The sequence below is a fragment of the Lagenorhynchus albirostris genome, chromosome 16 (assembly GCF_949774975.1).
Source record: "Lagenorhynchus albirostris chromosome 16, mLagAlb1.1, whole genome shotgun sequence".
Classification (NCBI taxonomy): domain Eukaryota; kingdom Metazoa; phylum Chordata; class Mammalia; order Artiodactyla; family Delphinidae; genus Lagenorhynchus; species Lagenorhynchus albirostris.
The window spans coordinates 55,772,937-56,038,492 of record NC_083110.1 but is presented as its reverse complement, the minus strand read 5'-3'; the positions used below and the strand labels follow the sequence as shown (position 1 = coordinate 56,038,492).

Below are 265,556 nucleotides of genomic sequence, written 5' to 3'. Positions count from 1 at the left end.
TTATTTTATATATAGTGATGTGTATCTGTTAATTCCAAATTCCCAATTTATCCCTCCTCCATTTTCCCCTTTGGTATACCATAAGTTGTTTCCTATGTCTTTGAGTCTATTTCTGTTTTGTAAATAAGTTCATTTGTATCATTTTTTTAGATTCCACACATAAGTGATATCATACAATACTTGTCTTTGACTTCACTTAGTATGATAATCTCTAGTTGCATCCATGTTGCTGCAAATGGCATTATTTCATTCCTTTTATTATGGCTGAGTAGTATTCCATTGTATATATTTACCACATCTTCTTTATGCATTCATCTGTTGGTGGACACTTAAGTTGCTTCCATGTCTTGGCTATTGTAAATAGTGCAGCTGTGAACATTGGGGTGCCTGTATCTTTTCTAATTAGAGTTTTTGTCTTTTCCAGATATGTGCCCAGGAGTGGGATTGCTGGATCATATGGTAGCTTTATTTTTAGTTTTTTTAAGGAACTCTCCATACCGTTCTCCACAGTGGTTGCTAGATGTTTTTTTTTTTTAATATTTGTTTATTTAGGCTGCGCCAGCTCTTAGTTGCAGCACATGGGATCTTTGTTGTGACGTGTTTAGTTGTGGCATGTGGGCTCTTAGTTGTGGCATATGGACTCCTTAGTTGCGGCATGCAGACTCCCTAGTTGTGGCATGCATGTGGGATCTAGTTCCCCGATCAGGGATCAAACCCAGGCCCCCTGCATTGGGAGCATGGAGTCTTACCCACTGGACCACCAGGGAAGTCCCTAGGTGATTTTTTAAGTGTGGTCTTCAGACCAGCAGCATCACCAGCCGTGTACCCTGGGAGCTCACTGGAAATGCAGGCCCCACCCCAGGCCTACGGCATCAAGTTACCAGGTGATTTGTGTGCATGTTAAATTTGAGAAGCACCTGTGTAGGCAGTTATTTTTAGTAGAACTTTCTACTGTTGGAAAAGTAGGAATTACAAAAACCAAGGAAGGAAAGGGTGTCAGATGTTTCCTGTACAACAGAAGGAAATGTTGAAGAAAATTTCCAAATCCGGTTTGCCTGCTTACTTCCTGTCATGAATTTGCTCCCTTTCCTGCCTGGAAGTAGCTCTTCAATTATGCTTTCTCCCAAGTGTCCTCGGAGAACAGGGAGTGGTGGTGGGAGTCTATCATCATCTGAAACATGTAGATTTCTGACCTCTCTCTCAAGATTGTTGTGAGAACAAATAAGATGATTCTGCAACTTTTTGTGAACTGTGAGTTCTAGAAATACATGGTTTTAGTAAAGATTGAATTTTATGTCAGCCTTTTACTTAGTTGTGAAGCTGGAACTCTGTGCATTTTGTTTCAGGGTCAGGAGTAGTGTGCTCTGAGTTGTGTTTCATTTGCAGAACCCTAGGCCTGAGGACCGAGAAACCTTGAGCATCATATACTTAATTCTAAATCCTCTCTCTGGTCGCTACACACAACTCAGGATTTTAAACTCTCCCATCTGTTAGTACATCATATTGATGCAGTTTGTACTGTTTCACCTGGGCTGGGTGTGGCAGACATTCAGTGCCACAGAGCAGGGATGATCATCTCCAATCTCCAGTTTGCACTGCTTTGTTTCATCCAGCCCACTGTGATTGTTAGTGAAGATCAATAGTAGTGTTTTGTGAGTATCAATAAGGGAGTTTTCTACAACAAATTGCAGGCTTTGCAAGCTGCATAGGAATATCTATTCCTTAGTACCACTCAGAGGTGACCCTGAAGGAGCAGGTAGTGTTTTCCCAGAGGTAAGTTGTGATGTGGTGGTAGGAGCGGGCAATGTGTTCATTCGGGAAGATTTATTGGTAGCGGGCAGGTGCGTGGGACTCAGCAGCAGACCGTGGGGGTCTGCAGACTCAGCAGGACCATGTCACAAGGCACTGCCTGTGCACCACCCGCCTGGGTGTCCCCTGGGACTTCAAGAGGAGTCAAGCTCTAATCCTTCCCTGTGGCAGCCCTTCCCCAGCTCCAGGATCAGGGAAGCTGAGAGTGAAAGATTACCGATCTGTCATGGCCGCCTCCTGTCGTCAGAATCACTGTGACTAATTTGAACAAAGGACCTTCCTGCAGCCTCTCAGGTGAGATCAAAAGATTGCCTCCAAATAGGATTAAGCTGAATAAGATCTTTGCAATTTGATAGAAGGGGTGATAGCCATGAGCACTGAGACCATTTCTAGCTGGGCTTTAAAGATAACATAATCCTCTACAAATTCACACTGCAGTGGGATTCAGTGAAGATCAATGAATTGCTAAACTGACTTCAGTTGGAGAATGTTGGCAATTTTAATCAGAGCTGCTTGGGCTTATGGTATTGTATTAGCTGGCTATTGCTGCTTTAACAAATTACTGCTAATTTAGTAGCCTAAAACAACAGAAATTTATTGTCTTACGGTTCTGGAGGTCAGCAGTTTGAAATCAGTCTCACTGGGCTAAAGTCAAGGTTGGTAGGGCTGGTTATTTACAGAGACTTCAGGGGAGAATCTGTCTCCTTGCCTTTTCCAACTTCTAGAAGCTGCCTATGTCTCTTGGCTTGTGTTCCCTTCCTCCATCTTCAAAGCCAGCAGCATAGCATCTTCAGATGTCTCTGTTTCTGTCATCACATCATCTTCATTTTAACTCTGACCCTCCTGACTCTTATTAAGGATCCTTGTAATTACACTGGGACCACTTTGCATAATCTCCCATCTCAATATCCTTAATCACATCTGCGAAGTCCCTTTTGCCATGTAAGGTAAATCCCCAGGGTTTTGAGGATTCAGACATGGACATCTTTGGGGACCATTATTCTATCTACTGCAGGTATGGAGCCACATGACATTTTTGAGGCAAATTGTCTTTCTGAGAATGGAAACATGATCCAGTCCAGACTACACTGTTGATTCTGGAGCGGGAATTGGCAAACCTTTTCCATAAAAGGCCAGATAATAAATACCTTAGGCCAGCGGTCCCCAACCTTTTTGGCACCAGGGACTGGTTTCATGGAAGACAGTTTTTCCACGGACGGGGCAGGGATAGTTCAGGCAGTAACGCGAGCAATGGAGAGCAGCAGTTGAAGCTTTGCAAGCTTGCCTGCTGCTCGCCTCCTCCTGGGCGGCCTGGTTCCTAACAGGCCGAGGACTGGTATGGGTCCACGGCCTGGGGCTTAGGGACCCCTGCTTCAGGCTTTTTAGGCCATACAGTCTGTCACAACTCAACTCTGCCATTGTGACATGAAAGCAGGTATAGATAATACAGAAATAAGTGAGCATGGTTGTGTTTCAAAAAAACTTTATTTATAAACAGCAGGCCATATTTTGCTCTTATGCCATAACCCTACGTCCTGCTAAAACAAAAGGGTTCTGTGCCACCATTAACATTGAAGCCACGTATGTGAAAAATTAGATGCTTTGATGAAAGAAAATGAAAAGCTAGCCAAAGTGGAATTGGTTTACAGATTTGAACTAATGTATCAGTCTAGCAGATATTTATGGAACTATGAGAGATCTTTATGATGCCAGAATGTAAACCCTGACAAACCAGATCACAGTGTTCCTGCAGACTAACAGAGGAGCCAGCAGGCAAGAATGTTAGCACCAAGTACCAGGGGAGATATCTGTGCTCAGAGGTACAACCAGAGGACAACTCAACAGGCTTTTTTAAAATTTTATCTTTGAATTTTTTTTTTTTCCTTGCAGTACACGGGCGTCTCACTGCTGTGGCCTATCCCGTTGCGGAGCACAGGCTTCGGACGCACAGGCTTAGTGGCCATGGCTCACAGGCCCAGCCGCTCCACGGCATGTGGGATCTTCCCGGACCAGGGCACGAACCCGTGTCCCCCGCATCGGCAGGCGGACTCTCAACCACTGAGCCACCAGGGAAGCCCCTTTTATTTTTTTATACAGCAGGTTCTTATTAGTTATCTATTTTATACATATTAGATATAAAAATATATATTTTATACATATATATTAGTGTATATATGCCAATCCCAATCTCCCAGTTCATCCCACCACCACCCACCCTCTACTTCCCCCCTTGGTGTCCATATGTTTGCTCTCTACATCTGTGTCTCTGTGCCTTGCAAACCGGTTAATCTGTACCATTTTTCTAGATACCACATACATGTGTTAATATATGATATTTGTTTTTCTCTTTCTGACTTAACTTCACTATCAGTCTCTAGGTCCATCCACGTCTCTACAAATGACCCAACTTTGTTCCTTTTTATGGCCGAGGAATATTCCATTGTACATATGTACCACATCTTCTTTATCCATTCGTCTGTCGATGGGCATTTAGGTTGCTTCCATGACCTAGCTATTGTAAACAGTGCTGCAATGAACATTGGGGTGCGTGTATCTTTTTGAATTATGGTTTTCTCTGGGTGTCTGCCCAGTAGTGGGATTGCTGGGTCATATGGTATTCTATTTTTAGTTTTTTAAGGAACCTCCATACTATTCTCCATAGTGGCTCTTATCAATTTATATTCCCACCAACAGTGCAAGAGGCTTCCCTTTTCTCCACACCCTCTCCAGCCTTTGTTGTTTGTAGATTTTCTGATGATGCCCATTCTAACTGGTGTGAGGTGATACCTCATTGTAGTTTTGATTTGCATTTCTCTAATAATTAGTGATGTTGAGCAGCTTTTCATGTGCCTCTTGGCTGTCTGTATGTCTTCTTTGGAGAAATGTCTATTTAGGTCTTCTGCCCATTTTTGGATTGGGTTGTTTGTTTTATTTAATATTGAGCTGCATGAGCTGTTTATATATTTTGGAGATTAATCCTTTGTTGATTCGTTTGCAAATATTTTCTCCCATTCTGAGGGTTGGTATTTCGTGTTGTTTATAGTTTCCTTTGCTGTGCAAAAGCTTTTAAGTTTCATTAGGTCCCCTTTTTTTTTGTTTTTATTTCCATTATGCTAGGAGGTGGGTCCAAAAAGATCTTGCTGTGATTTATGTCAAAGAGTGTTCTTCCTATGTTTTCCTCTAAGAGTTTTATAGTGTCCAGTCTTAACATTTAGGTCTTTAATCCATTTTGAGTTTATTTTTGTGTATGGTGTTAGGGAGTGTTCTAATTTCATTCTTTTACATGTAGCTGTCCAGTTTTCCGAGCACCACTTATTGAAGAGGCTGTCTCTTCTCCATTGTATATTCTTGCCTCCTTTATCAGAAATACGGTGACCATATGTGCATGGGTTTATCTCTGGGCTTTCTATCCTGTTCCACTGATCTATATTTCTGTTTTTCTGCCAGTCCCATATTGTCTTGATTACTGTAGCTTTGTAGTATAGTCTGAAGTCAGAGAGTCTGATTCCTCCAGCTCCATTTTTTTCCCCTCAAGATTGCTTGGCTAGCGTAGCACACAGAGACCAGCTCAGTGCTTTGTGACCACCTAGAGGGGTGGGATAGGGAAGGTGGGAGGGAGACGCAAGAGGGAGGGGATATGGGGATATATGTATACATATAGCTGATTCACTTTGATATACGGCAGAAACTAACACAACAATGTAAAGCAATTATACTCCAATAAAGATGTTAAAAAGAAAAAGGTTGCTTTGGCTATTTGGGGTCTTCCGTGTCTCCATACAAATTTTAAGATTTTTTTGTTCTAGTTCTGTAAAAAATGCCATTGGTAATTTGATAGGGATTGCATTGAATCTTTAGATTGCTTTGGGTAGTATAGTCATTTTCACAATATTGATTTTTCCCATCCAAGAACATGGTATATCTCTCCATCTGTTTGTGTCATCTTTGATTTCTTTCATCAGTGTCTTATAGTTTTCTGAGTACAGGTCTTTTACCTCCTTAGGTAGGTTTATTCCTAGGTATTTTATTATTTTTGTTGCAATAGTGTATGGGATTATTTCCTTAATTTCTCTTTCTGATCTTTCATCATTAGTGTATACAAATGCAAGAGATTTCTGTGCATTAATTTTGTATCCTGCAACTTTACCAAATTCATTGATTAGCTCTAGTAGTTTTCTGGTGGCATCTTTAGGATTCTCTATGTATAGTACCATGTCACCTGCAAACAGTGACAGTTTTACTTCTTCTTTTCCAATTTGTATTCCTTTTATTTCTTTGTCTTCTCTGATTGCTGTGGCTAGAACTTCCAAAACTATGTTGAACAATAGTGGTGAGTGTGGACATCCTTGTCTTGTTCCTGATCTTGGAGGAAATGCTTTTGATTTTTCACCATGGAGAATGATGTTTGCTGTGGTTTTGTTGTATGAGGCCTTTATTATGTTGAGGTAGGTTCCCTCTATGCCCACTTTCTGGAGAGTTTTTATCATAAATGGGTGTTGAATTTTGTCAAAAGCTTTTTCTGCATTGTTGACATGATCATATGGTTTTTCTTCTTCAATTTGTTAATATGGTTTATCACATTGATTGATTTATGTATATTGAAGAATCCTTGCATCCCTGGGATAAATCCTACTTGGTCATGGTATATGATCCTTTTAATGTGTTGTTGGATTCTGTTTGCTAGTATTTTGTTGAGGATTTTTGCATCTATATTCATCAGTGATATTGGTCTGTAATTTTCTTTTTTTAGAGTATCTTTGTCTGGTTTTGGTATCAGGGTGATAGTGGCCTCGTAGAATGAGTTTCGGAGTGTTCCTTTCTCCGCAGTATTTTGGAAGAGTTTGAGAAGTATGGGTGTTAGCTCTTCTCTAAATGTTTGATAGAATTCACCTGTGAAGCCATCTAGTCCTGGACTTTTGTTTGTTGGAAGATTTTTAATCACAGTTTCAATTTCATTACTTGTGATTGGTCTGTTCATATTTTCTGTTTCTTCCTGGTTCAGTCTTGGAAGGTTATACCTTTCTAAGAATTTGTCCCTTTCTTCCAGGTTGCTCATTTTATTGGCATAGTTGTTTGTAGTAGTCTCTTATGATGCTTTGTATTTCTGTGCTGTCATTGTAACTTCTTTTTCATTTCTGATTTTATTGATTTGAGTCCTCTCCCTCTTTTTCTTGATGAGTCTGGCTAAGGGTTTATCAATTTTCTTTACCTTCTCAGACAACCAGCTTTTAGTTTTATTGATCTTGTTATTGTTTTGTTTCTATTTATTTGTGCTCTGATCTTTTTCTTTCCTTCTACTAACTTTGGGTTTTGTTTGTTCTTGTTTCTGTAGTTCCTTTAGGTGTAAGGTTAGATTGTTTATTTGAGATTTTTCTTGTTTCTTGAGGTAGGATTGTATTGCTCTAAACTTCCCTCTTAGAACTGCTTTTGCTGCATCCCATAGGTTTTGGAGCATCATGGTTTGTTGCCATTTGTCTGTAGGTTTTTTTTTTTGTTTGTTTTTTTGCGGTACGCGGGCCCTCTCACTGTGTGGCCTCTCCCGTTATGGAGCACAGGCTCAGCGGCCATGGCTCACGGGCCTAGCCGCTCTGCGGCATGTGGAACCTTCCCAGACCGGGGCACGAACCTGTGTCCCCTGTATCGGCAGGTGGACTCTCAACCACTGTGCCACCAGGGAAGCCCTGTCTGTAGGTATTTTTTGATTTCCTCTTACACTTCTTCAGTTATCTCTTGGTTATTTAGTAGCTCACTGTTTAGCCTCCATTTATGTGTTTTGTTTTGTTTTGCTTTACAGTTGTTTCCCTGTAATTGATTTACAATCTCATAGTGTTGTGGTCAGAAGAGATGCTTGATACGATTGCAATTTTCTTAAATTTTCTGAGGCTTGATTTGTGACCCAAGATGTGATCTATCCTGGAGAATGTTTCATGTCCACTTGAGAAGAAAGTGTATTCTGCCACTTCCGGGTGCAATGTTCTATAAATATCAATTAGATCTTTCTGGTCTAATGTGTCATTGAAAGCTTGTGTTTCCTTATTAATTTTCTGTCTGGATGACCTGTCCATTGGTGTAAGTGAGATGTTAAAGTCCCCCACTATTACTGTGTTACTCTTGATTTCCTCTTTTATAGATGTTACTACTTGCCTTATGTATTGAGGTACTCCTATGTTCGGTGCATATATAATTGTTATATCTTCTTGGATTGATCTCCTGATCATTATGTAGTGTCCTTCCTTATGTTTTGTAATATTATTTTAAAGTCTATTTTGTCTGATACGAGTATTGCTACTCCAGCTTTCTTCTGATTTCCATTTGCATAGACTATCTTTTTCTATCCCCTCACTTTCAGTCTGTATGTGTTCCTAGGTCTGAAGTGGGTCTCTTGTAGACAGAATATATATGGGTCTTGGTTTTGTATCCATTCAGCAAACCTGTGTCTTTTGGTTAGAGCATTTAATCCATTCACATTTAAGGTATTATCGATATGTATGTTCCTATTACCATTTTCTTAATTGTTATGGGTTTGTTTTTGTAGGTCCTTTTCTTCTCTTGTGTTTCCCACTTAGAGAAGTTCCTTTGGCATTTGTTGTAGAGCTGGTTTGGTGGTGCTGAATTCTCTTAGTTTTTGCTTGTCTGTAAAGCTTTTGATTTCTCCGTTGAATCTGAATGAGAGCCTTGCCAGGTCTTCCCTTTCATCACGTTAAGTATCTCATGCCACTCCCTTCTGGCTTGTAGAGTTTCTGCTGAGAAATCAGCTGTTAACCTTACAGGAGTTCCCTTGTATGTTGTCATTTTTCCCTTGTTGCTTTTAATAATTTTTCTTTGTCTTTAATTTTTGCAATTTTATTAGTATATGTCTCGGCCTGTTTCTCCTTGGGTTTATCCTGCTGGGACTCTGTGCTTCCTGGACTTAGGTGGCTATTTCCTTTCCCATGTTAGCAAAGTTTTCAATTATAATCTCTTCAAATATTTTCTCAGGTCCTTTCCCTCTCTCGTCTCCTTCTGGGGCCCCTATAATGCGAATGTTGTTGCCTTTGATGTTGTCTCAGAGGTCTCTTAGGCTGTCTTCATTTCTTTTCATTCTTTTTTCTTTATTGTGTTCCATGGCAGTGAGTTCCACCATTCTTCCAGGTCACTTATCCATTCTTCTGCCTCAGCTACTCTGCTATTGATTCCTTGTAGTGTATTTTTCATTTCAGTTATTGTATTGTTCATCTCTATTTGTTCTTTAATTCTTCTAGGTCTTTGTTCTTTAATTTTTCTAGGTCTTTGTTAAAGCATTTCTTGCATCTTCCCAATCTTTGCCTCCATTCTTTTTCTGAGGTCCTGGATCATCTTCACTATCATTATTCTGAATTCTTTTTCTAGAAGGTTGCCTATCTCCACTTCATTTAGTTGTTTTGCTGGGGTTTTATCTTGTTCCTTCATCTGGTACATAGTCCTCTGCCTTTTCATTTTGTCTTTCTGTGAATGTGGTTTTTGTTCCACAGGCTGCAGAATTGTAGTTCTTACTTCTGCTCTCTCCCCTCTCAACTCGACAGTCTTTACAGATGGATACCAACAGGGTTGTTTCCCAGTGAGAACAAGTGACTATGGGCTTGAGCAGCAAATAAACATTCCAAAGCCTGCTGCTCCGACAGAGCCCGTCATCCACAGGACAAGTGGATCTGAAATCAGTGACAGTGGTTATCTGAGGCAGAATAGCCAGATGGCTATCATGATGAGGACCAAGGTGACTAATCAAGAGCTTACCAGTGTGTTAACCAGGGCCTTGACTTTTTTTTTTTTACATCTTTATTAGAGTATAATTGCTTTACAATGGTATGTTAGTTTCTGCTTTATAACAAAGTGAATCAGTTATACATATACATATGTTCCCATATCTCTTCCCTCTTGCGTCTCCCTCCCTCCCACCCTCCCTATCCCACCCCTCCAGGCAGTCACAAAGCACCGAGCTGATCTCCCTGTGCTACGCGGCTGCTTCCCTCTAGCTGTCTACCTTACATTTGGTAGTGTATATATATCCATGCCCCTCTCTTGCTTTGTCACAGCTTACCCTTCCCCCTCCCCATATCCTCAAGTCCATTCTCTAGTAGGTCTGTGTCTTTATTCCTGTCTTACCCCTAGGTTCTTCATGACTTTTTTTTTTTCCTTAAATTCCATATATATGTGTTAGCACACGGTATTTGTCTTTCTCTTTCTGACTTACTTCACTCTGTATGACAGACTCTAGGTCTATCCACCTCATTACAAATAGCTCAATTTCGTTTCCTTTTATGGCTCAGTAATGTTCCATTGTATATATGGGCCACATCTTCTTTATCCATTCATCCAATGATGGACACTTAGGTTGCTTCCATCTCCTGGCTACTTCCATCTCCTGGCTATTGTAAATAGAGCTGCAATGAACATTTTGGTACATGACTCTCTTTGAATTTTGGTTTTCTCAGGGTATATGCCCAGTAGTGGGATTGCTGGGTCCTATGGTAGTTCTATTTGTAGTTTTTAAAGGAACCTCCATAGTGTTCTCCATAGTGGCTGAACCAATTCACATTCCCACCAGCAGTGCAAGAGTGTTCCCTTTTTGCCACACCCTCTCCAGCATTTATTGTTTCTAAATTTTTTGATGATGGCCATTCTGACTGGTGTGAGATGATACCTCACTGTAGTTTTCATTTGCATTTCTCTAATGATTAATGATGTTGAGCATTCTTTCATGTGTTTGTTGGCAGTCTGTATATCTTCTTTGGAGAAATGTCTGTTTAGGTCTTCTGCCCATTTTTGGATGGGGTTGTTTGTTTTTTTGTTATTGAGCTGCATGAGCTGCTTATAAATTTTGGAGATTAATCCTTTGTCAGTTGCTTCATTAGCAAATATTTTTTCCCATTCTGAGGGTTGTCTTTTGGTCTTCTTTATGGTTTCCTTTGCTGTGAAAAAGCTTTGAAGTTTCATTAGGTCCCATTTGTTTATTTTTGTTTTTATTTCCATTTCTCTAGGAGGTGGCTCAAAAGGATCTTGCTGTGATTTATGTCATAGAGTGTTCTGCCTATGTTTTCCTCTAAGAGTTTGATAGCTTCTGGCCTTACATTTAGGTCGTAAATCCATTTTGAGCTTATTTTTGTGTATGGTGTTAGGGAGTGTTCTAATCTCATACTTTTACATGTACCTGTCCAGTTTTCCCAGCACCACTTATTGAAGAGGCTGTCCTTTCTCCACTGTACATTCCTGCCTCCTTTATCAAAGATAAGGTGACCATATGTGTGTGGGTTTATCTCTGGGCTTTCTATTCTGTTCCACTGATGTATATTTCTGTTTTTGTGCCAGTACCATACTGTCTTGATTACTGTAGCTTTCTGGTATAGTCTGAAGTCAGGGAGCCTGATTCCTCCAGCTCTGTTTTTCGTTCTCAAGATTGCTTTGGCTATTCGGGGTCTTTTGTGTTTCCATACAAATTGTGAAATTTTTTGCTCTAGTTCTGTGAAAAATGGCAGTGGTAGTTTGATAGGGATTGCATTGAATCTGTAGATTGCTTTGGGTAGTAGAGTCATTTTCACAATGTTGATTCTTCCAATCCAAGAACATGGTATACCTCTCCATCTGTTTATATCAATTTAAATTTCTTTCATCAGTGTCTTATAATTTTCTGCATACAGGTCTTTTGTCTCCTTAGGTTTATTCCTAGATATTTTATTCTTTTTGTTGCAGTGGTAATGGGAGTGTTGCCTTGATTTCACTTTCAGATTTTTCATCATTAGTGTATAGGAATGCCAGAGATTTCTGTGCATTAATTTTGTATCCTGCTGCTTTACCAAATTCATTGATTAGCTCTAGTAGTTTTCTGGTAGCATCTTTAGGATTCTCTATGTATAGTATCATGTCATCTGCAAACAGTGACAGCTTTACCTCTTTTCTGATTTGGATTCCTTTTATTTCCTTTTCTTCTCTGATTGCTGTGGCTAAAACTTCCAAAACTATGTTGAGTAAGAGTGGTGAGAGTGGGCAACCTTGTCTTGTTCCTGATCTTATGGAAATGCTTTGTTTTTCACCATTAAGGATGATGTTGGCTGTGGGTTTGTCATATGTGGCCTTTATTATGTTGAGGAACATTCCCTCTATGCCTACTTTCTGCAGGGTTTTTATCCTAAATGGGTGTTGAATTTTGTCAAAAGCTTTCTCTGCATCTATTGAGATGATCATATGGTTTTTCTCCTTCAATTTGTTAATATGGTTTATCACATTGATCGATTTGCATATATTGAAGAATCCTTGCATTCCTGGAATACACCCCACTTGATCATGGTGTATGATCCTTTTAATGTGCTGCTGGATTCTGTTTGCTAGTATTTTGTTGAGCATTTTTGCATCTATGTTCATCAGTGATATTGGCCTGTCGTTTTCTTTCTTTGTGACTTCCTTGTCTGGTTTCGGTATCAGGGTGATGGTGGAGGGCCTTGACTTTTAAAGTTGAACAAAGGAGCAGTATTAATTAGTCTTTTTTTTTTTTCAGCGAGAACCAAAGTAGTCTTTTTTTTGGCTGTGTTGGGTCTTCGTTGCTGTGCGCGGGCTTTCTCTAGTTGCGTCAAGTGAGGGCTATTCTTCATTGAGGTGCACAGTCTTCCCATTGTGGCTTCTCTTGTTGCAGAGCACAGGCTCTAGGCTTCAGTCGTTGTGGCATGCAGGCTCTGTAGTTGTGGCACACTGGCTTAGTTGCTCTGCAGCATGTGGGATTTTCCCGGGCCAGGGATTGAACCCATGTCCCCTGCATTGGCAGGTGGATTCTTAATCACTGCACCACAGTGAATTCCCCCAAAATAGTCTTAAGAGAAATACTGTATACTCTTTTTCTTCCCCCTTTTTTCTACTTCATCCTAAATACTTTTTCACTGTAGCAGTTAAATTCTACAGCATAACCCAAAGTAAAAAGGAATACTATGAAAATGGAGTGCTTCTTACAGCCAGTTCTTTCATGCATTTTTACAGCTTCTGATTAGTCTTCAAACAATATGAAGCCTTTCAAAAACTGGTTTTAGTGTCTAATTTTATGTGGAAGACTAAATCCACGTTGATAGTTGAATATGGTTTTTGCTAACTAAATCTACGTTGCAGCAGTTTAGGGGATTTAAATGTCAGCGTTTGTACAATGTTGTATGCTAATTTTTAGGTAAAGTCATGATCAGTGTGAATTTGTGATTAAATGTATTCATTTCTGTTACCTAAAAGGAAACATTTCTTCAGAGGGTGTTTCAACAGATACTTTCACAAAATTAGCTGGCAAAAAATTTAGGTCTGATTGATTGGTATATTCTTTCTGTTGGAGTTACCTTGTCATCTTCAATCCTGTTGCTGTACTCTTGGCATACATTTTTCCACTGTATTTTGTATAAATATTTTTTGAACACTCAAAAACAAGTGAGTAGCTACTATATTCTAGCCACTGGAGATATAAAACAGAGTAAATTATTTTCAAGAGGCTCAGAGCTTAGTGAGGGAGATGCAAACAGAAAATTATCTAACAAAATAAATACAGTAAAAGCAAATTAAGTGTGCTGAGGAGCATTATTTAGTGTACACAATAATCCCCAAGTCGTAAACTTAACTTAAGCAGAAATGAAGTTTTCAAATAATTAATAGGTTGCTCACCAACTCTTTGGGAGGATAAGAAAGCCAGATTTGAGTCTTTGAAGCCAGGAACGATTCTCAGTATCACACCACAACATCACTGGATCCTGCTCCTAATCACCACCCCTGCCTACCTCTGGACAATGACAGTGACTGTCACCTTTGCCAAAACACATTTCCCTCTTTCTTGTCTCCAGCAGCTGAATCAAAATCTGGCACAGGTGTATCTGATTACTGGAAACTCATCACAGTGCTGCACCCTGGTCTCCCACAAAGAATCTTAAGTTGGAGGAGTCCATGTAGAACTGAGGTTCCCCTGCAGAGCTGCCCAAAAGATTGAAAATCCACTGCAGTGCTGAAGCTAGCCTGGGGGTTGAGAGGAGAGGGAGTCAGGGAAGGCTCTTGGGAGAAGATGACTTCTTACTGAGTCTTAATGAGTGAGTTAGAGGCAGTCCTGGGATTCCAAACAGAGGGGATAGATAAGGAAAAGGCTAGAGTCAAACAGTAATTGTGGGTATGGGGAATCTGAAAGCATTTTAATGTTGCTGGAGCTTAACATGAGGTACGGGAGTTGGAATAAATGAGACTGGATTGGATGTTAGGGAGCTTCGTTATACCATGCTAAGGAATTTTAACTTTATTCCAGATAGCTATTGAATGAAGGGTTTAAGCAGAAGAGTAACCTGGTCAAGTTTTTCATAATAGATCGCTCCGGTAGCCATTGGTGGGTATATGTGAGGAAAACAACACTGGAAGCAGGGATAACTATGCCCTCAGTCCAGGATAGAAGTGAGGAGAAACTGAACTATGGCAAAAACAGTAGGGGTGCAGAAGTAAAACTGGAATGGCTTGATGGCTAATAGAGCTGGAAAGAAAAGGAAAAGTTGCGAGTGATACACGGGTTTTCATTTTGTAAGACTTGTATGGACAATGATGCCACCACTTGAGTTAGAAAGTACAGGCAAAAAATCTTTTTAGAGCGGAGGAAGAAATAGACAGGTCTGGGCAGACTCTGGGAGGGCTCACACCATGGACTACTTCCCAGAACTTCTGCTGCTAGTGTCCTTGTCCCCATGGTGAGCCACAGCCACCTCCCGCCTCAGCAGGAGACCCTCCAACACTAGCAGAAAAGAAAACTTCTTCAAAGCATTGCAGCGACCAGTCGCTCCCATCAGGAAACTTACAAAAGCTTCTTAGATAGCCTCATCCACCAGAGAGCAGACAGAAGAAACAAGAATAACTACAATCCTGTAGCCTCTGGAACAAAAACCACATTCACAGAAAGACAGACAAGATGAAAAGGCAGAGGGCTATTTACCAGATGAAGGAACAAGATAAAACCCCAGAAAAACAACTAAATGAAGTGGAGATAGGCAACCTTCCAGAAAAAGAATTCAGAATAATGATAGTGAAGATGATCCAGGACCTCGGAAAAAGAATGGAGGCAAAGGTCGAGAAGATGCAAGAAATGTTTACAAAGGACCTAGAAGACGTAAAGAACAAACAGAGATGAACAATACAATAACTGAAATGAAAACTACACTACAAGGAATCAATAGCAGAATAACTGAGGCAGAAGAATGGATAAGTGACCTGGAAGACAGAATGGTGGAATTCACTGCTGCAGAACACAATAAAGAAAAAAGAATGAAAAGAAATGAAGACAACCTAAGAGACCTCTGGGACAACATTAAACACAACAACATTCGCATTATACAGGTCCCAAAAGGAGAAAAGAGAGAGAAAGGACTAGAGAAAATATTTGAAGAGATTATAGTCGAAAATTTCACTAACATGGGAAAGGAAATAGCCACCCAAGTCCAGGAAGCACAGTGAGTCCCATACAGGATAAACCCAAGGAGAAACATGCCAAAACACATAGTAATCAAATTGGCAAAAATTAAAGATAAAAATTATTAAAAGCAGCTAGGGAAAAATGACAACATACAAGGGAACTCCCATAAGGTTAACAGCTGATTTCTCAGCAGAAACTCTACAAGCCAGAAGGGAGCAGCATGAGATACTTAAAGTGATGAAAGGGAAGAACCTACAACCAAGATTACTCTACCCAGCAAGGATCTCATTCAGATTTGATGGAGAAATCAAAAGCTTTACAGACAAGTAAAAGATAAGCGAATTCAGCACCACTAAACCAGCTCTACAGCAAATGCTAAAGGAACTTCTGTAAGTGGGAAACACAAAAGAAAAGGACCGACAAAAAAAAACCCCAAAACAATTAAGAAAATGGTAATAGGAACATATATATTGATAATTACTCTAAACATGAATGGATTAAATGCTCCAACCAAAAGACACAGGCTTGCTGAATGGATACAAAAACAAGACCCATATATATTCTGTCTACAAGAGACCCACTTCAGACCTAGGGACACAAAGACTGAAAGTGAAGAGATGGAAAAAGATATTCCATGCAAATGGAAATCAAAAGAAAGCTGGAGTAGCAATACTCATATCAGATAAAATAGACTTTAAAATAAAGAACGTTACAAGAGACAAGGAAGGACACTACATAATGACCAGGAGATCAGTCCAAGAAGATACAACCTATGTTGGAGGTGCTCCAACATAGGAGCACCTCAATACATAAGGCAACTGCTAACAGCTATCAGAGGAAATGGACAGTAACACAATAATAGTGGGGGACTTTAACACCACACTTACACCAATGGACAGATCATCAAAACTGAAAATGAATAAGGAAACAGAAGCTTTAAATGACACAATAGACCAGATAGATTTAATTGATGTTTATAGGACATTCCATCCAAAAACAGCAGATTACACTTTCTTCTCAAGTGCGCACGGAACATTCTTCAGGATAGATCACATCTTCGGTCACAAATCAAGCCTCAGTAAATTTAAGAAAATTGAAGTCATATCAGTATCTTTTCTGACCGGAATGCTATGAGATTAGAAATCAATTACAGGGAAAAAAAACGTAAAAAACACACACACATGGAGGCTAAACAATACATTACTAAATAACCAAGAGATCACTGAAGAAATCAAAGAGGCAATCAAAAAATACCTAGAGACAAATGACAGTGAAAACATGACGATCCAAAACCTATGGAATGCAGCAAAAAAAGTCCTAAGAGGGAAGTTTATAGCTCTACAAGCCTACCTCAGGAAACAAGAAAAATCTCAACTAAACAATCTAACCTTACACCTAAAGGAACTAGAGAAAGAAGAACAAACAAAACCCAAAGTTAGCAGAAGGAAAGAAATCATAAAGATCAGAGCACAAATAAATGAAATAAAACTAAAAGCTGGTTCTTTGAGAAGATAAACAAAATTGATAAACCATTAGCCAGACTCATCAAGAAAAAGAGGGAGAGGACTCAAATCAGTAAAATTAGAAATGAAAAAGGAGAAGTTACAACAGACACCACAGAAATACAAAGCATCCTTAGAGACTACTACAAGCAACTCTGCCAATAACATGGACAACCTGGAAGAAATGGACAAATTCTTAGAAAGGTATAACCTTTCAAGACTGAACCAGGAATAGAAAATATGAACAGACCAATCACAAGTAATGAAATTGAAACTGTGATTAAAAATCTTCCAACAAACAAGGTCCAGGACCAGATGGCTTCACAGGTAAATTCTATCAAACATTTAGAGAAGAGCTAACACCCATCCTTCTCAAACTCTTCCAAAAAATTGCAGAGGAAGAAACACTTCAAAACTCATTCTATGAGGCCACCATCACCCTGATACCAAAACCAGACAAAGATACTCTAAAAAAAGAAAATTACAGACCAATATCACTGATGAATATAGATGCAAAAATACTAGCAAACAGAATCCAACAACACATTTAAAGGATCATACACCATGATCAAGTGGGATTTATCCCAGGGATGCAAGGATTCTTCAATATATGAAATCAATCAATGTGATACACCATATTAACAAATTTCAGAAGAAAAACCATATATGATCACGTCAATAGATGCAGAAAAAGCTTTTGAGAAAATTCAACAGCGATTTGTGGTAAAAACTCTCCAGAAAGTGGGCATAGAGGGAACCTACCTCAACATAATAAAGGCCATATACAACAAACCCACAGCAAACATCATTCTCAATGGTGAAAAACTGAAATATTTCCTCCAAGATCAGGAACAAGACAAGGATGTCCACTCTCGCCACTATTATTCAACATAGCTTTGGAAGTCCTAGCCATGGCAATCAGAGAAGAAAAAGAAATAAAAGGAATACAGATTGAAAAAGAAGTAAAACTGTCACTGTTTGCAGATGACATGATACTATAGAGAATCCTAAAGATGCCACCAGAAAACTACTAGAGCTAATCAATGAATTTGGTAAAGTTGCAGGATACAAAATTAATGCACAGAAAGCTCTTGCATTCCTATACACTAATGATGAAAAATCTGAAAGAGAAATTAAGGAAACACTCCCATTTTCCATTATAACAAAAAGAATAAAATACTTAGGAGTAAACCTACCTAGGGAGACAAAAGAGCTGTATTCAGAAAACTATAAGGCACTGATGAAAGAAATTAAAGATGATACCAACAGATGGAGAGATATACCATGTTCTTGGATTGGAAGAATCAATATTGTGAAAATGACTATACTATCCAAAGCAATCTACAGATACAGTGCAATCCCTATCAAATTACCAATGGCATTTTTTACAGAACTAGAGCAAAAAATCTTAAAATTTGTATGGAGACACAAAAGACCCCGAATAGCCAAGATAGTTTTGAGGGAAAAAAACGGAGCTGGAGGAATCAGACTCCCTGACTTCACAGTATAGTATAAAGCTACAGTAATCAAGGCAATATGGTACCGACACAAAAACAGAAACATTGATCAATGGAACAAGATAGAAAGCCCAGAGATAAACCCACACACATATGGTCAACTAATCTATGACAAAGGAGGCAAGGATATACAACGGAGAAAAGACGGCCTCTTCAATAAGTGGTGCTGGGAAAACTAGACAGCTATATGTAAAAGAATGAAATTAGAACACTCCCTAACACCATACACAAAAATAAACAAAATGGATTAGAGACCTAAATGTAAGATCGGACACTATAAAACTCTTAGAGGAAAACATAGGAAGAGCACTCTTCGACATAAATCACAGCAAGATCTTTTTTGATCCACCTCCTAGAGTAATGGAAATAAAAACAAAAATAAACAAATGGGACCTAATGAAACTTAAAAGTTTTTGCACAGCAAAGGAAACCATAAGAGAAAAGACAACCTTCAGAATGGGAGAAAATATTTGCAAACGAATCAACGGACAAAGGATTAATCTCCAAAATATATAAACAGCTCATGCAGCTCAATAGTAAAAAAAACGAACAACCCAATCCATAATGGGCAGAAGACCTAAATAGACATTTCTCCAAAGAAGACATACAGATGGCCAAGAAGCACATGAAAAGCTGCTCGACATCACTAATTATTAGAGGAATGCAAATCAAAACTACAATGAGGGGCTTCCCTGGTGGCGCAGTGGTTGAGAGTCCACCTGCCGATGCAGGGGACACAGGTTCGTGCCCCTGTCCGGGAAGATCCCACATGCCGTGGAGTGGCTAGGCCTGTGAGCCATGGCCGCCGAACCTGCACGTCCAGAGCCTGTGCTTCACAATGGGAGAGGCCACAACAGTGAGAGACCCATGCACCACAAAAAAAGTACAATGAGGTATCACCTCACACCAGTTAGAATGGGCATCATCAGAAAATCTACAAACAACAAATGTGGAGAAAAGGGAACTCTCTTGCACTGTTGGTGGGAATGTAAATTGATACAGCCACTATGGAGAACAGTATGGACGTTCCTTAAAAAACTAAAAATAGAATTAACATATGATCCGGCAATTCCACTGCTGGGTATATACCCAGAGAAAAGCATAATTCAAAAAGACACATGCACCCCAATGTTCATTGCAACACAATTTACAATAGCCAGGTCATGGAAGCAAGCTAAATGCCCATCGACAGATGAATGGATAAAGAAGATGTGGTACATATATACAATGGAATATTACTCAGCCATAAAAAGGAACGCAATTGGGTCATTTGTTGAGACGTGGTTGGATCTAGAGACTGTCATACAGAGTGAAGTAAGTCAGAAAGAGAAAAACAAATATCGTATATTAATGCACTTATGTGGAACCTAGAAAAATGGTACAGATGAACTGGTTTGCAGGGCAAAACTTGAGACACAGATGTAGAGAAAGTACGGACACCAAGCAGGGACAGCGGCGGGGTGGTGGTGGTGGTGTGATGAATTGAGCGATTGGGATTGACATCTATACAGTGATGTGTATAAAATTGATGACTAATAAGAACCTGCTCTATAAAAAAAAAAGTAGACAGGTCTGTCAAAGTAGGGTGATTTGCATGTCAGACACCTGAAGGATATCCAGGTGATAATGCCAGAAGCAACTGAATATATGAATCTCAAAACTGGAGCAGAGGAAGAGGCTAGAAATGAGAATCGTTTGTGTAGAAGTTGAAACCACAAGAGTGTATGAAATCTATTACAGAGAAAATATAGAGGAACTGGGGGGTCAAGGACAAAAGCATAGGGACATCTTAATGCTTCACGGATAAGCAGCGAAGAGGACCTCAGAAGGAAAGTAGGAAAGAGCGATCATGTTGTAAGTGGTCCATAGTGTGGATTGCGTTACCCGGGTCCTGGGCCAACAGAAGATCTGGAGGGGAGGAGGAGTCATCAAAGTTTTGGATCCAGGTTGCTTCTGGTTCCCTCCACCTTCACTGGATGTCTGAGTCATCACTACTGAGAAAAAGATAACGCTTCCCCTCTCTTCATCTGCATCCACAGGAGAAGGTAGATCGAAAACCCTCTCCCATTATAGGAAAAAGAAGAAATCATTGGATCAGATCAGGAAGTTGGTTTCTGGCCCTGGCTCTGCCATAAACACTCATGTTTTGACTCCAGATATCATATAACCGTTCTCAGTCTGGTGCTTATCTGAAAAATAAGGGACTTGAACTGGATTATCTCCAAGGTTGTATCTATTCGGTTAGTCAGGAGACAAAAACCACAGGTTATTTTAACAGAACAATATAAAGAATCATTAAATAGGCATTGAAGAAAGGGCCAAAGGAAAACAAGTATCAGAGAGCTAGCAAGGGCAAAAGCAAACATCACAGGGCCGCGGGAACAAAAGGGAAGAGGCTGGCGTCACTAAAACTGAAACTGAAACCCAGACTTCCCAGAAGGGGGCGCTGCTCCGCTGGTGCTGGCAAGACCACACTGGTTTTGTGAGTATTGGAAAAACTGCCACTGCGGGGAAACCAACATTGCTAGAGTGATGCTGATGGGAATAGTGCAAATAGGAGGAAACAAGTCCCTTCCTCATCCTGCCTTGCAGCTGTGTAAGCCCCTCATTTAGGAAGTTTAAGTCTCTGAGCATCTCATTCAACAAATAGCTACAGTGATGAATAAATAAAAATCTTTCATAACTGTATCACTGAAATGGAGGTAAGGAATATGCTGAACCCAAAATGATGTGACACAAGAAACCCTAGAAGGAGAAGAAGGGTCAAGGCTTAGGGTGACTTCTGAAACCTGGAGACCTTGACCTTTGTGGACAACAGAGGATACTGAGGCAAGAGAGAACGCCAAGGCTTGCCAAAGATGGAGAAGCTACAGGAGACCCTCTGACGAACCCAAGCCCGAAAGGGCTGTACTGTGGTTACAAGTAAGTGAAGAATAAACCCCGCCACGCGGAAGGAGTCAAGGCCACACATCTATCTCCAATCTGCTGCTAGATCAAGGGGATGAAGCTCCCTTGAGATTCTGTAAACCACAAGCTGGCTCTCGCACAGGACTGTGGTCTGAAGTCCCACTAACTGTAAAGTTTGAAACCCCTTAGTGAAGTATTTAATTCAGATTGGTTCTGGGTAATGCCCCCAGGTGGCAGGCAGAAGCTTTCACAATTCCTCTTAAGAGAGCTCAGATTCAACTCTGGCCTCAAAGAATGTCCACAGGCAAAATGCTAACACAATATTGCAAATCAACTATACTTCAGTTTTTAAAAAAATGCTAAGGAGATTGAGCAACTTAAGGTAAACATTCACAAGGTATCCAAGGAAATAAAGCACTGTGAACAAGAACCAGCAGACACCGCATACGGAAACCTCAACGGTAACCAGGGAACTATACATTTAAAAACCTCAAGGAGATACCAATTCATACTCATCAGATTGACAAAAATGTTTTGAACTGGCATTAACAGTTTGGCGTTACCTCCTATATGCATTTAAACATATGCATACCTCCCGTTCCTTTACATTATGCCTAAAGAAACTCTTACACATGTATCTTAGGACTTAAGTACCAGAATGTTCATAGCAGTACTGTTCATAACAGGGAAAAACAACAAAGCCTGGAAATAACCCCACTGCTGACCAACCTAAATTAGATAAACTGGCGTTTTCACACACTGCCGTACTACAGAGCAGTGAGAATGAACCAGCCTCACGCATCGACGTGGATGAATCTCCAATATAATATTGAACAAAAGAAGTCATAGAAGAATACATGCAGTATGAGTCAGGCCATTCGCATAAGCTGAAAAAATGGTACATGTTGTTTAAGGCAAGTGGTAAAACTCAAACAAAAAGCAAAGGAATAATTATCACAAAAATTAGGATGGTGGTGCTTTTTGTGGGGGGTGGGTAGCAAGGAGGTACGATCAAAGTGGATCGTCAGGGGTTTTCTGATGTAGCTGGTAATACTCATTAAAAAAATCGTGGCTGGCAGGGACGTGGGTGTTCACTTACGATCCGTATTTAAAACATACATTTTACACACACTTTTAGATGTATGATATACTTCACAAAAAATAAGGAATGATCCTAATAGTCGTTCTCTAACCTGTAAGACGTGCTGTCAGAATGCTGTGCAGTTCGTATTTTCAATGCCAGCTTCTTGGGCCATAAAATAAAAGGGGCCAGTGTTTTTCAGCAGTTCTTCAGGGCTGCCATACTCTACAATCTTCCCATTGTCTAGGACCATTACCCTGAAACAAAAAAGAGAGAAGTCTTAGAAAGCAGTGTCTCAAACCTTAGCATTTATAATAACCAGAACTAAGTCTCGATATTGCTACCAAGGCTGTTGCCCCAGAATCATACCCCTGCCCCTCCCTCAAATGGAAACCAAGTGCTCATATCTAAGTTTCAGGAGTAAGCTGCAAAGAGAAAAACAAGAACTGGTTAGAACAAACTAGGCCCAAGGTGGTGGAAGATTTGATTTCCAGTAGACCTTGGGCCTCATTATGCTCATTGTAATATATTAGCATGCTAAATGACACACCTACCAGCACCATGATGTGGACAATTGCCATGACAACAACCGGAAAAGCCCAGACAAGGACTGAAAAGGAGGGTTGCATCAGTTCCCGTTCAAACCACACCCCCCTTCTCAGATTAGTCATAAATATTCCTCCTACTCTTTCCAATTCCCTCCCTTTTCCCCCTCAACCCTCCTATATAAATGGTGTCTCCGCCCAGATCGGGTTGAGAAAGTTGATTTGTGAACTAATTCCCACTTCTCCATTCTTTGGCCATTGAATAAAGCTTGTGCTGCAAAGTCTTAGCATTGGTTTTGTTATTGGCTGTGCGAATCTGAGCGGAAAAAGAAGCTCCCTGGCCAAGACGAGGGGTCTCTAGGCTAGGACACCAGCACGGGTCCAGGTGACCAATACGATAACAGTATGTTTATTCATACTAGGCTACAACGCAGCGAGAATGACTAACTGCGGCTATCTGCATCAACATGGATTCCATGTGGAATACTGAACAAAATAGACTTATACTGAATGTACTCTTATACTATTTACGTAAGTTTTTTTCTTTTTTTTAAGGATACACATTAAGGATACGTTGATTTAAAAAGGGAGCCTTCCCCTTGGTCAAAAAAGGGAGCCTATTCTCTTCAGTTTTAAGATTACTGACCCCCCCCCCCATTTTGAATTGTCAGATTGTCAGAGTTAGAAGGAACAGAAAGCTTGTTTACAGGCAGAGCAGCTGAGACCCAGTTTAGTTGGGAAGGTCTATGGAGCAATATATATCACTCCTGGCTTGGGCCTCCTCCACCCCTCATACTCAGTTAATAGTTACAGTTTCCCATTTTACCTTCAAGACAGTTCCCTTAACCCTGTTGGCCTTCATTAGCTTGATGTATAATTTTGGGGCAAATTACTTGCAATCTCTCAGCCTCCATTTTTTCATCAATAAAATGATGGTAGTTAAACCTGTAAAGAGACCTCACGGCTGAGGCTATCACTGTTGACAACGGGTTAAGCCGTGGCTATCAAGCTCTGTCCCGCGACTCACTTGTCACTGTCCATGATGGTGTGCAGCCTGTGGGCAATGGTGATGGTCGTGCAGTGGGAGAACTCAGTTTGGATGGTTGTCTGGATGAGGCGATCTGTCTCTAGATCCACCGCAGCAGTGGCCTCGTCCATGATCAGAATCTTGGATTTCTGAAGCAGAGCCCTGGCCAGGCACAGTAGCTGCCTTTGCCCTATGCTGCAGCCAGTGGAAGAAACAAGGCATTAGCCCCTAAGGACCAAGGAATAACCTGGGTTGGGGGTTGGCGGGGCAGATTTCATGTTCCAGATCAGACTTCCAAAACCCACACTTCCAAATTCCCCTAGAATGCCTTAGCCTCTTCCACTAGCTGTTTATTGTTACCAAGGGCAATGTTTGCCAAACTTTCTCAATTAATTGGAAGACCCACCGCAGGTACTTAATTTAAAAATTCCTATTTCTGGGCCCTGCTCTCAGTCAGAATGGGGAGGAGCCTAGGAACCTGTATTTTGAATACACCCCAGGAGATTTTCATGTTTAACAAATTTGGAAAACACTAACCCTGGAATAGTGCTTTGCGTTTAGCTACAGTGATGTCTCAGTACCCGACTTCAGCAGTATTTGACCTGACACCATTAGTATAGGGTGAAACCGCATGAGAATGCCCCAGTGGCATTTCTTAGTGGCCTTAGCAAATTCATTTGTTATTTTAATGTGTAATTCTAGTCTCAAGGCTAATTATTTGTTCAGGGCCTTCTCCCTTGATTAGAAACCGTTGCTATCTAATGAACATGATGTCTTGGTGGGAGATGCAATGTTTGTGGAATTCGAATATGCCTGTAAAATGCAAATCACTTTAAATTGCTGAAAGCCAGTAATGAAGGCTGGGCTTCTTACTTACATAAAGAACATTTGGGAAGTGATGTGGAGGAAATAGTCGTGAATTTGGAATTGCTCTTTCCTGCTGTGGCCATTAGGGAACGTATTAAACAGGGGGTGGCTAAAGGTCTGTAATTCTCTGTAAGAAAATTTATGCAGGAGATGAGAAGTCACCCAAGATGAACTTCCAGTTTTTCTCTGTAACGTCAGAACAGAGACACTGAAAAACTATTTACTTAACGCTTCCCAACTCCCACCTCGTTCAGTTGGACTTCATAGTAACAGGCTGTTGCTAAGGTATCGATTTGGCTTTCAGCTGCTGACTCTCCCGAAGCTGACTGATCTCCAGTCTCTGATCAGGGAATTTTAGGTTTCAGCAGCCCACCAGGTCTGAAATCAAGGCGCTGGTAATGCCAGGTAAGTTTCTCCCAGCATTCACAGAGGATGGTGTAATTCTGTCCTTAGGCCCCTATCACATCCTGCCCACATGGCCCTGCACACCTGCAGCATTTACTGCACAGAATTTACTCACACGAGGTGTGTCTTCTCCATCACACTGTAAGTGCTAGGAGGGCATGGATGGGTCTGTGGCATTTTCCTCTGTATTTCCAGTAGGTGCTCAATATATGTTGACTGAATGTTTGAATGGCCTTTTTAATAGGCCTGAAGACCTACTTCAGTCCTGCTAGTTCCTAGATCTGTCACTGAGGGAAAACAAACATGCTGGTGTTCTCTACCAAGGCTCACAAGTGTTCCCTGGGGCTACACACTGAAATCACCTGGGACCCTGATTCAACCGGTCTGGGGTACAGCCTGGGCACTGGGACTTTAAGTTTCCCGAGTGATTCTAGCGTGCAGCCTACTTAAGACTCAACCTTCTAGGCAGTGCATCTCATGCTTAATGTGCACACAAATTATCTGGGACTCTTGCTGAAGGGCAGATTCTGAATAGTAGGATAGAGCCTGAGATTCTGCATTTATAACAAGCTCCCAGGTGAAGCCAGAGCAGCGGGTCCATTAATTGAGCTACTGAGCCTTCCCTTCTGAGCTCCAACTGCTAATGGTGCATGCCCTGCCCACCACCCAGAAGGCACCAGGGCTGCAGCAAGGCCGGCCCCTGAGCCACCAGCTTTGACTGAGAGCTGACCATCAGTGTGTGGAGGGAGAAAAGAGGTTGTTGTAGGGAAAATGCCAGGCCAACTTGTTAACTGACAGAAAATGTGAAATGTCAACATATGAGGAAACACTTTGAAAAGGTAACAAGAACTGTGAAGCCAAAAGAGTCTTTGTGCTGGTTTATGGTGTTCCAAGGACCCTGCGGACAGCACATCTCCATCATCTACGTGCTCCTTAGATCAGGGCTTCCCAAACTGAGGTGCCTGTAACAACCCCTGGGATCCTTTAGAACTCCCATCTCCAGCAATGCCACGTACCAATTACATCAGACTCTCTGGGGCTGGACCAGGCATGGGGATTGTTTTCAGCCTGATTGCAGAGTGCAGCTGAAAACCCGCACAACGGTGGGATCAGCAAGCTCATGTTTGTCATGTCCTGTGAGGGTATGTTTACTGACAAAGGTTTTCAAGAGTTTCCAAGCACATTCACATCTATTTTAATCTTCACATCAAGTTCGTTTTACGCATTAGGAATTAGACCTGGAGAGTGAAAATTCTTTGATGCCAGGCACCACCATGCATGAGTAACAAAAGTAGTGGTCCCCTCGCCTCCTCCACAGCCTGTGGGGGAAGTGGGTTATGAAACATTACCTCAGGTTGTCACCGCCCTCTGTCACTTCGTAGGACAACCCAGCTTGCAGGCCGTCCACGAAAGATTTGAGGTGAGCAAGCTCCAAGGCCTTCCAAATCTCCTCGTCTGAGTAGTTGTTGAAAGGGTCTAGATTCATCCTCAGGCTCCCAGAGAACAGGATGGGATCCTGCAAGTCAAGGGACGAGGGAGTTACTGGGGCTAATGTCAGAAAAGGAACAAGTAGGGACTTCCCTGGTGGTGCACAGTGGTTAAGAATCCGCATGCCAATGCAGGGGACACGGGTTCGAGCCCTGGTCCGGGAAGATCCCACATGCTGCGGAGCAACTAAGCCCGTGTGCCACAACTACTGAGCCTGCGCTCTAGACCCCGTGAGCCACAACTACTGAGCCCGCGAGCCACCAACTACTGCAGCCCGCGCGCCTAGAGCCCGTGCTCCGCAACAAGAGAAGCCACCGCAATGAGAAGCCCACACACCGCAACGAAGAGTAGTCCTGCTCACCACAATTAGAGAAAGCCCCCGTGCAGCAATGCAGCCAAAAATAAAATTAAAAAAAAATTTTAACATCTGGCTTTTAATATATATATATATACACACATACATATACACATATATATATTTAAATTTTTTTTAATAAAAGAACAGGAACCAGTAATTCCTTGTGGCCAAGAAAGTGAGCAGGACTGGTCTGAGATGGAAAGCTGGTTAGTTAGTGGCCCAGCTTCTCCAAGATTTCCCCACTGCAGGCTTGGAGCTAAACACGGGGAGCTAAACACAGCATTAAGAGGAGTCCTTGGTTTTGTTTGGTTTTTCATTCTGAAGTTCATTTATGGATTTCCAAATTTGCCTTAGCATCCCTTAAGAAAATGAGAGGAACGTCCCACACCCCCAAATGAAAACTCATGGTTTGGAGGTGGAGGGATCAGGGGCAGGCAGGGGAAGGGGTCATATAGTTACAAGAGAAGAATTTCTTACGCTCTTGAAGAGGCTGGTGAAAAAGAGTGTAACAAAGGGAGCAAACACCAGACAGACCAAAGCCACCCCAGAGACTTGGCTGCAGCAAGCAGAGGACAGGTTCTGATGAGGACCCACATACCCCGAGAGCCTCCAGGGCAGTCCTTGTTTGGAAGGGTCTGGAGAGGAAGCTGCAGGGAAGACTTTCTTGCTGATGCGCTAACCATTCCGCTTATTGGCAAAACATTGCCACAAATTCCCTCCCCTGTCTTTTAACCATATCAAATGGGGAGTACAAAGCTTAATAGTTTCAAGCTTCAGCAGCAAAACTGCTAATGCTGATTGCAAAGGTCCTGCGAACCTTGATGGGCTATAGAAATGCTAAATAATCATCTGCTCCATTTGACTTCTGCTGTGTTGCTGCCACCTACTGGTTAGATACTGACAGTCACACAAGCATATTACCAAAAAAATGTAAGACTTATTTTTGTAAGTTCTGGAAGCAATGTGTCTTAGGGAACTAGCTTAGGTATCCCAGGTAGACAGCAGAAATGACGCCACCAGATGAACACACATCAAGAAGAAGATGCACATGTTTCCTGTAGAACAAGCTGCATGTGAGAGTACGTCCTACAGCTTACCTGGGGGATGATGGTCAGTTTCTCTCGGAGGTCGTGGAGCCCAATGGAAGCAATATCTACCCCATCAATGGTGATCTGGCCTCCTGCAGCCTCTAGGATTCTGAAAAGGCTGTTTGTCAGGGATGATTTCCCAGCTCCTGTCCTGCCCACCACGCCAATCTGTAAATACAGTTCCTTGGCATGTTAGTTCACCATGTAATTATTGAGGGCAACAGTTTAGCCAGGGACATTCATAATCACAGGTGGAAAAAGACAGTGACTGGCTACTTCATCTCTAAGATGTTAAACTGATTTTGGTTTTGGTGGGGAAAAATGTACCTGGATGTCAGAAAAGGATGGCTTTCCCATCCTACCTCCTAACTTGTTGCTTGCTGAGAACTACATTGACTGCTGGAAATGTACACATCTGTTGCAGTTATTCTTGGAAATTATAGATTTTTTTAAAATCCTTGTTAAAAGTGAGGAGAAGGGGAGGATTGGGTCTGCCATCAGGTCTGAGAAGCAGACCCTGACCTGGACCTGAGCATCAGTACCCAGACATATTTTTGGCCCTGCATCAGACCCCAAGTCCTCAGAGAACAAGAAAACCATACCAGGACTTTGCAGACCAGAGGGAGAACTAGGCCATTCTCTCTGCAGGGACAAACCTGCACACAGCTGTTCCCACCAGTTCCTTCCCCAGGCCGGTGCTTCCTCCTGACTTCCCCTCTACAAGCCTTGGCGCTTACAGGAAATGAGCCCAGTCAGCAGACAGGGAGATAGGGGAGGGCTGAGCAAGAGAGCCCTTACAGGCTTAAGTCTGTTTGATCCTGTGTGGATATCCTGCCCTCTGGTGGTGGCGCTGTGTCCCTACACCTCCCCAGGGCAGAGGAAGCGCCCCAACCCTCTCACTTCCACCAGATTAATGAAAGCCCAGAGCCCACTGCTCTCCACCTCTATGTTCACAAGGACACACCCAGGCCTTTCTTCAGCTCCACCTACCTTCTCAGTGCTCTTAATGTCACAAGTGATCCCCTTCAGTACCAGATCCAGCTCAGGCCGATACCGTACTTGGTAGTTGCTAAACTGGATCTCCCCTTTGCTGGGCCAACCTTCTGGAGGCCTCTTATCAGTCACCCATGGTGCCTGGCAAGGCGACAGGAGGAAAAGTGCTTTACACAGTGACAACTCGCTCAACAGTCCCCACAGGACTCATGTCACAGAACAGGCTAGCAGTGTGCCAGCCACCCGTGAGCATCTGCATTGAATAGACTGAACTAGACTGGTATTCCAGAAGGGTCCTACCCTATTCAATTAAAGAAACCCTATCCCACGAGGTTGTTCTGTGCATCTCCAGAATGAAGCCACCATTTAACTTGGTGCATCCCAAGACCTGACTTCTCCCAAACCATTACCTATTTTAGGTTTCAAGAAATTAGGTTCTTTCAGTTAGAGCAAGGGAAACTTCCAGAGAACCTTTATGACCCCATGTGAAATCTCTAGATAAGGTGAAGATGCATTCTCAAAGCGGTGGCTTTTTTTTGGCCTTGTCTCTGGCTTCCTCTGATTTCTCCTTACCTCATTTTCCACGTTTATGTACTCATTTATTCGCTCAACAGCCACAATGTTGGTCTCTATTTCTGACGTCATCCTCACTAGCCAGTTCAGGGTTTGTGTGATCTACAGAAAAACTGGAAGACTAAGGATCATCTCAGGCTCAGAAACCAACCCAACCAGTTAAACCACAAGGTCAATCTAGTGCCTACTCTGCACCCAGCACTATGCCGGGCTCTACAAGAGAGCAAGGAGAAGTATAAGAGACAATCCACACCTTCTTGGGGGAGGAAATGAGGCCGGTGCATTGAATGGTGGGAGGACAATTAAGTGCTCAACTGTGTGGTGCTCACAGGAAAGGCACTACTGGCTTGGAGTGGCCTAGGGCCAAAGCTGAGGCTGGAGAGGCTGGCCGTGGGTCTCCTGCCTGTAAGCCCTTAGGGGTTAGGGGTGGCATTCTACCAATGGGGAAAGCATAAGGAAAGACACAGGGTAGGAGAAGGCCTTCCAAATAGCTGCCACCTCTACTCTCAACAACAGCTCCATTGAGAACCCAGCCCTCAAGGTGGGACATCCACATGGACCCCTGTCCTCTGTTACCCCAATGAACTCCAGGTGCCTTCCTGCCATTACAGAGATAACATCTAACCACTAGGAAGATGACTGTCATGATCTGGGCCAGAGTCCAGGGAATCCATGGGTTACTCAGAGGCAAGCTGCTCACATGCAAGCTTTTTTCAGGCAAAAATGTAGTCCTGGCACATACACACAGGGAATCTTTGTAGAGCACATGGTGGTTAGAGAGAGGGAGAGCACAGGAGGCTGGGGACTACAAGTAACCACTTGGTGAAGCCTGGACCATATGAACTGTTGATATTTGAATGTTTTTATTTTGGTTCAGTATAATAGTTCTCCAACTCTTTGCCCCATCTGTCCTAGGTTAATAAGCCTAGAAATGAGGGGATGAAAGGGCAGTGGCACAAGGAACCCTGTGATTCTGGTAAATGACAGAGTCCTTTTGGGTGTCCCGCCATGATCACCTTGGGCCTTATTAACGCCAACTGAAAATAGCACCATATAGAGCCTGCTGGTAACTGTGCAGACCCCCAGTATATTAGTTCAGAAAGAGTCCACAAAAGATGGCCAAATGACTCATTAAATGAGTATCATTCATTAAACATTTACCATAGTGCCAGTGGTAGCAAAGTGGCTGAGTGGTAGGAAATAACGTCTGATATCTATCCCTTAGTCAAACAGGGGATGCATTATATAGTTCTATTAGACTCTATATTCTTTATTAAAATTAACTCCAATTATTCTGTGATTTAACAAAATAAACATAGAAGTTATTTGTTCAGAAGAGTTTCTGGTTACTGCTGCATTATAATAGAAACTCATTTTTTTTTCTCTTTTGATTATAATCAAGCAAAGAGACAGGAAACTATTAGATAATCATCTGAGATTGCTTTCTTAACTACCCAGGGCAACACAATTTATGTCCAGTTACCCAGATGACACTGGTACCTACTTAGAAAGGGAAAGGAGCCTGTCCATGGGTTACACAATTAGTAAGAGATGGAGCTAGGGTTTGAACCTCAGTCTCCCCTGGTCCCTCTGGATCTAGAAAGGAATCAAGAGCACAGACTCCACGGTATACCCGAGGCTCCATTTAAGAATAATGCATTAATTCAGCCAAACTCCCAACCTTCAGACTCACACTGAGTGCATTGGACAGAACAAAGCCCACAGTGTCCCCACTTAGGGTATCTCTATAAATAACCATCATCAAGGATGAAAAGAAGACGATCAAGTTCCCAATCAGCTCCAGACGAATTGCAAGCCACCTGGAAGGCAACAGAACCAGAGAAAGAGGTGTCACTGAGAGGTGTCCACTTCCTTACCTTACCCAGCAACCTAGGTGTTCCTAGAACATTCTCAGAGGGCTTGAGTTGGTAGGGCTGCATTCTTAGGAGGTGTCTCAATTTGACTATGCCATGTGTTCCTAAAGTCTTTTAAATTGGATTTTAGAAAATAAATCGCATTTTAAAAGATAGTAGAAGAGTTTGCTAAACTAAGGGAATCCTATAGTCCAATGTCTCCCAAACTTGCCAAATCTTAAGAATCATCTGGTGGCAATTGTTAAAATTACACAAATTCATGCAAAAAATTCCTGGACTCTTCCCCAGGAGATTCAGGGAATGGGTTTTAGGAATCTGCATTTTAACAAATGTTCCAAGTGAGTTCTTTTGATTAGGCATGGGAAACAATGGCATAAAGAATCCAAATGTAAGGTTAGAAAGAAATCACCACAGGAAGGTTCAATGTACCCTGTCTGATTTCGTGATTTTTAAAAAGGTAGAGAAGAAGCTGGAGGTGGAGGGAAATTAGGTGTGAGCTGATGACAGGGAGGTATGTCGGGCTTTGTAGAGAACTGAATAGTGTGTATATTGATGTAATTTATGAAAACTGACTTTCCCAGTAAAATGTATTTAACTAAATTTGAATAATTCTAGCACGTGTACAAATAAATATACATATTTTACAATGGGGGGTCCAACAGAAAATTGACTCTTATGCCTGTTTCCTTCTTGGAAAGTATCTAAGATATAAAAAATCTTTACAATCAAATTTCTGACCTCTCCATGTTCCAGATAATACTAAGCATCATTAGCCTGCCCTTCACACCGCAAGACAGTGTAGAAGCCACTCAAGGGTTTCCACTTCCTGAAAAAGACCTTCCTCCTCCAAGGACACATGACTTCTTGCCAGGGTCTAATGAAGCTGGAGAAATCAAGAATGCTCACCCTTTTTGGATTCATCTCACAGGATGTGAGCTTTTCATTTCTGTCATCATTGATTTTGCCTAAAATTTCCCAGCTTTCCTCCCTCCAACCTCTGCTTCTTTCACCACCCTACAAAGAGTGTCCTGCCTATGGAGAATCTCACATCCATTCTCAGGGAAGCAAACAGAGAATATCCAGTTCACCCAGCACGTGAACAGTACCTGGGTTATCAAATGCTCACAGATGTCATGTGACTCCCTTAATAAGCCTATGAGGCAGGTTGTGTTCCAGCCATCGTACAAAGAAAATGAGATTTTCCTGAGAGGGGTCAAGACAATTCACCCCGCTTGGTAAGTGGCAGAGCAGACAGAGGGACCCCCAGTCTCTGACTCCAAAGCTCATGCTTTCTCCTCTCTACTCACGTGACAGGCGTGTTTGGCAAGAGTGAATTTCACAACACTGGCCATGCCTGCCCTCCCACAGCTAATGTCAAAAGTGCAGAACCCCGAAGCACATATTTGGGTGATATCCAGGGGCAGCCTCACCTGTTGGAGATAATCCAGGAAAAGACACATTTCTGGTTGGTGTCCGTCACCATCTCATTGTGCTTTAGAAATCGCTCCTGGTGCTCAAAAGCACGGATAACAGACAAACCTGACACAGTCTCACTAAAGTGAGAGTAGATTGGGGACCTGGTGACAGAGTCCAGTCGTCTCAGCTGGCGGGAAGTAGCCACATAAAATATCTGGACCCAAAAAAGTGAAGACTCAGTCATACAATCATATCACATACGCTGTACCTCTTCCTTCATGGCCGTGACCCAGTATTCTTTACGTTGAGGCCACAGCTCACATCTGAACAGAGAAGCGGCTCTGGTCTCATCTCTGACTAGAGGAGAAATGAGAGAGGCTCAGAGGAAGAGGATGCTGGGAAGATCTGGGGTTGGAGGGAACAGAGGAGCACGAAAGCGCGGACACCACACCTCACTCAGCCCTAGAGGTTGGAATTTTCAAACCACATAAGTTTTGTCAGCCTAATCCGTATGGTCCCAAGAATCTGCACATATTGTCTAAATGACAGTTTTGTAGTGGTTAGAAAAACAGTCTCTAAAAGATTTTATAAATGCTGCTGGGAACCGAGGGGTGTGGAAAGTGGAGATGGGCAGTAAATGGTCCAAGAAAGGTATGCCAAGGTTTTGATAAAAATTGAATAATCAGGTAAGTGACCAAAATTGTGCTTTGACAGTGTGTGAAGGTAAAGATCGTTTGGAGGTGTGTGGAATGCTGAGGGTCTAAGAACTGGATGTAATAGCGCAGGCTGAAGGGGGAGGTTCAGTGGGGTGGGTTAGTGGTGCTACTAGATTCCAAGAGGATTTGTTGAAACTAGGGAAGAACTGGGCATTTGAGTCAGAATTCAAAATGTTATACCTGGAAATTTCCTCAAAGATCCTGCTTCTTTTTTTTTTTTTTTTTTTTTTTTTTTTTGCGGTACGCGGGCCTCTCACTGCTGTGGCCTCCCCCGCTGCGGAGCACAGGCTCCGGACGCACAGGCCCAGCGGCCATGGCTCACGGGCCTAGCCGCTCCGCGGCATGTGGGATCTTCCCAGACCGGGGCACGAACCCGCGTCCCCTGTATCGGCAGGCGGACTCTCAACCACTGTGCCACCAGGGAAGCCCAGATCCTGCCTCTTATTTGTTGGTTTGTTACTGACAAAGATGACGATGTTCCTGAGGAACTCAACACAAACAGCAGGTGGTGTCAACTTACCACAGGCCACAAGTCTGCCCTTGACTGAAGGGCTTCAGAATTGTTTTCTCAAGGTGATCAATTCATCCCAAAGGTAAATGGTGGAACAAGAATTCTCTCCACAGCTTCCCTCCCCTCCTCAGTTTTTATCATGGTCATGGAGCCCCTTACACTTGCTCTGGTTTTTCTGTGAGGCTTGGCTTTTAAGCTGTGTCCTCAAGAACACACTGGAATTGAGCCTAAGCCACCCACAGACACCCCAGTGAAAGGAGAACTGCCCTGAAGTGAAAACAGACTGGGCTCCTGCTGAGGGACATCTCCAAGCAGATAATCCTAAGCCAACCAAGGAAGCAGCCTTAGCACAACTCTTCTAGAAGCAACCAATTACCTTACCATTGTGAAGGGTCTTACAGAGCCTCAAGACTTTGTCCAGAGCCAACCTCAAAGTAGTCTTGGATCCAAACATAAATATGCCCCACTTACACTTGTGGGGTGCGGGGCAGAAGTTAAGGTGAGATTGACCGTGAACTTCCACCCACCCATCAGTGCTGACACTTCAGCTTCAGAAAGTGGCCTACGGGCTCCTTGGTATGTTATTATCTGGCTCAGTAAGGAAGATGCTGGAGAGGGGAGAGTGACTAGCAATAAACACAAGAGAAGAGTCTCAGGAAGGAGCTTGGGCTTTTATGAATAGAGAAGGAAGGAAACCTAGCCATTTCCAAACCTACCTGAACAGACACATAAATGATGCCAAGAGGGATGATGACGATGATGAAGACTGGAGTGGCCAGGCAGATCATGACCAGGGTGCTGATGATGCCCAGGAAGCACAAAATCCAGCTGCGCAAAGACATGGGGAGGGTGTCATCCACCGTGGAGATATCCTAGGGACACATATGGAGAGATGGTGTGCTAATGAATTCCTATGACATTTTACATCTCGGTTCCAGCAGCGAATTTGCTCAGTCATATCAGAATGCAAGTAACTATATGTCCAGGGTTGAAAAAAAAAAGAAATCCTCACCAGCTATTAGTTCTATGCAGATTAATTTTGACCCTTACCTGGCACAGATTCTCCATCTTTCCTTCCTCCACCCCCTCCTTTATCTCCTCTTAAGGGCTCAGTCATCAGCTCCAGAGGACCTTAGGTATAATTCTCCTTTATGGTCTGAGCTACCTTCTCCGCAAAACATGCTGTATAATTAATGACAGTTTCCTTTTTCATGCAAAAGCAGTTAGCAAAATATGACTGTTGCCTAAGTAACTCACAGTATGATCTCTGTGTTTTTTTCGGAAGATTAATTATATATTTATAGCAACAGTGGAAAAGAGTGTTTTTGCAAAATTCCTGTGAGAAATCTCCCGATCCAAAATTGTGTACTTTTTAAGGTTCTATTTAAGAGCAGAAAGCCCATTTAAGTTGTCTCCAGTGACATCATGCCCACCATCTTCGTTCCACAGGAAGGTGACAAGTGGGGGCCTGCCCACTTTTGAAGCAGTCACCATGTCCCCAGAACCTGCCTGTGGGCTGGGAGCTAGACTTTCTGTGTCTGCTCCAAGACCAAACAAATAAGGGCTCAGAGCTCCTCAGACATTTTTTTTAAAATGTGCACCCTCTTCTACAAACAGAAGACTGAAAATTCTGTTGGTGATAGTTGAATATTATTCAGAATTGTCTGGTTTCCTCTGTTTTGAAATTTCCCCCTTATGTTCATTAAGAATCAACGACTTTGGTCTGGCCCATGGAAGAGAGCCATCTATATGATCTTAGCATTTACTGAGCATCCCAATGCCTAATACAGTCCTTGGCTCATAGAAGGTACTCAATATATGTTGAATGAATGAATGCTAAGGGTCCCAGAATCTTCAGTCGATGGAGAACCCCATTAAAATTATAGGATTCCACAATCCAGACCTTGTTTACTTATTTTTAAAGCATCAAAGATGGGAGATTCAGGGATGGAGGCGGCAACCAAGCAAAGCATTGTCCTGCTATCTCTTTTATTCACTGTCACACTAGTGATAGTGCTTTTACTTGTGTTTCTCCCTCTGCAGAACAATCCTTCACATCCTGCTTCTGCCACTCACCCATCCCCTACCCCCACCATCTCCCTGGCTAACTTCTATGAGTTAAGTCCCTCCTTTTCTGACATTTCCCACCCTCAATCACCCAGGTTGAGCTGGTATCTCTTTTCTCTGTCACTCTTTTGTACTCCAAGAATGCCACTGTACACATCGTTGTTACTGGTTTTCCTATATCCTATCATAATCCTTTACTTCCTTGGCCGTCCCCCTCACTAGATGGTGAGCTACTTAAAGGGAAAGAGTTGTTCATCCCTGTAACCCCAGGATCCTTAGGACCTCACACAAGGTGTTCAAGAAATATCTGCGTGCTGAGTGGACCAAAAACCTGGAACTGCCCAGTGTTGCCTAGGGACACATGAGAATTCTTTCCCTGTCAGAAATAAAAAGATCCTCAGCATATAAACACGTCTTACAACCTTTGAGATACTTACGCCAGCAAACCTGTTCACTATCCGGCCAGTGGGTGTTGTGTCAAAAAAACTCATGGGTACTCGAAGGATATTGTTCAGCAGCTGCTTGTGAAGAATGCTTGCTGCGTGGACGGAACCATAGACACTCCAGAGATTTGCTATGAGCACAAATATACCTGGAAATGGAGCCAGTTTAGTCAGCACCATGCACAGGGATCCCTGAAGACTTGTGCAGGACATGATAGCAAATTTGTCATGAGTCCAGGCAAAGGACATGGACCTGACAGAGCGTCTCAGAGATGGCTGCCGTAGCCGTCACACATACCTTGTGCTAATCCCAGAGCTCCATAGACACCAACTCTCAGGTCCCTCTGAGAGGCTGGATAGTTGGTGCTATTGAAGGTTTTAGAGTCACGGGTCCAAGCACTGAGCCAGAGGTTCGATCCAATAAAAGACACGGAATGGAGCACAAACCCAAAGATAATGAAGAATATCGAACACCATCCTATCGCTTGTAGGTATTTCAGGTAGATGGAGAACTTCACCTGCAAAGCCCCCACCTCAATATTAGTAGAGTTCCTAGCGGCTTTTGGTGAGGAATTACCTAGAATACCAATCATAGGGGGAGTACAGTCCTTTGGAAAGTGGAGAGCCGGTGGCAAAATTTGGTAGTCTGTGATCACATTTCTGTACTGGGCCAGGATGATAATAATCAATGCTGAAATATAATGCAGGGTAAATAACCATCAGATTATTAATGAGCTTCTAGATGCAATTAAGAGGAAAAGATATAAAAACAGAGCGGGACAGATAAGGCTATACCACAGACCTTGGAATTTGTTTTATTAATGTTTAAGTTAAGATCTTAAATTTAAGAACTTAGTTTTATTAATTTGAATTGTGTGCTATGAGCTTGATATATTGGTGTTCTCTGGCTCCCAGAATTGCATCTCAAAGCATTTTTGTTTTTACCACATATCAGAATGGAATCAAACACTCATGAAGTGTAGTATGAGGATATTCACAGGGAACATGTCATTCTTCATGGAAATACAATTTGATAAAAAGCCCAGAGCCTCTGCTAACATTTCAATGATAAATTTAAAGACTGGCAAAGCACACAAGACATATTCCTCTGTGATATGTATTCAAGTCATCAAACTTAAAAATGTTCAATCCCAAGCCTTATATCACCTCTAATGGTACTTTTTACTGTGGTGTTTACCTTTCCAGTTTGTATGAATTCCTTCTTAATTAGTTTTTGCCCTTTCACTGGTTCTTCTTCCTCCTTCAGGATATTCACATTCCGAGTTTTCAAGTCTTTTAAGGGCTTCAGACGCCTGCTACTGGACCTAGAACTGAGAGATTGAGAGGGGAAGCTTTCCTGAGCATGTAGATGCATCCCAAGGGTCTTCTTGCAAGCAGGTGTCACAGTAGCTCTGCTCACATCAAAGTGCATTTCAGAGCAGATGGTCATGGGGGAAACACCACCCCAACCCTCCTCCACATGCACAGAAACAAAAGAAGAGCTGGGAGCGTCCATGTGGACACTCAGAAAAAGTCCACAGAGAAAAAGAGAATGATCAGGTGGAACTATGGAAGTGATGGGGGATGCCAGCTGAATATATGACCAACCTGCGACTAAATGTTCGATGAAGACTGTTCTCTCTTTTCATGGACAAGGAGGCCACATCTTCAGGGATTTCCTCCACACTGGGCATCAGCCCATAGTCATCTTCTTCACTGTCCTCATTGACTAGGAGACACATCAAAGGTTAGGGAGATTGCTGCATAGAGCTGTCATAGCCCTATGAACAAGAAGAAAAGTATTTTCTGATCTTGTTGGTCTTAATAAGAGATCCCAGATGTACACACAGGTTGGAATCTTTTACTCCAGAAATACTGTTTATTAGGACATCTCATTGAAAAATACCAGGATAAAGGAGAGGTGAGTTAATATTCCACTGGAAGAGAAATGGTCAAAAAGGAGAAGAATATTCCCAGAAGCTTGTGAGTTCCTTTGGAGCAGGGAAGAACTTTTAAGGATTACAGTAGACAAACAGAAGAGTCATAATCCCCAGAAATGTCTAAAAAGGTGAGTGTAAATTTAAAATGTTCTGCTTGAAATTCAAATAATTTGAGAAATTTTATTAATTTAAAGCGTTTTAAAAAACATATCCTGAAAATAAAAGGTAAAACAGCTTGGTCTGTGAAAATGGTAGAGTTATGACCTCCAGAAATTGGTACCTCTGTAAAAGCAGTGAGCATACTAGCCAAAAAATGTCAAAATCAAATTTTCTGTAACTTTGAAATTAACCAAAGGCTTGCCACAATCCAAGGAGCATTTATTTAAGAAAAATGGCTAAATCTCAGAAAGAAAAGTAAGTTTTGTAATAGTTTAATTTACCCTATTCCTATTCCCCTCTCCTTAGATCTGCTGTAGCCTAGAAAACCAACAGCCACACGTTCATTGTAACCATGAAAATCACCAGGCTAGCAGCTGCTGGAAGGAACAGACTGGGTTCAGAACATGCTCAAAACCTTACTTCTGGAGGAGTGTCATTATTTGACCTGTCTGGCAGTTCCCTGGAAAACTCCATTCACAGGGCTTGTCTTTATAGAACCTGACTTGGAGTTGGCTCTAACAACCAGCCGTAGTTGTTTAACATCACAGCTGCCTGAGGCAGTGATAACAGTTGGAGCAAAGGAGAAACTGACCAAGAACTTAAGAGGAAAAAAAACCTGGGGAATAAGATATCCATAGGGAGCTTTGATATCGTCAATATATTCCTGGCAATCGAGAATGTCATACACATGTGTAGGGTTGCACACATGCCAACCCAAGAAAGACTTGAGAATGTCCTATTCTCTTACCTCTGGCTTACCTTCAGACTCTGTGCAAGCAGGGAAAAAAGGCTGAGGCAGAACTATAAACTGCCTGCTGGCATGTTAAACAGACATGTCCACCCCCACCCCCCATCCCCTCAGAGCCCCTCAGCAAAGGCTGAGTGACGTATCGGTTCCAGGCACTTGAGGAAATCTCTGTCCAATCGTTATCTGACCACTAAGCCAACCAAGCAGCGACTTCTATGGCCACATGAGACAACGAAAGTAGACTTAACAGAATCAGTTCAGGAAACTAAACAGGAGGAACAACAAAAGCAAACCCTGGTTGAGGATGGAGGGGAGAGAGATCATATTTCCAGAATTGTTATGCTATTTAAGATGACCGGTTTTCAGTCATCAAGACAGTATGGTAGTGGCACAAAAACAGAAATATAGATCAATGGAAAAGGATAAACCCACGCACATATGGTCACCTTATCTTTGATAAAGGAGGCAAGAATATAGTGGAGAAAAGACAGACTCTTCAATAAGTGGTGCTGGGAAAACTGGACAGCTACATGTAAAAGTATGAAATTAGGACACTCCCTAACACCATACACAAAAATAAACTCAAAATGGATGAAAGACCTAAATGTAAGGCCAGACACTATCAAACTCTTAGAGGAAAACATAGGCAGAACACTCTATGACATAAATCACAGCAAGATCCTTTTTGACCCACCTCCTACAGAAATGGAAATAAAAATAAACAAATGGGACCTAATGAAACTTAAAAGCTTTTGCACAGCAAAGGAGACCATAAACAAGACGAAAAGACAACCCTCAGAATGGGAGAAAATATTTGCAAACGAAGCAACTGACAGAGGATTAATTTCCAACATTTACAAGCAGCTCATGCAGTTCAATATCAAAAAAAAACCCAAACCAAAAATGGGCAGAAGACCTAGATAGACATTTCTCCAAAGAAGATATACAGATTGCCAACAAACACATGAAAGAATGCTCAACATCTCTAATCATTAGAGAAATACAAATCAAAATCACAATGAGGTATCACCTCACACCAGTCAGAATGGCCATCATCAAAAAATCTACAAACAATAAATGCTGGAGAGGGTGTGGAGAAAAGGGAACCCCTCTTGCACTGTTGGTGGGAAGGTAAATTGATACAACCACTATGGAGAACAGTATGGAGTTTCCTTAAAAAACTAAAAATAGAACTACCATATGACACAGCAATCCCACTACTGGGCATATACCCTGAGAAAACCATAATTCAAAAAGAGACATGTACCACAGTGTTCATTGCAGCTCTATTTACAATAGTCAGGACCTGGAAGCAACCTAAGTGTCCATCGACAGATGAATGGGTAAAGAAGATGTGGCACATATATACAATGGAATATTACTCAGCCATAAAAAGAAACAAAATTGAGTTATTTGTAGTGAGGTGGATGGACCTAGAGTCTGTCATACAGAGTGAAGTAAGTCAGAAAGAGAAAAATAAATACCGTATGCTAACACATATATATGGAATCTAAAAGAAGAAAAAAATGGCTGTGAAGAACCTAGGGGCAGGACAGGAATAAAGACACAGACGTAGAGAATGGACTTGAGGACACAGGGAGGGGGAAGGGTAAGATGGGATGAAGTGAGAGAGTGGCATGGACTTATATATACTACCAAATGTAAAATACATAGCTAGTGAGAAGCAGCCACATAGCACAGGGAGATGAGCTCAGTGCTTTGTGACCACCTAGAGGGGTGGGATAGGGAGAGTGGGAGGGAGTCACAAGAGAGAGGACATACGGGGATATATGTATATGTATAGCTGATTCACTTTGTTATAAAGCAGAAACTAACACACCATTGTAAAGCAATTATGCTCCAATAAAGATGTTCAAAAGAAAAAGATGTTTTCAACAAAAAATTATGAGACATACAAGGAATCAGGAAAGTATGGGACTGTACACAGGAAAAAAGCAGTCAAAAGAAACTGTACTCAAGGAAGCACAGATGTTGGACTTACCAAAGACTTAAATCAGCTATGATAAATATATTCAAAGAACAACAGAAAACCATGTCTAAGGATCTAAAGAAAAGTTCTCACCAAATAGAGAACATCTCTATTAGGCCCATTAACATGGGCCCCTGATCCAATATGTCTGATGTCCTTGTAAAAAGGGGAAATTTGGACACTAATGCACATAAGGTATAACACCATGTGAAGATGAAGGCAGAGATTGATATGAAGGATGCCAACGAATGCCAGCAAACCACCAGAAGCTAGGAGAAAGACCTGGAATAGATCCTTCCCTACTGCCTTCAGAAGGAACCAATCTTACTGACACCTTGATTTTGGACTTCTAGCCTCTAGAACTGTGAGACAATACATTTCTGTTGTTTAAGACACCCAATTTGTAGTGTTTTGTTATGGCAGCTAATTAAGAAATACACAGAGCCAATGTTGATACAGGTAACCTTTGCCCTCCTGACCTTCCCTTTATGCTACCATCTTGTAGTCTGTACCTTGAGCCCCAGAGCCGACACAACAGCATGCCAGGCAGTGGGGCTTATACAACTTCTCAGAAATGGCCTATCTATGTTTCCCAGAGCAAGGGTTTAATGAGCTGTTTTGCAAACTGTCTTTTGTACACAAAAGATAGGATTTTTCAAAGGAGCTGTCTACCCATGGGGGTTTATAAACAGAACTTAGAAACTCAGAAGATCAAATCAGAAAAAGTTTAGAAGGAGAAAACTGTCCAGGTTGTGGTGATGTGGCTGACTGAGCAGTAACTCAGGGGTATCCAGCATCAGACACTACCCTTTGCTGGAGATCTTCAGTCCCCAAGCAGGTACTTTTTGTTTTCTCCAGGCCTGTCCTGGAGCACATAAAGACTGATGGAAAGCTCTGACCCCTTCCTTTCTGCTGGAATTCCTGCCCCACTTTCCTGGGCTGGGTCCCAGTCCCTATAGCCCACACCATCGTATTCTTTGTTCCCACCCTGTCCCACCAATGCTTACAGACTTCTTGGTTTAGGCTTTTCTTTCCGACTCTTGTGGTTTTAAAACCATCACATGTCCTGACCTCAAGGCCTGACTGTGATCCCACTTGCAGGCTGTGTAGTTACTGCCTCTTCTGATTGACTTTTGGAATGCCCCTGTACCCTCCAGATCTTGCTTTCTCAGTCCTGACCTCCTGCTGATAATTGCTACCTGAAGCAGATACCCAGAACCATGCACAGGACTACTGCTGGCAGGTTCTTGAGAAGGACCCCAGAGACCAGGGCTCCATTACTGACTGGGGCTAATCAGCGACCCCAGTGGTAGTGGTATTGGGTAGGCGCTATTCCTGTGGCACACTGTGAGACTATGCAACTGCCATGATTTTTTTTTCTGGTTCAGAACACCCAGTGGCTTTTGGTGTATTCGTCAAATCCCTTTGTTAGGGCGTATCAACAATTCAGCAGTACATTATTAGTACCAGGTATTACAAAGCTGTCCAGGAAGTGGTTCTCATGAATTTGGGTACATGGGGTGGAATATGTGACTTGAGTCAATAGAAGCAGGGCATTCCCTAAAAGGGGGCCCCTTGTGCCACTGGTGTCTCTTCCACAAGGGCTAATCACCCCAAATCTCCAGTCATCCTCTAAAGAGTGCCCTTCGATTGCATGTCAGAGACCAGATGAGCAGGATTATCCCCCAGTTTGGCTGAGATATAAAGTTTCTATGTTTGTGTTTCTTTACAGAGACACAAAACACAGAAAGGATATTGGATCTCTGGATAATTTATTTCCAAATTTAGTTCACTGGATACTGAACAGTTCAGGAGGTAAATAGTGGTAGATTACTACTTCTACCCCTTCCCTACCCAAGTTCTATCCTGTTCCAATCCTCTTTACATACCTGTGGGCTCGTCTTTAGGACCCGTCTGTTTTATGAATGTCTTCAGATTCTTAGCAAACAATCCTTTCTTGGCCAACAGAGTGCTGTAGGATCCCTTCTCCACGATGATGCCATTCCCCAAAACCACAATCTCATCCACTTGGGGAAGAAAGTGAATGCTGTGTGTCACCAAGAGTCGAGTCTGTAAAAATAACAGTAAGTTGTGCTGACTACCCTGTGTCCACCATGTTCCTTAGCTTACTAAGGAAAAGGAAAAACAGAGTCACTGTGGGGCTTTCCTTCAAAATGTGGCCCTGGCCACTTGATCTCTTACTTCCTCTTTACTTCCCAGCACCTCATCCTAAAACCTGACCCCATGTGTAAGATGAGACTCCTGTCATCATGGATATATTCACAGTTATTTTCCTGTAGTGACAATGAGGTTTGCCCCGCACACGTTTTCCTCCAGCTTCCTGGTAGCCAAAAGTTGGGCTTAGGGACGTCACTTGAGATCAAGGGCTATCAGTATAATTGAGGCATGCAAAACTAACTGCCCCCTCACTAAACAGGTAACTGATCTAACAGGAACTGCCCAGATTAGTTTAGTATGTTAGAATCATTATAGGGCAAGAAATTGTGTCTTTGGCCCAGGCCCTCCCTGGCGTGGAAGACTTGGCATCCCTTGTATTCTTGTCTATTTATGGACTACATTGACTACTGAAACAGGGATTCCACTCAAAGAAAGATAAACACTCACAGATCAGTAATGAGACTCAGATAGGGTCCAGGAGGTTGAGATGGGCCTCTAGAGAGATAGCCCAAGCCCACTGCCTCTGCTCTCTACTTCACAGCCCCACAGACACTAGGTTGCTCTTATCAGGAAGACTTGGGAGATGCTCATCCTTTGAGTCTCAGCTCAAAGCCAGCTCTTCTGGTAGCCTTTCCTGAATCCCCAGGCAAGAATTGGGTATTCCTCCAGTGTTTCCACGGTAGTTTGTATATTCTGCCATTAAAAATGATTCTTGTATTATAATATTATTGCTTGCTTTTTGGTTTGTCTACCAATTCGATTGTAAGTTACTTGAGAGCAGGGATGAGACCTTTTCATCAGTGCGCCCAGTCTTTGCAATGAACCAGGCCCAGGGTGGGTATTCAGTTCATGAATGAATGGAGCCAATTAGCCTTACGGACAGAAGTCAGGCATAGGAGGGAGAGTGAGTTCCTGTGGACTCACTGATCCAAGAGAGAGGCAAAAGGCCTCAGTGGGACAGCAGCCCAGTCAACCCTGCCACCCTCTGACTGGCAGCATTCAAAAAACCTTGAAGGGAAAAGGCCAAACACAGATGGAGTGCTGACAGCCCTCACACTAGACTTGCTACTGGTGAGAAGCATACTCAAACCCTTAAGGGGCGCTGGGCTCTGTCAACCCCTCTCCCATTCAGCCTACTGTGCTAACTTGCCTATGGTAAGGAAAGCCTATGACCAGCTCCAGTGACTTGCTCTGGCCACTTTATCTGTACTATCTCACAGGGGCATTGCAAGAATCAAATGAGACAATGCAATCAAAGTGCTTGGCACAGGCCTAAGACATAATGAATACCCAAAACATATAGGCTTATTTCTATATTCAGATTGAGTCGTCCTTTCCAGGCATAGTGCTCCTACATCCTGCAAGAGTTCCAGGAAAGTGCCTTCTTAGAGTAGAGCTCTAATACTTGCAGGATGACCTGTGTCCCAGCAAGGTAAATTGTTGGGTCCTCTGGCATGTTTTCTGACACCAACCGATTCTGAGTGTCCAACAGTTCAATTCTGACACCAGCTACCCAGAAACCCACAGCTACCCAGAGCCCACAAGACTGCCCTGACTTCTAATGCTAGCCGAAAGTCTTGGATCCCACCCATACTTCTGACCAACTAGCTATAAATTGAGGATTTCCATGGCCCCCTCCTCAGGTCTGATAATTTGCCAGAATGGCTCATAGATGCCAGGAAAATACTTTACTTACTGTTTACCAGTTTATTACAAAGGATACAACTCAGGAACAGTGAAATGGAAGAGATGCATAAGGTAAGGTTTCGGGGGTGGGGTGCTTGTGCAGAATTTCCATCTCTCACCAGGTGTGCCACCTTCCCAGCACCTTAATGTTCTCAGCAATCTAGAAGCTCTCTGAATCTCCTTATTCAAGAATTTTTATAACACAGTCTCAAGCCCATCCTCCTCTCCCCAGAAATTGGTATGTGGGGCTGAAAGTTCCAATCCTCCCATCACTTGGTCTTTCTGAGGAACAGCCTTGTCCAGAGGCTATCTAGGGGCCCCTCCATAAGTCACTCATTAGCATAAACTCAGGTGTGATCTAAAGGGGCTCATTGTGAATAACAAAAGACATTCTTAGTATCACTCAGGAAATTCTAAGGGTTAGGAGCTCTGTGCCAGGACCTAGTGAAAAAGACCAAATATAGTTCTTATTATACCACAGATCTCAAAGGACTTTTTATCATAGTTAATCATCCTAAAAGGCTCAATGTTGGAGCCAGAGAATAAGACTCAAATTAGCCAGTTCTCACATAAGCTATGATCTCAAGATGGGAGCCCTCACCAAATCATCTCCTGGGAGACCAGTCTGACAACTATATCTCCCCAGCAGCCCAGGGGGAAGGTAAATAAGGAAATCTCTTCAGTACCCAGCAGTCCGAGGAGATGTGTTCCCCTCCTCACGTCTTCATCACTTTAAATAATTTCTCACCTTGCCTTTCAACAGGCCATTGGGACCCAAGACCTTATTAAAAATATGTTTTCCCACATGAGCATCCACAGCAGATAGGGGGTCATCCAGAATATAGATGTCTGAATTTTGATAGGTAGCTCTGGCCAGGCTGATCCGCTGCTTCTGACCCCCACTGAGATTTATACCCTGAAGAAGAAAATAATTTCTATTAAGTACTGAAACTGAGTCCCACTAAAATTCCTCTGCATAGATTCCTCTGCTGAATCTATGATTAACATCTCTATCCAAAATTTCATGACCTTTCTTCTCCCATACCTGTTCCCCTCAAGGGAGTATAAAAGAAAAGGGGGGATTGAAACCAAGCAGGACACTGCAGGGCCCTCCTGTGTACAAAAACCCCGCTGTGTCCCCCCTTTCTTGTTTGTAGAAAAAAACTTTAGTCTCCTAGGCCTTCCCTGAGTTCCAAAGAGCAGACTCAAGCCGTTACTAACTAGGGAAGTGAGGGAATGCAGAAACAAAGGAAAAGCAGTCAAGAAACAATAGTTCAACTATAAAACGGAGTCCTACCTCCTCTTCAAGGGGTATATGTAACAATTAGATGCATATCATTGAACTATTCTACAGAAACTAAGATTCTAACCCAGGTGGAGGATGGTTACTACATGTTGACCACAAGCACTTAGCCCCAGACTGTTTGGAACCAGAAGGTTGATGATTAAGATTCCTGAAATATCACCCTGCCACTTTACCACCAACCAATCAGAAGGAAGTCTACAAGCTGCAACCCTCACCCCAAATGTTGCCTTTTAAAACCATTCCTGGGGAATTCCCTGGTGGTCCAGTGGTTAAGAATCTGTCTTGCCAACATTAAACACACCAACATTCAAATTATAGGGGTCTCAGAAGAAGAAAAAAAAAGGGACCAAGAAAATATTTGAAGAGATTATACTTGAAAATTTTCCTAATATGGGAAACGAAATAGTCAATCAAGTCCAGGAAGTGCAGAGAGTCCCATACAGGATAAATCCAAGGAGAAACATGCCAAGACACATATTAATCAAACTATCAAACTTAAATACAAAGAAAAAATATTAAAAGCAGCAAGGGAAAAGCAACAAATAACATACAAGGGAATCTCCATAAGGTTAACAGCTGATCTTTCAGCAGAAACTCTGCAAGCCAGAAGGGAGTTGCAGGACATATTTAAAGTGATAAAGGGGAAAAAACCTACAACCAAGATTACTCTACCTGGCAAGGATCACATTCAGATTCGACCAAGAAATTAAAACATTTACAGACAAGCAAAAGCTAAGAGAATTTAGCACCACCAAACCAGCTTTACAACAAATGCTAAAGGAACTTCTCTAGGCAGGAAACACAAGAGAAGGAAAAGACCTACAAAAACAAACCCAAAACAATTAAGTAAATGGTAATAGGGACATGCATATCGATAACTACCTTAAATGTAAATGGATTAAATGCTCCAATCAAAAGTCAGAGACTGGCTGAATGGATACAAAAACAAGACCCATATATATGCTGTCTACAAGAGACCCACTTCAGACCTACGGACACATACAGACTGAAAGTGAGGGGACGACAATGTTCATTGCAGCACTATTTACAATAACCAGGATATGGAAGCAACCTAAGTGTCCATCGACAGACGAATGGATAAAGAAGATGTGGCACATATATACAATGGAATATTACTCAGCCATAAAAAGAAACAAAATTGAGTTATTTGTAGTGAGGTGGATGGACCTAGAGTCTCTCATACAGAGTGAAGTAAGTCAGAAAGAGAAAAACAAATACCATATGCTAACACATATATATGGAATCTAAAAAAAATGGTTCTGAAGAACCTAGGGACAGAACACAAATAAAGATGCAGACATAGAGAATGGACTTGAGGACACGGGGAGGGGGAAGAGTAAGCTGTGACAAAGTGAGAGAGTGGCATGGACATATATACACTACCAAATGTAAAACTGATACCTAGTGGAAAGCAGCCACATAGCACAGGGAAATCAGCTTGGTGCTTTGTGACCACCTGGAGGGGTGGGATAGGGAGGGTGGGAGGGAGGGAGATGCAAGAGAGAAGAGATATGGGAACATATGTATATCTATAACTGATTCACTTTGTTATAAAGCAGAAACTAACACACCACTGTAAAGCAATTATATGCAAATAAAGCTGTTAAATAAACAAATAAAATAAAAATAAAAAAGAAGATGTGGCACACATATACAATGGAATATTACTCAGCCATAAAAAGAAACAAAATTGAGTTATTTGTAGTGAGGTGGATGGACCTAGAGTCTGTCATACAGAGTGAAGTAAGTCAGAAAGAGAAAAACAAATACCATATGCTAACACATAAATATGGAATCTAAAAAAAATGGTTCTGAAGAACCAAGGGGCAGGACACAAAGACGCAGACATAGAGAATGGGCTTGAGGACACAGGGAAAGGGAAGGGTAAGCTGTGACAAAGTGAGAGAGTGGCATGGACATATATACACTACCAAATGTAAAACTGATAGCTAGTGGAAAGCAGCCACATAGCACAGGGAGATCAGCTTGGTGCTTTGTGACCACCTAGAGAGATGGGATAGGGAGGATGGGAGGGAGACACAAGAGGGAGGAGATATGGGCATATATGTGTATGTATAGCTGATTCACTTTGTTATAAAGCAGAAACTACCATACCATTGTAGAGCAACTATACTCCAATAAAGATGTTCAAAAAGAAAAAGTGAGGGGATGGAAAAAGATATTCCATGCAAATGGAAATCAAAAGAGAGCTGGAGTAGCAATTCTCATATCAGACAAATAGACTTTAAAATAAAGACTATTACAAGAGACAAAGAAGGACACTACCTAATGATCAAGGGATCGATCCAAGAAGAAGATGTAACAATTGTAAATATTTATGCATCCAACATAGGAGCACCTCAATACATAAGGCAAATACTAACAGCCGTAAAAGGGGAAATAGACAATAACACATTCATAGTAAGGGACTTTAACACCCCACTTTCACCAATGGACAGATCATCCAAAATGAAAATAAATAAGGAAACACAAGCTTTAAATGATACATTAAACAAGATGGACTTAATTGATATTTATAGGACATTCCATCCAAAAACAACAGAATACATATTCTTAAGTGCTCATGGAACATTCTCCAGGATAGATCATATCTTGGGTCACAAATCAAGCCTTGGTAAATTTAAGAAAATTGAAATCGTATCAGGTATCTTTTCTGACCACAATGCTATGAGACTAGATACCAATTACAGGAAAAAATCTGTAAAAATACAAACACATGGAGGCTAAACAATACACTACTAAATAACCAAGAGGTCACTGAAGAAATCAAAGAGGAAATCAAAAAATACCTAGAAAAAAATGACAATGAAAACACGATGACTCAAAACCTATGGGATGCAGCAAGAGCAGTTCTAAGAGGGAAGTTTATAGCAATACAGTCCTACCTCAAGAAACAAGAAACATCTCAAATAAACAACCTAACCTTATACCTAAAGCAATTAGGGAAAGAAGAACAAAAAACCCTCAAAGTTAGCAGAAGGAAAGAAATCAAAGATCAGATCAGAAATTAAAAAAATGAAGGAAATAATAGCAAAGATCAATAGAACTAAAAGCTGGTTCTTTGAGAAGATAAACAAAATTGATAAACCATTCACCAGACTCATCAAGAAAAAAACAGAGAAGACTCAAATCAATAGAATCAGAAATGAAAAAGGAGAAGTAACAACTGACACTGCAGAAATACAAAGGATCATGAGAAACTGCTATAAGTAACTATATGCCAATAAAATGGGCAACCTGGAAAGGGACAAATTCTTAGAAAAGCACAACTTCCTGAGACTGAACCAGGAAGAAATAGAAAATATAAACAGACCGATCACAAGCACTGAAATTGAAACTGTAATTAAAAATCTTCCAACAAACAGAAGTCCAGGACCAGATGGATTAACAGGCGAATTCTATCAAACATTTAGAAAGGAGTTAACACCTATCCTTCTCAAACTCTTCCAAAATATAGCAGAGGGAGGAACACTTCCGAACTCATTCTACAAGGCCACCATCACCCTGATACCAAAACCAGACAAAGATGTCACAAAGAAAGAAAACTGCAGGCTGATGTCACTGATGAACACAGATGTGAAAATCCTCAACAAAATACTAGCAAACAGAATCCAGCAGCACATTAAAAGGATCATACACCATGATCAAGTGGGGTTTATCCCAGGAATGCAAGGATTCTTCAATATATGTATATCAATCAATGTGGCAAACCATATTAACAAACTGAAGGAGAAAAACCATATGATCATCTCAATAGATGTAGAAAAAGCTTTCGACTAAATTCAACACCCATTTACGATAAAAACCCTTCAGAAAGTAGGCATATAGGGAACTTACATCAACATAATACAGGCCATATATAACAAACCTACAGCCAACATCATTCTCAATGGTGAAAAGCTGAAACCATTTCCTCTAAGATCAGGAACAAGACAAGGCTGTCCACTCTCACCACTAATATTCAACATAGTTTTGGAAGTTTTAGCCACAGCAATCAGAGAAGAAAAAGAAATAAAGGAATCCAAATCGGAAAAGAAGTGAAGCTGTCACTGCTTGCAGATGACATGATACTATACATAAAGAATCCTAAAGATGATACCAGAAAACTACTAGAGCTAATCAATGAATTTCATAAAGTAGCAGGATACAAAATTATTACACAGAAATATCTTGCATTCCTATACATTAATGATGAAATATAGGAAAGAGAAATTAAGGAAACACTCCCATTTACCATTGCAACAAAAAGAATAAAATAGCTAGGAATAAACCTACTTAAGGAGACAAAAGACCTGCATGAAGAAACCTATAAGACACTGATGAAAGAAATTAAAGATGATATAAGCAGATGGAGAGATATACTGTGTTCTTGGATTGGAAGAATCAACATTGTGAAAATGCCTATACTACCCCAAGCAATCTACAGATTCAATGCAATCCCTATCAAACATACCAATGGCATTTTTCACAGAATTAGAAGAAAAAAATTCACAATTTGTACAGAAACTCAAAAGACCCCAAAGAGCCAAAGCAATCTTGAGAAGGAAAAACGGAGCTGGAGAAATCAGGCTTCCTGACTTCAAACTATACTACAAATCTACAGTAATCAAGACAGTATGGTACTGACACAAAAACAGAAATATAGATCAATGGAACAGGATAGAAAGCCCAGAGATACACCCACGCACATATGGTCACCTTATTTTTGATAAAGGAGGGAAGAATATACAATGGAGAAAAGATAGCTTCTTCAATAAGTGGTGCTGGGAAAACTGGACAGCTACATATAAAAGAATGAAATTAGAACACCTCTTAACACCATACACAAAAATAAACTCAAAATGGATGAAAGACCTAAATGTAAGGCCAGACACTATAAAACTCTTAGAGGAAAACAGGCAGAACACTCTATGACATAAATCACAGCAAGATCCTTTTGAGCCACCTCCTAGAGAAATGGAAATAAAAACAAAAATAAACAAATGGGACCTAATGAAACTTAAAAGCTTTTGCACAACAAAGGAAACCATAAACAAGACGAAAAGACAACCCTCAGAATGGGAGAAAATATTTGCAAACAAAGGAACGGACAAAGGATTAATCTCCAACATTTACAAGCAGCTCATGCAGCTCGATATCAAAAAAACAAACAACCCAATCCAAAAATGGGCAGAAGACCTAGAGAGACATTTCTCCAAAGAAGATATACAGATTGCCAACAAACACATAAAAGAATGCTCAACATCATTTATTATGAGAGAAATGCAAATCAAAACTGCAATGAGATATCACCTCACACCTCAGAATGGCCATCATCAAAAAATCTACAAACAGATGAAGACTTGGAGGCTGAGGGAGAGTGGCTTGCTCAGAGAGAACACAGAACTTCTGCGCCCTTTCCTCAGACCTTGCCCTGTGCATCGCTTTCATTGGGCTGTCCCTTTTTGTAACAGAAATAAGAGCGATTCCAGGGGATGCCTCTTTACAGGAACCAAACCTTGGAATGCAACGTCAGAAAGCTATTTCCCTAAAGTCTCCGATGTCAAGGAGAGGTGGCATCCTTTAGTCCATGAGTACTGGAATTGGAGTCAGATATCTTGAAGTCAAATCCCAGCTCACCAAGAAGAACATGCTTACTTCACAGATCTGAAGTCTTGGATGAACTCTTGTTTCCATCCACCTTCCTGAACAGCAGCAATGAACCTGTGCCTCAGATACAGATGGATAAACCAAACTGATTAACATGGAACTTACAAAGCTTAGCAGGGGGTGATCCCAGGAGGCCAAAGCTGTTTTTCAAAGTCTTTGAGCTATGAGCCGTATGGATGAAAGGCTCTTGGTGCTGCAGCCAGGAGTCAGTGCTGTGCCTCTGACGTGGGAGAGCCAACTTCAGGACACTGGTCCACAAGAGACCTCCCAGCTCCACATAATATCAAATGGCGAAAATCTCCCAGAGATCTCCATCTCAACACCAACACCCAGCTTCACTCAACGACCAGCAAGCTACAGTGCTGGACACCCTATGCCAAACAACTAGCAAGACAGGAACACAACCCCACCCATTAGCAGAGAGGCTGCCTAAAATCATAATAAGGCCACAGACACCACAAAACACACCACCAGACGTGGACCTGCCCACCAGAAAGACAAGATCCAGCCTCATCCACCAGAACACAGGCACTAGTCCCCTCCACCAGGAAGCCTACACAACCCACTGAACCAACTTTAGCCACTGGGGACAGACACCAAAAACAATGGGAACTATGAACCTGCAGCCTGCAAAAAGGAGACTCCAAACACAGTAAAGATAAGCAAAATGAGAAGACAGAAATACACACAGCAGATGAAGGAGCAATATAAAAACTCACCAGACCTAACGAATGAAGAGGAAATAGGCAGTCTACCTGAAAAAGAGTTCAGAATAATGAGAGTAAAGATGATCCAAAATCTTGGAAATAGAATAGAGAAAATCCAAGAAACATTTAACAAGGACCTAGAAGAACTAAATAGGAAACAAGCAATAATGAACAACACAATAAATGAAATTAAAAATACTCTAGAAGGGGGCTTCCCTGGTGGTGCAGTGGTTGAGAGGTCGCCTGCGGCTTCCCTGGTGGTGCAATGGTTGAGAAGCCACCTGCCAATGCACGGGGCACGGGTTCGTGCCCCGGTCCGGGAGGATCCCACATGCGGCGGAGCAGCTGGGCCCGTGAGCCATGGCTGCTGGGCCTGCGCGTCCAGAGCCTGTGCTCTGCAATGGGAGAGGCCGCAACAGTGAGAGGCCCGCATACCGCAAAAAACAAAAACAAAAAAAATACTCTAGAAGGGATCAATAGTAGAATAACTGAGGCAGAAGAACGGATAAGTGACCAGGAAGATAAAATAGTGGAAATAACTACTGCTGAGCAGAATAAAGAAAAAGAATGAAAAGAACTGAGGACAGTCTCAGAGACCTCTGGGACAACATTAAATGCACCAACATTCGAATAATAGGGGTCCCAGAAGAAGAAGAGAAAAAGAAAGGGACTGAGAAAATATTTGAAGAGATTATAGTTGAAAACTTCCCTAATATGGGAAAGGAAATAGTTAATCAAGTACAGGAAGCACAGAGAGTCCTATAAAGGATAAATGCAAGCAGAAACACGCCAAGACACATATTAATCAAACTATCAAAAATTAAATACAGGGCTTCCCTGGGGGTGCAGTGGTTGAGAATCTGCCTGCCGATGCAGGAGACATGGGTTTGAGCCCTGGTCTGGGAGGATCCCACATGCCGCGGAGCAACTAGGCCCGTGAGCCACAACTACTGAGCCTGCGCGTCTGGAGCCTGTGCTCCACAACAAGAGAGGCCAAGATAGTGAGAGGCCCGTGCACCGCGATGAAGAGTGGCCCCTGCTTGCCACAATTGGAGAAAGCCCTTGCACAGAAACGAAGACCCAACACAGCCAAAAATAAATAAACCAATGAACCGACATTAAAAAACAAAACAACACAACAAAAAACCAACTCCTTGCCAGTGTAATACAACAACAAAAAAATTAAATACAAAGAAAATATATTAAAAGCAGCAAGAGAAAAACAACAAATAACACACAAGGGAATCCTGATAAGGTTAAGAGCTGAACTTTCAGCAGAAACTCTGCAAGCCATAAGGGAGTGGCAGGACATATTTAAAGTGATGAAGGAGAAAAACCTACAACCAAGATTACTCTACCCAGCAAGGATCTCATTCAGATTTGATGGAGAAATTAAAACCTTTACAGACAAGCAAAAGCGGAGAGAGTTCAGCACCACCAAAGCAGCTTTACAACAAATGCTAAAGGAACTTCTCTAGGCAGGGAACACAAGAGAAGGAAAAGACCTACAATACCAAACCCAAAATAATTAAGAAAATGGGAATAGGAATATACATATCAATAATTACCTTAAATGTAAACGGATTAAATGCTCCCACCAAAAGACACAGACTGGCTGAATGGATACAAAAACAAGACCCATATATATGCTGTCTACAAGAGACCCACTGCAGATCTAGGGACACATACAGACTGAAAGTGAGGGGATGGAAAAAGATATTCCATGCAAATGGAAATCAAAAGAAAGCTGGAGTAACAATTCTCACATCAGACAAAATAGACTTTAAAATAAAGACTATTACAAGAGACAAAGAGGGACACTACATAATGATCAAGGGATCGATCCAAGAAGAAGATATAACAATTGTAAATATTTATGCACCCAACATAGGAGCACCTCAATACATAAGGCAAATACTAACAGCCATAAAAGGGGAAATCGACAGTAACACATTCATAGTAGGGGACTTTAACACCCCACTTTCACCAATGGACAGATCATCCAAAATGAAAATAAATAAGGAAACACAAGCTTTAAATGATACATTAAACAAGATGGACTTAATTGATATTTATAGGACATTCCATCCAAAAACAACAGAATACATATTCTTAAGTGCTCATGGAACATTCTCCAGGATAGATCATATCTTGGGTCACAAATCAAGCCTTGGTAAATTTAAGAAAATTGAAATTGTATCAAGTATCTTTTCTGAACACAACGCTATGAGACTAGATACCAATTTCAGGAAAAGATCTGTAAAAAATACAAACACATGGAGACTAAACAATACACTACTTAATAACGAGTGATCACTGAAGAAATCAAAGAGGAAATCAAAAAATACCTAGAAACAAATGACAATGGAGACACGACGACCCAAAACCTATGGGATGCAGCAAAAGCAGTTCTAAGAGGGAACTTTATACCAATACAATCCTACCTTAAGAAACAGGAAACTCTCGAGTAAACAACCTAACCTTGCACCTAAAGCAATTAGAGAAAGAACAACAAAAAAACCCCAAAGTTAGCAGAAGGAAAGAAATCAAAAAGATCAGATCAGAAATAAATGAAAAAGAAATGAAGGAAACGATAGCAAAGATCAATAAAACCAAAAGCTGGTTCTTTGAGAAGATAAACAAAATTGATAAACCATTAGCCAGACTCATCAAGAAAAAGAGGGAGAGGACTCAAATCAGTAAAATTAGAAATGAAAAAGGAGAAGTAACAACTGACACTGCAGAAATACAAAAGATCATGAGAGATTACTACAAGCAACTCTCTGCCAATAATATGGACAACATGGAAGAAATGGACAAATTCTTAGAAATGCACAACCTGCCAAGACTGAATCAGGAAGAAATAGAAAATATGAACAGACTGATCACAAGCACTGAAATTGAAACTGTGATAAAAATCTTCCAATAAACAAAAGCCCAGGACCAGATGGCTTCACAGGCGAATTCTTTCAAACATTTAGAGAAGAGCTAACACCTATCCTTCTCAAACTCTTCCAAAATATAGCAGAGGGAGGAACACTCCCGAACTCATTCTATGAGACCCCCATCACCCTGATACCAAAACAAGACAAAGATACTCCAAAAAAAAAAGATTACAGACCAATATCACTGATGAATATAGATGCAAAAATCCTCAACAAAATACTAGCAAACAGAATCCAGCAGCACATTAAAAGGATCATACACCATGATCAAGTGGGGTTTATTCCAGGAATGCAAGGATTCTTCAATATACGTAAATCAACCAACATGATACTCCATATTAACAAATTGAAGGAGAAAAACCATATGATCATCTCAATAGATGCAGAGAAAGCTTTTGACAAAATTCAACACCCATTTAGGATAAAAACCCTGCAGAAAGTAGGCATAGAGGGAACTTTCCTCAACATAATAACGGCCATATATGACAAACCCACAGCCAACATCGTCCTCAAGGGTGAAAAACTGAAAGCATTTCCACTAAGATCAGGAACAAGACAAGGTTGTCCACTCTCACCACTAATATTCAACATAGTTTTGGAAGTTTTAGCCACAGCAATCAAAGAAAAAGAAATAAAAGGAATCCAAATCGGAAAAGAAGTAAAGCTGTCACTGTTTGCAGATAACATGATACTATACATAGAGAATCCTAAAGATGCTACCAGAAAACTACTAGAGCTAATCCCTGAATTTGGTAAAGTAGCAGGATACAAAATTAATGCACAGAAATCTCACGCGTTCCTATACACTAATGATGAAAAATCTGAAAGTGAAATTAAGAAAACACTCCCATTTACCATTGCAATAAAAAGAATATCTAGGAATAAACCTACCTAAGGAGACAAAAGACCTGTATGCAGAAAATTATAAGACACTGATGAAAGAAATTAAAGATGATACAAATAGATGGAGAGATATACCATGTTCTTAGATTGGAAGAATCAACATTGGGAAAATGACTCTACTACCCAAGCAATCTACAGATTCAATGCAATCTCTATCAAACTACCACTGCCATTTTTCACAGAACTAGAGCAAAAAATTTCACAATTTGTATGGAAACAAAAAAGACCCTGAATAGCCAAAGCAATCTTAAGAAAGAAAAATGGAGCCGGAGTAATCAGGCTCCCTGACTTCAGACTATACTACAAAGCTACAGTAATCAAGACAGTATGGTACTGGCACAAAAACAGAAAGATACATCAATGGAACAGGATAGAAAGCCCAGAGATAAACCCATGCACATATGGTCACCTTATCTTTGATAAAGGAGGCAGGAATGTACAGTGGAGAAAGGACAGCCTCTTCAATAAGTGGTGCTGGGAAAACTGGACAGATACATGTAAAGGAATGAAATTAGAACACTCCCTAACACCATACATAAAAATAAGCTCAAAATGGATTAAAGACCTAAATATAAGGCCAGAAGCTATCAAACTCTTAGAGGAAAACATAGGCAGAACACTCTATGACATAAATCACAGCAAGATCCTTTTTGACCCACCTCCTAGAGAAAGGGAAATAAAAACAAAAATAAACAAATGGGACCTAGTGAAACTTAAAAGCTTTTGCACAGCAAGGGAAACCAGAAACAAGACCAAAAGACAACACTCAGGATGCGAGAAAATATTTGCAAATGAAGCAACTGACAAAGGACTAATCTCCAAAGTTTACAAGAAGCTCATGCAGCTCAATAACAAAAAAACAAACAACCCAATCCAAAAATGAGCAGAAGACCTAAATAGACATTTCTCCAAAGAAGATACACAGACTGCCAACAAACACATGAAAGAACTCTCAACATCATTAATCATTAGAGAAATGCAAATCAAAACTACAATGAGATATCATCTCACACCAGTCAGAATGGCCATCATCGGGCTTCCCTGGTGGCGCAGTGGTTGAGAGTCCGCCTGCCGATGCAGGGGACATGGATGGGTTCGTGCCCCGGTCCGGGAAGATCCCACATGCCGCGGAGCGGCTGGGCCCGTGAGCCATGGCCACTGAGCCTGCGCGTCCGGAGCCTGTGCTCCACAACGGGAGAGGCCACAACAGTGAGAGGCCCGCATAACGCAAAACCCACCCCCCCAAAAAAAAAGAATGGCCATCATCAAAAAATTTAGAAACAATAAATGCTGGAGAGGGTGTGGAGAAAAGGGAACACTCTTGCACTGCTGGTTGGAATGTGAATTGGTTCAGCCACTATGGAGAACAGTATGGAGGTTCCTTAAAAAACTACAAATAGAACTACCATATGACCCAGCAATCCCACTACTGGGCATATACCCTGAGAAAACCAAAATTCAAAAAGAGTCATGTACCAAAATGTTCATTGCAGCTCTATTTACAATAGCCTGGAGATGGAAACAACCTAAGTGCCCATCATCAGATGAATGGATAAAGAAGATGTGGCACATATATACAATGGAATATTACTCAGCCATAAAAAGAAACGAAATTGAGCTATTTGTAATGAGGTGGAAAGACCTAGAGTCTGTCATACAGAGTGAAATAAGTCAGAAAGAGAAAGACAAATACCATATGCTAACACATATATATGGAATTTAAGAAAAAAAAAAGTCATGAAGAACCTAGGGGTAAGACAGGAATAAAGACCCAGACCTACTGGAGAACAGACTTGAGGATATGGGGAGGGGGAAGGGTGAGCTGTGACAGGGCGAGAGAGAGGCATGGACATATATACACTAACAAACGTAAGGTAGATAGCTAGTGGGAAGCAGCCACATGGCACAGGGTTATCGGCTCAGTGCTTTGTGACCGCCTGGAGGGGTGGGATAGGGAGGGTGGGAGGGAGGGAGACGCAAGAGGGAAGAGATATGGGAACATATGTATATGTATAACTGATTCACTTTGTTATAAAGCAAAAACTAACACAACATTGTAAAGCAATTATACCCCAATAAAGATGTTAAAAAATAAATAAAAATAGAACTACCATATGACCCAGCAATCCCACTACTGGGCCTATACCCTGAGAAAACCATAATTCAAAAAGAGTCATGTACCACAATATTCATTGCAGCTCTATTTACAATATCCACGACGTGGAAGCAACCTAAGTGTCCATCGACAGATGAATCGATAAAGATGTGGCACATATATACAATGGAATATTACTCAGCCATAAAATAACAAAATTGAGTTATTTGTAGTGAGGTGGATGGACCTAGAGTCTGTCATACAGAGTGAAGTAAGTCTGAAAGAGAAAAACAAATACCATATGGTAACACATATATATGGAATCTAAAACAAGTGGTTCTGAAGAACATAGGGGCAGGATAGGAATAAAGATGCAGACATAGAGAATGAACTTGAGGACACAGGGAGGGCGAAAGTAAGTGGGACGAAGTTAGAGAGTGGTATGGACATATATACACTACCAAATGTAAAATATATAGCTAGTGGGAAACAGCCACATCAGCTCAGTGCTTTGTGACCACCTAGAAGGCTGGGATAGGGACGGTGGGAGGGAGATGCATGAGGGAGGAGATATGGGGATATATGTGTATGTATGGCTGATTCTCTTTGTTATAAAGCAGAAAGTAACACACCATTGTAAAGCAATTATACTGCAATAAGGATGTTAAAAGAAAAAAAAGCCTCTGTTGCAATGCAGGGGACACCAGTTCGATCCTTGGTTGGGGAACTAAGATCCCACATGCTGTGGGAAAATTAAGCCCACGTGCCACAGCTAAAGAGCCCAGGTGCCACAATTACAGAGCTCATATACTCTGGATCCCATATGCCGCAACTAGAGAGAAGCCTGCACACGCACCACAACGAAGTGAAGAGCCCATGCGCCACAATGAAAGATCACACATGCCACAACTAACACCCAACACAGCCAATAAATACATAAATATTTTAAATATTTTAAAATATTTAAAAATAATAATTTTAAAATATTTTAAAATAATAATAATAAAAAAACCATTCCCTGAAAGCTATTGAGGAGTTTGGGTCTTTTGAGCATGAGCTGACCATTCTCCTTGCTGGGCCCTGCAATAAACACTGTACTTTCATTCACCACAACGTAACGTCAGTAGATTGGCTGTGCTGTGTGGTGGGCAGCCAGACCCAAGTTCAGTTCAGTAACACAAGTTCCTTTATACAAATAAATATCTTTGATTCAAATAAATAACTTTAGCCCCAATAATTAAAAGCATGGCCAACTTACCATTTTATATCATATAATTTACTTATTTTGTTGTTGTTGTTGCTTCTTCCCCATGAGAATGTAGAGCTATCAGGGTAGATTTCCTCTGTTTGTGGATGTAACTCCAGCACTTAAAATAGTGTGTGGCACATAGTAGGTACTCAATAAAAATATGCTGCATTAATGAACAAAATCATTCTAGAGCTATATCTTCACTAGTCTTCTAACATCTCAAGATCTTTCCCCAAAAAACTGCTATATTCATGTTTAGTAATGGGGAAAGAGTGTAAAAACATCCCAAATATGTAGTAATCAGGGATTTCTAAACAAATTATACTATATTCATATAATTCAAAACAGTCATTAAAAATTAATTTTTAAGAAAGGCATTTGACAACATGAGAAAATAATATACTCTAAATTTCTATGTGTTCAAAGCAGATTATTAGAACCGTACTCTGGTCCTCACTGGTATACAGAAGTAGAGTCAGGACAACTAGGCTCTGGTCTGCCTCTGGCCCTCCACCTGTGAGGTCAAATTTGGGTCAGCTCCTTCTTAGTTAACCTCTCAGGTCCTAGCCTCGTCATCTCTCCTTTAGATTACACAGTTCCTATATTTGCTTCTAGGTACAAAATTTTAAATTTCTGAGTTATTTGCACAAAATATTGTGCAAACTCATGTTTTCTGGTGTTTGTTCCAGGCTTGACCATCAAAATTGATCAACTATTTTACTGTCATGTACTTCTTCACCACCCTTACTCTTTTCCTTCACTATTTCTTCACCCTTCAAGGCCCCTTGGTGTCCCAAGTACCTTCTCTCCAATCTCAGCCAGATCTCCCCCAGGCAGCACTTCCAAGTCGGGGAAGAGGGCACAGGCCTCCAGAACTTGCTGGTATTTCTTTTCATCCAACTCTGACCCAAAAAGGATGTTGTCCTTTATGGTGCCGTTCTGGATCCAGGACTGCTGCGGGACATAGGCTACAGTGCCCTAGGACGGGAAGGGTCAGACCATATGACAGTTTTGTTCCTCTGGAAATGCAGTGTTGAAGGAGGGGGTGGCAGGAGTTGGGAGGAAAAAATGGAATGTAGATTTTTTAAAAATGTCAGGCTGACTGAGCAATTGATATTTATAAAGGTGCACGTATTTATTGCACCATCCAGGGAGAAAGATTCAATATCCTATGCATCATTTGAAGTCTCCATTTTTGGACTATCACTCTCTAGCCATGATCCAAAAAATGGAGGATGACTGCACGTGCTGCTTCTAGAACAGGCTTTTAGTCAGACCCCAAAGAGTTTACTAGGACCAACAGAGGGCCAACACTGATGGGGGAATGGTGTAGACAACATCTTAGGAAGCAAGAACTAAGAGATTGAAATTTGGGTGCCAGACTGATGCACAAAACAGATCGTGTCAAATGAGAGATGGAGCCTGATAAACACCTGTGTTTGAGGACAAACCCAGTTATGAGTTAGCAAGAAAAAGCTTCTTGAAAGGAGTTAGGAGGCAGTTAAATCTGTAGAGTCTGCTCTGCTATACTGCATGTTTATTTAATGCAAATTATCTCATTAGTAATCAGTAAATCAGGGAATAATGTCAGTATAATGTGGAAGAAGTGTTGGTTCTTAAAATTTTTCCAAGCATGTCAGTGTAAAGCAATTAGGGGCAAGCTTTCTTATAATTAAGAAGAAAGGCTTAGCAATATATGAAGATCTTAAGAAAAGCTAAACATCTATAGACGTGCCTCTTTTTGGTGTGAGTAGTGGCTGGTTAAATGATTCCAAATACCTGTAATTTCCCCTAAATTTAGCTCTCTGGGGAAGCTGAGAGTACTGATGGAGATGCCATGAAAACATTTCCTCTCTATTTAAAAAAATAATAATTGACGACATCTATACTCTATGTCATGTTTTTGTACTGGAAGCAAGTGCCCTCAAACACCCAGCTCTCGGGCTTCCCTGGTGGCGCAGTGGTTGTGAGTCCGCCTGCCGATGCAGGGGACGTGGGTTTGTGCCCCGGTCCGGGAAGATCCCACGTGCCGCGGAGCAGCTGGGCCCGTGAGCCATGGCCGCTGAGCCTGCGCATCCGGAGCCTGTGCTCCGCAACGGGAGAGGCCACGACAGTGAGAGGCCCGCGTACCGCAAAAAAAAAAAAAATACCCAGCTCTCAAAGGAAGAGGTGAGAGGCCCAGAACTAATTGTGAAGCTGGGCGTAATTGTCAGTGGAGATTTTACAGTGCTACTGTTTTTGTTTTTTGGTTTTTTTTGCGGTACGCGGGCCTCTCACTGTCGTGGCCTCTCCCGTTGCGGAGCACAGGCTCCGCACGCGCAGGCTCAGCGGCCATGGCTCACGGACCCAGCGGCTCCGCGGCACGTGGGATCTTCCCGGACCGGGGCACGAACCCGCGTCCCCTGCATCGGCAGGCGGACTCTCAACCACTGCGCCACCAGGGAAGCCCAGTGCTGCTGTTTTAATTGTTATCGCTGTTGTTGTTTTTGTTGCTACCCTGTTTACAAAGTTACATATGTTTTTAATGATCTGTTGCAACTCTTTCCCCCAGGTCCTATTATTTTTATTGTACGGTTTCGCAGAACGTGAGGTTTTCAGAAACACAGATATAGAATTACCTATACTTTGATAGAAGACATCTCTGTTCAAGTTTTCAAACTTTAGTATGCATATGAGAATCACCTGGGGAGCTCATTAAAAATGCAGGTTTTTAGAATCTACCCCAGAGTATGATTATATATGTGGGGTGGGGCAAAGAATCTACCATTTCTCCACGACCTCACCTACAGCAACATGACAGGAGTAGTTATCAGATTCTAGTTCATTCTCCCAATGAGAAGGCAGCGCCAAGAGACCACATTTGAGTGTCAGAAGCCTTCTCCTTGGCATTCCTTCTCACCTTGACCGTGATGTGCCCGTGGACATTTTCCATTTCTCCCAGCATGGCTGACATCAAGGAGGATTTCCCAGAGCCCACAGTGCCCACCACAGCCACCAGTTGGCCTGGCATAATGTCTAGGTTCACGCTGAAAGACAGAAGTGCACTTGAAAGAGAAGGGCGTGTGGAGGGGTGTTATTCAGGAGAATTTCAAGCCACTTCTCAGACGCTCCATAGGAAGTCTGATTATTAGGAGATTTTCCCTCAAGATTGGAAAATTTGTCTTGCATATACAATACTCCAAAGTATTTCTCTAATGATTTTTTTTCTGCTCTAAGAGTTTCGAGAGTAAGTCCTCATATATAAGTTGTTTGTGCCAAATGTGAGTTTCCACTGGAAAAATTATTTTAGAACCAACGTGGTACCACTGAACAAGACCCTATTGGTTCAAGTCCCAACTCTGCCACTGCCGAGCTGTGTGATCTTGGAGGGCCACTTCTCCTGGACTCTCGTTTCTAAACTAATGGGGTTGGACCAGATTAATGTATCCCGAAGTTGGCCATTCAATGAGAATAACCATTCAATAAAACACTTGCTGAAAGCACAGATTCCCTGCTCCCCTCCCCCGGAGATCTGGCTGAGTCTGACTGGGGAGGGGCCCACACTGGGCCAGGCTCCTGGAAACTCTCTATTCTGGCCCTATTATTTGAGTCCCTAGAACATTAGGAACATGGGGAACTTGTTCACAGGCTTTCTGAACCTGCCCCTTGAGCTGGACTCCTTCCAGACATCCTACTAGCAAAGTGGGAGCTATGTCCACTCTACTCTGCAAAGTGAGGCTTTCAGGTTGGGAAGGTTCAGAGGTGGGGCTTCTTGCCTGACACATGCTGGGGCAAGCTCCAGAGTCCATATTAAAGGATCTAGGAATAGGAGAGAAATGTGGAAAGTTCTGGGTGTAGCAGGGAGATGATCAGGTATACTCAGTTGTGAAGAAAATATCTGGCCTGCTTGGGCTCCCGGTGTGCTCTGTGGTGCTGTGCTCAGTGGCTGAGTTGGCCGTACCAGTACATGCAGTGCTTAAGGAACACGTTACATGCAGCAATGTGGCAAGAAAGGGTTGGCTTAAGGCAGGGGAATGTGAGAATGGGTTATGTAGATGAAAAATTCCAGATCTGAAGTTGATTATAGAGGCAGCTCCCAACAACCACTCTGGGCAAAGAAGGCAGACTTTTCTTGATTACTATTCTTAAGTGAATAAATGAACTTAAATTGAGTTCAGGTTCTTGTGTGTATCCACTACCATACCCAGAGACCTACCTGCCAACCCTGCACTACCTCCATCCAGTCTGGAGAATAAATGTCTTCATAGGCTCTCAGCTGGACGCACACTGTCCCACAGTAGGAGAGCAGGGTAGCAGATGTAGTTACAGGGACAGGGGCTCAGGATCTTTGCTGTCAGTTCATCCCTCCAAGAGTTTAGCCTGCACTAGTCTCTAACTGAACACATGTACATAGCTCGTTTCCCCATGTATTATATTACATGGAATTTTTCAATAACAAGACTGGCAAGGAGAATCCTAAAAAACAGCAAGAGGAAAAGGAGGCAACTCACTCTTGGATTGTGACTTCCGAATTGTGGTCCCAGGTAAAGGATGCCTCAGAAAACTGCACAGCTTTGTCTGTTGAGAAAAAGTCCCCTCTTTAAGTCAGATGTAGGTCCCCACATGTCTGTCTGCCCTTTCTTAGCCTTCAGGTGTCCCTCACTGCTTCCTCCAGCAGAGCCCAAGATTGCCTCTGTCAGGTGCTGACTGCTGAGCTGACAAGAGGCCAATGAAAGGTCCTGGGATGATACCAAGAGTTGCCTGCATACGATGTCCTTTTTTTACTTAGGAGTCCCAAGCCTGTTGGTAGCCCAGATTCTTGATCTACAGACAGTCTGGGTACATTCCCAGGCCCTCTGTTGCCTAGTCTTGTATAAATTCCACTTCTGAATATAAACTCAGCCATTCCCTGCCCTGGATTCCAGACCCACTGCTCCTTCTGGCTATGATGCCCCCCAGTCCTTAAACCTTTAGAACTTGTGTGTTCTTTCACTCCAGCCTGTCTTCCCAATTCCACATGCTTGGCTCCATTCTGACTTGTTTTCTAGATCCTTTGCAGGATTCCCTGCTTATCCTCAGAATAGCTGCCCCAGCTTAGCTTGGCAATCTGGCTAAGCAATCTGTTCTAAATGAAAGCATAATTTAAGTAATAATGGTATGGATACTGTGCAAATATAGGTGCAAGGTAAGTCCCCTAGCTTTCCCTTTCCATCAGTTCCTTGCTGCAAAGTACTGGTGCCGGCACTGTGAATATATATGGGATGCAACTTCCAAATTCACTTACCAAAATTGCAGTCATGTCGAATGGCAGATGTGTCCAAGTCATCCCCTCCCAAATATTTCTCTAGCCGTTCTACGGAAACACTGGCCTAGAGAAGGACATAAAGGATAAAAAAAACCTCAGTGACAAGCACAAGTAGAGGAGTTTGACTCCATCATCAGCCTTGGATGTGGAAGCAGATAGTCGACCTGCCAAGCTTCTTGCCCATGATTTGCTATTTGCCACACCTGGAACCTCTGGCCCCTACCCTCAGCCCCTCCCCAGCGTGATTCAGCCACACCTCAGCCCTGGGGGCCAGCCCACTCTGCACAGAGGGAAATTAAGATGCTCTATTTCAGCCCCTCAGAAAACTCACTGTGGTGTGGGGGGAGGTCAGTTCTACTGCTCTCTTTGGACCTAGTTCCAGAAACTGTCTTCTGCCTTCTAAGACAAAACTTCTGTCTGGTTCTGGTAACTGGGCCCCTGGCATGTTCTTCTTTAACTGAGTCCATGACCCATACGGTGCCTCACTGCCCACATGCCATGGTCATCAGGCCCCTTTGTCATGCAGGGAGCTGTCACCACTGCTGATCCTGCTTTTGCTCTCTATGCGATAAGCTATCTGAATCTAAAAAGAGCATGTTATTTATCAGCCAAATCTATCAGCCTTCCTTAACACCCTCCAGTACCAGGAGAGGTCTTTTCCTAAACCCCAGTCCTTCCTATGGCCTGAGCTGTCTGAAGCCAGCCACCTCCAGGATGAATGCAGGTCGCCACACTTTGTCATCCTGGCTGCCTCACCAGTCTGCCACCTGCCCTGTGAACGTCCTCCTGAGGTCTGGTACCTGGTCTATCTCAGTGACTGTGCTCAGTTTTCAGGACCCAAACACTCCCTACGGCCCATTTTCTGACACCTTGAGGCTCCCAGGTTGCGTTTGGTTTTACCACCATGTACGTGGCTTCATCCAAAGAGAAGCCTTTTCTCTCCTTTTGTGCCATGTTTCCCTAATGCTCCATAAATACCTCACAAGGAGATGGATGAGACTGGGATGATTATCCTCAGTTTATAGTCAGAAAAACTGGGGCTCAATGAGCTTGTGATTTTACTAAATCAAACTGTTGGTCTCCAGAGACCAAAAAAATCTCTCTAATTGAAGGTTCACCAGCAGAAGCTAGAAATGAGATATGACAGACCAGTCATTCTGGACTCTAAGGCTTTTAACCAGAGCTAATCAGTTAGCAGTGAGAGTTCCTACCCACCTGGAGCATGGTGGAGACTATCATGGGAAGCATGCTCATGGGAAAGCGCAGGATATTGAAGAGGGTGATGGAGGTGAAGGCCTTTTCTGCATCCAGAATATTACTGCTATCCACCAGGACGTAAACGGAAAACGTGATCACAGACACCTGGAAAAGCAAAGCCATCAGTGATTTACTCCTAACAGGGATCAAGCAGCCTTGTTCTAAGTCTCAGGAACACAGTACTGTGTCACAGTTGAAGGAGTCTTAGGGATTATCTCAACCCTCCCATGTTACAGATGAGAAACCTGAGCCCAGAAGAGGAAACATCTTGCCTAAGGTCATAAAGTCAACTAATGGCATTGCTGGGACCAGAGCTCGAGTCTCCTGGCTCCTGTTATCAGTGTTCCTTCCGCTACAGACCCACGCGGCCTCCCCAAGAAGATGAGAAGCCTTCCCACGCAGACCATGCCTGGATACCACATTCACGCTGAACCCCCTGGAAACTTGCTCTGGGCGGCAAGACCACCAAATTGTGCACAAGGGTGAAACTAGATTTGGGGACATGAGGTAGGAATAGCAGCATGAGGACTTGATGAGCCCCTGGATTTCAGGGTCAGGCCTACAGGTGCGGGCAGTCTATCTAAACAGACCTTCTTCTCCAGGAAGCTGACCCAGCCCACTGACTCCTGTCACTCACCAGCACCGGAGTTAAGTATAAGAGAAATATCATCACAGACTGCAACTGCCCAAACGTCAGCAGGTTCCTGAGCTCTTTCTTACGAAGGTCGTGGACTTGGTTTTGGAATGAAGGTTCCCAGGCAAAATATTTCAGGATCTAATAGGATAGAAAACAGCACAGCTTACACTGGTGCCCCAAAAGGACATCAGGTGCATACCATCCACCCATGTTTTAGGATATACTCCCCAAAATTGGGGAAGTAGAAATTCAGATTATAAAGTGCGATTACAGAAAGGTAACTTGTCTTTGTTGACAACTTACTAGGTATACAACGTTCTATATACATTATCTTACTTAGTCCTAAGTGTGACCAACTATCCCACTTTGCCTGGGATTAAAGGTTGCCCAGGATATGGGGCTTTCAGTGCTAAACCCAGAAAGTTCTGGGCAAACCAGGAAGAGGTAGCCACCTACTCTAACAGAATTACTGCATCCATTTTAACAATAAGGAAACAGGTTGAGAGAGACTAAGTAACTTGCCCAAAGTCACCATCCTAGTGAGTGGTAGAGCTGAGACCCGAAACCAGGTCTATGTTTTCATCTTGCCACATTGGCAAGAAGGCATATAGAGCTCTGTGTGGAGAAATAGCAGGATGTTCAAAGGGGCCTCTGTTTCATTTTCAAGAGGTTTAGGGTAATATTAAAGTCCATGAATTCAAAAACAACGTATATATTAAAAAAGAATTTATTGGTCACCTTTGAAGGATGAAAATGCATTATTTTGAAATCTAGTAAATAGAGGAAAGAAGCCTGTATTTATCCTGCCTATCCTGTACAAACTTTATTTTAGGGTAACCAACTAGCTGATTAAAGATCATTCTTCATTACACAATTCCAGCTAAGCAATGGCAAAGGAATAATGGAATTAAAGCATCACCCTTTTGCAACTACTAATGAAATAACAGAATAAGGCAATGATTATCAGTGGCTGCTAAAACCTTTATGACAGTGGTTTTCAACTTTGGCTGCATATTAGAATCACTTAGGGAGCTTTCAAAAAAATATATATATATATATACACACCCCCCCAGAGAGTCCAAAAAAATGGTTTGAAGTAGGCCCCAAGCCTCAGTGGGTTTACAAACTTCCCAGGGGATTGAAATGTGCTGCCGGGGCCACAAATCACTACTCTGGGTGAAAGAACAGCAGGAAACACAATAAGGGATGAGTCAGGCTGACAACGCCTGGACCCCATAAACACTCATCATCGCTAAGTTAGGAAGCAAGCACTCTCTGAAAGTATCCTTGCCCCTCAACCCCACCCCAAACAAACAAACACAAGAAACAAACAAGCCAAAATATACTCAAGCCTCTAGATCTAACCACCAATTTACAAGAAACATTGGAACAAGACAACTTGTTTTCTCTAAAATGACCAAATGACTACTGTAGATCAAAAGCACTGTCAACTAAATGCCATGTATGGACAGTTTTTGGATCCTTATTCAAACTAACCAACGGTAAAATAAAATTAAAAAGACATGTATGAGGTAATTGGGGAAATTTAATGGTATCAAAGGACTGTTTTTTTTTTTTTCAGGTATGCTATTGGTATTGTGGTTATGTTAAAAAAATGAAGTCCTTATTTTAGAAATACATACCCAGTATTTACAAATGAAATGACAAAATATCTGAGATTTGATTTTAAATAATCTAGCAGGGCATGAAGTGGAGAGTGGGGATATAGATGAAACAAATTAGGTCATGCTGATAATTGCTGGAGCTAGGTGATAAATCCATGGGGCTTCATTAAACCATTCTCTTTACTTTTGTGCACATTTGACAATCTCTACAGTAAAATACAAAAACGAAACAAGCCATTTAACATAATTAAATAGAAATCATGATCAAAAGAGGTCCTGAGAGGAGTACCAGGACAAGAAACAGGAGACTTCCGGGCTAATGAATCAGAAGTCATGGGACACATCACAGGCCCAGAAGCAGAAGTCCACAACCTCTAGCAAGTTTGTTAAGCCCAAGAACCCAATGTTGCCGTCATTGTGCCCAGAGAGTCACCTACACTCAGCTTCTTACCTTGATCCCACTGAGAACCTCATTCATGATCTTTAAACGGTTGTCTTTATACTTCATATTTTTAACCTGCCAGGAAAAAGTGAAACAAACACAGAACACACTTCCATGTGAGAGGGTCCAGATTTGCTGCAGATACTAAATCTCAGTGGTGCTTGTGGCTGTCACTTGGTGAGAACTTGAGGTGCCCAGTGATGGGCTGTCTCTCCCACTCTCCTCCTTGCCTCCCCACCCCTGCCACACCCACCTTCTTTCTGAACCTGAACAGCCTTGGCCCGACTGTGCCCTCCTCCTAGGTTGTTTTTTCCATAGCTTCCTCCTTCACATTCAGGTTGGTGTTGTTCAGAGCTCAGCTCAATGTCCCCTCCTCACAGAGGTCATTCCTGATCCCATAACCTAACACTGCCACCCACCCACTCACTAGCATATCACCCTGTTGAATTCTCTGCATAGTACTTATCATAACTGACATTTTCCTTCTTTGCTTTTACTTGTTTATGGCCTGAATCTCCACCCCAAGTAGAACGTAAGTTCCACAAGAGCAAGAGCCTTGTCTAATTTGCTGCTGTGTTCCCCCCAAAATAGGATATACAAAAAATATTTTTAAAATATTTGCAACTAAATGAATGCAAAACAAATGGACTAAATGGCATACGCCACTGAGTTCACCCATCCAAAATATGATTTCTGGCATAGCTAACAACTGCCCACATGGAGCCCTGCTACCTGGTGGTAGCAGGGTTGATTGCCAGGATTTAGGCCTAAAGTTTGGGTTGCTCATGTGACTGCTCTGTGTGGCTGGTTTGCATTACTATGATGGAGAAACAGGGCCAATAATCACTGTGCTAATAACAGCCCAGTGGAGCAGGGTGTAAGAGTTACATGCAGGGTCCCTGGGCAGCTCTTCTCTTTCCAATGAGGAACATGAATCAAGACAGTATATAAACCCTAAGAGTGGTGAGAAGATGAAAAGGGAAGATAAAGCCAAGCTCATCTGAGACAGTGGCAAGTCTTCTACCAGCTTTGCGTTGCTCAAACTCCAATCACAAGTCAGAATAGAGGAAATAAAAGACTTTAGACTTTGAAGAACATAAACATGTCCCCAGTGACTGTTTCTTTACCTGAATAGCCCTATTCTTGGTGGCAATTACCCCATTAATTGGGATTAGGAGCACCATCACCCCAACACCTGCTAAGACTGAGGGTCCCAACTCTGCCCACAGGAAGTAGATGGACAAGGAAATCTGTAGAACATTTGACCACAGCAGGTGGATGAAGTTGGTCACGTCCATGAGCTTCTGGGCGTCCACAGACATCAGGTTCACTGTTTCTCCAATGGTGTACTGCTTCCTGGCCTGGTTGGATAGAGTCAGCGCCTAAAAACAAAGATTGGAATTGGGACACCTGGACAAGGCCAAGGATACTGGGGAGTGAGAGGGAAATTCAGGAAGGAAGTGAAAGACAGTAGAAGGATGGGCTCCATATGGACACAACTTTTCCAAAGGGCTGGGATCTTCTTGCCACTAAATCTTTTTTTTTTTTTTTGAGGTACGCAGGCCTCTCACTGCTGTGGCCTCTCCCGTTGCGGAGCACAGGCTCCGGACGCGCAGGCTCAGTGGCCATGGCTCACGGGCCCAGCTGCTCCACGACATGTGGGATCTTCCTGGACTGGGGCATGAACCCATGTCCCCTGCATCAGCAGGCGGACTCTCAACCACTGCGCCACCAGGGAAGTCCTTGCCACTAAATCTTACACACAGTGTTCTCTCATTCTTGGCCACTCTTTCCTGCTATTCCTACCTTCCCCAACATCTGTTCCTCCACACACTTTTTTTGCTCAGAAAAGTCCTATTTATCTCTTAGTGTCAACTTAGATGGAACTTCTTCTCAGAAGACTTCCCTGACTCCCAAGTTTAGGTGAGATATTTCTCCTGTGTATTCCCCTAACAACCCGTGCTTACCTCTGCCATGACACTCACCACACTTCACTGCGTAATTTTGTTTTTCTATTTCTCCACCAGTTGTAAACTCTGTAAGGACAAGGGCTACATCTGTCCAATTCACTACCGCTTTCACATGCACACAGTAGGGAAACCAAATACTGAAGGATGGAAGGAACGGAGGGATGAAAGGAAGAAGCATGTATTCATTCTTGCCTTGCAGACTTTAATGTGGCAATGTTATTTGGAGCCATACTGTGAGGAGGTTGCAACCATTCCCAAGGAGGACAGAGATCTTAAAATGGTGAGGAAAGCTGCGGGGTTCACACACTGGAAGCAAAATGACTTATTGTCAGGAATTTGAGGGCAATATCTAGATGCCTGAATCTTGCAGCATGAGCCTCTTGTTCTCTTGTTAGAGAGATCAGAAGGCTGACACCCACAGTCTGTCACTTACAGCAGTGCCTTGTACAAATGCTCCCAGACAAGGGGCTGGAGGGTGGGTGGTGGCTGCATGAAACCAGCTTGTACTACGCTCACCAAGCCACCCTCTGGTGTGGGCTACATCTTTCCAGAGGAATGAAAGCCTTCTTCTAATTCCCACAAGGCAGTATATGGGCTATGAGTGGCCCTAGAGATCACCTTCATCCTCCTCCTAGAAGCTCTACTGTCACCTTACTCCATCAATAAAGTCTTTAGAATATATCAGGATTCTTGGTTGTACAGTAAAAAGAAGGAAATTTCCTAAAATGTTAGGCTACCAAGGTTCTAGAGACATCATTTCACTGCTATGCCTCCCCTTTGGTATTGAAAAACAAAAACAAAAAGTAACATCTAATTACCCTTCAAGGTAATCACTATACTTTTCTTTTTTCAATAAATCTTTGTAAAGTGGTAAAGTCATTAATTTAGTCCCAGTAGCCCTTGTCTAGAGGCAGGTCTTGTCTATGTGATTCTAGGCATTGAAGTGATCTAAGCCCTACTTCTCTGTAAACTAGGGGTAATGCAGTTACTTCCCAGGGCTAAGAATTGATAATGGATGTAAAAAATGTTTCATAACATTTCATAAATGAAGCATAATCTAAACATATAAAATTAGTCAATTTTAAATTCTATTTTAGGGCCTTCCCTGGTGGTCCAGTGGTTAAGACTTCGCCTTCCAATGCCCGGGGTGCAGGTTCGATCCCTGGTCAGGGAGCTAAGATCCCACATGCCTTGGGGCCAAAAAAACAAAACATAAAACAGAAGCAATACTGTAACAAATTCAATAAAAACTTTAAAAATGGTCCACATCAAACAAAATCTTTAAAAAAAAATTCTATTTTAGTAGCAATATTTATTTGAATGAAGGTCTCATTAAGGGCTCTATCTTTATGGATTGTAACAGTTGCAAAACTTGGAACATATCAATATTAAGAATCAAAGTAGTGGAAATGAATCATCACAATTGTAAAAGTGTACGTTCATAGAAATGTCTGAGACAGCCTGGTTAGTGACCTCATATCCTGCAAACCAGCAGAAATACAGTATCTCCAGAAGGAATAAGGGGATTAAAATTTTAATTTTGGAGAAGACAAATTCCAGTGTGAGGGTATCTGGGAGTTCAAAGAACTTGACCAGACTTCTGATCTAAAGACATTTGGATCACCTCTCTGGGTCTCTCTCATCTACTCAGGAAAGACAAAAGACACACTGGAGTCTTAAGAGAGGAAAGCAAAGGATAAAATCAGGAACTGTAACAGAGAAATCACTATGATGGAACACTCCAGTGGTGGATGAAAAAGAGGAAGAAAAGGCAACTGACTGATGTTCTGACCTATAAAAAGTATCATCATCTCCTAATGGATGAATTTTCTCCTCAGGCTTGTAGTCACTATTTTCATTTCTTTTTATTTATTTTTTAAATTGAGATATACTTGACTCTACTTTCATTTCTTAAGGGAAAAAAGGAGAATTCACCTTGGTGTCTAGGACGGAGGGAAATAAAGTTGCTCTGAGAAAGTTCAACATTAAAAGCAACGTGTCAGAGGGAAGATGGGGAAAATCATCTTAAGGAAATGGAATAGCTCCCAAGTCTGCAGAACTTAGTAACCAGTGTGAAGGTATTTACAAATCCAAAAAAGGAATCAGGCAGAGGACGTGTTGGTCGTTACTCAAGACTGAGAAAAAGAAGTTGCTAGGCAAAAGTCAGTCTGAGGAGATGGAGTCCTGGTTCACAGAGCGTTCTAGTCTATGGCAAAATTGTGATTTGAGATGGACACACCAGGTCTTATAAGCCAAGTTTCATGTAGTATTTGGTTTAAATGTTGGTGATTTGAAGAGTCTGCCCTTGGCCAGCTTCTTTTCTGACTTTACATTCTGTCCCAAGGTGTTGTCACCTTGTGGAGAGAGGGAGGAAGAGAGGGACGGTATGCAAGCCTTCAAAGCTGGAAGGCAGATCCCGGGCAGAGAACAGCTTGCCGGCTTTTCCCTGGAGTGCACCCCACCCCACACACACAGATGCTCTATGTCTGTATACACACTTTTCATTTTCATCTCCAAAGAAATATCTAAAGAAGGCTGTGTGTTTAGCCAAAATCCAGTGTTGAGATCAGTTATCATTTCCGTCAAATTTTCCTCAATCTGGGAGGAAATGCTCACGTTTACAAAGGGGATTTTCTTTGGTGATGCCTGGCATATTCCACTTACCTTCTTATATACAGAAGCCATGATGGTGGTCCGTACTTTCATGCCCAGCATAAAGCACAGTTTAAAGTAATACTGAAGGCAGACAGACTGGATGAGGGCCACGGCGAAGAAGAGGATTGAGTAGAGATACCCAGTCCACAGATATATGTCATGGTCATTTGCAAAGGAGATCAGCAATCTGCCAGAGCAAAACCAAGTAAGTGGCGCCGTCAAGCCTCCGAGGGCTCTTCACCCTCCTTGTGCACAGCCAGCTACGCTATCCTACCCGGTTGGTAACAAAAGTGACCAGAATTGTTCAATGCTCTTGGAAGACTGAGCTCCACAGCCATGCCAGCACTCTTGCCTTTTTTGGAGATAGGCAGCAAGGGCTAAGAGTTGACGACCCATGACCGTGAGACGGGATAACGTGTGCTCCACAAAGCTGCCACTGCAATGCTTTCTTTGACGCTCTCTTTCCCTACCCTCTGGTAAAAGAGGATGTTATGTAGCAAGTTGATTGATTCCTGGAAAGGAATTAGGACTTGTATCCAGCGCGAGTTAGAAGGGTTTCCCCTGGAGGATAGTTCATTCCATAGATCCTGGCAGACTGAAGTCCTGTCATGATTAACCCGAACCTCCCACTGAATGCGTGACTGTGGAGCAATGAGGTTACAGAGACTATGTACAAGCCTCTCCTGGGGTATGAGGCCCACGTTTTGGACATGACTCGGCTCACAGCAGTTCTGTTTAAGAAGAAAGCACCCCTAAGAAGCATCTGGCTTCCTACGAGGAGAAGGATGTGGAAAAGAGGGAGGCTAAAGGATCTAAATGACTTTTCAGATCATTTTAGATCTTGAAAAGTGCCTTGTGCTTTTCATGAACACAATGCTGTAAGGTTGAAGAAAATTATGAGCATTTAAAAAAATGGAAACTCAGTAATAGTCTCCTGCCTGCATATACAAGGGGCAAAAAGCAGAGTGGCAGAGGAGGCCCTGCAAGGACAAGCCAGGGCCTGGGGACTCACTTCAGCAGCTGAGGATTCAGGAACATGAGGATGTCATACACCAGCTTCAGCAGGAATGATTTCAGGAGGATGACGTAGAAAGTTTTGAAGAGGGCTTTCACCAACCAGGACCTGGGGAAGTCTTTAGTGGTCTCAGACTTCTTTTTATTCTTTTTAGTTTCTTCCTGGGTACAAAACCAGACAACATCAGTGCTTGCAGAGCTGCATGGTGGAAGACTTTGTCTTTACTGAACAGTTCCCAAGTGTTAGCCCCTGAGCCCTGCTGCCCTCTTTGTACAGGTTTCTGTCTTCTCTCCACTGCCTGATCCCATTCACCCTTTTAGCTGCTATCACTGTTCCCCCCTCTCTCCCTCCTCATACTTCGGATCTATTTTGGATTAGGAAAATAGGCAACAAACCTGGTGAGAATACCATGAAGAAGGAAAGAACAGCCTCTGACTGGGGGACTGTGGGGCATCGTGGGAGGGAAGGGCATGGGCGTGATTTTATATATATATATTTCGGATGCTTAAAAGCCTTTTCATTCTCTTCTTGCTCATGGTCATTGTGGGATGTTATGGGTCGAATAGAATCCCCCCAAAAGTTATGTTCAAGTCCTAACCCCCGGTGCCTTAGAACGTGCCCTTGTTTGGAAATAGGGCCTTTGCAGATGTAATCAAGATGAGGTCATTAGAGTGCGTCATGGAATGGGTCTTACTCCAATATGACTGGTGTCCTTGTAAGAAGAGACACAGACATGGGGGAAGAGGACACATGATGACAGAGGCAGAGAGTGGAGTGAAAACATCCACAAGCCAAGGAACACCAAGGACGGCTGGTAAAACCCAGAAGGTGGGAGAGGCAAGGAAGGTTTCTTCCCTATGGGTTTTAGAAGAAGCATGGCCCAGCTGATGCTTTGATTTCAGACCTCTGGCCTCCTGAGTTGTGAGACGATACATTTCCGTTGTTTTAAGCCACGCGATTCGTGGTGCTTTGTTTCAGCGACCCCGGGAATCTACTACATGGGATATCACCACCCACTCTCCCACCTCTTCCTTTTCCTGTCTCAGGAGTCCCCACCAGCCTCTCAGCCTCAGTGACATCCTCTTGTAATTCCTCTCACTGAGGTCCCATCTGATTGGTCTCTTGCCTGAACACCTGCCTCAACCTGCTTCCCAGCTTCCACTTTTGCCTCCCAACCATCCGTTCTCCTGGCAGCTGCTTCAGTGGGCTTTTAACAATGTAAATCTGATTGCATTACGCTTCTGCTCAAAACTTTCCACTGGCTTTCCATCAGAGTTAAAATAAAATCCAGGCTCCTCACCATGGCCCATGAGGGTCTACACCACTTAATCCCTGCCCCTTTCCCTGAGCTCATCTCACCCCTCACTCAGCCTCTCTTCTCCATGCTCCCGCATCCTCTTTCTCTTCTTCAAACAAGCCAACCATGTTCCCCTCTCGGCTTCCCCCATCCTGCGCCCTCTGAGTGAAATACGCTTCCTTCTCATGGGCTCTTTTCATCACTTGGATCTTTACCCAAATGTCATCTCCTCTGAGAAGCCTCTCCTGTTACTCTAAGAAAGCACTTCACGCCAGACACATTAACATGTTTTCTTAATACTCTTTCAGGCTGATCCTTATACCTGTGCCCAGAATGGTCTCTGACACACAGTGGTACTCAATAAATATTTTCAAGTGAATAAAAAACTAAATTAGCTGCTAATGCTAAATCCCACCAACGTGCAGATTCTAGTAATGCTAAGGTATTCTTTTATTTTTCTATTTAAAAAAAACATTTTATTGTGGAAAATTTCAAATATACCCCAAATGAGAGAGATCAGTACTACATTATACTCCCATGTATCCATCACTAAGGTACTATTAGTATTGTGAATATTACTAATAATACAAAATGCACTGTAAAGTATAAAGTGCTGTCAAAATGAAAGGACAGATTCACCAGGACATTGGTGTCCTCTTGCCTAAGACATACAGCACATTCGAACAGACACTCGTGGGAAAGTTACCAGGACAAGGACATCTTGGCTTTGACTCTGGTTCTTGTCCAAACCATGCAGCCTGGCTCCAGGGTTCCACTGGGAGTTCTTCTGCTGCCGTTTCTGGAATGCCTGCCGGGCCTTCTGCAGCTCTCCTGCCATGTACTTTTCAAACCTGCTGACTAGTGTCTTTGTTTTAGTCTCTTCATCAATATCCCAGATATCTTCAAGCATCAGAGGTTTCTTGAAGCCTTTCAGAACAACGCTGGAACAAGAGTGACCCACAGGCTGAGGCCCTGCAGGTGGGACCAGAGGCTGTCTCCTCACTGCCTCTGTCAAAACCATTCAGTCCCAGGATGGAGGGACAGAAGAATGGGGCTTCTCCCTTGCTCTACTATCCCAGCTCCTAGCTCTTGGAACTCAAAAGAGGAGTGGGGAGAGCAGAAAAGGGAGTGGGTGGGGATGATGGAAGGTGGGAGAAAACAAGAGAAGGGGAAGAAGTCCTACTGAATGGAGAGCCAAAAGCGCATCACCTCCCCTGATCCTGTTCCTTCCTTCTCAAACACTGGCTGCCTCTCTGCTGCCCTGGCATCTCCCTGAGGAGCCTCCACGATGCCCTTAAGGAACTGAGCAGACCTGGGGGTGCCTCTAATACTCTCTCTCTAGATCAGGGCTCCTCAACCTGGGATTTGAGAACATGGATGGAAAATAAATTACATCTTTACTTTTATTAGCTTCTAACTGAAATTTAGCCTTTCCTTCTAATATGAATGTAGTCAACCCACCACAGTTCTAAAACAGAGTACTTGTGCCTTTGTTACCAGGTAACAAAATTCACAGATGTTTTCATGGCTCATTTACACTCATCACTGCTTTGAAACTATTAAACCCAGCCAGCATTCGGTCTTGATATTTAATGCATTAATAAAGAAGCACATGTATTACTATATCACAAATTTGGTAACTACATTTCAATATATTTGTTTCCCTTTATAATCCCATGTCTTTTATTGTACACGTTTAAAACATCATCTGAGAAGGGATTCATGGGTGTTACCAGGCTGCCAAAGGGGTCCGTGGAACTACAAAGGCCAAGGACGGCTGCTGCAGATCCTCTGGAAGCCCAGAACAGTTATTTCATCCCTTACCCGAGTCTGTGCCACACTCCCTGACCCCAAATTTCCCTTTTCCTGTCCTACTTCCTCCTTTTCCTCCTATCCTTTTTTTTTCATGGAACTCCTCAGGCTACCAAGAGCAAACCCCCCTCCTTCCTCTCCTCAGCTTCCCCATCTGCCCAGTGAAGGGACTGCAGTAAACTGATCTGTATGTTTTAACATTCTCTGACGCTAAGTAGAGGAGAAATGGAAGCCATGGCAGGCACTTTTAAAATTAAGATTTCCATCACTTTCAGGAGAGTGAGGGGGGAGGGATATAGACAAGCCACACTCCAGGTATTTCCTACCTGTCATACCAACTAAAGGTGATGCTACTCAGAAATGAAGCTGTGGTTGAAGGATGCTGCAAGACACAAAAAATCAGACAGTAAATCAATTAGAAACAGGAATTCTATGGAACTCTAAAATCAGAAGCTGAGTTTTCTAAATATGATGTTGTGCTAGAAACTAGATATGACACTGAAGTAGGCTGGTCAACATGTTTGTTTGGAGACCCTAAGGTCACCAGTAGAATGATAACCAGACTTTTTGGCACAGATGTAGGAATCAACTGTTTATGCTGAAGCTTGGTGGGTCAATATAAAAGTCAGTGTTTCTGGGCTTCCCTGGTGGCGCAGTGGTTGAGAGTCCGCCTGCCGATGCAGGGGACACGGGTTTGTGCCCCGGTCCGGGAAGATCCCACATGCCACGGCGCAGCTGGGCCCGTGAGCCAAGGCCGCTGAGCCTGCGCGTGCGGAGCCTGTGCTCCGCAACGGGAGAGGCCACAGCAGTGAGAGGTCCGCGTACCACCAAAAAAAAAAAAAAAAAAAAGAAGTCAGTGTTTCCAAATTCTAGTCACTTTGTTTCCTTACATCACAAAATGGACTATACTACTATATTCTGGGCTTGGGGGACCTTCATGAGACCTAGACATCTCCAAGTTACATCTGTCAAGATACCATCCAATTAAATAATATATGAAGTGGTCATATTTAGAGTCTCACTTTTGATGAGTCATTTTTTTCTGAAAATGCTGAAAGGATCAGGACCAGGATCTGGAGTGCATAGCAGATGAGGAACACGCAGGAATAGGCCAGGTTAGGGTTGCTGCCCTATGGGAGGGGACAAAGAAAATGAGCCTTTTATCTGAATTAAGTCTAAACAGCCCCTATGTATCAAGGCTTGTGATTAAAGTCTATTATCAAATCCCCTAAATACAATCCTACCCTGCAACTCAATTTACCTTATGTCATTTACTCCAACTTAGAAGTTGCCCAGCGGTACCTCCTCATATCACCATCTCTTTCCTCCTTACCCTTAAGAGTGTCCGGATCAGAGTCTGAAACTGGAAAGTGCCACAGAGTATTGAGAGAATCCAGAACACGGACAGGAACCAAGAGTCCTTCTGTACACACCATCGCCTGCTGTGTTGGATCAGCAAAACCAGGATCTAGCGAGAAATTCACATCATGTTTTGAAAAATATTGCCACTAACACCAAGGACAAGAGGCAAGAAGGATGTCAGAGAACAGGGGAAGAAACGGGGGCTGAAGGGGGAGATTGTTGTAACTAATCTGACACCAAATAGTACATTTCCTCCCTGATACCATCCGACTTTTTCTTTCAGGACCCCAGTGCTCTCTCTGGAACTCCCTTCCCTATCCCATCTTTATTCACCACACTTGGGCAGGGGGTCAGAGAAGAACGCAGAGGGTCACCACCTGCATCTAAATGGAATAACTTTGGGAGCCAGAAAAATCTTTCTGAGGCCCAAGAAAATAATTTCAGGCACTACAGTAATCAGGTTGGGGAGGCAGATTCTGCTGAATAGGTGCAAGGCGTCTTATCACAATATTTTCTAATAATATTAGACTAAGCAATTAGCAACAACAAAAAACTTTGCCTCGCATTATTCACTTAGTTATAATTAATTAAATGTTGTTTTCCCAGACCCAGTGCTGTGCTAGTAAACTGGCATTCTGAAAACAAAGCCATGATTTGTGGCATGTGTGAATTTCTGTGGTATAAATACTCCCACCGTGGTGGATTTCAATCTCCAACATGATGTCACCAAACTCAGGATTGGGAAGAGAGGCGCAGTCAGCTCCGTGAGCTGGCTCCAGCGCACTGCTCTCTAGACTCTTCTCTGTTTTATAACAACGGTGACAAAACGAAGTCCTTACAGGGGCCAAGCAGAGCATGTTACTGAGTGAAGTGAGGGTGGAGGACAGTACTGAGCACATACCTGGTCTAATGCAACCAACTGCTACTCAGTCCTAGCTGACCACTGCCCTGTGGGAATGTCGGCCCAAAGTTGCCAGGCATTCTGATTTTTCAAGAAAGTTTAGGAATCAAAATAATTATGTTGTATATTCCTCTTTCAAAATGATGGTAACGGGGCTTCCCTGGTGGCGCAGTGGTTGAGAGTCTGCCTGCCGATGCAGGGGACACGGGTTCGTGCCCCGGTCCGGGAAGATCCCACGTGCCGCAGAGCGGCTGAGCCCGTGAGCCATGGCCGCTGGGCCTGCGCGTTCGGAGCCTGTGCTCCGCAACAGGAGAGGCCACGACAGTGAGAGGCCTGCGTACCACAAAAACAAAAACAAAAAAACAAAAAAACAAAAATGATGGTAACGGGAATTCCCTGGCGGTCCAGTGGTTAGGACTTGGCACTTTCACTGCTGGGGGCCTGGGTTTGATCCCTGGTTGGGGAACTAGGATCCCACAAGCCGCTTGATGTGGCCAAAAAATAAATAAATAAAATAAAATGATGGTAACGAATTCAATTGTTTTTTTAAACACTGTACAGCTCTCCCTCCCCCCACAAAAAACCCTGCCTGTAGGAGAGACATAAGTTTCTGTCATCAAATTTACACAAACAAGTCTAGACTCAGTGATCCATTGATTAAAGTCACCAATCAACTTAAAAATAATGTTTACAGCATGTAGAAAATTCTTTTACATCAAGAAACTTGGATTTCATCTGTGATCCTTAGATGGCAAGATATGAGGGCATAAGTTACATGTTAATCATTAAAGCTAATACTTACCTTAGAAAGAAGGCATTAAAAGTAGTGTTTAAAAGCAAATGAAAAGTTAAAATTGGTTTCACCCTATTACAACCAAGCTTTGCTTCATCATAGGTCCCTTGAAAAAGGTAGATGAAATTGGACTTTATTTCATTCCATAGGAGCAAATTTCAGCTGGATGGCTATGAGTAGAGAGAAGATAAACAGGATAGAAGTGATGATGGGCCTCACCCATGTGCCCAGGTAGAGGCTTGGATTGGTATATCTAACGGCAGGGACTGTGGCTTGTCCAGTGTCTTCTGTGAGTGCAAGGGCCAGATCTATGACTGCCAGAATAAGAAGAAACCCAACAAGCACCTGAGAAGGCAAAAAAAAAAACAGTTAGGAAGATATCATTCTTAAGAATAGAATGGTTCCCAGTAATGGATGGTAAAAATAGTAGGTAGCACAAGATATGGAAGCAACCTAAGTGTCCATCAACAGATGAATGGATAAAGATGTGATACACACACACACACGCACACACACACACACACACACGCACAATGGAATACTGCTCAGCCATAATAAAGAATGAAATTTTGCCATTTGCAGCAACATGGATAGACCTGGAGGGCATTATGCTTAGTGAAATAAGTCATAGAAGGACGTATACTGTATGATATCACTTATATGTGGAATCTAAAAAATATAACAAACTAGAGAATTTATATTATATTCTTTTTGTTATCAAAAAAGAAGCAGACTCACAGAGAACAGACTAGTTGGTTACCAGTGGGGAGAGGGAAGAGGGGAGGGGCAATATAAGGGTAGGGGATTAAGAGGAACAAACTATTAAGTATATAATAAGCTACAAGGATATATTGTACACATGGGGAATATAACTAATATTTTATAATAACTATAAATGGAGTATTCACCTTTAAAATTGTGAATCACGATATGTACATCTGTAACTTATATAACATTGTACATCAACTATACTTCAATAAAAATGGTAGGCAATGATTCAGATAACACACTCAATAATTATGGAATCAATGATATATATAGTTCAAGTAATGGAATAAAGTTCAAAGTATGCTAAGTGTTGTTAAGGAACGTCGATTGTCATGGTTTTAAAATACGTCCACAAATTCTCCAATACTCCTCCCTTCAAAAGATAGCTTAGTTCCCCTTCCCTTGAGTATGGGCTGAGCTCTGACTCACTTGTAATAAATAGAATATGGCAGAAGTGACAGTGTGCGACTTCCAAGATTAGGTCATAGAAAACAATGTGGCTTCCTCTTTGTTCTCTCTCTCCGATCACTCACAGCAAGGTAAACTTCCAGCCTCATCGTGAGGACACTCAAGTAGCTCTATGGAGAGGTCCACTTGGTAAGGAACTGAGACCTCCTGCCAAAAGCCATGTGGGTGTGTCAATTTAGAAGCAGATCTTCTAGCCCCAGTCAAGCCTTCAGGTGACCTTAGGCAGAGCCTGCATATTAATAACAGCAACCTCATGACAGACCCTGAAGTCAGGTAAGCTGCTCCCAAATCTCTGACCCATAGAAACTGAGATTTAAAAAATATATATATATTTTTAAGCCGCTAAGTTTTGGACTAATTTGTTCCATAGCAACAGATAACTAATAAAATAGATTTAAAGGGGGAATTCCTCCAACCCAATTGGGACGGCACTATTCTCTTTCCTTGGTCATTACTCCCAACCTTCTCCCCATATAAACTTTGAAGTTAATGACTGCAACTCTGTGACCCTAAGATTACTCCAAGTCTGTCAAATATTTGTACTATGAGCTCATAAGACATGATACACATCTTTTTGTTCTAAAGGACTACCGCCCACCCATCAGGAGGGAGAATTATTACCTCCACTGAGGAGGTCCACCAGTACTTTATCCCTCAAGATGAAGATCTTTAGTATCAGCTCCCCTACCCTCACCCCTCCCTACTCCCATCCATCTATGCCTACTCATTCCATAAGCCTCATTCATCCAGAATGGCTCAGGAAGAGATATTGGGCCCTTTATAATTAAAACCAGCAAAGAAAGCACCTTTAACTAATAGGATAAGTGCTATTATTTAGCAGAGAATTATTAGGAATCAATCCCATTATTGCTAAAATAAAGGCTCTTTAGGATGATTAAAAGAAAAAATTAGGAAAATCTCTCAGAACAGAGGGGAAAAGAGAAAAAGAAATTCTAAAGAGTTGAGAAGGAGGGTCAATTCAGCGAGTCCAACATCTATCTAACAAGAAGTTCCAGAGATAGGGAATTTTAAAATTAGAGGAAAGGAAATGAAAATATAAAAATTTCTCAGAGATAAGACATGAGTCTTTCGGTTAAAAGTATAGAACACATTGAATGAAAAAAGACCCATGTAGACACTCTTATGAAATTTCAGGACATCAAGAATAAAGAGGATAAAGCTTCTAGAGAGGATAACAAGGAATGAGAAGAATTCTAACTTGGTAGCACAGGACTTGGGGGAACAACATAGCAACAACTTCAAACTTCAAAGAAAAATTTTTTTGAACCTAGCATTCCACAGTCAGATCAACATTTTCAGAAAGCAAGAACCTAGACACTTTATTTACTATTGCTCTTTCTGAAAATTTTATTGGGAGCGCTAAATCTCTTGTCTTACACAAAGGGGCACTGAGATGAGGATATAATGTACAGCATAGTGATTATAGTTTAGAACTTTCAAATATACAATACAGTACTGTTAAGAAAGTAGATATTGAGGGCTTCCCTGGTGGCGCAAGGTTAAGAATCCACTTGCCAATACAGGGGACACGGGTTCCAGTCCTGATCCGCGAAGATCCCACATGCCGCGGAGCAACTAAGCCCACGAGCCACAACTACTGAAGCCCGCATGCCTAGAGCCCGTGCTTTGCGACAAGAGAAGCCACCACAATGAGAAGTCCCCATACCGCAACAAAGAGCAGCCCCCGCTCGCCGCAACTAGAGAAAGCTCGCCTGCAGCAATGAAGACCCAAAGTAGCCAAAAATAAAAATAAATAAATTTATAAAAAAAAGAAAGTAGACATTGAAAGTTCTCATTACAAGAACAAAAATTATGTAACTATGTATGGTGATGGATGTTAACTAGACTTATTGTAGTGATCATTTCAAATTCTTATGCTGTAACAGCTGAAACTAATATAATGTTATATGTCAATTATGCCTGTTTTAAAAAAGACTATAAACTGAAAAAAAAATCTCATTTGATCTCCAGAACTTATTTATCTTCTAACTGCAAGTTTGTCATGCACTTGTGATTATAGTCAAAATACTGTATCACATACTTCAAAGTTGCTAAGAGACTAGATCTTAAATGTTCTCACACACACACAAAGAAGATAATTATGTGACATGATAGAAGTGTTAGCTAACAGTATGGTGGTAATCATATTGCAATATATAAACGTATCTAATCAACACACTGTACACCTTCAACTTATACAATGTTATATGTGAAATAAGGAAAAAGAAAGGAAGAACTAGAGCCTAAAATTGATGGGAAAAAAAAAAAAGGAGGGGGAGGGGAGTTCTCTGACGATCCAGTGGTTAGAATTCAGGGCTTTCACTGTCGTGGCCTCAGGTACAATCCCTGGTCGGGGAACTAAGGTGCTGCGAGCTGTGTGGCGCGGCCAAATAAATACAATAAAATTGATGGCAGATTACTTTTAGGTATAAAGGTAACCTACAGAAGAACAGAACATAATCACACAAAATTAAAAGACTGAGAGAAAGAGGAAGAGAGAAAAAGGAAGCTAGGGAGTTGGGTCAATGAGCTAAATTCTTTGTCTTTCATAGAGGACAGAAAGATATTTTTTGAAGTTGATGGATCAAGAAATACAGGTATAAACACATTATTTATAGATATGGACGTAACCATCAAAATAATTTTAAATGGCAGCCTCTGGAGAACAGGACTAGAAGGTAGAGGGTTGAGAAAGAGTCTTTTTCTTTTCATTTTGTTTTTTTGTTTGTTTAGTTTTTTAAAGAGAGTAAAAGGAAACATCTCAAAATGTTAACAGGAGTATGTCAGAGTGATACAATTATCAATGATTTCCTATTTCCCTAGAGCTGACAAACTTTCTACAATAATCAAATAAACTTTCTACAATAATGCATTCTTTTTATAATCAGAAACATACTATAGGCTTTTCTTAATCACAGTCTGGGAAATATTGTGGTTGTTTAATGATTACCAAGTCCGTAAAAAGTCTTTGCCCTTGATCTCTGAATCACTGGAGGAGTTTCAAGTACACGTGGAGTTTACTGAACTCAACTTCCTAAAGAGACACAATATCATTGGTATTAAAAAAGAAAGTATGGGGACTTCCCTGGTGGTGCAGTGGTTAAGAATCCACCTTCCAATGCAGGGGATGTGGGTTCGATTCCTGGTTGGGGAACTAAGATGCCAGATACTGAGGAGCAACTAAGCCCACGTGCCACAACTACTGAGCCCATGATCCACAACTGCAGAGCCTGCGTGCCTCAACTACAGAGCCCAGACACTCTGGAGCCCATGGGCCACAATGAAAAATCCTGCATGCCGGGATTCCCTGGTGGCACACTGGTTAAGAATCCACCTGCCAATGCAGAGGACACGGGTTTGAGCCCCGGTCCAGGAGGATCCCACATGCCATGGAGCAAAAAAGCCCGTGTGCCACAACTACTGAGCCTGCACTCTAGATCCCGTGAGCCACAACTACTGAAGCCTGCGTGCCACAACCACTGAAGCCCGCGTGCCTAGAGCCCGAGCTCCGCAACAAAAGAAGCCACCGCAATGAGAAGCCAGTGAACTGCAATGAAGAGTAGCCCCCATTCACCGCAACTAGAGAAAGCCCGCACACAGCAAGGAAGACCCAATGCAGCCAAAAATAAATAAATATTTAAAAAGAAAAAAAAAGATCCCACATGCTGCAACTAAGACCCGATGCAGCCATAAATAAATAAATATTAAAAAAAAGGAATTCCCTGGCAGTCCAAGGGCCCGGTGCTTTCACTGCCGAGGGCGTGGCTTCAATCCCTGGTCCGGGAACTAAAATCCTGCAAATCGTGTGGTGCAGCCAAAAAAAAAAAAAGGAAAGTAAAGTGGTTTGGCCGTATTTAATATCTTTCCACCTCTGCACAGTCCTCCTTTTCCCAGTGCTTTATGAAAGCACTCTGGTTGAACCTTTGACCCATTACAGAGGGTGTCTATTTCCATCACTTCCCTGGCAGACAAACGTCTAACTTCAGTTTCAATATTTTCAGGAACTACATCCCCCAGCAACCATTCTACTATCAGACAGTTATTACTGTAAGAAACTTCTTCCACCTTTGTAATGGTCTTCACAACTGAACTTATTTAAAACCCTCCCAAAGAAAAGTCAACTGATAAAGCTGTCTCAAATTTAAGTTCTTAAACTTTGGTACAGCTGAAAATAATTTACTTATCTTTGATTTTCTGTCTTTTTTAAGTTTATGTAAGAGTAAGGGATAAAAAGGGTAAGTCATCCACAAAAAAATAAAAAAGGAAAGAAAGAAAGTTCTTCTGTATGTTTGGCTAAAGGCAGCTCCCCTGGAACAAGCTACACTGACTTCCCTCGATTTTGCTCTCTGAAACTTTTCAGAATAAGCTAGGCAGTCTTCTATGTTAGACTTCTACAGATACTTGAAGATGATTCCCATGTCTCACTAGCTCAACAGTAAGTCCACTTTTGCTGCACATCTGACCTCAGCAGATCCACAACCTCCAGAACAATACTCCTCTTTTGTTACCCTGGGACTGAATGAGCTCCTCCATTCATTCACTTTTTAATTCAATTCATTCAATTACCTACTATGCACAGGGTCCTTCGGGTAAGGGTGTACCTTGAAACAAACTAGTAGAGTCTCTCACTAGCTTAGGCAAGCAAATTGACTTAGTCCAGATGAGGTAAACACTGCACTAATGACCAAACAGCAATGACAGTTCAAGAGAATCAGAGAGGAACAAACAGCCCAAAGGCAGGTAGAACAGGAAGTGAAGAAATGAAGTTGAGGAGTGATCCAAGAAGAAGGTTCTCATAGAAGAAGTGAATTTTTACTTTCTGAGGAATTATACTCCTGTTTCAGAGGAGAAACCAATTATTCTGAAATTTTTAAGAGGATGCTACTCTGTGCCTATCACCCTCAGGGAGGAGGACAAAAAAAAGTATAAATTATAAACGAAGCTCCTGAAACTATGAGCAAGGGTGAGTGGATTATTAGCTACAGAAAAAAAAAAAAGCTAATACATTTCTTTTTATCTGCAGTTTTATCTATAGAGATTTGTGTTTATAAAAGTTAAACAAAACATGATATATCCATACATTGGAATATTAGGGATGAGCCTTAAATAACATGCATGAACCTTGAAAACCTTATGCTACGTAAAAGAAGCCAATAATAAAAGGTCATGTATTATATGATTCCATTCGTATGAAATGTTTAGAATAGTGAAACTATAGCGACAAAGAGTATACTAGTGGTTGCTTAGGGCTAGGGGAGATGGGGAGATAGGGGTTGATAAAGGATTTCTTTTTGAGGGAAAAAAATGTTCTAAAAGTGTGGTGATGGTTACACATATCATGAAAATACTTAAAAAAAAGAATTGTATTTAAATGGGTGAAATTGTATGCTATGTGAATTATTTCTCAATAAAGTTGTTTATTAAAAGTTAATTAATAGCTATGATAAAAATGGGATACTGATTTACTCATTACCCAACCTTTTCTTGGAAGCTCCAGAAAATGATAGAGGCCCTCTAACTTGACTGACTAGCCAAAACCTCTCTCTCATCCCTAAGGATACTGAAGCATGCTGTTCAATGTTCAGTCTAACACACTCTTGACTCAATCCCTATTCCTAGAGTGCATTTAATACCAACATTCAACAAATGTGTACCAAGTGGTAGGCCCTGTGCTGGGCACTCAGGTCAGCGAGGGAGACAATAGCCCTGCTCCAAGCTCTCACAGACTGTTCTTCTATCCAGAGTAGACAAAACACACCACCATCCCACCTCAGAGTGTCAATGCAAATCCAACTTCCTTTGGCCAAATTTCTTCCTTCCTTCTTTTTAGACTGCAGTAACCTGAGGTCGTTGGCCTGTATGCTTATAGAACACCGAATCTAATTTGCCTCTCTAAAAGCCTTGTTTAATAATCAGGACAGATAGAAAAAAACCTAGTGAAAAGAAGCAGATGATAGATTTTAAGAGGTAGTGTTACAATCTCAGTTGAGGATCTTTCGGTTCTCACAAGACCTTCTCTGCATTAATCAGTGCAGCTGGCTGAGAGGCTCCTACCCTCATTCCTCCTGCAGCCCCTGTTCTTTCCATTATTTCCCTACTCAGGCATGTCACCGTGAGCACACACCCTTCCTCTCTCTACTTTGAGCGAGCATCCACACTCAGGGTTGACTTTGGGAAAATGGAAGCCCTATTTCAGATCCAAGCCTGGGGAGAAGAGCAATGTTTGGATTGGCTGAATGGAGCAGAGGACACATTAAATAGTTCATTTTTACTTCATGGTAGATGCCAACTGAATTATAGTCTCCTGATTAATTAGAACAGCTTAAAGATAGATAATCCAGCATTTGCTTCTCAAAGGCTGAAAAGACCACAACTATTCAACTGACTGATTACTCATCATTGGTGTTTCCAGAGTCCAATATCCATAGGATTTACGAGTCATTATTCTTATGCAAAAATCAAAGTAACTTAACTAAGAAGTACGGCAGGGGGCCAATGAGGCGTAGGACAGATGGAGACAGGGACATCCAGAGCATGGCTCTACCTGGAAAAGCTGGTTAAAGACAGGGAAGAAGACACTTGAACCACCAAGAAAATGTCTCTATTGTGTACCACAAAATTAATTAGAAAATAGTGGGGTTCCCATACCTGCTTAGTAAGGTAGAGTTTGGTTATAGAAGATTTCTTGGTCCTGGATCTATACACATAGAGAAACTGCCAAGGGGCCAGGAGCCAAAGGAAGCCCAAGGGAATCCACACCAGAACAGTTTGCTCAAAACAAAGTGGCAGGTCCACCTCCGGGCTATCCAGGAATGAGGAATTCTGGGGGACCAAAATGGAATGATTGTTGGATACATGCATTTTAAAAAAGAGAATACCAGCCCCCAGCTCACACCCATCCCCCTACCCTTGCTTCCAAACAATTTTAACCCAGTTCTATATCCATATTTAGCCTGACCCTTTAACTAGCTGTATTTTCCTATCCAACTCCATTGATATAAATTCACCATTATTAGTGACTTTTCTGACCAATCCACCCTCTAAAAACCTTTCTTTCTGTGATTCTAAGTGAATTTCTCCACCATCTATCATGATTTAATTTCACCACCACATTTGCCAAGTTGTGGGAAGAAGAGGGACCATCCCTCAACCTAAAGGGGATAACAGTCCTGGGATATAAAAACTTCTTATTCTAGGGCTTCCCTGGTGGCGCAGTGGTTGAGAGTCCGCCTGCCGATGCAGGGGACACGGGTTCATGTCCCGGTCCAGGAAGATCCCACATGCCACGGAGCGGCTGGTCCCATGAGCCATGGCCGCTGAGCCTGAGCGTCCAGAGCCTGTGCTCCGCAGCGGGAGAGGCCACAACAGTGAGAGGCCCACGTACCACACACACACACAAAAACTTATTCTAGTTTTTAGCATTGATTGAACTCACTGGCAGACACTCAAACCTAACCTGCAGGTAGCAGAATGCTTAGTCATACTTTGGCAATTAAACTCCTATAGCCCTAGGGGCTTAAGTTGGAGGCCTTACGGTACAGGAGCAGCAATGGCACATTGGAGGGAAGGCTTATTCCCAGCAAGTTTTCTACTGGTCTTTGCACTCTGCAATAAATAGAAGTATCTTCTGAGGTGAAGGTGGGGCGCCAGTTCTTACATCTGAGTCATGTGAGGGTAGATTATTCTCTTCTTACAAATATTTTTTGCTTTGTTCAGCTGTTTGCACAGACTCTTTAAAGACTGAGGTGCCCTGACCAAGATGATCGGTCAGATGATTCTCAGAAAGAATTCTCTTGAGATGGCCTGGTGAGATCCTGGGGCATGTTAAGCCCCACCTTCCTGTGGTATACATGTCCTGGCCTCGAGGGCCTTGGGGTCCAGGTTCTTTCTAGGATGGGAAGTGCTGTCCACGTGCTCTGTTATCTCATTCCTGCTCTTCTCCTCTCCCCATAAAATTATTTAACTTTAGAATTCAGAAGAATTACCTAAGATAGTTAAACCAGTTTAACAAGCACTCCAGATGATTCTGATCCTAGGAGTCTGCAGACCACACTTCCTCAAAATCCCTAAATTTCTATTCCACTAAACCATTTGGTACCGATGTTCGTTGTTTTGAATTCTCTGCTTTAATGGTTCAAAAACTGTTTCAGTGCTCAGGATGCCCAAATTTGCATCCCTAGCCTCAACTTCCAGTCACACCACTAATTGCTGGTTCCTCTAGAACATATCAGTATTATTTCAACATCAACATTTCTCAGCAAGACTCAATCACAGGCCTTCTCTTTGTCCTCATACTCCACAAACAATTCCCCCTCCTAAGACTGATGAAATTGGAAGCCTTTCCCGTATTTCTCTTTAGAGAAGGCAATTTTGCAGCTACCTGGTCCAAGAAAAAAGAGTGTGGGATACGATAAATGTATTTTAGAGCAGAAATATATTATCTCCCCCACATAGAATATCCTAGGGAGATATTATGACTTATCTTAAAAAAAAAAGAAAAGAAACCCTGAACTTTAGACCAACTGCACATCTAACTTTTCTAGTTCTTATTAGTGGTCACTCTAGGCTAATCTACTACTTGTTCCGAGTTGAGGAGAGTCAACAGTGAGGACAAGTGTAATTTCTTACCCAAAAAGTAGAGTTGCAGAACTTCTCCAGCATGATTCCTAGATCACTTCTGGAATGAAGACTCTTGTATGACTGTGTTTCTTATTTACTCTTTTCCTCAGAGAAGGTAGAAGGCAAGTAGCAACATATATCTCCCATTCTGATGTTCTGATGTTCCAAAGGCAGGCCTTCGACCTTTCATCCCAACAATTTAATCGTTAACCTTGCTGAGACACATATTTACATTACCCCACTGGATAGACATGTGACTGAAGAGCCCCAGGGACAGGTAGACACACCAGTTCCCAAAGTACCAGAAGCCTCTGTAGATGGGTTCATACTTAAAAGGAACCACTGAAAGATGTCATTACAGCTGGCTGACAAATCAGGAGTTGGGGAGCCTTTCTTTCCCCTGAGGACACATGACCTAAACAGAGAAGCATCAGTGGAGGGGCATGTACCCCTAAAACGTGCCACTGCACTTCTGTCTTGAGGCCTTAGAGTTTACAGAAATGTGAAACATCCTACTTCTCATTTTCAATTAAGAATATAGAACTTAAAACATGGTTAAAAATAGTGTAAACTTTGTTTGAAAAAGTCAGGTTATTAAGTAGCAAATCCAAATATGAACCTACACATAATTTGTGCATTTGTGTAATAAGAAAACTCAGCAGTTAGGATTGTCAGTGATTTTATTTTCCTTCTTGTTGTCTGTATTTACTGATGTTTCCATAATTATCAGGTATTATTTATGTAATAATACTTTTAAAGCAAATTTTTGTATTGTGATAAAAAATGCATAATGTAAAATTTACCATCCTAACCATTTCTAGGTGTTTCTAAACTGAAACTCTATACCCCTTAGATAACCACTCCCCATTACCCACTTCCCCTAATAAAGCATATGTTCTTCTAAAATCAGGACACCCTAAAATAATAGCAGCCAGACATGCTTGCCAACATCTTAAAGTGTAAACACCATCATGTGGCGGATCACGCAGAGCCATTTTGGTTGTCAACACAAAAAAACCCACTTTGCTCTGTGGGTATATACGACTACCTACAGAGATTAAGACACATATTAATCAAACTATCAAAAATTAAATACAAAGAAAAAATATTAAAAGCAGCAAGGGAAAAACAACAAATAACATACAAGGGACTCCCCACAAGGTTAACAGCTGATCTTTCAGCAGAAACTCTGCAAGCCAGAAGGGAGTGGCAGGACATATTTAAAGGGATGAAAGGGGAAAACCTACAACCAAGATTACTCTACCCAGCAAGGATTGCAATCAGATTTGACAGAGAAATTAAAACCTTTGTAGACAAGCAAAAGCTAACAGAATTCAGCACCACCAAAGCAGCTTTACAACAAATGCTAAAGGAACTTCTCTAGGCAGGAAACACAAGAGAAGGAAAAGACCTACAATAACAAACTCAAAATAATTAAGAAAATAGTAATAGGAACATACATACCAATAACTACCTTAAATGTAAATGGATTAAATGCTCCAGCCAAAAGACATAGACTGGCTGAATGGACACAAAAACAAGACCCGTATATATGCTGTCTTCAAGAGGCCCACTTCAGACCTAGGGACACATAAAGACTGAAAGTGAGGGGATGGAAAAAGATATTCCATGCAAATGGAAATCAAAAGAAAGCTAGAATAGCAATTCTCATATCAGACAAAATAGACTTTAAAATAAAGACTATTACACAAGACAAAGAAGGACACTGCATAATGACCAAGGGGTCAATCTAAGAAGAAGATATAACAATTGTAAATATTTATACACACAACATAGGAGCACCTCAATACATAAGGCAAATGCTAACAGCCATAAGAGGGGAAATTGACAGAAACACAATCATAGTAGGGGACTTTAACACCCCACTTTCACCAATGGACAGATCATCCAAGATGAAAGTAAATAAGGAAACACAAGCTTTAAATGATACATTAAAAAAGATGGACTTAATTGATATTTATAGGACTTTCCATCCAAAAACAATAGAATACACTTTCTTCTCAAGTGCTCATAGAACATTCTCCAGGATGGATCATATCTTGGGTCACAAATCAAACCTTGGTAAATTTAAGAAAAATGAAACCATATCAAGTATCTTTTCCAACCACAGTGCTATGAGACTAGATATCAATTACAGGAAAAAAATCTGTAAAAAACACAAACACATGGAGGCTAAACAATACACTACTAAACAATCAAGAGATCACTGAAGAAATCGAAGAGGAAATAAAAAATTACCTAGAAACAAATGACAATGAAAACACAACAACCCAAAACCTATGTGATGCAGCAAAAGCATTTCTAAGAGGGAAGTTTATAGTAATACAATCCTACCTCAAGAAACATCTCAAATAAACAACCTAACCTTATACCTAGAGCAATTAGGGAAAGAAGAACAAAAAACCCCAAAGTTAGCAGAAGGAAAGAAATCATAAAGATCAGATCAGAAATAAATGAAAAAAAATGAAGGAAACGATAACAAAGATCAATAAAACTAAAAGCTGGTTCTTTGAGAAGATAAACAAAATTAATAAACCATTAGCCAGACTCATCAAGAAAAAAAGGGAGAAGACTCAAATCAATAGAATTAGAAATGAAAAAGAACAAATGACACTGCAGAGATACAAAGGATCATGAGAGATTACTACAAGTAACAATATGCCAATAAAATGGGCAACCTGGAAGAAATGGACAAAACCTTAGAAAAGCACAACCTTCTGAGACTGAACCAGGAAGAAACAGAAAATTTAAACAGACCAATCACAAGCACTGAAATTGAAACTGTGATTAAAACTCTTCCAACAAACAGAAGCCCAGGACAGATAGTTTCACAGGTGAATTCTATCAAACATTTAGAGAAGAGCTAACACCTATCTTTCTCAAACTCTTCCAAAATATAGCAGAGGGAGGAACACTCCCGAACTCATTCTACGAGACCACCATCACCCTGATACCAAAACCAGACAAAGATGTCACAAAGAAAGAAAACTACAGGCTGATATCACTGATGAACATAGATGCGAAAATCCTCAACAAAATACTAGCAAACAGAATCCAACAACACATTAAAAGGATCATACACCATGATCAAGTGGGGTTTATTCCAGGAATGCAAGGATTCTTCAACATACGCAAATCAATCAATGTGATAAACCATATTAACAAACTGAAGGAGAAAAACCATATGATCATCTCAATAGATGCAGAAAAAGCTTTCGACAAAATTCAACACCCATTTATGATAAAAAGCCTCCAGAAACTAGGCATAAAGGGAACTTATCTCAACATAATAAAGGCCATATATGTCAAACCCAGAGGGAACATCATTCTCAATGGTGAAAAACTGAAACCATTTCCTCTAAGATCAGGAACAAGACAACGTTGTCCACTCTCACCACTATTATTCAACATAGTTTTGGAAGTTTTAGCCATATCAATCACAGAAGAAAAAGAAGTAAAAGGAATCCAAATCGGAAAAGTAAAGCTCTCACCGTATGCAGATTACAAGATACTATACATAAAGAATCCTAAAGACGATACCAGAAAACTATTAGAGCTAATCAATGAATTTGGTAAAGTAGCAGGACACAAAATTAATGCACAGAAATCTCCTGCATTCCTATACACTAATGATGAAAAATCTGAAAGAGAAATTAAGGAAACACTCCCATTTACCATTGCAAAAGAATAAAATAGCTAGGAATAAACCTACTTAAGGAGACAAAAGACCTGCATGCAGAAAACTATAAGACACTGATGAAAGAAATTAAAGATGATACAAACAAATGGAGAGATATACGATGTTCTTAGATTGGAAGAATCAACATTGTGAAAATGACTATACTACCCAAAGCAATCTACAGATTCAATGTAATCCCTATCAAACTACCAATGGCATTTTTCACAGAATTAGAAGAAAAAATTTCACAATTTGTATGGAAACAAAAAAGACCCAAAATGCACAAAATAATCTTGAGAAAGAAAAACGGAGCTGGAGGAAATCAGGCTCCCAGACTTCAGAATATATTACAAAGTTACAGTAATCATGACAGTATGGTACTGTCACAAAAACAGAAATACAGATCAATGGAACAGGATAGAAGGCCCAGAGATAAACACACACACATATGGTCACCCTATTTTTGATAAAGGAGGCAAGAATATACAATGGAGAAAAGACAGCTTCTTCAATAAGTGGTGCTGGGGAAACTGGACAGCTACATGTAAAAGAATGAATTAGAACACTTCCTAATACTATACACAAAAATAAACTCAAAGTGGATTAAAGACCTAAATGTAAGGCCAGACACTGTAAAACTCTTAGAGGAAAACATAGGAAGAACACTCTATGACAGAAATCACAGCAAGATCCTTTTTGACCCACCTCCTAGAAAAATGGAAAAACAAAAATAAAAAAATGGAACCTAACCAAACTTAAAAACTTTTGCCCAGCAAAGGAAACCATAAACAAGACCAAAAGACAACCCTCAGAATGGGAGAAAATATTTGCAAATGAAGGAACGGACAAAGGATTAATCTCCAAAACTTACAAGCAACTCATGCAGCTCAATATCAAAAAAACAACCCAATCCAAAAATGGGTAAAAGACCTAAATAGACATTTCTCCAAAGAAGATATACATATTGCCAACAAACACATGAAAGAATGCTCAACATCATTAATCACTAGAGAAATGCAAATCAAAACTGCAATGAGATATCACCTCACACCAGTCAGAATGGCCATCATCAAAAAATCTACAAACAATAAATGCTGGAGAGGTTGTGGAGAAAAGGGAACCCTCTTGCACTGTTGGTGGGAATGTAAATTGATACAGCCACTACGGAGATCAGTATGGAGATTCCTTAAAAAACTAAAAATAGAACTACCATATGACCCAGCAATCCCACTGCTGGGCATGTACCCTGAGAACACTAATTCAAAAAGAGTCATGTACCACAATGTTCACTGCAGCTCTATTTACAATACCCAGGACATGGAAGCAACCTAAGTATCCATCAACAGATGAATGGATAAAGAAAATGTGGCACATATATACAATGGAATATTACTCAGCCATAAAAAGAAACAAAATTGAGTTATTTGTAGTGAGGTGGATGGACCTAGAGTCTCTCATACAGAGTGAAGCAAGTCAGAAAGAGAAGAACAAATACCACATACTAACACATATTTATGGAATCTAAAAAAAAAAAAGGTCATGAAGAACCTAGGGTCAGGACAGGAATAAAGACGCAGACGTAGAGAATGGACTTGAGGACACGGGGAGGGGGAAGGGTAAGCTGGGACGAAGTGAGAGAGTGGCATGGACATATATATACTACCAAATGTAAAATAGATAGCTAGTGGGAAGCAGCCGCATAGCACAGGGAGATCAGCTCAGTGCTTTCTGACCACCTAGGGGGGTGGGATAGGGAGGGTGAGAGGGAGACGCAAGAGGGAGGAGATATTGGGATATATGTATAGCTGATTCACTTTGTTATAAAGCAGAAACTAACACACCATTGTAAAGCAATTATACTCCAATAAAGATGTTAAAAATAAATAAATAAAAGACTCAAAAAAGAAAAAAGGATGGACTTCCATACTTCTCTGTGTGTTTATTACAGCAGAAAATGATTTAGGCCTTGAAATGAGATCAGATCCAGGATCAGATAAAGGCATGACATTATTATAGTGGCTTTGGAACAGACCTCTGACCGTACAAACAGAAACAAGCTGGAAAGATGATATTATAGATTTTTAAAAATTGGGGCTCCCCTGGTGGCGCAGTGGTTGAGAGTCCGCCTGCTGATGCAGGGGACACGGGTTTGTGCCTCGGTCCGGAAAGATCCCACATGCCGCGGAGCGGCTGGGCCCGTGAGCCATGGCTGCGAGGCTGTGCGTCTGGAGCCTGTGCTCCGCAACGGGAGAGGCCACAGCAGTGAGAGGCCCGCGTACCGCAAAAAAAAAAAAAAAAAAAAAAATCCACCAGTGAGGATACAAAGAAATCTAAATGAACCAAACAAGAGGTTGATTTGGCCCATGAGCCAAATTTATCTGACTCCTATTTCTGTCTGGTCTCGGAGCTAAGATTGGTTTTTACATTTTTAATTATAAAATGTGAAAAAGACTATTCAATATGAACAGCCTTTCAGTAAGAACTGCTCAATTTTGCCCCTTGGGTCACTCAGCCCCAAATATTTACTATTTGACCCTTTAAAGAAAAGTTTGCCAACTAAACTCCAGAAACGACAAGACCTTTATAAGACAGAAGAGAGCCACAGCAGCTTTCATCTCTGCCTGAAATGGAGCAGGGAGTAGTCTACCATAAAGGGGGTTCAGCAGAAATCACTATCTTCTAACAAACTTTTCCAGGCCACGTGTGGGGCTGACAGATTATACTCTAGAGGAGCCAGAGAAACAGTCAGAATGAAACAGGAGAGAAGGGCGCAGGGCACAACCCTTTAAGAATGACATAACCGTTGTGGACGTGACATAAACTGGTTAGAACCGATTAGGTCCAAGATGGCGGAAGATTCAACTTCCAGTAGACCTTGAGCCTCGTTATATGCTCATTGTAATACAGCAGCATGCTAAATGACAGGGCCATAGGCACCATGACAGTTCCAAGGCTGACCATAAAAGGCTAAAAGTGGGCAGTGGCCCAATTCCTGGAAATCCCTGCCCCTTTCCCCAAACAGTTGGAATAATCCTCCCACCCATTAATTTGTGAAATTACCCAGTCCAGAAAAACTAACCACCCCATATTTCGGGGCCTCTCACCTTTTGAGATGGACTGCATTCTGTCTATGAAATGTGTATCTCTCTAAATAAACCCACTTCTTACCTATTACTCTGCCTCTCACTGAATTCCTCTGTGTTGAGAAATAAAGAACCTGAGCTTCATTAAGCCCTGAGACCAGGTGTGCAATCTTAATTAAAAGGCAGTGGATTCAGGGACTTCCCTGGAGGCACAGTGGTTAAGAATCTGCCTGCCAATGCAGGGGACAAGGGTTCGATCCCTGGTCCAGGAAAATCCCACATGCCGTGGAGCAACTAAAGCCATGTGCCACAACTACTGAGCCTGCGTGTCACGTGTCACAACTACTGAAGCCCGCCCGCCAGGAGCCCGCGCTCCGCAAGAGGAGCCACCGCAATGAGAAGCCCACCGGCCACAATGAAGAGCAGCCTCCACTCTCCACAACTACCGAAAGCCCGTGTGCAGCAACAAAGACCCAGTGCAGGGCTGCCCTGGTGGCGCAGTGGTTGAGAGTCCGCCTGCCGATGCAGGGGACACGGGTTCGTGCTCCGGTCCGGGAAGATCCCACATGCCGTGGAGCGGCTGGGCCCGTGAGCCACGGCCGCTGAGCCTGCGCGTCCGGAGCCTGTGCTACGCAACGGGAGAGGCCACAACAGTGAGAGGCCCGCGTACCACAAAAAAAAAAAAAGGAAAGAAAAACAAAGACCCAGTGCAGCCAAAAAACATACAGAATTAATAAAAAGACAGTGGATTCGAGTTTCAGCCCATGGGTTCAATCCCAAGCTGGGTTTCGGCTGGGTTCAAGTCCCATCTGAGTTGTGCGGTTTCAAGACTGCACTGTCCCCGATTCCTTGCCACACTGGTCTTACCAAGTGATCAGAACAGTACAACAAAATTGGAGAAGGCAGTTAGGAGAGCTGAGAGTAAACACCGAGGCGTTCTAAGCTTTCACCGACGGAAAGTTAGGGCAGAGGCAGAAGAGCTGAGAGAAACCCCTCCAATGCAATTCCACCTTCACAGAGAGTAAGACCACCCCAATCACGCTTGGAATGGGCAAGGAGGGCAGCAGCAGCGGGGCTGAATGAGATCTCCCAAGAAAACAAAGCAGGAAGCAGCAATGGAGGTAATCAACCCAGAGAGGTTTACCAAGACTTTCCCACCTGAGTTCTATCATCAGAGCCAAGAGAAGTATACAGCCTGAAGGTAAACCTCATTCCAATGTTGAACCCATAGGCCCACAGCTCACCTTTCCTGGGTCTTCTGGTGAGTGGTGTAGATAATGACTGAGCTTTTTGGCTCTCACCAACCAAGTCGCTTTTCAGATTTGCATTTATCAGATTATTCTTCCCCTCTGGTGTCAGTAATGTGGGATTTTGGCTGTCTGACCATTCATCAGTGGCAATTTCTGTCAGGCAGTATTCAACAGGAACCCATTCCGTGGCAGGTGGCAGACAACAGGAAATCTTCATTTGTTAACCTTGCTTGTTTGCTTTTGTCTGTCATAATTCTGGTATTTCTGTTACCGAACCAAACTTGGGTCTACTGGCCCGCGCGCAGGAGAGCCAATCTACCGACACTGGGTTGTGGTGAAGGAAGGTGCAGCGTTTATTGCAGCGCGTCAGCACGGAGCCCAGGAGCGCTGGTGCTCAAAACACCAGAACTCCTCGATGGGCTTCAAAAAGCATTTTTAAAGGCTAGGTGAGGGAGGGGCTTCCCAGGGTATGCAATCAGCGCATGCACAATTCTCTGATTGGTCGATTGTGAGGTAACAGGGCGGTGTCAGAGGGGTTAACATTATCGATCCTCAGGCACCAGTAGGTCTGGGGGCTACGTGCTCATGATCATCAAGTAGTTAATTTCTTCCATTTGGTGGTGGTTTTCGCGTTTGTAAAAAAAGCTCAGGAAATGTGCATAAAGACTATTATCTGGGTACTTCAGAGAGGAGCTAAAGCAGAGGATATGGGGGAGGGGTCTGTCCTAGGAAGGTCCCACAGGGTCCTGCTGGGTTACATTTACTGGCATTTAAAACTGTATGTTTGAGAAGTTGTTATTATCATGTGCTTCTGATCAGAGTTAGAATACACTGTGTATATTATACACCAGTGTGTGATTCTAAGGCTCAGAGCCTTCTTCCTTCCTCTGAACCATTAGCTTTTTTCACGTTTACCAATTAGTAGTCAATATCTGCAAAATGGAATTCCTTTACCAGGGATGATAAAAATATGCATTAACTTCTATAGAACTTCTGACTTTAATAAAGGACAATATCTAAGGGGCCTTAGAAAGTCTCTAGCATACAGGAGTCAGCTTTCTTTGATTAGCATACTAAAGCTTCTAAATTAACACAATTCCAATTCATGTCCCTTCAGGACTCTTTAAATAGGCTCAAGAGAGTGAGAAGAAACTATGTTATTAAAATTTAGGCAATTTAAAAATTTAAATGAGGACCCATTATATAAATCAAGATTTATAAATTGCCAAACTCTAAGCAAGTTCCATTCTTTTAAAAAATTGATTGAAAAGCAACACCAGTATTGCAATTCTAACAAAATACCTGTTATTCTCTGACAATGATGTTAGACCTCCATTTCTCAAGCAAATGGAGGAGGATTTATTGACTGCATTTGTCTAGCAAGTAAGTTGTGAGAGCAAATTAGCTATGCTTGGTAATGTTCATCCAGATTTAAGAGAGGACCTGATGCGTGGTATTCTAAAAATAAAATGAAACCCCCATGATGTCTCTTGCAAGTAAGAGGAACCAAAGGTGACTAATAGAGATTATAATCATGTTTTAAAACAAGCAGGGGACTTCCCTGGTGGTCCAGTGGTTAAGACTCTGCACCCCCAATGCAGGGGGCCCGGGTTTGACCCCCTGGTCAGGGAACTAGATCCTGCATGCCACAACTAAAGATCCCACATGCGGCAACCAAGATCCCATGCGCCACAACTAAGACCCAGTGCAGCCAAATAAATATATATTTTCAAAAAAAAAAGCAGCAGGATTTGTACTTGTTTGTGCTTAAACATTTTGTGTAGCCAAAAAAAAGAGAAAGTTGAGGATCTAAATTTCATTAAAACAAATGCTTATAGAATACATACTGACCCAGGTGGAATATATATATAATATTAAATGAAAAAAGATGTGTGTGGTTCTGGCATGAAGGGGCGTGAAAGTTACCATTCCATTCTAACAAGTATAAAGCTAAACAAACTGAAAAGTCAAAAATTTTTCTCAGATGGATAAGAGAAGTGAGGTCACAGGGCAAATTGCTGTCCCCCAAATCAGAGAGACAGGCAAATACAGAGAATCACTATTTACCAGAACAAATATCCATGAACTAAAATTTCTGTGGAACCAGTGCCAAGGTAGGCAAAGCTGAACTATAACTGACTAATTGATAGAAGCTCAGTGTCAGAGAGTCAGGGTCACTGAGAGGTTTTTGTTTTTTTTTAAGCATGTAAAATATTTATTAAGGGCTTCGCCTACAGAGGCACGACATAAATAGAATAAATTCTCCTGAAATGTAATTAGTGTAGCCAGTTGATATCATCCAGTTGATAATTTGTGGTGGAAAATGCAAGACCTGGGACTAGGTTCCCACATCTGAACTTGGGTAAGTGAAACAGAGAAGGACCCTATGGTCCTTGTCCCCCATGTTCTCAGCCTGCCTTTTGTCTGTGAAAAAACTTTAGCCAAAAAATAAGCTTAATCAGAGAAGTGAGAAAATACAGAAACAGTCAAGGGAGACCAAATAATAATAATTTAGTCATTAAGCATAGTCAAGGACTTTTAGTCCCTCTCAAGGGCTATAGATAATAATTCTGACCCATATCCTGTGAGCTGTCTTGTAGATTCTGAAACCCCTACCAGCTGGAAGAAGTTAACTACATGATGACTAGACTGTAGCCATGACTTAAGCTGCCACAGTTCCGAGAACTGGCCTCGAAGAAATGGGAACAAACCGACCCTGGAACTAAAGACTAACTGTACTTAAAACAATCAAGATGACACTGATCAGACCACTGATGGCCAATTTCAACATGACTGTCAGAGCTGACTGTGCTGCTTCTGCATGCAGCCCCCTCCCTCTGTCTATAAAGGTTCTTGCCCACTGATTGTCAGTGGGGGGGAGTTGGCCTTTGGACAGGCGTCCACCCCCTGCCCCCCACCCCCTGCCCCGGTTGCCGGCAACCAAAATAAAGCGAACTTTCCTTTCCACCAACCTTGCCTCTTTATTGGCTTTTGAGCTGTGAGCAGCTGGACCCCACTTTCTGTTACACAAGTGCATGAGCAAAGGCTCTGCTCCAGGAGCCACTCCCTGCAACTGCTATTCTGCCATTGCCTCTGCCAAGTCTGTTAGGCAAATACAAAAGCGCAAGCAGGACTTGCTCCACAAACAACCATCCCAAGGCAGGGGGCACTTAATTCACACCTTCAAATCCTTGTGTATCTTCCACAACCACAAGTTTCTCTCATAAATCTTCAAAGGTTTCAGTTGGAGATAAGTCAAGGCGATTAAAGCATGTGTGAGCTCTGGGAAGTTTTCCAGGACTTCTCCATTGCTATATTGTAAACAGCTGGGGACCACTGGAACCAAATCCATTCCTGGGTACTCAGGATGTTTCCGTGACAAACTGCAGTAAAACTGGATATGCTTCTCAGTGTTCAGCAGCAGCACAGCCTTCCAGAACCACTGAATGACAGGGTGGTCTGGGCAGTAGTCCTTCTTGTATATAAATGTTGTCTCCAGTCGTTCACGTCCACGTTGCCAAGGCTGCACATCAGCAACTCCTTTCATCTGCAAAGCTCACTTTCATCAGCGTTTTTAATCAAATCAGTAGGAGGCAGTTCTATGAATCCCTCTAGGATGGCATTCATTTGCTTCTAGATCTTGTTCACAAATCTCCACTGGATGACTGAGTCTCAGTCAAGTCTGAAATATCAAAAAGATCCACGGGGACTCAGTTATAGGGGAACCCCGCACACTTTTGTGAGTTTTACCTTGAGGAGTTTCTCACAGTGAATGTCAGAGAAAAATCTCCTAATGCTTCTGGCAGGGGGAGGGGAAAATTAACCATTTGAAATATACCACTCTTCTTCTTAAAGTCTGCCCTCAGAAGAAACTATTTAACCAGAGCTTAATCTGCTGGATTAAGCCTAACCAACCTGGGGGGAAGCGAAATACCCAACTCCAGCCCACTCTAGCCTTCTTGTCCCACCTAAGGGAGGGAGCTGAGAAGCACTTGTGAAGTTCACAGTCCAGAGGCACAGTCTCACTAAAAAGGCTGAGATCTAATCACTGAACCATAAAACATTTCCTCTCCCTCCACTCCTTACCACCACATTACTAAAGGCCTATTTTCAGCTGTTCCTTTTACCCAGAATGTCATGTCCAGCTATCAAGAAAAAATTACAGGGCATACTAAAAGGCAAAAAACACAGTTTGAAGAGACGGAGCAAGCCTCAAATATAGCAGGGATGTTGGGAATATCAGACTAGGAATTTTAAACAGCTATGATTAATATGTTAGGGGCTCTAAGAGATGAAGTAGACAGCATGCAAGAGCAGATGGGCCATGTAAGCAAAGAGACAGAAATTCTAAGAAAGAATCAAAACGAAATGCTAGAGTCAAAAGCACTGTAACAGAAATGAGTAGAAATAAAGAATGCATGTAATAGGCTTATTAGTAGACTGGACACAGCTAAGGAAAGAATCTCTGATTCTTTGGTCCAGTGGTAAGGACTCTGCATTTGCACTGCAGGGGGGAAGGGTTTGATCCCTGGTCAGGGAACTAAGATCCCACCAGCTGCACAGCATGGCCAAGAAAAAAAAAAGACAAAAAGAGTAGAAGACAAAAATAAGAACAAAGAACAAGAGCAACAAGTATAAAACAATAACAAATATGGTAGATATTAATCCAACTATATCAGTAATCACTTTAAGTATTAGTGGTCTAAATATACAAATTAAAATAGAGATTGTCAGAGTCAGTAAAAAACAAGACCCAACTATGTCTATAAGAAACACTTTAAATATAAAGACACATATAGATTAAAAGTAAATGGATGGAAAAAGATGTACCATGCTAACACTAATCAAAAGAAAGTGAGAACAGATATATTAATTTCAGAACAACTTCAGAAGAAGGAAAGTTATGTGGGATAAAGAGAGACATTACATAATGATAAAGGGGTCAATTCTTCACAAAGACATAACAATCCTTAATGTCTATGCACCTAACAGAGCATCAAAATACATGAGACAGAGGCTTCCCTGGTGGCGCAGTGGTTGGGAGTCCGCCTGCCAATGCAGGGGACACGGGTTCGTGCCCCGGTTCGGGAAGATCCCACATGCCACAGAGCGGCTGGGCCCGTGAACCGTGGCTGCTGAGCCTGCGCGTCCGCAGCCTGTGCTCCGCAACGGGAGAGGCCACAACAGTGAGAGGCCCGTGTACCGCAAAAAAAAAAAAAAAATACATGAGACAAAAACTGATGGAACTGCAAGGAGAAACAGATGGGTCTACTGTTATAGTTGTAGATTTCAACACCCCTCTATCAGAAATAGACAGATCCAGCAGGCAGAAAATCAATAAGGACATAGTTGAACTCAACAATCCCATCAATCACTACATATAATGGACAATTATAGACTACTTCATCCAACAACAGCAGGATACACATTCTTTTCAAGCTCACAGGAACATTCACCAAGATATACCACATTCTGGGCCATAAAACACACTTCAATAAATTTCAAAAAAATAGGAATCATACAATACTGCTCTCAGACCACAATGGAATTAAACTAGAAATCAATTACAGAAAGGTAGCTAGAAAATGCCAAAATATTTGTAGATTAAACAACACTATACTAAATTACACATGGGTCAAAGAAGAAATCTCAAGAGAAATTTTAAAATATTTTGAATGGAATGAAAATGAAAACACAAATTATCAAAGTTTGTAGGATGTAGCAAAAACAGTCCTTAGAGAGAAATTTATAGCATTGAATGCATGTATGAGAAAGGAAGAAACCTAAAATCAATCATCTTAAGTTTCCCCCTTAGAAAAATAGAAAAAAGAAGAACAAATTAAAGCCAAAGTAAGCAGGAGAAAAGAAATAATAAAAATTAAAGCAGAAATCAATAAAATTGAAAACAGGAAACCAAAATAGAAAATCAATGAAACCAAAAGCTAGTTCTTTGTAAAGATTTTTAAAAAATTGGTAAGCCTCTGGCCAAACTAATAAAGAAGAATGAGAGGACACAAATTACTAATATCAAAAATGAATAGAGGCACTTCCCTGGTGGCCCAGTGGTTAAGACTCTGCGCTCCCAATGTGGGAGGGGCCTGGGTTCGATCCCTGGTCAGGGAACTAGATCCCACATGAAACAACTAAAAGATCCTGCATGCTGCGACTAAAAGATCCTGTGTGCTGCAACTAAGACCTGGCAGAGCCAGACAGATAAATAAATATTTAACAACAACATCAACAAAATGAATAGCGAGGACATCACTACAGATCTCATGGACTTTAAAAGGATAATAAAGGAATTCTATGAACAATGCTATGCCCACCAATTTGATAACCTAGATGAAATGGACCACTCTTTGAAAGACACAGTGGGCCAAAACATGCAGGAAGGAAGAGACAATCTAAATAGGACTGTATCTATTAAAGAAATTGAACCAATAACTTGTAACCTTCCAAAACAGAAATTGCCAGGCCCAGATGGGTTCTACCAAACATTTAAAGAAGAAAATATACTAATTCTCTATAGTCTCTTTCATAACATACAAGCAGAGGGAATATTTCCTAACTCATTCTATGAAGTCAACATTTCCCAAATACCAAAACCAGACAAAGAGATTACAAGAAAACTACAGACTAATATCTCTCAGGAACATAGATACAGACATTCTCAACAAAATATTAGCAAGTCAAATCAAACAATGTATAAAAAGAATTACATACCAGAAACAAGTGGGATTTATCCCAGGTATGCAAGGCTGGTTCAACATTCAAAAATCAATTAATGTCGGGACTTCCCTGGTGGCCCAGTGGTTAAGATTCTGCACTCGCAATGCAGGGGACCTGGGTTCGATCCCTGGCCAGGGAACTGGATCTCACATGCCACAACTAAGAGCCCACATGCTGCAACTAAAGGAGCCCACATCCTGCAACTAAAGATCTCACGTGCTACAACTAAGACCTGGCGCAGCCAAATAAATAAGTAAATATTTGAAATAGTGGTTGCAAACTGGAGGTCCGTGGGCTGAATTCAGCCTTTATAAATGTTGTGTTTGGCCTGTACAGTTAAAAAAAGTTCTTAGAAAAGAATCAATTAATGTCACCCATCACATCAGGCTAAAGAAGAAAAAAATCACATGATCATATCAATAGATAGATGTAGAGAAAGTATTTGAAAAAACCCAATATGCACTAATGATAAAAACTTTCAGAAACTAGGAATAGAGGGGAATTTTCTCACTTGATAAAGAATATCTACAAAAGACCTATAGTTAACATTACACTTATACACACTTTCCCACTAAGATCAGGAACAAGGCAAGGATGTCCCTCTCACTACATCTTTTCAACACTGAAGAATTCATAGCTAAGGATAAAAACAAGAAAAGATACACTGATTGGGAAGGAAGATATAAAACTGTCTTTGTTCACAGATGACACGATTGTCTATGTAAAAAATCCAGAAGAATTGAAAAAGAGCTCCTGGAACTCATAAGTGATTATAGCAATGTAGCAGAATACAAAATTAACATACAAAAGTCAATCACTTTCTTATATACCAGCAATGTACAAGTCAATTTTGAAATTAAAAACACAATACCATTTATATTAGCATCCCAAAACAGAAATACCTTGGAATAAATTTAACAAAATATGTACCAGGTCTATATGAGGAAAACTACAAACCCTGATGTAAAAATTCAAAGAAGAAATATTTCATGTTCACGGTTAGGAAAACTCACTATTGTCAAGATGTCAGTTCTTTGTAATTTGATTTGTAGATTTAATGTAATCCCAATCAAAATCCCAACAATTTATTTTGTGGATATAAACAAACTGATTCTAAAGTTTATATGGAAAGGCAAAAGACACAGAATAGCCAACACAATATTGAAGGAGAAAAACCAAGTTGGAGGACTAACACTATCTGACTTCAGGAATATGATGGAAAAAAACTGACAAATAGATCAATGAAACAGAAAGCAAGCCCAGTAATAGATCCTTATAAATATAGTAAACTGATCTTTGACAAAGGAACAAAGACAATACAATGGAGAAAATATAGTATTTTCAATAAGTGATGTTGGAACAACTGGAAATCCACATGCCAAAAAAAAAAAATCTAGATACATACCTTACACCATTACCAAAAATTAACTCAAAATTGATCAAAGACCTAAATGTATAAAACACAAAACCATAAAAGTCCTAGAAGACAACAGAGGAGAAAATCTAGATGACCTTGGGTTTGGCAATGACTTTTTAGATACAACATCAAAGACGTGACCCATGAAAGGAAGCAAAAATTATTAAGCTGGACTTTATTGAAATTAAAAGTTTCTGCTCTGCAAAAGACACTGTTAGCTGGAGGAATCAGGCACCCTGACTTCATGCTATATTACAAAGCTACAGTAATCAAAACAGTATGGTACTGGCACAAAAACAGAAATATAGATCAACAGAACAAGATAGCCCAGTAATAAACATACGCAACTATGGTCAATTAACCTACAACAAAGGAGGCAAGAATATACAATGGAGAAAAAATGGTCTCATCAATATGTGCTGGCAAAACTGGACAGCTACATAAAAAGAATGAAATTAGAACATTCTCTAACACCATGCACAAAAATAAATGCAAAATGGATTAAAGACCTAAATGTAAGACCAGATACTATAAAACTCCTAGAGGAAAACATAGGCAGGACACTCTTTGACATAATTTAATTTCCTTTTTTGGCAGCAGGTGTAGCGTATCTTGAACTCAGCAAGGCACCTGACAAGATACATCATGTTTTCTATGGACTGGATGAGTGCATATTTACATGGACCTTTAATAGCTTGAACCACTGTATATTCAAATAAATTAACAGAATGATATAAATGATATAACCGGAGGAAGATCTCTACTGGCATTCCAAAAGGGTCTGCAGTGGCTTCAGCACCTTCAACATTTTTATCAATGATCTACAGGCATTAAGAGAACTCACATTTAATGGACATCTTATATGTCAACCTCACATGGGTTTCTTAAATAACAAATACATTTCTATGTTAGGCACTCTAAAATTTTTATGTAATTTAATCCTCACAATAATCCTATGAGATAGGTATTTTTACTCCAATTTTACCAATTAAGAAACTGAGGCTCAGAAAGGTTAAGAAAATTGTCCTACGTTCCACAACTTACAAAGAATAATCCTCCATATTGGTACAGCAAAAACATCAACAGATGTCCTCCCACACCTTTACAAGGTAGAAAAGACTGGAGAAAATATGCTCTGGGGAGAAAGTCCAACTAGAAGATCTCCAAGATTTTACGATTTAATGTATATAAAATTTTACACAAAGACAAAAATAGTGTGATGATTCCCTTTACCGAAGGATACACCACAGGATTTCTTTAAATCACAAGCTCTCCTACTGCCCTGAAGATGTAATCTGAATATGTCAAATACATGCACATTTTCAGGAAAGCTCCTATTCTATCAGACGAGGTGTGCTGTGAATTCTCTCTTTTAAAGTGCAATAATTGATATTTAAAGACTGTACTAAGAAAGACTGCAGCATGTTAAGGAGTCAGGAAACCTGGCTGGATTCTGGCTTTAGCTCTGATGGTCTTAGGTAAAATGATTTCTCCCAGATCTCTTCTTAATGGTTTCCAAAAATCTCTTCTTAATGGCTCAATGTGTGTCTTCTGTAAATAATTGATTGCATAGAGGTAATTCAGTAGAAGGGAACATGTGATCATAGTGACTCAGGGAAAAATATGCTCTATCACTTCTACTTAGTAAGCAAATGTTGATTAACAAGTGGTTGCATTTAGGTTACTTTGAAGAATCTACAAAAGTTCAATGTTCAAGATAACCAAAGAGTTGCATACTTTTAGTTAATGATTACATATGAACTTAAGAAAGGTTTTCTTTCTTGTGCAATATCTTAAAATAGATATCCAGTGGTAACAGTAAAAATATTTTTTCCCTTTGTATTTTTTAATTGGGTCTAACATTCATCTCCTATAGCATAAACTAAAAACTATAGTATGAATTAAATAATTACTTCCAAACTCTCCCAAGATAATCTGTACATTTTTGTGCTGCTAAAACAAACAAAAAAATTTAGAATAACCAGAGACCAAAAGGGATGTACAAGTAATTAATTTTTAAAATATTTTTACTTATGGTAAACATATTTTTTAATATTAAAACCTGAAATATATTGAAATTCTTCTGGAAGAATAAACAAATTGCAAAGCATAGATTTAAATAATTAATAAACTCATTGAACTAGATTTAAAGCCTACCAGAAAAAGAGTCAACTACTAAAAGATGTAGTTTTTAAAAAGAACATGTACTTTAAAAAATAGTAAAAGTTATTGACACTACAGAATAATGTTCCTGGTAGAGTCAAAGAATAAGCTTTTAACTGTCGACAAACTAGAGAGAATTGGATGAGCAGTTTGATGTTTTTTAGACAGAAGCATATTAGAATAAAAAAGAAGTAATTGAGAATTCTCTGGTGGTCCAGTGGTTAGGACTTGGTGCTTTCACTGCCCTGGCCTGGGTTCAATCCCTGGTTGGGGAACGAAGATCGTACAAGCTGCGTGGAGGGGCCAAAAAAAAAAAAAGTAATTAATTTAGGTCTTTACTTCACATCATCCCATTAAATAAATTAATTAATTAATAAATTTTAAATGTCTTCAAGGAACACATGGAATCTTTTTTTTCCATAAATTTGTTTATTTATTTGTTTGTTTTATTTTGGGCTGCGTTGGGTCTTTGTTGCTGTGCACAGGCTTTCTCTAGTTGCGGCGAGCGGGGACTACTCTTCATTGCAGTGCACGGGCTTCTCACTGTGGTGGTTTCCTTTGTTGTGGAGCACAGGCTCCCAGCGCACGGGCTTCAGTAGTTGCGGCATGCAGGCTCAGTAGTTGTGGTACACGGGCTTAGGTGCTCCGTGCATGTGGGATCTTCCCGGACCAGGGCTTGAACCCGTGTCCCCTGCATTGGCACGTGGATTCTCAACCACTGTACCACCAGGGAGGCCCATAAAATATATTTTTGATAGGTCATAAAACAAGAGAATAAAATGGGCTAGCATAAAAAGATGTGCACTGGAGAGAATAATACTCTTCTGAGTCCTGGAAAAAAAAAAAGTGATATCAGAAAACAGAAAGTGTCTACACAATTTTTTTTTTTAATGTTCAAGAAACTTTTATAAAACAAATACAGTCAGCCAGGCCTCTGTATCCTTGGGTTCCACATTCACAGATTCAACCAATCACGGATCAAAAATATTTGAGAAAAAAAATTCCAGAAAGTTCCAAAAAGCAAAACTTGAATTTGCCATTCACTGGCAGCTATTTACATAGCATTTACATTGTATTTACAACTATTTGTATTTACATTGTATTAGGTATTATAGATAATCTAGAGATGATTTAAAGTATACAGGAGGATGTGGGTAGGTTACAGGAAAATACTACACTAGATACATGGGACTTGAGCACCTGCAGATTTTGGTATCCAGACCAGAGAGGTCTTGGAACTAATCCCCCCTAGATACTAAGGGAAACCTGTACTAATACGAAAGCAACCAAACAGGAAATACATCTGATAAAAATAACATGGAGGGGCAATATAAATAGTAATTATCACATGGAAAACCACATAGCTTTACCAGCAATTAAATACGAGTAAATTATAAAAATTTCTGGAAGGATACAAAAGAAATTGTTAATGGTGGCTGCTTTCAGAAGAACTGGAGGAATGAAGAAGATAAGCTAAAAGAAAGTATACATAAGGTGTTGAATTCTGTGGATACTGATTCCCCCAAAACAGTACCAAAACAACCTGTTAAGACAGAGCTGAGTTTATTCTTATCACAGTAAGAGATAGCACTACCTTAACATACACTGGCCTTTTTACTAGGAAGTTATTTAAATTCATAATACCAAATGCATTCTTATAATTTATGATTAGACTAGTACTATTATTATTATTATAGACAGTTTTGTGAATTAAGAACATGAAAATAGCCAAATTAGTGAAAATTTGCTGGACAATATCTTTAAGCCTAATGCCAAGACTGTAAAAAATGCATTTCTCTGTATGTTCATGTTTGTTCACACATATATGTAGAAATCTGGGGAGTGATTTTAATAGCACTTAGTTTTTTTACTTATTTTGGGGACATATATGAGAGAGATTACCAAGTGGTATTTGCAAAAGGAGTTTGAAGAGCCCCATATTTTATTTAAAGGAAAAATCTGTAATTTCAATCATATAATTTCAACTTTAAATTCTTTCACTATGGAGGTTCACTATGGAGGTTCACTATGGAGGTATGCTTTCACATGCAGAGCAGCAAGTACAGTGCTAGGCATATGGATATGAGCTATATAAATAAAATGTGCTATTCTCATAATCATTACTTTTGACCTTGGTTCCTCTTTGATCTATAAAGGGAAGGGCCATCTCTTTGGCATCTTGTGATGGACCCCCGTGAATGGGTTGAAAGATCTCCAAATAGGATGAATTATTTATGGGTGTCCTTCCTATCTTCAAACACATAAACTGTAATTGACTTCAGAGCAATTTTGAAGTATAAAGTGTATTCTCTAAGATAGGTGTCTGAACTTCATTGAACTCTTTCTTTTTAATATTTAATTTTATTTATTTTTGGCTGCTTTGGGTCTTCGTTGCTGTGCACGGGCTTTCTCTAGTTGTGGCGAGCGGGGGCTACTCTTCATTGTGGTGCGCAGGCTTCTCCTTGTTGTGGCTTCTCTTGTTGCAGAGCACGGGCTCTAGGCATGTGGGCTTCAGTAGTTGCAGCATGCGGGCTCAGTAGTTGTGGTATACGGGCTTAGTTGCTCCAAGGAATGTGGGATCTTCCCGGACCAGGGATCGAACCCGTGTCCCCTGCATTGGCAGGCGGATTCTTAACCATTGCACCACCAGGGAAGTCGCAAACTCTGACTGTTTTAATTAAGCTATAAAGAGGTTTAGAGGACTTTGAGCTCAGTCAAGCCAGTGGTTACCAGTAAGATTGTTTTTCTAAAGATAGGACTTCCCTTGCAATTTTCAAACTGTATACAGATTTGGAAAGTTCTTAACCCTACGCAAGAAGGTTGCTATGAAACATTCATAGCAACTGCTGGAGGGAAACTCACTCTCCAATTTTTTTTCTTTTAACCACCTTTACCCATTTTTTCCACTCCCACCTCTAGCAACCACCAATCTGTTGTCTATGAGTTTGCTTTTTTGTTTTAGATTCCACATGTGAGATCATACACTATTTGTCTTTCCCTGACTTGTTTCACTTAGCATAATCCCCTCAAGGTCCATCCATCCCACCATATTGTTGCAAATGGCAGGATTTCTTTCTATTTTTTTATGACTGAATATTTCATTATGTCTATGTGTATGTATGTGTGTATGTACCTTATGATTTCTTTATTTTTTAAAATTTTTATTGGAGTATAGTTGGTTTACAATGTTGTGTTAGTTTTAGGTGTACAGCATCTTACAATTTCTTTATCCATTCATTCATTGATGGGCACTTAAGTTGTTTCCATGTATTGGCTCTTATAAATAATACTACAATGAACATGGATATCTTTTTGATAGTGGTTTCATCTCCTTCAGATAAATACTGAGAAGTGGAATTGCTGGATCATATGGTAGTTCTATTTTTAATTTTTTGAGGCACCTCCATACTGTTTTCCATAGTGGCTGCACCAGTTTACATTCCCACCAACAGTGCAAGAGGGTTTCCTTTTCTCCACATCCCCACCAACAATAATTTGCATTTTTGGTAATAGCCATTCTAACAGGTATGAGGTGATATCTCATTGTGGTTCTGATTTGCATTTCCCTGATGATTAGTGATGTTGAGCACCTTTTCAGGTACCTATTGAACTTTGCTTTTTCTTCTTTGAAGAAATGTCTATTTGGATCGATTCTTCTGCCCATTTTTAAATCAAATTGTTTTTTCTATTGAGTTGCATGGGCTCTTTATGGATTTTGGATTTTAACCCTTTATCAGATATATGATTTGCCAATATTTTCTCCCATTCCATAGGTTGCCTTTTCATTTTGTTGATGCTTTTCTTTGCTGTATAGAGATTTTAGTTTGATGTAGTCCCACTTATTTTTGTTTTTGTTGTCTTTGCTTTTGGTCGAATCCAAAAAAACATTGCCAAAAATTCATTCTCCAATTATATTAGAACCCTTATAAAGGGTACACCCAACTTACTGTGGCTCGAATGAAAATATTTATTGGTTCACTTAACCAAAAGCCCAGAGATAATGCAGTTCTCAGGGTTGATTTATTCCAGTGGTTGTGCTCCATTTCCCTCTCATTCTTTTGGCTTTGCTCTCTTTTGGCATCAGTTTTATTCTCAAACAGGTAGTGGGACAGCTGCAAGTTTCAAGAGTCATATTCACACATAACATATAGGAAAAGAGAGAAAGGGTCATTTTTCAGCAAGTGTCCTAAAACTAGAAGCCACTAGCAACCTTCTCCTGGCATCCCAATGGCCCAAATTTCTGAATCAATTCCTGACAAGGAAAATAAGGTTATCCCTAGATTACTCAGGCCCATACCTGAAGCTGTGGGTGAGGTAAGCCTTTCCTAAATTACATGGGCTACATGCAGAGTGATTGCTACAACAAAATCAGAACTGGGAGAAGAAATGAGAGAGAAAGTTTCGGTAGGAAATCAATGATGTCCACTAGGAATAAACTCTTAGTTTTTTTTCCAATTCAGATTCAGGATAATATGGGAAACAATGTCTACTATTTAGTGTCTTATTATAAAAAGGATTTTAAGCAACTTACAAAAATACACAAAATATAACAAGATAAAATGAGTAAAGAAAAAAAGGATAGAAAAAGATAAAACAAGGGACAAGCCCACTACACAAAATTTATTCAATGTGATCCTGTTTACCTGTGGGATACAAGTTTGATCTGAGCTTCCATCAGTTGAAAGAGGAACTCTGAATCAGTAGCTGTATCAGTCAGGCCTCTTCTGGTTGCAAGTGTCAAAGACCCAAATCAAACAGGCATAAATACAAAAAGGAAATTTATTGGCTCATTTAATAGAACACTCTGTGAATGGAACTAGCTTTAGGCACAGATGGGTCCAGAAACTCAAACAAGGTTCTCAGGACATTTACTTGTGTGTTGGTTTCATTCTCAAGTGGCCTCTTTTCACTTGCTGGCAAAGATGGCCTCAAAAGCTCTATGGTTTCACAGATCTTACAGCCAGTGATTCTAGTGAAAAGAGAACACCAGAAAAAAATCCTTGGTTGGATTCTGTTTGGCCCTCTTTGTGTTGTGTTCCCATCTCTAGACTAAACAATATGGACAAAGGAATGAGGCACTCTAACTGGTTAGCCTGGGTAAACGTGCCCTCTCCCATGAGCAGGGAGAGCTATATGATTGACAATCCTATCAGGAAAGCATTATCTTTCAGTGGCAGCTTCAGAAAGGAAAAGATAGGCAAATAAAATGTCTTGATAACAACGTAATTCCATATACATAAGATATAAACAAACCAATTGTTCAGAAGCCCAGCTACTCCCCAGACTAACACTTAAGAAAAAATGTCCTCTAGGGCCTCAACAACACAGTTGTATTTTATACAACTGTCTTCTATTACATTTCCAATATAGACCAGTGGCATAATGCCAATGTGGTTTGATTTTCTTTTTTTTTAATTCTATGAGGGACTAGAGCAATGCAATCCAAACACAGAGCTCTTTGTGATTTTATCCAAGGATAAAATTTAGCATCTATACAGGAACAGATGGAATGAATATTCTTCAGGTGTCTTAGTCACAACTCTCAGTTGCAGGGAACAGAAATCCATTCAACCAGTGTAGCCATCTTACTGAAAGATGTAAACTAAATACAAAACGAATAAGAAATGATATTTTGCTTCTACCATTGTCTTCAACCATGCTGTATCAAAACTCCTTCTCTGCCCTTGACCACATCTCAGGTTTAAAAGGTCCAAGCTAATTTAATCTAATTTAAAACTCTCTCACATTTACTTTTAAAAAGCAGCTTTATTAACATATAGATTACATACAATTCACCCACTTAAAGTGTACAATTCAGTGGTTTTTAGCATATTCACAGAGTTGTGCAACCATCACTACAATCAATTTTAGAACATTTTTACCACCCACAAAAGAAACTCACACCCAATTTAAAGTCCTTCCCCTTTCTTGGCTCAGGGACCAGCTACTGCTGGGGAGGGAAGTGTCATTCTTTTTATCATTTTTCCTTGTTATTCAATTTCTCCCCTACAAATTCCAGGATTGGGGCAGGGAGGTGAGGACCCGGGGAAAAGAGGCAAAGGTAATTTTACTGATCTGGTAGGATGACCAAACTTGCCCAGTTTGCCTGGCACAGAGGAATTTCCTAGGATATGGGACTTTCAATGGTAAAATTGAAAAAGTTCCAAGAAAATTGGGATGGTTAGTCACCGTATTGAGCTGGTGCTGTTTATAGTTCACTCTTGTTTGATCAATAGCTAACCATCACACTTTGTTACAGCCACTTTCCAGGTGGTCCAACCCTTAGCTCTTCTTTGAGACACCTGGGTGACTTCCCAATTGCAATTTCCTAACACAGGTTATACACACTGGCTGACCTCTTCCCCCCTCAAATCCTGTCTTTCAGCAGTATACTCTTCCATTGCTGGTAATGTTAAATTTGATTACTGGGTTAAGATGGTAACAACCATATAGCTCCATTATAATGTCAAGTTTCTATGTTCATGACTAGCAAATAACCCATAGGGTGATACTTTGGCACCATTTGGATATTCAGTCCCCAATCAACCTTTTACCTAATGGTTTCAGCATTAATAGTCTCTGACTGATTTATTTCATTAGGGGTTGCAAAATGGTTATTCTCTAATTCGGAAAGATGAGTAATGTTGCTGGGAATATTCATGTACAAATTTTTGCGTGGACATATTTTCAATTCTCTTGGAGATATATATATATAATATTATATTATATTATACTATATATTATATTAACCTAAGAATGGAATTGCTGGGCCATATAGCAACTCTATGTTTAGCATTTGAGAAACTCTCAGACTATTTTACAAAGCAGCTCCACCATTTTACAATCCCACCAGCAGCACACAAAAGTTCTACTTGCTACACATCCTTGCCAGCATTTGATAATGGTCAGTCTTTTGGTGGGTATAGTCATTCTAGTGGGTGGGAAGTGGCAGCTCAGTGGGATTTTCATTTGCATTTCCCTAATGACTAATGATTTTGAGCATCTTTTCATGTGCTTGTTGGCCAACTGTACACCTTCTTTGGAGAAATGTCTACACAAATCCTTATCCATTTTTAAAACTGGGTTGTCTTTTTATTGTTGAATTCTAAGTATTTTTATACATTCTGGATACAAGCCCCTAATCAGATATATGATTTGCAAATATTTTCTCCCATTCTGTAGGCTGTCTTTTCACTTTCTTGATGTTACCCTTTGAAGCATTATTTTTTCTTTCGTGACTTGTGCTTTTCTTGTCGTATCTAAGGCTTTGCCTAACCCAAGCTCACAAAGATTTATTAGTTTTCTTCTAAGAATTTTATGTTTTAGCTCTTTTACTTAGGTCTATGATGCATTTGAATTAACTTTTGTACATGATGTAAGGTCCCACTTCATTCCTTTGCAAGTGTATATCCAGTGGTCCAGCACCATTTGTTAAAAAGACTATTCTTTCCCCAGGGAATTATCTTGCCACCCTGGTCAAGAATCAATTGCCTATAGTAAAAGGGTTTATTTCTGGACTCTCAATTCTATTGCATTGAGCTATATATTCATCTTTATGCCAGTAACACATTGTCTCAATTATTGTAGCTTTGTAGTAAGTTTTGAAATCAGGAAGTGTAAGTCCTCCAACTTTGTTCCTTTTTAAGATTGTTTGGCTATTTTGGGTTCCTTGCATTTCCAGATGAATTTTAGGATCAGCTTGTTAATTTCTGCCACAAAGGCCGTTGGGATGTTAATAGGGATTGCCTTGAATCCGTAGACCAATGGGAGAATATTGCTATCTTAACAATATCAAGTCTTCCAATCTATGATCATGGGATGTCATTCCATCTATTTATTTATTGTTAGATCTTTAAAAATTTCTTTAAAAAATGCTTTGTAGGGACTTCCCTGGTGGTTCAGTGGTTAAGACTGTGCCTTCCAATGCAGGAGGTGTAGGTATGATCCCTGTTCAGGGAACTAGGATCCCACATGCCATTGGGTGCGGCCAAAAAACTTAAAAAAAAAAAAAAAAGCTTTGTAGCTTTCAATGTACGGTCTCGCACTTGATTAAATTTTTTCCTAAGCATTTTGTCATTTTTGATGCTATCATAAATGGAACTATTTTCTTAATTGCATTTTAGGATTGTTAGTTGCTAGTGTAGCAATACAACTGATTTTGTGTATTGATTTTTATATCCTGCAACCTTGCTCAACTTTAAAAAATTTTTGTGTGGATTCTTTTCCACACAAAAGTATTTTCCATATATAAGATTGTGTCACCTATAAATAGAAGACGTTTTACTTCTTCCTTTTTAATCTGGATGCTTTTTATTTCTTTTTCTTGCTTAATTGCCCTGGCTAGGACCTCTAGCACAATGTTAAGTAGAAGTGGTAAGGGTGGACACCCTGTCTTGTTCCTGATCTTAGGGAGAAAATATTAAGTTTGATGTTAGCTATATATTCTGTTTTCTTACAGATGATCTTTTTCAGGTTGAGGAAGTTCCTTTCTATTCCAAGTTTGCTGAGTGTTTTTATTATGAAAGGGTGTTAGATTTTGTCAAATGCTTTTTAAGTGTTGAGATGACCATGTGACTTTTGTGCTTTATTCTATCAATATGGTGCATTACATTGATTGATTTTGGATATTGAACCAGCCTTGCATTCCTGGTATAAATCCTATTTGGTCATAGAGTACACAGTAAGTCCCCTATATATAAACCTTCAAGTTGCAAACTTTCAAAGATGTGAACATGCATTCGCATGTCTAATCACATAAATTAGTTTACCTGTCTGGTGTACATTGTCACATGCGTGCATCCTCTACAAGTGGTTGTGCTTTTGTGTACTTTACTGTACAGTACAGTTCTGTTTAGAGTATAGTAGTACAGTATCTTTATTTCAAGCCCAGGATGTCTGGAAGCAAGCATAAAAGCAGTGGTGATGTAGCTGGTACTGGTATGATGAGAAAAAAAGAGCTACTACCCAGACATAACTGGATTGTTTTTTCAGGAGGGTAGATAAAATTGAATCCAGCAAGGAACCAGAACCTGTGCCATCAATGTCACGTGTGAGTGAATTTGCAGCTTGCCCTTTGTCTCCTATTGCTGATGATCTTTCAGCTCTTCCATCTCCCACCTCCTCTCCTTCCTCCAGTCAGTAACTCTTCTTGCCTGGTGTTCACTCGATGCCAGCCCCTGTATGCCAGCTGTTGTACTGTACAACTGTACTTTTCAAGGTACTGTACTGTAAGATTTAAAACGTTCTCTTTATTTTTTATATTTGTTTGTTTTTTTATGTATTATTTGTATGAAAAGTGTTATAAACCTATTACAGTATAGTACTATATAGCCGATTGTGTTAGTTGGGTACCTAGGCTAACTTTGCTGGAATTATGAACAAACTGGACCTACAACTCGTATATGTAGGGGACTTACTGTAATCTTTTTTATGTTGCTGGACTCAGTTTACAGAACAAAGTGAAAAGTGGATCTCGATGGGGCAAACTGAAGATATCTAGCATAGTTCCCGAAGTCAGTAATCCTGATTCTCAATCCAGTGCTTTTTTTCCACTAGCAAAGTAAATCAACAGTATGAGTACACAATTGATGGTTGTAATGAGAAATATATAAAAATATGAAGACATGGTTCCCTAGTCTCAAAATACTTATAATATTGATGAGAAGACATATATACATGAAATAATGAGTAAATATTTTAAAACAGGACTATGTGTAGAAAAAAAACTCAAGGTAAGGGGTTACCTTATGCTTTTATAGTCACATAGTGGAGGGCACAAACTATCGGTTTCAGTACTCAATGCCTAGCTTCCTGGGAGGACTTTTAAACTATCAAAGACTGATACTAGGAAACTAACCTAGAAGAAAAGAACTTTAATGGGTACATACTATGTACTTGGTGTTTTAATATATCCTTAAAACAGAAGCCATAGTTTAGTTATTAGTCCTGATTTAAAGATAAAGGAATTAAAGTTCAAAAAATTAAGTTAACTTAAACTGGAAGTGAGGATATGATTCCAGGTGTGTCTGATTTGCCCAGGAGTATTGCTCTCTGTACTACATCCAGATACCAGAAGCATCCTTAAGCATAAGACTTAGAGGTTAGTAGCCTAGCATTCAAGTCTTGTAAACAACATTCATTTGTTATTAAATTTTGAGCAATTCATAGCACCTCTCAGATCCCTAGCTAATCTGTCTAAATAAAATAGAGATAATAACATAGCCTGCTCTTATCTCTGGAAGATCATACAGTGAAGTCCAAGCATGGGGGAGGGTTAGGCCAAAATACTAAACATGATGTGCGTGCATGTGTACATGATACTTACATGTCTCTTTCTATATTCCAAAGCCAATATTAAAACTATTAACAGAAACCAATATTAACAGAAACCAATATTAACAGAAACCACTGAGGTTATTATTAGTTTTTAAATAGTTTGCCTCTCATTTCTCATAAATTCCTTGGCAAATATTCTATGTTGAAATCGTACCTGAGAAAGTGAGGAAAGAAGTTAAGATTTAAAAGTGAGGGAAGGGGGACTTGCCTGGTGGTCCAGTGGTAAGGAATCCACCTTACAATGCAGGGGATGCAGGATCGATCCCTGGTCAGGGAACTAAGATCACACACGCTGCAGGGCAACCAAGCCCGCGTGCCACAACTACTGAGCTTACGTACCTCAATTAGAGAGCCTGCATGCCACAAACTATGGAGCCCACACGTTCTGGAACCCGCGCGCCACAACTAGAGAAGAGAAAACCTGCACGTCACAACTAGAGAGGTGCCTGTGCACCACACCGAAGAGCCTGCGCACCACACCAAAAGATCCTACATGCCTCAACAAGATCCCACGTGCCACAGCTAAGACCTGATGCAGCCAAAATAAATAAATAAATAATAAATAAATCTTTTAAAAATAAATAAATAAAAGTGAGGGAAGGGGCACATTAAAAGAAAGGGAAGACTTTTGGTATACACATTCATTGGTACCCAAGTTTGTGCATGCTATTTATAGAGGCTCCACTAACTAGCCTCATGACCAAGGGCAAGCTCTTCGTATTATGATTCAGTTACTTTCCTAATACAGAAGCATCAGTTCTATTACCAGAGCGGTGTCTGTGTAAAATGAGATAATAAATATGGAAGTGACAGAAAAAACTAGAAATGAACCTCACCATTTGGGACCTGCCCATAGGAAAAGCAATTTTCATCACTAGAATCCAGTCTCCATATCTGTGGCCTCAGCTGAAAGAAACAGCTATTCTGATAACCTTCCTAACCTCCCCCAGTTCTCTATAGATCTTTGTACATTGTCAGATGAACCTCATAGTTAAGCCATTTCTCTATCTGGGAGCAGAGGTAGAACTAACCTGATGAACAACAGAGATCACTTCTGCCTTTCTAAGTCTGGGAACTTTTACATCCTACTTCCCAAGTCTAGGAATTTTTATGCTATACCATTTACTCTATATCCTTAGTATCCTGCCCAGGATCCAAAAGGTACATAATAAAAAGAGAAAATAAAATTTAAAAAAAAATCCTCCCTTTAATACTTGGCTACAGATGAGTAAGAGACTCTACTACCATAATAGAATGGCAATTTTTATTTTACAAATGAAAAGGCAAAATACTGCTACTGAGTTGACCATGAAGTCACATCTGAGTTGAATGTTCATACTTTGCAGTTGAATTTTCCCAGTTCATCAGTTAATTCCACTGAAAACAGACTAAGCCTCCATTTGTGGAAGAAGCGTAGGCCAGATTTAACCATGATGATGGAGATGGTCGACAAGATTAAGCAAACGAAATGACTGTAATCTGTTTCAAGTTCTTTTTCTTCTTGGAAACATTCTCCATGGTAATGTAAGACTTAAAACAAAGACTGTGACTGTCCTGGCCAGAGAAGGTTAAAGCTGTGTCATAGAGAACTGTAGACTATTCTTCTACCTTTGTCCAGTGATATCCATCTCTCTCAGAGAGGTCTGGCTAAACCAGAATATTCTTTGCAATAGCATTCAAACTCCTTACTAGGGTCACATCTGTTACCTTTAGAGAATATTCTGATCTAGAAAGAGAGGCTCCCATAGCAACAGAGGAATTTCTGCAATAGAAGTAATAAAGGAACAGATAATTACATAAGTTGTTAAATGAGCCCTCCTACTGGCACTTCATTTTACAGGCAATTTCAAGGCTCAAGAACAAAGTTAGGTCAAGGACCCTGAACTACTATATTTTATAATTTTTATTAATTACTTGAAACATCTAGTATCTAAATCTATCAGATAGTATACTTGATTTTATATCTGGAGTTGTAAATTCTAAGGCTCTTGCTTCTTTTACATTTCATTTTTTCCAACTTAGAAATAATCAACAATTAACTATTAAATATAGGAGTCCTCTCAAGTATAATAAAAAGAACACATAATAGTTTAAATTCCTTAATAGTGATATAATTTCCAAATAACTGAAAATAGGGAATTCCCTGGCAGTCCAGTGGTTAGGACTCCATACTTTCACTGCCAAGGGTGCAGGTTCAATCCCTGGTTGGGGGAACTAAGACCCCACAAGCTGTGCGGCGTGGCCAAAAACAATAAAATTTAAAGAAATTGAAAAATAAAAATAAAATAACTGAAAATAGAGAGCAAAGGTGAGGAAAGACTTAAGTATTAACAGTAGGAAAGATAAAAATGACTACGGCTCTTCAAGCCTTACACCATAGTTATTAACTTTGCTAAAGGAAATCACAGGTGAATGGCCACACATACATATCTGATTCATTTGAAGCTTAGCTGCTGAATTAGAATTTATTATTAACTGGTCTAAGTTCAGCAATGCCTTAAGGCTTTGAAGGTTAGCCTGTGTTCAGAAGAGCCTGCTTATTTAAGGCAGGAAAAGAACCACTCTGCAGTTAAAAAACTTCAAAAATGACTGTAATACTTACATACTAATCACAACATTCCATTCATTAATCATGCCATCAACTAAGGTTTTCCTGTTTGGGGAAGTAAAGATTAACTGCATTCATTTTTGCAGGAGTCAAAGAATATATTTTTACCGAAACTTCATTCCTGAATCTCTAGCCAACCGAGCGGAACAGTGGAATTCTGTAGCACCTGAACCCTCAAGGATCCTTTGTAGATTTCTGTCTGTTATGCCACCCCCTGTTGGAAAGAATAAGTAATATATTAAATAGAATATATTTTCATATAAGATTTAATGAATAATATGACTGCCAACTCTACCTGGAACCTCCATACTGAAATTTCTCATTGATTTGAGAATTATTCTCTCTTTACTCAGCTAGAATGAATTTAGAAAAAAAATGATGAAAAGGCAAGACTACAGACTCTGAAGAACAAAAGATAAGGTCAAAGCACCTTTATGACAGAATTTTACATGCCCACTGGTTTATATAACAATGCTATATGTTACCGATTTTAAATCTATAAAGATTACTCCAGGGCAAGGAAAATCACTGAGTGCTCTAGCCCTGCTTCCCCTCAATTAAAGCAAAATCAAATTGAAATGAAAGGTAAGATAGACTTGAGGAAGAAGTCACAAAAGCAAAGCCTCAGAAATGTATCTCAAAGAGAAAACCTCCAAGGTTCTTTCTCTGGCCCAGGATTTGATGAACACACAGATCTCACTGGCAATGGGAATAATGCAAGGTGTTATACAGCTTATTTATTATAATATCAACTTTTTGTTTCATTTTACAGAAGAATTTGATTCTACTTTATTAAAACTGCACAATCAAGTATTTTATGACTCATTTGTTTTAATGAACAATCTCTTAAATGTCTGTATATAAAGAATAATATTCTGAACTGATACCAGATTATAAATATAAAATCAGCTTATTCATCTTGATATCATTCTCTCCTAATATATAGGACATATTCAATACATATTTTTAAATGACCGTTAAAATATGTACTTTTTATCTCAAGCTATTCAAGCTACTAAAATAACTTGACTTACACACTCTTTCAGACTCATTAACTCTTTTTCTTGGTGGTACAGTAATATCACTGAGCCCTAAGAAGCAGAAAGAACAGACTGAGAAGTCAGATTTAGATTGGAATCCTGGCTTTACCACTGTGGCCCTTCACAGCTATGTGATCTTAGATAAATTACTTAAATCCACTGAGCCTCAATTTTTTCACCAAAGAGGGATAGTATTGCCTACTTCACAAACTTGTAAGGATTAAAAGACAAATACATTATTTCCTTCTAATAAATAACAAAATATCTGGCCACTGAAACACACGTTGCTCAGTTATCAGAACATAAGTAATACATTTTCCAAACATAGACTAACAGGTGGGACTTGAAAGAACAGCTAGTTCAATATCCTCTCTTTATAAAGATAAGGAAACTGGAGCCTAAATTATATTGTAAGCTTCATTATGAAAGTCCCTAGAGGGGAGCTACTATGTTCTAGTTATCTTTATATTTCCCAATGATGGACACTCATTAGGCATTCAGGTTGACTTACCCAGGAATTTTTACTTGCTGGTAATTACTTACATGAAATCGTTATAATTTGTTTATAGATCTATTTGGTGAGCTCCTCAAGTAGAAGGATTACTTCATATACATTTCTGTGTTTTTACACCTACCACAGAACCTGTCATATAATTAGCATTTTCTTGGTGAGGTTTGTTAAATAATCACAAATATTTTTGGATATAACATCTTTTCACCTAAGACTGTAAGCCTCTTGAGGAAGTAGTTTCTTGTGTAAATCTGTATCCCAAGTAGTGCCTTGCACATAGCACATAACTTAATAATTACATATAAAGCAAAGGCAATCTTACGTTAACAACTGTCTTTAAGTCTGGGTATTAGTTGTCAAGTATAAATATATTTAGTCTTAAATGGAAATGCATCAGACTCAATTAAGTTTCTTTAACATTCCCTGATTAATCTACTAAGGGTCTCAACTTAACAAATAATATATGCTTTCTTTTTGCTCATGTTTCAGGAACTTGCTACAAGTCAAAGCTTTCCTAAATTTCTGACACTATCTGTTTGGCCTCTTTTTAAAAGTTGGCCTATATCTCACTATCACCATTTTGACCTCTGGTCAGTCTTGGCATCACTGGTATTAAGACAACCAGACATTGTATGCCTTCTGATGTGATGAAATATGAAGTATTCAGAATTATCCATGAAGTATTCCTACCAAAAATATTTAACCAGAATCTAAACAAGCAGTTTATAGGAAAATACAGAGGCTAGTCTAGGAAATACATGCTAAACAATATCAAAAGGAAACAATCTGATAAATCCAGAAACTAGGACATTTTACTGGGTAAGTAGTTCAAACTTTTTAAATGTCATTTTTTTTTAAGCAGAAGAAGAAAAGGAAAACTTCTATATTAAAAGATATTAAGAAAGATAAAAACCAAGTGCAATACTTGTTCCTTGATTGGATCCTGGTTTGAACATATCAGCTATAAAAAACATTCTGGGTACAATTAGAGAAAGGAGAGTATTGGCTGAGTATTAAATGGTATTAGGGATTTAGTGTTTATTTTGATAGATGTGATAATGATATTGCGGTTAGAGTAAAATGCCCTTATTTTTTTAGAGACGTATAAAGAGAAAATGTTACAATGCCTTTAATTTAATTTTAAAATACCTCAGGATAAAAAAAAGATGAAACAAATGTGATAAAATGTTAAAGATAGAAATTGAGTACATGAGTATTCATAATGCTGTTTTCTTTTTTATACGTTTGAGAAATTTAGTAAGAAAAAATTAAGATTGTCTTTATATTAATCTCATTCTGGATCTAGGTCATCTTATCTAATTCTTAAAAAACTGTTGACTTCTAATGAGCCATTATGTACTTCATTGATCTTAGAGTTATCATTAGAAGTATGTGATCCAACTGTTCTGACTACAAGGAAGAATTTTGTGATCAAAGATTTTCAGAAACTGAGTATTACATTATCCAGGGGCGTTACCTATGTTTGCTTATACCTTATCAACAACTAGGACATTTGGCCCTAATGCAGTGTAGCAGCATCAAACTTGGTGTGCCTCACCAGAAATGAACATCTACATTCACAAAATTGTATACTATGGGAAAGCAAACATGGAGAAACCCCAATCCTTATTTGCTCTTCTCTGAGCGAAACCCTACTAGAGTGTTCCTCATGTAGTTTTAAATTGCAGCACAGATCCCCCAATGTTAAACATTTTAATCAAATTATATATTCTTTCTGAACACCATGTACTAATACTACCCCCCATACTGTCCTGCCTCTTTTGCTCTTCCTCACTATAGTGTTACACTAGTAAACGGATAGATAAATAAATACCTGGCATTACCACAATCCTGCCTTTTGCCTGAAAAAAGAAAAAAATAAACAATTTTAATATCCTTCTCTTACATGGGATAATAAGGCAGCAAAACAGAAACATAATTATATTAAATTTATTAAGTTACTACTAGTATCTAATTTTCAATAGATCTTTCTATTTCTTTGGGATCTTGGGTAAGTAAAATGTTCAGAGTAGTAACTCTTTCTACCCAGAAAGGTTATTTTATTGTATTACTTTAAAGACTTGTACTGTTATAAACACAAAGAATAGGAGAATAAAATATAAATACTAAATAATCACACCATCTTAAGAAAACCCATTACTGGGGGCTTCCCTGGTGGCGCAGTGGTTAAGAATCCACCAGCCAATGCAGGGGACACGGGTTTAAGTCCTGGTCTGGGAGGATCCCACATGCCGCGGAGCAAATAAGGCCATGCACCACAACTACTGAGCCTGTGCTCTAGAGCCCACAAGCCACAAGTACCGAGCCCATGTGCCACAACTACTGAAGCCTGCACGCCTAGAGCCTGTGCTCCGCAACAAGAGAAGCCCCTGCACCGCAACGAACGCAGCTAGAAAAAGTGTGCACGCAGCAACGAAGACCCAACACAGCCAAAAATAATAAATAAAATAAAATTTTTAAAAAAGAAAAAAAGAGGGCTTCCCTGGTGGTGCAGTGGTTGAGAGTCCGCCTGCCAATGCAGGGGACACGGGTTCGTGCCCTGGTCCGGGAAGATCCCACATGCCATGAGCGGCTATGCCCATGAGCCATGGCCGTTGAGCCTGTGCGTCCGGAGCCTGTGCTCCGCAACGGGAAAGGCCACAACAGTGAGAGGTCTATGTACCCCCCCCCCAAAAAAAAAAAAAAAAGCCACTACTGAAAAATAACACTAATTCTGAGTTCTTGGCATGCGATGGAATGGAAGTAGTTGAATTTAAGTAAGATTTCAGCAGAAAAGAAAGAGAATAGCATAATTGTAAATTACTAGAAAAAAAATCTGTTCAAATCATGTGTCCTCAACTAAATTCCCTAGCTTATTATACTAATTAAATAAAACCATAGGTCCATTTTATTGGATATTAAGTAATAAAACTGAACTACATGAATTGATTTAATTTCTGATAATAGGTATTGAAATTTCCTTACTTTTATTCTAATTTTCATCCCATTTCCTAAATAAATTTTGGTGATATACCCAGTATCACTGAAAGTCAAAAGGAAATCACCTTTTTACAAATGCATACTCAGTAGAAACTCTAGTGGCAGTAGGTAATAATGACAGAATAAAAATAACATATAATGTTATAACAAGCTCACTAACTTGCAGAATAATACCCTGATCAAATTGCTCTATCATGAAAGTGTTTATCAAATGTCACTTTACTCACTCCTCCATCCATCCAACAAATATTTATTAAGTGCCTACCGTGTACCAGACTCTGTTGTAGGTATGAAGAACACTGTGACTGAAGGGGTCCAAAATATGTCACTGTGGCATAAAAATTATTTTGAGCTAAAGGCTGAAATTCCTTATCTGCCTAAAAGCAGAGCCTCCCAAAAGAACTGAAAAAGAACTCAACCGTCATAAATCCCCTCTCTGGAAGCAGCTCATCAGCACCACACCCAGGCAGACAATATCATAAAACTATCCTATCTCCCATCTATTCTTCTAAGGATACAATAATCTTTCCAAAAAGTCATTTGTTTTCCCATAAGGGCCCTTTCTCCTTCCACTTCTAAGTCCCTAAGTGCTCTCTTCCCCCTCCTTTACCTATTAGAAGATGGTATATAAGCCCCCAATTCTAAGCACCTCTTTGAGTCACATTTCTTTGTGAACTCCCATACATACATACACACGTGATTACAATCTTGTTTTCTTGCAAATCTATCTTTTGTCAGTTTAATCTGCAGGATCTCTAATACTGAACCTAGGAGGGTTCACTTTTCTTTTTAAAAAGAGGGTAAAGAAAAAGTTTTTCCTCTCTGACATCATGAGCAAGAGAAAGTTCCTATTCTCATGGGGCTTTCACGTTCAACGAAAACAGACAACAGATAGGTATATTTATAAAATATAAATATTTAAACATACAATGAATAAAAAAGCAAGGAAATGAAATAGAGAGTAAAAGGGAGAGGGGGCTATTTCACAAAATTTAATAATTGTTAGAGAAATAAGTGAAACAAGGCTGTTTAGTATCCTCAAACAGACTACAGCAAAATACCCACAAAACTAAATATTTACTATCTAGAACGCTGAAATGAGTTTAGGAGCAAAAAAGTCATACTTACTGTAACTGTTTCTTCCAACTGAAAGCTTTCTAAAACATGGACAAATGTTTAAAGAGATGAATTCTATCACTTTTTTTTTGGCCTTCCATAAAAGATTATTTAGAAGTATATGCTTACCTGAGGCTATCAAAGTGATTTACCAATACAGAGCAGTTACTAAGTGTCAGACCTTGTGCTGAAGTAATCCACAACTATTCTAAGAGGTAGGCACTATTATTATGCTAACTTTGTAGGTAAGGAAACTGAAGTTTAGGATGGTTAGATAAACTGCCCAAGGTCACTGTTAATAAGTGGCAAAACCAGGATTTAAACATAGACCTTTCTAATCCCAAATCCTATGCTTTAACCAGTATATTATACTACTAAGTAACTGCTTCAAAAAGTAAAGTTAGCATGATCTCACTTCTTTGTGGGATCTAAAAAAGTAAAACACAGAGAAGCAGAGAATAGAATGGTGGTTACCAGGGGTAAGGAGGTGAAGGAAATGGGGAGATGTTGGTAAAAGGATACAAAGTTGCTATGTAGGATGAGTACGTCTATAGATCAAATGTATAGCATGATGACTACAGTCAATAAAACTGTACTGAATACTAAAATTTTGCTAAGAGAGTAGATTTCAGGTACTTTCACCACACACACACGCCACACAAGTTAACTATATGAACAGATGAACATGATCTTGACTGTAACCATTTCATTCTGTATATGTATATCAAGACATCAATGTTGTACACCTGTTATATATACATATAACTTTTACTTAAAAAAAGTAAAGTTAGTGTATAAGCATATTTAACCCAGCTCTTCCTGCCAACCAGTGATTAAACTACAAATCTCTCTCTCTCTCTCTCTCTCTCACACACACACACACACACACACACACACAAATATTATGAAATGCAATATATGACTACAACAATTATTCTCTACTCCATACTGAGTAACCATTTTAAAATGGAAAGCTGACTCATCAATTCTTCTATTTTAAAACCCTTCAGGCTTCCCCAGTGCACCAAGGATAAAATACAAACTCTTAAATAGTTTTCAAGGCTCTGGACAGTATTCTTCTCTTCACATTCAACATTATAGTCATTCTTCAATATCTTAATAAATGATGCTCACTTTTGTTTCTAGGCCTTTGCATATACTGTTTTGTCCACATGGAGCATCCCCCCGACTCTCCCTCTCCCTATTCCCTTTTACACTGATGGCTCCTAATCATCCTTCAAATGAGTAAGACATTGCAGTGTGGATTTCTTTTCTTCTGGGAAGCTAACTACTGTTAATCCCAATCCCTCAAATCTGGGGTTAATTCCTCTCCAATGTGCTCCCACAGCACTTTTTTTTTTTATATAGTACTCTATTAAAAGTGCCTGTTGTGCACTAGTTTGTAAGGGCAATGACTACAGACACACACACGCGTGCGTGCGCAGGCACCCCTTGGTCACCAACATAGGGCAAATGTCCTGCACCTTAATATATACTTAATAAATATTTATAAAACCAGTAAGTTCCAGTCTAGAAAAATTTATCTGATCCTCAGGCGAAATTTCTGAAAATTATTTTCATGGTTATAGAAAAGTAAACATAAGCAGATGTCTATACAAAAACACTAAATAATATTATTAATAATAGCAGTAATAATAATTATAGACACTAACATGTATTAAAATCTAATATATATCAAGCACTCTGCTAAGGCTCTTACCAAGAGCCTTTCTTATCTCTTATATTATCTCTTATCTCTACCAATCCTACCTGATCTCTACCAATCCTCAGAGCAACCCTATATAGGAGATATTAAACTTATCTCAATTTCACATGAGGAAACAGAGGCTTAAACGCTAGTAACCTACTCAACATTATACAGCAAGTGTCAAAACTGTCTCAAATCCAGAACATTCTCATCTCAAAGTCCATACTCACTCACTTAGAATGCCTCTGGACGGGTGTCAGAAAAACACAGACATACTACAATTACAAAGCCATCTTCTGGCTGTTCTACAAATGATGTGAACTCACAAGAGGACATCATATAAGAGAAAAATGTATTTCCTCCTATCTTGGTAGTTTGGGAGAAATGAGAAGGATACAGTTTTAGGTTTTTTTTGGCTGTGCCATCTGGCATGCAGGATCTTAGTTCCCCCACCAGGGATCGAACCCGTGCCCCCTGCAGTGGAAGCGTGGAGTCTTAATCACTGGACCACAAGGGAAGTCCCAGTTTTAGTTTTAGAATTCACCTCGAAATGATAATTTTCTCAAATTTTATGTGGGAACCCCTGAGTATACATAGGTTGCCAGTAAGAAGATATGGCTTAAACTATGCAACGCTGATGGCAGAAGAAAGGTAAAATTTGCTGTGGTTATCCAAATTAGATCAGTTATTTAGGCATTGTCTATAATTTGATCTTAAGAGCCTTGGCTACTAAAAATGCTCATGTGAAAGAAATAAAAATTATAAAATATGTTATTTCCTGCTTGCTATGGAGTAACCACAAAGTCAGTAATATGTAGTTTCACAACCTCGTTGAACAGCAGAATATCAGAAGTAACCACAACAGCGTCTTAGGAAGAAAGGAAGGAAATTGTGTGTACCTGATCTATGAGTCGCTTTATTAGGGGTAGTCCTTCTAGTGCTGAAATGTCGCATCCACTGGTTAATACTCTTTCAAATCCCAAAGTTAAGAGGGTCTCTAGAGCTGCCATTGGATCATGAACCATGTCAAAGGCTGAAATAAATAAAACTGACTTGAATTTTGAACAGATATCTCTAATACAGTGCTTTCCAAAATGTAGTATACACACAGTGGTATGCTGGACCTAGCTTGTCCTGGCTTGCAAGAGTCAGTTGTTAAATATTCAGGAATTTTGCAAGCATGATTGTCAATCCATTGGCAGCTGAAATTAGTCAAGGTGAAAGTACAAAACCACAGAAATCAACAAATGCTACAAATCAGGACTCTTTTTTCCTGAGAACCAGTTTACCAGCATACCACAGTCAGCATGCCACCAATGGTATGCAGGATCATTTTAGATGGTATGCATTTGAACAGATGCATTTACTTAAATGCAGATTAGAAGTGAAAAGTTTCCATTTTTCATTAGTTATAAAGTTTCTCTTTAAAATAAATTTACTTAAGATTTTAAGAAAATTATTAAATACATTTGCACAAGTAGCCCTTGGATATGGTAAAATTGTAAACGTAACAGGCAAGTGACTCAAATTTGGGAGTCTGCTCTAAGGGTTCAAACAAACTGGACAAACAGAATGAAAACATTACACTCACCAGTTCTAGAAAAAGCCTTGGTTCACATTCTCATTATTGACTAATATTTTATTCTAATCCATTTATCCCATGTACTCAAGACTCATAGTATAAGGAAAGTTGTTTACAACAGACTATATGAGGTTTCAGTTCCATCCTACTTTCTAAGAGACTTCTCTCCTCCTCACTGAGGAAACTGGCAATAGGAACCCCAAAGAAAACTACTTCTGCTTTGGTTCTCAGCACTGCTACATGATACGTAAGTGCTAATCTATGGTGGATTAGGCGGTAGACCCCTTCCTTTCACCCTTTAGTGTATGTAGGCAGCTAAATGTAACACAGGATTTTCCTTTTTTGGTGGCAGTACCTTCTCAGTGATTATACTGTCATAATATTAAATACATGAGTGAAAAAAATGTGGAGCACAGGACAATATAACAATATAAAAACATGGAAATATTTTTGCTAAATTTATTGAAGGAAAAGACAAAAACTTTGAAATGATTTTCTTAGTTTAAGAACAGAAAAATATATTCTATATGGTGGGTTTATTTTGAATTATTTACCATATCAAATTTTAAACTATATATTTTTCAGATAAATGTTTACTAATTTAAATTACCTCATATTTTAAAACTTTTCTTTTTTCTTTTGGCTAGCTTCAAAGTTCTGACTTTTAAGCGATCTAACATCTTTTAGTTATTTGCTAGTTTATGAGAAGCATTGCTAAACAGCAAGTCAAGAAAGTTTTCTGGTGTTACTCATTTCATAAAGAAACAAGGATTACAAATGCTATATACCTAATTTCTACAAATGGATGCAAATCCTAGTGTCCACTCTCATCCTAATCTTTGGATGCTTACTCAAAAGGACAAAAAATATTCAATAATTTCTCATGCATATCATCAAATAAAAAAAATTGAAGACTTCTTTCTTTTCATGTGCAATGGCAGTGCCTCTGAAGGCAAAATTCACACTTGTTCCTCCATTTTACCAATGCTAGGCAAAAATGTATGGAAATTGTAACTGCCTGATTTAGAGATAAGAAGTATTTTCATATAAAATTATCAGATACTTTTTAGAAATCATTCTGATGCAGACAAGCTATCAATAATGTACAATAATTTTGTGCACTATAGTGAACATCTGTTCATTGATTATCCAGCACCTATTTCTTCTCTCCTCTTCCTAATAGTACCCAATTCTTCATCAGATACCCTCCCCCTCTCTGCCCACGAATCTTATATTCATCTGGGAAAGCTGACCTCACTCCTAGCTCCAGAATGACCTTATCTGGCTTAAGCCAAGCAGCACATTTCCTTTCATTGGCCATAGTGATTTATCCTTTTTGAGACTGCACATGACCTGAGGCAAACTAATAAAAATGAATCTCAGGATTCTTGCTTGGAAAGCTGTGACAAGCACACGCACTTGTAGGCAATGCTTACTCTCTCCCTCTATTATATGCCACCACCACCACCTTCTGCTTTTAACAACTTTTCATAACTAAGGCTTCATATTTTCTAGAAATTGTGCATCTCTAAATTTACAACTGTTAGTCCCATGACCAGTATAAAAAAACCAATTGGTAACACTGTAACGACACTATACAATTGTGTTCCAGAAAAAAGGTTGTGGCATTTGGTGAAATGAGAAAACTGACACCGTTCAACAGAACTTCTAAAATGGAAATGACTCACCTCGGTGGAAAGTGACTGGCAGAGGACGGCAAATAGCTATATAAAGAAAATCACATGACAACATGAATGAAGAGATCATCACTGATTATTATTTACAGAATTCTCCATGTTAGAATGAACTTTTTAATACTTTCTTCTCTTAAGTGAAGACACTGAACTAAAATAATAAAAAAATGGCAACCTTCCAAATCCAAAAGTCCTATGTTTCCATTAATCTCTGATTTTCAGTTAAAAAAAAAAAAAGTCATCCACTCCTTAGAGGCACCAAATAAAAACTATATGATTTGGCAACTATAAGGGTAGCATTACATCTATTACGACCCTTCTGAAAATCTTCAAGAAATACTCTGGCCTAGTAATATAAGTAGTTTGCTTCTGTCCTCTCTACATCTCCCCATCCTCACCAACTGTAATAGCTTTTCAACTTTTCAGTGCTGTGATTAAAGGAATCAAGGTAAATTTCCCTTAAACCCTATAGGAACAGTAGCAGAATCCAATCTATAGTAACTGAGAGAGTCAGGAGGGCTATGTCACACATAGTCTCTACCCAAAACACCTAAATAGCTAGTGTTTAAAATAGGTTAGTATAAGTGCCTGCAAGTGTGAATGAAAAGTCAGTTTTGTGATTGCGTTTTTCTATATTGGGAGTATTCAATGCAATCATCATTAGACACTTTTTGGTCTCAGATACAAATTCTTACCAATAAGGGACATGCACAGTTCTTTGTCAATGTGTCCATCTTCAGTCAGTGCCCCAAATACCAAACCATCAGCACCATAAAGTTTGGCAAGACGAATGTCAGCCTTCATCACCTCAACTTCACGGTCTGAATATAAAAAATCACCTCCACGCGGCCGAATCATCACAAAAACTGGTATCTGGACATACTGCTTCACTACTTGAAGGACACCTATAAGAATAGAGCAGACTAATTAAAATTCAAATGTGAGCTAAAAGCTCAAGGAAGTCAATAAAATATTACTGTACTGGTCTTTTACATTTGCTCTAGTGTATCACTTCTACAAGAAATGGAAGAGTTGATGGAATAAACCATAGAAAGATGGATCTAAAGGAAAAAGGAGACACTGAGAAGAAAAACGTACATATAGTAGAAGTTACGTAATAAGAAAATCAAGGGTAAATAAAAAAGCAATTTAGAAAATAGAAGGAAGTTACCACATTTTAAAAGCACTTGTCAGTTGACTCAACTAAATTCTTTTACTGGAATGTGACATTTGAAAGTGTAATAACTACCAGGCTCTATGTTCTGCCAGTGTATTCCCTAAGATCCGGTTTCTCCTTCATAATGATTACAGCTCTATTTAAAACCTACTATAGAGATGGTTACATAGTTCTAAAGTTTATGATTCCTTAATGGAAAAAGATATTTAGCAAAGCCTTTTTTTTAATAAGAGATATGCAAAAGGGAGCAAAGTTGAACTTATTTGTGATTTTATGAGGAGATCTATGAATAAAAGTACCCAAATTTGACACAATTCGTGGCTAGTTCAGAAACACTCAATGGTATAAGATCTGTGGCAAGCACCATTAGTGTTTACCCAATGTGAATTTACGTCTTTTTCCTTGCTACAAGAACCCCGATTCTGCATGGGATAGCAATGTGCCCATCACCAAGTAATGAATCATACATGACTGCTGTTGCAAAAAACAGACTGCACTCAAATAACAGGTATGTTCTAGGTATTTCACAAAGTGGCCAGGGAATGCCCTCCTTTATTTTAGAGAGGGGAGTCCAAAAAGCCATTGCATATATAAACCTTTTATACTAAATAACGCTATCATCCATCTCGGAGTAAAATATTGGAGTCAAAATTTCATATAGGGACTTGGGCTTTTGACCAAGACAGAGTAACAGGAACTGGATTTACCCTTCCACCCATAAAACCAAAAAACAGACAAAACATATGAAACAATGGTTTGCAACAAAGGATAATGTTGCCTGAGAGATGGGAAACAAATGAGGTGAGCTCTCTGAATGACCCAGATTACTACCTTGAGAGTTTTCCAGGCCACAGCATAGGGAGATGGAACCCAGGCAGAGGCCAGAGAATTCTCTGAGTTGAGGAGACAAAGCTGAGAGTCCAGGAAGACCAAGTGGCTAGAGTTCACAGCAGAGAATAGCAGGGAGGAGAGAAAAAGAACCCTGGAGATCTGCACAGAACCACACATCCCCTTCCCGCTAATATTCAGCTGAGTACCGATCGGCGTATGCACGCAAGGAAACTACACAAAGTCAGAGAAAGACCCACTGAAAAGAATTAGAAGAAATAGTGCCTGTCATTCACACCAGGACAGGAATAATGCCTGTTCCCACCAGCCACACACAGGAAAATTTCAAGATTCATGGGGCACTGGGTAGAGTACACAGAAGGTCTTGCCTCAGTAGTGGGGAATAACACTATTCCAGACCCACTTAACAAATTTTAAAAACCCAATCCAAAATGAACAAACTGTTACCTAACTGCTCAAGAATATTTATAGGAATATAAAAGTATCCAGTACCCAGCAAAGCAAAATTCATAATGTCTTACATACAATGAAAAATTATCAGGCAGGAAAACAAGATGCATCATTAGGCGAAAATCAATCAAACAAAACCAACCTAGAACTGATACAGATGTTAGAATTAGCAGCCAAGTCATTAAAATAGCTATTGTAACTTTATTCTACGTGTTCAAAAAAGCTAAAAAGTGACATGAGAGATATAACAACAATTTCAAATATCTAGGGATGAAAACTACAGTGTGTGAGATGAAAAATACACTAGGTGGGATTAACAGCAATTAGACATTGCAGAGAAAAGATCAATAAACTTGAAAACAAAGGAATAGGATCTATAGAAAATGAAACAGAGAAAAAGTTTTTTTAAGAGTAGTTCATCAGTGAGCTGTGGAACAATTTTAAGCAGGCTTAAGTAAGTTAGTTGAAGTCTTTGAAGGAGGGAGTGGAGGACATTAAATGCTGAAAAATTTGCAAATGTGATGAAAAGTACAAATGCACATGTCCAAGAAACATGAAAAAAACTACACTCAGGTACATCATACTCAAATTGTTCAAAACCAAGAATAAAGAACAAAATCTTAAAAGTAATAAAGAGAAAGAAAAATTACACAGAAAAGAACAAAGGTTTGGATGACAGATTTTCTGTCAGAAACAATACAAGCAAGAAGACAGTGGAGAAGCATCTTTAAAGTCCTGGCAGAATAAAACTGTTAACCTAAAATTCTACATCCAGCAAAAATATCTTTCAAAAATGGGGAAAGGTGTTTTCAGATACACAAAAGCTGAAAGAATTCATCACCAGCACATTGTACTACAAAAAATGTTAGAAGAATTACTTCAGGCAGAAGGAAAATGAAACCAGATGAAAATATAGATCTATACAAAGGAAGAGCATCAGAAATGGTTAATTACACATGGGTAAATATGATGTCTTCTTATTATTTCAACCTCTTTAAAAGATAACTGGCTCTTTAAACAAAAATAATAACAATGCAGTGTGGGGTTTTTAACATATGTAAAAGAAAAATGTATGACAACAGCACAAAGACTAAGAGGGGTGAAATGAAGACAAAAATCAGTATACCAAGGATGCCAGAATGGAAAGATAAAAAAAAACACGGTCCTTGACATTACTGTAGAGCATATGAACCAATATTAACAGTAACTTAATCTCAACTTTATGATACATAAGGGAAAAAAAAATCTATTTGATCACATCTGTGATAGACAAGTTTATTTGCAACCATAAACATTTCTAACTGATACAATATCCATGGCATAGTTAACATGTTAGTAACTTCAGTAAAATATCCCAATGAAACAGATTATCAATTGTCTCCAGGCTCTATGAGAAAATCTGAAAAATGGACACTTACCCATGCTGGGTGTGGTTCCTCCTTCCACTAAGCCAGAACATAATTCAATGCGATCAGCACCTGTAATAAGAAAAGCATTGCTAAGCATAATAATTTTGTTGTTGTTGTTGTTGTTTTGTGTTACGCGGGCCTCTCACTGTTGTGGCCTCTCCCATTGCGGAGCACAGCCTCCGGATGCGCAGGCTCAGCGGCCATGGCTCACGGGCCCAGCTGCTCCGCGTCATGTGGGATCTTCCCGGACCGGGGCACGAACCCGTGTCCCCTGCATTGGCAGGCGGACTCTCAACCACTGCACCACCAGGGAAGCCCATAATAATTTTTTTAATTAAAAAAATTAAGAAAAATTTTCAAAAGCATTGTTCAAAAGTTATTGTCCAAAATAAACTCTTATTAAACAGCAAACTTAACATTTTTTTCCTAAGTGTAGAACAGAGTCTTAGAAACTGAGAGAAATCAAATTATAAAACTAGAGTAAAACTCTATTTTTAAACCCAACTATATTCTGCAACCCACATTGCTACTGATAGTCAAATTTAAGAGTTAATTCAAGTTAAGCTAGGTCTCTTAAAATTTTGTATTATAGGGTTGCTTCTCTACGTACAAGGAAGTGATTTAGAATAAAGAAGTTTCTGGATTGACCACAGTGGAACACTGACTCTTCATTGATTAAAAAAATAGCAATCTCGGGGGCTTCCCTGGTGGTGCAGTGGTTGAGAGTCCGCCTGCCGATGCAGGGGACACGGGTGCGTGCCCCGGTCCGGGAAGATCCCACATGCCGCGGAGCGGCTGGGCCCGTGAGCCATGGCCGCTGAGCCTGAGCGTCCAGAGCCTGTGCTCCACAACGGGAGAGGTCACAACAGTGAGAGGCCCGCGTACCGCAAAAAAAAAAAAAAAAAAAAGCCATCTCGGGACTTCCCTTGTGGCGCAGTGGTTGGGAATCCTCCTGCCAGTGCAGGGGACACGGGTTTGAGCCCTGGTCCGGGAAGATCCCACATGCCACGGAGCAACTAAGCCTGTGCACCACAACTACTAAGCCTGCGCTCTAGAGCCCACGAGCCACAACTACCGAGCCCATGTGCCACAATACTGAAGCCCGCATGCCTAGAGCCCATGCTCTGCAACAAGAGAAGCCACCGCAATGAGAAGCCTGCACACCGCAACGAAGAGTAGCCCCTGCTCACTGCAACTAGGGAAAAGCCTGTGTGCAGTCATGAAGACCCAATGCAGCCAAAAATAAATAAATAAATACATAAATTTAAAAAATAAAATAAATAAAATTAAAATAAAAGATGAAAATCACAGTTTCTTTAACTATAAGGAAAGAAAAGAAAAATTAAAGAAAGAAAAAGGGAAACATAGACTGAAACAGACATATCAAAAAAATGTTTATATCTTGATTCAAAGAACTGTAAAACAAAACAAAACTGTGTGAGCCAATTGGGGAAAGCTGAAAACTAACTGGGTATTTTTGATGATATTAATAAATATTATTTTAAAAAGATGTTAATGATATTTTGGTTATTATTATTATTTTTTGCGGTACCTGGGCCTCTCACTGTTGTGGCCTCTCCCGTTGCGGAGCACAGGCTCTGGACGCGCAGGCTCAGCGGTCATGGCTCACGGGCCCAGCCACTCCGTGGCATGTGGGATCTTCCCGGACTGGGGCACGAACCCATGTCCCCTGCATCGCAGGCGGACTCTCAACCACTGCGCCACCAGGGAAGCCCTATTATTATTATTTTTAAAGGTTATTATTATTATTTTTAAAGCTTTTTAGAGATACTGAAATATTTGTGGATGAAATGACATAATGTCTGGGATTTGCTTCAGAATAATTTGGGGATGGGAGAGGGAAGGTAGGAATATAGATCAGAGGTCAGTAAATGATGGTCTGCAGGCCAAAGGCTCACAAGCTTCTTTTTGTTATGGCATTCAAGTTTAACATGTTTTCGTGTATTTTTAAAAATTAATTAATTAGTTAATTAATTAATTAATTAATTTATGGTCATGTTGGGTCTTCGTTGCTGCACACGGGTTTTCTCTAGTTGTGTCGAGCGGAGGCTACACTTCATTGCAGTGCATGGGCTTCTCATTGTGGTGGCTTCTCTTTTTGTGCAGCATGGGCTCTAGGCGCGCGGGCTTCAGTAGTTGTGGCATGTGGGCTCAGTAGTCATGGCTTGTGGGCTCTAGAGCGCAGGCTCAGTAGTTGTGGCGCATGGGCTCAGTTGCTCCGCGGCACCTGGCATCTTCCCGGACCAGGGCTCGAACCCATGTCCCCTGCACTGACAGGTGGATTCTTAACCACTGTGCCACCAGGGAAGTCCTGTTTTCGTGTATTTTTAAAAAACATACATTTCATACAACTGACCCATATCATACAATTCACCCTTTTACAGTGTATAATTCAATGGTTTTTAGTATGCTCACAGAATTTTGCAACCATTGTCACCAATTTTAGAACGTTTTCATAACCCCAAAAAGAAACCTCACACCCTTCAGCAGTCACTTTCCCTTTTCCCCATGCTCCGCAGTCCTTGGCAACCACCAATCTACTTTGTCTATAAGAAAATTGCCTATTCTGGATATTTCATACAGTCGAATCATACAATATGTGGTATTTTTTGACTGCTTTCTTCCACTTAGAATAATATTTCAAGATTCATCTATGTTGTAGCTTGATCAGTACTTCACCCTTTTTTTATTGCCAAATTGAGAATGGTTTTTACATTTTCAAAGGATTTTAAAAAAAAAACAAAGAATATATGACAGAGACCAAATGTGGCCAGCAAAGTCAGAAATATATTCTGTCTTGCTCTTAACAAAAACGTTTGCTCACCCCCAATATAAATGAAAGATTGGCCATGTACTGAAAATGATTAAAGCTGATGGGTACATGGTGATTCATTATACTATTCTCTCTACTTCTGTATATGTTTGAAATTTTCTATAATAAAGTTTAAAAAATTTTCTGATCCTGAGATGATGGGAATTCCTGTGCTTCCTGTTAAAGCAAGTCCAGGGTGCCAAAGAAACCATGAGATAAAATATATGATGTTCAAAAAAAAAAAGATTATGATAAAAGTCCTCACAATGAAAAAAGCATCAAATCTCTAAAATCAGTGGCCTGAAAAAAATTAAATCTTTGCTAAGTTCAATTTTAAAAAAGTTGGTTAGGGCTTCCCTGGTGGTGCAGTGGTTAAAGATCTGCCTGCAAATGCAGGGGACACAGGTTAGATCCCTGGTCTGGGAAGATCCCACATGCTGTGTCCATGTGCCACAACTACTGAAGCCCGCACACCTAGAGCCCGTGCTCCACAACAAGAGAAGCCACCGCAATGAGAAGCCCGTGGACCACAACGAAGAGTAGCCCCTGCTCGCCGCAACTAGAGAAAGCCCGCATGCAGCAACAAAGACCCAACGCAGCCAAAAATAAAAATTAAAAAAAAAAAAAGTTGGTTAGTAAGCACTATTATGGACACCTGACTCAAAATGTAACCTACTGGGGAAGTAGGACTAGACGATCAGTAGGTTTTCTAGTGGGTTGGTTGTTTCCAAAAGGATTACTGGGATCCTTAGAGATCACAAAGGTTCCTAAGGTCAGTTCACAGGATTCATTTTCAGACTTTTAAAAGGACTGCCAATTGCCATGATTTTCTAATTTCTCTTACCTCCTCTTTCTGCATTTACAGCTGACTCCACTGAATCAACACACACTTCCATAAGAAACCCATTTGCTGCTCCTAAAATATACAGAGAACAATGAAATTTCATGATGATACTATCCATCCAGACCACGCGACCACAGATATTTTATATTTTGCTGCCAAATCCAAATGTCTAATGGACCTAGAGACTGTCAAACAGAGTGAAGTAAGTCAGAAAGAGAAAAACAAATATCATATATTAATGCATATATGTGGAACCTAGAAAAATGGTACACATGAACTGGTTTGCAAGGCAGAAATAGAGACACAGATGTAGAGAACAAACACATGGACACCAAGGGGGGAAGCGGCGGGGGTTGGGGTGGTGGTGCAATGAATTGGGAGATTGGGGTTGACACGTATACACTAATATGTATAAAACATAACTAATAAAAACCTGCTGTATAAAAAAATAAATTAAATTAAAAAAAAAGAAATTATACTGAGAAAAATATACACTGAATGCCAAGTTAATCTTCCTAAAACACAGACCTCATCATCACATTCCAGGTCAAGATTCTTTCGATGGCTTCTCAACACCTGCAGAATATGTTTAAACTTCTTCATAAGGTATGTATATTTAAGAGCAGGGATGGATCTCAAATCCTGACCAGACAACTGATTTGTGTGATTCTAGACAAATTACTTAGCCTAAGTTTTCTATAAAAGAGTAGGTTTTAGTACCTACCTCAGAGTAGTGAGGATAAAATGAGATCATTCAAGTGTATAGTACCCACTAAGTATACAAAAAGTACTAGTTGTCATTAATTAACTACACATTATTTCCTCTATATGCCTCAAATTCCCCGATCCCCATCCCTGCTCTTGGTTATGCCATCTCCTCAATCCACAGTGCTTCCAGCTCTATCTTTGAATGCTAAAATCTTCCAAGGTTCATGTCAAATCACATTTCCATGATATTTTCTCTCTCCCAAAGTAGGAAATTGTATCTCCCTTTTCTGAACTCAAATAACTCTTCATAAACTATATGTTCCTCTTTAAAGCACTAACTCATCTCTTTAAAACATTATTTTCTCATATTATTATTTATGTAGATAGATGTCTGATCACTCTTACTTGACCTAAACTTCCTAAGTAAAGTCTTTATGTGAGAAATCTTTATTATTACCCACAGTAAGTACATTGTCTACCACAGTACACAATAGACACACGAAGATTTACTAAAGGCTGAATATTTATAAATTCATAAAAATTCATGTATTTACACTAAAGAGTGTGATGAAAACAGAGTTTTGAATTTTTTCTGTAAGTTAAGCACATACTGTTTTAAAAAAAATTAAAACTACTGAATGCATACTTAATGCCTAAAAGAATGTTCACCACATACTGATAACTGTTACTACTAGGTGGTGAGATTTAAAGTTACTTTTACTTTCTTCTTTTTACTTTTCTATATTGCTTGATTTTTCTACCCAATGTTGCTTTTATAGTTTTTTTTTAAAATCAATTTTCAACTTGAAAAACAAAAGTCTATCATCCACTAACATCAAACTGTAACTGCCTCATTTATTTAGGAGAAGACTATCAGAAAGAGCTAAGTGACACTCTGTGCTCTTAACCAACAGCACTGCATTAATTCCATGGTTTTCCTGATAGCCACCCACACCAGCTGTCAGATCAATCTAACTGAACAGTGCTGCAGGGGTACCATTTGCCTCACACAAGAAAACACCTTGGTGGGAATTCCCTGGCAGTCCAGTGGTTAGGACTCGGCGTTTTCACTGCCAGGGCCCGGGTTCAATACCTGGTAGGGGAACTAAGATCCCAAAATCTTGTGGCTCAACCTTGGCCAGGAGAGGGTGGGGATGCACACTTACAGAACAAACTTACAGTTACCAGGGGAGAAGGATGGGGGGGAGGGACAGACTGGAAATTTGGGATTGACATGTACACACTGCTATATTTAAAATAGATAACCAACAGGACCTACTGTATCGCACAGGGAACTCTGCTCAATACTCTGTAATAACATAAATGGGAAAAGAATTTGAAAAGGATACATGAAAATGTATAGCTGAATCACTCTGCTGTACACCTGAAACTAACACAACATTGTTAATCTACTCTACTCCAATATAAAATAAAAATTAAAAAAAAAAGAGTAAGGCAATTGTCCTAAAAAAGGAAGTTATTTGTAGGGATCAAAGAAGAGAACATTTGTTTGGAGCAGCAGTTCTCAAAGTGGGGTAGTCCAGTTAACTCTGAACTAGGGCACTCTAACACACTTTCAGAGTCCGTACAGTGAAAATTATTTTCATAGTAATACTGAGACTTTGCCTTTTTCACTCTCATTCTCTCACAAGTGGAGTGGAATTTTGGGGAGGCTACTTGACCTGTCAGATTGAATGCAGAAGCAGGTATGAGAATTCCATTTAGCCAGATGTTAAAGAGATCTGCAAAAATACAAAAACATTGGCACTATTCTCACTATTTTTTGTTTGCTCAGGAAAACGGTGATTTTTTTCATAAAAAATGTTAACATGTAATGGGTTTATTATGTTTTTTCTAGTTAATAAATATTTTTAAAATTCCTGTCTGATAAAATAAAAATAAATTTAAAAAATTTCCTGTTTTAATTTCTAACGTGGACAATATCGATAGATTTAACCTATATAAATAAAAGGTCTTTGAGGGTCTGAATAATTTTAAGAGGGCCAAGGGGTCTTGAGATTAAAAAGTTTGAGAACTGCTAGTTTGGAGGAACCAAGAGTTTACGGAGGACGGACCTGCCAAATTCCCTAATACCTGCCATGCCAGCGCACCCTGGCCCGTTAGGAAGAACTCCGGGCTTGGGGCAGCTAAGCTCTGCCACTTGGGAGGGGTGTGGCTTTAGGGACAATCCTCGACCCCGCCGTAGAAGCTACAGGCTATTAAGCGGTCCCCACAGGTTTGGCACTGAGCTCAGCGCTCGACACTGAACCATCACAGCGGTGCCGTGAGGGCGTACTGGTATCCTCAGTGGAGAAGGGAAAAGCGAGGCGGAGAGAAGTTAACCAACTTGAATACGGTCGCACGACGAGATGTGGTGGCGACGGGATTCGAACCTACATATCTGGCTCCAAAGCCGGGCCACTCTCGCCGCCAGCCCCCGGGTTTCCACACGTTTAAAGCCGGAATGACAGAATATACCAAACGGGGGCGAAGGGGAGGGGGGTGCTGAGAGGAGAGAGGAAAGTACTTCCAGGGAAATCCCGATTAATCCACTGGCCAGAACCACCGCCGGGCCCAGCCCTCACCCGGGAGCGAAGTCGACCGACCGCCCCCTCCCCGCCCCCTTCCGCACCCGCCTTCCCGGACGGTATCCGCGCTCGCTTCCGCCCGGACGAGGCTCCCTGCCTCTTCATGCTCCACGCGTTCCTCCCACGTGCGCCTTCGGTTTCCACTCAAGAGTCCGGGTTCCAGCGCGCGCAAGCAGACAGGCGCGTCCTCACGGCTGCGCACACCCCAGCGCGTCCCCGATTTCCACGGCCCAGCAGCCCCCGCGAAAGCCCAGGAGCTAGCGCAGGCGCAGTCACTGCTCGCCCCGGCCTTCTGAAAAGGAGGGGCTCGTTCTGCGTGACCCGGTAGTGCTTCTCCAGTCGGTGGCGGAGAAAGGAGACCAGGGAGTGCAGGAGTGTGGAGGTGGCAGTTGTGCACTGTTCATAGTATGCAGCGATTACTCTTTCTGCCCTTGAAGGCAGTGATGGGGAGCCCGTGTCTCCGGCTCTTGATTCCTGGGGCGGCGCCTAGAACACAGGTACCGCACAGCAGCGGACTGAGTCGCGGAAGCTGGCATGGGGTGAAAGGGCCAGTACAGAGAGAATAATTCTCACATGTCACGTTTCCGTAGCTCCTTGGAGTTCACGACGCATTTACTTATGTCTAGGGCCCCTGAGTTCGGATCTGGACTTACCACTTAGTAGCTGTGGGCTATTAGCCAAGTTGGGTAACCTTTCTGTGCCTCAATTTATTCATCTGCAAAATGGGGATAATAGCACCTACTTCATAAGGGTTGTTGCATTAAATAATTTAATATACATAGAGGCTTAGCACATAGTAAAAGCTCAGTGATTTTTACCCATATATTTGATTTTTGCTCAAAGCTCCCGGATAGTCAGGTTAGGGACTATAACCCCATTCTACAGAGAAAAGTAAATTGAGGCTTAACTTGTCTAAAGTTACTTAGTTAATTAGAAGCAGGATAGGGAAAACATGGGTGTTTGGACTTTTAGGGATAGAGTCAGGAGAGGGCGTTTATTTGCTGAACTAATAATTATTGCGTGATTAATATGCGTTAGGAACTGGGAAGGAAAAGATAAAATACCAAAAGCTTCCTGCCTTAGAGGAAGTCACAGTTCATTCATTTGTAACTGATTTGTCAAATCTTTATTAAGGTCTTGTTATGTAAGGGGACTGTGTTTGAAACGAAGTGTTCAAGAGGGAAAGAGCCAGACTGACTAGACATTGCTGTCCCACAGCTCATAGCTTAGTGGGAGATGGAGACAAACCTCTGTGTACTGAATGGTACATTACAGTGTGTGATGGAGAGGTATAGTGTGCTGGGAGAGTGACCTGTTGCAGATGTGGGGGACTCTGGGAATACTTCCTAGAGGAGGTGACATCTAAGCTGAGATCTGCAGTAGGTATTATCAGTCAGGGAACCAGTAGTGCCCCGGTCAGAGAAAAATCATATTTAAAGACCCATAGGAGAGGGCTTCCTTGGTGGCTCAATGGTTGGGAGTCCGCCTGCCGATGCAGGGGACACGGGTTCGTGCCCTGGTCCGGGAAGATCCCACATGCCGTGGAGCGGCTGGGCCCGTGAGCCATGGCCGCTGAGCCTGCGCGTCCGGAGCCTGTGCTCCGCAACGGGAGAGGCCACAACAGTGAGAGGCCCGCGTACAGCAAAAAAAAAAAAGACCCATAGGAGAAATAAAATAATCCATATTTAGGTGTAGAGTTAAGTCTGGGGGAAATATGCAGAGACCAGAAGGTTCAGGTGGTGTGGGGATGGATTGGAGGCAGTTGGGAGTGGATGTAGTCCAGATAAGAGATGATGATTTAGCCGGGCAGTAGCAGTGGAAATGGGGCCATTCAGGGTACTCCACACCAGACAGAGATTGAGTGTGAGTAGCAGTGGAGTGAAGCCTTTCCCTCTTTCTCCAGTTGTAATTTGTCTGTCTTGATCCTTAGTGTGGTTGCAGCTGTGGGATCAGGCGCCCCTTGAGGCCAGGGCAATACAGCACCATCTCTGAAGTAGCTTTGCAACCTGGAAGGGGTACAGTGTCCCATCCTTCAAAAGCTGCTGAGCGGGTGGTGGGCCGATGGCTCCTGGTCTGCAGTGGAACAGTGGCTGGAGCAGTTATTCTTGGTGGAGTAACTAGGTGAGTAGTTTGTTCATAGTGAGTCAGCTATTAGAGTCATCATTAAAGTGCAGGATGACGGAGGGGGAAGGGACCTTAGAAATCATTTCATCTAGCTCCCTCATTTTACGTATGCAGAAACTGAGGCCTACAGAGGGAAAAGGTCTGATGGCTTGCCCAGCCCTAGAACGGTTTAGGGTTTTACTAGTAGAAGCCCTTCATAAAGACTGGTTCAGGTCTTACCTGTTAGCTGTGCATTGTTTGTGTATAATTTCCCCCTACAATCAGAGTTCAAATTTGTCACAAAAATTTTTGTACAGTTTGTTTGAATTAAGTGCAGATAAGTTCCATACCTCTCCGTTGGTTCCTATGCATGCCTGTTAGGTCTCTTTAAATCTATAAAGAGATTTTATAGATTTGGATTCTACTCCCTCCACCTCTCCCACCCCCTTTGCAGTTTTTTTGTTGTAGAAGAAACCCAAGTCATTTGTCCTTTTGGATTTTCTCACAGTCTAGATTTTGCTGATTGCATACTTATGTTATTTAACATGTTCCATTGTCCCCTGTATTTCCTGTAAACCACTTGTTGCTTGATCAGATTCAGGTTGGGGGGCAGGGGGCAAAATACTTCATAGGTTATTAGAACATTCATAAATATCTGGTGTCTATTAGAGATGTCAACAGCCATTGATGATCATTGCCTAAATACATTATTTCACTAGAGTTGCACAATTGTAATAGGTATTTTATTAGCTCAACTATAAAGAGAAACTTTCATCAGCAATTTGGTTATCCTAAGGTACAATGTATTAGGAAAGGCAAGATAAACACTTGATTCCTTTCCTTTTATTTACCAATTTTCAAAATAAGAAATTGGTTCCGAAGCACTCTCCGAAGGTGACCAATAAAGTGAGTTTTTAAGTATTAGGAGCTCCTAGTTTTAAATATATTTGATATGTTTCAATCCGTTGTACTGAGATTTGCCCAAATTGTCCCATCTTTAGTCAGTGGGAACCTCTTCAGACTGGCTCCAGAGCCTTTTTGACAGGACCCTAGTAACCTTTGATTCCTTGTTTTCTGTTAAGATGTTCCAGGTTTGTCGTGTACATTTCCTGCCTCAGAGCAGAAATCAGCTTTTTTACTTTTGGAATCCTGACCCCTTTTGGTGAAAATACTTTATAGTGTTAATAAAGTATGTGTTCCTCAAATTCTCTCCACATTCCCTGTGCCCTTATTTCAAAATACCTATGTGTTATATAGGCTGTTATGGGAAACTGCAACAAATTTGAGTTGTATTGTCTTTAAATTCACTCAATAACCTAAACCGATTTGTATCTGTAGCAGTCTCTTCTCCCTGTGTAAATGATATTGGTTGGGGCTTCCCTGGTGGTGCAGTGGTTAAGAATCTGCCTGCCAATGCAGGGGGCACAGGTTCGAGCCCTGGTCCGGGAAGATCCCACATGCCGTGGAGCAACTAAGCCCATGTGCCACAACTACTGAGCCTGCACTCTAGAGCCTGCAAGCCACGACTACTGAGCCTGCATGCCACAACTACTAAGCTTGCGCGCCTAGAGCCCATGCTCCGCAACAAGAGAAGCCTCCGCAATGGAAGCCCGCGCACTGCAACCAAGAGTAGCCCCCGCTCACTGCAACTAGAAAAAGCCCGCATGCAGCAACGAAGACCCAGCGCAGCCAAAAAATTAATTAATTAAAAAAATAAAATAATATTGGTTATGCATTTAGGACACATTTCTTTCGTCTAAGGGTTGGTTTTATCTGTTAAGGAATGCTAGTGAAAGAAGTAAGGAGAGTTTAATGAAATAGTACAAGGAGTAAAGAAATTTGTACCTGATAGCTGCTTCTGACAAAATTCTAAGCAGTAAGAAGAGAGCAAGTTGTCAAAAGAGGAAACGATGAAACGATGTGTTTACCTTTATAGGGGTCAAGTTCAGATCCACTTGCTGCTGTAAACCATTTATGAATAATCCAGTGTGGTGCATACACATATACACACTCAAGTTTAATACACTCAGATTTCTTTCCTATCTTAAGGTTGACAGAGTCTGGCCTCTCAATGGTAGATTGGCATTTAATAAAGGGGATGAAGCCACCTACAAGCCAAGAAGAATGGGAAGCAGAATTCCAAAAATATCAGCAGTTTCCAGAATTTAAAATGTAAGTATTATAGAAAATCGGGTAAACTTCCCAGTGGGCCCACGCAATCTTTTGCTTATTTAAACATTTCAGAATGTTTAGGTTCCACGATTTTTCGATATTTGGTTCAGTTATGTTTAGCGAGCTCCCTACGCTAAACCTCCAATTCCAAAGTGATTCTGAGGTGGCTGATGAGGAAGAGGGCAGACCAGTCAAGCTTTAAAACCGAGAATGTTCCTGCATTCTGTCAGGAAATAAAAATTAGATGAACTTTTTTCTCTTTCTTATTTTTGACCCAGCTTGAATCATGATATGACACTGGCAGAATTCAAGTTCATCTGGTACATGGAGTACTCACACCGAATGTGGGGTCGCCTTGTAGGCCTCGCATACATCCTGCCTGCTGCCTACTTTTGGAGAAAGGGCTGGCTCACGCATGGCCTGAAAGGACGTGTTCTTGCCCTCTGTGGTTTAGTTTGCTTCCAGGTGAGATTTACTCAAGTTTGGGAAACCAGAGATGTTCTCAGGAGCCTCCAAGTTGGCATTGTTTTTAATGAAGTAATCTTTGAAACAGTGTAACAGAGTGGGTAAGAGCATGGATTTTAGTGTCACAGGCCTGGTTTCAAGGCCTAGCTCTGTCACTTAGTAGGGCATGTTGTCTAACCTCTGTAGGCTGTGCTTTCCTTACCTGTAAATGGGGACAATAATAGAACCTACCACTTAGGTTCTATGAATATTAAGTGAGATCATGCATGTAAAGTGCTTAGAGTAGTGCATGGAATCAGTAAGCACTCAGTAAATATGTTTTTATGTCACAAGAATTAGAGTTTCTTTTCCATTATGGCTTTCTTCCTGGGTTCTTGTATCCTCCCTTTTTCTAACTTGCCTGCTCTATGGGGAAGTGGGATCCCTATACTAGAATGGCTATAGAAGCAAATAGGGAAATTCCAGAAGAGAGAAACATTCTGTGGGATAAAGAATCTTAGAATACAGATGTAGCTGAGAGCTGAAAGTATAAATGGTGATTAAAATTATAGAAGTTGAACTTCTCTCTTTTCTTAAGGAAAAGAGCTTTGAATGACTCCCACATTTAAGGGGTTAGGGAAGCCTGAGAGCCAAGGAAAGGAATGTTAGAGAAGACACATGTGAGTATTTGGGTCAAGGTATACAGGCCCTAAGGGAGAGTCTCAGAGCATCAAAGAAATACCAAAATTTGATCAGGAGGAAGCTAATTGGTTGATTTAACTCAAAGTGGTAAGAATACGAACCAATGAAAAGGAATTAAGGAGGGAGCTGTAAGAGACAAAATAAAGGCGATAGAAAAAGATAATAAAGAGTTAGACATTAATAAAAATCTAATAGAAACTAGGGAGGATTGGTGAAACAAAGTGAAAGTTTGTTTCAGAATTAAAAAGAAAAATAAAACCTACTTAAGATAGACTTCCAGGGAGGCAAAAATTTGAAGATGGCAAGAGGAGGAAAGTGAGGGCTGGCAAATCACACTGTACACTCCCTCATCTTCCAGTGTCCTGTGCAGATGAAATCACAATAATTAGAACATCTAGGGTAGTCTTGAAGGGGGAAAGAAATACCCAAAAAGACTTCCTGAGGAGTATATATTTAGAAAAGGTGGGATTCTCCCATCTCTTTAACATGATTATTGGCTGGGGAGAGTCAGGGTGAAAGGGTACCTTATCTGATATGACTAGAAATGACAGTTGTTTGGTTACTTGAAAAAGTCAGTTAAAACAGGGGATCATAGAATAATAATACATACCTTAAACTTTTCAACTTAAACATGTACTTTCATTACCATTTTTTTAAAAGAGGAGTAGAAATTTAGACACTTTCAAACCAATTTGCCTGAAAAGCCTTATAGATTTTTATGACTTCCCCCAAACCTTTAGAATTGTCTTTTTCCACCTAACATGACAGTAATTGTTTTTAAGCAGTTATCTTTGTCAGGTTTCTCCAAAGCATCTAGTTTTTGTAAAATCAGCTGTCTTTTTACTTTCATATTTCACTGGTTTACATAATGTTAAATTATGCCAAGTATTTGTAAGCTTTTGCCCAAATACACTTTTGTGTACTTTTCTATATTTGGCTTCTACTTCAATAAAATGTTATTCTAAACAGTGGTGTAGTATTTTTGGTGCTGTATGTGGAAATTGGGTAGGTCTCAATTCCTGGGATACTGGGGATATGGGAGGGTATGGAAAGGAGGAGTTAGGTGGGAGTACTCACTTTCTCAGAGAGTAAAGTTGAATAAACAGCTTCAACCTTGTTTTGTTTGCCTCTTCTCTTTTTGGTTGCAGGGCCTGTTGGGATGGTATATGGTGAAAAGTGGCTTAGCAGAGAAACCAGATTCCCATGACATCCCTCGGGTCAGTCAGTACCGCCTTGCCGCCCACCTGGGATCGGCCCTTGTGCTTTATTGCGCCAGCTTGTGGACCTCGTTCTCGCTGCTGCTACCTCAGCACAAGGTGAAGTCAGTCTGTATTGTTTACCACATCTGTACAGATGCTGACAGGGTCAGAGAAATGGAAATTCTGGTACTAATGGGAAGTTATTTGTCAAAATGCATGCATTCCCTTAGTAACACCTATCAGTTTTACCAGAAGCTAGATATAACCAAAGTTTAGAGAAACACTGAACTTTGGGACTCTGGATAGCTTTGGGACGGCAAAGTAAAAACTGCAATTATTCTTTTGGGCTGCAGCAGCTTATTCAAAGGAGAATTAGTATAGGTGCCAAATATTTTGTCAGCATTGCCTATCAAGAAAGATGAAAAGATGAATTTTAGAAAAAGGAAAGAGTACCAACAAGAGATACCCCAACCACTTTACTTCTGACTCCCAGAGGGATGATGGATGGAGAGGTGAGGAAGACCAGAACGAGAGCTATTTGTAGACCTTTAGTGGTGTGCAAGAGTGACGTTGAGTTGTTTGTTCTTTATGTGGGGACCCTACCATTCAGCAACTCTAACAAAATAGTAAACCGTAGTGATCTTGCTTAAAAGTATTTTCTCTGTATGCTGATTAAAGGAAAACACTAGGTATTTTTAAAATGAGTATTATTTTAGGTATTAAAGTCATGGTTGGCCTGGATAACCTGTTCATGGAGTGAAGTTTAGGATGATAGTAGGACTTTTAAATAGAATCATCCAGTAGGTACTTGGAGCCAGTGGTCTGGATCCCAATAAGGACAGGAGATGTTGACTTGGCAGTCATCCCACAGGGAAGCCAGGTGGGGCTGAAACATTGGTATAGTAGATAATCCACACCTGAGTAGTTCCTGTTCCTCTTACTTTCAAAGGCAGACTTCTAAAGTGAATTGAGTACATCTGTAGCTATACATCCTGACAACCCATTCTTGTTTTCCAGTTCTTGTCATCTGGCTTCCCCACCCACCCCTATATATACCCAGCCACACATTCACCTCCACACTTATACACATGCCCATACTCTCCTAAATACTCTCTACCGAATGGTACTCTTAAAGGTTACCAATGACTTTTTAATTATTGTTTTTCTCTTTTTGTTTATTTATATTCTGCACTAATTACAGAAAGGATTTGAGATGCTAGTCAACCACGTAGAACTGTGCTGTCCAGCACAGTAGCTGCTAGCCACACGTGGCTATTTAAATTCTAATTAAAATTAAATAAAATTAACTTTATATAAACAAACTTGTTATCTACTTAAACTTTAAATAAAATTAACTTTTAAAAAAATTTTCAGTTGCTCTAGCCTTATTTTAGATCCTCATTAGCCACATATTGGCCAGCACAGATAACAGAACATTTCCATCATCACAGAAAATTCCAGTGGACAGTGCTGATACACCGTCCTACAAAATCTTAGTAATGATGCCTAACTCTTCACATACTAGATTGTAAATCATTTGAGGGCAGCACTCTGACTTTCCTTTGTATCTTTATGGTTATCTGTGTATAAAGTTCTTACTAAATATTTGTTGATTCACTGATTATTATCACAAGTTGGCTACAGTAAAAATAAAAACAAATTTTGGCTTTACCCAAAACACTAAATGCAAGAATCTACTCTAGGCATTTTATGTAGTTTCGATTCTGATTATATTTGCTAAACATGAATTATTACACACAGCATGAAAATCCAGTTCTGTACCTTAAGTCACATCACTTTAACCATGGTGAAGTGTTTTCCCGTGAACAATGCAGATCATTCAGTTACTGAACAGATATATATTGAATACCTATATGCCAACTACGGGCTAGGATTACTATAATAAGCAAGTCAGATGGCAGTTCCTGCCTTCACAAAACTTACAAGATAGCAGGGAAGACAAATAGTAAGTGTATAAATTTAATAAAATTTAGATAGAATAAAATAGAATATCTGCTGGGAGTACTGAACCTAGTCTAGGGGTCAGAGAAGATCTGACCTCAGATTGTCTCTGGGGTTTGGCCTTGGAGATCTCTGCTGCCTTTCATAGTTCCTGCATTCAGTTTATCTGTGCGATTTTCTTTTCTTATTTAGTTGCCTGAAACGCGTCAACTCCTGAGGTTGAGACGATTTGCTCATGGAACTGCAGGCCTGGTGTTCCTTACGGCTCTCTCAGGTAGGACTCTTCTTATCAAATATGGCCTAGCTTCATTCCACATTCAGGTGGGATTTCTTGCCTAATGCTTTCCTCCTGTATCTTTATATTTCCTTTTCATACCTGCCTCTGTCATATACCACCATCTTCATCCTCTTTTTATTCCTTCCTCCCTTCCCCAAATCCTGCTTTCCAGTTGGTTGAACAAAAATATTGAGTATCTACCTGGGTCCAGACTGTCTAGGTTCAAATCCTGGCTTTACCACTTGTGAACTACATGACCTTGGACAAGCTATGTAACCTCTCTGGGCTTCATGACCTCATCTATAAACTGGGGAAGATGATAATAGTTTGAGTAATATATGTGAAGTGCTTAGCACCTCACATGTAGCAAAGGCTATGTAAGTGTTAGCTGTTGTTATCATATATACATTATTGTTATTATTATTATTATTTTTGGCTGCGTTGGGTCTCTGTTGCTGTGCGTGGGCTTTCTCTAGTTGCAGCGAGCAGGGGCTACTCTTCATTGCGATGCGTGGGCTTCTTATTGCAGTGGCTTCTCTTGTTGCAGAGCATGGGCTATCGGTATGCGGGCTTCAGTAGTTGCAGCACATGGGCCCTAGAGTGCGTGGACTTCAGTAGTTGCGGTGTGCAGGCTGTAGGGCGCGTGGGCTTCAGCAGTTGTGGCTCACAGGCTTAGTTGCTCCGCAGCATGTTGGACCTTCCTGGAGCAGGGATTGAACCCGTGTCCCCTGCATTGGCAGGCGAATTCTTAACCACTGTGCCACCAGGGAAGTCCCGACATTATTGTTATTATTACACTACACCAAGATGGGTCCAACAAAAGCCTGTCCTCAAAGATGGCCTTAGATGGGGAGTTTACTGGGGCAAAGAGACTAACACAGATCTTTATCATTCTTCAAATTACACCTCTACCTCTCTTACTCTGGAACTGCCCTATACAATTATCAGTAGCCTCATGTGACTATTTAAACTTAAGTTACTTAAAAGTAAATAAAATTTAAAGTTTAGTTTCTCATTCACATTAGCCACATTTCAAGTGCTCAGTAGCCACGTGGGTGGCTAGCAGCCACTGTACTGGATGGATGACAGATATAGAACATTTCCATCATCTTAGAAAGTTTGATTGGACAGCACAGCTCTAAATAAAACCATCAAACCAGTGATCCACCCAAACCTCCTCCCCTTTTTTTGGTGGAAGAACATGAATTTTGACTTTATAAATGCCATTTATAAAAATAAGGAATGTGACTTAACAAACCTGAATCTTTGATCATAACTAATGGATCAGTTATCCATTGAATTCATGGATATATTCTTTGTGTATTTACCCAGGATTTAGTTTATAAGATTTTTTTGAGCACTTGAGGAAGACAGATAATAAACAACAAAACATAACATGTCAGATAATGTTTGGTGCTTCAAAGAAAAATAAAGCAAGATAAGGGGATAGAGGTGGGCTGGGGGAGGGCTATCTTATGCAGTATAGGATAACTGGGGAGATCTCTTTGATAAGGTGACATTTGAGTGGAGACTTGAGGAAGTGAAGGAGTAAATTAACTAGTTCCAGAATAGATGAGTAGTTCTCAGTTGGGGAGGTAAGCAGGACATCACAATCACTAAGGGAACTTTTCTAAACTAATATGCCTCCTCTAGAGCTTCTAGTCCACCCCTCTAGGGGAGGCATCCCAGAATCTTGGGGTGGGAATAGGTAAGGATGCAGGGGTTTTTTTTTTTTTTTTTAAGTTTCCATGGTGATTGTGATATATATTCCCTGTTTGAGAACCTGTGCTATTGATCTTTCTATTCTCTGACTATTCCTTTTGTCTAACTCTGGGATAATAAACATTTTCTATGTCAGAACTAGTATTTGATCTTTGATCTCTTCTTTCTTTCATTTTAATAAATACTTTTTACCTTGGAATACAGGGGCTTTTGTGGCAGGGCTGGATGCTGGGCTTGTTTACAACTCCTTCCCCAAGATGGGAGAATCTTGGATCCCAGAGGATCTCTTTACCTTCTCCCCTCTCCTGCGGAATGTTTTCGAGAATCCCACCACGGTGCAGTTTGATCACCGGATTCTGGTAAGTCTGGCTGGTGGTTACTGGCTACTAAGGACAGGGAGCCTCTTACAGGCTCTGCGGTGTCTGAAGCACTGATGGCAACGCTGAGATGGTAGAGTGGGAATTAGATTTCCTTTTCTTTTTAGAAGAAATTTAGTACCAGTTTTCTGATGTGACGTTTTTGTCTTAATTACCCACACCCCTCTAGCCAAATTCTGACTTTCAGGATACTGCCACCTTCTAAAAGTTCAAATATGCCTTTTATCATCTGGCAAATGATTAACTCCCCTCAATCCTGCACATGCATAGGAGAGTCATTTTAGCAAAACTGAGGCCGAGTAGAGAAGAGAGTACAAAGACAGTGGTTGCTGAACACACAGCTGTCAGGGCTGAACCAAGACCCCAGGAAGCTAAGAGCATCATAAATACTCATTTTATTTAAGCTAATATTTATTAAGGGGCTGCTATAAGATCAGCTTGGTGGCCTGGGCACGATAAATTGGAGCAGGGAAAGATCAGCAGCAAGGAGACCCGGGAGAAGCAGTAGTGCTATTGTAGTAATGCCGTGAGAATGATGGGGTTCAGGGCTTAATGGTGGGACTGGGATTGAGAAGCTTGGTGAATCTGAGAGAGGTTGTAGGGAATAGAAGACTGGCTGCAGGAATAAAGGTAAGGAAGGATCAAAGGAGATCCTAGAGTTTCTTCTGTGGCATGTTTAAAACACACCAGCAGAAATGGGACTGTTGGAATGAGTGTTGAGCTAGAGACAGAGGATGTCATCAGACTGAGGTACGTTGAGTGTGAGATGATAGTAGTGCACCCAGAGAGAGGCCCAGGGGCCTCATATCCAGATGGAATGCTGGGGCTTGGGCAAGTTACCTTGTGTGGGCTCAGTCCCCACTGCCACACAGCATTTTGGAATAAGTCAGGTCTGGTTGAAATTGTCATCGTGGACAGCTCTGAAAAGGAAAAGAAATGAAATTGGTATAGAAAATGATAGAAAAACATTCTGCTTGACATCATGGAAGGGGGATGGAAACCTTCCTGCCAGCTGCAGACTCTTTCTGAAGAGGTGGAAATGAAAAGGAGACTTCAGATCATTTTTAGCCCTAGCTGGCAGCACCACCACCTCCTCTAGTCACAGCCCAGGGAAACAATAACCCTCGTGTGCTGGTGTTAGCCCTGTTTTAAAAATACAGGATTGGAGTAGAGATAAAATTAGGGATAAGGATGAAAAGAATAATTTAAAAACCGAGGGCCACACGTGGGGGACACCCACATTGGAAGGTGGATAAGATTGCTGAGTGTGTATAAAGTGGTACGTGCAGAAACTTTAGGTGGAGCCATGCCTGGCTGGCATTGAAGTGGCAAACAGAAGAGGAGCGTGGAAGAAGCTGAGGAGGAGTAATCAGGTGGTCCTCTGCCTGGGAGGGGAAAGTGCTTAGTGGTTATTCAGTGGATCTGGTGGAGTTACCTGTAAGGTGAGCAGAAACCAGGAGGGTGGGACATTTCTTCCTGGCACTTGATGAGACACTTTCCTCCCTGCAGGGAATCACTTCAGTTGCTGCCATTACAGCACTCTACTTCCTCTCCCGGAGAATTCCCCTTCCTCGAAGGACCAAGATAGCAGCAGTGACTCTGCTAGCTTTGGCTTACACACAGGTATAAACCACTTCTTTTTGTTCTGAAGGTGTCCTCAAAACAAAATTTAGGAAGAAAGGTGACAGACTAGGAGAAAATATTTTCAATATTTATAGTAGACTAAAAGGTTAACAACCAGAAAATAAGTAAAGGATATTGATACACAATTCTCACAAGAGGAATGATGAATGGCCAATAAATATGAAAAGCTGTTTAGCCTCACCTATGATCAGAGAGGAACAAATTAAAGCAATGTGTGCCATTTTGTACCTGTCAAGATTGGAAAAAAATGAAAAAAAAAGGTAAGCAGATGTTGGCATGGGTATAGGAAAATGGATACCTTTGTATATTCTTAGCGAGAGCATGAGTTGGTATAGCTCTTTTTAGTTGGCGTTTGGCAATATCTTTTGAAGTGTTAAATGTTTAATCCTTTCATCAAGCATATTGACTTATTAATGCCTGCTCTGTCCAAGGAAATTCATTGTGGAATTACTGTGATAGTGAAAAATTGGAAACAGCCTAAATAAACATCTATGGTATATCCATACTGTGGAATACTGTACTGTAGTTTAAAATAATAAGATCTCAAGACATACATTAAGTGGAGAAAAGCAAGTGACAGAACAATATATTTTTTTAAAAGCACCAAGTTGTTTTTCTATAAACATGTATACAAAAGTATAGGTGTGTAGAAACTGATAACAGTGGCTAGCTTTGGGGAGGAGAACTGGGCTAGATGAAGGATAATTAAAAGGAATTTTAGCTTTATCTAATTTGTTTGAATTTCCTTTGTTTTAAGTCTACTTGTGAAATTTAACAATATATGTTTTAATGTTCTGATGGGAGAATGTGGAGGATTTGTGTATCTGGTTATCCATGCCAGTCATTTCAGCTCTGCATATGTGGTTCCTACTTGGCTTACTGCTTTCTTTCCTTTGTAACAGGTGGGCTTGGGCATTAGCACTCTGCTGATGTACGTCCCAACTCCTTTGGCTGCCACTCACCAGTCAGGCTCCCTGGCTGTTCTCAGTGCTGCCCTTTGGCTCATGAGTGAACTCCGAAGAGTCCCAAAATAATTCTCAACGATCAGCTTCCTAGGACTGAAACTGTGCTTCTGAGAGATTATCATCAGAGAACACAAGAACTTGAACTTTTCTGAGAGGATGACCTTGGTATACCAAGTGGTTTCCAAATTGATCAAGTTATTTAAATTGTTTGCCTGTTTTTGGGACAGTCACTGAATCAAGAAAGTCATTAAGTATGGTTATGCTAAAGGTTCCTTTTTAAATCCATTACTTTTTGTGTTGAAAATCGGATTTAATGTAGAGAAAGAATTGTCTGTCATTTGCTTCTTAACAGCCTCTGTCTCAGGATTCTTAAATGTTGACAAGCTGTTGGTTCTACATGCATAATCTTTGTCTCCTTGACTTCCTGAGTCCTGGATTCTGCCTATGTAGAAATTCTTTATGGTCTCAACTTCACTTCCATCACGTAAAGATTCAAAGGGATAGATTGGCATACCCTAAAGTAGCCAGATAGCCTTCAGCAGGAAATAGCTGCTGTCTTCTAGTGTTCTGATTTTCAAAACTGGGGAAAGCACTAACCTAGATCCTCCTGAGATAGGGCTGTTACATTACTAGGTGAGATGAATGGAATACAGTATAAATCAGTTCCTGAAAGGGTTTCTCAACAGCCTCATGGATAAGAAAAATATGGCCTTGATGGTATAGTACATGGACATCTATTCAGGTATTTAAACAAACTGTTGATTAATGAATGTGTGATTTTGGCCTCTATTGATATTTCACAGGGCTCTTATTCAACTTTATTTTTTAAATCAGCAGTTTGAATGAAGGCATCAGAAAGATTTGAGAGTGGAGCAACCCAACATTGCTGATGTAATAGAAGACAATTACAACTCAAAACAGTTCCAGAGTGGCACCATGAAGATGAAATTAAACAGGTCATAAATGTAGCATCTTCATTTAAATTATAAATAGTGTGTATAAATTTGGGGTAGAGAAAACTGGCTTATCATTTTATATCAAAAAAACTTAGGGGAGGGACTTCAGTTGGACACAGGCTTGACATGAACCAGCCATGGGATGACACTGATAAAAATTAGTGGTGTTTCAGATTTTATCAATAGAAGTGTCACAGCCATGGTCAGAAGACCTCAATGCAAATGCTGCATTTCACTCTGGGTACCACATTTTTTAAGGAGGATATATATCCAGACAAAGGGACCAGGATGGTGAGGAGTCCAGAACGTGTGTCACACAGGGAATACTTGAAGGAACTAGGGGTATTCAGCTGGAGGAGAACGTTCAGAGAGAAAACAAGAATCCTGCCCTTGAGAAGTTGAAGCCCCTTCATGCAGAAGAAGGAAGGAGTTTCCTTTGTGCTGCAGAGCTGGGAGCAGTGCGTGAAAGTTGCAGAAAGTTAGTTTTTAGTTTTGTAGAAGGCAGGAGTCAATTGGACCAAATCAAATGCCCACGAGGGTCAGGCTGGTGCTGAGTGGCAAACTGGAGAGCACGTACCTGAATAAGGGACTACACTGCTGCTGAGTGCTGGCCTCTTGCTGCTCTGCAGGTCCAGAGTTGTCAGATCTGATTTTTCAAAGAAACTAAACATCCAGATTTTTATGTGAATGCTCTCAAGTCTTTTAGAACATTATGCAGGCTAAACAGATCTGGGAGCCATAAATGACCTAAGATTTGCCCCTGTACAATCGCTGGACTAATGATCTCAGTTCCCTTTCAACTCCAATATTCTCTGGGTTTCAGTGTGACCAACAGTGTATCATTCTCAAATGGTTCTTAGCAAAATACAATTAGTTTGATTCTTAAAGAGTCCTGCCCCCTGGAGCTGGTTCCCAACTTCTCTCATGTTAGAATCTTTCAGAATCCTATCCCCAGCCTCAGCCAAGACCAATTAAATCACAATCTCTGAAAGCAGTAATAAGCAAATTCCCCATGTGATTCTGATGTGCAAAGTTTGTGAACCACTGCCCTAGGCCTTAGTAGCCTAGTTACCTTAGAAAGTTTTGACCAGTTTATTCCCATTCCCTCCAAATTTCCACCCCACCCTATCATCTCATTTAATCTGCTTTGTTGATCCCGTTAGTGTGCTAATGGGGTATCACCTCTTCTAGATAGAATTCTCTAAAGAAGGGGAGCTGCAGTCACTGGGGCAGGTTGCTATACCATCATCTCCTGATCTCCAAATTAAGGTTGTTCTTAGTTAACAACGGAGTCTGCAGAGGGCAGCCTGATCCAACTCAAAGAACCACATGCTAATGCTGCTACTGTTCCCTCCAAAAAAGGAGCACTGAATGAATTCAATAAGTTTAAGTTGCAGATGTTTTACTTCATTGTTTCTTTTATTAAAGATGAGTAAGTTTGGAAAAACAGATCTGGTTGCATTGAGTGATATAACTGTATTATGCCCATCTATGAGCTCCTGGTGAGTGGATATTATTGGAATTATTTTTGTTTGCATTATTCCCAGCACCAGACACATACCAAATATTGCACGAATGAATGGAAAATGGATGATTACATACTCATGTCCCAGACACTGCTTTCAAAATAAGTCATCATACCTAGAAGATGAAACGGATTTCCCTTAATATTTTCAAAAGTCTCTCAACAATTCTGTCAGTTGTTTTTAAAACATCAAAGGAGATTAATACACCTGGCTTTCTTAATCAACCCAGAATAGCTTTGTCTTTAACTTAGACTGACAAATGCTGTCCATTTTGGCAGGGGTAATATTAGCCACTGCCTAAAGTGATGCTGGCTGCAAAGACCAACACTGATGATCATAACAGCAGGATAGCCAGTTTATCTTCAGCAATCCTTCCAGTCCTGGCATCAATGGTGGGTTGTATACTGGCATATTTCACATATATACCCATGTCCCTGCATAAGAATGCATCCCCTCTCTAATATGCATTGCACATTTTGTTCAACACTGATTTAACATTATTTATCAGAATTTCAAGAACTGTTCAGTAAAACTATTATTTAATGTGAAGTGTTAGAAAAACATACAAGCTTAGCAACCCCCAAAATGATGCCATGCAGGCAGCCTTTGGTTTTTTAAAGCAAAAAGGGAGTTTTTAGTTGTGGATCATAATAAAAAGATGTCTTTCAACACTGCAGGATCCAATGCTCAAGGCAGAAATCATGGAGGAGACAAGGCATATACTTCAGGACTGCAACTAAAGGGGAATTGTAGGATAAGAATTTCAAACACAGCATAATGACAAATTCCAGAAATCAAAGTGTTTGGGACCCTTGCTAGCAGAGAAAGATTTTTATGAAGCTAGTTAGGGCCAGAGCCTTCACCATCAGCAGTCTTCAGAGGCTAAACTCTGGCAGGTGCTCTGTAGGAGGGGCTGCTTAGGAAAGTATCAGGGCTACTTTACACTGGAGAAGTGGAGAGTGGAGAGGAGTGGTAGGCTGCCACAGGGCATATGAGTGGTTTCACTACTTAAACAGGAGAGGCTCAGCTTGCCTGAAGTGATGCATACGTGGCTATAATCATCCTGTGATTCTGAAATTTTTTTCCATTTTGGTCTTTATAAAAATGGCAAGCAACGATTGAATACATTTTAAAAGTAGAAAGCCCTTTAAAAGTATGGGTAATGATTCAATTTTACAAATAAAACGGTATTATTGCTCAGACTTCCAGAGAAACAAAATGGTCAATGGATGTATTCCTCCTCTGTCCCTCTAATAATGGTACTGAGAAATAATGAAATATTAGGGGGAAAAGGAAATGTGTAATAATATAAGGGAAGTGTATTCGGATATTAAAAAAAAAAGAGTCCTCATTTTTTAACAAATATATTTTATAATACCAACAAATCCTCACAAATTTGTCAGAGCATACGGCCCTAGTGGCAGGACTTGAAATTAGCATAACCTGAGACTAGTTTGGGAGAATTTGAAACATTTGCTGCTACTTCTACCTTAATTCTTAATTCCAACTGAAGTTTCATCACATACCACAGCAAAAAGGGAAATTAGATGCTAGTTCTGAATTCTGAGTTTGAAAAGAAGTCTAAAAACAGCAAGAAGAAACAGCACTCTGTTTCTGTAAGGGAGTCTAGGAACTGCCCAATAATTACAACCAAGTTCCTTAATGAGGTAGCTCTAATAAACATTTATATCTTAAATAATTTAGATTGTAACCATAACATGAATTGCTTGGATGCTGTGGTTAAGAAAATTGTACAAAATTAAGCAAATTGTTTAAAAAAGAGATGTCTAAAATTTTAAATTATTGAAAGATATGAAGCTAGAATGGATGTAGTGAAAACCTGATACTATTTTTAACAAAGCACTTCTTTCATATTTTATTCCTAAATGTGAGCAATCACCAATGAGTATCAGAAGCGGTTATAAAGATTGCACATGGTTAGTTGCAGTCAGCTGTATTATATATATTGTGTTGAAACACAGAGTCTTGCAAGAAGATTCTGTCAATGATCATTTCATTGTATTACTACTGTTCTGGGTGTCAATTTCATCATCTGTAAAATCATGGGGGTTAACCAGAAATCTCTAAAGTCTCAGCTTTAAAAATCTCATTTTCTGGAGATTGGTTCAAGATGGAGTAGAAAGACCTGCTGTCACTCCCTCTTGCAAGAGCACCAGAAACAAAACTAACTGCTGAACAAGCATCGACAGGAAGACACTGGAACTCACCAAAAAAAGATATCCCATACCCAAAGACAAAGGAGAAGCCACAATGAGACGGTAGGAGGGGCACAATCATAATAAAATCAAATTCCATAACTGCTGGATGGGTGATTCACAAACTGGAGAACACTTATACCACAAAAGTCCACCCACTGGAGTGAAGGTTCTGAGCCCCACGTCAGGCTTCCCAACCTGGGGGTCCAGCAACAGGAGGAGGAATTCCTAGAGAATCAGACTTTGAAGGCTAGCGGGATTTGATTAAAGGACCTCGACAGGACTGGGGGAAACAGAGACCCCACTCTTGGAGGGCACACACAAAGTAGTGTGAGCATCGGGACCCAGGGGAAGGAGCAGTGACCCCACAGAAGACTAAACCAGACCTACCTGCTAGTGTTGGAGAGTCTTCTGCAGAGGTGGGAGGTGGCTGTGTCTCACCGTGAGGACAAGGGCACTGGCAGCAGAAGTTCTGAGAAGTACTCCTTGGCGTGAGCCCTCCCTGAGTCCACCATTAGCCCCACCAAAGAGCCCGGGTAAGCTCCAGTGTTGGGTCACCTTAGGCCAAACAACCAACAAGGAGGGAACCCAGCCCCACCCATCAGCAGACAACTGGATTAAAGTTTTACTGAGCTCTGCCGACCAGAGCAACAGCCAGTTCTACCCACCACCAGTCCCTCCCATGAGGAAACTTGTACAAGCCACTTAGATAGCCTAATCCACCAGAGGGAAGACAGCAGAAGCAAGAACTACAATCCTGCAGCCTGTGGAACAAAAACCACATTCACAGAAAGAGAGACAAGATGAAAAGGCAGAGGGCTATGTACCAGATGAAGGAACAAGATAAAACCCCAGAAAAATAACTAAATGAAGTGGAGATAGGCAACCTTCCAGAAAAAGAATTCAGAATAATGATAGTAAGATGATCCAGGACCTCAGAAAAAGAATGGAGGCAAAGATCGAGAAGATGCAAGAAATGTTTAACAAAGACCTAGAAGAATTAAAGAACACACAAACAGAGATGAACAATACAATAACTGAAATGAAAACTACACTAGAAGGAATCAATAGCAGAATTACTGAGGCAGAAGAACGGATAAGTGACCTAGAAGACAGAATGGTGGAATTCACTGCTGCATAACAGAATAAAGAAAAAAGAATGAAAATAAATGAAGACAGCCTAAGAGACCTCTGGGACAACATTAAATCCAACAACATTCGCATTATAGGGGTCCCAGAAGGAGAAGAGAGAGACAAAGGACCCAAGAAAATATTTGAAGAGATTATAGTCAAAAACTTCCCTAACATGGGAAAGGAAATGGCCGCCCAAGTCCAGGAAGCACAGAGAGTCCCATACAGGATAAACCCAAGGAGAAACATGCTGAGACACATAGTAATCAAATTGGTAAAAATTAAAGACAAAAAAAAATTATTGAAAGCAGCAAGGGAAAAACGACAAATAACATACAAGGGAACTCCCATAAGGTTAACAGCTGATTTCTCAGCAGAAACTCTACAAGCCGGAAGGGAGTGGCATGACATATTTTAAGTGATGAAAGGGAAGAACATACAACCAAGATTACTCTACCCAGCAAGGATCTCATTCAGATTCGACGGAGAAATCAAAAGCTTTACCGACAATCAAAAGCTAAGAGAATTCAGCACCACCAAACCAGCTCTACAACAAATGCTAAAGGAACTTCTGTAAGTGGGAAACACAAGAGAAGAAAAGGACCTATAAAAACAAACCCAAAACAATTAAGAAAATGGTAACAGGAACATACATATTGATAATTACCTTAAACGTGAATGGATTAAATGCTCCAACCAAAAGACACAGGCTTGCTGAATGGATACAAAAACAAGACCCATATATATGCTGTCTACAAGAGACCCACTTCAGACCAAGGGACACATACAGACTGAAAGTGAGGGGATGGAAAAAGATATTCCATGCAAATGGAAATCAAAAGAAAGCTGGAGTAGCAATACTCATATCAGATAAAATAGATTTTAAAATAAAGAATGTTACAAGAGACAAGGAAGGACACTACATAATGATCAAGGGATCAATCCAAGAAGATATAACAATTATAGATATATATGCACCCAACATAGGAGCACCTCAATACATAAGGCAACTGCTAACAGCTATAAAAGAGGAAATTGTCAGTAACACAATAATAGTGGGGGACTTTAACACCTCACTTACAGCAATGGACAGATCATCCAGACAGAAAATTAATAAGGAAACACAAGCTTTAAATGATACAACAGACCAGATAGATTGAATTGATATTTATAGGAGATTCCACCCAAAACAGCAGATTACACTTTCTTCTCAAGTGCACACAGAACATTCTCCAGGATTGATCACATCTTGGGTCACAAATCAAGCCTCAGTAAATTTAAGAAAATCGAAATCATATCAAGCATCTTTTGTGACCAAATGCTATGAGATTAGAAATCAGTTACAGGGAAAAAAACGTAAAACACACAAACACATGGAGGCCAAACAATACGTTACTAAATAACCAAGAGATCACTGAAGAAATCAAAGAGAAAATAAAAAAATACCTAGAAACAAATGACAATGAAAACACGATGATCCAAAACCTATGGGATGCAGCAAAAGCAGTTCTAAGAGGGAAGTTTATAGCAATACAATCCTACCTCAAGAAACAACAAACATGTCAAATAAACAATCTCACCTTATACCTAAAAGAACTAGAGGAAGAAGAACATAACCCCAAGTTAGTAGAAGGAAAGAAATCATAAAGATCAGAGCAGAAATAAATGAAATAGAAACTAAGAAAACAATAGCAAAGATCAATAAAACTAAAAGCTGCTTCTTTGAGAAGATAAACAAAATTGATAAACCATTAGCCAGACTCATCAAGAAAAAGAGGGAGAGGACTCAATAAAATTAGAAATGAAATAGAAGTTAAAACAGACACCACAGAAATACAAAGCATTCTAAGAGACTACTACAAGCAACCGTTTGGACAATAAAATGGACAATCTGGAAGAAATGGACAAATTCTTAGAAAGGTATAACCTTCCAAGACTGAACCAGGAAGAAATACAAAATATGAATAGACCAATCACAGACAATGAAATTGAAACTGTGATTAAAAATATTCCAACAAAAAAAAGTCCAGGACCAGATGGCTTCACAGGTGAATTCTATCAAACATTTAGAGAAGAGCTAACACCCATCCTTCTCAAACTCTTCCAAAAAATTGCAGAGGAAGGAATACTCCCAAACTCATTCTATGAGGTCACCATCACCCTGATACCAAAACCAGACAAAGATACTCCAAAAAAAGAAAATTATAGACCAATATCACTGATGAATATAGATGCAAAAATCCTCAACAAAATACTAGCAAACAGAATCCAACAACACATTAAAAGGATCATACACCGTGATCAAGTGGGATTTATCCCAGGGATGCAAGAATTCTTCAATATATGCAAATCAATCAATGTGATACACCATATTAACAAGCTGAAGAATAAAAAACCTATGATCATCTCAATAGATGCAGAAAAAGCTTTTGAGAAAATTCAACACCCATTTATGATAAAAAGTCTCCAGAAAGTGGGGACAGAGGGAACCTACCTCAACATAATAAAGGCCATATATGACAAACCCACAGCAAACGTCATTCTCAATGGTGAAAAACTGAAAGCATTTCCTCTAAGATCAGGAACAAGACAAGGATGTCCACTCTCACCACTATTTTTCAACATAGCTTTGGAAGTCCTAGTCACGGCAATCAGAGAAGAAAAAGAAATTAAAGGAATAAAAATTGGAAAAGAAGAAGTAAAACTGTCACTGTTTGCAGATGGAAAAAAAAAAAAGAGAATCCTAAAGATGACACCAGAAAACTACTAGAGCTAATCAATGAATTTGGTAAAGTTGCAGGATACAAAATTAATGCACAGAAATCTCTTGCATTCCTATACACTAACAACGAAAGATCAGAAAGAGAAATTAAGGAAACACTTCCATTTTCCATTGTAACAAAAAGAATACAATACCTAGGAATAAACCTACCTAAGGAGGTAAAAGACCTGTACTCAGAAAACTATAAGACACTGATGAAAGAAATCAAAGATGATACCAACACATGGAGAGATATACCATGTTCTTGGATTGGAAGAATCAATATTGTGAAAATGACTATACTACCCAAAGCAATCTACAGATTCAATGCAATCCCTATCAAATTATCAATGGCATTTTTTACAGGACTAGAACAAAAAATCCTAAAATTTGTATGGAGACACAAAAGACCCCGAATAGCCAAAGCAGTCTTGAGGGAAAAAAGCAGAGCTGCAGGAATCAGACTCCCTGACTTCAGACTATACTATAAAGCTACAGTAATCAAGACAATATGGTACTGGCACAAAAACAGAAATACAGATCAATGGAACAAGATAGAAAGCCCAGAGGTAAACCCATGCACCTATGGTCAACTAATCTATGACAAAGGAGGCAAGGATATACAATGGAGAAAAGACAGTCTCTTCAATAAGTGGTGCTGGGAAAACTGGACAGCTACATGTAAAAGAATGAAATTAGAACACTCCCTAATGCCATACACAAAAATAAACTCAAAATGGATTAGAGACCTAAATGTAAGACTGGACACTATAAAACTCTTAGAGGAAAACATAGGAAGAACACTCTTTGACATAAGTCACAGCAAGATCTTTTTTTGATCCACCTCCTAGAGTAATGGAAATAAAAACAAAAGTAAACAAAGAGGAGCTAATGAAACTTAAAAGCTTTTGCACAGCAAAGGAAACCATAAACAAGACGAAAAGACAGCCCTCAGAATGGGAGAAAATATTTGCAAATGAATCATCAGACAAAGGATTAATCTCCAAAATATATAAACAGCTCATGCAGCTCAATAGTAAAAAAACAAACAGCCCAATCCAAAAATGGGCAGAAGACCTAAATAGACATTTCTCCAAAGAAGACATACAGATGGCCAAGAAGCACATGAAAAGCTGCTCAACATCACTAATTATTAGAGAAATGCAAATCAGCACTACAATGAGATATCACCTCACACCAGTTAGAATGGGCATCATCAGAATATCCACAAACAACAAATGCTGGAGAGGGTGTGGAGAAAAGGGAACCCTCTTGCACTGTTGGTGGGAATGTAAATTGATACAGCCACTATGGAGAACAGTATGGACGTTCCTTAAAAAAGTTAAAATAGAATTACCATATGACCCTACAATCCCACTCCTGGGCATATATCCAGAGAAAACCATAATTCAAAAAGACACATGCACCCCAATGTTCATTGCAGCACTATTTACAATAGCCATGTCATGGAAGCAACCTAAATGCGCATTGACAGATGAATGGATAAAGAAGATGTGGTACATATATACGATGGAATATTACTCAGCCATAAAAAGGAACAAAACTGGGTCATTTGTAGAGACGTGGATGGATCTAGAGATTGTCATACCTAATGAAGTAAGTTAGAAAGAGAATAACAAATATGGTATATTAACGCATATATGTGGAAACTAGAAAAATGGTACAGATGAACTGGTTTGCAGGGCAGAAATTGAGACACAGATGCAGAGAACAAACGTATGGACACCAAGGGGGGAAATTTGGTGGGGGGGGGATGAATTGGGAGATTGGGATTGACATGTATACACTAATATGTATAAAATGGATAACTAATAAGAACCTGCTCTATAAAAAAATAAAATAAAATTCAAAAAAAAGTAATGTCTAACCAATAGTCCTAGCACTTTCATAGAATTTTTTATCATATAAGCACATTACAAAAATCAGCAAATAAGTCAAACAAGTAAAAATGTAACTCTAGGAAGCTAAAGATGTTTATTTTGTAAAACTTCACCAGTTGGGATAAACTGGGACAGACCAATCTGAATTCGTTGAAAGTATGAATCATGGAATATTTTAATGTGATTTGAACTGGGATTTCAAAGTGTTCACAGGTAGAGTTTCTTAAGCACTGATTTCAATAAATAATTGTCAGTAGCATAAAAAAAAATCTCATTTTCTGAAATTGATGTATGATGATTGCTTTTGGAAAGTCCATTCCCACCAACCTTAATGTCAGGGGCTATGGATAAAGTAGGAAATGACCACTGGTTCTTTTGGGCAGCCTGATCTTCTAAACCAAAGGCCACAATCCTCTTCCTGAAACTACTATATCACTTCTCTACCTTCTCTGCCTTTAGTTCTTTAGGCCAGTTTCTCTCCCTTTGGAACTGGCCTCAGATCATCTTGTCCAGCCATCTTGTTTTATAGATGAGAAATGAACCACAGAGGGCAGGTGACTTGCCTGGGGTACCAGAGCTACTTAATGACAAAGCCAGGGCTAAAATCCAAATCTGCTGTTTCGAAGCCTGCTGTTCTTTGCCCTAAATCACACCACCCACTTGGTCTTTCACCCCTGACAAAAAGCAGAACACAAAACTATGAGAATAGGGGTGAGGGGGGCATCTAGATAATACCAGTGAGAAGTTATTGTATCTCAAAAATATAAATATGGAGGTGATAATAAGTGTTAATGCCTAAACTGACTAACTTAGCAAGTGTATGGCAGACTCAACCACATTTTAATAATCACTGCCTAAGGCCTCTGAAGTTAAAGAAAGCTCTTAGGTTGAGGAGGCAGAGGCAGAATACTTTGGATAACATTAGAAGAATAAATACAAGGTTGGGGGAAAGTGCCTAAAATTTCCTAGACCAAGGAAAATCAATTCAAGGAGCTAAGGTACAGAGAGAAAGATGGTATAATTTGGCTTAGAATTAACTGCAACTTAAGTGAATGTAGTGCCAAATAATTGGGTATTATACATATTTTTATTATGTTCTCATGATAAGAATTCAGAGAAAAGTGATGGGATGTGCCAACATAAAAAATAATAAAGCCTCACTCCTGTAAGCCACTGGCTCGACTTTGACATTTGTGACCTATCTCAGTAATTAAAGCACTGAAACAGTTCAGGTTCACTGCTGCTGTTATAAGGAAGACTGCTTGGTAAGATTCAAAGGAGCCAGTGGAATGTGAATTTTATGAAATCATAATTATTTTCACATGAGAACCGCTCAAAATGCAGAAATGCAAATAGAAGTCTTTAAAAATCTTTTAAAACTGAGGGCAAAAACAGGGTTAAAGGGAAGATAGACTGTCTGATTCTATAAGTAAGAATATTTCATTTTGAGAAAGTAATATATATAACTGGCACTCAGCAAGGGATAAATGGCTTCTGTTTCTAGCTAATGAGATTTGATTTAAAATTTTTAATTGGGAGCAATGGACGAAGCTCAGGAACCAGAACCAGGAGCAAATACTCAGTTTTTCTGAGGGGTATGACAAAAATTCGTCCTTCTTATTTTTATACCATGGAACTCTAAGATGCCTTACTCACTGCAGTAGACAAGCCTAGATCCTATAATATTAAAATAATAAAAGGATATAACACTAAAAAAATTCAGGGCTTCCCTGGTGGCGCAGTGGTTGAGAGTCCGCCTGCCGATGCAGGGGACACGGGTTCGTGCCCCGGTCCGGGAAGATCCCACATGCCGCGGAGCCGCTGGGCCCGTGAGCCATGGCCGCTGAGCCTGCGCGTCTGTAGCCTGTGCTCCGCAATGGGAGAGGCCACAACAGTGAGAGGCCCGCGTACCGCAAAAAAAAAAAAAAAAAAAAATCAAAGACTAATTAAAATAAATTAAGAAATACATTTATATGGAAAAAATGATAAACAGATATCCTGAGTTTCTCAACTATAAAAAGAACATAATAATCTGAAAGGTTATCATGATGAGCAAATAATATACATAAAATTCTTAAAGATGTGTCTGGTACACAATAAGTGCTTTGCAAATGGTAGCTATTATCATAGCCAGGATGAAGAATAACTTTTGAGCTCATTAGATTGGACTAATCACCACCTCCTCCATGCTTCAGTTTCATTCTGAGCATACAGATGTGATCACTGTTAGCCAACTAGGCAGCTTTTGAGATCTTTGACTAGATCACACAAGAAAACCAAAAATAGTATTTGGAAACCAAGGTGAGGGGAAAAGAGTTACCTGAGTAGGCAATGGCTAGCAAAATATATTATGACATTATTTATAAGCAGCATTCATAAGGCAAGGGGTCACTCACAGTACAAAGATAAGAAGTCAAAGAAAACCAAGGCAATTTAGAAATCTTAAAGATTAAAGGAAGCTGTGACATAAGCCCTAATGAAAAGTAAAAAGTACTTCCAAAGGAACCTGTAAGACTCTTTGCTGGAACCATTTTTATCTAATTTGAAAACAATTCAAGACTCATGATCTTTTCACCTACCAACCAAGAGTCAGTATACTTATTTTCAACCCAGTATAGTTCTAGGAGGATTTGGATTTATTTTTCTTGGTTTTATGAAGCGCTTAATTCCTTTCTGCTCCCAGTATGGAATTTATTTTTTAAGAATTCCACTTTCTTTTCCCTTTAAAGTCAAGGACCTTTCCCCTACTCATGTAATCCTAGAACTCAAAGCTGACAAAAAAGAAAACTGTTTTAACTCTGGGAGCATATTCTTGGGCAGGACATTTAAGGCTACATAGAGGAATGGTTATTAACGTATAAAGAAGGTTCCACGGGGATGAAAAAGAAATCCTTGTGCAATTTGAAGGCTAAATGCATAGAAAAAGCAAAGCTCCTGAAGGGTAGGAGATAAAAATGTAATTACTATGGCTTTTCCTCTCTCCCCATTAATGGAAATGCTGTTTATGACTGAGAAATCTCTTAAAAAAGATTCTGAAAGTTGCCAGGTAGATTATTAACAGATTTATCTGTTTATTCCAAAGTTTGGGATTTGCTTCTTTTCAAATATTCCAAGAGTCAAACTGAGAGAACGTCTGTTTCTCAGAAAAACATTAATAAATAAGAGCTTGGATTTATTGCCTTTGTCCACTCTCCTGATACTGTTCTTTCCTTCTTTAAAAACAATCCAAATGCATCCCTTCCCAAACTGCATATTGATCTTAGCAGTGAAATAAAGGAACTCTTTTTTTTTGAATCTTCCCACATAAGGACTCATAAAAATAGGCCTAGAGGACAGTGACCTGAAACCAGAAAAATCTAGGCCTCCAATTCCCATCACAGTCTCTCCAACCCTACAAGCACACTTAAGGTTCAAAAAGAAAAATTAATGCCCAAACAGCCTGTGAGGCACATAGACATGGAAAAATTTTCTATCCTGGTCTTACCAGGCATCAGATAACACACTGTTAAAATCGTCAATGGACCATTCATTTAGAAAGGGTTCTAACCTTTTAAAATCACGAACTAACATCAGCAACAGTATGTCGGGGATCTTGGACCACACTCACAATGGCTTCTTTGTGGAGTAAGCAAAGAAGCTGTGTTATTTTGGTTGCCTGGAAATTCTTATTTGTTCCGCTGAACTGCAAAGATCTTGGATCCCTATTAAAGGCTGTGGATCTCCACATAAGTGATATCTCTGTTACAGAGAAAGAAGGGGCTGCTGCACTTGCTAGAATGTCTTCGGCTTTGAATCAGATGCTCCAAGTTTGGTTTCAACCAGACTTCCAGTGTGCCCAATGCCAAACTTCAAGCTTTAAGCAAGGGGAGAAACGTCTAGATCCCAGGAGCACACCAAATCACTCAGATAAAGGAGTAGAAGCATGCTTCAATTGGACTAAAGTTGGTTCCCTTTGTTAGCACCAATCTCTCATTTAGTTCTTCACAGACTAAATTACAGCTTCTCTCAGAGAAGAGGACCTGGATATTGAGAATGAATTAAAGTAGGTATTAAAGTAGAAATTTCAAGGCCAAATATCCACAAAGTCAGGCAAAGCAGCATCTGAGGCCAGTACCAGAAAGTGGTGGAATTCAATGGGCAGCAATTCTGAATACTTGAGTTCCCCTAGAACCTGTCCAGCCTCATGGCCCAACCTGTACCCCAATCATGGGCACCACCTCCTCGATCCACAGTAAGTCCAATGGGGTTGAGGCTCGACTTTGTCGGTGGTGAATTCGGCGTAGCCGCAGAAGGTACAGGATGATGGCCAGTAGCACCACCAGGATACAGGCAAAGAAAAGATAGTGGTTGTACACAAAGGAGAGACGGAACCAGCTACCATGGGCTTGTCGGGCACCTTCCTGCCGTAGCTCCCTAAGGAAGAAGGTGGAAAGAAATGTTAGTTTAGGAGAGAAATATTTATGCCAATTTAAAAGGCCCAGAGGTTTTACCCATTTACTCCATCCATGTAAACATGCTATAATACCAGCTCCACAGAGCAAGCAAAGCTGAAGCATGTCCCCAGGCCCAGAGCTGGTGTGTGTGATTCCTTCTGTACCTTCCTTTCCCCGGCCTAGAGGCAGCCTCACAGGCCTACCCGCTCTAGAATCTGGAGGCAAAATTAGAAGCCAAAGAAATGAACAGCAAGACAAGACCGGTCATCTGTCAAATAAGTCTTAGCAGTGACCCCATACCACCCTGGCCTACACAGTTTGTAAATATGGTGCGAATGAGTAGGGCGGCCACTGAATCTAATCAAGAAATCAGAGCATATCTAAATCTTAAAAAAAAAAAAAAAAGGATTTATCTAGAGAAAGCTGTCACTTAATCAAGCGTATTGTAAACCGAAGAAAAAATAGACATGTAAACCTAAGTGCAGTGATCTGTCTAGAACAGAAGCCCTTCTCTCATGGTCCAGATACCAGATCCATTTTCATTCTGTTTGACCTGCAGTGTTTTTTAAAAATGTGAATCTCCAAACAGAAAGACCACAGATAAAATATGGATTTCTGGCTTCTCGACAAAGGAGAGCTGGCAGATGCTGGGACAGCACTTCTGCATGACGTAATCAGCCTTTTGTTTGGGGCACATACTCTCCAGTTCCCCACTTCTCTCACCCGCCTGGCTTCTATACTGAGTTTAAAGAAACAGGCACCAAAGATTAAGAGTTCATCTTAGTTTATTTAAAATAGTCCAGAGGAGAGAGCACCTAAAAATTATCCCAAATATCTTATGGTACATAAGAGCAAGACATCCCCTAAAAGCATCTCAGGTCCTTTGTTCTAATTCTGGCCCACCAAAAAGCCTTCCAAGTCAATGACATGATCTCTAGAGTGACTCTACCCATTAGGAAAGATTGCTGTATAGGAACAACATATCCCAGTCCTCTAGTCAGATAGAGATAGTTCCAGAGTAACTTTAGTTCATCAGTCAGTATCTTAGAAGTTGTTAGTAAGAGCTCAATTCTAAAGATTGATTTGTTGTAGATAAACAAAACTGAATTCCTGGGAACTCCCTGGCGGTCCAGTGGTTAGGACTTGGCGGTTTCACTGCCGAGGCCGTGGGTTCAATCCCTGGTCAGGGAACTAAGATCTCACAAGCCACATGGCACGGCCAAAAAAAAACCACTGAATTCCTGAAATTGCAAAGAAGAACATACTCCAGACCAATAATTCTCAGACTTCTTTGTTTCAACATGCCTGGTAAGTAATAGTAGTTTCACGTGGCAGTAATAAGGGGGGTTTGGGTGGGGTTTTTTTTGTTTTTTTGAGGGGGAGTTTACTTAAGAAACCTATTTTGAGGCACCAACTAACATCCTCTGAGCTCAAGATGCCAGCTTGGTCAGTCCACTTTACCTGAGTGGTAAGAAGCGTGTTTTATACAAAATGGCTCCCAGTGTCCACTGAACCTCTCGGTCATAGACCAGTTGGGCTGTCTGCAGATTTGGGTAGTCATAGGGAAAGTGGAATCCTTCATGAAGAACTTGGTACATCCAAGCTGACTTAAAACACTGATATCTGTGTGACAAAAAATAATTAATTTTTTTTAAAGAAGGAAAAGAGGGACTTCCCTGGTGGTACAGTGGTTAAGAATTCGCCTGCCAACGCAGAGGACGTGGGTTTGAGCCCTGGTCCGGGAAGATCCCACATGCTGCGGAGCAGCTAAGCCTGTGCGCCACAACTACTGAGCCTGTGCTCTAGAGCCTGCAAGCCACAATTACTGAGCCTGTGTGCCACAACTACTGAAGCCCGCACGCCTAGTGCCTGTGCTCCACAATAAGGGAAGCCACCGCAATGAGAAGCCTGCGCACCGCAACGAAGAGTAGCCCCCGCTCGCCGCAACTAGAGAGAGCCCGCACGCAGCAACGAAGACCCAATGCAGCCAAAAATAAAAATAAATTTTTTTTAAAAAAAGAAGAAAAAGAAAAAAAAAAGAATTGAAATGCTTTCTGCATATTCCCACTAGATGTCAAAAAGACCTCTCTTTCCCCGTTTCACCTTCCTCACCTCTAGGTGGAGCCAAATCTGAGCCTCCTTTATGTTAACGTTTACCACAAAAGGGAAGAACACCTCTATGCAATGTAACAACACTATTGTGAGTACGTTTTCCTTTTCTTTTTCTTTCTTTTTTTTCTAACAGCTCTTATCTTCAGGGAGAATGCTGAAATATCTACAAATATGATGTTTTGGATTTGCTTCAAAATGACTGAATTGTGGGGTGGGAAAACAGATGAAACAAGAGGGCTGGAAGCTGACAGCTATTAGGAGAGAAGCTGGGTGACAGATATTCAGGAGTTCATTAAACTGTTCTATATTTGTTTATGTTTAAATTTTTTTTAACTAAAACATTTACAAAATGGGAGGACTGATGAACCAAACTGGCAAAATATTGATATGTGTTGAAGCTGGGTGACAGTTACACGTGGGTTTCTGTTACTGTTCTTTCTACTTTTCTGCATGTTTGATATTTTAATAAAAATTTAAAAATAAAAAGACCACCACTTTTGATTTAAAACCACTTGGAGAGAACACTTTTTGGTAACCACCAGTTTCCCTTGGCTTCACTAAAATAAGCTCACTATTTTGGCCTCTACGCTTCAGAAAAGCAAAATCTGAAATAACCAAATTCTCCTTCAACATAAAATCCAATCTGTACTATCACTCGCTCTCTTTCATTCATTGTTCATACACTTTTTAAAAAAATTTAATTTAATTTAATTTTTTTGGCTGTGTTGCATCTTCATTGCTGCGCACAGCCTTTCTCTAGTTGCGGCGAGCGGGGTCTACTCTTTGTCACGGTGCTTGGGCTTCTCATTGTGGTGGCTTTTCTTGTTGTGGAGCACGGGCTCTAGGCACATAGGCTTCAGTAGCTGTAGCACGGGGGCTCAATAGTTGTGACATGCGGGTCCTAGAGTGCATGGGCTTCAATAGTTGCAGCATGTGGGCTCAGTAGCTGTGGCACGCAGGCTCTAGGGTGCGTGGGCTTCAGTAGTTGTGGTGCACGGGCTCAGTAGTTGTGGCTCGCAGGCTCTAGGGCGCAGGCTCAGTAGTTGTGGTGCACGGGCTTAGTTGCTCCGTGGCATGTGGGATCTTTCCGGACCAGGGCTTGAACCCACGTCCCCTGCATTGGCAGGCGGATTCTTAACCACTGCACCACCAAGGAAGTCCTGTTCATACATTTTAAAGCCACATCTAAGGGAGAAAAGGAAGTTACTTACTTGAGTCGATGCTCATCTGCATGTGATGAAAAGAGGCCATTCTTGAATCTCTGAGTGAGTACTGACCAAGCCATGCCACAGTAATCCTGGAACAACCACAGAGAAATGGTGCAACATGAAATGGGAGGCAAACTGTAAATCCGCCACAGTCATAGCTGTTCCATTTCTAAAGTTACTTGTGGGATACTAGTTGACAAAGGAAAACAGAAATGGCATATTCATTCACCAAACACAGTGCCAGGTCCTAGGCAAGGCAAGTCCCTGAACTCAGGCCACTGAGTGACTTGAGTTACCTGGGAATAGTCCTTTTTATTCCTATTACCTCCACGTTCACTACGAAGCCTGCCTGACATGGCTCCTGAGCCTCTTAGGCTTCAGATATGGGTAAGGTTAGGACCAGGAGTAGCAACATCAAAAGCCAAACAGAGCTTCATTCTATCCTATGTAGGACTGACATGAGTAGGTCAAACAGATGGAACAGAAAATGGTCAAAGATCTATCACTGGGACTTCCCTGGTGGCACAGTGGTTAAGACTCCGCCTGCCAATGCAGGGAACACAGGTTCAAGCCTTGGTCCGGGAAGATCCCACATGCCGCGGAGCAACTAAGCCCGTGCACCACAACTACTGAGCCTGCGCTCTAGAGCCCGTGAGCCACAACTACTGAGCCCGTGTGCCACAACTACTGAAGCCTGCGCGCCTAGAGCCTGTGCTCTGCAACAAGAGAAGCCACCGCAATGAGAAGCCCGCGCACCGCAACGAAGAGTAGCCCCCGCTCACCGCAACTAGAGAAAGCCCGCTTGCAGCAATGAAGACCCAATGCAGCCAAAAATAAAATAAATAAAATAAATTTATATTAAAAACAAAAAAGATCTATCACTGGCCTGCCTCTGTGTTGTAATTCTCACCAAAGGAATCATTCCTTTTGGTTTGTTCAGTGAACTAACATTTCCTGCATGTCTACTATATGCCAGGTGCTATTCTAGGTGCCAGGGGGATCCAGCAGTGAACAAAACAGACAAAAATTTCGTTCCTTACGAAGCTTACTTTCTAGTGGTGGGGGACAGACAATAACCAAATATACATGCATACATACATACATGTACACATAAATACACAGAGTGGGTTAGATGATGTAAGTGCTCATGGGAAAAATAAAGCAGGAAAGGGAAATAGGTAATATTGGGGAGGGCTGCAATTTTGTATAGGATGGCCAAGGAAGGTGTCACTGGGACGATAACAGTTGAGTCAAAGTTAAAAAAATAAAGGGCAAACGAAATCATCTTTTACCTAGGAAAGAAAACATATTAAGCCACTAGCAGTTTGGGCAAGTAATAACCTGAGCCCTTTGATGTTCAAGGGAATAGGATTTGAGGAAGTTTTAAAATGAGAGAAAGATTCAGGCTATGGACGCTTAGGGGACGCTGGAAAGGAAAGGGAATATGAGGGTATTCCTAGAGGCAAGGGCAAATACAAACCAGGTTTTCCTCAATATTTCTTAGGGACTGCCTTTAGAGAACAGAATAGTACAAACACTGCAGATATTATTCCTTTTGGAAGCCTTATACCAAGCGAACCTTAGAGAATTCTAAGAAAGCAGAAGGGAAAGAATAAAAAATATAAGAGAGGACAGATCTCCCCATAAATTTTTCTGATAAAAGAGACAGATAGGGCTTCCCTGGTGGCGCAGTGGTTGAGAGTCCGCCTGCTGATGCAGGGGACACAGGTTCGTGCCCCGGTCCAGGAGGATCCCACAAGCCGCGGAGCGGCTGGGCCCGTGAGCCATGGCCGCTGAGCCTGTGCATCCGGAGCCCGTGCTCCGCAACGGGAGAGGCCACAGCAGAAAGAGGCCCGCGTACCGCAAAAAAAAAAAAAAAAAAAAAAAAAGAGACAGATATACAAAAATTAAAAAGAGATGAATCCAAATTAAAGCAGACACTGTAGAAAGCTAGCTAAACTTTTACCTGTCCAAATAACTAATGTTTTAAACCTATAAGATGCTTAAGTCCTAAATGTGCTCTAAGTGCATGTTTACTTCTTCTGCAATTTAAATGCACTATCAGTGCTTTTTGCAACATCTTTTTAATATTCTAAGTGACCTTATACCATCCTTAAAACTCAAGGTAAGAAAATGAAAGTGGACTTGCCCACCTGTGTGACATCATCTCCAAAAGCACATTACACCTGGGAACAACCAGTAAGGGAAAAATACCTGGAGATGACACTTTTGTCCACAAACATTAATTAAGACTATTGGAAAGCTGGAGGAAAAACCATTAACCACCATGACAATATTAGACCTGGGTGATAATTTGGGTAATAGGACACCCGTGGAAACCTAAGCTTAATTAATTAGAAGGCAGTATAGCACAGCAGGTTCCTTAACTTCTCAAAGTCCACCTCCTCATCTGTAAAATGAGGGCTCACAGGGCTCCTGCCAAGAATCCAGTGAGATCATGCATGCAAAGCCCTTCGCACGGCATCTGGTACAAAGTCAGGCGTACAATAAATGGCTGCTGCCAGGATGAGTCACTTTATTATTAACAATTTACCTGAGCAGCCTTGGCAAACGTTGGCCCGTGGTAGCGGCCACCGATGCGTAACACATCCTCTGTACAGTAAAAGAACTCGGAGAAACCGTAGAACTCGCTGTTGTTGAAGTCAATGGGTGACTGGTAGATGCCATTCAGTGAGGCCTGGCTGGTGCTGGAGCGAGCCAACAGGGGGCTCAGCATGGCCCCACAAGCCACCCAGTCCCCTCTTCCTCGGACATGAAGGACCTGGCTGTTCCTTTCCACCACATCTGTGAGTCCCACAGGCAGGCAGGGATCGAGAAATGGATTGTCAGGACTCAGACCTGTCTTCTGGCCCAGCAACCTGTCACAATGACAAAAACAAACAAAACACATCACTACTGTACTCAGCCTCCTCTAAGATGCTTCCCAGATATCTTGTTATCTTTATACATGACACCCCTAAAAACAAGGATGGAGTGTTACCACGTAGTTGTGTCACGTGAACATTTAAATTATGCCAATTCAATTTAGAAAAAGAAAGAAATATGGCAGTGATTTTGTTCAACCTTTTAGTCAACATGTATATTTCCCAATGTATAGTGAAATTGGAGATGTGAATCTGCTGTTCTCCCTCTGGTCTTCATTCCCATTTGCCTCTTAAAAGTGAAAAGATCTCACCATTCTGAGCGCAATTCTAACGTTTAAAAAAACAACTGGGAGGAGGTGAAGTGGGAAGGGCTGAGGAGTGTCCTGAGGCAGGGACCATGGCAGTGGTGCAGTGGCGATGGGTGGCAAAAGTGACCGAGTACATGCCCAGCTCTGAGGGGGAAGGGAGGGGCAGGTTTTGATTCCCACCATGGCCATCACACAGCTCTGATTAATTAAAGTCTGTACTTGTCTAGCAACAGTATTCTCATTCCTAAAGAGATTAATATGCAGATCTGGCCAAAGATGGAAATTAAGTAGAGACCAAATAACTTGGTCAACTACAGTTAATTACTCATCAGTTCCTAAGACAAATGTTGAAGAGTGGACTTCCTGGGATGAAGATGCACCCACAAGTGGAGAGACTGAAGGAGGGAATGGGAATGCGGCAACACAACAAAATGCTTTGGAAGAAGTGGAACCTACTTTAAAGATATGACACCACCTATAAGGAAAACTCAGAAAATTATTAAAAAGAGAGAAACATTAAGTTTTAACATCCCAGGAAGCACAGGTTTCTCTATAGATTAGTAGATACACAAGATGAGTAATCAATCTTCTGAACTAGGTAACTTAGATACATGGTAAAAAAAAAATACCAATGCATGAGAAGAAGATGATGCAGCCTCTTCCGAGGTAGCAAAAAACATGATAACAGAGATAAAAGAGCAGCAAAACAACAAAGGAAGGAAATGGAAGAGGAAGCACAGTGGCTAAAGTTGGTGTGAGACTTTCATAGTAATTGTTCTTCAGATGCCATAGTGTCAGCAGGAGTGATCTGAACTCCATAATCCAAGCAACATTTGTATGGATTTAAGAGTACTTTCAGAATACAAACACACTGCTTGGTTTTAATGCATTCATCAATCATCCAGATAACAGGATTCTCCCAAAGCACCTTGAACTCTTAGGAGTTTAGACTCAGAAAAACAAAAAAGACTTATGAGACAATATTTTCTTTAACATGCTCCCAATATAAGGCAATTGACTACTATAGAGAAATTATTACAAATGGGATAAACCAGTAGCTCTTCAAGCCACTGTTTCCAGCTAAACAAATGGGGGTAAATAGTTTTATGGTGGAAAAGAACTCTGCTATTATGCTTTCCTTTAATGTGCATAATGATAAAAATAATTTTAAATGCTAAAAAACCCACAACTATTTGTACATTATGGTCTAAATACTTCATCTGGTACACAATGAAGAATCAGTGGTCTGTCCAATGCTAGAGGAAAAAATGTCTATTCTGGACTTAAAGAGAGTATTTTAAAGGCTAATTTTAACTACTATTTTAAAGGCTAATTTTGATTAAGATACTTTTAATCTTTTATGCACACTATGGAACTTTAAGTCCCACGTAAGATGCAACTCCACTGTAATTCAGAAAACATGTCCTGCACACTTCCATGTATTGATAGAATGAACTTCCAGTAGCTACATTGCACTGCACAACTTAAATTGGTGACTTAATTGATCTCACTTATCCTGTGATACCATGTCTGAAGATGGGCACAGCAAGAAGTCACCACAATAAGCCACTGTACATTTTTGAGTCTTAATAACAAAGATTAGAAGGCACTCTCAAGCAGATCAAGTGGGACTACTAATAGAGGGTCTCTAAAAGATGCTACCCCATTGGCAGGGGTGGTCAGAAAGGAGGAAGCAAGGACGTATCTATCTAGTAGGATGTAACCATTTTTTCCTAATATCTGCAGCCTGACAACATTCTATTTCAGAATCACAGATCCCATGTCAAACATACCTGTTTTTGTTAAGAGTTTCATTCATCACAAGGTCTTCATAGCGCTGCCGGGCAAAGTTGCCCCCGAATCCAAGAAAGGTTGTGACGTAAACCCTATACACATGTTCAGTGTGTTGCACATCACAGCCCAGGTTGAACTCGGCCAGCAAGATCTTCGCAGCTTCTTCCTATAATACGATGTAAAGGGAACTTTACTTTTGGTTGACTTCTAGAAAGGTGTGACATTGCTAATACACTAGATTTCATCTGCTATGACTACTCTTTAAAACGTCTTGTAGCATTCTTTCATCCTCACAGCATTATTTTAAACAAAGACATAAAATGACAAGACTACACAAAAAGGAACAAATCAGAGACTAAATAACAAATTAGAGACTAAAATACTTTCTGTAGTTAGACAGAAGGTAGAATCATTACAGATGATGTCATTATCTGGCGTGTACTTTTCTGATTTTCCAATTCTCCAAAATGGGAATGTACTATTTTTATAATCAAAAAAAAAATCCGGAGACACACAGTTTTTTGAGGCAGAAGCTTGGTGTGTCCCCCTAGTTTTTTGAGGCAGAAGCCTGGTGTGTCCCCCTTTGCTATCCTTTTCTACTTCACCCAAAAAGAAAAAAAAAATCCTTTGACAAAAATAAATTTAAGGAATTTGAGAGATCATCATGAGATCTATTCTATGGCTTTTTCTAAAACTATTTAAGATGCCTTAATATTCCCTGTGACAGATTTGAGGATTAGAAAAGTCCAATTTTATTGTACCTCTGTTTTTGTTTTTTTTTTGACTTCAGGTACAGAGGTTGAATTAGTCATATTCCTCAGTTCATGGCACACTATCATGGCAAAGCCCCACTTTTATTTTATTTATTTACTTCCTTTTATCCTCATACTCACTGCCATTCTGGCTCTTGCCACAGGCAATCATTCTAATGTGCTTAATATGTAGTATTTGTTTGTATGTATTGTTGCAAAATGGGATTGTTTTGAATGTATTTATTTTAAATTTCTGAAAATGCTACTGTGCCCAGCAATTCCACTCCTAGGTATATACTCAAGAAAACTGAAAACATGTCTACACAAAAATGTGTACATGAGTGTTCATAGCAGCGCTATCCATAATAGCCAAAAACTGGAAACAACCTAAATGTCCATCAGCTGATGAATGGATAAACAAAATGTGTCATGGTCACACAATGGAATGTTATTCAGCCAAAAAGGGAATAAAGTACTGATATCTGCTACAACATGGATAAGCCTTGAAAACTTTTGCTAAATGAAAGAAGCCTGACATAAAAGGCCACATATTTTATGGTTCCATAGGCAAATCCATAGGGACAGAAAGATTAATGGTTGTCAGGGCTGGGGAGAGGGGAATGGTGAGTAACTGCTAATGAATATGGGGCTTCTTCTTTTTTTTTTTTTTTTTTTTTTTGCGGTACGCGGGCCTCTCACTGTTGTGGCCTCTCCCGTTGCGGAGCACAGGCTCCAGACGCACAGGCTCAGCGGCCATGGCTCACGGGCCCAGCTGCTCCGCGGCACGTGGGATCTTCCCGGACCGGGGCACAAACCCGTGTCCCCTGCATCGGCAGGTGGACTCTCAACCACTGCGCCACCAGGGAAGCCCGGGGCTTCTTTTTGAGGTGATGAAATGTTCTGGAATTTGACAGTGGTGATTGCACAACTTTGTGAACGGTACAAAAAATTAGATATTTAGGATTATTTAAAATGTTTAAAGTGCTATTGTGTTATGTCTCTTTGTTTCTTTCCTTTCTTTACTAAGCACAAAGATCCATTATATTGCTATGTACACATCTAACTTGTTGCTTGCAAATATACTTTCTATACCAGTGTTGCTTTCTAAGTCTGCACACACACAAAAAGCCATTTGTTTAAGACTTTAAGGCTCAATGCCACCTGTCACTTATTCCTTAGTATCAGAACCATGCCTTCATTTTACCTGTTGAATACATACTAACAAATATAGACTAAACAGTCTCATAACCTAGTTCCCCAAATCTGCAACCCCACCACAGACAATCTCTTCTGAATGCCAAACCCACATTTTCAACATACCCAAAATTGAACTGCTTGGTGATAGGACTTCAGAGCTAGAGACCAGAAAGATACCCTCACCCAAACCATACCTGTGTGCTTAGCATCAACCCTGCCCTTTCCCCCGTGGTCTCTCTCTCTCAGTGACTAGGTTCTTCACCCTTCCAGTTACCTAAGCTGGACCCTCAGCATCTGGCCATCCCTTCCTGCCCTACCCACATCACCATGTTACACTGTTTTTTTACTCCAAAATATCCCTTGAAATCTGTCCCCTCCCTTCCATTTCCACTTACACTGTCTAGTTTAGCTCTTTAGCACTTCTCACCCAAGGTTCCCCAACCTACAGTTTTTTCTCCTGACACCAAAATTATTTTCTTAAAAAATAGATTGGGGGGCTTCCCTGGTGGCGCAGTGGTTGAGAATCTGCCTGCTAATGCAGGGGACACGGGTTCGAGCCCTGGTCTAGGAGGATCCCACATGCCGCGGAGCACCTAGGCCCGTGAGCCACAACTACTGAGCCTGTGCGTCTGGAGCCCGTGCTCCGCAACAAGAGAGGCCGCGATAGTGAGAGGCCCGTGCACCGCGATAAAGAGTGGCCCCCGCTTGCCACAACTAGAGAAAGCCCTTGCACAGAAACAAAGACCCAACACAGCAAAAATAAATTAATTAATTAATGTCAGATGCAGGCTTGTGACATCCTCTGTCACATAGGGGAGGATGTAGTCAGGCACCCGCAGATAAGCAAAGCTTTCACTTTAAAAAAAAAAAAGAAAAAAAAATAGATTGGAACTCAGTCACACAATTAACATATAGTCACAAAATTCAGAGCTGGGGACCTTCAGAGTTTAATTATTTCACAGATGATGAAACTTAGGCCCATATGACTGCCCTACTCAAAAACCTTTGCTGGTTCCCCACTGTCTACAGATAAAAAAGCCAAATCCCCTAGCATGGCACCCAAGACTCCTTATGATCTAACTTCATCTTATCTTCCCAGCCTTCCCTACTACCACACTTGAAAATCCCATACTGCAACAGGCTATTCATCATTACCTGGACATTCTGGGCTCTTTGCTGTTTTCTGTGCCTTTGTGCATACTGTCACCTCCATGCAGATGGCCTTCCCTCAACCTCCACTATGCAAAAGCCTGCTATCATCCAAGGCCCAGGTAAATACCTTACTTTCCACGAAGGCAGCATGGAAGGCTCCTATTCAAGCCTTTGCAAATGGGGTTGACCCTGCCAGTCCCCACATTGCTGTGGCTCTCTGTTTAGACCCAAGGTTCTCAACCAGAGGTGATTTTGCACCCCCAGGGGCATCTGGCAATGTCTGAAGACACTTTTAATTGTCAAAACTGGGAGTTTGGGGGAAGTACGGGCGTTGCTGCACCTGATAGAGGCCAGGGATGCTGCTGAACATCACATAATGCACAGAACAGCCCTCCACAACAAAGACGTATTCAGCCCCAAATGCCAATAGTGCCAATGATGAGAAACCCTGGTTTAGATCAAATTACAACACTGTCATGGTCTGCCTGTTATCACAGGCTGTCTCCACTGATAGATTATATGCTTTTGGGGGCAGTGTAACATGTCTTATTTCTTGCACATACTAGGTGCTAAAAAATGTTTTATTTCTTTTTCCTCTGTATGATGAAACTTCTCCCTCAAAATACATTTTTACATTCTAGTCAGGTAAGGAATAACAGAAGCACAAGGATGGAATCATCAGTAAAGGAAAGGGAATAACGTTTAATTAACAAGTATGTAATAAATACTGTACTCCAGGATTTATATTATCATGTTTAATCCTCAGGCAACTCTTCCAGATAAATAGTATAGTTATAATTGCTAAAATGTATTAAACGTTATTACGTGCTGGGCAGCTTGCTAAGGGCTTTATACACGTGGTATTATTTCATCCTCACAACTTTATGAAGTAGATACTATTATTATTCTCTTTTTACACACGAGGAAACTGAGGCTCAGAGAGGTAACCAACCCAAGATAACACAAGCTAGCAATGATCTGAACCAACATTTGGACCCAGGCCATTTGGTCTAAGTCCAAACATAGTGCCCTTCCTTCTCAAAGACTGGCATTCCTAGCCACTGAATTCCCCCAAAAGGTAAAATACCTGTTGTGGAGAAAGGACAGAAGTTGAGGTAGGAACTTCATAAGCAATTTGGAGAGAGGCTCCTCCCATATCCAGTATCCCTACTGTCCTTCTGCGTCCTGTTGCCAACTCCTGGGGAGCCTCGGCATCTGATTCTGAAATAAATAAGAGAACAGAAGGGGTCTAGTAATTGAAAGCCAAAATTAAGTTTAAAGGGAAAAAAAAACCAGAAATCCCTTAAAAAATTGAAAGCAAACTGAGATAAATTAATCTAACTGTGCCAACTATATATTATACAAAGAATTACTTTAAGTGACTTAAAACATGGTATTTTGACTATGTATCTCTTGTAGAATATATCTTAATGACAAAAGAAACAAATAAACTGCATTCCAGTAGTTTTACTGGTAATACATTATTGGTATTATTATTTTTAAACAATTAAACATATATTATGAAATAAAGTTAAATAAATGTTTATGTAAACAGCTTTAGGAACAAATATTCAGCATAAGAGAAAAAGGATTTGATTTTAATATAAAATGAAAGAAATTAAACAATAATCTTATAATCTTAAATATGAATCAGAACTATCACTATGAGATCATGATTTATTTTTCTTTTTAAAAAAATACAATTTCCTAGCTCTGTCCACTGAAAAGGCCTAGAAGCGATGATAATCCAGGAGCAATGAGCACCGCTGTTGTCTAGACCACAATCTCTAAACATCATTTTCCACTAAAAGAAACAAGGACTCCTTAAAAAAAATGGCTGATGCTAGGGTCTAAGAGTAGAAAAAACACAAGATGAGCATAGAATACCATCGTATGCCAATATGCCAGGGAAACAGAAAAGACTACCGGGATCATGTTTAAAGGGCACAAGAGCCAACTTAAATGTGCTCCTACCGGCCAAAGATGGTAAAATTTGAGCACCAAAAAGAATAATGATGTGATGGACTGCAATGCATCAAATAAATTAAAATCCGCAAGTTCATAAGGATACTGAAAAAAAAATTCACTGGTTACCTTCGGAAGTTGCTAGGACACCAGCTCATTATTCAAAAACTTGATAAATAAAAGCAAAGAATCAAGGGTTCCTTCTGTTTTTCCCGTAGGAACTATATTTCAGGATAACCAAATGGCTAATGAAGAAAATTTCATTATATAAAAATCCTAACTGTTAAATGCAGAAAGAATAACAGAATTAGAAAAATCACCATTCTGCAACCTCTAATGAGAAAACAAATCTAAGTAATGATCACAATTGGCTGCTATAACCATTAGGTGAAAAGTGGATAGAAAATTTTTATAACAGATCAGATCAGACTGACAATACCTGAACCCTGAACACCCGTTCAGTCTTATCATGACTAAAAGTAAGACAACCAGATATTACAAAACTCCTGATGTGATACAGCAGGAAACAGCACCACCTATGATTTATTCTTGCCAAAAGAACTGAATCTGAGTCTAATCAAGCTTCTATACCTAACCTACAGTTTACAGAACAAAAGCTGGGAAGGGGAGGAAAAACATGTTAAGGATCCCACAAAGATTCAGTCAACCAAAGCCAGAATGTGGCAAATTCATTCCATCAAGTGACCCCGTTTTGGCTGTTTTTTGGTTGTTGGGTTTTTGTTGTTGTTGTTGTTTGTTGAATGATTTGGAAAAAAGAGTTTGGGGGGAAGGTTAACTGTTATAGATTAAAAGAGACCTATCAATCAAATGTAATTTGTGATCTATGTTCAGATTCTGATCTGAACAAGACAACTACAAATAAATATTCTTGATACAATCGGGGAACTCTCTACCTGGGTATGAGATGGTTGTTATCAATACATGATATTAGGAATTGTTAACTTTGTTAAGTTTAAAAATGGAACTGAGGGGGAATTCCCTGTCTGTCCAGTGGTTAAGACTCCACGCTTTCACTGCTGAGGGCCCAGGTTCAATCCCTGGTTGGGGAACTAAGATCCCACAAGCTGCATGGCATGGTGCAGCAAAACAATTAAAAAAAAAAATCAAATAAAAATGGAACTGTGGATATTTTTGTTGGTTTGTTTTGAAACTCCTTACCTATTAGAGGTATTACTGAAGTACATGAAGACAAAGTGATTATGTGTGGTGTTTGCTTTTAAAAATCCAGTAGGGTTACAGCAGAAAATAACACAACATTGTAAAGCAATTATACTCCAATAAAGATATTAAAAAAAAATCCAGTAGGGAAAAAAACCTGTGTTGTATGGAAAGAGTGTGGGAACAAAACAATGGCAAATTGTTAATAACTGTTGAGACTAGGTAATGGGTTCATGGAGGTTCATTTTATTAATTACTCTACTTTTGTGAATGCCTGAAACTTTCCATATCAAAAAGTTAAAAAGAAATAAAAGAAAGCAAATTAGGACTGGGAAATGAAGCATCTTAAGTTTTGAAAAAAAAAAGAAAGAAAACTCAAAATTAGCACTTACATGCTACTGATAGGTTATGACATAAACCTTCAGCCCTTAGAATTGTCATAAGAAGACAATACTACTCACCATCCTCATGGTCGAATCTTCCCAAAACAAAGTTGATTCCAATCCATGCATAAACCCCTAAGTAAGAAATATAAAAGCCCTTGCTTAATTCTCTATTGCTATAGCATGTATATACCTCTCCCAGGGCTGCTCTTTTCCTCCTTTTCTTGGAAAAAAAGTGATAACCGTATTTTATTCCACACTCTCAGTGTATGAATTTAAAATCTTTTATCTTGTGATGTTTTTCCCTTTTAAAATTATTTGCATTTTCTAAATTTCTTACAATGAATAGGAATTAATGTATAAAAATAAACGTTAAAAGATAAAAATCTTGGAGTTGTAGTTCTGGGCAAGCACACCCACCCTGTCTCCCCACTGACTACAAGGATAAACTCTGGACAGAATACTTGGAGCAGCTTTCTGAGAACTCTGAAAGTAAATGATAGTGGACACACTGGGACAGAGATCAGACTTTAAAGGACCACCAAAACCATAGTGAGTTTCCCATTTTTCCCCCTCAGATACTTCCTGGCCTGGACTCAAAATCAGCTTGAAATACAAAAGTACGCACCAGATGTGGACAGAAAGAACTTCAAGACCTTGCTTTGTGGTCCAAGGATCAGAAAAGGGGACTCCAAAGGTTCAGAAAGAGTGGCAAGAAATTCCTTGCTTTTTAAAAAATTCTGTTCTCTCCTACCCCAGGCAATCCTGCAACAGCAGAGGTAGAGACTGGGTAGATGCCTAAACCTCTGAGAGATGTGAATCCTTCTTTCTGACCAGAGGAGCTACAGCCTCAAGAGCTGGGGCAAATCCCTATTGCTCTTTTTTTCTCCCTCTGTCCTCTACCACTTAGCCTTGGATATAGATGCAGTCATGGGAAATGCATGGCAGAGTGGGCAAATTAAATCCCTGGCTTTCTGACCTAAGGACCATGAAGGTGAACCTCAGGGAACCAGAAAGTATTGGGGAGACTGTGGAGAGTGGGGAATAAACTGGTGTAGGAACTCCTGGGCTCACATGCATGATCTGACTCTAAACAACATATCAAAGCTTTTGAGAACTGACATACTGGCTAGTCAACACATTTGTATGGGCTGTGCCCAGGTTCAGACAGGCCACTGGCTGGCACACACATGGGACAAATCCAAATAGCCGTGCCAAAGCTTTGAAAAATGAATCAGCAGAATCACAGCCCACAGAAGCCAGGTCAGAACTTAAGGCTTGAACCTAACCAGTCTGCTAAGACAAAAATTAACATTCTCTTTATGATTGAAACAAGACCCAGGGTCTAACAATGTAATATTCAAAATATCCAGGATACAATATAAAATGACTTGTCAGGGCTTCCCTGGTGGTGCAGTGGTTGAGAGTCCGCCTGCCGATGCAGGGGACACGGGTTCGTGCCCCGGTCCGGGAAGATCCCACATGCCGCGGAGCGGCTGGGCCTGTGAGCCATGGCCGCTGAGCCTGCACGTCCGGAGCCTGTGCTCCGCAACGGGAGAGGCCACAACAGTGAGAGGCCCGTGTACCGCAAAAAAAAAAAAAAAAGACTTGTCATACAAAGAACTAGGAAAATCTCAACCTTTCCAATCTCAAGGGAAAAGATGCCGACCCTGAGATGACACAGGTGTTGGAATTATCAAATAAAGCAGCTATACAGCCAGGAAATAAGAGCAGTCTTCCAATGAATGGAAAGATAAGAGTCTCAGCAAAGAAATGGAGTAAAACCAAACGGGAATTTTAGGACTGAAAAAGGCAATACTGAGATTGAAAAAGGTGAATCTTTTCCTTTATGTGAACTGCAACTAGAAGACAAAAGATTTTCTGTTTTTCAAGAAATTGAAACATAATTCATCATACAGGCCACATTTGGGCTACATGAGAACATGCATTCAACTCCACCCCAAAACTACAAACCCCAAGTGCAAGCTTTTACTCCTCAAGGCCCAATACCTTCCTGCTTCCCAGAGATCACTTCTGCCTGAGACTGAGAAAAGAGGAAGTCAAACTCCAGAGGTAAATCTTTCACTAGATCAGCCAAGATAGCCAACTGCTTCCTGCAAGAAAGAACAAAAAACCTGAGTTAATGGTTAAACTCTCTTCTCACAAACAACCTCAACTTGACCTTCTACTTAGCCTTGTTAGACCTCACTGTTCACCTACCCAAGACACTTGATCCCTGCTTCTGTTTGGTACCCCCTTCGAGATTTCAAAGGTTTAAAATTACTCAAAATATAGTCTCCTCAGGGCAGGAATAAAGACATAGACATAGCGAATGGACTTGTGGACTCAGGGCGGGCAGGGTGGGGGGAAGCTGGGGCAAAGTGAGAGTAGCATCGACATATATACACTACCGAATGTAAAATAGTTAGCTAGTGGGAAGCAGCAGCATAGCACAGGGAGATCAACTCAGTGCTTTGCGATGACCTAGACGGGTGGGATAGGGAGGGTGGGAGGGAGATGCAAGAGGGAGGAGATATGGGGATATATGTATGCATATGGCTGATTCACTTTGTTGTATAACAGAAACTAACACAGTATTGTGAAGCAATTATACTCCAATAAAGATCTATTTAAAAAAAAAGTATAGCCTCCTTCTTAAAAGGCAATATGGTAACAGTAATACTTATCCTTTATACAATGTTACAATTCAAATAGTATTAAAAGATGAGACTATGGTTCTATGCCTCTCACAGGCTAAGTATGGATAAGCTACAGGAAACTGAAACACAGTTTCATAATCTATAAAACAGATGTAATTACGTTATTCCTAACCACTATGAAAGGAGGCTGTTAATTTGAGGAACACAATCTCATCCTTAGATCTCACACAATACAGAAAAAGTGTCTCACATCACCACGTAAGAAGCACTGTTTGGCCCACAAATTTTTACATGATCCTTTACATTAACAATGAACTTTTAAACCTCCTTTTCCATATTTCAAAGGTTGATTTTTTTTTTCTTTATAAAAATCTTATCATTTGGAAAACCCAGACCAGGATCAAAATCCAAAGGTCATAATTTGGGGATGACGCTTGAAGCTTAGTATCTACAGCGCTGTTTTGTCCTCTAAAGTTTTATGTTATTAGTATTATCAGATAAAAACAAGCAAAGAAACAAAGCTAGAAGTAATCATATAAATCTAGAGACAATGCTGGTTAAAAATAAGAGCAGTTATCTTGGATTTTTTAAATTACTCATTACAAAAATATTCTGCTGGCTATCCTGGTTGCCAGCATGACTTGGTGAAGAATGTTATTAGCACTTGAAAGTGAAAATTACATTTAAAGTAATAATCTTCCAATATATAACGTCATTGTTATACACAAGAAATTATTATGATAAAAATTTCATATGGGGAACTAGAGGTGCTATTTTGCCCTCCTTATTGGATATGGTTCTAAACTACCCAAAGAAGAGGGCTTGCTGGTTTTGGTGATGACATGGAAGAATGGGTACCAACACACACTGCTGTTTGGAATATAAATTACTGGTACAACCTTTCTAAAGGGCAATCTGGGACTAGGTATCAAGGTTTTTAACGTGCTTAACCTTTGACCCAGCAACTACATTTTAAGACATTTATTGCAATGAAATCATCAGATAAGAATACAGAGAGAAAAAGTACTACAGCATTATTTATAACAATGAAAAACTGGAAATAACCTAAATGCACGTATATCAGTAGTGACTGGCTAAATAATTTATGGGATAGTCATGCAATGTCATAGTACACAGATGTTAAAAGAAATGAGGTCAATTTATATCTACATGTATTGACATGAAAAGATGTCCAATATATTTTGAGTTCCAACAGGTTACAAAACAGTACATACAATATGATCCCAATTTATGTTAATAAACAAAACACTCTTCATGGATTACACAGGATAGGACAGAACTTTCATTTTCTAAAATTCAATATTGTTTCTTTATTAAAAAAAACATTTTATGGCAAAACACTGACAATTGTTGAAGCTGGGTGGCAAGTAAATGCAGATTCATTACATCATTCTCTCTACTTCTATATACATTTGAAATTTCCCATAATAAAGTTTTTTTTCTTAAATTATCACTTCGTAATTCTTTAAAGGTATTTCCATCACAAACTAAAAAGGCAGTGGAATGAATTCTGTTAGTCTAGGCCTTCGGCAAAAAAATAAAACCTAGTGCTAATAAATCCAAAATACAGTCCAGGGGATTCAAACCCATTTTGAATATTGCTCACAAATGCTAATAAATTAACAAAGTATTAATTATACAAAACAGGTTCTTGCAGTGACTGTTAAACTTACGTCAACAACTATAGCTACCTTAGAGGTAGCAATAATTTCATAAGCCCAGGGTAGATCTAGGCATTATTAAAAGAGCTGATCAAAAAACAAGTTAGGGCTTCCCTGGTGGCGCAGTGGTTGAGAGTCCGCCTGCCTATGCAGGGGACACGGGTTTGTGCCCTGGTCCGGGAAGATCCCACATGCTGCGGAGCGGCTGGGCCCGTGAGCCATGGCCGCTGAGCCTGCGCGTCCGGAGCCTGTACTCCGCAATGGGAGAGGCCACAGCAGTAAGAGGCCCGCGTACCGCAAAAAAAAAAAAAAAAAAAAAAGTTAAAGGCAAGTTCTTTAAAAATTCTTAAGATAAAATAAATACTAATATTCAGAGCTTCCACGATGACAGGGAACATCTTAGACAAACGGGGTGGAGCTACATAGTTGATTTTGTTTAAATAGAAACTTCTTTGACAAACAGAGGAAAGGCTGGGCAGGGCCAGGAGATGAGGCAATCCTCTCCTTTGCTCCAGACACACAAACTGTGGCCATTTCATCACCCTGCTGGTTGGCTCTGCCTTTTTGACCTCCGAGTCAGCTTTTTCTCTGGCCCTCCACCCTCCTTCCTTGTTTGTGAGACCTTAGTCCATTCACAGCCCTGTGATGTGGCACCACCTATGTCATCCATACTCTTCACATGGTTTCTAGAAGTTTGAATGATGTATTACTTATGTCAAAAACAAAAATTCTAAATTTCACGTGTAGTATGATTACAATTTTGTAGAAGTTACACATAGATATACAGAGAGAAAGGAATAGGACAAAATGAGACAGTTTTGATAGGGCAGTAGAATTATAACTTCTTTGTTTTGATTTTAAGATTTCCTTTAATGATGTAAGGTTCTAGCAATAACATTTTAAACTTTAGTTTTAAAAATAAGTAAAAACAAACCAAAAAAAAAATTTAAAGATCAAGATATATGGGAAAACAAGGAACTAGAAGGCCTTTCAGATTGACAAATGGCTACATAAAATAATCTCCTTCTCAACAGTAAACCAGTAACTCTGTGTCTGAGCAGAAGGAAAGTAGTCAACTGGAAGAAGTGTTGACATACATGTCTGGCACAAGCAGAATGGAGCCCTACACACATGGCAGAGGTTTTCATTGCTGTTGGCCAAGTATATGAAATGAAACTTTGTGGAAAAGGGAACTGCCATTTATCAAGGAAAAACATTTAAGCTAATAAAAAATACCCGATGACTATGAGACTGTGAACATTGCAGAAGGATGGGTGCTCAAGTTAAGGGAGCTCATTCCTACCTCAAGACCATAATAAGTATGGAGGGGTCAGGGAGGTGTCAAAAGAGAGAAATCACAAACAAGGAGGGGTCTGACCTAAGCATAGCTGCTGCCTCTTCGTCTTCCTCCTCTTTCAGTGAAGGAAGAAGGATCAGGTGGCAAAAAGCCAGGCTAAACTGCCAAGGTCAAGTGGAAAAGGCTTAACCAGCAGGGCTTGAAAAAGTGGTCTAAAGCAATGGAGACTAAGCTTTGCAAGTAGCACCAACTATCATCAGGGAGTCAGGCAAAGTTATAGAGAAAACCCCATTCCTACCAGAGCCCTCCTACTAGACCCCAGGTACCCAGTCCCCCAGGTGACCCTCCTACTACCCTTCTGAAATTATGCTCACCTTCTAGGTGCCTCATGATCCAAATTTATTACATCACCACTGCTCCCAACCCTCAATCAAAACTAAGAATCATTACAACCATCTCAAATAGATATTGATCCCAAAGAAGCAAACGACATGGAGGTGTGATCAACTGATTGTGAAATAACGGGGTGTAGGAGTGGCTCTGCTCTATTTTGAGCAAGAAGTCTCTTAGTGCCACCTGTCAACTCTGTGTGCTGTACCCACATCCTGCCTTCAGACCAGGGAACCACAGAGAATAATGTATGAAACTGCACTTTTAACTCTTGGGCCACCCACTCTCCTGCATCTCACCTCTCGGAGAGAAGCCTCATGCCTGCTGTGCATAGGATGTAAAGGGGGGTCTCCTTGTGCTTCCTCACAGGCACATGAGCAGCAGCAAAGCTCAGCAGAGGACGAAGGTAATCGCTGGCATGTTCTGGAGTGTCTGCCATTGCAGAGATTCCTTAAGTAAGATAAAATACTTTCTTTAAAGAGCAGATCACATAGACTCAGAAGACTGATACCCCATAAGGTTCTGTTTAAGGTCCTAAACATTTATTTCATAAGAGTAGGGTAGCAATGAATCCCTCCCATTATCCAGAACGTCCAGAAGAAAAGGGTAGCTTTCTTTCTCCCTCTTCTCTTCTGTCCTCTCATTTCTGTAGCAGATAAGAGAGACTGACAATGAAATATATTCCATTTAGTACCTGGCTTGATTTTTTTAACCACTGGTTGGCTGTTACGGTCTCTCATCTGTTTGATGTCCAACAAGTCATGAGGATTCCCATTATGTCTTGGCCAGAAATAAACAAAAATCCGAGAGCCACTGCTGCCACAGTCCACAACAAGTCCATAATTTAGATTTGGGTCTTCAGTGTCAGTAGCTTCAAGATCTCCTACTCGAGCCAAATACCTAAGCCGGGCAAAAAGAGAAACTAGTGTTAAGCAAATAGCACCACCACTTAATTCATCTGTTCGTGAGTCTTCATTAAGTGCCTACATGTGCCAGGCACATGGGACTACACATCCTAACAAAGGAATGAAACAATATTGACCATATTTACTAATGTATATGAGGCAACAGCTGGTTTATACTGAAATTAGGTAACCAAAAGACTCCCCTAAGTTTGGGGGTAGTTCTGAAACTGGCCAGGGTAGCAAATCTTTTACTAAGCATTAAAGGGCTTCTAGGCCTCAGTAAATACTAAGCCACAAAATTTGAGGGTGGTTTGCTATGCACACTAGAAAACTAAAGCAATTCTAATAATTTCTTCTCTATTTATCTATCCTTTCTGTATATAAACATGAAGAACATGGCGGAATGATATCTGGCTGACAGCAGGAAGACAGAACAAGTAAAGATGTTACCACCAAAACCCCAAGGTTTGAGTCTCAGCTCTAGCACTTCCTATGTTTTGTGACCTTCAGGAAATTACTTCTCTCAAGCTGTTCCCTCGTCTGTGAAATGAGGGTAGTTAGGAGTCTCTACTCTCAGAGAGGCCAAAATGTATGTTGAGCAGTTAGCACAGTGCTGTGCTTGTTACATAACTATTGGGAGAACAAATAGCAGAAGACTCTCTGGAGAAAAGGGCTGAAATATCCAGAAAGAAAAGAAGGCTAAAAGCTGGTAAAACCCTTCTTCTGAGTGATGAGGCTTTAATAAATATTAAAGTTTCCTCAGAGCGTACAGGTCTGAAAAGTACAAACGTCACTGATGACTCCTCTTCAAAGGCTTCACCTGAAGAGGAGCCCGGTGAGAATGAGAATGGCTTTTAGCTTATTACTCGAAAAAGGAGAGCTCTTTCTTTCTTTTTCTTTCTTTTTTTTTTTGCGGTACGCGGGCCTCTCACTGTTGTGGCCTCTCCTGTTGCAGAGCACAGGCTCCGGTCGCGCAGGCTCAGTGGCCATGGCTCATAGGCCCAGCCGCTCCGTGGCATGTGGGATCTTCCCAGACCCGGGCACAAACCCGTGTCCCCTGCATCGGCAGGCGGACTCCCAACCACTGCGCCACCAGGGAAGCCCGGAGAGCTCTTTCTTGATGCTAATATATAATGCATGGTAGGTAGACTAAAATTTTGCCTTCTAGATTCTTTTAAATTTGAATAAATATTACCATAGGTTGAGCTAATAATTGAATGAATATTCTGAAAGTAATGTTGTGAATTTTTTCAAGTAATACACCTAAACTCCCTTCTGCCCTATCATCCAACATTGTCTTTAGAGGTAATGCCCAGATCCCCAAGACCCTTACATAGAACCCTTTATAACTAGCTTTTGTGAAGCCTGAAACTAATATAATGGGGGAGGAAGGTTCTTTTACACAAAATATTCAACATTACAAATACAAAAGGGGCCCATGCAAGTGAGGGGCCTTGAATTGCAGGTAACATTCCCTTCACAGTAAATCCAGAAAAGTAAGCTATGTGTCATACCTCTCAGAACAATCTAGCCTGTGTTTACTGGTGATTTCACATTGCTACACAGACTACAGAGTTCCTTACTTTGGAGAGAAAAGCAAACCTGATGAAAAGAAGACCGTATAGAAACAGCTCTGAAATCAAAAAAGTAGAGCTGAGTACCTTTCCTATTCTATAACACAAAATGCATTATTTTAAAAAGAGGAGAACATATATTTGAGCTTCAATACAATGCTGTAAATTATTGCATAGGATAGGGGTCAGGTAGAACTTTTTTCTGGATCTGATATGAGAGTGAGTTGCAGGAAGTGAAGCAGATGGTAAAAGTCTGTTACACACTAGAAAGTTTACAGTCCTAAAGATTCCATTCCACCACAGACTTTCCCATTCTAATCAAATGATTGGGCTAAAATGGGCTCACAATCCACCAGACAACTCATAACAGCTCACTTCTATCACAGGAAAGCTGGGCAGACATCTGTGGGCCACAGATAGAGGAGAAATAGGCAAGATAATCCATCTCCAGCCCAAAGTGACCTTTCATTTCTCATCAGCAATCTTTCTACTTCACAGACCTTTATCTGCTTTCCTTCTCTGAAAACCACCCCTTCTACTTCTCTTTGACAAGATTCTGGATCCTGTCCCCTCCTGCTTAATGAATAACTTTTTCCAGTACATTGGTTCTCAAAATTTGGGGGCTCAGGACCATTTTATAGCCTTAAAAAAATTACTGGACCCCAAAGAGCTTTTGTGGTACATCTATCTACATTTACCATGTTAGAAAATAAAACAGAACATTTAAAAATACTTATTTATTTATTTAGACACAATAGCAAACTCATTACATATTAACATATTTTATGAAAAACAACTATCTTCTAAAACAAAAAAGTTAGAAGAGTGGCATTGTTTTAGAGTTCTGCGAATCTCTTTTGTGTCTGGATTAATAGAAGATAACTAGATTCTCATATTTGCTTCTGTATTCAGTCTGTTACGATAAGTTGTTTTGATTGAAGTATATGAAGAAAATCAAGCTTCACCCAGGTATGTTGTTGGAAAAGGGAAGAGTACTTTTTAGATCATTGGTACCACACTGAAACTCGACAAGTGGAGTTTCTTAAAGGTTGGTTGCAATGTGGAATCTAAACTCTAAGAACTTTTCATACTGTTACATTAAAATGCACTGGTCTATCTTTCACTTTAAATTGCTTTTACCCATGCGTAATGTTGTCACATCGTATACTGGAAAATACTGGTTCGCTGAGCTATGCAAATCTTCTTAATGTTGACACATTTCATTCTACCAAAAAACCACACACATTCATGAATATCACTACCAATTTTATCAAAAAAGTATTTTAAGTATTGGGAAGCTATCAAACTCACAGTGGCAGATACAAACTTCCCAAACTTCTAATTTTCACTTAAAAGCTCAAATTTTATCACTGGCAATAAATACTGACAGTTATTTTCCTTGAAGTGACAGGTTTTTACTTCATTCATTTTCAAGAAAATGTCTATGAAATACCCACATCTGAAATCTACAGTTTTTCTGACAGTTATTCTTTCAAGTGAAAAATAGTATTCCATGACTGTGTTCAGCTCACAACTCAAACAATTGCCTAAGCGCTTTTCCTTGAGACAACCTGAGTAGGCAACAGAAGTGATTAATTCCTATTTCCCATTTTGTCACACAGAATATTAAAAAGATATTCTTAAGTGGAATTAGACTTTTCTTCCCACTGCAATTGTGTGACAATGAAGACTGCCATAACTACTAGTATAATTTGGTGCTCTATATTGATTTGTGCTAAGGCACCAGCAGTTTTACCCACCATCGCTTTTGCATCATCAGTGTAAATGTCAACTCAGTGAAAAAGGCAAATAGTATCACCATAGCCAAAAGGTAGAAGCAACTCGGAGGTCCATGACAGATGAATGGATAAACAAAATGTGATATATACACACAATGGAATATGATTCAGCCTTAAAAAAAAGAAGGAAATCCTGCCATACGCTACAACATGGGTGAACCTTGAGGACATTATGCTAAGTGAAATAAGCCAGTCACAAAAGACAAATACTAGATAATTCCACTTATATGAAGTAGGTAAAGTAAGCAAATTCATAGAAACAGAAAATGGAACAGTGGTTACCAGGGGCTGGGGACAGGGAAAAATTAGGGGCTGTTGTCTAATGGGTATAGAGTTTCAGATTTGCAAGATGAAAAAGTTCTGGAGATTGGCTTCATAGCCATGTGAATATACTTAACGGTACTGAACTATACACTTAAAAATGGTTAAGATGGGTAAATTGTGTTATGCGTTTTTAAACACAATTTTTTAAAAGGGCAAACAACATCTCAGTATTATCATCAAAATAGCTTTGGCCTCACACACTCCCTGAAAGGGTCTCAGAGACTCCCAAGCATCAGTAAGCACTTTGAGAACCACTACTCTAACGTGACCTTTTTCCTAACATCCGTTTGCTTCTCTACCTATTCCTCCCCCTTTCCCTTCTTTGATATGGCTTCCCAGTTCTCCAGAAGCCTCCCCTCAACAAGCTGATTCTTGTAATGATCTAAAAAAGGCCTTCTCCTTCTGTTCTAACATGTGGAGTGTCATTCTCTTTAAGCAGTTTGCTTACATTTCAGTATGAGCCCTAAGAGTTCTTTCATATTTGTTTGCTCCACCTCTCCATTTAGACTCTCAGCTTCTCAAGAGCAATTACCTTATCTGCATACCTCAATACAGACACAATGTTCCTCACATTTCTCTTCTCTGATACGTATCAGTCAATCCTGATTGGCTTGGGCCTAGAGCTCACAATATGAAGCTGCTAGTTTGTTAATAATTCATCTATGTCTTTGTATAGCTATATTCAAAATCAGTTGGTTTCCTTAGAAAATTTCAATGGCTTTCCAAAGCATCCTGTCATCCTCTTTGGTTCCTGTCAAGATAAGCAACTTTACAGCTCTCATTTGGGTACAACTCAACTTTGCTTTCTCTTCTCTTAGAAGTCGCCATGTGTGCATTGGCAGAAAAAAGTCAGCTGACACTAGAATACAAGGGAGAAAGATAGGACCAGATGACATTTATGTTACATTTCCCACCTGAATCCTTGATCAGTTGCTTCAGGCCGCAGAAAGTTCTGGAATTCTGACCTCTTATGACCTAATCAGGCTTCTTACACTTTTCAACCACCTGAAGGTCTTCCTCTGTCTAGGCTCCTAACGCGGATGCATCACTGGTCCTTTCTCGGATATTTTCATTTCTGATTTGCAGTCCCAGCCTTAGCCATCATGGTTAATTACGTGCATTTCTGGATCCTTCTGCTTTGCTGATACTGCACTGTCAACCCCTAAAGAAGACCTAAAGCCCAAGAGAAAAGTTCCAAAAGCTTTGGATCCCTCACATCCACCGTCCCAGGAGAGATCTGATTCACCATCACATACACTTACCCCCGCCTCACACACATATATCCTCTCTATTTGAGAAACATGATTTCCCTCTGGTCACTGCAGAGTCAATGAAAAGAAAGATACCCACATATACATCACCCAAGGTAGAACTGGAAGACATTGCTTTTCGTTGCCATTATCCTCAAGACATTAACAGCATTAGAGCTATAACTAACCAAACCATTACCTAGCTTACAAAATCAACACTAATTACCACTTCTAGAGTTCAAAAAGAACTCAGTAATATGCCAAAAGTCCATTAAAGTGGTCCCCCATCAGCATGGAGCTACCACTTCTTTGATGAATGTCATCATATCCCAACTCTGTTCAAGGCTCAAAACCAAATATAATGACATTATAGCCAAAGTAGCTGTGCATGACTGATGATAGCAATATATATCCAGAAAAGCATCTTGTAAGGTTACTACTTATCTCCTAACAAGATTTATCAGAGCAGTCAGGAACATTTATAATTTAAAGCTCTGCTTATAAACATTATAAACACCATTAAGGACAAGTAAATGAATAAATGCAAATAAATGCCTTCAATTTCACCAGCAAAATCTCTGAATTTTTCCACTGTACATAAGAACCCTTAACTTCACCTGTATATCTGTTTATCATTTTTATTCTAACCATAAGTAATGGCTCTTTTTCACTTGCTTTAAACAGAATTAAAACTCCTAAGGAAGGTCAGTATTGAGCTGATTGCTGACACAGTAGCGCTCATTCAGTTATTCCCAGATGGCAAAGGAACATAAGGCACCACCTTTCAATAGCTACATTCTTCAGGACAATAAGTCAACCAGACAAATATTTCCCCACTAATAAAGACAGTAGTGGGGTTACCAAAAAGTGAACAATATTAAACATTAAGGTGAAAAAGAAATGTACTGAATATACAGAACATTTAAGTAAGAACGGTTCACTGTTTGTCTTGCACAACATGTATGAATACATGCTAAAAGCACCCCTTATACTAAAAATTATTAATAAATTTTAACAATTTACCCAGTATCCAGGACTAGCACTTTCCAGCAGAACTTTCTGATATGATGGAAATATTCCCTTTCTGCACTGTCTGATAGGATAGCTACTAGCCACATGTGGCCAGTGAACACTCGAAATGTGACTAGTACAAATAAGGAACTGAATTTTTTTTTTTTTTTTTTTTTTCGGTACGCGGGTCTCTCACTGTTGTGGCCTCTCCCGTTGCGGAGCACAGGCTCCGGATGCGTAGGCTCAGCGGCCATGGCTCACGCGCCCAGCCGCTCCGCGGTATGTGGGATCTTCCCGGACCAGGGCACGAACCCGTGTCCCCTGCATCGGCAGGCGGACTCTCAACCACTGCGCCACCAGGGAAGCCCAGGAACTGAATTTTTATTTTATTTAATTTAAATTAATTTATATTTAAATAGCCTCTGTGGGTAGTGGCTACCCTATTAGATACCACAGTGTAGACAGTGTTTGTTGAGTAAGTGAATAGATGAATGAATAAATGGGTGTAAAATATGAATTAAGTATGATGAAGTTGTTGGAGCCCATCTTACATGCCACATGCTAGATAAATAGTTGATTAAAACACATCTAACAAAAATTATTCTTAAAAACAGCTTTGCTGTGTGTGTTGGTGGGGGGAAGGCAAGAGGTTTATGGGAAACCTCTTTGTCCTTCTGCTCAATTTAGCTGTGAACCTAAAACTGCTCTAAAAACTAAAGTTTGTTTTAGAAATATAAATTTAAAAAAAAAATTCTGGATTCTATCCTTACTGACACCCATCAATCTGTAAATTTACCTTTTCCTAAATTCTAGTTCTGATGCAAACCTTCTGCTTTCTCCTTCCAGAAGCAATGTGGGTATATGTTTGTAAAACAACAGCTCTTCAGTTTTGAAACTACTGAGGGAAAACCCCCATGCAGGCTTCTAAAATCCTGGGCCATATCACCTCAGAAGTGATATGCTGTATATATACTAATATGTATAAAATAGATAACTAATAAGAACCTGCTGTATAAAAAAATAAATAAAATAAAATTTAAAAATTAAAAAAAAGAAGTGATATGCTAGGTTCTACCAATGGCTGAAAAAATTCAAATTAAAACATTTTTTCTATATAAAATATTGATATAATTTCATCATGTGAATTAAGAACAATTTAAGTTGGAAAAAATATGACTATATTCAATGTATGTAATATAAAAATCACAACCACAAGCACTTGTCCTAATTTTTTATAAGCTGTTGAACTTGAGTGTTAGGTGTTTTCATCAATTCCTAATTATCTGTTTAATCATTTTATCATCAGCTAGTGCTTACCAGTGCCTAAGTAGTAACAGCCGCCACAGAAAAGAAATTCTGGAAGGAAAAAACTTTAAATGGAGATAATGCTTCCCCTTATCTTCACTGCATATTTGCAGGGCACAAAACAGAATTAGAGAACAGAAAAATCAAGATTATTCCAAATAATACTAATAAGACTAATATCTGTGATGTACCAGGCAGTGCTAGGTGTTTTTCTTTTTTAATCCAAATGACAAGACAAGGCAGGCATTTTACCTCCACTTTATACTTAAAGAAATGAGATCCCAGAATACAGCACCTGTCTGAGATAACCCAACTAGAGAATGACGCGCTGATTAGCTCTAAAATCAATCTCTTTCCCCTATACCACAATACTTCGTTCCCAGATAAATATAACTAAACTGTAGAGCAATGGTTCCCTACTTAGGCTGCATATTAGAATCACCTTGAGAAAAAGTCCAGTTATTTGCATTTTTTAAAGGTCCCCAAGTAATTCAGTTACATAAAGTTGAAAACCACTGACTTAAGGTCATCGTTAACACAAATAATTAGACTGTATAATAAAATAGTTTTAACAAAATGTGTAGAACTGTTTAGCACTATAGAAATGGTCTGTAGAAATTCTGAGTTACTGAGTCTACTTTTTTTTTTTTTTTTTGGCTGTGTTGGGTCTTCGCTGCTGAGCACGGGCTTTTCTCTAGTTGCGGCGAGCAGGGCCTACTCTTCGTTGAGGTGCACAGGCTTCTCACTGTGGTGGCTTGTCTTGTTGCGGAGCACTGGCTCTAGATGTGCGGGCTTCAGTAGTTGTGGCACGCAGGCTTAGTAGTTGTGGCTTGCAGGCTCTAGAGCTCAGGCTTAGTAGTTGTGGTGCATGGGCTTAGTTGCTCTGCGGCATGTGGGATCTTCCCAGACCAGGGCTCGAACCCAGGTTCCCTGCATTGGCAGGCGGATTCTTAACCACTGCGCCACCAGGGAAGCCCCTGAGTCTACTTTTAATAAATTTCCTCTCTCCTGCCTCACTGTCGTCAGTACGTTATTAATTACTGTCATCAGTGTGCCCACATCTAATGACCATCACACCCTTCCCACTACCACCATTCTAACTTGCTATTATTTGCTGTGTCCTGAGACAAGAGAGAACCAAGCTAATTACAACAGTATGCACAAGTACACAGTACTATATTTAAAATGGATAGGGACTTCCCTGGTGGCATAGTGGTTAAGAATCCGCCTGCCAATGCGGGGGACATGGGTTTGAGCCCTGGTCCGGGAGGATCCCACATGCCGCGGAGCGACTAAGCCCATGCACCACAACTACTGAGCCTGCGCTCTAGAGCCTGTGAGCCACAACTACTGAGCCCGTGTGCCACAACTACTGAAGCCTGCGCACCCTAGAGCCCGTGCTCTACAACAAGAGAAGCCACCGCAATGAGAAGCCTGCGCACCACAACGAAGAGTAGCCCCCGCTCCCCGCAACTAGAGAAAGTCCACGTGCAGCAACAAAGACCCAACGCAGCCAAAAATAAATAAATAAAATAAATAAATAAATAAAATAAAATGGATAACCAGCAAGGACTTACTATACAGCACAAGAAACTCTGCTCAATATTATGTAACAACCTAAATGGGGCAAGAATTTGAAAAAGAATAGATATATATATATGAATAACTGAATCGCTTTGCTGTACACCTGAAACTAACACAACATTGTTAACAAACTACACTCCAATATAAAATAAAAAGTTGAAAAAAACAAAAAAAAAACAGTATGTAAAACAAAAGTAAACAGCCTCTATGTGAGAGCCTTTCTTATCAGTATAGTACATAAGCGCTTAGTACATGAACTCAGTGATATCAAATTTGGTTACTCATAAGCCTCTTCTTATTAAGTTCTGATTCTTAACTTTATTCCTCATTCTTGACTATGTACAGTTCCTGATTCTTTATTCCTGATTCTACATAGTTATACTTAAACTATTATCTCATTAGGAAACAATTATTCCTTCACATCTGCCTCTCTAACTAGATTATTAACTGCATGAGTTCAGGGGCCACGTTTTATTCATCTTTGTACCCTAGCGCCTAGCACAGAGTCACACACACAGCAAGCTCTCAACAGATGTTTGCTTCCTAAATGACTCATGTAGGCAGCCATGAGTGAAGTTTAAGGACACATGGTAATTTGTGGCCATATGCACATAACATTTCATTAAAGAACAAGGAGCTCTAGGCTATATGGCTGCTGGCTGCTCAGCCAGAGCATTACAGGGTGTGAGGATTTTGTTACGCTCATTACACAGGCACAGTCTGTGTGTTCCTTAGCTCTGTGGCTAACTTGTTTCAATTAATTCAGCATAAGTATTTATTGAATCTGGCCACCTGAGTTTAGTGGTAGATAAGAACTATCAGATCACTCCACCTCCCACGTATCCCTCAGATGCATTTACTTCTCTTCATCATCATTGCTGCCACCCAAGTCTAGGCCACCATCATCTCTCTACTGGAGGGTTCCAATTCATTCTCCACCATGCCATCAAAATGACCTTTCTGTAAAAAGCATTTCTGATCATATCACTTTTCAAAGCCTTTCAAAGTCTTCCCTCTGCCCTTAAGATAAAGTCTAAACCCCCTAAAATGGCTTAATAGGCCCAGCCTGATCTACCTCTCCAGCTATGTAGATCACCACTTCCTGGACTCACTGGTCCAGGAAGACCCCACATGCCATGGAGCAACTAAGTCTGTGTGTCACAACTACTAAACCTGCACTCTGGAGCCCGCAAGCCACAACTACTGAGCCCACATGCCACAACTACTGAAGCCCACGTGCCTAGAGCCCATGCTCCACAACAAGACAAGCCACTGCAATGAGAAGCCTGTGCACCCCAATGAAGAGTAGCCCCCGCTTGCCACAACCAGAGAAAAGCCCGTGCGCAGCAACGAAGATCCAACACAACCAAAAATAAAATAAATAAATTTTAAAAAATAAAAATAATTTTTAAAACAATCTTAAAAAAAGAAAAAAGAATCATGAAGAAAACTACACCAAGGCACATCATAATCGAATTGTTTAAAACCAGTGATAAGGAGAAAACCTTAAAAGCAGCCAGAGGAAGACATATTATGTACAGAGAGAACAAAGATAAAAATGACATCAGACTTCTCCTAAGACAAGCCAGAAGACAGTGAAGCATCGTCTGTAAAGTAATGAAAGAAGAAAACGATCAACCTAGAGTTCCATACTCAGTGAACATTTCTTTTAAAGGGAAAATACAAGAAAGACTTTTCCAGTCACATAAAAGTTTAAAGAATTCACAAACTCACACTACTAGAAATGTTAAAGGAAGAACTTTAGGCAAAAGGAAAATGATACCAGATGGAAATATGAAATCTACACAAAGGAATGAAGAGGCCCAGAAATGGTAAATATACAAGCCTTTTTTTCTTATTTTTAAAAACCTCTTTAAAAAATAATTGAATGCTTAAAGCAAAAATAATAACACATGGTGGAGCTTATAACATATGTAGAAGTAAAAGATATGACAACAATAGCACCAAGGCCAAGGGGAAAGAGAGGAATGAAAGTACAGTTGTTAGGTTCTTACACTGTGTGTGAAGAGGTATAATATTACTTGAAGTAATAAGTTGAAGATGTATACTCTAAACCCTAAAGCAACCACTGAAAAAATAAAAACAGAGTTATATCTAATAAGCCAAGAAAGGGGCTAAAATGGAATCATAAAAAATGTACTCAATTCAAAAGAAGGGAAAAAAAAGAGGAAAGACAAACAAAGAACAGATGTGACAAGCAGAAAACAAATAGCAAGACAGATTAAAATCTAAACAATTGATAAATGTAAATAGCCTGAAGGGCCCAAATAAAAGGCAGACATTGTCAGATTGGGTAGAAAGAAAGACTCAACTAAACTCTGCCTACAAGCAGCTCACTTTAAACATAAAGACACAAATAGGCTAAAACTAAAAGAATGGAAAAACAACTATCACTGACCCGCTAACACTGACACAAGAAAGCTGAAGTTGCTATTGATATATTAATACCAGACTAGTAGATTTCAGAGCAAAGAATATAATCAAAGATAAACAGAGTCATTTAAGAATGATAAAAGGGTCAATTCATCAAGAGTACATAACAATCCTAAACATTTATGCACCCAGTAAGTCAGCCCACCAAGACAAACAGAAAGATGTCTTTCATGGTTAAAACGCAGCAACAGCATTGCTGAATCAAAACTGAACATTGCCGAAATGGGGCTTAAGATCTTCTTTATGTAATAAGTGGCATGCAGTTTTACTAATAAAAGTGTGGTATTCCCCAAAGGAGTCAAAGGTGGTAGTGTGTTAAACAGCTTATCAAAATACTTATGACTTCAACACCAAAGCCAATCGAAGCGATGTAAAGCTGACTCACCTTTCGTATTGCCTGTCTCGTGGTAATGAAGCACCCCAATGTCTAAAGTCCATGATTAACATAAGCAAAAGGAGACAGGATATGAAGAAGAGTCCTAGGAGTGCCACCCGCTGCCGGGGAAATGGGCTCACTGTGGGCACAGTGAAGTACCAGGAGGCTGGGCAGAGGTAGGAAAAACTGATCCTGAAATGAGACATACATTAGTAAGAAAAGTCTCTACAATCCAGTGCTAAAAAATGGTTTTTAAGCTGAATTAAAGCGCTTCCTGATAAAGGCAAAAAATTTATGCCCCCAGAAGTCTAAATGTTCATTTAGTCTCGAATTTTAGAAAAGGACATATAGAGTTCATGGAGCTTCTACTATATAAATAAAAAAAGGCTTCTCTGCTCTTTTTTCAGAGTGCACTTTGGGATGCAGTTCAAAGAACCAACTTCATGTTAATGAAAAGATCACCAGTCTCCCTGTGCAATCTCATAACACTGAAGAATCGGAGCACTTGTAACATTCCCATCAAGAATGCTGTCAAAAAAACTGGATAGTCAGAAAATTTATTCAACTGATTTTTAAAAATATTTTAATAGGTAACATACGCACACAACAAAAAAAAATCAAACAGTTTAAAGGATATATAGTGGAAAGTGAGTCTTGTGCCTTAACCCCATCATTTCCCTCTCAGAGGCAACCACTGTTACCCAGGGATATTCTTGTATACACAAGCATAAATACATACCATATAGGTAATATATCTGTGTGTGTGTCTGTGTGTGTATCTCCATTCCTTTGGTTTTACATCATACCTACTGTTCTGCATCTTTCTCCACTTACTCTATTTGACAACTGTCTCATTTGGTACCTGTTGCTCCACAGATCCACATTAATCTTTTCTGAAAGCTTCAGAGTGTTATAATGTATGGATAAGCATACTCAACTGTGAAGTTCACTTTCCATAGTAATTCAGAAGGACCTCGGTCTGTTTTCAAAGTTCATTAAAAAAATTTTTTTTGTTTTGTTTTTGTTTTTTTTTTAACCTCCTCAAGGGGCACCTAGCCTCACTCAAGTGGAAATTTGAAAGAACATTACAATCTAACACTTACCAGAGCTGAGCAAGCACTCACTCTATCACCCCGGGGGCTCTGAGCTGTAAGGTATTGTTGAATCTGCCTTCAAAAGAATGCAGCTTTGATCTTTGCATCCATCTGACCAGGCTGCGAAGTCCATATGCAGCCCTAGAGCAAACCTCACTCGTAACAATCTCCCAGCCACCCCCCACCGAGCTCCCAGCTGAGGATAAAGTCTGCAACCTTACCTAGCCATGGGTTCCCTTCAGTGGTCTCAAGGCCTGTCACCTCCTTTTCCTTTTGCCTTGAGAAGGTGGTCTCCTCGTCCCAGTCATCTCCGAAGTCGGCAGCCTGGAAAGAGCTGGTTGGGGTTCCGGCTCACCTCCAGCAGTACCCACGAGACTAGACCCCATACCCCACCACGAGAAGCTCATGGCGTCCACCCACTCCCCGGGCTCCCACTCCAGATCCGTATGCTCTTGTTCCTGGGGCTCAGTGGACCCTACCCAGGCTCCCTGGGAGCGGGGTATTCTAGAGGGCCAGCGACATCCTCGAGGAACCCGCGGTCCGCCCCTCCCGGCCCCGCAGCCCTCCCGAGCTCACACTCACGGGTCGAGCGGCCCGCCGGCTCCCTCAGCTCCGCTCTGCTAGGTACGGAGGTGCTCCCCGCGGCCTCTAACCGAGGCGGAAGGAGGCCTGGGCCGCCGGCGGCGCCACGTCCCCAAGGAAACCGCAGGGAGCCAATGACTGACAGGGGACCCGCGGAGAGGGGCCCGCCTTCCGCCCAGCTGGGGCCGCGGGCGAACCAGCTCCGTCGGCCGCACGTCGGTCCGCCAGGGTGGCCAGTCCCCTAGAGCGCTAGGCCTTAATGCCCGCCCCGGGATTTCGAGCGCGTCCAATCCGGAAGGGCGTCGTGCGGGGCTCCGCCTGGAGGGGCCGGCTGTGGCTCACAGGTGAGCAGTACGGAGCGGCGCCCAGGTACCTTGCGGCTGCTACCCTCTCGGGGGCGCTAGTTCTCTGCTGGCTGTTTTCTCTGCGGCCGTTTTCAGGACGGAGCGGCTCGGTGCGTGGGTCTCGGGGTGTTCGCGACACAAGTGCATCCCTTGCCTAAAGCCAGTCGGAGGTTTTGTGTCCACAAATCCTGCCCTGCAGAATGGCAGTTCTCCCACCACAAACCTTCCCTACAGCCTCCCAAACAGATGCCCCGGATCCACTGTGTTGTCCCATGAGAAAAAAACACAAGTTGGGGGGTAATGACGACTACACCGCAGCGCTTATATCCATTCATTCCACATTCATTTAATGTCTGCTGTGAGCCAAACATTAAGAGCGGCTGTGTCCCTGCCCTCCCAGACCTTAACAGTGATACACAAAAGGTAATGTTTCCTGAATGTCGTTTTTGTACCTTGCTTACACCAGCCTCGTCTCTCATGTCCAGGCGGGAGCCGCTTGGACAGGATGAAATCCAAGTCCTTACAAACTTGGCACACACATGGCCGTCCACGACCTGCCCATGCAGCATCTGCTGCTGCTCCGCACCTCCCTTATCATGCTCCAGCAACGCACCTCTGTGGTTTCTGCCCTCTTGGGCTTTGCTCACTCTGCCTCCTCCACCCCTCCCCTCCACCTGCCTTGAGTATCCTTCCCTGCCTCTTTACCGGGTCAACTCGTCCTCAACCCTTACCACTCGATTTAAGGGTCACTTCGCCTAAAAGCCTTACTTGATCTACACCTCCTTTATATGTTGTTTCACTTACCACATTGAATTACAATTATATTTACGTATCTGTCTATCCCAGTAGACAGAATATCCTTGAGGGCAAGGACTATCTGCTTGCATAGCAATGTTGGGTACTGCCTGGCACATAAAATACGACTAATATATGATAAATATGTGAATGAATGACTGTGGAAATAAATGAAGACCACCCAAATGAGAACAAAGAGGCTATTTATTCTATACCTGCTATAACAGGGCAGTCAACCACTATCACTTGGCATCTGGCAGAGAATCAAAGGCTGTCAAGGGAGTGGGGAAGTTTAAGGTGGAAAAACAAAAAGGGAAGATTTCATGTATGCACCGAATGGCATGGGGAAGCTGGAGGCAGGCTAACTAGAAGCAAGGCATCTAATGTGATTGTTTTGGGGGAGCATATTTGACCTTCACCAGTTGGTCCTGAGTTGGAAGGGCAGGGGCAAAAATTAGGGAAGCTGACAGTTATTGACCAGTCATGAGGGTTCTGGGCTGATTGCTGCAGAGGCTGTGGGTCAGAGTTTTAATTGTCATGTACGGTCTGGCCATTATCCAGTTTGCGTATTCAGTCTCTCATGACTGTTTCTTTTTTCCTCCATTACCCTCCCAACCTTGTTGGGTTTCCTAGGTTGCTTTTCTCCTTCAATTCTCAATTTTCTTTTTGTCCCTCAGTCCCTACTCTGCTTCAAGTGTTATATTTTATCCAGGCCCCAGAAACCACATCGAGTATAATAGCTGCATAAAGTTAGGATTAACCACAAAAAATTACAAAATACCAGGTGATTTTATTCTAGAGCCCAGTTCAGTGCCTGGAACAAGGTAGACATAGGAAAAGCTCAACAAATGTTTTGGCTTTGTTTTTTTTTTTTAATTCTTGAAGTTGCCAGCCAACGGTGCAGTTCTAAATCTAATCTATGTATATTTCAAACTCCAGTGTTCCACTAAATGAGTGGTTTTGAGTGGAAATAAAATTCCTATTTATGTTTTAAATAGTACTTGTTTCATATGGTTTATGAACTATATTAACTTAGAACTTGAAGGTGCATTGAAACATCTAATTTATATTTTGTAACTACTGTTATAAAACAGAAAAGAAACCTACATTTTAATCCCAACACTTTCTCATTATACCTTCTTTGTCCATCTGGTTTGGACAATAATTCCTTCAATCACTCCATATGCTCTCAGGCATGGTAAAGCCTGCAGTGCTTATCTGATTAACAGCCTACAGGGCTAAGTTCTGAGGTTTCCAGTTAGGAGGCCAAAAAAAATGGGTTGAGATCATTTCTCCATCTCATTTGCTGTAATTCAACATGTTGAAACAAATTACAGGAATCCATATTTCAAAACAGGTTTTTAACTGCTTTTTAAAGGCTTGTCTACAATTACATTTGCAATTTTCTCAAGGCATCCTTGACTCTCCCCACCCTGAGCAAAATCAGTCAAACCAGTCCCACACTGTGTCCATTGTCTGCATCGCTTTATTTCTCCTCATCAATTCTCCTTCATTCCACACTCCATCCTGCCCTAAACTCTAATGGAATTTAATGTGGTCTTTGCTCTCCCCTCCAAGTTTACTGATCTCTCTTCATGTGTCCTGTAGGTACCTCACTGTCGAAGACCAAATTCACTGTCTCTCCATTCTCACCTTATCCACCCAAACCTCCTCCATGCATATTCCCAACTTTGACAAAATACCCTGTGATTCACCCAAGCAGGTATCTGCAAGTTATTTTTTTTTAATTTTTTTAATAGATCTTTATTGGAGTATAATTGCTTCACAATACTGTGTTAGTTTTTGTTGTACAGCAAAGTAAATCAGCCATATGCATACATATATCCCCATATCCCCTCCTTCTTGAGCCTCCCTCCCACCCTCCCTATCCCACCCCTCTAGGTCGTTGCAAAGCGCCAAGCTGATCTCCCTGTGCTATGCTGCGGCTTCCCACTAGCTAACTATTTTACATTTGGTAGTGTATATATGTCAATGCTACTCTCACTTTGCCCCAGTTCCCCCCTCCCCGCCACAGTGTCCTCAAGTCCATTCTCTATGTCTACATCTTTATTCCTGCCCTGCCACTAGGTTCATCAGTACCATTTTTTATTTTTCAGATTCCATAAATATGCGTTAGCATACGGTATTTGTTTTGCTTTCTGACTTCACTCTGTATGACAGACTCTAGGTCCATCCACCTCACTACGAATAACTCAATTTCGTTTCTTTTTTTTTTTTTTTGCGGTATGCGGGCCTCTCACTGTTGTGGCCTCTCCCGTTGTGGAGCACAGGCTCCGGACACGCAGGCTCAGTGGCCATGGCTCACGGGCCCAGCCGCTCCGCAGCATGTGGGATCTTCCCGGACCAGGGCACGAACCCGTGTCCCCTGCATTGGCAGGCGGACTCTCAACCACTGTGCCACCAGGGAAGCCCCAATTTCGTTTCTTTTTATGGCTCAGTAATATTCCATTGTACATACATGCCACATCTTCTTTACTCATTCATCTGTTGATGGACATTTAGGTTGGTTCCATGTCCTGGCTATTGTAAACAGTGCTGCAATGAGCATTGTGGTACATGTCTCTTTTTGAATTATGGTTTTCTCAGGGTATATGCCCAGTAGTGAGATTGCTGGGTCATATGGTAGTTCTATTTTTAGTTTTTTAAGGAACCTCCATACTGTTCTCCATAGTGGCTGTATCAACTTACATTCCCACCAACAGTGCAGGAGGGTTCCCTTATCACCACACCCTTTCCAACATTGTTTCTAGATTTTTTGATAATGGCCATTCTGACCGGTGTGAGGTGATACCTCATTGTAGTTTTGATTCTAATAGTGATGTTGAGCATCTTTTCATGTGTCTCTTGGCCATCTGTATGTCTTCTTTGGTGAAATGTCTATTTAGGTCTTCTACCCATTTTTTAACTGGATTGTTTGGTTTTTTTGATATTGAGCTCCATGAGCTGTTTGTATATTTTGGAGATTAATCCTTTGTCCGTTGTTTCATTTGTAAATATTTTCTCCCATTCTGAGGGTTGTCTTTTCATCTTGTTTATGGTTTCCTTTGCTGTGCAAAAGCTTTTAAGTTTAATTAGGTCCCATTTGTTTACTTTTGTTTTCATTACTCTAGGAGGTGGGTCAAAAAAGATCTTGCTGTGGTTTATGTCTAAGAGTGTTTTTCCTATGTTTTCCTCTAAGAGTTTTAGAGTGTCTGGTCTTACATTTAGGTCAATCCATTTGGAGTTTATTTTTGTGTATGGTGTTAGGTAGTGTTCTAATTTCATTCTTTGACATGTAGCTGTCTAGCTTACATGCAAGTCATTCTTGAATCTATCCCTTCTACTTCCTTTTCCCATTCCAATTAGTCACTAGGTGTTCTTAATTCAAATGCCTAAAATCCTCTCTAATATCTTCTGATGAAATCTTCTAACTGGTGGCCCTACCTCCAGACCCATGCCCCTCTTGAGTACCCCTCTATTCTGACATAGTGAAATATAATCATGCTATTTCCTGTTTTAAAATCTTCTGTGGTTTTCCATCCCAGTGGGAGATAGTTCAAATTCCTTGGCATGGTGTGGCAGATTCTGCTGACTGCCTAGCCAAAACTTCCACCTTGTTAACAGAATCCCAATTTTATTCTAGTAACCACACTGCTATGCTTCACCATGTGCTTCAAGAGTGCTAGCTCCCACCTCAGCCCTAGGGAGTAAACTGTGACTGGTCTACATCAATCATGGTGGCCTATTCCCTTACCAAATACTGAGCCTGGGCATATGATGCAATTCTAGCCAATGATACTAAAGGGAAGTCAGCTGTTGGGAGGAATGGGAGGAGGAGGGAAGACATTTCTGGGAAAGGCTTTCTCCATCTTAAAAGGAGTATGTCAATCAAAAGTTTACATAATGAGAGAGAAGAAAAGGCCCCTTTTCTACCTCCAGAAGTAATCTTAAGGGTACCTGGAGCTGCTTTAGTCATCTTACAACCATGGGGGTAGGGTTGGGGTGGGGGATAGGGGACAAGCCTGGGAATAACAGAATAGAAATATGGAAAAAACCTGGGTCCTTGATAACATCATTAAGCTGTGAAGGTAACCAACATGGGAGCAGCCCTACTTACGGACTTACTATTTGAGATACTAAATTCATTATTGTTCTTATTTTTAAGTCAGTTGAATCAGGGGATTCTGTTAGCTTTGGTCTCCTAACTGATATATGTGGCTTACAATGCCTGATATGATCTAGCCCCCAACATCAACCAAGCTCCTCAACAGGTATTCTCATGCACAACCCTGACATATTTACAGGTCTCAGAATTATGCCTTTTCTTACCTCTGAGCCCTTGTACTTGTTATTACTTCTGCTTAAATGACTTTCTTTCACTTCTCTACCAAATGAACTCCTACTTATCCTTCAAAACTCAGCTCAAATGTCACCTTCTCTCTATGAGCTCCCCCAGTCAGCTTAGGTGCTTCCTCTCTGCTCTTGTAGCACTTTGCTCATGCATACTTCTATTAGGGCAAGAATACTTGCTTTAAAAGCTGGCAGCTGTTTGAGTGGACCTGGTACCAGCTGGCCAGGTAGGAAGACAGAATATCTAGGTTTTGGACCATAATGGGTATGTTTGGTCAGGGAGAGTGGGATCCCCTGGGCTTAGTCTAGATGGGAGAGGTTTAGACCAAGAAGACTTCAATTACTCTCCAAATAAAATACAGGAATTTTGAGCATTCCCTCTAGAAACTAGGTTCAGGGAGCTCTGGTAAAGGAAAAAACAAATGAGATAAAAGGAAGATGAGGGACCTCTGCAAGATGGTGACAGTTGGGACTGGAGAGAAGAGCACATGAGAGAGTCCCTGTATTCTTTGTCTATAGTTGCATAACAAATTATTATCTCTCCCAGTTTTCGTGGGTCAGGAATTTAGGAGCAGCTTGGCTCAGTGTCTCTCATGAGGTTGCAATCAAGATGTCAGCTGGGGGACTTCCCTGGTGGCACAGTGGTTGAAAATCCGCCTACCAATGCAGGGGACGTGGGTTTGATCCCTGGTCCAGGAAGATCCCACATGCCTCAGGGCAGCTAAGCCTGTATGCCACACGACTGAGCCTGCGCTCTATAGCTCCTGCTCCACAACAAGAAAAGCCACTGCAATGAGAAGCCCGCACACCACAACGAAGAGTAGCCCCAGCTTGCCGCAACTAGAGAAAGCCCACGTGCAGCAACGAAGGCCCAACACAACCAAAAAAATAAATACATGAATTTTTAAAAATAAAAATAAATATTAAAAAAAAAATGTCAGCTGGGGGGATTTCCCTGGTGGCACAGTGGATAAGACTCCATGCTCCCAATGCAGGAGCCCTGGGTTCGATCCCTGGTCAGGGAACTAGATCCCACATGCATGCCGCAGCTAAGAGTTCACATGCCTCAACTAAGGTCTGGTGCAACCAAATAAACATTAAAAAAAAAAAAAGATGTCAGCTGGGGTTCTAGTCATCTAACATCTTAACTGGCACTGAAGTATGCGCTGCTAAGTGATGGCTGGCAAGTTGATGCTGTCTATTGTTGGGAGGCCTCTGTGCCTTCTCACGTGGGACTTTTCCAGGGATCCTTGAGTGTCTTCATGATGTGGAAGCTGGCTTCTCCCAGAGTGATCTGAGAGAGTGAGTGCCAGGTAGAAGCTTTATTCTTTTTTTTTTTTTTTTTTTTTTTTTTTTTTTTTTTTTTTGCGGTACGCGGGCCTCTCACTGCTGTGGCTTCTCCCGTTGCGGAGCACAGGCTCCGGACGCGCAGGCTCAGCGGCCGTGGCTCATGGGCCCAGCCGCTCCACGGCATGTGGGATCTTCCCGGACCGGGGCACGAACCCGTGTCCCCTGCATCGGCAGGTGGACTCTCAACCACTGCGCCACCAGGGAAGCCCAGAAGCTTTATTCTTTTGATGACCTAGCCTCAGAAGCCATGTCTTCACTTATGCCACATATTATTTGTTAAAAGCGAGTCACTAACTCTCAGTCCACATTCAAGGGTAGGGCAATTAGGCTCCACTTTTTGAAGAGAGAAGTATCTAACAATTTGCAGACATATTTTAAAATCACTAGTCCCCAAGACACGGTGGTCAGGGAAATTTCAGGTAATAGCATTGACATCTAGGGTTCAATTTTGAATTCTGCGCTATGTTATAATCCTCTCCATGACCCTAAACCTTCAGTAAAAGTCTGATAACACTACTGCCATGTGTCGGAGTATCTTGAGAAATGATGGCATATCAGTGCAAAAAAGATGACAGCAACTGTAGGAAGTGAATTAACAAGTAGGATGATTGAAAATTTGACAAACGCAGGAAATCAATGCCATAGATCATTCCGAGAAATGAAAGGCCACTCTTCAGAGATTCCAGCTGGGGAGGTGGGGTGCAGTATGGCAAAGTTTAAAATTCCCATAGTACTTGGGACGAAGGCATGGGGAAGATATTGATCCCTTTCTCTTGGCATCCATTCCGATTTTGAGTGTGGACACCTTCCTCAGGCATAGGCCGTGTGTACTTGAGGATTCTTTCACCCTGGCTCTAGGAGTGGGACATGCAAGCCAGGTCTAAGGTATTGGGCAAAATCCTATCCCTTGGCCACAGCTGTGTTTTCAGGAGTGGGCATATAGTCCAATTCCAGATAAAGAGACATATTTGCTGGGGCAAATAAAAAGTTTATTCACTTTTCTTACGGAGTGTAGTGAGGGAGCCTCTCTATCTCTGTCTGTCTGTCTGTCTCTCTCTCTTTCCCCTCCTTCCTAAATTCTTGATGACATGGTTAAGTTACTGAGTCAAATGAAACCTGAATTCCATTGTATCTCTGGATAGCCAATTATTTGAGCTAATAAATATCCTTTATTAAGTCAGTATGAAGTGGGTACTATTCTTTCAATTTTTTGTATGTTTGACAATTTTCACAGTTAAAATATAGGGTAAAAACTACATTAGATACCATTTTTTCAGCTACCAATCTGGCAAAGATTAAAATGTTTGATGACACACTATGGTAGTAAAGGAGTAAGAAACACTCCATTCTTCCAGATGCTCAGGCCCAAAATCTTGGAGTTGCCCTAACCCTTCTCTTGCTCCCATATCCACTCCCCACCCTCCATCGAGACCATGAGCAAAGCCCATTAGCGCTACCTTAAGAATGCATCCAAAAGCCAGCCATTTCTCACTAGCCTCATTGCTACCACACTGGTCTAAACTACTACCATTATTTTTTTAACATCTTTATTGGAGCATAATTGCTTTACATTGTTGTGTTAGTTTCTGCTGTATAACAACGTGAATCAGCTTTATGTATACCTATATCCCCATATCTCCTCTCTCTTGCATCTCCCTCCCACCCTCCCTATCCCACCTCTCTAGGTGGTCACAAAGCACCAAGCTGATCTCCCTGTGCTATGCGGCTGCTTCCCACTAGCTATCTATTTTACATCTGGTAGTGTATATATGTCCACGCCACTCTCTCACTTCATCCCAGCTTACCCTTCCCCCTCCCCATGTCCTCAAGTCCATTCTCTACGCCTGCGTCTTTATTCCTGTCCTGCACCTAGGTTCATCACTACCATTTTTTTTTTTAGATTCCGTAAATATGCATTAGCATACGGTATTTGTTTTGCTTTCTTACTTCACTCTGTACGACAGACTCTAGGTCCGCCCACCTCACTACAAATAACTCAATTTCGTCTCGTTTTATGGCTGAATAATATTCCATCGTATATATGTGCCACATCTTCTTTATCCATTTCTCTGTTGATGGACACTTAGGTTCGTTCCATGTCCTGGCTATTGTAAATAGTGCTGCAATGAACATTGTGGTACACGTCTCTTTTTTAATTATGGTTTTCTCACTGTATATGCCCAGTAGTGGGATTGCTGGGTCATATGGTAGTTCTATTTTTAGTTTTTTAAGGAACCTCCATACTGTTCTCCATAGTGGCGGTATCAATTTACACTCGCACCAATAGTGCAAGAGGGTTCCCTTTTCTCCACACCCTTTCCAGCATTTATTGTTTGTAAATTTTTTGACGATGGCCATTCTGACCGGTGTGAGGCGATACCTCATTGTAGTTTTGATTTGCATTTCTCTAATGATTAGTGATGTTGAGCATCCTTTCATGTGTTTGTTGGCAATCTGTATATCTTCTTTGGAGAAATGTCTATACCATTTCTTACTGAATTATTGCAGTAGCCTTCTTCCTGGTCTTTCTGTCTCTACCCTTGCCCCTTATAGTCTATTCTGAACACTGCAGTCAGTGAGATCCTTTCAAGTATAAGCCAGATCTTGTCACTCCTCCAAACTCTCTAGTAGCTTCTCATCTCAGAGGAAAAGCCCTAGTCCTCACAATAGCCTACAAGTCACATACCTCTTACCTCTCTAACTTCACTTCTCACTGTTATTCCCTTCACTCACTTTACGTCAGCCACAGGGGCCTCCTTACAGTTTCTACCTTATGACAGGCCCTGTCTTGATTTAAGATTTTGTAATTAGTGTTCCCTTTGCCAGAGTTTTTATGCATCTGTTCTCCCTACCCAGTGCTTTACCAAGACCCTTACCTCCTTCAGTCTTTATTAAAATATCAACTTCTCAGTGAGACTCACTTAACCACCCTAATTATAACTGTCCTTCCCACCCACACTTCCTATATCACCATTTTACATACAATATGTTTTATTGTCTATCTTCCTGCAACTAGAATATAAGCTCCATCAGAGCAGGAATTTGGCTCAAAAAATGAATAAAGAAGCTCTTTATGTACAGATATGAGAAGATCTCTAAGAAATATTGTGAAATAAAAAACTGACAGCTAACAAAAAACCTCATCTCACATATGAAAATTAACTTGAAATAGATCATAGTCCTAAATGTAAGTGGTGAAACTATAAAACTTGTAAAAGAAAAAACTAGATGAAAATCTTAGTGACCTTGAGCTTAGCAAAGATTTCTTATATTCAGCAGCAAAAGCATGATCTACAAAAGAAAAACTTAATAAATTGGTACTCACTAAAACTAAGAACTGTTCTTCAAGAGACACTGAAAAAAATGAAAGGATGGGCTACACACTGGCAGAGAAAATATTTGCAAATAATCTATCTGTTAAAGGACTTGTATCCAGAATATAAAAACAATCCTCAAAACTAAATAATAAGAAAACAACAACAACAAAAAAAAATTTATAAATGGACAAAAGATTTACAGACCTCATCAAAAAAAGATATACAGATGGCAAATAAACAAATGAGGTGTTCAACATCATTAGTCACTAGGGAAATGCAAATTAAAACTACAATGAGTGGCTTCCCTGGTGGCGCAGTGGTTGGGAGTCCGCCTGCCGATGCAGGGGACTCAGGTTCGTGCCCCGGTCCGGGAAGATCCCACATGCCGCGGAGCGGCTGGGCCCGTGAGCCACGGCCACTGAGCCTGTGCATCCGGAGCCTGTGCTCCGCAACGGGAGAGGCCACAACAGTGAGAGGCCCGCGTACTGCAAAACAAACAAACAAACAAAAAAAACAACTACAATGAGATGCTACTATATACCCACTAGTATGGCTACAAGCAAAAAGGCAGAAAATAATTTGCCAAGAATGTGGTACAATGTGCTGCTATGTCATAAGGACCCTTAAGCAGCTCTCCGGAGAAACCCACAAGGAGAACATCTGAGGCTTCCTGCCAACAGCCAGCAACAACTTGACAGCTGTGTAAGCGAGCCATTGTGGAAGTGGATTCTCCAATCCCAGTCAAGCCTTCAGATAGCTGCAGCCCCAGCCAACCTCTTGACTGCAACTTCGTGAGATAACCTACACCATAACCACTCATCTAAGCCACTATCAAATTCCTCACCTGCAGAAACTGATAGTGAATGTTTATTGCTGTTTTAAGCCACTGTGTTTTATAGTAATTTGTTCACTGAGCAGTAGATAACTAATATACAACCAAAGAGGATTAAAAGAAATAATATATACCTTGCCTGGCACACAGTAAGCCCTTCATAAAAGTTAGCTGTTATAACTGTTGTTGTGTAAATGCATGCATGTCCTTTTCACCAACAGTTGCAATCTTCTTGAAAAGGACTGCAGCTCATTCCCGTTTTTGCACTCTCTGCCTCTCCTCAGCCCTCTCAGCCCTTTAGCATAGTGCTGGGCACACATACAACAGAAGCCCAGTAAGTAACTCTCAAAGAGGGAGTTAAATCCAAAGGTGAAACAATTTCCCTTTGTCACCGTGAGGATAACTTTCCACTTCCTAAAATATTTGACTACCTTTTGGTGCAGTTAATGTAAATGCTTGGACTTTTATATGCTAGTTTGTAATGACTAAGCTGTAAAGGCCAAGGGGTGGAAAGGGAAGTCTTGGTTGACTAAAAGGAGGCAATGAAGAAATGCACATTGGATAAGGCAGAGGACCAGGTAAGACGGTCAGGGGTGTACCTGTAATAAAAAGAGTAAAAATGGGAATTGGACCTGGAGAACAGCCAGGAAAATTACACATATAATTCAGGGCTTCAAGGTTCATGGTTTTGAGGCCCACATCTGCTGTTTTTTGCTAATGATGATGTTTTTATTGTTGATAATGTTTGCTGCCTTCGTAACTCTGGCTAGTTGCTTTGAGAAGATATCCCATATTTATAAAGGATTCAATACCACAGAGCATTAAAAATACATGACATCTACTTAGATAAATAACCCAAGTGTCATTCCCTGCTAATAGCTTATCTTCTTTGTATGTCAAAGACAACAGACCATTACAGTCTTTGATAATATTCAAGGAAAGTTTTGCAATTTTACTTAAGAAATTAAAAATATTTAAATCTACTCTTTATGATACAAAGCTCATACAGTAATTGAAGTCATACATGCCATGGACCTGAGGTCAGGATATTATTGTCAGGCTTATTTGTGAGACAGCCCAAATTTGGTGTGCTAGTCTAGAAACAAGTTGACTGTGCAAAGAAGCAAAGGACAGTAACTAGTCATGGGCATCTTGGTTTCTTGATTGGCAGTTAGGTAACATGATGCCATCGATTTCTGCAGTGGGTGGGTAGACAGTCATAAAGAAAAATAGGTAATAATGATTATAATAATAGTAATAATAATCAACATTTGTTGGCTTCTAACTAATCTATAGTATAGTAAGAATTTAACCTTCTTTTTCTGATTGAATCCTGAAACAATGCAATGAAGTACATATTATTACTATTACCATTTTACAGATTAGGTAACTGAAGTTTGGATTAAGTCATGGAACTTCAGCTACCCTATGCTTCCCTCCTTGATCTCTGACAGTCATGACCAAGGCAATGTCAGAATGAGTCAGAGATAAGTCTCTTTGTTTCTTCCTTTCTTAAATCATTGTAACTAACTCTATTTGGGGGTTTATTACCTTGATCTGGAGAGACAGCACTGTGTGGTTAAGTTTACACTCCGATGTCAGGGAGATAAGTGTTTGAAAGCTGGTTTCACAACTTACTAGCTGCGTGACCTTGAGGAAGTTATTTTCGTTAAAGCTCATTTTCTTATCCATAAAATAACAATAATGACAACACTTCTAGGGTTGCTGCCCTCAATCTTTCTCCACAGCAGCCAGAGAGAAGTTTTCAAAATGCAAAATTGACCATGTTATCTAATTTCAACTCAAAATGAGATCCCATTGTTCTTAAGATATATAAATTGATACCCTTAACATGACTTTCAAAGCCTCTCATGGTCTGGCCCCTAATTCACCTCCCAGGCTGCATCTCAGTCTATGCTTCCTCTACCCCAAACACTGGCTTAAGCCTCTCACTACAGGACTTTTGCAATATGACGGTCTCTTTGTCCAGAAAGTTCTGCTTCCCTTACCCCTTCTGCTGCTCCCCATCTGACTTAGCTTAATTAACTCTTATCTTTCAGATCTTATTTCAAATGCCACTTTCCCTGTGTAACATAACTCCCTAGACTAAGTCAAGTCCCTCTAACATATGCTTTTAGCGCGGCATGTGTTTTCCCCTCATAGCATACATCCCAGTTGTAATGTTACATTTGTGAGTCTCTGGTTAATGCCTGTGCTCTTCGCTAGACCCTAAGCGCCACCAGAAAAGAGACCATGTCTAGTTTTACTCATCTTTGTCTCCCTAGCACCTAGTTCAGGGCCTGGCACATATCATCTGAAAGAACACTTGAATTGGCTAGCACTATTAAGCATCACTGCCCCTGCTATGAGTATAATTTTAGCCTGTGAAACAAGCACCACCTGGGTGTTTAGAATTAGTATGGTGATAACAAAGCAGTATTTATCAAACAGTGAGAATCTGCTTGGAAAATGCAGATTCCCATGCCTCATTCTCAGAGATATGAGTTGATAGGTCTAGGATGGGGTCTAGAAATTTGCATGTCTAACAAGTCCTCAGGGTGACTTGAGAACCACTGGTAAGAGAGGAAGGAAAGAAAGGAAAGGAGAGGAAGAAGCTAATTCATAGTCTCACTACCTTAGTAAACTCTGATAAAGTAATGGCAGGACTGTTTCCAGTCCTGGTTTCTGAATTCACTGCTGGGCTTGTTGCTTCCGAGGCAGCTTCCCAGAATCAAGGCCATGATTAGGAAAGGGATGAGCTTTGCTAGCATCCTGTTGGGTGGTGTCTCTGGTGACAACTGCAGGACACTGGGGAGGGTTGAGGGGTGAAGGAACTGGAACTTACTGGATGAGTCAGTCACTGCTACTGCCTAAGGGGAGGAATAGCAGCTCAGGCCCAAGATTCATGAGTGTCTCACTCATTATTTATTTATTTATGCAAATAAATTCTACCAAATTCTTACAGTGTTTCAGGTACTAAGCTATTCTGAAAATATAATGACACAGGGGAAAAAAAGTAAAAAAGAGACTCCTTTCTGATGGGGCTTACCATCTACCGGTGATATAGACACCAATGAAATAATTTTATAAACATATGCAAAATTACAGCTATCTAAGCTCTGTAAGATACAGGACCTGAGACATGATGGGGGAACTGATCAAGTCAGGGAGATCAGGGAAATAATTATTGAACTGGGATATGAAAACAATATAACTATAAATTAGATTTTGATGAATCACTACCTACATAAAAAGTAAAACTTTATTGGACTGTACCTCTTAATAGATGGATGGAGCTTTAAAAATATTTTAAATTATATCATTTAATGTAATTAGATGACTAGATCACTAGATGACTCATTTTTTGGTAAAGTGAAATAGAGATCATCACCAATTCTACTCCTATATTTTATTATTATAGGTAGGTACCAAAGAACTTTTTACACAAATAAATGAATGGCATTTTGCCAAATCTTTGTCACAATTTTTCCATATCCTTAAGATTTGTTAAGGGATTAGAAACCATCTCATTTGCAAAAGGATGTGTTATTCATTTGAGTAACCACTTAATCTCTGGAAATAAACCCAAAAAGGCTTATCAAGTGACTACTAATTGTTCTTATTTCTCTTTCACTTAAAGGCATTTTGGTTTTGGAGCTGAAAACCCCTTAAAAATGTGTTTCATGATTTTTCTTGTTGATTGTGAATAAAGACCTACTTCAATTATTTAGGTCATGTTAAAGTGCCGTAAGAAGACATTACAGATGGGCAGAAATTGGTATAATAAAAATATTATATACAGGTTTTTTAATCTCATTTCAAGATTTAAACAAGTTTAAAATTATACATTTGACAGAATTAAAAGAACATGTCACCATCTGAGATGAAGATATTAATTCTAATTAAATGAAATGGTTTCCAAAAGCTCAGGGCATTATATCTTAGGTTATATTTTGGGAACGCTTTTATTTTACCAGGTACATAAGTAGATGCTTTTAAGACTGCAGTTTTGGACTTCCCTGGTGGCGCAGTGGTTAAGAATCTGCCTGCCAATGCAGGGGACATGGGTTAGATCCCTGGTCCGGGGAGATCCCACGTGCCACAACTACTGGGCCCACATGCCTAGAGCCCATGCTCCACAACAAGAGAAGCCACAGCAATGAGAAGCCTGCGCACCACAACGAAGGGTAGCCCCTGCTTGCCACAACTAGAGAAAGCCTGCATGCAGCAACAAAGACCCAATGCAGCCAAGAAAAAATAAGAGTGCAGTTTTATCTAGTTTGTGAAAATAAACAGCAAAAAGAAGAGAAGGTTTTATATGACTAGTAGGTAGAGTTTACAAAATGGTGTAAAAATAATTGTTTAGGGGGATTATTTACATAAGTTACAACATGTTCCTGTCAAGGTAATAAGGATATAATAGAAATGCATAAATGAAGGGGAAAAATGAGTGGCAGTGAGATTTGTGCCCAAATAATATGGATTTACCATATCAAATAATATTTTTTTCCTGTGTCTGTTTCAACTTGAGTACGAAATGAACTGAAACTTCCTACTAGACAAGAACCAGTGAAGCTAAAGTAATTTGGGGGGATTTTTGCCTATGAGCCAGAGATGACATGATGTTTGTTTCTTAGCCTGATCAAAATTAGTGATTTTCCTTGTTTTGCCTTTTTTTCTTTTAGAAATAAGGTCCTTTAGGAGAAACAAACAAACAAAAAAATTTTAAAAGGTGGTGTGATTGCAGTAACTACCACCACCCGAAAAAAAAATGTGCAAAGGGAAACAGTTTATTGCTTAAAGGATGATGCAACTAACTAAAGTTCCAAAAGAAGATGCTCTTTCGGTCATCTGGCTACCTGGAGGTTTTTACACACCAGGGCAATGAATTATAACAAGATATAGGACTGGCAAAGGCACACTTGTCTTTTTTTTTTTTTTTTTTTTTGTGGTATGCAGGCCTCTCACTGCTGTGGCCTCTCCCGTTGCGGAGCACAGGATCCGGACGCACGGGCTCAGTGGCCATGGCTCACAGGCCCAGCTGGTCCGCGGCATGTGGGATCTTCCAGGACCGGGGCACGAACTCGTGGCCCCTGCATCGGCAGGCGGACTCTCAACCACTGCGCCACCAGGGAAGCCCACACTTGTCTTTCATAAGGTGGGAGGACAGAGTGAGAAACGGGAGGAAGGAAAGGAGAACTGCTTCATCAGCTTTCTTAGGAAGATGAATTTTATGAAAGATACGGAAAATGAGGAACAGCAAATTGATTCCCTTAAACTGTTCCCCACATACCTGTTGGAAAGTCTTCCTATACACATTCTCCAGTTTGAAACTGCTAAAATAATTCTATCTTCTTATCCCTTCAGCCCTTACTGGTTGCCCCCTCCCTGAATTCCTACAGCTCTTATTGTCTGTTCTTGATAATTTAGGAATCAATTTCTCTTTAAGTGACTGTAAAGAAATCAGTCTTATTTTCAAGTGTGGCTGCCAGAATCAACCCCATTCTATATTATACTCATACCTCATGTCTGGTCATGTACAATGGCAGTGCACGGAAAAAGGGTAATGTAAGCTGGAATAAGTAGTGGGACCTGTTTTAGACCTTCAAGATGAGATTTTTATAAGAGAGAAATGCATTCTCGGGAAGAACATATGCTGGTTAGGATATAAATCAGCTGCTGTAATAAAGATTCAGACTAACAGCAACTACCTAAACAAGTTCTCTCATGTACCAGAGCATGCATAGTCCAGAGGTACTACTGTAGTCCATAAGGTAGCAGGTTTCCTTTACCTTTTGCTCGGCTACCTGCTAAGGTAGAGGCCTTGTCCTCATGGCCAAAAATGGTTGACATTTTGGGTCTGTATGCTAGATGACAAGAAGGGAGAAAATGAGGAAAATACTCAAAGAGGACATAATCTTTCCTTTTAAAGGCAGAATCCAGATGTTTCATATCAATTACACTCACATCCTACTCACCAGAACTTAGTCACACAGACAATGCTAGCTGTAAGAGAAGCTGGGGAAAGTATAGACTTCTGCTGGGAAGCCATGGGCCCAAGTTAAAACTTGCAATTTCTATTACTAAAGAAAATAACTGAGACAACATTGAGAGAACTAGTGGTCTCATAGATTAATGCAGAAAAGAAAATGCCAGGAGATAGAAGGGAGAATGGGGAAAACAACTGTCCTAAGAATATAAGATTCTACAGTGCCCGACTGAGGAGTTGCAGGCGTGGGAAGCTATTCAGGGTTTATAAAGAATATCACCGGGCTTCCCTGGTGGCGCAGTGGTTGAGAGTCCGCCTGCCGATTCAGGGGACACGCGGTCGTGTCCCGGTCCGGGAAGATCCCACATGGCGCGGAGTGGCTGGGCCCGTGAGCCATGGCCACTGAGCCTGCGCGTCCGGAGCCTGTGCTCCGCAAGGCGAGAGGCCACAACAGTGAGAGGCCCACGTACCGCAAAAAAAAAAAAAAAAAAGAATACCACCAAGAGGGACTTCCCTGGTGGTCCAGCGGTTAAGACTCCATGCTCCCAATGCAGGGGCCCCGGGTTCGATCTGTGGTCAGGGAACTAGATCCCGCACGCGGCAATGAAGATCCTGCGTGCCACATTAAGACCCGGCACAGCCAAATAAATAAATATTAAAAAAAAAAAAAAGAATATCACCAAGGAAGTCGTTTCTTTGCTTGCTAATTTGTTTGTTTTCTAGGAGGGTTTAAGTGCTGGTGAGATGTAGGACAGAGTGTGTAGATGTGTTGAGAGGGTATATCAGATAGGATGGGTAAGGTCCTTATTATTTGAAGTGTGGTCCAGGGTCTCATAGCATCAGAATCACCTGGGAGCTTGTCAGAAATGCAGAATCTTAGACCCCCACCGAGATCTACAGAATTATAATGTGGCATTTTTACAAATTCTTTAGGTGATTAATATCACATTAAAGTCTGAGAAGTGCTGTGCTAGATTATGTTATGGTATGGAATAATCCTAAAATCTGTATCTTAAAACCACAGAGATTTATTTCTTACTCATGCTGAAAGTCCATCTGGGAGGAAGAGGGTGGCAAATACGTGACTGCTTCATCATCCTCACCTGGGCCCCAGCCTGACGGTGCCTCTACCATCTGAACGTCACCAGTCAGGTGGCAAGAGAAGGTAATGTGTGGCTCTCATGCTTCGCTCACACTTCCTTGGTCAGACAAATCTCATGGCCATGCCTATCTTCAAGGAGGTGGGAAGAACAATTCTACCATGTCCCTGGAAGGAGAGGACTCGAAATACTGGTGAAGCCAGGAGATCCCAGAGGTAGGGTGGCCTTTCAAAGGTTATCACAATATAGATGTAAAATTATCAGACGCTGGGAGAGTATATTATCTATAGGAAGGAGAAGAAGAGCATGAACAACAACAACAAAAACATTTCAGGATAATTAGTCTGAAGAGGTAGTCAAGGAAGACTCCCAGCTTTAGAGTCTGATTGATTGGGTAGAAATGAAAAATTGTGGAGGAATTGGTTGCAGTGGGGAGTGGAAAGGCTGAGTTTGGAACGGACGTGCTAAATCAGAAATTAAGGTGGATATTCACCCTCTGCCTATCGTTCCAACTCCCCACCGTGCTCCGGCCACACTGACCTTTCTGTCCCTTCATACACCAACCTTGTTCTCACCTTAGGATTGTTGTACCTACAGTTTCTTCTGGAATGCTCTTCTCTGGGCCTAACATGAGCTCCTGCCTGTCATTCAGAACTTAACCATAGTGTCACCTCCTCAGAAAGGCCTTTCCTGGTCATACAAGTGTAGCCACCCTGTCATACGTTATCACACCTCCTTACTACAGTTATCAGCATAGTACCTAGAGCTAACCGATAACCGATATTTTTATTCGTCTATCCCTCTCCCCCCATTAAAAAGTAAGCTCCATGAGGTCATAGACTCTGTCTATCCTGTATCACCAGCTTCAAGTACAGTGCCAAGCAAAGTTGGTACTCAATAAATACTTACTGAATATTCACATGGAAATTTCAGTTAACAGGTATGCAATAAGGGACATATAGATAGGGCTCCAATGAGGAAAACAGATTTGGAGTAGTGAAGTTCTCTAAAGTATTAAAGATGAACAAGGAGCATTAAACCTTCAGGAATGTTCCCCCCTCAGTGGGTAGAGAAGCGTAGGAGACTCAGAAGTCTAAAGGGTAGAACAGAGTGTCTCCTGAAGCGAGGAAAAAGTTTCAGTGAGGGATGGGTCAATGGGGGGCAAGTGTTATCTCTTAGTCAAGAAAAATGGGAATAAGAAAAAGACCACTGGATTTGGAAAGATCATTTGTGACCAATGAATAAAGGAGTAAAAATGTAGGGCTTAAGGAGAGAAAGGACTTGGCAGGTATAGCTCATTACTGGAGTAGGTTTGGCAGTAAAGGGAATTAGTACTCCAGCAGGATTGAGTGGGTTTCTTTTTGTGAAACCTATGGTTCTTAACTTGAAGTTAATGGATCCCTAGGGGGTCCACGAGTCACTGTCAGGGACACTGCAAATTTAGAAATTATAGGCAAAATTTTGTGTGTGCATGGGGGTAGGAAGTGGGGGGAAGAGGATTTGTAGTTTCATTATTTTCCAAAAGGTCGAGACCCAAAGGTTAAATAGCCAGTGCTGAATAGGAAGAGAATAAGTTAAAAAAAAAACAACAAAAAACGGAGACCCATAAAAGGGCTAAGCTTTAGAGAGAAAAAGAAAAACCTCTTTCTTATCTAAGGAAAAGCTAGAAACAGATTTTTAAAAGTTCACAATTACATCATCATCTCAGTAAAAGAGGGAGTAAAGACAGATCTGGAAACACTGGGGAGACTTGTGCAAACACGCTCCAGTTAAGGGAGGCTGAAGAAGACGGGAAGACGGAGTGGGGAAAGCCTGTGTTCCTCAACCGAGCCCGCGGCCCTAGCAAAGCACCATCTGTGCAACGTCACCGCCCAGGAGGTGGTGCTCAAGGCTGGGAACTGCTGGTATTGTTCTTTAATCAGTAAGCGCCCCTCTGAGACCCCAGCCGAAGCGCCTGGGATCGAGAGCAGTCTTACCACAAAAAGCATCATCACCGGGCAGGGGAGCTCATCAGTGAGTCAGCTCAGGGACAAGCTGTGCGTCCGACAAGCTTCCCCAAATTTGCCGTACTTTCCTGCTGTGTTTGGGCAGCTGCCTCCTGCCCAGCCTCCCCACCTGTCGTCGTCTCTGAATCGTCCCGCCCCATTTCGACATCTCCCTTCCCCGCCTCCAGCTCTCGGCCTGGCGCAGGGCCGAGCGACAGCATGCCCCCGGAGAACTCGTTCACTCAACAACTGCGGGGTTTGCTTGGCGACTCCGGGGCAAGCCCAGTGCCGGGCGCTAGGGCCTGAGGAGCATCAGGCCCTAAGGAGTCCGCCCGCGCGCAGCACGGAGGGGTCAATTCTCCCGACCTGACCGGAGTTTAACGGGCCTCCTCCTGCATGTCGCAACAGCTTTCCCGACATGCCGGCGGGCCTCGCCAGGGGATGCCCGGCCCCGGCCCGCTCCACCCAACGCCAGTCCGAGATCCCGCGGGAACAGAGTTCTCGGGCCAAGGCCACCCGCCAGCACACGACCCGCGAGTCCCGGGATTCGGGGTGGGCGCTCTAGAAGGGGCCTAACTGCATCCGTCAGCGGTTTGACCTTGAAGGCCAGGCACCGCCCTCCCCTCCTCCCCCGACACGATCCAGCCTGCAGCACCCACAGCTCTACTGGCGCCACTCAGGGCCCGAAATTCCCCCTCGATAGCCCCTGGGCGCTTCGCTCTCTTCCTGTAGCCAATCGGATCCCGACATAAAACTGGCCAATGCCCGCGCTCAAAGTATCAAGAGTCGTTGAGCCTATCAAAGTTCAGTCTTAAGTCTCTCCCGCCCTCCAGAAAAGTCGGAGGGCGGGTTGATCTTACATGTTGGCCAATCAAGTAGCCAATAAACAAGAAGCTTCCAAGATCAAAGGGGAAGGGGTGGGATCTAAGCTGTCTCAACGCCGCGGGGCGGAGGAATGACAGGCAACTTCACTAATACCACAGACCTATATTTTCTACGTAAGCTGGGGGCGGGGCTACATTGACGGCTGCACCAATGGCTGACTGAGGGGCGTGTCCTCGGGGCCAAGCGGGAGCCCGAGGCCCCGGGCTCTCTGGGCCGCGCCTGAGGCAGACGCAACGGGGCTGGGGGGCGGCGACGGCAGCGGCGGCAGCGACGGCGGCGGCGGCGGCGGCGGCGGGGGTGGGCGCTGCAGCTGGCCCGGGTGGATGGAGTTGGAGGGGCGGGGTGCTGGCGGTGTGGCGGGGGGGCCGGCGGCTGGGCCGGGGCGGAGCCCCGGGGAGTCGGCGCTGCTGGACGGGTGGCTGCAGCGGGGCGTGGGCCGGGGGGCCAGCGGCGGGGAGGCCGGGGCCTGCAGGCCCCCGGTACGGCAGGATCCTGACTCCGGCCCGGACTACGAGGCGCTGCCGGCTGGAGCCACTGTCACCACGCACATGGTGGCGGGCGCCGTGGCAGGGATCCTGGAGCACTGCGTGATGTACCCCATCGACTGCGTCAAGGTGAGACCTGGCCCTGCTCCGAACTTCACCTGGGGCTGACCCGACCCCTGGGTCATGCCCGGAGCCAGGATCCCAGCCGAGAGCCGGAGCCGACCAAAGTCCCTTTCTGGCTCCTGCCACCACACTATTCGAAGCACACACCTATGCAAGAAAGGTCCCGGCCGGGAACTGATCCCACTCAGAAGCCAGGACCAATTTCTCACCGTCAGTGAGATCTAAATTGGGACTCTGCAAAGAAAATCTGTCAGCCAGAACCCTGGATCCCAACTGGGACTAAATAGGAATAGGGTGGGATGGGAAGGGAACAGGTAAGTGCTACTAACTTGATTAAGGTAAAGCTTACTGAACACCCTCAATAGGATCTTAATGGCTAGAGATGTTCTCTGGCCAGTGCTTTTACAAGCTCCTTGCTGTGTTTTCCCTTAAGAGTGATGGGGCAGGAACCAGAATCTGGGATCTCTCAGCTAGAGGAAGTATTTACTTATTAAATCTTAACCCATGAGTGATTGGAAATCATTGTGCAGTCAGAATTCAGAGTTCCTGACTGGAAATAATATGGGAAAGACCATGTTCAGGAAAAAGTTTCGGTTTCTCTGTGCAGCAAGCATGATACTCCACCTATTTCCTGAACATGAAAATTGAGCTGGGATTGGGATTGTGTATATGCAGGGAGCACATCAGCCCTCCAAGGAGAGATGGACCTCATAGTGTATTTCTTTAGCCACTTGAAGTTGACAAAAAGGGAAAAGTTGTCTAGAAGGGAAGCATGACAATACTGGAAAGTAGATGTTACTGTGAAGAAAATAAAATGGGATTAACAAGAGGGCATGATTCATGTGAAAGTAAAACTAATTCCAGCCACACCAAGCAGGCTGATGAGTGGGTACAAGAAGTCATGTTTCTGAAGAAAGCTGGGTGACGAGGGGAACACATTGTTCTTTACAGTTCTTATTCTTGTGCATTAGCAAAGGAACAACCAAGGGGACTGTTGAAATAAATATAATGACAGACTGGTTCCTCCTTTACATGTTAAGGGTAATATAGTTAAACAGTATCCTCACAGCTCTTGGATGTATGCTTTCTTCTCAAATTAGGAAAAAGTTACATATTCAGGAGGAGAATATCTACTTGGAAGATGCAAAGTCTTTCTCTTCTGCTTCCTGGTTCCAGTACCGTTTCATGTTTTCATTAGTAAGGTGGATGAGGAAATGGAGAAAGTGCTCCTTAAGCTTTGTGAATGACACCGAGTTGGTAGGAGTATCGTAGCACATTGCAAGGTAACTCCTACCAAGGTTCATACCCTTGAAACTGTGGTAAATGCACTTGGCTAAAATGGATATTAGAATTTTATTTTATTTTTTTAAGATTTTTTTTTTGCTGTAGACCGTTTTTAAATTCCTTATTGAATTTGTTACAATATCACACCTGTTTTATGTTTTGGTTTTTTGGCCCCGAGGCATGTGGGATCTTAGCTCGCCAACCAGGGATTGAACCTGCACCCCCTGCATTGGAAGGCCAAGTCTTAACCACTGGACCGCCAGGGAAGTCCCTAGAATTTTAAATACGCATGTCAATTGTGAGGAATAGAAATAGTAAAATCCATGAGAGAGAAGTAAGAGGATGGCTAATGCTCTAACAATATTGAAATGTCATATGTATAAGTACAAATAAAAAAGATTCAGACATGTATGTAACAGAGTCTAGGTTGAATGACTGTGAGTCGTTAATGTTGTATGTCCAACTGTGAGTTGTTAATGCTGTATATCCAAAAGTTAACATGATCTAACTGCAAAGTAACCTCACTATACTTGGACTGTGAGTAAAGTCCAAGATAGTCTAGGGTGCTGTCTTTCAGGATGGGTATCAAATGAAAACTAGATCAAGGAGAGTAATGAAAATTATTGAATGGCTTGAAAAGTACAATGTAATAATGTGACTGACTTAGAAATATTACCTCAGAAATATTACCTCAGCTTATCAATTTAAATGTTGTCCCACTACCTTAGGAGACTATCTCCTTACTCCATATATTTACATAATGCTAATGTTGTTGTGAACATTTTATAACTTACTCTATTAGAAATGCCTCTAGAATACTTGGCTACATATCCTTAAATGGGGCAAGTGTTTGTCCTGTGACAAGACAGAGTTGATGTTTTAGTAATTGAGACCATTCAGAATCAAATATGGCAGTTCAGGTGGGAGATCAAAATGGGTAATGATGATTGGGGTCAAAGATAAGGTAGGGCTGGAAAAAGCAAGGAGACTGATTTACTCCTGAGGTTGATAAACCCACTGAGGGAACATTTTGGAAAGAGGAGTTCCAGAAATGTTTTGCATAACTGCAGCAGCATTGCTGGAATAAGTCGCTTGTAGCCTTTCAAGATAACTGTTTTGAAGAACAGTTCTTATTCATTTGCATAAGCTTTGGAATTTTTGTTTTTAAAAGATTACTAATACAACATTACAGTCATGCCTCAAAGCACTACATTAAAGAAATAATTATTTCATCTGGAGGAAAAAATGCTCAGGAATCTTCAAAAACACAAAAGCGTGTTTTAGAAGAATCATTTTCATTTGCCATTAACGCTGGCATTTAAATGATTAGAGGGAAAAAGTAGGTGAGCCTATCAAGATTTAGTGTCAGTAAACACTGTTTACAGTAGTCACTGTTGTGCAGGCATGAAAGTAAAATTCAAATCTCTTCCTTCAGAAAGGGCTTTGCAGTTCACTTGTCCTTGCGTAGCTATTCTTCCTCTTCCACCATAAATAGGTGGTGGAGAGGAAGAGCAGCCCAACATACCCTAAGACTAGAGGCAGGTATCTGTGTTGGAGCCTAAAGGTCAACCACAGTGTTTGCAAGTGAAAGCTGAGAGTGACTCTTGGCATGCAAGCCTGTGCACCCCCAAACCGCTTATCAGGGTCAAGTTGACTTAAAATATCCTTGGGAAGGACCATGGGAAGTCAGCATAGCCTTGCTAGGCTATAGTTAGTCAACCAGTGATTTTCATGGTCATAATAGGGAGGTTTGGGAGCCCAAGTGAATCCCAGTATTCCTTTTCTGGGCTTCAGAGACAAGCACCAGACTTTATCTAAAGGGATAGGTTCTACAGCGTAAAGCAGTCAAAACTCTTCTCAAAATCATCTGGCTAAGCACCTGTCACCAAGGTGCTGCTTTTTGGCTTTGTAGTCGTGAAGCAAATAATCTACTTATATAATAAGTTACGGAGGGAAAGAACAAAGGGAAGTAAATCTTTTCCAAACTCCAGATGTAAATGGTTATCTATATACATTCACCAGTGGACAGCTAGGAAATTGAAACATTGGCTTATTTGATGTTCTTATATCTAATAATGAGCATTCAGTAAATGGCAATTGCTCATGTTTGTCAAGCACTATGGGATGTGCCTTAATATTTACTGATTTAATCACTGGAACAACTTCATGAAGTAGATACCATTTTCATTACTTTATAGATGAAGAAAACAGGCAAGTAACTTGCCCAAGGTCACATAGTTAGTGGCAGAGTCATGATTTAAACCCAGTCTGACTCCCAAGCCTTCCATACAGGCGCCCAAAAGCAGATTTCCAGAACCAAGCAAGGCACAGAATTTCACAATTGTGCTCCTTCCTAAACATGGCCTTTAGATGAACAGCTGGACATATAAATCATAGACACAGAGGAACTTTAAAATGAAAACAAAAAATACAAAATCAATCCTGATTTGTTAGTGGTTAAAGACCAGTTAGTTGCCCATGCATATTTGCAAAATGACTTATACACGAGACAACACTGCTGTGATCTGTAAATTATGAGATATGAACTAATATTTCTCAGAAACATAGTTGAATACAATAAAAAGCCTTATATTTCTAGCACCACATAAATTAGCAACGGCTTTTACTTGCCTTAACTCTGAATCTCCACAACAGCACTCTGAGTCAGCCATTCTTAGTCTCATGTTACAGATGACATTGCTGAAGCTCAGAGGTTAAGTGACATACCCAAGACCACATAGCTAGCAAAGCTGGGTCTCCCACTCAGCCTTTCTGACTCAAGTGTGACTTGTCTTACCAAACTACTTACCTGTTTGGCTTTTTTTTTTTGCGGTACACGGGCCTCTCACTATTGTGGCCTCTCCCGTTGCGGAGCACAGGCTCCGGACGCACAGGCTCAGTGGCCATGGCTCACGAGCCCAGCCGCTCTGCGGCATGTGGGATCTTCCCAGACCGGGGCTCGAACCCGCATCCCCTGCATCGGCAGGCGGACTCTCAACCACTGCGCCACCAGGGAAGCCCCGTTTGGCTTTTCTTCAGAGTCGGGCAGTGGTTTTTTTTATGTTGAAGACTATTCGCTAATTCTTACTTAGAGATTTCATCTTTAAGAGGTTTTCATCTTTCTGTGAAAGAGATTTATTGGCCGACAAATTTGGGGAGCCATATTTGTATATTTGGTGTGGCTTATGCCTGGGTCCTCTCCATGAGGGTGTATTTTCATTGAGTTAGAATTGTGAGTTAGATTTAGATGTGTGTGTAAAATTTGCATTGTAACTTACACACAGTCCAGGTTTCTCTTGTGGGTAAACGGTTCCAGGACTCTGAGGCCAGACCTTTAAGACTAGTTACCCAAATATGCTATTGACTCCAGCAGAACAGTGCAATTTCTAAACATTCCCCAATACAAGATTAGTTAGTTGTTTTTTTTAAAATTTAATTATTTATTTTTGGCTGTGTTGGGTCTTCATTGCTGTGCGCGGGCTTTCTCTAGTTGCGGCGAGCAGGGGCTACTCTTCATTGTGGTGTGCAGGCTTTTCATTGCGGTGGCTTCTCTTGTTGCAGAGCACGGGCTCTAGGTGTGCGGGCTCTAGAGCGCAGGCTCAGTAGTTGTGGCACACGGGCTTAGTTGCTCCGCAGCATGTGGGATCTTCCCGGACCAGGGCTTGAACCTGCGTCTCCTGATTGGCAGGCGGATTCTTAACCACTGCACTCCCAGGGAAGTCCTTTTTTTTTTTTTTTAATTGAGAAGTAGAAAAGAATGTGTCACATTGTGATAAGTGATATTGTATATTTCTGATTGAACTTCAGTAATCTTTTAGGCTACCAGTTCTTTGTTGGTAGCAGGAAGGAGAAAATAACTAGAGGAATGTGGATTGCTTGCAGCTAACCAGAATTTGTTAATCTGGTTAGTTCGTTTTTTCCCATGCTTTGGAGAAGAGGCATTACTCTTGGATTTCAGATGGCCAACAGGAAGGTTCAAGCTTTTAAATCCAGATTGAATCAGTGACAGGAATGAAGTAGGAATTTAAACTGTACTTGGGCGTTAGTTGCCCCTGTTGGCTCACTAATGGCCTTTTTGAACTGGTGCAGACAAAGCTAAGATTCATTCATTCATTCATTCATTCAACAAACAAATCTTGAGTGCCTACTGTGGTCCAGGCACTGGACATTGATTTTTTTTTTTTTTAGTATTTAATCAATTAATTAATTAATTATTTTGGCTGCGTCGGGTCTTAGTTGTGGCACATGGGATCTTTTTGTTGCAGCACAAGCTTTTTGTTGCCATGCGCAGGCTTCTCTCTAGTTGTGGCGTGCGGGTTTTCTCTCTCTAGTTGTGGTGTGCGGGCTCCAGGGCACGTGGGCTCTATAGTTGTGGTGCGCGGAGTCCAGAGCACATGGGCTCTTTAGTTTGTGGCACATGGGTGCTCTAGTTGAGGCGCGTGGGCTCAGTTGCCCTGCGGCATGTGGGATCTTAGTTCCTTGACCAGGGATCAAACCTGCGTCCCCTGCATTGGAAGGTGGATTCTTTACCACTGGACCACCAGGGAAGTCCCTGGACATTGATTTTATACTATCTGATAGTCTCCATGCCACCCTAACCTTGAAATAGATCAATAGACAAGAGATCTGCATTGGAGACTCATCCTTCAGAGAAGGTCTGTGATTTGGGAAGTATTTCAAGTAAGATTAATTTCCCAAATTTCAGTATCTACCATATACATTCATTCCAGTCACTGAATCCTCTAGAGATTCCAAGGGTTATGTTTCACTGAGACTAATTTTATTCATTGATGCCAGTTTTGGGATTCAGTCAGTTTAGATTAGAAATCTGGAATCTCCCTCAGTTTTAGAGAATAGATTGGTTTCCACCTTCATAGTTTGAGGGTAAACTTTCTTTTCCAGGAAATTAGAGCAGCATCTATTAGGAATACTACTTCTGCCAAAATTTTAACTTACAGGCCCAGCTGCCAATGCCAAATAGTCTGAAGAAGCCAGATTATCATCAAGGTTATATCGAAGGATGAGCTGTCATCTCATTAGTCAGTGTAGTATGTGGCCAGGAAGCAGGCCCAGGATCAGTCTTCAGAAATAATAAAGTATGTTGTAGACAGTAAATAGTTGACTTTAGAATCCACTTGTAAAGAACTCTTAGCCTGAGTTTATTAAGACACAAAAGCAACTTCTCCTGAAACACAGGCTTAATATTTGTTGCTGGGTTCAAGGACGCTTACCAGGGGGCGATTTTTTGAGGGAAAATAATGGTGTTCCACCCGTAGGGTCATAGGTGACCAGAAAAAGAAAGGTCCAGCCGAGGCTTGGAAAGACGGCACATAGATTTGGAAGGCAGTAACACTGGATGCCGGGTATCACTTCTACATATCGGCGTGATTTCACATAGGTCTGCCCAGTGCCCAAACCTGAGTGTTGAGATTGGGTGCGCAGTCAGCATCACTGACATTGCACTTCTCCCTTCTGTACTTTCAGACTCGGATGCAGAGCCTACAGCCTGATCCAGCTGCCCGCTATCGCAACGTGTTGGAGGCCCTCTGGAGGATTATAAGAACGGAGGGGCTGTGGAGGCCCATGCGAGGCCTGAACGTCACAGCAACTGGCGCAGGGCCCGCCCACGCCCTCTATTTTGCCTGCTATGAAAAGTTAAAAAAGACACTGAGTGATGTAATCCACCCTGGGGGCAATAGCCATATTGCCAATGGTATTGAGCCTTCCTGTGCTGGTTCTCCCACTTTCCCAACTCTTTGGGCTTTGCTGTTGTCAGTGCTTTCCAGTCTCAGCATGATTTGAAGCTGAAGCTTTGGGCTGGAGTAGGCCAGATTATAGGGGAGGGACTTCCACACCTGATGTTCTCAGACAGTGGGCTGCGTCAACCCCACCTCTTCTTTGGGGCATCTCAACAAAGGGTTACAATATCCTCCCTTACGTACCAGCTTGACCCTTTCCTCTCATTCTCTCCCTGGTATCAGCTTCTGATGCCCTGGTAATGTGGAGACACACACTGAACTGCCCCCGTTGTGTGTTTCTTGGTAGTTGGGTGGTATCCCGCTCTTCGGGGCAGGATTGGAGGTAACCCAGCCACCCAAGGAAGACATCAGTGGAGCTTCAGCTCTTCGCCTCACCTTTTCAGGATCCCAGCTGCCCACAGGCAGTTTGTATCATGGAGGACATGACAAGCCCTCAACAAGTGAATGGTGCTGGGGCCGGGGGGCTTCTGTACAAAGAAACCAGAGGGTTGGAGGTTGTGTGGAAGTAATGGAAGGGATGGCAGCCTGGAGAAAACCAAAGTGAAAGTGGAGAGGAGAGGGTGAGGGATACGGTAGTTCAGGACCTGAGGGAAAGGTCTAGGTGGACAGATGTTAGGATTTGGAGACTGGGGTTGGGCAGCATGCGGCAGCAGGATAGAAGGTGAGATTCTGTGGTGGAGGTCTAACCACCTGCCCCTCGTGCTCTCCCGCCACTGGAAGCAGGTGATGTGCTGGCATCCCTTCGCCACAGTGTATCTGCTTCCTGTCTGGAGCATGAACTGCATTTATTCTCAGAGCCATCTTTGTTGAAAAAAGTCTGGGCTGTTTCTCAGACTCTTCCTGGCCTTCCTGTCGTAGCTGTGGAAGGTAGATTGATGGCCTTACTAAGTTAGAGGGAACAAGTATCTTCATTTCTCTGAACAGGCATTTAGAAACAGTGGGTTCCATCTTTTAAACTGGCTCTTAACATTCCCTCTCCCTGCTGTGGTTTATCACAGCTACGCCCCTTCACTCTGGGTCCTCCATGAGTCAGTCACCCTTTCCTGGCCTTACATGTGGCAGTTGTTTTTTCCTTTGCAGGCGCGGCCGGGTGTGTGGCAACATTACTTCATGATGCAGCCATGAATCCAGCAGAAGGTAATGATTCCTCACCCTTTCACTCTATGGGCAGCTGCATCTACATCTCTGGGCTTTTCCTTTATTTTTGGTTTGCAGGAGAAAGCCAGGGAGCACCCCATCAGTTTTGGTGGGAAATCCTGGCGTGTTACATTGTCTTACCACTAGAGGGCACTCCCTCCATGTTGTCCGTGCTTAGGAGGATTCCCTTAGACAGGAAGCATATTCAGTGAGATTTATTCACCTGGGGCTTCCCTGGAAAAAGGTATGGCTCTATGTGGCCTATTCCTGGGCCTTCCTGGAAGTCCGCTTTATAGTGGATTTGATGTAAAAAATTTAGCAGATTATTTCACTTTTCTTCAAAAAGGTGAAGATGGATTCTGACATTTGAAAATACTGCCTATCTTGTTGGAATGAAGAATGGTTGAGATAGGAATGAAAGGTACATTGGTAGAGCTTAGTCCCTGCACTGCTGCTTGGATCTTGGCTTTTCAGTTGGAGAATGAGGTACCCAAACAAATATGAAAGGATAGCACAGTTGCCAGGTTCCTTAAAGTTCCAGTTCTTTACCTGTCTGGGCAAGGCCATGGCAAGGAAAGAGCCAAAGCTAAACTGAAGATTATACCTGAGCTTATACATGTATCTACTTGAGGGGGTAGGAGATGTCTGGAAACTAAAACCGTACCCTTCTTGACTAAGAATTGTGGTTTTGGTAGCCCTTCTCCTCTTCCTGTGGAAGGATGAGATCCTCATGTTGTAAGAGTTCAGTGTTGTGTACCTGAGGACTGGGATTGTTAGGACTATGTGTTCATTATTATGTTCACTGCCACTGAATCACTTCTTGTCTTAAGAGTTACAAAAGGGTAAGATGGTAACAATAATAGGTAGGTACTTATTTCAGGGAAACCCTCTGGAGTCTAAACTGTAGATATATCCTGTATGTTAATTGGCTGGTATTAAAGAAATCCTACTAGAATTGGGTCCATTATTTTTTAGCCCTTTATCACCCTCTCCTATCCCCTCCTCTCAAAAAAGGGAAACCTTCACTAATCAGACTGACAATTCACTCATACTTTTTCCTCTCTCCAATCCATTGGCTGATCTACTGACTTGGGACTCCGAATCTGGACACTCCTGCTCACCGGCTGATTGCTGTCACCGTTCCCTTCTTCTCATTGACGGCACCGCCAGTGGTGAAGCAGAGGATGCAAATGTACAACTCACCGTACCACCGGGTGACAGACTGTGTACGGGCAGTGTGGCAAAATGAAGGGGCCGGGGCCTTTTACCGCAGCTACACCACGCAGCTAACCATGAACGTTCCCTTCCAAGCCATTCATTTCATGACCTATGAATTCCTGCAGGAGCACTTTAACCCCCAGAGACGGTACAACCCCAGCTCCCATGTCCTCTCCGGAGCCTGTGCAGGAGCTGTAGCTGCCGCTGCCACAACCCCACTGGACGTTTGCAAAACACTGCTCAACACCCAGGAATCCCTGGCTCTGAACTCAAACATTACAGGACACATCACAGGCATGGCTAGTGCCTTCAGGACGGTGTATCAAGTCGGCGGGGTGACCGCCTACTTCCGAGGGGTGCAGGCGAGAGTAATTTACCAGATCCCCTCCACAGCCATCGCATGGTCTGTGTATGAGTTCTTCAAATACCTAATCACTAAACGGCAAGAAGAGTGGAGGGCAGCCAAGTGAAGCGGCACTCAGTGGAGCCAGGGTTCGGCCAGCACTGCTGCTCTGCCCACTCCAGCCACGTTCTCTGTCTCCCGGCACACTCCAGCCTCGAGCGGGGTGGGAAGGAAGGCAGAGGGCTCTCTCCCCCAGGCTCTTGGTGTTTTGGCTGACGCCAGTTCCTGCCACCCTCCGTCGTCGCCGCCTTTCCTTCCGGGCCCTAAGCAAGTGCAGCAAGTCACAGCACAGCATCTCTGACACTCTCTCCTTCCTGGGCCTGGTGACCTGCTCTAGACTGTTACAGAGGGATAAGCAGCTCATTCCCCTGGTTCCTAATAAAAGCCTTTAAATTAAACGGTTTCATTGGGTTTGTCTTGCCAAAGGGGAAGTGAAATGCTGTCAACTGTTCTTGACTAAGCGTAAATCAAGGGGCCCACGGGGAAGGTTTATTGCGTATGTCTGTAGTTTTTGTTTCTGCTGTTTTCATGGTGATTTAAGACTTTGGGGCCCTACTCCCCCTTATTTAGTAATAGGCTCCAAGGAGTCTCCTGATGGCAGGAACGATGGGCCTTTGGCAGATCCCAGCTAAACAGGTGCTCTTGACCCCCACTATTGCCTTTTCCCTAGGGCAGTGGCGTGGCACAGAAGAGGGAGATCTCTCTGCCCTAATTCTCAGCTCTGCCTGCAGCAGTAAAACTTTCCACATGGCTCTTGGTTTTCTAATGCAGTTGTAAAGCTAAGATTAGTGCAGCTGCAAGTCCTGAAGATGCTGTGGTAAATAATAACAGTACCTCTCATTTTAAGGCTTTTACAAAGTACTCTCATATACGTGATCTCCTTCGGTTCTCACAAAATCTGAAGTAGGCAGTGCAGGTGTCATCTCTATTTTACAGGTAAGGAAAGCTCAGAGAGGCCATGACTGGCTCAAGGTCTCACAGTAAATACAGAACTGGGACCCCGACCCAGATCTTTTGTCCCCAGAAGTGAATCTAATTGTGCCTTCCTGCAGATAGGAAATGAGCGGAGGGCATGTACTCCACCTGCCATCTGAAGGAGCTCCCTGCCGACGGCCACTTGGGCTCTGGGTACTTACAGGGACGGGGCTTTCACTGTGCTTTGGGGGTCAGTCTGTTCCTTTTTGTGTAACTGAACCAGTTATTGGCAAGTTCTTCAGTACACAGAGTGGAAGTTACCCCCCTGAAACTTCTATCATCTTTGCATCTGTCATTCATTCAGTAACTACTGAGTGTCTGTGTCAGGTGCTGGTGTTGGGCACACGGTGATAAATAACCGCCCCCCCCAAAAAAAGATTTTAAAAAATCCAAAAAACAACATTCCAGCCCTCAAGGAGCGTGGAAGATACATATAAACAGGCAATTACAAGATAAAATGACAAGAAATGTGATAGGGTAAAACTAGACAGCCGTTTGGAGGACAGAAGAATACCCAGCCTGGCCGTGGGTGATGGGGTGGGCTTTTGGAGGAAAGTGACATCTGAGGTGACACCTGGAAGGCAAATGAGCTAACTGTGAAGGAGGGCGGGGAAATGTTCTAGGCAAAGACCTGGAGGTAAGAGAATGAGAAGCATTTGGGGTTCAGTGTGCAAGGGGTTCAGTGGGGCTGACAGCCTGGGCAATGCATGCAGCTGGAAAGCCAAGTGGGGGCTGGGGTGTTAAAAGCAATGCTAAGGAGTTTAGACTTTATCCTGAAGGCAGTGCAGAGGCATTACAGGGCTTTAAGCAGAGGTGTGGTGTGATGAGATTTACAACTGAAACATCACTTAGGCTCTGAGAAAGGATTATAGGAGCAAGACTGGACAGGCAGGCAGACCTGGGGAGGAGGCTGTTGCAGTCTGCATCCAGGCAAGGCTGCATGGTGGTCTGTGCAGGGACGGTGGTGAGGGAGACAGAGAAAAGTGCCTGACTGGAGCGAGGTTAGGGTTGCAGATCAGCAGGGTTCGGTTACAGAGGAAATCTTGTTCTCCTTCCACCTGACAGCCCTTCAAGTATCTATGGAGAATCATGTCTGAATGCACTTGAAACAAACTGTCAAGAAAACAGCAGGGTCTCCATTTCTAAGCCTTAAGTAAGCTCTCCTGGCCCTCTAACTTAGCGCTGAAGAAATGTTAACAGTGCCAAACGGTGGCCACTGGAGTTTGAATCGCCTGTGGAGTAAAAAGAGCGTGATGAAGTCATTGCAGAGGTCATTTCAGAGGGTTTGCTTGTAAAGTTTAAGAGAACAGCTGCCTCCCAGCATGGAGTAAGCATGAGAACAAAGGGATGCCTCCCCAAACCTTAGCCCTGTAGTGAGCTGTCCAGAGTTACTGCCTGGCGTGGTACCCGAACCACGGCAGACACTGTGGCAATAAGGCCCACTGTTCAAGAAAAGGACACGGGGTATTTTCAGAAAGAATGGAAGTCACTAAAGACCCCCTCAGCTCTAATGCTTTAATAACAAATAATGAGAAAAGAGAGCGGAGTGACCTTCCAGTCTCCAACTGTGTTCTAGCTGCTGGATGAGTTTGGAATTTGGACAGGGCATTAGATTCTGTAGGTCTCTGGGCCCAATCACTAGAGAAGACAGAGGCAGAACACCGTGATGGAGTCGAGAGTCTGGATGCCAGTGAATGGGTACCTGGGTCAGGAACCAAGCCTCACTTTCATGGGCTCACCACACCCATGAGAACTGTGGGCTTTGGGGGTATCTCCAAGCCCAGAGTCTTCCTGGAAAGCCAGGTAGGTTATTGTGGCACCAGGAGGACCCAGCTCCAAACCACCATCAAGGGGTCAATTCCTGCACAGTGCTATCCGAAGCAGAAAGTGAGAAAATAAGTCACAATTTGGCCAGAGAAAACTTTTCTTAATCTGACATACAAGACCAATGTGAATGAAACAGTCTTGTATTAACACAAAGCAGTATATAGTCATGTATTGGGTTGGCCAAAAAGTTCATTTGGTTTTTTCCATAAGATGACTCCAGTAGTGCTTAGTTGTCTTTAACTTCATTCGAAACAATTTTGTTAGACTGTATTGTGACAGCTGTCATATCAGTGTACATTTAAAAAAAAATTATCAAAATTGGTGAATTTTTGTGTAGCCATTTTCATATTGAAGAGGGAGAAAGAAAGCAACGTTTTTGGCATACTATGCTTTATTATTCCAAGAAAGTAAAAATGCAACTGAAATGCAAAAAAAGATTTGTGCAGTGTATTGAGAAGGTGCTGTGACTGATCAAACATGTCAAAAATGGTTTGTGAAGTTTCGTGCTGGAGATTTCCTGCTGGACGATGCTCCAGAGTTGGGCAGACCAGTTGAAGTTGATAGCAATTAAATCGAGACATAGTTGAGGATAATCAACGTTACATCACACGGGAAACAGACGACATACTCAAAATATCCAGATCAAGCGTTGAAAATCATTTGCACCAGCTTAGTTATGCTAATCGCTTTGGTGTTTGGGTTCCACATAAGTTAAGTGAAAAAAACCTTCTTGACCGTATTTTCACATGCAATTCTCTACTTAAACGGAAGGAAAACGTTCTGTTTTTAAAACAAATTGTGACGGGCAATGAAAAGTGGATACTGTACAATAATGTGGAACAGAAGAGATCGTGGGGCAAGCGAAATGAACCACCACCAACCACACCAAAGGCCGGTCTTCATCCAAAGAAGATGATGTTGTATATATGGTGGAGTTGGAAGGGAGTCTTTTTTTTTAAGAATCTATTTTATTTATTTATTTTTGGTTGTGTTGGGTCTTCGTTGCTGTGCGTGGGCTTTCTCTAGTTGCATCAAGTGGGGGCTACTCTTCATTGCAGCAAGCGGGCTTCTCAGCACGATGGCTTCTCTTCTTGCAGAGCACAGGCTCTAGGCGCGCGGGCTTCAGTAGTTGTGGCTCGTGGGCTCTAGAGCACAGGCTCAGTTGTTGTGGTGCACGGGCTTAGTTGCTCCGCAGCATGTGGGATCTTCCCCGACCAGGGATCGAACCCATGTCCCCTGCATTGGCAGGCGGATTCTTAACCACTACACCACCAGGGAAGTCCCAGGAGTCTTCTATTATGAGCTTTTTATGGAAAACCAAAAGATTAATTCCAACAAGTACTGCTCCCAATTAGACCAACTGAAAGCAGCACTTGACGAGAAGCACCTGGAATTAGTTAACAGAAAACACATAATCTTCCATCAGGGTAACGCAAGACCGCATGTTTCTTTGATGACCAGGCAAAAACTGTTACAGCTTGGCTGGGAAGTTCTGATTCATCCGCCATATTCACCAGACACTGCACCTCTGGATTTCCATTTACTTCTGTCTTTACAAAATTCTCTTAACGGAAAAAAATTCAATTCCCTGGAAGACTGTAAAAGGTACCTGGAACAGTTCTTTGCTCAAAAAGATTAAAAGTTTTGGGAAGATGGGATTATGAAGCTGCCTGAAAAATGGCGGAAGGTAGGGGAACAAAACGGTGAATATGTTGTTCAGTAAAGTTCTTGGTGAAAATGAAAAATGTGTCTTTATTTTTACTTTAAAAACCGAAGGAACCTTTTGGCCAACCCAATACTAGACTACATGGAACCAACAATGAGATTGAGAGACAGAAAAGATGAGATTAGTGTAGGTCAGAGTTAATGAGGAAGAGGTGGCTTTGATGAATAGTAAAATGAAAAAAAAAAAAACTTTTGTAAAAGCCAATCAAAGGTCACGCTAATTTTATAAAATTTAGAAAACATAGAGTAAAAGAAAATACCTCCAATCCTATTACCCAGAGAATATGACATTTTGATGTGCACATCATCTAGTACTTTTTCTATGCATTATTTTTTGTTAATTTTCAAAAATTGGACCACACCGTAAACAGCTTCTTCTACATAACAGTATATGATGCCCATCTTTCCACATTATTAAATTTTCTTCCATCACCTCAATGTAAATGGCCACACAACATTCCATTGTACAAATGTACAGTAGCTTATTCAGTCAGTCCCTTGGTGTGCCTTCATACTAAGCTATTCTCAAGAGCATTGCCATGGGAGGTAGAATATGAATGACAAAAAGGAGAGCAGGGTAGTTACAGAGAGAAGGTTCAGAGTGGGGAGACAGTTTGGTGCCACCTCCCAGCAGGAGCTGAAGAGATCCTGGCTGGAGACCAGGGTGCAAGTTAAGGGATGGAAGGGGTAAGGCTGGCCAGCGAGAATGTCAGAGGTAGGAGTGGTTCTTAGAAGTCATCCCTCCTTGAGCCCCACTTCCCTCTACAGCATCCCTGACAGACCCACTCCTGGGTCTGGGAGCACACTGCTGTCCAAAGCCATCTGTGTCATCGCTGCAAAGTTCGCTGGTTAGAAAGTTCATTCTTTAGTCTTCTGCTTCCATTCTAGAATCATGTCACTCCTCTGCTCCTGTGGCCAAATTCCTCACTTACGGCCACAGGGCTTTACATAATTTGGCCCCTGCCTGTCTTTCCAACCCAAACCTACAACATGAACATGAGGCATTCAAAACAAACACATATTTTCATGAAAATCTAAAATATTCCTTCTGTTGCCTTCGGTCACTGATATAGGAGGCTTGATAAACAATATTCTGTCTAAACTATCAGAAACCTCACACGATCGCTGTTCAGACTGGATGTGCAATACCTGTTACCTCCTGCTACCTTAGCTTGGTGAGCAGAGAGCAATGCTATGAGCGCCGCACACAATACTCCCTGCATTATCAGGGTTCCGTAAACGCAAGCTTTTTTCACCGCCACCACTCCCGCTGCCCACACTCACACACTGAAAAGAAAGAACAATTCTTTCTATTGAGGCACATAGGTCTCCCTGTAATTTCCACCTGTGATCTCCTTCTGCCTGCTGGAGCAGCAAAGAATCACACTAATCCTTCTCTCTGACAGCCCTTCAAAAATATTAAGACGGCTATCATGTCACTTGGGGAGGGTCATATTCTGGAGAGCCTGAAAGCGAGGCAGAGGAGTTTAGACCTGGCAGCTAATGAGGCGCTCTCGTGGTTCTTAAGCAGGGAGGGACATGACTAAAGCAATGTCTGAGGATGATTCAAGCAACAGCCTGGATATAGGACAACCTGGAGGGTAGGACACTGGAGACAGGGACTCTAGCTGAGGGGCTACTGTCCCCATTTAGAAAAAGAGGACCCTCGGGACTTCCCTGGAGGTCTAGTGGTTAAGAGTCTGTGCTTCCACTGCAGGGGGCACGGGTTCGATCCCTGGTCAGGGAACTAAGATCCCACATGTTGTGTGGCGTGGCCAAAAAATAGTAATAATAATAATTTTTTAAAAAGAAAAAGAGGACCCTGAGAAACATCATTACTGGAAGATGAAAGGGACTTGATGATGGTTTAGACATTCACGTGGGAACTTACCTATAGGTTGTTTGCACTCATCTGGCTGTGTTTCATCTCCTTCGTTAGACTGGGGCCCAGAATTGTGCCTTTTTGGTATCACCCCCTGCACCCCAGTACTCATAACAGGTGCTTGATAACTACCTGCTGACAATGGAATGGTTGTGGTCACACACTGAGGTCTGTCTGGGAGAATGATGGTACCAGGGTTAGGAATGAGCCACTTCACTTCACAAATGTGTATTGAGCAGCTGGGGGCACTGGGGTAGATGCTGGGCCAATGTGATGGTCAGCTTTTGGTGCCAACATGGTACAGCTACAGTCCCCAGGTTTTCAATCAAACACTAATCTAGACGTTGCTGTGAAGGTATTTTGTGGATACGACGATATGATTAAAGGCTATAATCAGTTTATTTGAAGTAAGAAAGATTATCCTAGATAATCTGGGGGGGGAGGCGCTGCTTTAAGTAGTTGAAAGGCCTTAAGAGCAGAACTGAAGTTTCCTTGAAGAAGAAATTCCACGTGTGGGCTGTAGCTTCAGCTTGTGCTCAAGAGTGTGTACACACACACACACACACACACACACACACATCTCCTACTGGTTCTGTTTCTCTGGTAGAGCCCTGACTGATGCAGTGTGTAAGTGTGCACACACACAAGAAGAAACCATCACTTACTGCTGGCCAGACCCCTCACTTCCTCTGGCTCACTCAGTCCTCACACAATCCTCCTAACAATACTAAGAGGCGGGCACTATTGTTCCCATTTTTCAGATGGGAATACTGAGCCTTGAAGGAGTTTGGTAATTTGCCCGTCCCATGTTCTTCCCACATCCTGTTTCCTCTATTTACAACATTTTTGCCTGGACCTTTGGATGGTGGGGTGCTTCTGAGCGTTTGAGTCTGTGCTCAGATGTCACCTCCTCAAACAGTCTTCCCTGGCCACCCAATCTAAAGCAATGTCCTCAGTCACTCTCATGTCACCCTGTTTTATTTTTCATACACGTTATCAAATAGTAATAACGTGTATGAAAAATAAAATAAAACAGGGTATTTGACTATATGATGGTCATTCTAACCGTTCCTTGTTTCAGCACCAGCCTCCTTCCCAAGCAGGATGTCAATTTCATGAGAGCAGGTGCTTTCTTTACTCTGGTCTTATTCTTCGTGACTTCACTGGGGCCTGGAACAGTGCTGCACACTTAGTAGGCTAGCACTGAAAACCTGTTAAATAAATGATGTAATTCCTTAACTGGACTCAACTCCTGCTGCCAAAGAACTCAAAGTCCACTGGATAATAGAGAGAAATAAATAGCAACATGGAAACTGTGCAGTGGGAAACTGAGATCTGATACAAGTCGTGATGCTCACAGAAGTCGGAATGCTCACTTTGAATCAGGCGTGATGCCCTTGGGGCTGTGTAATATTGTGGTTAAGAGCACACTCTCTGGTGTTGCTCTTACTGGGTTCAACTCCCAGCACACCTTTTACTCATGAGTGTGTAACTCTGGACAGGTCCTGGCCCCTCTTGCCTCCATTTCCTCATCTGTGAACTGGAAGTAACAACAGTAGCTATCTTATAATAGCTGTATTATCTTATAATACTGTTTTTGAAGATTAACGGGGCTAAAATGTAGGTAGTGAGTGTCTAAAACCAGGCCTGACACACAGCAGGCACTGTGTAAGCATGTGCTATTATTACTAGTGTCCCATAAAACTAGATGTTAGACTCACTATTCACTCCATGGTATGTTAACGATTGTCTACCAATTAGGTTATAAACTTCTTTTTTTAAAAATTTATTTATTTTTGGCTACGTTGGGTCTTTGTTGCTGCACGCGGGCTTTCTCTAGTTGCTGCGAGCGGGGGCTACTCTTCGTTGCGGTATGCGGGCTTCTCATTGCGGTGGCTTCTCTTGTAGCAGAGCACGGGCTCTAGGCACGCGGGTTTCAGTAGTTGTGGCACGCGGGCTCTAGAGCGCAGGCTCAGTAGCCATAGCACACGGGCTTAGGTGCTCCATGGCATGTGGGATCTTCCTGGACCAGGGATTGAACCTGTGTCCCCTGCACTGGCAGGCAGATTCTTAACCACTGTGCCACCAAGGAAGCCCCAGGTTATAAACTTCTTGAGGACAGAAGCCAAAGTCTTTTTGAGCTTGTTCCCTAATATTAAGGAATCTGGGTTTTATTTTGTCATCTGGCCTAATGGTAAGTCACCAAGAGATTTAATGCAGGGAGGACCATGGTCAGCTTTGGGTTTTTAAAAGGTTATTCTGGCAGCCAGAGAATAGCTTTATGAAGGGGGAGTGTAGTGGGTTGAACGGTGTCCTCCCTAAAAGTTGTGTCTACCTAAAACCTCGGAATGTGACCTTATTTGGAAATAGGGTCTTTGCAGATGTAATTAGTTAGGATTCAGATGAGATCACACTGGATTAGGGAGGGCCCTAAATTAAATTGCTCGTGTCCTTTTAAGAAAAGGAAACAGAGACACAGGGAGGAGAAGGCATGTGAAGACGGAGGCAGAGAGTGGAGTTGTGCAGCTACAAGCCAAGGAAGCCATGGACGGCCGCAACCCGGAAGTGGCTGGTAGATTCTTCCCCAGAGCTTTCAGAGGGAGCGTGGCCTTGTAGACACCTTAGCTTTCAGACTTCTAGCCTCCAGAACTGTGAAAGAGTACATTTCTGAAGCCACCCTGTTTGTGGTACTTTGTTACAGCAGCCTCGGGGAGTTAATACAGAGATTGTAGGAAAGGAGGCAAGGAGACCAGTGAGGAGGCTGATGATGGGGCCCAAGTGGAAATTATGGGAGCCTAAGCCTAAGCAAAGGCACTGACGGTGAGGAGAGGAAGAGACAAACTGGAGGGACATACAGGGGGCTGAATGGACTGAACCTGGAGATCAGTGGTGCTTAGGGTCACAGACAGGAGTCGTCTTGAACAGCTTGCACGTTTCTGGAAAGGAAGGCAAATTTTCTGGGGAGGAATAATATAGTTATGAACATGTATTTGAGGTCTGAGTAGATTTTGGGGATCTGCAATATGGATTAATGAGTTAACTGTACAGAGGTTACAGCTAAAGCCATAGACTGGGTGGAGAAAGTGAGAGTTAGAGTAAGTACTCTTTCTTGTTTTTTCTTTTCTAATCCCAAACTCCTAGTCCTTCCCTCCCCCAATGCTCCCCCTTGGCAACCACAAGTCTATTCTCTATGTCTGTAAGTCTGTTTTTGTTTCATAGATGTATTCATTTGTGTCTGTTTTTGTTTTTTTATTTATTTTTTTGGCTGCGTCGGGTCTTAGTCGCAGCATGCAGGGTCTTTGTTGTGGCGCGGGCTTCTCTCTAGTTGTGGCGCGCAGGCTCCAGGGCGCGTGGGCTCTGTAGTTTGCAGCATGCGGGCTGTCTCACTGAGGGGTGGGAGCTCAGTAGTTGTGGCACACAGGCTTAGTTGCCCCAAGGCATGTGGGATCTTAATTCCCCGACCAGGGATCGAACCCACATCCCCTGCATTGGAAGGCGGATTCTTTACCACTGGACCAGCAGGGAAGTCCCTGTGTCATATTTTAGATTCCACATATAAGTGATATCATATGGTATTTGTCTTTTTCTGACTTTACTTAGTTCTTTCTTTTTTAAAACCTTTCAAACTAGCATATGTAAAATGCTTAAATAATACACATAAAGTGCATATCTTGATGAATTTTTACATAGGTATGCACCTGTGTAACTACTACACTGAGAATGTTTCCAAAAATCCAGAAGGTTCCATCGTGTCCTCTCACAGTACCATCTCCCAAAGGTAACCACTATTCTTACTTCTGTTACTATAGATTAGTTTTGCCTGTGCCTGAACTTCAGGAAAACAGATTCATGGTATATATACTCTTTTGTGTCTGGTTTCTTTGGCTTAACATGATGTCTTGAAGATTCATCCGTGTTGTTGCAGTCAGCTGTTGGTTCTTCCATTGCTGTGGAGTTTGGATACACCACAATGGATTTATCCATTCTCTTGTTGACGGATGTTTAGCTTGCTTCTAATTTTTTTCCATTGCTCATTTTTACGACTATAAACATTCTGGTACCTGTCCTTTAGTGGACATAAGCACTCTTTTCTGTAAAACATAAAAGTGGACTTGCTGGGTCCTAGGAATGTATATGTTTAGTTTTCGTTCCAAAGTTGTATCAATTTATGCTCCTACCAGCAATGCATGAGAGTTCCAGTTTAGTGCAAATATTTTTCTACTTTTAATTTGTATATAATTTCACAATTTTAGAAATGTTGGCAAAAAAAAGTATAAAGAACTCCCATATATTCTTTACCCAGATGCTCTAGTTGCTAACATTCTGTCCCATGGGGTTTATCATTTTATCTATTCATCTATCTATATATCATCTATTTAGCTATATCTATGTATCTATTTAATCTACTCACACACATACATTTTTTCCTGAACCGTTTATGTCCCCTTTATTCATAAATACTTCAGTGTATATTTCATAAGAACAAGAAATTTCTCTTATATTAACCACAGCACATTTATCAAAATCAGGTAATGTAACATTGACACAAAATTATTATCCTGATCCACAGTTCATGTTCAATTTCACCAACTGCTCTGACAATGTCCTATTTTAGAGCTATTTCCTTTTCTGATCCAGCATCCAATCCAGGATCACACATTGCATTTACTGTCCATATCTTTTTAGTCTTCATTAATCCAGATTAGGTCCTTAGCCTTCCTTTATCTTTTATGAACTTGATTTTGTGTGTGTGGATATTACAGGCTAGTTATTTTGTAGAACACCCTTCAGTTTGGTTTTCTTGATGGTTCCTCACAATTAGATTCAGGTTGTGCTGTTTTGGCAGGTGTACCATGGAAATGACTCCGAGTCCTCAGAGCAATATAGCAGGAGGCATATGAGGTCAGTTTGTGTCTTTATTGGTATTGTTAACTTTAATTAAATGTTTATGGTTGTGTTCACCAGGCTAAACCATTGTAGAATTACTAATTTTCCCTTTGTAGTTAATAAGTAATTTGCAGGGAGGTGCTTTTAGTTTATGTAGGTATCCTATTCTTCACCAAACTTCCAAGTTTTATGATCCATTGATAATTCTTGTTTGAATCAATTCTTACTACTAATGGTTGCACAATGATAATATTCTAACTTCATCATTGTCTCTATATTTATTAGTTGCTATTCTGCTATAAGGGAGCGCTATCCCTTCTTCCCTATTTAGTTATTTACATTAGTATGAGCTCATAGGTTTTTATTTTATTCTATGAATATTGTACTGTAATAGTACCATTCTTATTTTTAAAAAATGCTTTTTCTTTTGGCCACACCATGCAGCTTGAGGGATCTTAGTTCCCAACCAGGGATCGAACCCGTGCTCCCTGCTGTGGAAGCATGAAGTCCTAGCCACTGGCCCACCAGGGAATTTCCAGTGCCATTCTTATTTATGTCAATGTTCAGATGGTCCAAGATTTGATCAATGAGGGCCCCTTCTGACCCCTCTGTTCTTTTTGACATATCGCCATTACATTTTTAGCACTTCCTTGTCTTCTGGTATTCTAGGCTCATGATATTCTAGGCTCATCTGCACCTTCCCTCTCTCAGCCCTAAAACCAGCCATTTATCCAAGGAGCCCTGGTTCCTTTTAGTGGAGAATGGTATTTAGAAACCAAGATCTGGGTGCCAGGTGTGCTCAATGCTACTGGGTATTCTTCTAAGCCCTTTAGTACACAGAACTAAGAAATATAAATAATAAGTTTATATCTTAATTTATTTCTCTATCTGTACACACACACACATGTGCACAGTCATGAACTCATACATACCTCCATTCCAATTCAGCACCACAAGACTCATTTTAATCTTCCCTTTCTCCATGTTTGTAACTCTCTTCTCTAACAGCAAGAAGTGGCTCTCGTTAGCCCCAGTATATTATTCATTTGCTCAGTTCTACAACACACAAAAAGTATTTCAGAACTGCTAACCCATACCACTACAGGAAAAATTCCTTCTAACTAGAATTCAATATTTGTTCATTTCTGTTTATTTACTCTCCTTTCAGTGTGGCAATATGATTTATTTGAAATAGAGTTAGGTTCATCTGTTCCTATTTGTATCCAGTTTTTAGGTTGTTTCTCCTCTCCTCATCCTTGTTGATTTTTTTAAAAAAGCAGAAGTATTCCTCACTAGGATTCCTCACTAGGAATACTAGTAGAAGTATTCCTCGCCTAGGGCCTGTAGGGTTTATGGATGGCATCATGAGGTCTGTAAAGCCACTGGAGTTTTATGCAAATTATGTGTGCACTTTTTTCTGGGGACAGAATCCATAGCTTTAAAAATATTCTGGGGACTTCCCTGGTGGTCCAGTGGTTAGGACTCCGAGCTTCCACTGCAGGCGGCACAGGTTTGACCCCTGGTCGGGGAACTAAGATCCTGCATGCCGCATGGCATGGCCAAAAAAGAAAATTCTCAAAATGGTCTTTAACCCCAAATATTTAGGGGAGCAAGAGAGAAGAACAGGAACCCAGGGGCCCTCTTAGAGGCCTCCTACCAGTGGGGTAGGAAGTTCCACTAGATCGTGAGATTTTCCAGGGGAGATAGGATCTTATTTATCTTATATCCCCGGTTGCCAAGCACACACACAAATGCTGAGTGAACAGACCCAAAGGAGAGAAGGGAAACTTGGGAGCAAATGTGCACATTGAAGCAAGCTCAGGACTGTTCTTTCTTCCTAAGGGCCTGCCCACCAGTGACAACATAGCATCCTTTCAGATGTCTTAGATTCTGGGACTCTCAGGGCGGCCTAGAAACAAAGTAGAACTGGAGATGTGTGTGCAGGGGATACACAGCCTGCGCATTTGTCTACAGGTACACCAGAAACATAAACTAGGGGAACAATTTTAGTTTGCTGCAGAGACACTGACCCAAGACTCCGATGTACTCCTTGCATGGGTTTCTTTTGGCTGCAAGGTCTCTGCCAAATTGGAGAACCAGAGCTATTACACCTGCGTAGGGAAGCTGTGCGTCACGCAGGGTTTGTCCCGGCCAGGCTCCCCACCCGCGTGCGGCAGGAGGTATAGGAACCTACTTTGGCATCTGACACAGGATGTTTCACTGAAGGACAGCACCGCTCCTCAGGGAGCTTCTGCTGCTAAAGAGGAGCCTAAGGAGGTAGATAATGAAGTGTGGGTCTCCTCTGCACGGCACATCCCACTAAGCGCTGGCCAGGAATCCAAAAGAAATGGAAAACCTGGTCCCTGCCACGTGGTTCAAAGAATGTTTAGAAAGTTACGTTTAGGCAAAGGCAAAGTCACAGAACACAAACTGAGCCCCCCGTACGAGCTGAGTGATCTGTGGGGTGGGGAAGTTAGAGGAAGTTTCTTTAAAGGAAGGAGTTGATATGGACGTTGAAGAAGGGTTGAGTCTGAAGAAAAAAGAGAGAAGAGACAAGGGTGTTCCACCCAGCAGAGATGGCTCCAGGAATAAGCAGAGGTATAGAGAAGAGGTGCTGATCCTGGGCGCAGAGAAGGGAGGTTTCTTCAAATACCACATTGGAAGGTGCTGAGGTCATATCCCATAAAAGACACTTGTGCTTCAAGAGGGACAATGCGATGGAAATGATATTTGAGGAAGAGACTGTGTGTAGGTCTGAATTAGGGACCCACCAAATGCAAGGAGGATGGCAGGGGGATTTCTAAATTCACCTGGATGGGAGATATTTGCCTGGGCTGAGACAGATGGCAGTGTGCCCATCTGTTCACCCTACCTCCTAGCAGATCCATAAAATATGAAGATAATGATTTATATTTTATATGGCTCTGTGGTCTCATCTCATCTCATGTGCAAGATCACATTTGCACATACAGAATTCTTCCAAACAACAATGAGAATTATTTATAATGATTTATCGAGTGTCTACTATGTGCTGCTCATTGCATTAACAGCTCAGGTGAACCTCACAACCACTGTCTGAGGGAAATACATGAGAAGCCGTGTACTTTCTAACTTGGTATCATGTGTTGTGGATTTGCCCAAACGTGAGTCTCGTAAGAACCCTGTGTGTTGGGTGTGGCAGGAATTATGATCCCCGTTTTGCAGATAAGAAAACGGATGCTGAGAAAAGTTAAGGCACTTGCTCATAGCCACACAGCCAAGGAGTGTCAGCCAGCTCTTTGGATCCTGACACCTTACTTTTACTCTGATTTCACAGACACAGTGTTAAATTTAAAAGAGACCTCCAGTGTAAAACACCACTTTGGCCTGGATCTGCTGCCCACTCCAGCTAAACACACCAATTCCTGACATTGATTTATTAGTAATTCAGCTTGCTCAGGGTCACTCAGTTGAGTCTGGACTGCCTGGACAAGGTGCCCAAGGAGCAGAAGTAGAGGGGACCAGCCCTCCCGTCACCTCCCCATCTCTTAGAAGACATTAAACACTCTCTGCTTCCCCCACCCCCCGACTCAGAGAGGGCCTGGGTTGCCAGAAGGTGGACAACACATTCGATCTGCATTACATCAGCTTGCACAGCAAGATAAAGGCGGACAGAGTGAGCGCAGGGTCTCAAGGTCACCATTATTTCTTCATGCCAGGGTCGAGTCTTAGGAAAGCAAATAAAATGCTGTTGCTTGCTTGGAATTAGAGAAGGCAAGGAGGAGATCCCTGGGAGGCACTTTCCTAGGCCTCGGCCACCAGATACTCCTGCCAGCCCCTCAAAATCCACTCCCACTCCCCAGTCACAGGCCCAGCCCACACAAGCAACAAGTTCTGCCACTTAAGGTGTTCTCCCCTTGTCCCCTCAAATTCTCTCTCTGCCAGGATCATGAGCTGCTTGTTTCTAACCTATACAATTACATGGGTAATCGTGAACCAAGATGATTCTTGCTGGTCTCACCTTTGCAACACGTGAACTTAAGGTACATTTTGCATCTGGCTAAATCCTCAGATCTCTGCTTTATCTTCTACCTGGCTCACCTGATTCTCAGACCACTTTCCACAAATCACAGCAACAACTACAACCAAGCACCAGCAGTGGAGGTGGGGGGAGCACAGGGCCCACACACGGCTCCAGAGAGGGGTGGGGGAGACCCCATGTGCAGGAGCTGAAAGACAGTCAACGCCTAGGATGCGAAGCAAACAGGCCACTTTTTAGCTTCAGGCCAAGGTCAGGTGCTATATCTGTTCTTATCAAGTTAATGGCTTGACATGTTTGCCATCTGAGAACAAGACATTAAAAGAGGCTCCGAAGCAAGGAGTTAGATTCAGGGTTTAGCTCGCTTGCCTGTCTCACAGGTGTTCCAAGATGATGGCTGTGTCCCTCCTGGGAGCAATGCACAATTCTTCTTTTTTTCTTTTTTTGCTGCACTGTACGGGCATGCGGGATCTTAGTTCCCTGACCAGGGATCGAACCCGTGCCTCCTGCAGTAGAAGCACAGAGTCTTAACCACTGGACCACCAGGGAAGTCCCCAAGGCACGATTCTTCATATGAAATTCTTCACGCAGCATTTTCTTACTTTAGAGCTTTCGTTCCACAAAATGTATTGAGCATTTACTATGTGCCGGCATTGACAATGAGCAATTTATAATTTTGCACTTATTATGTAGGACCTGTTCATTCTCACCACAGCCCTGTGGGTTAGCTATAAAAATGCCCCATTTCACAGATGAGGAAACTGAGGCTCAGAAAGGTAAGAAGCATGCCTGAATTCACACAGCAAGTACATGACAGAATCAGGATTCCAATGGCTGTGTGGCTCACCACGGCCCCTTGGGGCACCTGAGAAGTGAGAGGCAGTCCTACCTACAGAAGCCACATCCCAGGGGAGAGATGGGCTTGTAAACAGATCGTGAAACGTAAGGTTTTCCTGACTCTAACAGAAGCAGGAAGAAAGTGTTCTCTTTTTCTCTCTGCCTCTTCCTGCAGTGGTGCTCAAGGGTGGGACCCAGATCTTTGGAAATGTCAAGTTGAACACTGTCTTTCTGTGGCTTCCCACTTCTTTGCTAGTTGTCAGAGGGTCCAGAGGCCTGTGAGGAATGGCCACCCTGGAGGGTCCTTCTGTTCGCATTTGACAGCCAGGACTGTCACCCACTGTCTTGTTCACTCTCTCACTTCTTCCTGGTCTCTGCTCTGGTCTCACCTCCTCAGGGACATCTTCCTCGAATTCCTTACCTAAATAGCCTACCCCACTCCTTTGTGCCTTGCACCTGCTTTATTTCTCTTACCGCATGCATCACCATCTGAAGTTTCATTATACACTTATCTGCATATTGTCCGTCCCCCCAAATGAAGACAGGCCTTTTCCTGTCTCAGTTGCTGCTCTACCCCCAGTACCTAGAACAGGATCTGGAACACAATCAATTATAAATAATTTATTGAGCAAGTAAATCAATTTAAACCTTACAACAATCCTGCAAGGAAGGTATCATTAACATCACGAACCTCATCATCATTTTAAAAATAAGGGAACAGGCATAGAGAAGTCATACGGCAAGTCAGGTCACGCAGGGCACCCTGTCAGTCTGGATGTGTGCCCGGGCCCCTCTCATTCCCACACCGCCCTCTTAGCCCAACATTGTCTTCCTCTCCTCCTTTGACTCAGTCCACAGTTCTGTAGTCCAGGGACCGTTGGCTGATTGTGGAAAGGAAAGAAACCCAGCAACACCTGGGAGAGCCATTTACAGTCCCTGGGCAGGGCAGAGTGGCATCCTCCGAGAAGCACAGCACAGCATCGATGTCACCATCTCCCTTCCGGTTGCCACCGAGCATCCAGCCGCCGTGCAGTGGGCTGGATTCCGTGGACTTTACCGCCAGGGCTCTTAAAATTTTTATCATTAACTTCATTAGAGTAGGAATCTCAGTCTATAATGGAACTGTATCATTGCTCTGGCTAAGTAAGAAGTTTTAGAAACTTACTGTTAATAATCCCTCAGTCCTTTAGTTTACTAAATATGCAGTTACCTACAACATGGTACATTAGGAGAACCATTACACTGGGAATCGGGAGATCTGAGCTCTTTCCCTGTGTCTGCCAATAAAGAGCGGTGTATGGGAGGTACTGATGGGAGGTACTGATGGGAGGTACTGATCCATCTCCGCCCGGTAGGCAAAGTCAGGGAGACAATACACCTGCATTAACTCCGGTCCTATTTAACAAGTCCTAACAACCAAGGCAAAGGCCACCTTGAGAGCGTCTGCTGGTTTCTAAGATGCTAATGTACCATTCCCTTTGCCTCCACCACTTCCTCGTGATTCATTCCCATCTAAACCAGAGCTAAACTATGCCCCAAAGTGGTTGACTGTTTCTGCAACGGACGAGGAATACTGGTACACCTCCCAGTTCCACTGTCCACCTTGAGGGGTCAAAGCCACATCCTCTCTGAGGCCATCGGGTCTTGTTTTCTCCAAGTGAGCTCTTGAAACAACTGCAGCTGGGCTTGTTAAACATGCACGTTCCCAGGGCCCCAGTTAAAGTCTTTGGGGCTGGGGCTCAGGAATCTGCATGTTTAACAGCATCCACTGCCCCTCTCCCCATGCCCCAAGTGATTCTGATGTCCTCACAAAGTCTGAGAACTCATCCAGTCCAACATCCCATTTTATAGATGGGAAAACTGAGGCTTATGGTTACAAAGCCACGAGTGGCTCAGTCAGGGCCATAGGACCAGAACGCAAATTTATTTCTCAATCTCTCTCTGCTTCTTTCTCCTTCTTTTTTCCCTCCCTCACTCCCTCCCTTCCTTCTTTTCTCTCTTTATTTCAAGAACATAGACTTTTTCTCTCTCACCATATACAGGTCAGCAGAGAGGTTCCAGTTCACTGGGCAGCTCTGCTCCACATGGCTATAGAACTCAGAGTTCTTGTGTGCTTAAATAATGTTCTAGGGGTTTTTTCTTTTAAAGTCCTAATTCTTTTAAAAATCAGTAATAACGAAAGATGGTCTGACACATAGCAATGAGTAGCCATAATTTTTCATCTGCCAAGGAGGCTAAGACTTAGAGTGGGAGTGAATGAAAAGCAGTCTTATCCATTTGTTCACACATGCACGCCTTCCTTTATTCATCAAACAGTCACTGACCATCCAAGAGGTGACTGGTGCTGGGACTACAACAGCACCTAAGACAGGGCCCCTGCCTTTGTTCTAAGTCAGTTCACGTCACAGTGTCACTCAGACTAGAAAAGGAAACCGGATGACTTATGAGCAAGCGTTGGGGCAAAAGGGGCCAGTGGTAGCCCCAAAGGAAAAGGAACACGGTCCCAGCCCAGCTTTGTTCTCTCCTGTGACCATCCCCTTTAGCTTCCCTCTTCTTGGAGGGGCAGAATCTGTGGCGCAAGAGTCACATACACTTTCAGCTGGAACCGCCATCTTCCAGTAATTCGCCAAAATGACCAACACAAAGGGAAAGAGGAGGGGCACCCGCTACATGTTCTCTAGGCCTTTTAGAAAACATGGAGTTGTTCCTTTGGTCACAAACATGCGAATCTACAAGAAAGGTGATATTGTAGATATCAAGGGAATGGGCACTGTTCAAAAAGGAATGCCCCACAAACGTTACCATGGCAAAACTGCGAAAGTCTACAATGTTACCCAGCATGCTGTTGGCATCATTGTAAACAAACAAGTTAAGGGCAAGATTCTTGCCAAGAGAATTAATGTGCGTATCGAGCATATTAAGCACCCTAAGAGCCGAGATAGCTTCCTGAAACGGGTGAAGGAAAATGATCAGAAAAAGAAGGAAGCCAAAGAGAAAGGTACTTGGGTACCTTTCTCTGGGTACCACCCAGAGAAGCGCACTTCGTGAGAACCAATGGAAAGGAGCCTGAACTGTTGGAGCCCATTCCCTATGAATTCGTGGCATGATGGGTGGAAAGAAAAGAAAAGAACTAGACTGTATAAATGTTTCTCTTAATTGAGGAGAAGTGTGTGTCCCTTCCCCCAAACAAATATTTAAAGCACATTTTGTGTCCGAATTCAGAGGGTGACGTCTTTACTTTTCAAATTTAGTGGGTTTTCTTCCTGAAAGATGTGAGGTAGTTTGTTGTGTAATTACTCCACTGGTTAATAAACTGTCGGATAGTATTTATAAAATATTTGTAATAGTTTGAAAATAGTCTCTAAACTCCTATGAAAAAAGGACTTAAATAAGTGAAAGGTTATCTGTTGCGTTATAGTTACGCTCAGGAAAAGTTGATTACTCATAATTGCATCATAAATTAAGTAGCTGGGTTTGAGGATCAGGAACTTAACTTTGAAGCCTACTACTTAAAAATACATTGTTAAACTAGTTACATGCTAGTTCTGCGTTGTTTAGACCTTTCATGCAGCAGGGCTCAGAAAAGTGTTAAAAACTAGAATACTTTTTTTTGTTTGTTTTGCGGTACGTGGGCCTCTCACTGCTGTGGCCTCTCCCGTTGTGGAGCACAGGCTCCGGACGCACAGGCTCAGCGGCCATGGCTCACGGCCCCAGCCGCTCCGCGGCATGTGGGATCTTCCCAGACTGGGGCACGAACCCGCGTCCCCGGCATCGGCAGGTGGACCCTCAACCACTGCGCCACCAGGGAAGCCCTAGAATACCTTTTTTATTTAAACTGATGATAAGTATTTCTATAGCATCCAATACGTTATGTGACATTCTAAGCACTTTACATAATGTACTCATAAAAAACTTGGAATAAGTTTTATTTTGCCTATTTTACAGGAAAGGAAGCTTAGGCACAAGTAACTTGCCCGAGGGTAAGGTGCTTAGTGTTGGGCAAAGATTCAAACCTTGGCAACCCATAATCAGATCTTAGTCATCAGTGCTTTATTGCTTCATATTAATAGGAATACTTTAAATCTACCTTGTCTAGTTGGAGCACATTTTTTTTTTTTGCGGTACGCGGGCCTCTCACCGTTGTGGCCTCTCCCGCTGCGGAGCAGAGGCTCCGGACGCCCAGGCTCAGCGGCCATGGCTCACGGGCCCAGACCGCTCCGCGGCATGTGGGATCCTCCCGGACCGGGGCACGAACCCGTGTCCCCTGCATCGGCAGGCGGACTCTCAACCACTGCGCCACCAGGGAAGCCCTGGAGCACATTTTAGGTTTTGTTACTTCCTGGATATTTTTAATTGGATGTGGTAAACATCCAGTAGGGAACTGATCCCATCCCATCGCCCTGCCTTCAGTATTCTATGATAATACCTGTAGCAAGCTTATTTAAAATGAAAGCCTTGACTACCTACTTAGTATTCTCTCCTTGCTATTAGACTTGAGGACAAGAACCTATTTATAATTTTAGCAGATGCTGTGAATAGGTAAAAACCCAATGTTAGTGGCCTTGAGTTTCATCTAGTGAAGTGTGATGGTAATAGGGCTGCTTTGGAATCCAGCAAACCCTGGCTTTGAATCTTGGATTCCTAACCTAACTCAATAAATGGTGGTTATTAATTGCCCTCCTCCCCAAAAAAAGAGTCACATCCAGTGTTTCTAGTCCCAGACTGGCCGCATCCTGGGTTCAAGAACAGAATCCAGGGCGGGGAAGGAAGGAGGCTCTTTCTCCTCCCACAGCCTCAGTGCCCAGTGTGCTGAGGACACCGAAGTCGGAGCAAGGCCTTCCCTGACAGACCAGGAGGCTTAGCAGTCCGTGCAGAGCCAATAAACATCATCTCCTTGGACTTTAATAAGGTTTTGAATGGGTTCCCACTTAAGTAGTCCTTGAGAAACTTGGAAAATATGGCTCAGTGTGAAAGTTTTATTAAGCAGGATGTTGGGAAAATTAGTGGTGTCATTCAGCATCCCCCAAAATCATTTTTGGCATCAATTTGCTTTGCCCTAGGTGGTCTCCAAGCCATCCTTTTCTTCCTCCCCCTCGGTCTCTCTCCTAATCCCAGCAACCGTTCAAAGGGACTTGTGCAGCTTTGAACAGGGTTGTAAACTGGGACTTGCATAAAACCAGGGGTCAAGGGAGCTATAACAGAATGATTTAAGCAAACAAAGGCCACTTTATGTTCCAACCTAAATGTTGAAAAACATAAAACCATTCTTAAATACATGCTGGCTGAGTATATGGAGAAAAAACTTCCTTTTGAAAATAAACTTTGTCTTCTATAAGCGGTTCATTACACACCATCATAAAAGTGAGGTCCCGGCAGAGGGAAAAGCATTGCAAAGGCAGAGAAAGGAGAAGAGATTGCCCAGTGGGCTCAGAGTGGGGAAGAGCCAGGGTGGCTGCACCACAAAGGCAGGAGGTGGCTGGGGGAACTGCTCAGGGTTCCTGTCTCCCTCCTCAGAGGTCACCCCTTAAACTCTCAGCTGCCTGCCTGCGAGAGGCAGAAAACCACAGAAGGGAGAAAATAACAGCTTCCGAGATTTACAGCCACCGTTGCTCTGTGTCTCCTAAATGCAGAGCATTGTGCTCAGAGATTTCTGTACATTTTCTCACTGATTTCTCCAATAATTTTGCAAGGAAGGCGCTATTCCCTACTTCACACATAACCTAGCCGTGGTCATCCAGCTAAAGGGGGATTTAAACTCAGGCCCCCCCATACACTCTAAAGCCTATTAAGTTTTTAAAAACCACATCATAGAGAAGATGAATATAAGTATTTGCCTGTGATGACATGAGCACTTCTTATGGTTTCCCCACATTTACTAATATATATTTTTTGAAAAACCACTTATTAAAAAAATACAAGTCATACATATTTGACACAGTCTTATAAAAGCCAAACAATTCAGAATGAATAGAAAAGCAAGACTTCTCCTGACATTCCCTATAATTAAAGGTATAGCTATAACAAAAGCATACTGGGGGAAAAATTTTTTTGAAGAGAAAAGAAACAAAATCTACAGTCCCTCCACTTTAATGAAACAAATGGGAGTGATTAGAATATTACTTTTCAGTCTGATTTTTTTCTATACTGGGGGTAACCGTTGTGTGATACACACTCATATTTTGTATCCTGCTTTCCTCAAATTAATGTCATGGGCATTTTCTGTGTCATCTACCTGGTCCTCTTATCCTTTGGAGTTCATGCCTGGGTAACATTTAATTGAGAGCCATAGTTGTTTGTTTTGTTTTGTTTTGTTTTGTTTTTCAGTACGCGGGCCTCTCACTGTTGTGGCCTCTCCCGTTGCAGAGCACAGGCTCCGGACGCGCAGGCTCAGCAGCCATGGCTCACGGGCCCAGCCACTCCGTGGCATGTGGGATCTTCCCAGACCGGGGCACGAACCCGTATCCCCTGCATCGTCAGGCGGACTCTCAACAACTGCACCACCAGGGAAGCCCGAGAGCCATAGTTTGCTTAACCATCCCCCTATTGCTGAACATTTAGATTGTTTCTAATGATTTGCTATTATCAAGTGTTCTGTGTTTAAGATCTCCGGGCATTTTTCTCCCCTTTCTCTAGTTTGGATTATTTCCCTAGCATTCCCAGAAGTAGAATTACTGGGTCAAAGCATGTGAACATTCTTAAGGCTCTTGATCCATAGCGCCTAATTGTTTTCCAGAAGGATTGAACCCGTTTTTGCTATTTGGAAGCTGGCTACTTTCTCTGTGTGGGAAGTTCTGGGGAAAGACTTTGTTTAAGACTTCTTATTCTGCTTAACTGAAATCATTACACTTTAATTTTGCTGTTTCATACGGCCTTTCAAAGTCTGTTGACAATGTCTGACCAACTGATTAACGGGTGGAAGATTTATATTGGCCCCCCTGTCTCCAGGCTCTTCCTGCCTTCAATCTGTTTTGCACACTGCAGCCAGATTAATTCCTTTGGAAACATCACTTGCCTTGTGTCACTGTCCTGCTCAGTAACTTGTAGTAACTCTCTGTTTCCTCCAGGATCAAGTCCAAACTCCTCTACTGGGCCTTGAAGACCCTCCATAGGTCCCACCAGCCTTCCCGATTCAATCTGATCTCCTACCACCCTCAGCAGAAACCTTCAGCCACTCCCCTTCTAATCCCTAAATTATGCTCCATCTGCTTTCCTCTTTTGCTTATGTTTTCTCCCACCTGGAATGCTTCCCCGTCCTTTCTACCTAGTCCAAATCCTTCTCCTCTTTCAGGGTGATTCAGTCTCAGTGAGTCAGTTGAGAATTCTGCGAGAAGAGCCATGGAAAGTGGGGAAAACCTAGAATCAGGAATGCAGAAAGAGAGGGAATCAAAGGAGGGAAAACAGTGGTGATGCCATGCATGCCATCAGGGGCCGGGAGGACCCAGGCACCCCTTCATTAAAGACATGATTAGGTTGGCAACAGAGATCAGAACCAAGGCAAAATTCTTTGCACTATTGATAACATTTAGGCTGTTTTTAATGGCCTAAAGAGGGGATCTGTGAGAGAGACTGATTGCGGGCTAGGGCTAATAAAATAATGATGACAATAATAATTATAGTATAGTTAGGTTTAGCTTCACTTTGAAAAATAATGCTTTAAATATGAAAAATTAATTTATATTTTATGAAAAGAAATCCTTAGGAAGTCCAGTGCTGGAATGGCAGCTCCCTGCTCATCAAGGACGCTTTGGCTCTCTGCAATGCCATCCCCAGGGTGTGGCCCTCCTCCTCACGCTCCAATATGGCAGTTGGGGCACCAGCCATCACATCTAGAGTCCAGACCAATAACAGGCATAAGGATGACAAAGAGTGTCTCTGTTTAGGGAGAGTTCCTAGAAATCACAGGCAATGCTTCTGCTCAGAACCCATTGGCCTAGTCACATGGCTGTACCTAGCTGTAAGGGAGTCTATATGCCCAGATAAAAATCAGGGTTATATTATTAAAACAAAGAGAAGAACAGATGTGGGGGCACACAGCTAGCAGCCTGTGCTACCAGCTATTGAGGCACTGTGGTAATCAATTTATATCAATTATCTCTTCTAATTTTTATACCAATTCTATAAGCAATTACATAATGCAAAGGAGAGTAAGACCTGGACTGTCTCTGAGTCCAGAGCCTGGACTCTTTTTTAAAAAAAGTTTTTAGGCTTTGTGGAAACATGTTTCATGATATAAAAATCACAAAATAATTGATAAATTTTTTTTCTTGACGAAACACACACACACACACACACACACTTCACCTTTCAGAGATTGAGTCTTACAGTCTCTGAAGCTGCATCTCACCATACAGAACTGACTGGAGCCCCTCCTTCAGTATATGTTTAGTTACATTTTTTTGTATACTGTAGGTCTTATTTGTGAAGAATATATAAGACTTTCTCTACAGGTTGTAAAACACACACGGTTCTCAATAAATAATACTGAGATAATGTTCTAAAGGGAAAAAATAGAAATTAATTTTTGAGAACATTCAAGGTAAACAGGTTTCACAAGTGAGAGGTCTACTGAGATAGTTGTGAATGTGAAAGAGGGTAAGAAAGGTGAAATTCTTCTTCCTTCAATTTGTATTGTGTTTTGAATTATCACTCCAGTTTTCCTATAAAACAAATGAGTGGGAAAATTGCCACATAGGGAGGGTGGCCAGGTTTGCTAATGCTAATTTTGTGACTGCTCGGTATCTAAGATGCTAGGAAGCATGAACTCTTGATGGAGTTGGATAGGTATCACAGCCCCAGGCCAAGAGGCAGGGTGAGGGTGAGGTAGGATGGTAGGGGTCAGAGGGCATATTTGATCATAGAAGGAAAGCTGTTTGGAAAAAGTTTTTCAGACTGATAGGGACTGCAGACAGAGAAGGAAGAGAGAGTATAGGGCAGAGACTAGTTTAAAAAATACTGTGAACATGGAATGGGGTTGGGGAGGCCAACTGGAGTTTAAATACTCACAGATAGGCAGTTTTAGCTTTACACCACCGGCTACCCTTGGTTCCTCCCGAGCTCCCAAGGCCGAATTATACTCTAGGACTGCAGTCAAGGAATGGTCAGGCCCAGTAGCTGCCAGCTTTTGTCAACGTCCCTGCCTTCTGTGACCCGTAAGCCTGAGTTGCCTGCAGGCCGCAGTAAAGGAGGGGTTGCATTCCAAAGGAATGACCAAGGCTGGGCGTTGCCAAGAGAGGGGAGCCAGAGAAAATCATAGGGAAATGCTAGTTCCTAGAATGTAAGCAGCTAGAAGGCAAGGACCAGGTCAATTTTGTTCCATGCTATATCACTACACCAAGTACACTATCTAGTCCATGGTTCCCTCCACCCTTACCCGATGAAGTTTTGTTAAATGAACGAATGAAAGACTGTGGCCCTGAGGTCACAAGCTAAGAAGGATCTATAAGCACCTTCCTGCTGGCCCTTTAAGGTGACCAGCTGGGAATGTCAGGAAACATTCTATGGGAGGCAGCCCTGGCCTATTTCAGCACATGGGCAACTTCGGGTTGAAGCCAGGGGCTGGTTTCAACCGCACAGTGGGTCTCCGGTGTGGGATCTAGGACCTTAAATGGCAGTGACTGAGAAATCTCTCTGAGACTGGATAAGGGGAGGACTTTGTCCTTTCTGTCTCTTTTTGCCCTCTTCCTACCAAGTCTCAGGTATCATCCTAAATGCTCTTACATGCGTTATCTCATTTAATCTCCAGGGAGGTCGACATTAACAATCCCCATTTTCCAGATGAAGGAACTGGAACTTGAAGAGGTTAAGTAACCTGTTAAGTATTCCTGTTCAAGGAATGAGAGTTCTTAAGTGGGAAAGCAAGATACCAACCCACCTCTCCCTGACCCCAAAGCCCTCATCTTAACTACTCCACTCCCTGCCTCTATTGGCTCCATGTTCTATCTCACTTAACCTGGTTGCAAAATGTTTTGTTTACCTATCTAACTAACATTTTATTTTAAGATATTTTCAGATGAACAAATTTTGCAAAAACAGTACAAATAATCCCCATCTACCCTCCATCCACACGCCCCAGATGTTGGTCTTTTATTGCCAGGAGTAAATATAGCTTACATTTCCTCACTGTACTTTTATGTCCCGTTGGACTTAAATTTTCATCAGTTTTTCAGCGATTGTAGACCCCGGCTGAAGGTGAGGAGAAGAAGCAACGTGGCAGCTGGCTGGTGGGCAGCGGGCTGCACTGACCACACGGGAACCCAGACGCCCTGGAACAGATGTGCCGACTCCCAACATTCCCCCAGAGGACAAGAGGGTCATCCAGCGACTCCTCTAATGGGGAGGCTTCAGAGGAATGTCCCAGACACCAGACTTGAGAGATTCATTAGCAACAAAAGATGTCTAAACAAGGGAAACATTAGCAA

At 41.3% G+C, this 265,556-nt stretch overlaps 6 protein-coding genes, 1 non-coding gene and 1 pseudogene across 21 annotated transcripts; 5 read left to right on the top strand and 3 right to left on the bottom strand.

The window, feature by feature from the left end:
* Positions 1 to 21,963: 21,963 nt before the first annotated feature.
* Positions 21,964 to 91,166, bottom strand: ABCC2 (ATP binding cassette subfamily C member 2). Its single transcript, XM_060125420.1, has 32 exons — positions 91,134 to 91,166; positions 89,154 to 89,327; positions 81,468 to 81,593; positions 79,526 to 79,660; positions 79,215 to 79,322; positions 78,519 to 78,574; positions 77,087 to 77,321; positions 75,081 to 75,244; positions 74,078 to 74,255; positions 70,571 to 70,825; positions 69,453 to 69,518; positions 67,377 to 67,514; positions 66,698 to 66,844; positions 65,462 to 65,546; positions 64,689 to 64,755; positions 63,098 to 63,224; positions 61,000 to 61,176; positions 46,051 to 46,218; positions 43,328 to 43,508; positions 38,210 to 38,330; positions 37,800 to 37,932; positions 36,900 to 37,119; positions 36,596 to 36,750; positions 34,808 to 34,963; positions 32,879 to 33,078; positions 31,268 to 31,394; positions 29,575 to 29,676; positions 28,999 to 29,142; positions 28,018 to 28,176; positions 26,424 to 26,590; positions 23,803 to 23,997; positions 21,964 to 22,487 (listed from the first exon to the last, which is right to left on the bottom strand). Exons 1-32 carry the CDS (start codon positions 91,164 to 91,166, stop codon positions 22,358 to 22,360), a joined length of 4,629 nt encoding a protein of 1,542 aa, XP_059981403.1. The 3' UTR covers positions 21,964 to 22,357.
* A 10,947-nt stretch (positions 91,167 to 102,113) lies between these two features.
* CUTC (cutC copper transporter) lies at positions 102,114 to 144,196 on the bottom strand. 10 transcript variants are annotated; one of them, XM_060126636.1, is made up of 10 exons: positions 143,963 to 144,196; positions 140,623 to 140,694; positions 136,955 to 137,014; positions 133,756 to 133,965; positions 133,055 to 133,090; positions 130,684 to 130,817; positions 125,795 to 125,822; positions 123,444 to 123,500; positions 122,518 to 122,623; positions 102,114 to 102,839 (listed from the first exon to the last, which is right to left on the bottom strand). In XM_060126636.1, the coding sequence occupies exons 1-10, from the start codon at positions 144,021 to 144,023 to the stop codon at positions 102,830 to 102,832; spliced, it is 774 nt and encodes a 257-aa protein (XP_059982619.1). In that variant the 5' UTR covers positions 144,024 to 144,196; the 3' UTR covers positions 102,114 to 102,829. The 10 variants fall into 10 exon arrangements, 8 of the variants coding, with proteins under 8 accessions (XP_059982619.1, XP_059982614.1, XP_059982617.1 ...); XM_060126631.1 differs by lacking the exon at positions 102,114 to 102,839 and adding an exon at positions 109,353 to 110,297 and having other exon boundaries at positions 144,016 to 144,196; XM_060126629.1 differs by lacking the exon at positions 102,114 to 102,839 and adding an exon at positions 109,354 to 110,297.
* Positions 105,953 to 106,025, top strand: TRNAA-CGC (transfer RNA alanine (anticodon CGC)). The gene has a single exon. It is a non-coding gene; the product is annotated as a tRNA-Ala (tRNA).
* A 58-nt stretch (positions 144,197 to 144,254) lies between the features above and the next one.
* LOC132507360 (cytochrome c oxidase assembly protein COX15 homolog) lies at positions 144,255 to 159,890 on the top strand. Of its 5 annotated transcripts, none has more exons than XR_009536153.1 (10): positions 144,255 to 144,415; positions 145,849 to 146,039; positions 148,071 to 148,193; positions 148,472 to 148,658; positions 150,488 to 150,655; positions 152,693 to 152,774; positions 154,704 to 154,858; positions 156,386 to 156,499; positions 157,423 to 157,650; positions 158,320 to 159,890. XR_009536153.1 is itself a non-coding variant. In XM_060126627.1 (9 exons), the coding sequence occupies exons 1-9, from the start codon at positions 144,326 to 144,328 to the stop codon at positions 158,329 to 158,331; spliced, it is 1,122 nt and encodes a 373-aa protein (XP_059982610.1). In that variant the 5' UTR covers positions 144,255 to 144,325; the 3' UTR covers positions 158,332 to 159,890. The 5 variants fall into 5 exon arrangements, 3 of the variants coding, with proteins under 3 accessions (XP_059982610.1, XP_059982609.1, XP_059982611.1); XR_009536152.1 differs by having other exon boundaries at positions 157,423 to 158,227; XM_060126627.1 differs by lacking the exon at positions 157,423 to 157,650.
* Positions 159,891 to 169,978: 10,088 nt separating this feature from the next.
* ENTPD7 (ectonucleoside triphosphate diphosphohydrolase 7) lies at positions 169,979 to 207,844 on the bottom strand. Its single transcript, XM_060126624.1, has 13 exons — positions 207,632 to 207,844; positions 207,271 to 207,373; positions 205,965 to 206,147; positions 194,068 to 194,273; positions 193,673 to 193,823; positions 189,355 to 189,458; positions 187,423 to 187,479; positions 184,905 to 185,038; positions 180,716 to 180,882; positions 178,284 to 178,608; positions 175,733 to 175,818; positions 173,871 to 174,032; positions 169,979 to 172,389 (listed from the first exon to the last, which is right to left on the bottom strand). Exons 2-13 carry the CDS (start codon positions 207,276 to 207,278, stop codon positions 172,158 to 172,160), a joined length of 1,815 nt encoding a protein of 604 aa, XP_059982607.1. The 5' UTR covers positions 207,279 to 207,373; positions 207,632 to 207,844; the 3' UTR covers positions 169,979 to 172,157.
* On the top strand, positions 179,086 to 179,669 carry LOC132507332 (receptor-binding cancer antigen expressed on SiSo cells-like; annotated as a pseudogene).
* A 21,042-nt stretch (positions 207,845 to 228,886) lies between the features above and the next one.
* Positions 228,887 to 239,385, top strand: SLC25A28 (solute carrier family 25 member 28). 2 transcript variants are annotated; one of them, XM_060126038.1, is made up of 4 exons: positions 228,887 to 229,192; positions 235,955 to 236,183; positions 237,310 to 237,366; positions 238,537 to 239,385. In XM_060126038.1, exons 1-4 carry the CDS (start codon positions 228,902 to 228,904, stop codon positions 239,052 to 239,054), a joined length of 1,095 nt encoding a protein of 364 aa, XP_059982021.1. In that variant the 5' UTR covers positions 228,887 to 228,901; the 3' UTR covers positions 239,055 to 239,385. The 2 variants fall into 2 exon arrangements, with proteins under 2 accessions (XP_059982021.1, XP_059982020.1); XM_060126037.1 differs by lacking the exon at positions 228,887 to 229,192 and having other exon boundaries at positions 236,034 to 236,124.
* An 18,361-nt stretch (positions 239,386 to 257,746) lies between these two features.
* On the top strand, positions 257,747 to 258,186 carry LOC132507162 (large ribosomal subunit protein eL21-like). Its single transcript, XM_060126251.1, has one exon. The coding sequence runs from the start codon at positions 257,770 to 257,772 to the stop codon at positions 258,184 to 258,186; it is 417 nt and encodes a 138-aa protein (XP_059982234.1). The 5' UTR covers positions 257,747 to 257,769.
* The last annotated feature ends 7,370 nt before the right edge of the window (positions 258,187 to 265,556 follow it).

Bases quoted from the DNA above. Each gene is read 5' to 3' on its own strand.
- LOC132507162 (XM_060126251.1), top strand. From the start codon at position 257,770: ATGACCAACACAAAGGGAAAGAGGAGGGGCACCCGCTACATGTTCTCT.
- ABCC2 (XM_060125420.1), bottom strand. From the start codon at position 91,166: ATGCTGGAGAAGTTCTGCAACTCTACTTTTTGG. The intron at 75,245-77,086 runs GTAACTTTCCCA...TTTTGTACCCAG, and splicing joins GCCAAGATGTCCTTGTCCTG to GAAGAAACTAAAAAGAATAA. The intron at 22,488-23,802 runs GTGAGTCGCGGG...TTTTTGTTTCAG, and splicing joins ACCATCATGGACAGTGACAA to GGTAATGGTCCTAGACAATG.
- CUTC (XM_060126629.1), bottom strand. From the start codon at position 144,023: ATGAAGAGGCAGGGAGCCTCGTCCGGGCGGAAGCGAGCGCGGATACCG. The intron at 137,015-140,622 runs GTAAGAGAAATT...TTCTTATTACAG, and splicing joins TGTAAATGCAGAAAGAGGAG to GTGCTGATCGCATTGAATTA. The intron at 122,624-123,443 runs GTAAGTCAAGTT...TCTTTCCAACAG, and splicing joins TAATGAGTCTGAAAGAGTGT to GGGGTGGCATAACAGACAGA.
- SLC25A28 (XM_060126038.1), top strand. From the start codon at position 228,902: ATGGAGTTGGAGGGGCGGGGTGCTGGCGGTGTGGCGGGGGGGCCGGCG. The intron at 229,193-235,954 runs GTGAGACCTGGC...CTGTACTTTCAG, and splicing joins ACCCCATCGACTGCGTCAAG to ACTCGGATGCAGAGCCTACA. The intron at 237,367-238,536 runs GTAATGATTCCT...CGGCACCGCCAG, and splicing joins AGCCATGAATCCAGCAGAAG to TGGTGAAGCAGAGGATGCAA.
- LOC132507360 (XM_060126626.1), top strand. From the start codon at position 144,326: ATGCAGCGATTACTCTTTCTGCCCTTGAAGGCAGTGATGGGGAGCCCG. The intron at 146,040-148,070 runs GTGAGTAGTTTG...TCCTATCTTAAG, and splicing joins ATTCTTGGTGGAGTAACTAG to GTTGACAGAGTCTGGCCTCT. The intron at 152,775-154,703 runs GTAGGACTCTTC...CTTGGAATACAG, and splicing joins GTTCCTTACGGCTCTCTCAG to GGGCTTTTGTGGCAGGGCTG.
- ENTPD7 (XM_060126624.1), bottom strand. The intron at 193,824-194,067 runs GTACTAAATGGA...ATCTTACTTAAG, and splicing joins GGTTAAAAAAATCAAGCCAG to GAATCTCTGCAATGGCAGAC. The intron at 180,883-184,904 runs GTATTTTACCTT...ATCGTATTATAG, and splicing joins CTGTCCTTTCTCCACAACAG to GAAGAAGCTGCGAAGATCTT.